Source organism: Manis pentadactyla, chromosome 16 (genome assembly GCF_030020395.1).
Source record: "Manis pentadactyla isolate mManPen7 chromosome 16, mManPen7.hap1, whole genome shotgun sequence".
In the NCBI taxonomy this organism is placed as follows: Eukaryota; Metazoa; Chordata; class Mammalia; order Pholidota; family Manidae; genus Manis; species Manis pentadactyla.
Window position 1 is genome coordinate 5,458,738 of NC_080034.1, and position 288,358 is coordinate 5,747,095.

The 288,358-nt window shown below is 43.7% G+C and overlaps 2 protein-coding genes and 1 non-coding gene across 10 annotated transcripts in view; 1 reads left to right on the forward strand and 2 right to left on the reverse strand.

Annotated features, from left to right (window-relative positions):
- Nucleotides 1-41,947: 41,947 nt before the first annotated feature.
- Nucleotides 41,948-42,054, reverse strand: LOC118928373 (U6 spliceosomal RNA). The gene has a single exon (XR_005031207.1). It is a non-coding gene; the product is annotated as a U6 spliceosomal RNA (small nuclear RNA).
- Nucleotides 42,055-73,204: 31,150 nt separating this feature from the next.
- IMPG1 (interphotoreceptor matrix proteoglycan 1) lies at nucleotides 73,205-195,449 on the forward strand. The gene is given in 17 exon segments (XM_057494270.1): nucleotides 73,205-73,299; nucleotides 137,198-137,247; nucleotides 143,159-143,218; nucleotides 143,221-143,388; nucleotides 147,491-147,654; nucleotides 147,917-147,945; nucleotides 151,613-151,653; nucleotides 152,273-152,352; nucleotides 153,714-153,866; nucleotides 159,510-159,570; nucleotides 164,506-164,661; nucleotides 164,664-164,711; nucleotides 165,930-166,006; nucleotides 166,845-166,960; nucleotides 167,134-167,238; nucleotides 179,175-179,284; nucleotides 195,205-195,449. Coding segments are annotated over 17 exon segments (1,758 nt in total).
- A 14,059-nt stretch (nucleotides 195,450-209,508) lies between these two features.
- The window catches only part of MYO6 (myosin VI), a 131,926-nt gene continuing 53,076 nt past the window's right edge, over nucleotides 209,509-288,358 (reverse strand). For 3 of the 8 annotated variants that reach the window (XM_057494064.1, XM_036917448.2, XM_057494066.1), the window contains 35 exons: nucleotides 283,683-283,821; nucleotides 276,188-276,257; nucleotides 271,924-271,997; nucleotides 268,403-268,532; nucleotides 267,115-267,220; nucleotides 266,635-266,690; nucleotides 263,274-263,371; nucleotides 262,764-262,928; nucleotides 258,891-258,971; nucleotides 256,079-256,259; nucleotides 250,798-250,942; nucleotides 248,790-248,947; nucleotides 247,398-247,489; nucleotides 246,503-246,575; nucleotides 244,680-244,807; nucleotides 242,165-242,260; nucleotides 241,726-241,899; nucleotides 238,438-238,476; nucleotides 236,794-236,887; nucleotides 234,619-234,749; nucleotides 234,450-234,527; nucleotides 232,554-232,683; nucleotides 230,981-231,071; nucleotides 228,750-228,900; nucleotides 227,048-227,256; nucleotides 226,369-226,447; nucleotides 225,412-225,572; nucleotides 222,652-222,678; nucleotides 222,224-222,253; nucleotides 220,456-220,494; nucleotides 217,503-217,606; nucleotides 216,451-216,582; nucleotides 213,896-213,922; nucleotides 211,397-211,615; nucleotides 209,509-210,875 (listed from right to left, as the gene is read on the reverse strand). In XM_057494064.1, coding sequence (XP_057350047.1) covers nucleotides 210,676-210,875; nucleotides 211,397-211,615; nucleotides 213,896-213,922; nucleotides 216,451-216,582; nucleotides 217,503-217,606; nucleotides 220,456-220,494; nucleotides 222,224-222,253; nucleotides 222,652-222,678; nucleotides 225,412-225,572; nucleotides 226,369-226,447; nucleotides 227,048-227,256; nucleotides 228,750-228,900; nucleotides 230,981-231,071; nucleotides 232,554-232,683; nucleotides 234,450-234,527; nucleotides 234,619-234,749; nucleotides 236,794-236,887; nucleotides 238,438-238,476; nucleotides 241,726-241,899; nucleotides 242,165-242,260; nucleotides 244,680-244,807; nucleotides 246,503-246,575; nucleotides 247,398-247,489; nucleotides 248,790-248,947; nucleotides 250,798-250,942; nucleotides 256,079-256,259; nucleotides 258,891-258,971; nucleotides 262,764-262,928; nucleotides 263,274-263,371; nucleotides 266,635-266,690; nucleotides 267,115-267,220; nucleotides 268,403-268,532; nucleotides 271,924-271,997; nucleotides 276,188-276,257; nucleotides 283,683-283,799 — 3,885 coding nt within the window. In that variant the 5' untranslated portion in view covers nucleotides 283,800-283,821 and the 3' untranslated portion in view covers nucleotides 209,509-210,675. Of the gene's footprint in view, nucleotides 210,876-211,396; nucleotides 211,616-213,895; nucleotides 213,923-216,450; nucleotides 216,583-217,502; nucleotides 217,607-220,455; nucleotides 220,495-222,223; nucleotides 222,254-222,651; nucleotides 222,679-225,411; nucleotides 225,573-226,368; nucleotides 226,448-227,047; nucleotides 227,257-228,749; nucleotides 228,901-230,980; nucleotides 231,072-232,553; nucleotides 232,684-234,449; nucleotides 234,528-234,618; nucleotides 234,750-236,793; nucleotides 236,888-238,437; nucleotides 238,477-241,725; nucleotides 241,900-242,164; nucleotides 242,261-244,679; nucleotides 244,808-246,502; nucleotides 246,576-247,397; nucleotides 247,490-248,789; nucleotides 248,948-250,797; nucleotides 250,943-256,078; nucleotides 256,260-258,890; nucleotides 258,972-262,763; nucleotides 262,929-263,273; nucleotides 263,372-266,634; nucleotides 266,691-267,114; nucleotides 267,221-268,402; nucleotides 268,533-271,923; nucleotides 271,998-276,187; nucleotides 276,258-283,682; nucleotides 283,841-284,036; nucleotides 284,178-288,358 lie in introns of those variants that run through there. The other 5 variants (XM_057494065.1, XM_057494067.1, XM_057494068.1 and 2 more) reach the window with 5 other exon arrangements.

The following is a 288,358-nucleotide window of genomic DNA, read 5'->3' on the forward strand; positions in this document are numbered from 1 at the left end:
CTCCCATCCCCTCCTCTTCCAAGCAGTGCTGGAAAAGGAGAATCCTGGGCAGAGAGCACCCACCTCCGGCATGCTATGACTGCCAAGTTCTTAGGCCTTCAGGTCAGTCATCCACAGCTCTGTCAGATAATCACACAATGTTATACGCCCCCCAAGGAAGGGAAGTGGGATGGGGCCTGCCGCACATGCCCCCAGCCCTTGGCCATACCACACTGGGGGGATGCCTCACCCGGGGAGGAGAGAGCTGGCATACTCCTGCTCAGGACTGGTGGAGATGTCAGCCTTTTTTCTGGTGATTTTTGGTGAGTTTGTAGGACACGGTTAGAAACTTGCTCTCATGTCCCCATTTATCCTGGAAGCTTGAATTCATTTTAGATCCAATGTGTAAACCAACATTACAGCAGGTGGAAAATAAATAGTGATAATGAGAAATTAATAATCAAATCATGTTCCCTTCAAACAAAGTGCCACAGCCCTTCTGAGGAGGAGATGGTCCAACTGTCTCTAAGTTTATACATACAAGTAGGCAACAGACAAACAAGTGGAGCCCCCTTCTTCTTACCCACTTAACCATGAGCCCTCTCTCCATTTAGAGGCCCATTTAAGATGATACACATGCTTGTATATTGAAAACAAAACCTAGGTCAAGCCTCCAAACTAATTCCTACAATAAGCATTGAGGACCTGGGGGTTCTGATCCCACAGGAAGAGCTGATGGGAGACAGGAGCGGAGGCACTCAGCCCTGACTCAGGGAAATGGAGGCGCATCCCACCCTTGCCACCACCACCCCAACATGGCAAAGAGGTTCAGAATGCGAGCTGGGACAGACAAGGCAAATGGGTTTGTGCTAAAACAGGAGTGGGGTGGTAAGTCTCACAAAGCAAGTGAAAACCTGCCTAGGTTTCCAAAGCAAGATTTTGAGCCCTTGGAAAGGAAGCTTACATTTCCTCCCTAGGAAGGTCCTAAACGAAAGGACCTCAAAGTCACACACGGCTAAGCCTCTCACGTACTCTCAATGACCCGTGAAGGTGCCAGATAGGTTACCTCGGGAGAGGTTTTTTTATTAACGTGGTTAATGGACTAGATAGAAATTCTTCTTCAGTTTCATAATTTGCCTCTTCCAGATGCAAACATCAAACCTAATTTGCCCTAAGATACATTTAGACAACAAAAACACCTTTACTTCAGAAAGAAAGAGAGCTTTAACACTGTTCTTTGTCTCCCAGCTCAAAATCTCCTCAGCTTAAGCTAAACATTCGTGGCATTCGCTCCTTTTTCCTTCATGCTGCACACTCACGAAGGTTTCATTATGTGATGCTGAAATAGTGCAAAGCATGTTTGTCCAGGGAGCTAGGAAAATTATGCATTTTGGTCACAGTGTATGTGAACGTCATGGTGATTGTAGGCCTGTAGTGGTTCTCCGGTGAGCAATCTCTGACGGTACGAATATCCCTCAGTGGTATCTGCAGCTACTCGTTAGCGCAAACCCAGCATAACCTTGGGAGTTCTGACATTCTTGAAGTATTTAGGGCCTTTTTTCAGGGTCTTTCACTGCATGTGAATTCCTTCAGAATATACACCACAGTTAGGTTTTCAATAACAACCACCTCATTCTAGCATTTGGGCAATGACGGTAAAATTTATCAATTTATCCTCTCATTATGTCATTTGTGAGAATCCCTAACTCTGTGAGGAGATGGCTTTCCCTTCACCTATAGTTGATACTTGGGTTGCTGAATGTGTTTCTTTTCATCTAAGTAAATTTTTGTAAATATCTGCATAGGAAAATTCACCAGAAACAATGTTAAGCACTATTAAACATTGTCATTTCTTCCAAAGATATATCTGCGAACACCTGTTACTGCTCTGACTTTTCAGGAGCTAAATTATTTGTTGAACTATAAACATAACTGTCTGGGGAGCACTACACTTAATTCAAACCATAAACATTTTCCTGGGGAATCTGACCCAGCGAGAAAGAAATGTTACAAACTTTTATTTCTAAATCGTGTGTCATTTCAAGGCATCTCAGATTTAGATTCCAACATCACATTTAAATCTAAAATGCTTAGACATGACACATGATTGTGCATTTTACTCCAGCTTTCGGGACGCCTTTGCCTGATGGGTGGGAAAGGGATCTTGGGTGCCAGGGGGCAGCAATGCCGGAAAGGAAGAGCCTTCCAGAGCCCTGTAGCCCACTGGCTGCCACAGCATCTCCTGCTCTTGTAGCACCAGAGAAGCAAGTAATGGAATGACACACTTCAACTGTGTCTTTAGAATAAAGAAAGCCCAAAGCTTTGTTTCATTTTTATTTTTAATGAGACACTCTGCTAAAGTGATGCCTATTCAGAATCACTTTTTAAAGATGAATAGAAGGACACAGACAAGTTGAGTGACAGGACCAAAGTGACGGCCTCTCTGCAGCTCTCGGCTCGCCAGGACAGCAGGTGACTTCGGTGGGGTCCTTACTTCCAGTGTGTCCTTCCCACTCCACTTTTCATGGGGCACAAAGGAGTTTGAAAGGTAGAAGCTAACTCACAGGACATGAAGGGGCATGATATGAGCTGTGGGACAAGGGATACAAGCGCAGTGCGAGTGCAGCGCCTCCTCTGAGTTCACGCGAGCCAGCGGGCCGCAGGTCACAGGCACTGCGTGTGCAGCAGGAAGTGTGCACTTGATCGAGACGCCACACACAGGAGGGAGTCATGAGATAAGAGCCATTAGATGCCGCTTGCTTCTGTATCCCAGAGCGGTGGGAGCAGCAGCCTATCATAAAACTTTACTCTACATTCCAAACTTTTTCTGAAGCAAGAAGAGATGACAGTGTTTTGAAAGGGAAACACTCAGAAATAGAAATCTCTATTTTACAGAAACAGAAACCTCTCTTTTACAGAAATCTCTATTTTCCAAAAATTTGGAAAATCCCAGAAACGGAAATCTCTGTTTTACAGAAACCATTTCCTAGGTAGAGTCAGGCATTCTGCCAAGGAAATAGACTCCTTGCCACCCCAAGATTCTTATCATAAGAACATGTACACCATCCCTCCTACCATACAGACAAAAGCAGAGCAAATCTGAGCAAGCTAAGAACGGGCTGCTCACTAATTACGTGCGCTCACCTCATCTCACTTTGGCAAAGTCCATGGGAAAGAGAAACGTCTCTGCTATAGAAAACATAAATCCCATGAGAAATCTGAGTAGCCGGTTGGACCCTGGGATTCACCCTTGGCCCGTCCAGGAGACTGGCACCCACACGCTCCTCTCCAGAACCCACAGAGTAAGGGGGCGCATTTTCCCGAAGGAGAGAGAGCTGCCGTCTCCGAAAGATGGGCAAGGGCTTCTGGCCAAACAGAAACCAAGCAGTGTCCTCCACGAGGGACAAGGGAGATATGGGCACCAGTGGAAGGAAACAGCATTAAGTAAGACCTGACTTCTCCTATGCATTTGCATATTTTAAATAGTTAAAAATTTTAGTGATGATTCCAACTCCAAAGATAAACAGAATAAAATCCATGTTATGCCTGCTTAAATAAGCTTCCAGAAAAAAATGATGCCTTTCAGGATGCCCTCCAAGATGAGGCGCACAGCCTCTCTGAGCCCTGGGTGGGGGCAGGCAGTGGGTTCTGCGGCCACTCGCTGGATGAGGCTGAGCCCTGACCTGCTGTGAACATGAACTGGCCCTGGAGACTGTGAGGACGACTAGCTCACGGAGGTGCTGATTAGTCAGCGTCCGCACCCAGAATGGACATGATTCTCGGGCCGGCAGGACACAGCCAGAACCCAAAGGGAATTCTGCTCTTGGGCAGAAATCTATTATATCTTTCCTCCAGCCTCGTCCAATTCTGTCAGGGGCAGCTGTTCTCAGAGTATTTTGTAGCAACACACTCCATTCACTTTTTTCCCAAACAAAATTTTACTGAGAAGCTCATTATATATAAATAAGCGTGAGCGTATTTGGGTGGAGGGTGGTGGGGAGGGGGCAATGTCCCGGCCCCACTTCCTGCTGCCCCCTGCCCTGCAGCTTGTGCCTGGAAGGCTGGCAGCGAGATTCCGGACAGCTGCTGGCTTGTCGCAGGCCCCTGGTCAGGCAGCCCGTGCGCACCTTCCGGGAGCCTCCGGGCTCTGACACGCCCTTCCCAGCAGCGGTTCGAGCCCGGGCCTCCCTTCTCTGGGCTCGGGACGCCCTCTTTGCTTCCTTCCAACTGTCTACAATCCTGCGAGTCATTCATTTTGTAACGGTCCACCCGGAATTGGTGATCTAAGAAGCAAGGAACAGTTTGAGAGCCATCATCTCAGTACCTCTGGAGAAAAATCTGAATAGGAAAATATAATCAGACACAAAATCCAGTGTGGTGTATCTGCCTGGAAAAAGCAGGTCCTTCTGGGGCAAACCTCACTCAGAAGTTCCTGCCATCAGAGGCAGGTTGACTGAGAAGCTCACGAAGCCTCACTTAGCTGAGGCCTTCACAAGGCGCCTGGCAGTTCCCTTGCAACCTATTCAGCTCATCACTGGTTTTCTAAACTTTTCAGAATTGAGATATTTTAACACCAATTGGTGAGGCTGCAGTCCCTTTGCACGCTGACTTCCCCTACAACATGAAACTCCCAGAATTGGGTAGCAATGGAATACCTGTGAGCATTTTAGAATCTGGCTAAGGGAAAGCGGAGTTGAGGGTGTATTTCCTTGGGTCTAATGTATGTATGTCTCACACTTTTTTCCATGTACAGTAGAGGTGTTGCTGGCTTGGTCATCACTGAAATGAAACTGTGTGTCCAGAGATCATACGTGTATCAACATGCCCTGTGGTTCCCAGCACAGGATATTTGTAAGCATAGAGAAGAAATAAGGTTTGAAATATAAGGTGCAGGAAGCTAGGATGTGGAAAATTCTTCTAATTATCAAACATGTAGATTGTTGGGACAGACTTGATTTCAATCAGAATGGAAGTTCTGTTCCTTCAGGAATATTCTCAGTAATGTGGCATGTGTAAGCATCAGTACAACATAATATTTTATAGGAATCTCTCAAAATAGAATTTTTTAGAATTCCTGTATTTATGTTACACAGACCAAGAACAGGCCTACAGATGGTTGAGTGCAGCTCATTGTGAAGGCTCATGCTGACTGCACTGCAACTAAAAAACAAATTTTAGTCAGTCACAGTGGGAAAAAGCTAAATTGTCTTTCTGTAGTCTGTATAGAGAAATATAAAATCATTTTCCTATACTGAGGTAATCAAAGAGCGTTCAACTAAATATGCAGGGCTATTATTACAGAGCTTTGTGAGGCAGTTAATAAATATATTATTGTAGGTTATTTTCTAGATTTTTGAATATTTATAGAATATTTAGGCCTTTTAAAATTTTAAATTATTGTTTTTTCCTTATTCCATGTAAATGCTCACATTTATACCTAACTTCATATTTTATATTTTGGATTCTTTTTATTAAAGAGCATCTCCAACAATGATATAATCTTCAGGCAAGACAAAACTAGGATCCAACCCTGCATGTAATAAAAAACTTAAAGGAATCTCTTAAAATACAAAGTAAAACATAGAGGTTTTCTGCCTACATACTATCAGTTACATGTGCTGCACACAGAGAAAGCTCATTATTTCCAGGGAATAAACATACAAAAACAAAAAAAAATGAATGAAAAATGAATTTTAAAATTATCCAGTTCAAATCTATTGACAAATTATACCAATCCAAGAGTCAATCAGTTACACCTTATTTTCCTGAACTTTCTCTACCAGGTTACCCTTTTTCAAAGAGAGTTTGTTATTAAAGGAGAGATGCAAAAATAAAATCCATTTGAATGTTCTCTAGAATTCCAGGCACTTAGACAAGGTAAAAAGTATACTAAGGCGTGTTACTCACTGGAAGGTTGTCAGCAGTATAACAGCAAAAGAAGTCCCATTTGGGGACCAGTGAGGTAGCTGTCCTAAATGATTCCCAAAATCATAAAAGATGAAGGGAACCATGAAAGTAGAAATTAATAATTAAAGTTGCACTCCAATTCTGCATCTATGAGGATCAGGAAAACACAGGTTGAGATAGCTATTAGTGTTCATTCTCTTCAGGTAGAAGCCCAAATTGCATAACAAAATTTAATAGCAAATATAACAATCAGGACTATAATATTAGAATAGAACAGTAGTTATTGGTAAAACATAACAATCTCCTGTGAAGGAGTCACCATACAAATAAAACGGTGAGAGGGCATAAGGCTACTAGTGGTAAAAAAAAAAAAAGGAAGGAAAGAAGAAAGGAAAGGAGGGAGGGAGGGAGGGAAGAAGGAAAAGAAAAGAAAAGAAAAAGAAGCAAGAAAAGGAAGTCGGTCCACTCGGGACGTGACAAGTGGCAGTGGTGGAGAGAAAGGAGTGAGGGAATGACAAGGAGGGGACAGCGTCGCTGAATACTGGCAGGTTGTCCGCCATGCAGTAAGAGTTTTGCATCCCTTAGAAGTCTTTTACAGTCATTATTATAACCTGGATGTTCATTATTATAAGAACCATTTTACAGAATAAAAGTTGCAGCCCAGCGAATTAAAATAGCTCACACAAGAACGCAGATCTGTGAGCCATGAAGCCTGAATTCACCACCTGCCATGCCCGAGCCCACAGCCCATCTCCCCTCTCAAAGCCTGGACCCGTCACAGATGGGGCTGCAGGCAGAATTTCTATTGTACAGGTTGGCTAGACATCGTAACAGCAGTACTACTAATAATGCAGCGTGCACGCACACACACACACACACACACACACACACATACACTAGCACTTACTATGCGCAGCACAGAACCCTAAGCATAGACTGCCTTATTTAACCCTCCTAGCCATTGCTTGGGAGGTACCACTATTTCCACCTGAGCAACGAGGATGCCTGTAGCCTGGAATTCTCCTGTCTGTCCATTCATCCTAAAGCCTATCCTGTCAGTAACATAGAGAATAAAACAGTAGGTAGCAACCCCAAGTCTTAATAGAAAACAACATATAATAAATTCTGTTATTTATTTATAGAAAACATTTACAGATTTCATAACACTTAACCACTTGCTTATTTATGCTTAAAATATTGCTTTATTGTTTGATTCCAGAACTTATTATATACACAAAGGTAGTTAATATATATATAAATTATCATATTTCACTGACTCTAGAATAATTTTTACAGTTGAATATTTATGAAATGTTGAAATATCTTAACCCACTAATATAAATATTTAATGGAGTGTCTCTCTTCATTCTTTTGTTAAATAAATGTGAAAAAATACATCTGAGATGGCTCATATTAAAAACTACATTTTAGTATCAAGGAAATCCAGCATTAAAAAGCACCATAAAAGTATTACTTACAAAAATTTGCTTTAGGAGGAAAAACAATGTAAAATTTCAATCATCAAATAAAAGTTAATATATTTGGATTTTTCTGGAAAGCTGCCACAGACAGAGTAGTAGCTAGCACAGCCCTGGAAGGTCCTTGCAGTTGTTAATACAAAAATAATAGTTATTTGCACAGTTCTATGAAAGTTTACTTCAATGTTAGTGTGCATGAATTTTTCTAAAGGTAAACAAATCAAAAAAAGGGGAAACCACAAAATAATACAAATTTTAAATGTAGTCTGAAAATTTAGGTTTAGTTAGGAATAATTCTTTCTCTGTATAAATTCATCTGAAATCAGTACTCTAGTGCTTGTACTATATCCCTTTTCCCTCCTGAAGCATTTCAAGCCAAAGGCGTTGAAAGAATTGACTCAATCAGCATTCTGGAGAAAGTCCTAGTATTTTGGTTAACAACAATATATAGTTTTCCATTACCAAAGAAAGCCTTTGCTTCTAAGGTTTCTCCTTGAAACTGTAAGACTTAATAGGAACATATCTGATCCTTGGCAGAGTGAACTGCACCTGTCATTCTCAGAACATGATGTACTTGAATACTACCTCTAATCCATTTCACAGAGATGCTAAAAATAAAAGGCTCTCTCTTTTCATTAAAATTGAGGTCTTTAATGTGGATATGAGCTTTTCCAATGGAACACTACAGATTAAATATATGCATTTATCACCAACCCTTCTTAAAACCCTACTACAATTATAATAAAGGAATAAATAAGATACTAATATATAAAGACAATGAGAAAGAGAAGAGTATATCTCAGAAAACAAGAGAGTTAACAAAATTTTAGAAGCAGGAGAGCTAACTACACAGAGCAGAGAAGCAGAGAAAGATGCTACTTAGGAGTTCATGGGTGTGGAAGCCAAGAAATTAGAAAATGCACATCTCAGGATCCTGGGAAGTTTCCAGATTTGGAGGTACAGGGGTACAAGAATTGGAGCGCTCTCTGAAAGCAGGAATGCTGTGCCATCTCCGAATGGAGGGATTGGCTGCAGATCGTCACGGGAGGCAGCTGACCCCTGGATCACTTGGGCAGAGCCAAGCAGTTGTTCTCCACCCAGGGAGGCTTGACCACTTACTCTCTAGGGATGAACTGTGCCTCTTGACTCAACACACTAGGCAGAGCCAAGGGGAGGTGCTGTAACCCAAAACTGGGAATTTGAGCAGAAGATCACATATGATGAGTAAGACCCACTGAGGCTCCCAGACCCCTGGCTTACATCTCCAGGGTTGAAGTTGAGTATATGCTCTGAGGACAAGAGACAACGCCCACAGATACTGATTACTGTGGATCCCTTACTGCAATCCCTGACTGATCGGTGAGATCCAGACTCAACAAGTATGTAAACTCAGCAAGAGTTACAGTCTGAATTTTACAGGGTTTCACTTTGAAATATAAAAAGACAGCTAAGAATCACCTGACAGTTGCAAAAAGATTATATAATTAAATGCAGATACCAAAGCAAATAACCAGAGACAAGAGAGACTATGCTGAGATTTAAAAAAACATGAAATATATAATTTGTAATATTATGCATATAACTTATAATTTATATAAACACATATGCACACAGATAATTATATATACTGCATCTATGAACTAGTAATATTTCAAATACAATATAATTAATCTACTGCATACTGTATCTACTTAAAAATGATGCTATCTAAAAAGAAACATTCCAGAATATAAGAATTCTTAGATATCAAAAATATGATTACATAAATAATTTCAATTCAGTGAAGTTGTTAAAATGTCTCAAAAAGTTTTTTTAAAGACATGAGATTGAACATAAGAGAGGAAATGAGAATATTTGTGGCAATCTACAATATTCAGTATCAAATTAAAAGGAATTCAGTCTGGGAAAATACCATTTGTAGGGTAAAAATTCTCAAATAAAAAACACAAACAATTTTTCCAGACGTGAAGTATAAGAGACCACCAAATGCCAGCCAAAATAGATGAATAAATACTGTCTTCACTAAGTAACAGCATCAAAAGTTTGAGAACCCCAGAGAAAATTAGAAGGCAATAAAGAAAAAAATTTTAAATGCAAAGGCTAAGAATTCACACATCACCTCACTTCTCAATATCAACCTTGGAAGCTTAAAATAATAAAGCCTTTAAAATCCTTCAGCTCAATGATTCTCAATCCAGTGTTCTATACCCAGCCAGATTATCAGTTAATTTTGAGGGAAAGACAAAGACAGTTTCAAATATACAAGTTCTCAAAATTTTGCTCTAGTATATCATTTTTTAATAAACTGCTAGATGATGTGAGTGCCAGCACAGGTAGTCAGTAAACCAAGAAGAGGAAATGGAGCATGCAGCATACGGGGAATCCCACAGAGAAATGAAGCAAAGGGAACAATTCTAGGAGAACAGCCATGCTACGTGCTGTTCTCACTGCAGTATGGAGAGACAGGGCTCCAGGACGGACCCTTTCAGGAAAAGAATAGAACTGACATATTGTATATGGCTTTGAATGTATTGGAATATTTACAGTTACATTGGAGAAGTTGTGGGTGGGGAGTTTATGGGTGGATTACCAAGAGATGTATTAAAAATACAACTTTAAATGGTGCAAAAATGAACTTCAGATAATTGCACCACAAAGAATAAGAAATTTTAGTATACAATAGCATTCTTTAATCAGCTGAGTAATAATGCTTATTGGCCATCATAGTAGATGCACTGCATATTCACCCAGAAACTTTGATACAACTGTATCAGGAGGATGGAGGAAGGAAGAGTTTGTGTGAAAGGACATTGGTACAAAAAGCCAGCAAAGCTATCCAAAAGTGCAAGATGATTATGAAACAGCAGTAGAGGCTGTTACTCCAAAATACGAAGATAAAAGCAGAAGAAACTCTTGCCTTTTGGTGATACCATCTCAGGATTAGAAGGGGTGGGAACGTGGATGACTATTTCTGTTATAAAATAAGTCTTACAATGTTTTTGATTTTTTAAAACATCGACAGGTTTTACTTTCATAAAGATTAATTTAGGAAGTTAAAATACCTAAGTGTACATGGAAGCAGGACTGTTTCATGAGCAGTCACGCCTCGTTCATACTCCTGTTTTAGCTGAAATGCACCCTCCAGGCACCGCATTTTCCTACCCAGTGCGAGAGGCAAGGCCACTTACTGTCTAACCTCCCATTCACCACAATGCCTGCAAGCGGGTGAGCCGCCCTCCCTGCCCACCCCACCCCCTGCCCCGTCACCGCCCCCAGGCCATTTCTCTGCTGTCCCTCAAAGCTGCAGATCCGTGGATGCCGATTTCTTCCAACAATAACTGCCGGCTTCTCTCTGCTGTTTTAATCTACGCACCTCTCTGCCATCATCATTCTTCATTACTGAAGACTCTCGCTCCCACCTGACTCTTTCTCCCTCAAAATATGTGCATTTTATTGTATGTAAATTGTGCCACAATAGAGTTGATTAAAAATGTGTAAAAGGGAGAGAGTTAGTGTCACAGGCTTCCAGGGCCTATGAAATCATTGGTCAAGGTGACAATTCTGGGGGCATGAGGGACAGGGGAGCAGTTTGGCGTGAAGTTCAGCACTGAAGCCCAATTCAATGTGAAGAATCACAGGAAAATAACAAGGAAGGAGAGACAACCAGATTTCTAGCCCTAAAGCTAGAGATTTCATGAGCACTGCCAACACACTGTCATCCCCACACACACGCACAGAAGGGGGAGCTGAGAGGTGCCACAGATGGGCTTGAGGACTGACAGCGCCTGTGCGCTTTGCTCCTAAGGCTGCTGGCCAGTGAAGTCCAGCCAAGAAAACATGATGTGACATAAAGAGACCAAGAAACACTAAGCTAGATGGGGCGAGCTTAAAAACCAGCTTGAACACCGAACTAAGGCTGCACATATGTGGGCATTATGCAGACACTAGGGAATAAAAATGAAATAGTAATGCTATTTTGCATTAAATGTTTGCAATTATCCTTGAAACCAAGTGCAGCCTGCATGGCAATATGGACAAAACTGTCGCTCTCTGAGAGATGATGTTTCATGCTGTCTTATGGTATCTATGCTTCTATCCAATGAAAAATGCAGTAGATTACTTTCTGGATGTTTACCACACCATGAACCCCATTCTAAATGCTGCCCCGGGGTTCCTATTACTACGCACTCTCTCTGTCCGGTGTGGACCTCTCAGGCCAGAGCAGCTGGACACGAATGCCTCCTGAACCTGTCAGACCAGTCAGACCACTCAGACCAGTCAGACCAGTCAGCTGAGGGTGGGATGGGGACACAGACACCGCGGCTGAAGACATCTTAGCCAGAGCTGGCCTGGTGGCCACACAGAATACAGGTCTGCAGAGAGAAATGAATGAAATACGTACACAGAGATGGGACCTCAACTGAGAGGAAAGGAAGAGGATGGCCTGTTTTTTTCCTTCCTGAAACCTAATACACTTCCTGTCTGAGGTGCCCATGAAATATCAGTTTGTAATGATAACTTCTGCTCTTTTGATTAAACTGCTTTGAGTGAATTTCACTTATTTGCAGCCAAAATAGCCTTAGAGACAACAGAAATTAATATGAGAAAGGAAGTTACAATTAAATCCACATTTAAAAAAATGCACAATGGGGTGAAGTGAAGTGGACGCCGCTGGGCAGCAGTGAGGACCCCTCCACCGAGGAGCGGGGATCCCACAGCTTCAGTCTGATGACAGCAGAATGATCCAGCTATCGCTGCTGCCCTGACAATTCAGATCACATTTCCACAGAAAGTGAGACTTCAAGTGATGTGAAAGTCAGAATATGCAGATTACAACTTGTGAAACATACAGCAACAGAAGCAAATTTGAGACAGGAATTTACTCTCTGGAGACAGAGAGGAAAGCAGGGCCAGAACGCTAAAACTGCCATGTTACAGAGCACGAAGTTAATGTGGTTTGCCCAAACATAAATTCTGAATTACTGAATGATCATATATCTGCAACTTAAGGCTCATGTCCTGATTGGGGGTAAAAAATAAAATAAAAACAGCAGTATCCTAACATTTAGAAAAGTAATATGCGGGAGTAGCTAGAGGGCAGAAGGGAGCCATCCCCCATGGGCCCTTCAGGAACGTGCCCACTGTGCGCTGCACGCCAGTTCCAGCCTAGCTAATAAGCAAACGCCTTAGAGGAGAACCTAGACCTGTGCCTTGGGAAGGACACACACGAGTAAGCTAAAGACATGTGCCCTGCTGCCCATTAGCTTTCTTCCAGGCCTTCAAACAGAGGCAGATGATACGGAGCCCCAGAACCCAGGAAGGGGTCCTGGTAGGAGTGGCAGGCCCAGCTCTGACCGGTCAGCTCGGCGAGCCTGTGAGACAGCGCGACACGCCAGGTCTTCCGGCCTGGCTTTATCCAAATCAAGCAACATCAACAAGCATTTCACCAAAGTCTACAATTACAGAAAAAAGACAAAGAAAAGGAAAAAACTAAAACAAAAAAACCTCTCGACCTGATCAACAGAACATGAATGCCTGAAATGAAATAGGAAACAACACGAGGGGTTTTTTAAGGCATGACTACAAAGGACACTGGCATGGCCAGACGAGATTCCCACAGCCCATGTGCAGGACCCCGAGGGGACCTGCCTAATGCCCCCTTCGGAGGCTCTGCAGGACATCACACCGGTGCAGAGGCCGGGGCAGCCAGAACGTAAACCGTGGAGCCCCCTCTGCTGCGCAGGAGCCCCGCCTGCAGCCCCAGCAGCCCGTGGAAGTCGCGATGGCCCCCTCAGGTGACATCAGCCTTCTCTTGGGTCCCTAAGTGTCCGAGAGGAAGGAAATTCTGACATCACAGTGTGATGAGATACAACATACAGTGACATTAAATAAGGTACTGTTTATTCAATTCTATTTTACTTCTCAAAAGGTTAAAACTTTAAATTTTTGTGTCCAGATAAATACTAAAAACAGAGAAGCATTCTGAGGGCCATCTCCCATCAGAGGGACTGGTCAATACCCTCTCAGGTTGACACCCCACCAATCATTTCAGCCACATTAGGGCTTTGACCTTCTCGTGGCAGCCACTGGCCACAGGAGGTTCAAACGCGAAAGGCCAGAGGCAGGTAAAGGTAGAGCAACGAGTAGAGAAGCAGAGCTGCAGGGCCTCTCAGACAGCGAGGCGGCTCCCAGGGTGTGCGTGGTCAAGGGCAAGCGTTCTGCAGAGTAGTTTGGAGAGAAAACGAACTCCTTGGTAAGGCACTGATAAAAACTCAAATTCAAATGAATCCCGAGTAATGACACAGGCAGAGAAATCTTACGCAAACTGCAGTTACAGCCTAGCTTCCTGGAGAGGAATGAATGAAGTGGATGAAAATACTGGATGAAAACATCGTGCAACAGGAACAGAATGGCTGGCAGAGGATGGCCCCAGAACCTGAAGAAACCTGAAGATTGAATGTGAGCAAACCTTCCTTTGTCCAAACTGCCTCAATTCCATTACAAAAAAGTAAATGAAGCGTGTGACAGCAGCCACTTCTGAGAATCTGTAAACAAACACCGCTACATGTAGCTCTGGTTTCATGGAGAGAAGATATTCTTGCCTTTGCTTTAAAAAACACTGACTTTAACAACTCCATAGATTAGTCTACATTCTGAACCTTAGAGGAGACTAAATAGGCGAGCAAGTAAATTTGGTTCAACAAGGCTTGCTGTCTGGACAGGCAATAAATCACTTGAAAACAAAATTCCCATTAAAAATGGATCTTTGCTTAGATAAATATGCCAATAACATTGCTCTGGATTTTATGACCAATTCAGTAAGACAAGGAAAGATTATCTGATATATTGGGGTGTAAATACCAGGAAGGAGGAGACAATATTATTATCTGTAGGAAATGCTGCTGAAACATTTCTGGGCTGGATTTGGCACTATGGGGAAAACTTTAAAATACACATTATCTTTGATGCAACCATTCCAGTTCAAGAAATTTACTCAAAGCAGATAACCAGAAGATCTTTAATGTGAAAGATATTTATCATTGCTTTATTTCTCTGGTTAAAAAGGAGAGAGAAACACTTTATGGCCCAAACCAGGGCATCTGGCATTGCTGACGCGCGGGCTTCTTGCTGCAGGTGATGCACCATCCTGTTCAGGCGCGTGGGGACCCCTGGGCTGCCTTCAGCGCCTCTGCTGTGGGGCGTGGGTTTCTCTAACCAGCTCCTCGCTCTTCAGCAGCCGGTTTTATGTTGTTTCACTTCTTTGTGCTCAGATTTGTGTTCTTTTAACATAATAATGCAACACCTCCTAGAGGTATTAATACACTTTCTAGATGGTAGTGACAACGCATACCTTCTAGAGATACCTGAGGATCGAGCCAGGTGATACGCACGAAGTGCTTAGAGCGGTCCCTTGAGCACAGGACTATCATCACCGCTGTGACCTACATCATCCGCGTAATCATTAGAATGACACAATACAATTGTATGTGGTAAATGCCAGAAAATGTGTTTTTTTTCTACATAAAAGAGCAAGTTATAAAACTCTGTCCACAAATGGAGAAAATGTACCTGATTGTTGAATCTGAGTGAAGCGTATGCTCTCCTTTGTGCTCATCTTGCAAATCATAAGTTTAAAATTAGATCGACTTCAGAAGTTTCCTACAAATACCAATCTGAAACTATCATTAGATAATGTAGAAGTCACGCACGTGCATGTGTAAACACACAGACGTCATGCACACTCACAAATACACAGTAGGAAAATAAATAGGTCAGCCCTTTGATCAAGAGCATTACGCCTCATGTGATTTGGGACAACTTTCTTTTTTTTTTTTTACGTTACCTCTGTAGTTCCCAGATTTTTAAATTGTTAGAAATCATGTTTAAAACAGAAAAAATAAAATAGAGTATTAAAAAACATATTGAAAGCTTTTCCTATGGGAAGTTTTGCATAAATAATGACTTGAAAATACAACTCAGCCCCTAGGTCCTTATACTTAAATGAAGAAATTAGAGCATTTCAAATAATGTTGGTGATTTGAGGAAGCTGGAAAATTAGGCATTCAGAAACTTATGAAGTAAAAACTGAAAGTGAAGTTGTGGGTCCCAGCTCGGGTGGGACTCCAGCAAGTTCACCACATGCTCAGCCTCAGTAACCTTGGAAGTGACGGAGACGGCGCCTTGTGAAGCCACTGCCAGGCTTCTCGTACCAGATGAAGTCACGCCGGGCGACTCTCATTATAAATTAACACAGGATCAGAGGAAAAGATGTGGCACTTAGAGGGAAGATCAGAACAGATGAAATTCCTGTTGTGGCTGCTCAAAACAAAGGAAAATAAAAAATCTCAAGAGTGAGGGAAAAAGAATAAGGTTGGCAGAATCTCAACAAGCAAATTAAGGCTCTGAAGGCGTCTTTGTCACCCGGTTCAACTTTCTGATCTACAGCAGATCTTAAAGGGCTCCCTGGAGTAAGGGGAATAATCTCCTTCATGAAAACTTTGCTGAAAGTTTGTTTTCTTCAAATGAGGCGGCTAACAAAGATGACTGTCATTCTCTCAAGCAATGCAAAAAGTAGCAGTATTCACATGGTTGTGGAGAAAAATTCATATTCTCGACTAAGTAATGAAAGCACACAGTCCCACATGAATTTATTTGAACACTCTCAACTATTAGAGTCTTTTCCAGACCCATGTGTTCTGCTCTTGGCTGTAACAGCTGACCAGTCAGTCCAGCTTCAGAGAGGGAACTTGTTTCTAAAGGATAAAAGTATCAGTTACAAAAGTAATCCTGACCAACAAGAAAAACTTTCTACACAGAACAGCAGATGAAACAATAACCATTCACTTCAATTCTGAGTGTCCCAAAGAAAAAGCAGTTTTAACTTATAGCAGGAGAGATACATCACTAACATTTTCACTACAAGTAATAAAATATCAGGAGAAAAATGCCATAAACAAGAAGTAAAATTCCTCATCTCTTCCAATAAGGACCCAGGTAGGTGGGTCATACCGCAAGGAATAAATTCACTTCCCTACCCATTATGTATGGGTTTCTTATTTTAACTGTTGCTAAGTACATTTATATCCATTTTCAGCTCTTTGAGACATCCATGTAATATTTCCCAACCACCGACTACATAACCATTTCCTTCGTGACAGCAAAGAAAAATCAAATCAGTGCCACAGCAACACAAAGGAAAAAAAGTTTTACAGAAACATTTTAACATTCTAACTATCCTGAATTTTATGAACAGAGACACCCTACCTATATTTGCTAATAATTTGACCAAATTGGAGCCTTTTTTAAAATTATGCCCTCCTATTGTATCTCCAGGGGGAAAATCCTTGGGCAAAATACCTCTGAAACCAAAATTAGTCAAAGGGAGAAATAAAGTTAAGAAACCCGTTTATTTCTTACAAGCAGTCGTTCTGCCTCTCTCTTGAGCAGGCTGCTGCAGAAGAGGGCTCCACCCCACCTCTCCAGTCCAGATAACCCCCCCCCACGCCCTTGTAATTACCTACTGATATGTAGATGGACTAAAACTCTCCACCCCTTGGGAACACCTATTGATATGCAGATGTACTAAAGCCAGGCTAGATATTCTGGAAATATTGCTGTCAAATATGTATATATTTAGCTGTTAAATATGTATATATGTACTGGTTGTCATTAGAAGTTAGAGTTGGTCCACATCAAATTGTGAGCTAGCCTGCTTTCATCTCCACCGAGCCAGACCTCAACATGCCCATGCGTGCGCCCAGCCCACACTTTCTACCTGCCTCCCATAAGGGTCTCTTTGGTGGCCCATCTGCTTTACACTTGCTCCTCTCTCAGCAGGAAAAATAACTTCACCATGTAAATCAGATCTGTCATTTAGTGGGTGAATTCCAATATCTGTCCCTTTCCCAGCTGTGAGACCATCAGCAAGTCACTTCACTTTTCTGTGCTTCTGTTTCGTCATCTATAAAGTGTGTTGAGCCTCCTTCCCTCACAGAATTATTTTGCACATGACGTGAATGGCTGTGAAATGTTTAGAGAGTATCTTGACATTAGTAACGAGCCATTATTTTAGATACACCAAAGTGGCTTTTTCCATATTTCCTGTAATAGCCCAACTCTGACAGCTGCCAGGACATTTTATGCTTATTGCCTCAGGGAAAGAATGACACCAAGGGAAAAAGGCTTTTGAAGCTGTTGGCAGAGGTGTTTATTTTAAAAAACAAAAGGATGTTTTGAGTTTCAAAGGTTTGAGGGCATGAAATTTATACTGTAAACAGATGAAAAAATGTACCGTCAGCTGTGGACAAGATAAAGATTCTCTTGTGGGGAGAATTAGAACCTTGAGAGGCGGCCTCAGGCCTCAGCCGCCCCCTGAGCTAAGTCCAGGCCCAGCTAAGCCCACAAGTCTGGGCACGTTTGGAAAATCTGAGAACAATAAAGGACCCTGTGTCCCTTCTCAGGAGCGTGGGACCCGGGAAGGTTGCTCAAGCCCAGTTTCCTGGGCCCGGCCTGGTCCAGCAGGGAGGAGTGAGAAGAGGCCGCATGTCCCACCGCCCAGATCTAAACCCCAGGGACAGGGGAGACCTCTGCAAGTTCCCCTCGGCCCCAGGCCACAGGAGAGCCACAAAATATGCCCTGTGTCCCCGAGAAGGGCAAAAAGAGCCTGAGAGTTGGCATCTAGAGAGTCCCGAAGGCTGGGAGGGCAGCAAAAGCATCCGCCGCGTGAGTCCCGACCAAGGACGGGCGGTAGGACATGCCCCAGCGGGTGCCAGGGTGGATAGGAGACTGGCTGCACCTCAGTGCCCCCTGCCCAGTCCTGGGCAGGGTGCCAGAAACCCTCCCAGGAGGATGAGGTGATGTATATTTTATAACTGGATGGTGGGATCTGAAAAAAATGAAGTACAACTGTGGAAATAGAAAACTACCCACATTTCTTAGATGCCTCTTAAAATAAACTATAAGCTTCTCACTTCCGCCTGCAAGTGCCCCTGCCCGGGGTTCCTGCCCCCTCTCTGACCCCATCTCCCTCCCTTGTCTCCCATCAGCACCTGCCAGCCTCACTAGCCTCCTGTCTCCTCTGAGAAAAGGGGAGGCACTCGCCCAGATCAGGGCCTCTGCTGCTGATGGTTCCCGGTGCTCCTTCAGAGTCTAGATCATTCTGCCTCTGCCAGCATGGCCAATGTCTTCCCAGAGAAGTTTTCTGACTTAAAGTGAACCTCCCATGCATTCTCCATATCATCTCACTAATTTCACCTGCACTGTTTAACACGCCCATAAGGGCCTTACCTGCTTACTTACTTACTCACTTACTTACTTTTTTAATTTTTTCTTAATCTCCATGAGGGCTGGAATGTTTTGTGTCTTGCTCTTTGCAATGTCCTCAGCTCCTAGCACATATCCTGGCATACAGCAGGTGCTCAATAAATATCTGATAAACGAGTAAGTGGACGTTGTCCTTCATCTAACCACAGTAGGGAATTTCACACTGTAGTAACAGGGGCTTACCATTTTATACTTTTTGTAGTAAAATAACTAGTTTTGAAAAGAAACCTTGAAGGATACATTTATCCCAAATATATATATATTGCAATCTGTGTTCAGAGATTCCCAAAACCATCCTCAGGTTCATGACTCGCCGGAAGGACCTACAGCCTCAGCAAAGCTAGTATACTCATGGTCAGTGTATGACAGCGAAAGAACACAGACCAAGATCATCAGCAGGAAAATGCACGAGGGCGGGTCCAGGGATCAGGTACAAGCTGTGGTTGTCCTCCGCTGTGGAGCCACGCAGACCCAGTGACAGGCTGGAACAGTATCCCTTGCCCACCAGGGAAGCTCACTGCAGCATCTGGGGTTCCTAAGGGGGGTGAGTCATACTGGTATGGCTACTGCAAAGGTCAAGTCGGGACCACCTGGCTTGAGGCCCCCATGTAACACGTCGTCAGCAGAGACTACCTGGGGTGGCCCAGGGCTCCCAGTGTCTAAGCAACAACACTCTGATCAGGCAGGTTATTCCAAAAGCTTAGAGGTTGTCTCAAGAGACCGGCAAGTGCCAAACCTTTATGAGCAATAGGCAGGACCACCCAGACCCGCTGGGTTAACCCTTCCGTGCACACAAGAATGTGTCTCTAGTTTTTAGGGTAACTGGGGATACTGAGGGCCAGCTGGCACAAATGAGAGCCTTTCCCAAACACCTAAAATCAAAGCTCAGAAAGAGATCTTTGTAAGAGAATGTGAAGAATTACAGGCTGTGTGTGTACGTGTGTGTACGTTAGAGATAAGCACTTCAGAGACGGGCTGCCACACATATTATCAGAATGACCCCGAAAGACAAAGTCTGAACCTGCTTCTGAGGAAGACAATGTCTTGTAATGGCTGTAACGTTCCTACCAGAAGAGAATTCCCTTGATGTGCAGACAAAGGAGCTTTGATACCACCCATCTGAGAGTTCCCCTGAGAAGTAAATTATCCACAGGATTCTAGGAGGTAATTAATTAACACTAGTTCTCACCCATTATTTCAATGCAGCCAGGTGTCTGCTGAGACAGAGGAGTGGGGGTAGGAGGGGAAGATCAACACAAGCGACCACCAATCAACAAAGGACAGCTTTGTTCAACTTCTTAGGGTGATGGTTATTTGCATTTTCCTTTCTTAAATTCCTCAGAACTTGGCAGTGAATTTCATCCTCTGTTTGGTGCCATCCTCTGACTGGTGCTGTCTTCTGACTGGTGCCATCCTCTGATTGGTGCCATCCTCTGATTGGTGCCATTCTCCAGAATGTAGCCAGAAAACTGAGCAACATCTTGGTCAATAAGTGTGAAATCACTAGAAGGTCTTTGCCCGGCCAGAACAGCTCAAATATTTCTTGATTCTTAAGCTTATTAAAAACCTTTCATTAACATGCAGACAAAACTCCATTTTATTTCTATATGCAGCCTTGTACAGTGTCATAAGAAAGGAATCAATATGAGAAGCAAAATAAATGAGGTCAGCATTCTAGAGCCTAAGGGTCATGGAATATCACAAATCCTCAGTGGCAGCTGACCATCGTCTCCATCACAGTCTCTGAACAGTCCACCCACGTCACAAGCAGACACACGATAAGGAGCTGGGTTTGCACGCTGCAGACAGAAGGCTTCCATCCCTCCTCATTTCTAAAGCTCTCCCTTAAGGGATCTGTGACGGGTCAGGGACTCTGGGAGGAGGGATGTTACCATTTGATTTGACAGCTTGGTTGCCAGAACCTTCTCCACTGCCCTCAGACATTCTGTACGAGCGGTCTGCTCCACGCAACTGCACAGTGTTGACAACGCCTAGGAGAAATCAGAGCACCCTCCACATTTTAGAGGAGTGAAATGAAGGGCAGCAGGAGGAGGACCTTGGCGTTCTGTAGACGCCAGATTTGAAGAGGAAGTTAACCGTGAGGATGGAAACTTGTAGGAAAAATAAGAAAATTCTATTATAAATTACCATATATTGTTATCATAGTTTATATATTTATATGTCAATATTTAACAAGACTGGAGAAACGCTGTTCTTTTTTAAAGTATATTAGCTTGCTCTTAGGTGCTTTTCCACACTCATTTTTTTATAGCTGAAAATAGTTCCATAATAATATGAATGTGAATTTAATTTTTTTGCTTTTTAAAAATTTTAGCTATCTCCTACTTCTGGACCCATGGGCTATTTCCAGGTTTTCACTATTATAACAAATACCATAATCATTATACTCTTGTGCATATATTTGAGAACATCTCTGGTTATTCCTTTAGGACTATTGCTTAAAGTGGCATTAAAAGGGCTGAGAATTGAAAATATGAAGATTTTTCAAGCCCTTAATGCATATGCGTAAATTGTCCTGACAAAGGATTACATCAATTTTCTTCCCTGACAGCAAAGTGGGAGACTATCAAGTCCCTTTAACGTAACAATAAATACATGTCCTATTAGACTTAACATTGAAGAAGGGGGAGCTAGAACAATTAGACAACGAGAATGTATCACAGTTCCGAGAAGGGTCCGATGACACTGGGCCATAGAAAGCTGTAAGTACCGACCTCTCAGACGGCCGTGGTGCTGCCTCCGGCATCACAGAGCTTCAGGCAGGCTCCTCCCGAGTCTAGGTTCCTGGCCCCCCTTTGCTTATTTTACATCATTTACTCTAGAAAAGTTTTCATTGTAAATCCTTTTTCAAAGCTTCTTGTCAGTTTTACAGCCCAAGACTGACTTTCTCAAGGTGAAGCGTGGAGGAAGGTAGCACCCCTACCCCACGTCTGTGCGGAAGGTCAGGAGCCACCTTCTGTCATGAAGACAAGAGAGAGTTTACTCTTTCTCTGGGTGAGGCTGATTATAAAACACGGAACTCTTAAAAACAGCCCTCTGTCCCTGAGTGGTCCAGCTCCTCTTGAGTTTCAGCATCTCTCCCCTATTGCAATAGTCTTGAAAAACAGTCTTCCTTGCCTGTCTAACTTTTTCTAGGGTGATTTTTGCTTTAATCCTCCATAAAGTCACCTATAAAAGCAGAGTATTTGTATTTGATATAATAGCAATTATTAATTGCTGTTGAAATGAACTCATTTAATTATAAGATTTCTTAAAATTGTATTTTGTTTCTTTCACCTAAGATAAATTTACAAAGTACCCCTAGTATTATGGCTTAATTCTTTTTAATTTGTAAATACTGAATTACTATAGGGCCTTGCACAAATCATGTAATTTCTCTAGTTGTTTCCTTGTTTATAAAATGGGACTTGTTAAATGGCTACTAGAATTCCCATAGACCTAACAGTCTAGGGTCTGATTCATTCTTTACAAAATTTTAAGCCACTAAAAGTCTATTCTACTATACAAGGCATTTCTTCAACACCAATTAGCTCACACACATGGGGAAACAGAGGTATTATGTCATACAATGGGGAAATCTTGTTTGTATATAACTTTTTCCTAGGCAAGGGGAGCTGGAAAAGCAGGAGGGCAAACAGAACCTCCAGCCATGAAGAATAAGGCCCTCGGCCTGTACCTGCTCGAACAGCAGGACCTCCATCAGCTCCACTACCAGAGAATTAAAGTAAGTCTTATACCAGGGACACCCTGCTGGAGAGGAGCTCCCCAGCCCCGATGGCCTTCCTCCTGGCAGGCTGCCCTCCCCTCTGTGCATGCCTGCAAAGCAGCGCCACTCGCTTAGACCTCTACCTCTGTCTACCTGCCAGCCCTTTGCTCATTAAGGAATTGCCTGCATTTCCACTGTATTTTGTCTGTATCTTGTCATATCCTCTGTGACAGACTCTAGCCATACTGAACCGCCTGCCTGAGTGGGCTGTAACCTCCCAGGGCACTCTTTTGGGTAATTCTCTGGTCACAAAGTTATTACACCAGTGTGAGTGGCCTCCCCTTATCCTCACTCTATTTTTCCCATTAAGTCCTGATAATTTGAGCGTATAATTTGCAAAACATCATATTTTTATTTTTCAGATTTTTTCCAAAACACAGAACCTTTGTATTATAATCATAACTCCTCTCAACCTACCAAACACTGAAAAAAATAGGATAGTAAATAAGGCCCTATACACTGCTTATAGATTTGCCCAAAAAATATTTATTGAGAAGATGCATGTGCCAGGCACTGTGCTCATCTCTTCTCCTGCCCCTTTTAAAAACACTTCAAGGTTTCTCATCTCCAATAATGATAAGCATTTTTAGATAACACTTTAGACATTTTTAGGTAATCAAAAGTATGTTAAGATTTCCCATCCAAATATCCTCTACATACACCAAAACCTGTCCCTAAACATAGAATGTATTCTTGTTTTAAAAATTCAATTCATTCTGCAACTTCCACAGAGAGCTGCCACTCAGATGCCCTCTCGGGGTGTCTCAGCATTCTCCCTGCCTCGCCTTCGTCTGGCCCTCAGGACAGGGACCAGCCCCGACAAGACAGCCTCTGTCCGTCCCGCCCGGCAGCCACCGCACAGCTGCCCGCCTCTCGTTTCACAGCTGCCGGTCTCACTCAATAAGCCGGGCTGCACTGGCTCTCCATGTCCTTGGGCTGATTCAGAACAGAGCCCATAAAATAAAACAGACCTGAACAAAACACACACACACCTCCCTCAAAGAGAATCATTATTCATAAATCTAAATTCAATGCAAAATTATTTAAGAAAGTGGCTTGAGGTTGAGTCTTGAAGAACAGATTATTTTGGAAAAGTAGGAAGACATTTCCAACAGAAAGAAGAAGAAATGCCAGAGGAAGGGATGGAGCATGTTTCCAGGCAAGAAATAAATCCGTGTGTCTGTGTGGAAAGCACACACGGCAGGTGAGAGAGGAGGCCGCCCCGGACGCAGGTGCCGAGCACAGAGCACCTGGCCTGCCGTCCCCGCCACGTGCTCGGAGACGCTGCACATCTGCCGCTTTGGTTGTTTGGGTTTTTGGTTTTTGGAATTTGATTGTTTAACTGATTATTAAAGGGTAATATATGCCAACTGCTGTCTCGGGAAAATTATCCCATAACATAAAGATATGATTGGTGAAGGGAGAGAAAGCAGCCTGTCCTTGCCAACAGACCTCAGCAGCTCTGCTGCTCGAACAGCCCTTCCTTAGGGGGGTCTGCAGGACGGAGCCTCAGGCCTCCTGACTCGGGCCTCCCCAAGCTTACCCAGGGGCTCTCAACCTGGTCCCTTTGCTCTCCTTGTTTCGGCATAGCTCTTCCCTGATATAACCACATGCACTTTCTTTCTTACTTGTTTCCTGCTACAATATGAGCTCCAAGAGGCAGGGAATTTAACTTGCCCATTTATTTCTAGAGCCTAGACAGTGCGATGAACATGGGGGCACTCAGTAAACATCTGTTTCAGGAGGAATGAGTGAATTTAATCGATAAAGTCATCGAAAATCCACAAGTCTGTAAATTCAGTTAAAATGCACATATTAATTTATAACTCATCAAATGTTCTCTTAGAAATTACAGCCCTCAGTTAATTATTTAGCATGTTGGTAACATTTTAATATTCATGAACTGCCTCGCACAGCACCTGAATAAAATCTCAACATAGCTAACAAATTTCTGTAGTAACAAGCTGTTGAGCTGGCAGAAAAGTCTGTACCTCCGTTATTTGATTCAATGCTACCTTAGATTCCAGGGGAAAATTTATATGCAACAATTAAATATTGGGGTTTAATTAATGAAATGTGGAATGTAATGAAGATACAGTATCATTTGTGATACCAAATGGGAAAATGTTCATGATACAAAATGAAATAGCAGAGACAAGACATCTGTTTATGCAGTATAATTCCTATTTAGTCGAAAACAAATATACATGTTTCTGTGTGTGTGTATGTAATAAATAAGAAAAAGTGACTAAAAAATACATCAAACTATGATTTATCTCCGGGTATTGTGTTTCTTCTTTAGAATTTTATGATTTATAAAATTGTCTATAAAAATATAGGGTATTAATAATACTTTTTAAATAAGCCAAAACTATTTAAATGACAATAATTCATAGCAACTGAAATAATTTAGACATATGTTGACAAAATATACATTGTTGCTATAAAAAGTATTATGATATAACACAGGATTGTGTAAACAAGTGATGACATTTAAATCCACAAAGCTCCAATCTCAAACCTGAGAAGAAGGATCACAGAATCTGGATTTTAAATCTACAAAAAGAGCCAGATACTGGCTTTTGCCTTGGACCTAACAAGATATGGATGAATTTTATATAAAAGTTCCAAGTCTGCCTCACCAAGCTTTTCCACAGAGAAGGCCAAATTTTCTGGCAGAGCCAAAGGCAGTAAGTCAGAAGCCCATCCAACTCATTTGTTTAAACCTAGAGCTTTGGTTCTAATATATTGTGAGACTATCCGCCTTCCAGAACGCCCGGAGAGGAGCAGGACCGCCTGCCCCTCGTCCCACGTCCCTCCCTCCCTCCGAACCTAGGCGGCTGCTCATGCGGCCCAGGGTCCCAGACGGGCTGCAGAACTCCCAACATCATTCCCAAAAAAATACTTTGAGGGGAAGAGCAATAAATTGCAAAGCCAACCATTTTACACTTGGAATTGAAGACTGTATAGAACATTTTGGCGGCCTTAATGCTAACAACTCCAGAAATTCTAGGCCAGATGATCGGGCACAAAAAGTGCCATGTGATGCTGTGAACTTGCAGATGGCCTGCCATCAAATCCCTTTTCAAGGATCATCTATTGAAACCTACACACACATAGACAAGTAAGCATTCTTCTGAAGGCGGAAGGGTTTGCGCTCTGAGAGCATTAGATCCCTCACTGTTCACTTTCGGGAAGGATGCATCTGTGTTGGCAACTTCCCTGCTCTCGGCACCTTCTCAGTTCAACTCCTCCCATCCTAACACTGGGACGACTCCTTTAGCAGAAAGGAGCTTCTTAATCATCCTTCTTCGGCCACTTAAAGTCCGTTTTGGCCGGAACTCCATCTCTGAGCCTGGAAATTACCCTCAAGTGCAGACATGTCAGAAATACAAAGCATTCAGTTTTTATTGTAAGGAAGGATCACATTTTTAGTAAAATGTAACATCCTCCGAGGGTGGGTTTAGGTGTCAGTTCTGCTTACTGGTAGTGACTTCATGTCAGGTCTTGGGGTGCCACTGCACTGAGATGCACTAACAAACATGACATTCCATAACCATCTCAACTCACGTCTGGAATTCAGACTTTTGGACCATTTTTCACCTGAAGATTTTTTCTCTAGTGCTTGAAAAATTCTGATGCCTGGAACAAAACCAAAGAGAACCCAAACTATTTTATTTTGACAACTGATTCCCTTCACACGCAATTTGACGATATAAATCTCCAGGCTCCAAAATTTCCAAATGTGCTAAACAGAACACATGGAAATGAAAGAGGGAAACACTCAGGTATTTCTTGATCATAGAAAAAAGTAGTCCATGATATTTATTATAAATGCATTATTCAGTGACTGGAGTTAACTAGAGCAAATACCAGCCTGTGGACGAGGACATTGGGTGCGTTATGAGAAATCATTAAACGTTAAGATAAAGCAGCCAGGAGAACACAGACAGGGTTCTTCCCAGTTGTCACGGCTGAGGACATCCTAACAAGGACTGTCTGTACTGGCAGAACCTCTTGGAATCCGTGACTTGATGATATGCATGCAAGGAGACAATAATAATGCCCATCAGAACACTGGCATCCATGTGTGGCATTCTTGCTTCCGCCTGTGCTCCAGGTCTGAGGTTAAACACTCAGAAAACACTCAGTTTGCAAACAAAGCCCATCCACAGCCCACAAAGCCCGCAAAGCTGCTGTTATTCTGGGGTTTGATTGTTGAGCCTGAGATTTAGAGTGAGAACTTTCAAGGATTCATATCCAGGTCTCTCTAATCCAGATGCTAAACTTCTAAATATTACTCATTCTATCTTAAAATATTAAAGAATCATCGTTTAGGAAATCTTTTCATGTAAATTAAAATAATTTTAAATTAATTAAATTCAACCTTAGTTTAAATGGTTAGGCTTGCAAAACTTTTGTATGTACACTTAAATAAAAAATTCTTACAATTTTCTTAAAATGTACACAAAATACTGGTGTCACCTCTCTTGTGACCCTATCTTCCATAGATCATATTTACTTAACCAAGCAATATCACTGCTTTCAGTCAGCAAAAATTTTGCTTTGCTAACTTAGACGTTTTTCATGGATGTGGTTAGGATCTGAGGGTAGCATTTTTTTATGGCACTAATATAATCCTTAAGATTACCACCTACAGCACAATGCATATAAAAGCATGCAATAAATATATTTCCATATATCCTGCTATCCCCAAGACACATCCTATTTTTACAGGCAAATGAAAATATATAATATGGTAAACAAAGTGAGTGAAACCTAATCGTACAAAACCATGTTTTACCTTTTTTCCTGGTAATGTTTCCAGCTTTGAAGCCCTTGATGTTTATAGCTGTTTTGTATCTTGGATACCGAGTACAGAAGAGAAATGCTGGATAAATTTGATAACCATTGTCTTTTATAAGCCTTCAATTTTCATCTCTACTGGAGTGTTTTTTTTCCTCAGTGTAACAGAATGAGAATGTTTGAATACAACTCTAAATATATTTCAAAATACATGTATTTCACCCCTCTTATGAGCAATAAGAAAATTAAAATTAAAAATACCATTAAGCAAGAATTGGCCAATTGTTTTGCCCATAAATTGCTCTTAATATTTTAAGGGAAATGCTATAGAATTATATGTATTTACACATTTAAAATTAAGGAATTAATGTACGTTAAAATCGTTATGAAACAAATTGCAAAACTATGTATGTCAAGATTGTACAATGAATTATTTGTAAAAATGTATTATTTTTTAAAACCTAAGTTTTAAAAGATGCTGGAAATGTGGCTTTCATAGAAGATGTTGGGTTAAAGTTACGAGAACTATGGAACAATGGGATGGGGAAGGAAAAAGAAGTTGCTTTGGGCCCCAGTGTGTAAAATAGGTTTCCCCAACTTGCCTTCTGTATCCAGGTGATTCTCGGTTGAGGCCTTTAAGAACATGCTGCTGTAAAAAGAGAGCACCAAGAGAGTGCCCGTAAGTGCTGATTTCCTTGGAACTATTCTGATTTATATTAATTATGTTGTAAAAATTTAGAAATACCTCCCTCTATCTGATTTGGAACATAATTATACAGGTCCCATGGGTATCCAGTTCAAGGTCTGACGGATTATAAATCCCTTGTGTGTCTAAATTTCTCTTTTATGACTTTCACTCCTTTATCGCTGTCTGCTATAGTCTAGTTGAGTTCCTCTCAAGCTATATGAAGTGAAAGACCAGTTTCATTACCGCCAATCCATTGCAGAGAGTTTTGTAAAACATAACAATTAATTAGAAAAAAAAGTTTAAGTCAAAAGTCAGGTCTCAATTTTTTTGTTACTAGATTCAACAACATCAAATTATTCTGTCACCTTGTTATGAAACACTCAAAATGATTACTATCAATTTCCATGCTAATTTCCTTTCAGTCTGGAAATGTTAGAATTATGCTGATCCATAGACCACACTTAGAGAAACACTGGCCTCATTAATTTCCTTGAATTTTCTAATTTACTAATTCCTTCCAGATATATGTGTAATATGCTGTAAAACAATCTACTTAATTTCACTGACTATGCTTTCTTATTTTTAGAATTTCTATGTAATTTTTTTTCATTAATTTCTGTTCTTGGCCTATGAATCAATTCCTCCCCCCATTTTTCTGAACATTTACAACATAATTAACATATTTCACATTTTATTATGCCTCCTGAGCCTCATTTTGTTCATATTTTAGACCCTGAACTCTTCAGCATGAGTCGTGGCCCACAGGCCATGGGAGCTGTCTGCCCAGAATCATCTGCCATCCCTACAAGCCATTCATCCTCAGGGTTTGCTCACATCTCAGGCTTAGCTCTTTGTTTTATGCTCAGTTTTGTCTTTCGTTTTGCATTTTTATTGTTTGTAGTTTATTCTCCCAATGTCAGCTTGTTTTACAATATCAGTTACCCTCTGGAACCCTCAGTTACCATATCTGGAACCTTCTATATTATTGCTCATGAGAAATTTTAACTTGTGAATATTAATGTCCTAAATATGGACATCTAAAAATGATTTTGCAACAAAATCATTGCAGGGAAGGGCTAGCATGAATGATCGTAAAGAACACTCCACGGGACGTACAAATGTCTGGCAAACAGGGAAGTTCTCAAGCCACAGGACCTGTGACTGACTTTTAGTGCAATGTCCATTCCAAAGTAAACCTTTCCCAAATGGCCAGTTCTTGACAATCCCAAGACAGGGAATATAATAACATTGATGCTACCCTTTAATGCTTGCATTAAAACATGAAATTGGGTGGAGGGAAGTGAAGACAGGCGAGGAAGACCCTCACAGGGTAATAGTGCATAAGGCTTGACAGAGAGTTTTGTTTCCAGAAATTAATAGCAGAGAAAGTGATCATTGGGTAGAAAAGTATCATCAAATATTTACTTGCCCTTGAAAAAGAGATAATGTTAATTTATTGCCAATTTTCTTTTGGTCAAAATAGAAGAGCTTTTGATTCTAATATTCGGAACACATATTTTTCATGTTATTATATTTTTTATTAATACATTCATCCTTTCTTGATAAGTGGTGGAAACCTTATATTTGTATCACTCTGATGAAATGTTGAAATTATTTTTATCTTCTTTTTCAAAATCCTGTTCAAATTCCATCTAAGCTATTAGGAAATTCTCCTGACTTATGATCCCTCTTTATTACATTCAGTGGAACTTCTAAAGTAGATTCAGCCCCTGAGGTCCTGTTCACATCCTCATTCAGGGACAGCCGGCAGCGGAAAATGTGCCCCGGCAGCAGCACAAAGGCTGACGCTTTAGTCCCAACCAGGCTACTAATGAGGTGGCCATGGGGGCATCACTGCATTCCTGGAAATAGTTTTCCCATTTGTAGGAAAAGAAGGTTGGACTAAAGACCTTTTTGTTCTTTCACATTTCTAAGATTTTACATTTTCACCAACATTTAGCTACTTATTTATTATTCACTATACTTTATTCTTGTATGATGCTAATTAGGTTTTTTGATTATGTGATCAACACAAGTCTGCCCTGCTTGGACTGCTCTGTGTTGAGTGTGCGTGAGCGGGTTTGTCCACCCGGCACCCTTGCGGTGGCTGTGCCTCACTGACAGAGAACAGACTTTGCTCAGCGTGGCAGTTTTTGCTGATTTAGATGAATGATGAGTCAGATTTCCAAACTTTCTGTTCATATCACTTTCTATTTCATATAATGGAAACTCCAAAATACAGTGCCTTACATAAGATCACTTATCTCTACACCACTTACAGTAAGCCCGCAGTTCTGTGGTCCAGATAAGGCAAATAAATCCAAGCAGCACAAACAATTCAGCCCCCTGCTATCTTCAGGCTCTACCACCTCTCACTGTGCAGATCAAAGGAAAATATTTACTCTCCTAGTCTTCTGCCTTCTAAACGAGAAGCATTTTCATTTTTCAAACAGTGACACCCTATAAACCTGTACATAGGCCTAGTGATAGCTGGGTTCAGGACAACGCTTTTGGCAAGGAAAGTTCGTATTATGTCACATCAGGAGGCACACGGTGTCAGACTGTTCCTTACTAGTGATGGCTAAGTGAGCCCATCTAATAAACTGATGATTACCAGAACTCTGTATTGTAACAGTACATTGTTCTTTACGATTCATAAGTGACCTGAATAGTGTTAGTTTGGAACCAGGCTGATGTGTCTTATTCCCTTACAACTTTTCACCTAATGGTGACAACACCTGTTGATGGTCTTTGGCTAAACAGTCATAACAGGGCAACTGTCTGTCATTCCTGCTTTATTTATTAACTAGCAATCTCTGTAAAGACGAGTTCCTCTAGCATAAAGATGTCCTGGGCTCCCAAAGGAAATTTTCACTGGACAGAGTTAAACAAAGTAGACTTTATTCAAGATTATTCCAATAGGGGATACTGAATTCAACTCTGCTGAAACAAAAGACAGGAGGATTTTTAAGCACTGGGATGACCTAGTGGAAAGGTACTAGAGAACATAAGCTGGGGCAGGGGTCAGGGGAGGTTAAATGTGATCATGCCTTCTGTGTTCCCTAATTAGTTGGTTAGTTAGTTCGTTAGTTGGTTAGGCTCCTACCCTCTCACAGAGACTGAGAGATAGCCAAGCTCTCTTTCCTGATTATTGTATTTCAAAGGGATGGCTCCCACGTCACTGAGAGTAACATTCCTGGGCTATAAAACTGACAGGAGGCTGAGACAAGATTTACACTTCACAGGGGCAGAGAAAGAATTTACAATTGCTTTCTAAATAAATGCTCAAAGAAAAGGGAGGAAAGAAACCTATAGTCAGAAAGAAACCTACCTATAGTTTAGTTAAACTGAGGCAATGAGTTACTTTTTTACTTCCCCATGACATGATACACATGGCTTCCATTGTCAAGGTCATTTCTTGGCCCAGAATGGCTGCTGGAGCCCCAACCATTGTGACTTGCCAGGCAGCAGGAAGGAGAAAATTTAAAGAGGAAAATAAAACATGCCAGATAGCTGGTTTTCATTTAAGGAGCCTTAGAACCACCCAATTACTTTTACTAACATGTAATCGGCCACCTGTAACTACAAAGAAGATTGAGAAATACGGTCTTTTAGTTGAGCACATTCCTTCCTGGAAAAGTGAGGAATCTGTTACTATTTTCTAAGATGAAAATGGCTCTTGAGCAGACAACTGGAAGTCTCAAACATACTGACAAACACAGATGTCACAGAAAATAGAAGCATAGTAACACTGACTGAATAGGCAGTAAGTTGTTCTTTCTCAGAGCTGTGACACATCATATTATCTGTTTTATTAAGAATATATCACAAGCCTGGTGACTCACATCTGTTTTCAGCACATCAACCCAAGGAGATATGAGGATAATGTTTTTTTAAATTCTTAATTATACTTATCAGTATTGACACCTATTAAAAATTCATGCAGTATATTCAAAGTACCATATACTTGATGTACATTTTGAAATTGGCCTTTCCCAAAATATAAAGCACCTATTCAATTATCTAAAGTAATGGTCTTTGTAAATGGTCTAAAGTAAAATGAAATGTAGAAAAAATATATATAAAGGATATTGTGGTTTCTAGAATGCAATCTGACTGACCATTTTAATGTTTTAATAAATGAGTGCTTTAGAAATGGAGAAATAAGCCTTAAAATCGCTAAGAAATAACCTTTATAATGAATGACCTTCAGATTTTTTTAGAATTGAATCAAATCAGAACTGAATCAAATTCGGAGCCGAAAGTTCCAGATTAATCCTGCTGCCTAACAACCCGTTTGTGTGCGTTTGCTCCAAGAAGTAGAAGAGGCTTCAGTGGAAATCACAGCTCCACCCGTTCATTACATCATCATCCACCCAATCATTACATCATCAACCACAGGAAAAGCTTCAAACCTCAGAAAATGCTCCTAATTAGGCAGGACAGGTGCCAGTGAAATTTGTACTTAGGTTTCTAGAATGCAATCTGACTGACCATTTTAATGTTTTAATAAATGAGTGCTTTAGAAATGGAGAAATAAGCCTTAAAATCGCTAAGAAATAACCTTTATAATGAATGACCTTCAGATTTTTTTAGAATTGAATCAAATCAGAACTGAATCAAATTCGGAGCCGAAAGTTCCAGATTAATCCTGCTGCCTAACAACCCGTTTGTGTGCGTTTGCTCCAAGAAGTAGAAGAGGCTTCAGTGGAAATCACAGCTCCACCCGTTCATTACATCATCATCCACCCAATCATTACATCATCAACCACAGGAAAAGCTTCAAACCTCAGAAAATGCTCCTAATTAGGCAGGACAGGTGCCAGTGAAATTTGTACTTAGTTTTCATTGGTAAGGTTGCTTCTGGCATAAAAACAGACCATGGATTTCTTTCACATTTTCTGTATCATCTCTGAATTTCCCAATGAAGGGAAAACCAGGAACGTCCTTGTAGTCATAATCACGATGCACATACATTTGTTTCCTAGATTGTGTTTTTCTAACTGCATCAGAATATTATAGACATAGTCCATATTGACCGGGCCTTGTTTATTTATTCCTAAAATATTGAGCCAAGAATTTATGACTATAACTATATTTAAACTTACCTAAATAAAAACTCCATATACTATCATATTTTTCAACCAAATTCTCAGCTTAGTCCAACCTCTAAAATCAAAGAAAACACTGATCTTGCCTAGTTATTAAAAGAAGTTTTTCTTAATATATAGTGCCCTTTACCAACATTATAGCACATTATGGTTACTTAAATTAAATATTAACTAAATCCCTATTAAATACCTAAGTTTGTTAGGGCTGAGAATGTACAACTATATATATTATGCAATCTCTGCACAGTCTATTAGGGGACCTAGGTGTGTATACAAGAACTAAATACCGCTTGGAAGAACTGCTCTCTAATCAGTACAAACATCCTTCTACATAGTGTGTTCACACATAAGACACTGACCCCACCCTACCTATAGTTGTCTTAGAATACTCAGTATTTGAAATTGAACTGAAGAATATAAAGAAGTCCTACACTACAGCCCAATGCAAGTACTTTGTTATTTTTTAATTTGTTACTAGTTGTTTTGTTATTTCTTTCCAAAATACTCAGTTTAAGAAGCTTTATGCCATTGGTCTCAAAAGGAGTAATGAAAACCTTTCTTTTTTACATTATATTTCATCAAAATGGAAATTTGTATTCTAATCTTCTAAAACATCATCTCTTTAGTTTAAAACGGAATAGCTCCCCCTTAGAGTGAACGTATAAACAAAGGGCTTCCGCAGCCCTTTCCCTGGAAGGCCCCCCCTCCCCGCCCCGCGCCCCCCGCTCCTCCCGGTGCTGCCTCCCGGAACGGTGAGCAGGGAGACCTGGGGACTGCTTAGGGCTAGCAGCGCACACGGGACCACCCAGGCACAAGGAAGACTTAGAACTTCCAAAAAGCAATTTTTTCTTTGAAAATCTATGGATCCCTCTTCAGCATTAAGGTAAATAATGAGACTTCAACTTTCAGAACTTCCTGGATCAACTAGACCTACGAGGGAGGTCAGAGCTCCTGCCAGGGCCTGGCAAATGCTAATCAGACTGCAGTGAATTCCATAAATGGCACTAAAGCATTCCACTGCCAACCTCTGACGTTTGCACGTGAACAGGCATGGGGTCATCACTCTCACCCTGATTCCTGGCTGACCCCTGCCGCTCGCTGTCCAGACAGAACGAATCAGTAACGATCCACAGCAGTACCCACGGATCAGAGACCGAGAGCTTCCCCACCTGGGTGGGGACGGGCGAGGGCTGGGACAGCCAGGGACCCCGCTCAGCAGCTGCCGTTCAGGGCTCTCCTCGCTCCTGCCACAGGCGCAGGCCCTTCACACGGACACACGACTCCTCAGCCTTCACCCTCGAGCTGACAGTAACGGCATCTTCGGGAATTCTCAGGAACTAAAACTCTACGACTAGTTGTTAAATGTCACCTTCTTTAGCAGACGCTATGCAGTGGTGTTACTTAAACAGCATTTAATTTAAACCGCGTAACACTTCATTGTAAAGATGATGAATTCTTGGCCCCAGTGTGGCAGGCCAAGAATCCCAGCCCAGGTCTGTTGGAGGTCAAAGCGCTCTGTCCACCCTATGGCACTGGATGTACAAGGACACCTGCCAACCGCTCGTAACAAGAGTGGACGTGGCTAAGGGTGCTTCCTTTCACCGCAGGGCCTTGAGCACGCGGCCAGGCTGTCACTGCTGTGCCACAGACATCCTCGATCTCTCCCATACTTGCTTAGAAATACAAACTTGTGATGACCCTTCGTTACTACACAGATCCCAGGAGCATGTACGAAATGTTTGGATTTAAGCACTTTTGTGAAAAAGACATGATACTTTGTCTAAGTCAGGGCTACCTAAATTCTTACCAGATGAATAAATGAGGGATAATACATACTATCACCTGACAGGCATAAGAGCTTCCCTAGAACTACATTTGGCAGTGATTCTGCATTTCTTTCCCTGTAACAATGTTTTGAGAACCAGAGTTGGTGAGGCCTGAGTGATTTTGAAATGTGGGTAATGGAGTAGAGTATGGAATGCATTGTAAGGAAATAATATGGGTTTTATTCTGTCAGAAAATTGGCCCAACAAGCTGTAATACTATGTAAGGACAATAAATACTCAGGGTTCATCTGTCCAAGGTGACTAGGTGTCTGGGCATGAATAACCTCACACCATACTGATTGCATAAATTTTACTTTTGAACACCTTCTTGTGACTTTTAAGTAGTGAAAAACCAGAAAAAATTATTTGCATTTATCCAGGCCTCAAAGAACAAAAAAGAGTTTGTCAACCACTTATAGCAGAAACAGCTCTGATGAAGAATGACCCCCGTGCTAGATGTGGTCTCACTGAGCCCATTCAAAGCACCTCACACAAGATAAATTACAGGTCAAAGGAAAACAGAAAAACCCAGGTAAAAGCAAGCTGAAAACTCACTAAAGCTTACAAGCACACGAAACCGTTATGCTTTATGACCGAACTCTATAACTGATAGAAATATTTTAAGAATGAATAATTTATACTGCTTATGTTAATACATAATGCTGCACATACAGTGTAGATAAAACTGTTTTATAAAGTGCTTCCAAATACCCGATCTCATGTGACCCTACAGCAATCTGTGCGGCCGCAGAGCACGGCCTCCTCCCAGTGAGGGAAACGAAGCTCAGAGGTCACTGGGCTCAGCCGGGCCCCGGGGCCAGAGCTGGGGGTGCTGCAGCCACTAGGGCGGGACACCAAGGGGTGCGCTTACTCCCTCCACGAGGGCAAACACTGACCTTGAGTCACAGCCGCGGGTCTCCTAACGGCCCCGGGAAGAGCATGCCAGCCGGGGCCGGGGAGCCCTGGGCACAAGGGCCCGTTCCTGTGGGCCTGGAGTGTTCCTGATTTAAGAAGTCTGAGCTGGGGCTTGAGACTTGCCCTGATTCAAGTTCCCTGGTGGAGCTGCAGGTCCAGGGACCCCGATGACTTTCCCCCCGAATAAACGGGAGAGCTAGAAACTGAACCCAGGTGTGCCTGACTTCAAGAAGCATGCTATCCGGATTATCCCACATGGCGTCTAGTGTAAATACTTTGAATTAAAAATGTTCTCATCTTAATTTGGTCTTTAAGACTTGTTTATAAATTAATAAAGGGCTAAGAAATTCATCCTGGAATTCTAAGAAAGAGACACTTAAACTGAATGAACCACTGTCCATGAGAATTAAGTGGGCCACCACCTGCTCACCTTACCTCTCCTATTTCACAGGACAAGGTTTTTTAAGTGACCTTAGATCTCATTCAGTTGAACTCCTTCACAGATGACCGAGTAGAAGCCCAGAGAGTTTGATCCTTCAGGGTCCCCTCTGCCTCAGCAGCCAGACACTGACCCTTGGAGGTGGTCACCCTCTCCTGCCCCCCACCACCGTGTCGAGCCTGCCCACCGTGTCATCCCCTGAGCTGTGACTGCCCGTCATCCTATGATCTGTGCAATAGCAGAAGCCTGTCTGTGACTGGCATCACCACCCAGATTCTCATTCCTGGTTTATATTTTTGTCTCCTCTTCTGGACTAGGACCACCTGGAAAAGCAAGTATTCCATTCCCATGGTCTCTTTATCCACTTAGAAAATGTTTGTGGAATTAAATGCAATCACCTGGGATTTCATGTCATTTTGTTTTTCTCTCTTTACTGCTGTGCCCGTTTCCCCTCCATGCTTTGCTTCCTCCTGAAATTCAGTCATTAGCAAATACTTTTCCCCCTTTTTAACCTAGGTCATTTAAAAGCATATGTCATTTTATTTTTAGGAAAATTGTTCTCTATTTTTTAAGGTATTTAAGGTACCAAAAGGATTTTACATAAGCAAAATAAGTGTGTGTGTATATATAGATATGTGCGTGCATTTCATTAAAATCTTCTGTGCCGCTTCTCTTTCATATGTCCACTTCCCATTTTCTTAGGGAACATGACTAAAATTCAGTCCATTGTTTTACAAAAAAAATATGTATTATTTGGAGAAAGTACAGTGACAGTGTAGGTTGCAATTATACTCTGAAATTCCTATAATAATGATCTTTTACTGCTTTGAATTGGAATGATCCAATTCAAAAGAAATAATGACTTTTCAGTCACATAGACCAAAGGAGCTTTGCCCAACTCCTGCAGTGAAGTCAGCAGAAGAGAAAACCTTGCAGATACTTCTGTTTGAATTAATGCAGAGCTGATATTAAAGCCCACAGTGGGAGAGTGGAGGAGTGGTTGACTCACGGGCCTGTGACATTCCTGACATCTTTTGCATAATACAGTGTCTTAAATAGTCTAAACTCCCTTCTCAAAAAAATGTCTAGACCAGAGAAGTTTTACAACCCATATGCTCAGTTCTTTATCCTAGAGTGGTTACTAGAACATGCGCTGCTGTCATCCCTGAGAAAGAGGTGCATTTCAATAAAAATAGTACAATAATACTAATGATAATAACAACCCTTAAAGGGTGCTTCTCACAGGCCAAGCGCTTGGCGTGCACTTCCTAAATCCAGCCTTGGGAAAAAATCTGCAAAGTAAGCATTGACATCCCTGCCACAGATGCTAAGAGGCTCAGAGCTGAGGTCACCCATGTTGTCACAGAGCTGGGGTGTGACTCTAGACTCTTTGATTTCCAAACCATGCTATTTGTTATTTGCTCTGTTAGAAGTACAGACATCTATATTTCAGTGGAAAGGGGAAACATTTTTAAAGAATGATATTTTAAAGAAATTAATCATTTTCCTTGAGCCTTTGAGGTAGAGGAAAAGTTGCCCAATTTTCCACCCAGTAGAAAGCTAAATCAGAGCAGTTGGGGACATCTGATGCCTCCCTGAAATTTAAACAAATTGAATGAGTGGAATTTCTCTGTGATACACTCTACATGACCAAGTTGCCATTCTGAGAAAAGCGAAGGAACTCTGAGAAGGGTTCTTCTGCCTTTCATCAGTCAGAATGCCCCCCACTCCCTTGCAAACTCCAACTTTCCAAAGCAAAGGCGGTCCAAGTGAAATCTGCAACAATGAAATCTTCATCTCAAGTGTTGTTTTGACTTTTCTTGATTAAATTCTGAAATGTCCCAGAGATAAATCTTTTTTGACCCGTCTATTTCCAAAATTATTTCTTTCATGCCAAAAATGTGGCATAAAAATTCTTCTTAATTTAGAAATATTAGATTTTCTTTTGGGTTCTTAAAGTTCAGAATAATTAGCCAAGTGAAAAAAAAAAACCTTGTAACCTCCTTTAAGAAGCAGCTGCAAACAGCTGAGTCATTGAAAGCTCAGCATAGAACCTGGTTATGCAATGGAAGCCTCTTGCCTGCATGGCAGTGTCCATCTGTCCACTTACAACGAGATGGACACAGTCACAGCACCAGTGCTAATTAGACAGTGGCTAATAAGGACAGCAGCAGGAACTCTAAATATTTAGAGCTGTGAGGAATCAAGGAGGGCGGCGATTTATCCCAAAGCCTCCTCTTTCTTGTCTTCCTGGAAGGAGAACAAAATGTAAAGGACCTGTCTGATCCTGGGGCCAGTGCCGATGGACTTCAGTTCCTTTTTTACCACTTACAGGGGTTGACCTTAGAACACAGTTAACTGACTGAGCCTTAGTTGCCTTGTCGGTAAAGCAGGAATAATTCTTACATTATAGGATTGTTTTAAGAATTAGAGATGTGTTAGAAAAATGTCTGGTTGATAATAATGCTCAAAAGACCAAGAAATTTTAATTTAGAGAATTTGTGGCTTTTACAATGTGGGTAAAGTTGCAATATTCACAGAATCTCTCACCTGGCTTTAGTGCAACTCCAGGTCAAGAGGCATTTCCAAGGAGTGGAGAGAAGTAGGCATCTCCAGATCGGTGGGTAATTACCCCAACGAGTGAGGGCTTATCTGGACTGCAGAGGTTTCGGGGAGGATTTGTTCGCTTCTGCTGCAGCAGGAGAGCAACTGGACCACTACTTGTAAGCCGTAAACGGGTTTAATCTTTGTTCTGCCTTTGGCTGATTTCCGTTTCAAAGGTATTTTGCCCCGGGATTTTCCCCTCCCTGGAGTCACGACATTAGACAGTTATGGTCAGCAGCGGAGCAGAAACCAGAACCCAGAAGGGCGGCCCAGACAAGAGCTCTTAATCCTGCCACCTTCCATGAAATCACCAGAAGCAGGCTCTGCACACCCTCGCAGTGCTTTCTCTTTGCCTTTGTCTTTGACCCACTTTTTAAAACTGCATGTCTTTTCATTATCCAACCTGTGGGGCTGAATTATAACCCTTTATTGGTATTGCTGGTTGCAAATATTTTCTTCCCTTTGTGGCTGATGATTCTCTTTATTTTCAAGCATCTCTTGATGAACAGAGGTTCTAATTTTAATTTTGGAAAATTCATCTATCATTTCCTTTAGGATTTATGCTTGTATGCTGTTTAAGAAATTTTTCACTACCCTGGGGGTTATAAATATATATTCCCTCATGATGTCTTGTAAAATTTTTATAGTTTTGTCTTTTACCTATGTCTTTAAACTTAAGTGTGGTTTACAAGTGCTTCAACTCCATTTTTAAGTCTTTCCTATTCCCCCCCACTTGATTGCTGTGTTAGCTTTGACCAAAATTAAGTTTCATATATGTATGCATCTTTCTGACGGCACTGCTATCAATCGCATTGGACTTCTCATCTATCACTGTACCAGCACCACGTTTTCTAATTCACTAAGTTTTCTTCTGCCTGGTAAGACATGTGCTTCCTCACTGCACTTCAGAGGTGCTTTGGCCCTGTGGGGACTTTTCCATTCCTGGATGTATGGATCAGTTCATTGAATTCCACCAGAGCAGTTGCTGGACTTTTTCTTGGAACTGCATCAGCTCTATAGTCCAGTTTACATCAGCGCACAAATTACATCACAGTAACTGGATTAATCCTCAGATCAACTGGCCTTTCAAAATCTAGTCTTCCTCTCTCATTTATTTAGATTTAGTGCACTGTCTAGCACTATGGTTTTATGATTATCCCATAAAGTTCATGTTTATGTTGTGTTAGATTTATTCTAAAATACTTTACATTCTAATGCTATTTTAAGTGGTTATCTTTTAAAATTGCTTTTTAATAAAATTTTCTACCCTCAGTGTATAAAAATACAATTGATTTTTTTATAGCTACTCTGCTAAACCCTCTTATAATTCTAATTTACATATAGATTCTCTGTTTTACTTTTATTTATACAACCATATGTGAGATATGATAGTTATTTATTCCCTTCCAATCTTAATCCCTTCATTTTCACTTTCTTCCTTACTCAACCATCTTGTACTTCCAGCGCAACACTGAGTGAAGGTGGTGATGGTTGACATCTTGTTTCATTCCTGGTCTTAAAAGGAGTGCTTTTGATCCTTTACCACTAGTGTGATGTTGGCCATAGTTTCTGTAGTTTTCCTTTACTGAGTTGAAAATGTTCATTCTATTACGAATATCCCAAGAGATTTTATTATAAATGCATATTGAAATTTGGTAAATTCTTTTCCTGCCTCCATTGAGATAATCTAGTGTTTCTCTTCCTTTAACCTGCTAATTTGGTGAATTAATTTTATATCAACCCAACTGTGCATTTCTGGAAATACCCCCAATTAGTCATAATGTGTCATCTTTTTATGCATTTGTTGTAATCATTTTGCTAATATATTATTTTTAGGATTTTTTGCTCCTATGTTCATAAGTAATACTGGCCTGTAGCTTTCTTTCCTTGTATAGTCCTAATTGGGTTGCACCCTAAGAAAATGCATCCTCATAAAATGAATTGAGTACACTCCTTCTTTGTCTATATTCCCCAATCGTTTTACAATACTGGAATTACTTGTTTCTTGAATGCTGGTAGAACTCATAGGTAAGAACTCTCTGGTCCTGATATTTTCAATGAGGGAATATTTTTAATTGTTCTTTTAATTTCCTTTGTAGATATAGGATCAGTAAGAGTTTCTGTTTTTCCTTCAGTCATTTTTTTAGATACATTTTTCCTAGAAATATGTCCTTCTGTCATCAAAACTTTGACCTTTATTGGCATAGTTACTCATACACGGTTTTTTAAATCTCTGTAACTCTACAATTGTCTCTGTTTTTATTGCTTACTGGTGCCTTCACGCCTTTCTCATGACCAGTCTTGACAGTGATTCATCAATATTATAGTCCTTCCAAGTGAAATTTTGGCTTTGTCGATCTACTCAATTAAATGTTTGTTTTCTATTCATTCATTTAAATGTATTATATTCATTTGCTCATTGTTGCTGTTGCTTCCCTCCCTCTGCATTCTGTGCTTATCCTGGTGTCCTTTCAACTCACACTAGCCACCCAGCCACTCATCAGACCTTCCTTCTTTTACAACACAGATATTTCAATCTCCCTTTATCAAGATCCCCAAACTTTTATTACACAGATGATTATTGTTCAGTTCAAGATATTTCCTATTTTATATTGATGATTCTTTAACATCTGATTTATGTAGGCACGTGTTTCTAAATCTGCAAAAAATATGAGATTTTTTGAATTATCTCTTGCACCACTTACACATGTAGTCCTTAAATTCTAAGTTAATTACATTGCATTCAGAGAAAGAAATGAATATGAAATCCAGCCTCAGAAACCCATCCTGTGACCCACTCTGTGTTAAGCTCACAGGCACTCCTGCACTCAGGAGGGACATGGATCCTGCAGTGTCATGCTATCAAATGCTCCATCATCATTGATACAGTTGCCTACTTAATCTGTCAGTCATTAAAATCCATGAGTTTAAAACCTCCTACATTGGTATTGTTTTGTTAATCTTCCTTGTTTTGGTCATTTCTGACTGTATATAGTTTTCTGGCCATGTTTTGGGTGCACAGAATTCTAGATTATTATATCTTCCTGGTTAATTGAGCTTTTATCATTATGAGATAGATTTTTTTTTTAATATGGAACGCTTCATGAATTTGCGTGTCATCCTTGCACAGGGGCCGTGCTAATCTTCTCTGTATCATTCCAATTTTAGTATATGTGCTGCAGAAGCAAGCACGAGATAGATTTTTTTATCCTTAGTAACACCTCTTACTTCAAAGTCTCTTTACCGTGTGATTATACAGCACTATCAGCTTTCTTTCAGTTAGTAACTTTCCAGTATATAATTTGATATTGTTACTTTTTCAAACTATCTGTACCCTAAAGTTCCAGATGGGCAATTGTAAATTCTGTGCAGTAGGATTTTGGTTTATTGGTCTGATAATCTTTAAGTTTTAACTGAAGCTTCTAATCCACTTATTTTTATTGTAATTGCTCATATGGTCTATCACCCACCTTGCTGCTTATTTTTTATCATTCCTCTTCCACATTTTTTGTTGCTCTTCTTTTTTCTGCTTTCAAATTTATTTTTTCCTCATCCTTTCTTTTCCTTGAACTAGTCAGGAAATAATATACTCTATTTCTATTCTGTGAGTGTGCTCAGACATGTTAACATACTTACTGAACAAAGCATAAAATTTATTAATTTCTTTACCCTCTCCCAAATAATACAGATACCTTAGAACCCTTCGGCCCCGTCACCCCTCAGCCTTCCCTTATCAGTACTGTGTGTGTGTGAGGCCGGCCTTGTTTCTTCAGCCCCAGCGGGCGTTCCTGCCTTTGTCTCGCAGTCAGTCTCACCTCAGCGCCTCACACCACCCCGTGCCTTTCCTTCCTGCGTCCTGGCTGCTCTGACTGGAGTACCTTCCCCATGCTTGCCGTCCTTGTTCTTTGACATATACTTCCACTGCATCCAAATTCCAGATTGAAAGTCGCAGTGTTTTCTCTCAGGTTATTGAAAATATTCATCCACTTCTACTTCAGTTGTGAAAAGCCAGTGTCAACCTAGTTGGCAGCTGAAAGTAATCCTTTTCTAGCTGCTCTTAAGTGCTTCTCTTTCATTTCTGATGTTCAGTAATGTTACTATATTACATTTAGATGTGTCTTCATCCTGCACGGAATTTGAGAGCTTCCTGAGTTTGAGGTGTCATGTCTTCCACCCACTGCAGAAAACTCTTAGTTATTAGCTCTCGGGATTTTTCTCTGCCCTATTTGACCTCCCCTTTTCTCCTACATGACTAAATTTAGACATTTTCACTTTATATTCCACAAGTCTTAACTTCTCTTTCAAATTGGTCATCTGTCTGTCCTTCTGTGCTCATTTTAGTTGATCTCTTCAAAGGTATATTTTATTAATCTTCTTTTCATCAGCATCTAACCTGTTCTCAAAATTATTTACTGAATTTTTTATTTCAACTAGTTTTTATTTCTAGAAATCCTATTTGGTTCCCTCGAAAAGCTGCTTGCTCGTTTCTAACCTCTTTTGTTTCTTACTTACCATTTGTACTACTTCCTTTATATCTTTAACAATTAAATATCTAATTTACCCGTTTTGTGCCTGGTAATGCCAATGCCTAAAGCCTTGCAGATTCCATTCTGATCTTGTGCCGATTTTCTCTGACACCATCATACGAGGCCTTTTGTGAGCTTTGACTGAGAATTCCTATTCCTTGAAATTTCATCAGCGGGAATTTTTGAGGCCTACGCTGAAGGTGGATTCTCCCAGCACTGACAGCATCTGTTTCTTCCGAGCACCTGGGGACACCAGCTCAGAATGGTGTTAAGCTAAAGGGGCGATTTATTGTTTCTGAGACCATCTAAATAGTACGGATTCAGGCCACAAAACTGTGTGCGGCTGTCTGTCAGCCTCGAATTCCCAGGCAGATTTTCTGGCCTCCACTCAATAGTGAGGTTCAAAGCCAGCAGTTTTCCACTGTTCTCTTGAGACGATGGGAGGGCCATGCTCCCTTCCCCCTAACATGAAGGCATACGCTTTTACTGCCCCTGCCTCACGTAGTCGGGCCCCTGTGGCCTGCACAGTGCCTGGTCCTTGCCCCTGGCCCCTCTGTGCCCCGCAGGCCTGAGAACAGGGCCCCATCCATCGCCGGGCTGGGGGGCCCTCGGGTAAGGCCTGGCTGCCGCGCTCCACCTGTCCAGTGCCAGTGCTCCGCCTGCCTTTCTCATGGCCTACTTTCATTCAGCTTTGGACACTGATTATTCTTCATTTACAAACCCGCCACCTTATTGGCTCATTTTAAAAGAATGTTTTCTATAATTTTCAAATTTTTGTTTATTTTGTAAATTGTAGTGTTGATCTAGGATACCCAGCTTATGATGCTGCTATATATATACCCACATAAATACACCAGACTTGCTAAACATGCTACATTCCCTAGGCAGGAGAGGGGCAGGTGGAAGGCAGGGTGATGAGGCTAAGGAGGAGGAAGAGAGTGAGGCCATCAGTGCACCGCAGGCTGGTCTGTTATTCAGAGACAACAGTCCACGCTCAGCCCTGAATCACCCAGATGTGAAATACTAAAGATCCTGCTGCTTCCGTCAGCTCCCACCCGGTCCTGGAGACCCGATCGTTGGCTGGAATCATGAGCTGACCACACGCACACGTGTGCAACCACACACACACACACACACACACACACACACACTTAATTTAAAGTTTAAAGAAGATGTAACCCTAATGTGTGCTCTAAATGTAATATTTATGTTATAAAATTCACTAAATCAAAACATCTTGCTGAGTCTGTTAAGTTTCCCCATATCTTCTCAATCATTCATACCCCAACTTAATATGAAACAAGGAGCTATGCTGGTCTAGTGTCCTGATCAGAATCCTTTGGGTTTCAACCACAAGCAGGGGTGGGATAGTGCCTGAGAGAAATGCAAAAGCCCCTAAGAAGCTCAGCAGAAACCCTTTACAAGTGATGAAAAATTTTAGTAAAAGAATAAAACTGTTTCAGTTAATTCTCTTGTTTCCATGAAGCACCCTGGCCAGGTGGCAATAATATGATTCTTTAAAACATTACTAACGATTTTAGATTCGACTGGTAGGAAAACGAAAGCACAAATTCAATTTCAGCCTGATTAATTCAGAACTACTTTAGAATTCACAGTTCAAAAAAATGAGAGAGAAAAACCCTTATAACTTAGAAACCAAACAACAGCAATTCCAGTAAACAGAATTACTTTCCTATGCTTTCCTCAAAGGAGAAAAAGAGGGGAATAAGGAAGAATTTCATTTAACTTACAGGAGACCTGCAACCCTATTTTTTATGCTATTATACAATACTTTCTACTATAGATTCATTTTCAAATGCAGCATTTGGAGGCTAGAAGTTCCACCATTTCTAAGATTGCATTGTAACCAGCGTCCAAGGCACAGGGCCCAGTGGACGGACTGAAGGCTGTGTAGACAAGCTGCGGAGCTGGCGGCAGAACCTGAGGCTTGGTGTACTTAAATATTAAAATAAGTAGCAGAGCTGGGGCCTCCACACAGATTTCCTTAACTGAAAGCTGATGTTTTCTTAGCTGTTGTACAACTACCTCTCTAATGTATATATAGGGAAACAGTTAACCTGAATTTTTGCTAATTTACTCTGACCTATTATCCTTCTAAGAAAATACAGTCATATTCAGAAAATGTTTTTACAAGGATACAAAGAAACTGTAATGCTCTTCTGCTTTTAGAACACTAAAAGTTGAAAAATTAGACTTCTAATTTTGTGTTTAAAACTCAGCTGAAGGATTCTGCACTCACGTCATCACTGCTGTTCAGTTATTCACTGCTGCCTTCCCTGTGTTCATTGATGCTTTGGATTCTGTTGGGCAGGAACAGAACAACGGCATGACAGGTCTGATGATTCCTACCTCAGCCTGAATTTAGCAGATTTAACTATTTTCTTGCCATTTTTAGGAGTATATCTGCATCACACTTGGAAAATCTTTGGAAAGAAAAGAACATGGAGGTGTGGTTAAAGAGACAACAGCTTTGCAGGAAGTGCCTAGAGATTCTTATTAGATTCCTGACTTCATTTCTGATGATGGATGAGACTTGACAACCCATCTAGGTGTTTTCTTGCATTGCTGATCAAAATGAGAAAGAAGAGACAGGAGAATAGTTTATTAAAGCAGTAAACTCTTTTTTAAATGTTTATTTCAGAGCTACTTGTCACATTAGCACCTAGGTGCCCATATGGATATAAGAATTAAAAAGGAGGTGAGCTTTTCTCTCCTTGGGAGTAATACTAGGTTTAACAGACCATTTTAAAAGGGCAGAAGATGCCTATATTTTAGAAGATACTGCTCAGACCTCTTCTATGTGGATAAAAGAGATAGGATGAGGCAATACTCCGAAGTTAGACCTATGTACTGTGTTTAGCCACTTTATCCAGGTAAGAAAAGCCTAAAGCATCTATTAAGTGTCAGGCGTAATCATAAAAACACTCACATAATTTCATTTAGTTCTCACCATAATCTTATGCAGTCAGTATTATAATATGCATCTCGACATATTTAAAAACACAAGGCACAAAGCTAAGTGCATGGGTCAGGATCGTAACTGACCAGCGCTGAGCCCACATCCTAGCGGTAAGTTCACACCGTCTCCCCATCACACCCAGTCCCGTTGGACTTCCCTGTTTGTACTGTTCCAGTGTGGCTTGCACAATACGCAGCAGCGCAACACAGGGAAGCTAAATTGCCTCAGCCCAGCTGTGCAAGCTGGCTTCAACAGTTCTGTCACGGCGGTTACTTAACCTCTCTTAGCCATTGTTGTGGCTGTTGTTGAGGACAAGACCTACAGTTTTGATTAAATTAACAGAAGCAACAGGAAAAGAAAAGGATATTTTCCATGGTTTGGAGCTTCTGGTAAGGCTTCAGAAAAACAGTGACATTTTATTTTTCTGATCACTAAAAATTTGTCAGCCCATTTTCTTGAAACAATATTGGGAAAGCATTAATACTGGCTTTTGTAATGATCTGAGGAGGCTGAGAGAAGAAGGGAGGATTCACAGCAAGTCAGTAGCCACGTTAAAGAGAGCCAGACCCAGACCAGGCAGGGCGCGGGAGCAGGTTTTATTCAGGAACTATTGCCACAGGGAAAAGAGACCTTGTAGGTAACCTGATTCACTCCCAATGCAGCATGGACAAGTGGGGATATACAGACAAGGCACAGGGTGGGGGGCAGTGGATGGAAAATGCTGGGGCAATAGCAAAGGTCAGTGGAATTCTGGCTAAGCTGACTCGGCATCTTGCTGCAGGCAGACCAGGGGGTGGTCAGATGCCAAGGGTAAGGGATGAGGAATCTGCTCTCAAGGGCAAAGATTCTGGCCAAACTGACTGAGCAAGGCTTTTGCTGACTCTGGGTGATGCCGGACTGAAGGAGGAAGACCGGAGGCCGAGGCCTGGTCGAGAAGAGAACTTGGGGGGGTTCCTGACTAGCGTCTGGTCAAGGAGCACATCTTGTCGGCGGGCTACAGTTTTCCTTGTGGGCATTTTTTTAAATTATGAATTTGATTACTTTAATAGATAAAGGACCATGCAGCTTTTCTGTTTCTTCTTACAATGATTTTTGGTAAGCTGTATTTTTCTAAGTTGTCCGTTTTATCAAAATGATCAAATATATTGGCATTAAGCTGTTCGTGACATCCTCTTATCGTTTTAGGGTCTGCAGAGCCCGGAGCACTGTGGTCCTTCTGTGCTCCTGGTTTGGGGAATTTGTGCCTTCTTTTGTTTCTGATCAGTCGCACCAGGAATTTACTGATTATCACCAGTGCTCTCTTGTTCATAGTTTCCTATTTCCATGATCTCTCCTCCTAAATCTGATTTCCTACTTTCTATTCTCTTTGGGTTTGATATTCTTTACTCACCTCTTGGCATGGATATAACTTTTTCAGAGTTTTTTTTTTTTTCATTTCTAATATATGCATTTACGGCTGTAGATTTCCCTCCAAGTACAGCTTTACTGGTATCCCACATGTTGTGATATGCAGTATTTTCCATTATCATTCAGTTCAAAATAATTTTTCAATCTCATTGTTTTTTTTCTTTGATCCATGGGTTATATGTACATGTATCTCTTTATTTCAAAGCATATATAGTGACATTCTAGTTATCTTTTTGCTATTGACTTCTAACATAATTGCGTTATGATAAGATATACACTTCAAATCTTTTCAACAGCACTGAGGATTGCTTTATGGCCAAACATACAGTCAGTCTTTGTCAGTGTTCCACACGTACTTGAAAGGAATGTCTATTCTGTTCAAATACATTTATTAGGCCAAGTTTACTAACAGCGCTGTCCAGCTTTCTCTGTCGGGTCACTACGGCCCTAGTCTGTGAGGATGTCACTTTCAGCCACCCAGCCCGAGTTGGTACATGTCCCTCCTGGTAAAGAGCAAGTGGCTGAGGGGGCAAATTCAACCACGAGGCCCACTGTCTGGAGCCCCTGCGCCCCTCCACCCTGGCCACAGGATTCCCTGATCTGTTAGCGCCCTGAGACCTTCTAGTAGATTTTTTGTGCGTCCAGAGTTTTAGCTAAACCCAGTGTGATATTTTATTTGAAATACTAGTCTTTCCTAACCAAAACCACTGCCTATTTGTTCTCTGTCCTCCTCTGGAATTTGAATCTGTAAGAAGAACTGCACCACTATTGCATCTTTGGTGCTTGGAAGAATGATAGAGTAGATGCACAGTAAATACTTATGGAATCAATGATTGAGGATATACGCCCTCTCCAACATTATAAATGGCTATTCTTGGCTCAGTAACTTTGCAAACACCCATTTCCAGAAAGAAAGCCCCAACTTCTTGGCTGAATACTGTATCTTTCAGTTCTACATCTAGAATAATTGGATAGTTACCCTTTCTAATCACATCTATGAAAGCCCCAGGAGTGCTTAATTCATTGGCCATTATAAAATGCTTTATCATCTTCACACTTAAGGTTAGTAAGTGCCAGATTATCTGCTTAATTAAAATAGCTTTAATTCCATGTGGGCTTAAGATTAATGTTAGTGCACTAAAAGCGGAAGCATTAGAGACTCTTCATGTGAGAGAAACACTAACTATTGTGCTCAGAGTTGACAAGTCTTTCATCTGATAAATTCTAGGAGTGTGAAGACATTTGAAATGTCTGTTTATTCCCAGTTATTTCCCCAGGGAGTTTAAAAAAGATTTTTCCAAGAAAGATAACTTTACCTTCATTTAAAACAGAGTTCAGGTATCACTATACCAGCTTATGGAAGAGACAACAGAGATGGCATAACCTTACCAAAGGCCATAGAAGTTAGTATTTTGAATTAATGAGCCTATCTCTTGATTGGACTCTGGGCTACTATGTGAAGGGTAGAGTTTTAAATTGTCAGGGGGCATCTGAGAGGACTAATAAGAATTAAATAAGATTAACAAGTGAAATAAAGATCGGTAGGGAACTAGGGGTCAACCTCCTGGGAACTGTGCAAGCACATCATCTCAGGAATTGTCCATACTTGTTCCTCTGTTGTTTTCTGGCCTTTTCTGGGAGCTCGGTGGATAGGCTGAAGGGTGGGGGCATCGCTGCGCGCCCCTCCCCCCCTGCACTCTGCACCCCTGATAACCGACCTGCTTCCACGGAAGCCCTCATCTCTGCTGTGATCACCTCAAATTGGGCGTCTATAGTTGGATGGTCACAGATGGGAAGGCATCCCACATGTCCAGTCAAGTACAAACTCCCCTGGCTTTAATTAAATTACAGAAGGACAGCCGTCCAGCTCTCCTAGATGAAGAGTTAGAGAAGATGAAGTAGCCAGGAAAACACGGAACCTTCAAGAGATCTCCAGAGCGAGCTGCCGCGCAGGCTGCCCCGCGGCAGAACGCTGAATGAGGTTGATGCTCCTTATTCGCTGGGAGCCTCCTGGGCGTAACCTGATCCCTGGCATATAGTAGGAGTGTCACAGTTACAAGTGATAGGAAGACTGGCTCATTTAATCCAAACAGAACCATTAAATGTAGGTTGGTGTCCCAGTATCAACCAAAGATCAATGGGCTGTCCTCTTAGTATGACCACAATAAACTCAAGAATTTTATGTATTTGATATTTTTTTAGCCCATTGCAATCATTAATGCTTTTTCCACTTAAAATACTATCATATTTTCTGTGATTATTTCTGTCATACATTTTATTATTTAAATAAACATTTTTCTGAAATCTAATGTCAGACAGAAATGTGCACCATAGTGTACCACTTGATTACTGGCCTCAAAACAAATGTATGCACACGAGCAGGTACCAACAGCCACGTTGAAACACCCGGCAAATCCTGAAACCCCTACATCACTCCCCCCCTTCTATCTTGTTGTCTGTCATGTGAGTTTTGCCTGTTTTTGAACTTCACATGAACAGACCATGCAAAGCGTGCGTTCCTATCCGGCTTCCTTACGTCAGCACTGTGCGTGAGATCCGCCCGCACTGTCAGACGTAGGGCAGTGGGTGCAGTCTCCTTTGCTCTTTCCTATAGAATATTCAATTACTTGATTATGCAATTATTTACCCATCCTAATTAGTGGACATTTTTGTTGTTTCCAGATTTTGGGCTTTGTGAATCTTTAGCTTCTGCAAGTAGTCCTTTGGGCATGTTTGGTGCACAAATGCACACAGTTATAGTGAGTATGTAACAAGGCATGGTGCTGCTGAATGAGTGCTGTACATTAGCAGATACTGTCAAAGAATTTTCCAAAGTGGAAATATTCAATCTGCACCCTGTAAGCAGGGTTAGAGTCCTGGTTACTCCACATACTTGCCAACATGTGACATGTGAAACACTGACAGTGTTTTCCATCTTCTTATTTTTAGCCATTATGTTAGCTGTTTAGTGGCAACTTATTGGTGCTTTAATTTGCATCTTTCTGCTAGCTAATGAGTTTGGGCACATTTTCCTATGTTTATAGGAAACATTTTGCTGTGCTTAATGGAAACATTTAGATATTGTCTTTTGTGCCATTTGCCAGACAGGTGACCTGGTTGCAGGGAAGGCCTTTGGGCGGCACTCACATAGGACGTGACGTTCTCCCACTCAGGCCCACTCTCACCGGTTCCTCTGATGACTCCGCCCAGACATGTCCTCATCCCTCCCCCCTCAGTCATGTTCCTTCAAGGCGCCTGGCCATCCAGACAAGGTGACTGCCAGACACTGTAAACCAGGACAGATCCACGCCTCTAGGCGGATCTCCCAGGAAATGTAGACACTTTGCGTTTCTACCTTATAGGACTATCTTTCTCTCCACCACCCTGCACAGCACCCCTGAGGGGAGGACACTGCCTTTCTAGGTATCTCAGGCTGATTCGCCCCAGTCACCCTATGCAGCCAAAGCCATGGGTCAACAGGCGCGCTATGAGTATGAGCTGACCAGTCGTGTGTCTTACCTGTGCATTCATGCCCTGGTTATGCCTGAGCCCACATTCCCTTTCCATCTGAAAAGGGTATCCTACAGGGTATATCCAATCTTGTAGGCTGATGTATTAACTAACAGGCAGCTTTTGCTGTGTGATTACCCAGTGAACTGTGGTGAGGCTTTTGGTCTCCCCCAGAGCCTAGGAGCCAAGCAAGAGCTTTCTCAAAAGGACATGAGTTGTTTGCAGAAGAGGGTCTAATTTTTCTCCAAAGTTCTTGGGATGACTGCTATTATTCTCTAACTGGCATTTAGCACAGCTACATAAACATTCTGATTTTCTGTCACTTCAGACACCACTGGGTTGTAGGGGCCACCTAACCATCCTAAGATCCATAGAAATGATTCAGCAAAACGTTACTGCCATTGGTCTGGACAATAAACCAAACACTGTACCTCTGACAAAACTGACCAAGGGCCCCACCCTGAAACTGCAGCCGCTCTCATCCAGGGGACAGGTTTGGTCAGCATTCCTGCCGCTGTCACCGCCGACCAGAATGGACCCTCCAGAGGCCCTGCTTCTGCACATCGCTAGTTTCTAACCTAACGTTCTGGAGCTGGTTCACCAATCTGCAGAGCCTACGTCCTGTGCCCATGCCCCGGCTGCAGGGAGACTCAGAGAGCAAACACCTAGCACTTTTTTTCAGACATTTCTTAACATAGGAAGGGGATTTACATTCTGGGTAGTCAAAATGAATATGAAAAGTCCACTGTGCTAGGCATTCCACAGATGTTTGCTGCTCTGAATTAAACTGACCCCACTCCCCTCCTTTTACATCATGAAAAATGGGAGGAAATGCGAGCCGAGGTTTAGCGGGGGTTCCACAGCACCGACCCCGGATTCACTCCTTGCACCACTGCTCCAGAATACAGTGAGCTAAGATGAATGTATAATTTCACTGTGTGCCGTTCTCTAACAAATAGATGCACCTTGTCGAGTAAATTGTGATCTCTTTAAACATATGGCTGAACTTCCTGTTATAAAAATCTTAGGATTCTGTACAAGTTAGGACCATTTATGTAATAAGAGATCAAAAACCAAATGAGCTTAATAAAGTTAAACTGTGACCAGAACTATCTTAGTTAAGGCAGAGATCGACTGTCCCATTCAAAAATGTCCCCCAGGATCATCGACAGGGACCACACAGTGCCCAACGACCCCTCCTGCCGTCACCACCAACACACGGGGTCTGCGTGTAGTGGCAGCTAAATAGATGTCCTCGTTATAAACCCAAGAGGCTCACAGGCATATCCCAGTAACTGTTCCAGAAGAAAGCAGCTGTTTTTTCCCAGAAAACATAGCAAACATCTCCTCATTGGTGTATGTTTTTGTATCCATTTCTGAGCCATGTATTATAACCAGGAAAATGGGATGGCCAGCTTGATTTAAGATTATCAGAACTCAACTTGAATTGAAGAATAGGTAAAGCCTCCCCCCAAAAACATGACTGGGGATGAAAAAGAGTGGTTTCACTAAAGGAAACCTCTTGGGAAGGCCAGGGGCTGTCGTAGAAAAGCAAGGAAATAGATACGAGAAGACCCACAACAAAAGCCCACTACAGATTGGCTTAGACTTTTTAGGTAATTGCAGCCACCCCCTTTTTTAGTGGTTAAGAACTAAGCAGTCCATTAAAACTATTACTACTATGTCATTTTTAAAGGATTAAATGATTTTTCAGTGATGGAATCCATTCATATTTCCTAATTTATTATCCTCAAATGTTCACATACCTACTATTGTATGTCAACCTAAAAACTCAGAACTAGCGTTTCTATTTGACTCTGCCCTGATGAGATCAAAAATTACTGTTAGGGAACCAAGGAATATCACAGAGAGACCCACAAACTTTACCTGACCCCCCCACACCATGCCCTTTGACTCTCTAGTTCCGAATTCCTTGGGACGTTTCCAGGGATAAGAATAGTCTTTGAAATCCTTGTGAATGTCATACTTCCAGGTCAGACACACTAAGTTGAGGGCACAGAAAATCATGATCACTTGGCTAACTGCCATCCCTAAAAATGCCCTAAACTTGCAGATTTTCATGTCCCAACAAGCAGCACCAGCTTGCCCAGAGCCTGTTTCACTCTTTCCCCAGGAGACCCCGTGAACCAACCCCTCACCCGTCACAGCCACCTTAGAAGTTGGTGCCTCTACAGTGCAATTCATGAAAAATCAGTATGTGCTAAAAGGTTTTTAAAAAAACCCTAAATTTTGCAGGCTGGCAGCCACCACTGACTTACTGTAGCTAAGCTCACTGTCTCTGCAGAATAATGTATTTTTATCCACCGGTGACAACCTTTGTGTAGGAAGCAGCCTAGAAAGAAGGGGACAGAGCCAGCCGTGTCACCTGGTATGGAAGTGGGCAGCTGGTCATGTGCCCCCTCTGTCCCTCGGCTCTGAAAGGACACGGGGCCAGCTGCCAGCTCGCTTTCCCATACCCCAGGGGCAAGATGCACGCTGAGCTGGCACCTCCCCTCCCGGCCTTTGTGGACGTGCTCTCTGGAAGCTGAAGCTTTCTGCACCGCCCACCCTATGCAGCAAACCAGGGGTGGAGAGGGCGGGGAGGCATTTCCTACTCACTTTTCATTTTGTGCCATTTGCACGACCTCGGGGGTAGAGTACATGGCTTTTGTCAAAGCAGCAGAGACAACCTGTCTGGGGGACTTCTATTCAGGGTGCTTGCTAATCTGGGATGAAGGAAGTCTGCAGGCATGTCTCTGGCAGGTGGAGAGGAGAACACCGGAGCTGCTTTGGCTTTGTAGCCACATTATTTCTGATGATGCTAAATACTAAGGGGATTAATACTCTGGAGTCAATCCGTACCTGATCATGTTGCCCCCTGAGAAGTAAGCTGCTTTTGTACAGGAGCAAAACAGACCGAGCACGGCGCTTCCAAGTCTTGCCTCTTGCATACCCAGTTGTTTGCCACATCACAGAGATTCTTTTATTCTTACATTATGATTCATCATTAGAACACTAGCGAAAATATTTGTATCAGTCCCAGATCTGCCAGCACCACAATCACTGATTATTCTATACATCCCAGCTTTTCAGAATCTACACCAGTGTAAATCGTAGTAATCTTAGAGTAAATAGTATTTTAGGTTCTCTCTGACTTCACATAACATTATTTAATAAATGTGATCCCAACTTTTTGCTTGTACTTAATAGAAATCATTTTATTTTACATTACTCCATTGAATTGGTGAACAATATTTCATTAAACAATCCTTCTACAGCTGGACATTCAAGATATTCCAAATAATATTATAAATAATGCTGTAATTAACATTTGGTGCAGGGAAATTTGGGGAAAAAAAAGACAGCTTGTTTTTCTAATCACAAAGTCAACACATGCTCAGTTTGGAGACAAAGTAAAACCTAATAATAAAACAAAACGTCCTCTGCAGCCCCCCTGCCCGGAAGGGACCATCTGTACTCCGGTAATGTCTTCCCAGCTTTTTTTTCTAAGCATTTAAGGATTTTTTCCTTAATGTGAAAATTTATATAGTACTTTCTATCCTCTCCCTTAGCAATAAATTATGTGCATTCCCCTTCTCCCCCATTATTGAATATTCAAGTTATTCTCAATTTTTAAGTACTGTAAAGAAAAATACCATAAACGTCCTCATAGGTCAACACATGCATGTATCCCTTTGTTTCTTTGGCGTAAATGTGTAGGAATGAATCACTGTACCAAAGCATGTAAGTGTTTCTGGACTTCTAATTCATGTGGGAAAAAAGCCACCCAGGAAATGTGCACCAATTTGTACCCCTCACACAATTCGCTGCCCATTCAATCTGTCTGCAAAAATAACTGGTTGATATAAAGAAAAATAAAAATTTATGAGCCAAGTTTTCACAAATGCCTCCACATGGCAAGGATGGAGCCAACATAACCTGAGTGGCACCACCAGGGGTGCTCCCTTCGCTGAGATCTTTGTCCTCCTGAACCAAGTCTGAGCATCAGCTGTGTCAGAGGGAGGCCTTCGAATCACAGCCCCCGAAGTGCCAAACCTGAACTCTTACAAAACAATGAATTATATTCCAATCACATTACTCTAAAAATGCATTATCAACATTTTTGTAAGAACAAATGTCTCAGCACATAAGAAACCAGGACTCAGGAAGGTAACAAACATTTCTGATAATATATTTGTCAATATTGGTGACAACACCTCTCACATTTTAAGAGTAATGTATTATCATTTAGTAATTTAAGATATTACGTTGCTTCTAAATATTCATGTATCACATGATAATTAATTTGACACTTCATCCTTAAATGCATAAGACCAACCGCCTAACCAATTCACAAATATTTCATTGCACAAAAGCTATCTTATACCTTCAATAAAATAAAATAGTTGCATTAAAATCCTTATATTTCTGAATATCAGTTACTGGGTCTCTGTCATATCAAAAGCTTACACTGTAAAGCAAATGTTTTAGCACTTTATCAAGAGATTATTTCACAGAGGTTTTAAAAAGTGAATCTTCAGATTAGGTAGTGTACTAAAATTATTCAGACCTCCCCAAATTAAGACAATTTTAACACTCTCTTTTCACCCTTTTTTAATCTCACCTCTGACCAATTCTACACACCACATCCATAACAAGCTTACCAAAACATTAGTAAACATATAGATTAAAATTCTCCATGGATTTCGCAGCATCCACAGGATGAAGCCTCCGATTCCCAGGCCAGCCCCTCCCTCTCAGTCCCCTGCTCGCCTTTGCCTGCAGCCCCCATATTTCTTACTGTGCATCAAACGTCCATCCTGCCCTCCCACCCCTTTACCCGTCACCCATGTGTTTATGCCCTTCCACTATTGTCTAAAGACCCTGCCTTTCCCTCAAGGCTCAATCCAAACCTCCTTTACACCAGGGATTGCAAAAATCAAACCTCAGAGCCTAGTTTTTTAAATAAATGAGTAGATGCAGAAATGAATGAGCGCTGCAGGGATGCAGGACCAGCCCGGCGCTTTGATTTTTCAAGAGAAGATGGAACGCTGGCTTTCCTGGGACTCCTCCTGCCCAGGGGGCTGCCCTCGCCCCGTGCGCACGGGCCCTGCCCTCCCGCGCCCCTCGGACGGAGCAGCTGCACCCCGCTCACCGCCACCACCTGCCCTGCCCCACCGCCTCCCGGGGGCCGGCCTCTGACCCGCACCCCGTCTCTCACGCTGTAACACCGACTGACGGAGGGCGGAGGCAGCACCCAACGTGGCTGAGGTCGGCACCCACTGACTGGAAGCACAGGGGAGGGAGATACAAACTACACTCAGTTTCAGAGAAATGAGGCCTGAATGTCTGGTCCACAGATGGACCCGTCCGGGACGTCTGCAGGTTAGAGCAGCGCAGCCCAGGGTCCCCGGCCGGCCGGCTGCGGCCTGATTTCCCTGCCCCACGACCAGGGCCGCGTGTTGTCGGGGGACGTCACCTGGGCGCTTGTATTTTCATCCCTCGGGGAGCCGGTTCCTCAGCAAGGCCGGGTCTCGGGTTTCCCAAGGGGCACGTGGCATCCTCACCCCACCCCCAAGCGGCCACAGCGGGTCCCTCTGCAGGTGGCCCTCGGGTGCAGGACTCCAGCTGGACGAAGGCCTGCAGGTGCCGGAGGGAAGCGGGGCGGACACGCAGCTGTAAGGCCTGGACACGACCTCATCCCGTCCCTGAGGGGCCGGAGCCGCTCAAAGCTGGGGTCGCTCTGCGGCCCCCCACGCGGCCCCCCTGCACGCCTCCCTCGCTGCTGCCAGGGCAGCCGGGGGTCCCTCCCCGGGGAGGTCACCCCGGGAACAGCAGCGTGACGGAGCCGCAGCAGGCCCAGCCTAAACCCAGGACGTGGCAGCCCGACAGTTTGCTGGTAGATTTCATGGGAATTAAGTTCCACAGGAAAAGTTTCTACTTCCAACTAATCCAAGACAAAAATGAACAAGAAAAACAAAAATGCCTGGGAATGAAGTGGGAAGAAAAGTTTGTCCTTAAACACAGGCTGCTGCTCTGCATCTGTCAGAACTTAACGGTAGAAGAATGAATCCAACTTAAGACTGATGCCCAAAATAGTGCCCCCAAAATATGGTGCTGCCCTGGCATCTGTCTCCGCAGAGCCACACCCATTGTGAATAAGCAGCTGGCTTGGAGTGAGAAGCTGGGGGGGCCTCTGTGCTAGCGTGTGTCTTGCATCGGCCCTTCCTTTACTTTCGTTTTTATCACAATACATAAGGAAGAATGGAACCCCAGGACGTGGGTCACGGGGGGTCCCCTACGAAAGGAAACCTCCGCCCTCTAGCATCTACGGGATTGCCCCCTGGGGGTGACACAGGGCAGCCCTGGTGATCGCCGGTCCAGGAGGCTTTGATAAATGGTTTCACATAAATCCACCACGGCTATTAAAAGACATAAGTGAGTTTTGTAATCTTCAGAAGGACCAACTGCCCGCTGAGATGTGGCCCTCCAACAGCAGGGGGCATGCGGGGTTTATAACGGCTGGACCTGAAGGGCCTTCACCGCAGAGGCCATGCTGCCACCTGCGCGCTCCCACCCAGGCCGGGGGCTCCGGCTGGCCTACTGAACGGCGACCCGGAACCGCCCCAAACCCCTAGAAACAGGGTCAGTTATCGTCATGAAACATCAACTGCCAACTTTTCTGTACTCTGCTAATGTTTTTTACCCTTTCTTTAAGCCTTTCCTATAAGCAGGAAGATTTGGATGATGTTTACTCCGGTGTCACGTTCCCCCAGGACTCATGTGGTGTCAGCGAGTCTCACTTCTGTATGTCAGGATCTTTGACCTTCAATATTAATCACCAAAACTTACAAGTAAAAGAAAAAAAACATCTCCAGACCATCTTGTATCATCACTTAAGGCTGAGTCAGGCTCTTTAACTCCCAGTGATGACACTCCCAGAGAAAACCATCAGCAACACCTGTGGGCACCAGGGACGGCACATGCGCTCCTGGCACTTCCTATCTTGCTTCCTATAAGCAGCTCCATCACGCTGCTGTTCCCGGGGTGACCTCCCCGGGGAGGGACCCCCAGCTGCCCTGGCAGCAGCGAGGGAGGCATGCAGGGGGGCCGCGTGGGGGGCCGCAGAGCGACCCCAGCTTTGAGAAGCCTGTATTTTTTAATTCCAGTGCAACCATAATTACACTTCATGCCTCCGGTGTCACGTCCCCCCAGGACTCATGTGGTGTCAGCAAGTCTCACTTCTGTATGTCAGGATCTTTGACCTTCACTATTAATCACCAAAACTTACAAGTAAAAGAAAAAAAACATCTCCAGACCATCTTGTATCATCACTTAAGGCTGAGTCAGGCTCTTTAACTCCCAGTGATGACACTCCCAGAGAAAACCATCAGCAACACCTGCGGGCACCAGGGACGGCGCACGCACTCCTGGCACGGACTGCCTCCCATGCTTCAGCGAATTTGTCCTTCACGAGGACCTTTGAGTCAGCTGCTATTATTATTCCAGTTTTAAAGGAGAAGAGAACTGAGACTTGGAAAGATTAATGGCTTCTACCAATGTCACCCAGCTACAAAGACGAAACGGGGATTTGGGCCCAGCTGCTGGGGCCCCGGAGTCTTTGTCATCCACGTAACTGCCACACCACATGCAGCCCCCGAGCAGGACAGCGCGTTTCCGAGCAATGATGAAAGCAGTAAACGCCACTCCTGTATGCAGAAGCCCAGAAGTGCTCATTAAGGAGGCGAATTTGGTTCTCTGATTAAGTTACATTGTCAAAATTGAGTTCCCATTCCCCAGAGCATTTATTCCAAAGGCCTAAATTCAAAGAAGAGATGGCCCTGTGTAAGCCAAGGTCCCAGTTTTCATACATCTCATTTAATCCTCAAAGGATATTGCAGGTGGATTTTGCTATCTCCATTTTTATAAAAGGAAAAAAAAAAGACCTGGGTGAGTTATATAACTAACCCAAAGACACACAAATCACAGAGCAAAGCTGGACTTAAAATCCAGATCTCTCTAGCTCCACAGTTCATTCTACTACAGGGACCCAGGCTGGTCTTGGGCCGGTAGAGGCAGTAAACATCATGATAATCAGACTGATTCTTATTCTAGGATTTAGCCAGCAGCCAGTGCTATAAAAGTGCAAATGGCAAGAGAGCATTGGTGGGTTCCAAGTTCTAATGATCAGCTGAAAAGTGTTGATATTTAGTTATGGCCACAGAAAACAATTAGAAGCTGGCAACTGAAGTGGAAAAAAAAACAGCAAACTGTTTTATGTCCCTAGAAGAATTGCACATTTTAAATAGTTCTCTTATCCAAATTTGTATTCCAAATGGATATTATCATCTCCAGCCTAAGACTAAGACTTCTATGGATTAATAGATTTCAGCAAATGATATTAATGTTGTTCAACATCCCAGTTGTTAATAGGAAGCTTCAAAGGTCATCCTTACCATTTTATACATCTCAGCAGTTTGCACAGGTCAAAAACCTAGTAGGCATCCTTCATAGCTCCTTACCCTTTGCCCTCATATTCAAATTGCAGCCCACATGAAACTCTGCATTTAGTCACTTCAAGCTGAAAATTGAAAATACCTGCTTTAAAAGATATCTATAATAGTTCCAAAAATTGACCATATATTATACACTAAGAAACCCTCCAAAAAATTCCAGAAATTACAACCAATACAAACTCTATTTTCTGATCACAATGTGCTAACACCAGAAGTAAAGGAAAAACAGGTGAAATAACTATCAGGATAGGCAAAAGCTCTATCTCTAGCTTAACTCTTTAGTTTCAGGAAAAATTACAACCAGTACTAAAAAATAATAATGAAAAAAAAAACCCATATTTGAGTCTCTAGAACAAAGCAAGGTTTGTAATGCTAAATATTAAATAAGAATGAATTAAACATTTCATCTCAAGAAGCTAAAAAATAGAACAAACAGCACCTCAAGGAAAGTGGAAGGGACCAACTGAAAAGGAACGTCAGAAATATATGTATTATGAATCAGAAAAGGAGAATAATGAATAAGTAAGTCCAATAGTTTTGTTCTTGAAAATAAAATAATAAATAAACCACTAGCATAATTAATTAAAGAGATGGGCAGAGAAATGACTAATACACAAAAACAAAAAATACAATAGGGACAAACTACAGACTAGAAATTAAATAGTGATGAAAGGCAGACTGTATCTAGCATAATTTACACTGTTTTAGTGGAACATAATATCACTGATGAAATTAATATGTTCTCTTCATTCAAATATATAATTATAACTGCAGTTTTAAAAACTCATTCTTCTTAGATATAATTCCTAATGAACCCAATGATTAAACTCATGAGGGATCAACATATAGCTACTTATGAATAATTATGCTTCATAAGGAATAAGCAGATTCTCTCATAAACCTATCCCTGAGAAAAATCAGAAGCTCACACAATTTTTATAACATATCTTATCTTTTGCACTAAGTTCAAAATAGATAATGTCAAGAACTGTGGAGAGTCTGAGATCTTCCCAGCTTGTATACTAACAAGTCAGCGTGCTGCCAGTTCGCCAACAGCGGCAGAGGGCAAGGGCTGCCGGGGCAGAGACAAAGGGCTTGCCACTCAGGGCCAGCCAGGGGGCAGGACTCCATGTTTGGGCTGCTCCCCCTCAGCATCCAGGCCCCGAGGGGACTTCCTCAGGGCGTGCAAGTGAATCCTGCTCATGCGGAGGGTTTGTGTCATCACTGAGAGACTGAGCTTAGCAAACCTGACTGAGCCTTGCCCCCAAGGAAGACAGCATCTTTATCGTTCTGGACAAAAAGCAAATCTGCCATCCACCCACAGGAAGAAACTCTATCTTCCATGGCTGTTGACTACATGAACCTCTCAGAAAAGCTAACCCAGAACAAAAGCATCAATGCTTGCTCGCAAGACATGGAGGAATCTGAGAGACCCCTGAGAGCCATCTCCCAAGACACAGCACAGGCAATACATCGCCGAGATCAAGTGTAAGCTCAGAAGGGCACTGGATTCTTATACCCGGGCAAGGCCCCGCTCCTAACATTCAACATTCACAAGTTACCAGGTACAGTTTTCATGTGTACATCAATTCACTCTTTTTGAGTAGTAAATCGGCCCGAAATCTACTTGCTAAGAACAATGGTTTGTTATTTCCCATAAGCCCCTGTGTTGGCTACATGGTCCTTCAGCTCCTACCTGGTTTGCACGCAAGGCTGCGTTCCACCGGGTGCCTGACCCGGCTGGGAAGTCCAAGGCGGCCTCAGCTCGCTGGCCTGCAGTCTGTGCTGGCCGTCAGGCAGGCCGCCTCAGTGGCCCCGTACATGACTCTGTCGTCTGAGAGGCAAGACCAGCTTCCTTGTACGGGACTCTGGGACAGTGTCCCAAGGGAAAAAGGCCCCAACAATGTTGCTGAGCCCTTCCATCAGTCAAAGCAAGATGCAGAGTCAGCACAGACTCAAGGGATGGGAAAACACTTTTGTCCTCGTAATCAAGGAGCTGCAGAGAATTTGTGGCCATATTTTTAATCTACCACAACATGACTCCCAGACACTGGGATTCAGCGACTGGAGCAATCATGCAAAAACAGTGCAGGCAGAATGCTGAGGAGATGCAATGAGGCCAGGCTCTGAGGAACCAAGAAGTTTCCCAGTAAGAACTACAGCAGAAAAACACTAGCTGCCCAGAGTATGAATCATAAAGAGAAGTCACCGTGGTAAAAGATGTAAACCATTCTGGTTAAACAAAATCACACCATTTCATCAAAAGCAGTCCCCAATCTTAATCAGGCAGAGAATCCTTCTTTTTGGCAGAAGCTGTCACTGGTGCAGTGTTCCACATAACACTCTTTGGGAGAAACTGAAACAGCAAAAAACGCAGACGTCAAGAGTCCAACAGATCTGGTTTGGACTTGAAGCGCTGCTACCGACAAGCTTTTGACTTGGGACAAGTTGCTTGACTTCTCTGAACTTCAGGTTCCTGATGAAACAGTCATGGTTCATGTGAGGAGTGAGTGTGATAATGCATGAAAAACTGCGCCTGCCACTGACAGTGCATGACACCAAGGTCTGCTTCTGCTCTTTCCCTTGAGGCAGGCCTGGGTGCTCATTATGTCCCTGTCCTGCCGGTTCTGGGTGCGGTTCCCACTACTCGCAGGGGCAGTTGTGTAGCTGGGTGACCAGTCTGGGCACCGGTGATCATCTGTGTTCATATATTATTTATAAGAATCCCCACCTCTCCTAGATATGGGCCTGCTATTCTGTGGATGGGCATATATGTAGTGTCCCCTACGGCTTTCTACCTAAGCTGGGAGGAAAAATCATAAAACTACTTTGGAAAGGTGACTCATAGCTCATGATGCTAACTGTAATGTTGTTAATGTGGAGTATAGTATTTGAGATTTAAAAAAAACAAATCTGAAAGACAATGGAGAAGAGAAAAATCTAAGGAAACTGGGGATGAATCTCAGACGATAAAAGCCAAGGAGAAAGGCAGACATCTGGGGCAGGGAAGCAAAACAAAAACAGAGAGTGGTTTTCAAAGAAAGTAATTCTCTCACCCCGCACTATGGCAGAACAAACAGCCTGATAAAACTGAGAGCTGGGGGGTGGCCACCAAGGACCCCTGGGGAGGCCTGAACATGATTTCAGTGGGTCACAGCGCAGGCCTGCAGGGACAGCAGCTGGGAATGCCGCTCCCCTGCATTGGGAGGGAGGGCTCGCTGTCCAGCATCAAGGTTTGGGGACTGCTGTCTAAAGGAACAGCTCTGAAAGTGGTGCTCATCCTGCAGAGAGAACCACGTCAGTGTCTCGGTGGCCTCTGCACAGCAAGGGCCCTGCAAGGCCTGGAACCCAGCGCAGCCCCTCAGAGCCCCATGCACATGAGAGTGGCTTGCTGGGGTGCGGGCCACCCGAGCTGCCGTGTCCTTCGGTGAGAGTTTAATGTGGGAATTACATGATACTAACTCTCTCAAAATACACTCCTGGTGAGAAAAGCTACCAGTTCCACCTTCTCAATCTTCCAGGGCCTTCCAGAAAATGCCTGATTTGAAATGACCACACAGCAATCACCTGTATTTACTAGGAACACACCACCTACTGTCCTTAAATACTTAGGACCGTAGCAGTACGAGAGCAGGATGCCTGATGATGGCGTCTGCGCATTTTTGTTGCGAGGCAGTCTGTGTTTAGACATGTCTGCATGCCCTCAGTGAGTGATCAGATCATTCCAAACATTGATGCACAAGTGAGAGATTCTGAGGAAGAGTGACTGGAAGTTTGAGCAAATCGGTATTTACAGAATGAATCGACTGAGGGAGCAAGTCATCTCGAAGGATCACAGTGGCATAACACCGCCAGCAGAAGATGAGCATCTGCCCTCGCTGAAGCCAGATAGACGCGAGGAGACGCTGGTGCAGGGAGGCGGCCCGTGGGAAGGACGGGGTCAGTGGGGTGAGAGTCTGGGAGTGAGTGGGGAGAGCTCATTGCTAAGCTGCACACCCCCAACTGCTGGGGAGAGTGTGAGAACAGGTTGGGCCCAAACAGGACGACAACGTGCTCTGTGGCTCTGACTGTAGGATGAAAAATACAGTGAGTGAGGAGAAGGACATGAGTTAAATATTATGAAAAAAATCTCCTAAAACTCATACCACCTGGGGATCGAGAAAGCAGGAAGCTTAACATATAGGCAGTAATAATAGTGCCCAGTCATGCTCCTGAACTTTGCGTGTTAATTTATTTGATACCCAAAGTAGGTCTTGTCCCAGAATTGCCTCAGACGTATCCACCAGCCCATCTGCAGCTCCTGGTCCCTTCTCCATTCATCCAAGCCCTGCTGGGCCGGGGCACCCCGCCTCCTGAGAGGGGGCCGTGGACTCTGCCACTGACCGCCCTGGGTGACACGCCCTGGGTGACACTTCTCAGGCTCCGTTTAGTGGGCTCTTGTTCAATATCACACAGTCTGCATTTACGAAACACCCTCTCTCATTCCTGTTTTGGAATATTCTCTCTGGCCATAATTTCCCTCCTCCTGTCTTAACTTTTCCAAAGCAATTTAGGCATTTTCTGTCACCAGTTCCACCCTATTTCTGTCGGGCAGGCTTTTAATCCCAGGAGTCTTAAAAATAAGTAACAGAATATGGGAAAAGCAGAATGGGTGTATGTCATTAGTGGAAAGGAGTCCTTAAATATCACATGAAATGGTGTGACTCCTTTCAAAGTGTTGAAAAAGTTGCTAAAACCCAAAGCACTAGAAACAGTGTTTTCTCTAATTGTTCTATCCGACTGCCCCTTGCTTAAGCTTGATTCAGTCACTCATTGTGTCCTGGGCCTCAGGCTCAGGCTGCAAGACGTGAGACATAAAGATGAAGTCCCTATAAAATGCACTGTGTGGTTGTCGGGACATATACATTATCGAACGGAATTCAAAGAAGGAAGGAAGTCCCCAAAGCCACCAGCACAGAGGGCACCTCGCCGGGTACTGGAGGGAGGGGTGCAGGGATGCAAGAGAAGCCCACAGTCTGGTACAAGCCCTGCAAGAGAGCCCAGTCCATTTAAGGATATGCAGTGTTCTAATGGAACATAAAACTTAAAACTGTAAAACAATAAAAGCTCAATGGTTACATGCTTTTTTCTTCCCACCCCAAACTTGCCCTGCCCCTCCCCCTCCAAATCCATTCTCGAGCCTCCTTTCCTGGTCACCAAACGGCCTCTCCGTGCTGTGCAGCTGCGAACTTCAGGCTTCCCCGACACCGAACTGCAGCCTAACTATCCTCCAGGCCCTCCGAAGCCAGGAAGTGAGGTCAGCATCACTTGATGGAATGTCATTTAAACTATTCAGAGCAAGTTTCGATGTCTTCCCGCCCAACATACATTGGAGGTGAAATACATGGAGTCCCTTGAGAGTCAGAGGTGGGGACTTGAGATTAAATGTCCTAAGACTCAAGGGTGGGGAGGGGTTGACACCAGGTATTACATGCAGACCGTCGGCAGGGGGAGGAAAACCAGAGAGAAAGCAGAGAGATCACAGAAAAATGAGAGGAACGTTCACTACACCCTTTGAAAGATGGACACTGAGAGCTGAGTTCCTGAGAACCATTTACCTCCCCCGTGGCCGTCCTTTGCTTCCAGAGATTTGATATTAAACCTCCATATATCAAACTACTTCGAACTGTTTTGTTTGTTTTCTCATAAGAGTAATAGCCAGAACACGGACCACTGTATCACCACATTCATAAAAATCCTATTTTGAGCTTCACTAGTCACTACCTGTCCCCAGCATTGATTTCCTCCAAAATATCTGATCGTTCCTGCTATCCACAGAGACCGATGCATCACCGACCTTTCCCCAGACCCCGTTATCATCCTAGTCCCTTTAATATCCACATGATAACTGCGCGGGCAAACTGTATGGGTCAGCTCGACTGGGCAAAAGGATGCCCAGATAGCCGGTAAAACATTATTTTTGAGCATGTGTATGAGGGCACTGCCGGAAGAGACTGGCACCTGAATCAGGAGACTGAGCAAAGGAGGCGCAACCTCACCAGCATGGCGGGCATCATGCCACCCACCGAGGAGGGCGGACGTGTACTCTCTCTCCCTCTGCTGCAGCCCGGCCACCCTCCGTTTGCCCTCGGACACTGCAGCCCCTGGTCCTCGGCCTCTGACCCTGGGACTCAGAGGAGAAGGAAAGGAAGGAGGAACACGAGCACCACAAAGAAAGACTTGGCAAAACGTGATGCTGGGAAGGAAAGGAGATGCCACCGGCTGAATGCTTGTGTTTCCCCAGATTTGTGTGCCTAACCCCTGGTGTGGCAGAAATTGGAGGTGGGGTCTCCGGGGGGCATCTAGGGTCATGAGGGTGGGACTGTCATGGTGACATGAGCGCCCTTATGAAAAGAGGCGTCGGAGCCCGCTGCCCCCCCCACCCCCGTGCATGTGAGCGCACGGCAGGACGGCGAGGGGCCCGGCTGCGAGGCTGGAGGGGAGGCTCGCGGGGAGGCCCCTCAGCCACGGGATTTCCAGCCTCCAGCGCTGTGAGAAAAGAAATTCTGTCCCTTAAGCCACCAGCCTGTGGCATGGCAGCGTGAACTAAGACAGGCAAGGTCAAAGAGGAGACTGGGATTTTCTATCTGGATTCATGGGAAAATGCTCACACCTCTGATAAACAGAAAGGAGAGGAGAGGATCTGGGTCATGAGAGACCCCAGGGATTCAAGTCAGCGTCAGCTCTCTCTGCAGCATGCGAGCCAAATGGGGCCATGTGTCTTATTTGTGACAAAGACAAATATCATTGAGTATGACATGGTGATGCTTGGGTGTGTCTTTGCAGGATGACCACGTGGTGACCTCACATCTGAGGCAAACGAGTAGCAAAGCTGTAAGAAGGCAAAGACAAAGCTCATCCGGACCTCCCCACTGCTGTTCACGTTTGAGTGTGTGTTCCTATTTATCTTCTCCAGTGGTGTTGATAATGAGCTGTCAAACAATGTTACTGCCAGCATCTGAAGTATTTTATTACATTGCTTAGGTTTTTACTATTGTTTTTTATGATGTGCCAGTGGCATATAATGAGAAGAAAGCCACTTGAATACCCATTCAGACCAAGAAGGTTTTTCCATCACCAAACTTAAAATGGTAAAACAATCACAGGAGTTTTCTTTAAAAAGTAATCAACCAGGTATTCCTCTGATCTGACACCAGGTCTCCCGGACCAATGCTTTTCCTCTTCCGGGGTCTGTGTTATGCAGGATGGCTCTCCAAGGACTGCCGGACGTGGTCTACAGGACAGTTAGTGTCCAGTATCGGCACCACCACATCTGCATGTGAGCCTTACTAACTTGCAAGTAAGCATGTGGAATAAATAATTTTCTCTTGTTGGCTTTCATTGGTGTTGTAGCAAAACCAACACTCTTTTCCCCATTCAGTCTGATCTGGGTATTATTAGTAGAGATAAGGTGAAACACATTTGGGTAGAATCTTTTGCTCCTCGAGAAAAGGTCAAAAAGCAATGAGTAATGTCATCAATATCAACAATAGCCTGAAATTGTCTTTTTTTAAAGTTAAAAGACAAAGAAGGTCAAGCCAACTGGTAGAGATTTCATGATACACCTGGTGGAACGTGACTCAGCATCAATCGGTAGGAAGCCAGAGGCCTGCTCTGTCCCTGGGTGGTCAGCATCCGGAGCTGCCCCAGGTGATTGCAAGTCCAGCAGTTTGAGTGCACAGGTTTGCTGTGGATACCCCCAGGAGCAGACCCTGGGACACAGGTGAGTGTTTTATTTGGAAGGTGACCGCAGGGGCTGCTGGCAGAGAGAGCACCGGGCACCGGCATTACCTGGGGCCTTGCTGAAGCAGGTCGCCGTGTCCAGCTCCAAGAGTTTCAGAGTCAGTGGGTCTGGGTCAGGCCTGAAATATGCATTTCTAAGAAATGTCCAGATGATGCAGGTGGCTACAGGTTCAGACCAACTGCTTGAACACAGCCTGGGCATCAGTGCCTCGAGAAACTGCCTCTGAAGCTATATTTCACTCTGGCAGCACCTTACATTTCTCTCTGAGCACCTACCACCCCACATTACAATGTTCTTCCTGTTCTGTCTCCCTGGCTAGGCTCTGAGGTTCTTGAAGGCAAGGAAACAGTTTTTCATCTCTGTTGTTTGGGGACTGGCATAAAACAGGCACTCCGTAAATACTGGCTAATGAGAGGAAAGGAAAAGACAGTCTCAGGGAAGAGAGAGAAGGAGAAACGAGTGGGAAAGAGGAGAAAGGGGCAGGGAGGACAGAAACTGCAGAATGGCTCCCGGTCCTCGGCTGGCTCCGTGACGTAGGTTCTCCAGAATGCAGACAGGGAGTCAAGACTGAGGGCATCTAGTTTATTTGGGAGGGGCAGGTATGTCCACACTGGACTGAGAAGTGATGCATGAAGGAAAGGGACAGCAAACAATTAAGGGTGCATTATAAGGCGGCACACACTGTGCCCACGGATGAGTGAGGGGGGAGCTTCTGGAAGCAGTGTCAAGTGAATGCCTCCCAGACAAGGCTGCAGGGAGCTGGAGTGGATTTGCCCCCACACCTTTCAGTAATTGGCTGCCCCCAGGAGATTTGAATGCTCAGGCACTTTGAGCTGACTGTGCAAAGGTCCTGGGTGTTGGAAGTCAGACTGACGTGCATAGAAATGGGAAAGGGACCCCAGGAGATATGAGTGAATAACTGACAGCGTCTGCTACACTCAGATACTAAAGAGAAATTTCCATTAAGTTATGTCCAAGAAAAAGAGAGAATCTAGGGTGAAACCTGGAGACAGGGAATGTTCTGGTTCATCGATTAACAAATTTTAGGCTTTTATATTTTAAAAGTCCATTTTACACTGATAGGAATCAGTCCAAGGCAAATTTAAGGAAAGACACCATCATTAAAAAAAAAACAACTGTAAGCGTCACCAACATCCAGATTCCTTAGAGACCATCAATTACCTAAGTCGTCATCCTGAAGGAAAGGAGAAGGTAAGACAGACAGAAAAGTGAGCTTAGTTCATGGCCCCGGAGAGGTCTGGAGAGGCAGAGATGTTCTCTGCGGTCCTGAGCTAGCACTGATCAAATAAAAGCAGCAGCCTAACCACAGGACGCCTAACCAAGGCGACTGTAACGAGATCTATGAAGGTATTCTCCTGGCACTTATTAAGTGAAAATATGCCCTCGTAAACTCATTACACAAGCCGTATGAACATTTCATTGCTGGTAAAGCTGTATTTTCTGTGAACTTGAGAGAAATTTTTAAATGTCACATAAATCCAGAAAAAATTACACATCGATATGGGTACACTCTTTTCACTCTTGACGATTCTAAACCCAGTGAATAAAAGCACCTTCATGTGGAGTTTAACTTATGATTCATTAAGCTTTCTGTACATGCCTTTATGAACAAAGCTCAGGGCTAAGCTTTATGGCACAAAGAATAAAGCATAGTAGTTGCTCTCAAGAAAGTTATGACCGAGTAAAGGAAATACGATGGGTGTGTAGAAAAATTAAGATTGCTAAGTGCCATCCCAGAAAACAGGCTATCACAAACAGAGAGGGGGAAGTTCATTTTAGGAGAGGGAAGTCAAGCCCTCAGGGGTCATGCGGCATTTGCACTGAGCCTTAAAGCACTTGCAGGACTTGGACAGGGAGGGGAGAACAGCATTTCACAGGCGCAAAACCATACAAACACATGGTGGTCAGATATCTTAGGTGATTCAGAGATATAAACAGAAGGTTTAACATGACTGGAGCATGGAGTGTATAAAGAGGAAAGAAAACTGAAGTCACGAACAAGTTTGTACTTAAGGCATGAAAGTTCTAGGGCTTCTCTGCCTAATAGGGTCACCACTCGCCACATGGAGCATTGCACCCTTGAAATATAGCTAAAAACATATTTCAAAGACTTAGTAGAAAAAAAAGGTAAAATATTAATAATTTTTATATTGATGACAAGTTGAAATGATATTATTTTAATATGTTGGGTTAAAAATATATCACATTCTTAATTTGAAATCACCCATGTAGTGTGAATTGTGTTCTATTGAAAATGCTGCTCTCAAACACTAGCCAGAATGTTCATATTTTGCTCTGTAAGAAGCCATGGTCCTTCGGACAAAGACTGAATGATGGCAGCAGAGTTAGACATCGGTCCCAGGATGACTCATCTTGCTTTGAAGGGAGAGACTAGAGCAGGAAGAAGAACGAACTGCACACACAAGGAGAGGAAGCAAGGGGTGGTACATGTGCAGAAGAAAAGACCCGCGTGGTCCATGCAGGGGAGGCGGGCTCGTGGTCCCGGGCTGCGGGTCAGAGATGACGTGCAGGGCGGGTAGGAGGCACGCCATGGTCCTGGAGAGGTGACGGGGTGAGTGTGATGTCAACAGAGCCAGCAGAGGGGATGGGATAGAGAAACAAACATGGGCTCAACTTGGGACATAATGGGTCTGGGGTCTGTGGGACATGGAAGTAGAGCAGCAGAGTGGACAGAAATGTGGGAGAACAAATACTCCTACAGCTTGGAGATTTTCAAAGACCATAGAAAGGAAAAAACACTGACAAATTGTCTGAAATAGCAATTCTGTATTCAGGAAACAAAGCCCTTGGGCTCCTCTTAGGTCAGGCAGAGAGGCCACAGCCCCGCGTGCTATCAAAACCACAACGTGTATCAAGTTGGCAAATGTCACCAGGCCATGGTGTTTTCAAATTTTCAAGCTGTGAAAAAGCATAAAATAAGGGAAAACTCCTTCATTTAGCTATTACATACTGAATTCCACTAAGGGTCAGGCGCTGACAGCACCCTGCCGCGATGGACGTGAATGTGGCATCGGCCTGTCCCAAGATCGCTCCTAGGCACCTGGCTTTTCTCATGAAGTGAAAATGTTAAGGAACGATGAAGCTGATGTGAAAATTGTCAAACCATTAAGCTGTAAAAATTGCAACCTCTAATCAAAACAAAACCTGAGGCAGAATGGGACATTTCAAGCATGTTTTCATTTTGTGACTGGTTTTAGTATGTTACAATATTAGCTCTAAAACTCTTTAGCATTCTGTATCATCATTAAGTGTCTATTGTTTTTAATGTTGCTATTCAGGAATCATTTCCTTCCAATGGAGACCAAGTCTGTTCTGTGCTTTATGTGAGGTCACATCTCTAATCTTTAAATATGATTTCCATGATCAGAGAGACCTAAGGAGTCTCCTTACAGCTGAGAAGATTATACCTTCCAAACTAGAAGAAAAAAGTATCCATTTATCAGTGAGGCAGATGGAAACACCACATCAAATTCTCAAAGCATTAACTGGAATTGTGTCATAGTCCAGACACAATTACACGGGGATTGGTGGCTGGCACTCAAACAACCATAAACAGAACATTCTAAGATGTTTGGGGGTGGGGGAAACAGGGCCTCTGAATCCTTGCAGAATCATTATCTTCTCATCGAAGTCTGAGCCCGGAATCAGAGGGGTACAGAGCACAAACATTTTCCCAACAGAGAGATGGCAGAGCACCAGTTTCAGAAACTGAAGGGCTGTAAGCAGGAACTGTAATCATGTCTGACAGCCTGTAAGTACTGCACAAAATTAGGGGTGAGCTCTGTCATTTCCACTGATGAGGTGAACCCACAGTTTTCTAGGTCTGTGCCAGCAGTTCTGACAGAGAACAATGTAAAATTCCTTATGAAAAGAAGATACAAGTCTTAAAAAGTCCAATTATGGTGACTGCTTACTCCTGACAAATTACACAGTCACTTTAACAGAATAGAGAAGACGGAAGCAGGTCCAAAACCCTGCCTTGCCAGAATCCTGATGACACCTTCTAGGATACAGTCACGGCGCTAGGGGAGAGCTGGGGGCAGGTCTTTAAGCTTGTAATTAACCCTAAAAGAAGAAAACATGATTGAATGATCATTCTAATAGCAGAAGAATAATGGTGATATGGTGACAGATCAGACAAAGGAGTTCTTTCTCAGAGGAAGAACATTACTGCAATTTCCATTTTAATTTGAGCTGAACTATTATTTGGTAAAACTCTCTAGATCCTTAAAGAATATTCATTCAAATCTTCTAAGCTGTCAGCGAAATACACTATAACTGTATTCATTTCTTCAGCAGCCCTGATAGCAGAAGGAAGAAGTAGCCCCATTACAGAAAATGGAGTTTTATGTAACCCTTATGATGACTGTGGGAAATCAAGGCATCGATCATACCCTCATTCCACCTTTAAGTGATGACGTGGCTGATATCCCTTTTCCATTGTAATATTTCTTCAAGTTTAATTACTGTACAATTAGAAGGCCATCTTATTAGAATAAATTCAAGACATTAATTTAAAAAGAAATAAAATGTCCTTATCCCATGGCACCCTAAATACCAGGTAGGTGAAAGTCACCCTAGAATGAAGAGAATTTTTAAATTTTTATGTTAAAATATCCTTTTGTGGAAGAAGACAGCTAACCTTTCCTGATCTCGAATTAAATGCCAGGCACTGGGCGAAGTGCTCTACACAGAGCATGTCACTGAATTCTCACTCTGCCTGATGAGACCCTGAAACAGGAGTGCCAGGGATTGAGGCTCCTGGGCACGCGGAGGCCTGAGCAAAGCCTGCCCTGGCCCCACACTGACAGCACGGCCCCCCGGGCTGCCACCCCCACTCGCTGAGGTTTGTCTGACCGGCTTCCCAGCACAGACCACCACCACCTGGCACCCAGCCTGAGAAGAACGTGAGCCCCAGGTGTGCAGCCCTGTTCTTACACGAAAGCAAAAAACAGCATTTTTGGGATTTTCGTTACCATGGCTAATAGTGGTCTCTATCAGAAATAAGCAGAATGGTAAGAAATGTTTTATAAAGACAGCAGGGAACTTCTTATGCTGCAGTTAACCCCCAAGTCAGTGGAGGCAGAGAGGGTTACAGAGTCCTGGGGAAATTGGGCAAGAAATGTACGTACAAGTAACAGAAATCAAGCCGAACTATTTAAGCCAGTGGGGGATGGGAGGACACGGGAGACCCTCAGGACACACTAGACTTGGTAAGGCCAGAATGAGGAAAGGTGGGATAACTGGAGTCCCTTAACAATTCCACTCCCGTGGCCAACGGGCACGAGAAAACATACTCAGCACCACCGACCACCGGGGAAAATGCAAACCAAAGCCATGGAGAGCTACCGCGTTGTACCCACTGGGCGACGGCTATGGGAGGAGGAGGGGACAGGAAGGCCGGTGAGAGAGAGAGAAACAGACGAACAGACAGAATGGGTGAGGACGTGGGGAAATGGGAACCCTTGTACACGGCTGGTGGGAATGTAAAATGCTGCAGCCACCGTGGGAAACAGTAGGTCAGGTCCTCAGAACACTGGGCAGAATCGCCGCAGGGTCCATCAGGTCCACCTGGGGCATGGACTCCAAAGAGCTGGAAGCAGGGAAGCTCGTGTTCACAGCAGCACCGCCCACAACAGCCAAAGGCGGAAACGGCGCAAAGCTCATCAACAGGTGAGGGGATACATGGAACATGGTCCATACACGGACTTTTATTCGGCCTTGTAAGGGAAGAAATTCTGGCACATGTAACCACAGATGAACTGGGAAGACTTCACGCTAAGTGAAAGATGCCCGTCACAGAAGGACAAACACTGTGTGACCCCACCCAGGAATGGTCTCCAGAGCAGTCGGATTCCAAGAAACAGAGAGCGGGATGGCCGCTGCCTGGGACGACTGTAGAAGGGGGCGGAGTTCCCATTTGGGAAGAGGGCAGCATTCTGCAAATGGATGGTGGTGGCGGTTGCACAAAACCTGTCAGCATACCGAGGAAATGGATGGTTTCCAGAAAGGGGGCCCCAAAAGTGTCCACTATGAAAGACGGCTTTTCAGCACGTAGGCAGACAACTGACGTGTGTTGCACATTACATGGTTCTGTTTAATCTGACTGCCTTGACTGAATATTTGTACATGCATCCGCATCTCAGTGTCACTGAATTGCTAGAATCATTTCACCCGTCTCCATGTGTCTCTCATGCCTGTGGACACTGAAGTGATACCTCAAAAAAATGATTCAGTCATCTTCATAAATGTGAATGTTTAATTAATAGGAAAGATTTAGATGTTAAAAACATCAGTGTATTTTTCTAACTTGTTCATTTCTCAGCGATATTAAGCCCAAGGGATACACTTCTCTAGCATATTTTAGGTAACTTGTAAAATAGAATTCTTTCTGAAGACTGGAAATGCAGTTTTCCTGTTCCCCCAGGCGTGGAAGCCAAGCAGACGGCCTCTTATCCGTGTACACAGCCGTCAGAACGGCAACAACAGCCCGTGAGAGAATAAGCAGAAACTGAAGGGCAGAAATAAATAATTGAGTGAAAGGTAAGACTGCTTCCGGATGAACAAGAACACTGCGGTTCAAGCCCGACAGCGACGTGCTGTGAGCGGGTACACAGACTGGTCAGGAACGACTCACACCTGCCCTGCATTTCCGAGTACTGCGCTGTCGTCTAGGGAGGAGACCGTCCAGGGGCTGTGCGGGCAGCTGGGGGCCACGCGGCCGTGTCCTCATCACCGCTGCTGCGGTTGACACTTAGGGACAAACTGGTCAAGAGTGAGTGAGACCACGAAGGAGAAGAGACATGTAATACGTCCTCTACGACGTGAGGATGAGGACGACCAGGATGGTAACAGTCGTGGGGGTGCTGATGATCAACCCAGCTTGTAAGTGTGTCGTGAAGATTAACAAGCTACGGTCCGGGAAGTTTTCCAGTGCGCCTGGCGCATAGCAAGTGATGCACAGGTGTGGCCGTTACACCCTCCGGTCACTGCAGGTTCTGAAACCTGCACGTAATTTCAGCAGGAGAACAAACAGCGCCCGTCTGCATTAGCTCACGCGGATGCCCGTTTTCCATGCGTCAAGTCGCCTTACTTGGAAGCAGGCCTGCCCCTGACCCCCCGAGAGTAACCTCACAGCAGCCAGCACCTCTCCTGCCCAGGTCTCACCGGCTGCTGCGTTCCATAGGTTTCCGTCTGTGGCTCCCACGGCAGCTTCTGTAGACACCGTACAGCTACACGTGAATGTGGACATAAACGTTAGAATCATGCAGCAATGCGAGTGAACAGACTACATAATCACCTGGCAAATAAAGTCGCTGCTGCCAAGATGAACTACTTATGTCCAAAAGGAAGAAATGGCAGCAGGAATTCTTATAAAAATTACTTTATTAGGAACTAAAAACTTTCTTTAATGTACAGTATGTTTACAGTAGTGATGTTCTGTTGGTGTTTTGCCCTAAACACTCATCTTTGGGAGGGAGGGTTAATTACTTTCATTCCTATTTTGGCTAATGTTTTCATCTGTCCAAAATTTCAATGTCCTTATAACTTTGAAAACAAAAAACCATCAGAACATAAAAAGAAGATAATTTCAGAATACCTTGGAGGAGGAGGACAACCCTGTTCAGAAACAAATATAAAAAATGAGCAAGTTGGTAGATAGAACCACACAACAGACCCCAGAGGCTGGTCTGCTCACGGCTGCATCCCCATCGTCTACAACAGTGCCTGAAACACAGCAGGCATTGAATGAGTCGTTGTCTATTTTGAAATGGATGGAAGAATTGTTGACGTCTAAACCTATTATCATGCAGAAGGTTCTGGGTTTTGTATAAGGGGTCAACAGTCTAAGAAGCAGCTCTTCGTCTGGGGAGGAGCCACCCACTCCTGGGCGGTTGGAAATGGGGGGGAGGTCGGTCCATCATGACTTTGGCTGCTACCAGTGGCTCATAGGTGGGGGCCAGGTGTCCTAAACTCTGCACTATGGAGAAGAGGGGAGGAGATAAGGAAGGACAGTGAACACCCAAAATTCAAACAACAGGCTGTCGACAATTCCCGGAAGCAGAATTGGTGGGCGAGATCAAAGAAGTCCTGACAGTGAAACCGGAAAGATAGCGGCAGACCTTGGGCACCTTTTATTAGGCTTGGGAGGCCTTTGCTATGAGTGGGGAACTATTTGGAAAACTGAGGTGGCCTAAAAATGTCTAAATCCTAACTTCTTGGGTATATGTACAAGCTGCAGAATTGACCCCGAGCATCTACTTTTCACAGTAAAGTAAATGTGGAATAATTATAAAGTAGGTTGCAAATTTAAGTTAAGAGATTTAAAGAAAGCCCACGTTTGTGGCAAGCATCTGGGGCGTGCTCCCAGAGCTCCACATACGCCCGCCCACCGCTTTCCTCCCCACTGCACACGACCTCGGCCTCAGGCCCTGAGCGCTAAGCAGTGAGCAGAGACAGAAGGCAGCCTGAGGTGGGCACCCTGCGCAGGCGGCTCCAGGAAGGAGCAAGAAGAAGACAGACCATTAAATTCACTGAGTCAAGAAAATACGATCCTGTCGGGGAATCATTTCATCCCTATACTGTTTCCATTATATTTCACCCGGGAATCATTTTCTCCATTCTTTATTCTAATAGACTAATGTGCAGAAGAAAGCAAAGAGGTGGCTCCATGTGCTCCACATTCAGATGGACGACTGTATGTCAGGACATAGCAATAAACGCTTCTGTTCATGTGATTCCCGTACTATCCGTGAGCTCAGTAAGACCATCACAATGTTTATCAGACGTTCACTGTGAATCCGTGACACACAGGCACAGCAGTGCGGGAAGCAGGTGCAGGCTGTCACACAGCGGCGTCCCCGTGATTCAAGCCCTGCTGGCCCCAGACTCACCTACAACGTAAGACCTAAACCCTGGGCTGCTGTTCTTCCAGCCCCTCCTTGCCACCCACAAACGCAGCATGAGTAGCAGTAAGTTCTCCACACCCCATCAGTGCTTTCCTGTGCCCTGGCGGGGTGAAAGGCAGTGTTTCTTATTCAAAAATTATTGGGAATTTCACGACAGTGACAACCTGGCATTAAACCGAGCATGGGTCCCCTTTGTCCCTCCACAGTGGCACAGACTGCTGGCCCATGATGCCAGCCTCGGCCTCAGTGTCCTGCCCTGTGGACAGTAACAGCATCAGACTCACAGGGCTGGGATAGGGAGTTAATGAGGCCACATACGCAGGCCACTGAAGAGGGCTGGGCACACAGTAGACGTCATGCAGCGTGAGCTATAAAGATGCATCTGACAAAAGATACCCATGGGGCTTCAGAGTCATTTTTGAGTTGGGAAGAGTCATGTCTCCCAAATCTTAATTTTACAACATAGAAAGAGCACAACAAAAACTCCTCTTATTTTGTGTCTCTCATTCTTTAACCTCCTTCCATTGAAATCTCCTCCTACAACACAATACCCATTTGGTCCAGGTCGTCCCCTGTCCGGCTAACCCACAGGAAGGCAAAGGGGTCACTCTCCCTGCGACGGTGCCCTGAGTGGCTCCCCACTCCTCCCTTCTCTGTTCATAAACCTGCACGCGCGCCCTCTCAACAGCCATCCTACCTCTCACTTCATCGGCCATAATCCTGCCTGCTTCCTTCCTTCCTTGGCCAAAGGTTTCAAAGAATATACACTATATCTTCCCCTCCATTTTCTGAAATCCAATATACATTCTCATCCATTCTGCTGAAACAGCTCTCCCAAAGCCAACACTGACCTCCCAGCCATCCAGTCCATTGGCTTTTCCTCCCTTTAATCTCTTTCTTCTGCTCTCAATTGTTCTGCAGCCTTCTTGAATCAAAAGCCTCACTTCTGGTTCGCTGTAGTCCCTTCCGCTCCCGCCCTGCCCCCTTCTCTGTCTGTGGCCACTCAGTCCCTTGGCACTGGCCTCCACGTGCATGTCCCTTGGGGGGGGTCCACGGATTTCTTCTCTTCTTTCAACGTTTGTCAGTTCTCCCTTGTCAGTTCCATACAAACTCATGACTTCAAACACTGCCTGGATGTTGATAATTCCTCTCTCTTTATATCGCCCTTATTCATCTCTAAAGCTCAGGCCCGCATTTTTAACTACAACCCACATTTTTTACTGAACTCAGTACATTTTCTCCTTCATGAGGACACCATCCTCCAGAGACCCTGGGCCGAAAACATTTTCACACTGTCAACACTTCACTTTTCCTTGATGGCCAACATGGAATCAATATTCGTCCTGCCTTCTATCAGCTGTAACACCCATTTCTTTATTCTTACCACCACTACCTCACTTCAGGCCCTTTGGGACTCCAAACTAGTGGAATCTCTAAATTGTCTCCCTCCTTCTTTTTTTCTCTATTTTACACACAATGCCAGAAATTCCTAAAACATCCCGAGAAAGACTTCAGTAACTACCTATTATAGGAAATGAAGTCCAAACTCCTTATTCTGACATTTTATTCTCTCCACTCACTGACCTTTACTTAGATGTCATATTGTTTACCGACCTCACAAAACAGCTCCAGCCTTCTTGGTTCAGGTTCCGCTTTCGAGGGAACTCAGTGATTTAAGGTTCACTGTCAGTATCTGCAAAAGCAGAAGTAGCAGCTGGGCTGTGATTCATGCTCATGGTAAAGGAAAAGCATTTATGACACTTAAGAACAGTAAGGGGACTGTCACAATAGGTACATGGACCACTGCAGTGGGGTCTTCCAGTGCGGGAGAGAGAAGGGGCTCAGCTCCAAATACAGCACGGAGAGGTGCGAATGGAGAGCCAGGCAGTGGGGTGGGAGTCGGCTGACAGAAAATCACTAGGAGGGAAGTCAAGAGCGCAGAGGGTATCCTGGCCAAGCCGACGGAACACGGCTCCTGCAGCAGGCCGGGCGACCAGACACCACGCGGGGGCTGGAAGGTGAGGAGCCAAATACCAAGGGGGACCAAAGATTAAGGGTGGGGATTCTGACTAAACCGACTCAGCAGGATTCTTGCTAAAACTGGACAACGCAGAGACAAGCACTGAAGTCAGGTCCTAGTTGAGAAGAGAATTCAGTGGAGCCTGAGTAGAGTCAAGAAATCTCTGTCAATTTCAGCTGAGTTCAAAAGCTAACAACTCAAAAGAATGATCCCCAAGTCTCATTTTTTTGAAGAACGAGAAATGGCTTTCAATGAAAGATCGTCCATAGCATATTTAATGACTTTATCTGCAAGAGGACTGGCTTTTCATCATTTGATCAAATGCAAAACTTTGCTCTGTGGCAGTGTCTCATTAAAAGGACAGTAATTTAACCACATAGCTAATTTGAAATGCATCCTTTTCCTAGTTTTCTAACCTTAACCAATACGTAGAAATGTGCCATTACACATACTCTTGTGCTCACAAGACAATTACCTATTAGCAAAATATTGCTTATTTGATCAGTAATAATACTTTGTCATTTAATCTATGAATTTAGAGTAAAAATCATTGATAATTAAAGTCACCAATAATTTTCATGAGCTAGAAGTCCACTAAAATTATGTAAATCATAATTCTAGAGAATGTTGGCTAATTCCACTCACGTCAGTATCAGAAACCATGCTAAAATTTAAGCACATTTTAAACAGTGTGAAACTCTAGCAGATTTAATAAGAAAACATATCACTCAGACCAAAAGTCCTCCTTTCTGGCTGACAGCAGCCCAGCCCAGAGGAGGTGGGTGCACTGCCCGCTTGCCCCCACGGCCACCTCCTCGCACCCCACGTGCTGACCCTGCCGGGCCCCCCGAGCCTCCACCCCGCTGGCTATGCACTTGCCCTCACATTCTGGCTCCAGGTGTGAGCCCAGGAGCGGTGGGTACACAGCCATCTGCTAGGATGGTGGCTCCGACACGGTCCCCCTGGATCCAGAAGAAACCCCTTAGCCTGTGTGATCCAGGAAAGATCTTCCATTGATCCCCATTCTTAAATAACTATCAGCAATTCTGGGGGGCTTTCTTCCTACTATGGATGAAGCTTACATGCTGGCCTGAAAAGAACCAGGCACCAGAAACCCCACGACAAGCGCCGGCGGGTCAGCCAGTAAAGGCCTGTGAACGCGGTGCACAGGCAGAGGACCCGGCGGGGACCCCAGCCCCACATGGCATGTGCTGGCTCAGGGCCTCAGCACGTCCACTTCCTCTTCAAGCTCCAGTTTCCTCGGGTGTGAAACAGGTAACTGCCTCCTGGGTGACAGGTTTGACGTGAGTGAGTGGTGACACGATACATGCGACGATCTTTCCGTGAAAACTGTAAACGGTACAGAAACATAAAGCCTGTTTTCTGAGGCTTCAGAAAATGTCTGCTTGGCAAGAGCAGACTGCACAGGCCTCACCCACTTCTCCGAGAAGCTGGTATTTCTCAGGCTGAAAAACACCCAGCTTCACTGCCTCTGTACGAAACCGAAAAGCAAGTGCACTTTGATTGACTGATCTGTATGACTTGGAAGAAAACTGCGCTAAATAAGGCTCAGGTACATTAAGGTGAAACTGAGTGATAGAGGCAAGAAGTTCTGTTAGGTTTCAGCAAAGAAAAAAAAATAGGGAATAAAAATATATTTCTCTCAAAATCCCTGCAGAAGTTGCATTTAGTAGCATCAGCAAACATATTCTAAAATCTCTGGACTACCCGTGGACCAGCTACAATCTTTCTGGAGAAGAATGAGAAAACCTAATTTTATTCCTCTCCTATAGCAACATCTTTCCTTAATTCTTACGGCCGTCTGAGAATAGAAAGTCAGTGGCACATTCCCTGTTTTCCAGTAACAAACATACCTCAGTCTACATTCTTCTTGTTTCATATCACATCTGCTCACCACGATGGTGGCTAAGCTGCAAGCTAGACAGATCTCATGGTGTAGTATTGGATTCAATGACTAGACACTTGGTTAACTTCAGTTAATTGCAGACATATGCACCATCCTTCTTATTTGTAATGGATCTCAGACAGAGCCATCTTTGCTCCTCTCTCCAGTTACTTAGCAAAATAACTGCTCTGCATTTCAGTTTTCTTCCAGTGACACTAATGTTTGCCCTGCCTGCCTCGGAGGGCCATGCTGAGAATCAAATGATATATTATAAAGCACTGTATTGCCTTATTATTATTATTTAGGCAAAGAACATTATAAATTGTTGGCTTTTTAGGAAAACAGAAGCTCGCATCTTTATTGTTAACTTCAAAAATTAAATGTTTTTGGTAGCTTAAATTTTTAAACTTTCTGATAGAAATGCAAACTAGAAATATGAGACACAAGGCCTTGGTAAAGATAATATTTGTTAAGTAGTTGGTTAAGATCCTGATAAGTTTTAAGGCACAGCTTTTAAGAACAGTGGGCAGATGGCAGGGAGATGAAGACACAGCTAAGCAAAGCCTGGCCGAGTAGGAGCCCGAGGCAGAGCTCGTGGGTCCTGCATTGGAGTCTTGCACAGCCAACTTACTCTCTGCACCCCTAAACTTTACTCCTGTCGTTACAGCCTTGAATTCCCTAGGTAGTTGACCTCAGATTCACTTTTCTCTTAAGAGAATATTTCTCTGAATAAGGATTGAGTCTCCTTTCAACCCAGTCCATCTCTGCAGCTTTATGTATTTTATAGGCAACCAGAATAGAAAAGTTGAGACATTATAAGCTCAAATTTATCTCCCTAAAAATGTTGCTTTCACACTGTCATTCTGCTGTTCAAAATTTCCAGTGTCGTCTTATTGACCCTAAGTTGAAGTTCAGTTGGCCAAGACCTTAACAGGTTCAGCGCTATTTGGCTTTACCTTTCCATTCCACACCATTTCCCAACACCCCCACAACATCTGTGTGGGTAAATACGCATCCCACCCCTTGCCCAGCCCCATGGGGATGCCCTTCTTTCCACCTATTCACATTCCACCCGACCCGAAAGGCCACTACAGAAACCTCTGTCTTCTTTCAAGACTTCTCTAGCCATCCCAAAGCAGTGCCATTTACCAACACATGAAGTCCTTGTTTGCAGCCCTCCCTCATTTTTACCTTTGGCTACTGATTGTTTCATGAGTATATGCCTAATTTCCACCTATAATTTATAAGCTCTTGATAGAGGGATAAACTTGAATGTAAGAACAACTTTCAGAGCCACTGTAGAAAACAGCAATTAATAGCATGACCCACAAAAGACAGAAGTGAACACATGAGTCAATCCTGCCGTCCTTACAGACCCTCAAAACTTTCACAGTGTTGTTTTATTAAGGTGGATGACAATTCTAATTTGTTTGCTATGGAGGACACACCGTAAAGTGAAGTTGAGTTTCCTTCTTCCATTGCTGTTTGTGTAGATTTTTTTCCATGTTTTCCTGAAAATTCAACAAATATCAGAACAGAAAGACCAATTTTTCCCATTAAGACTGTCACCACGGCATATATACACTTTTCTCATTAAAGACAAAAAAAGCAAGTTTGAGACAATTATAGTTTAATTTATACCAGGTGTAGGTGTGGGTAATATTTCTGAACATCTTCAGCTATTTGTCATTCGTTTCTTCCACTTGAAATCTTTGCCTTTTGAAAGTCAAGGAGAAATGAGGCAAAAAAGTAGAAAGTTTCCCCAAATTTTACCTGTTCCTCCAACCACTTCACAGTCCTAGTGCTGATCAGATTTCAGAGGGCTGTCAGCACACCACTGCCAAATCCAGACCTTTGATTTATAAGAAAATAAACATGTGCAGAGATCCGTCACGTTTCTCAGTGGTACTTCTCAAGTCTTTTAAAGGAAAGTATTGTTAAATGGAATTAAAACTCAAGATGTAAGCACTCTGTGTTTATGTCTATCGCTTAGCTAAGGGATATCTGGTAGGTTTTACATTTCCACGATTTGATATATTTTAGTTCCCACCTGTTAGAGCAGATTAACGGTACATGAGAAGAAGCGCTGCGAAGTGCCGAACAGAAGCACCAAGGAGGCTGACCTTGAAATACTGGGAAATAACGGTAAGAATTTACAGAAAGAGCTGTGATACATCCAGCGTTGAGGCCACGCTGACATGTTAGAAAAGAATGTTGAGATAAGAGTAAAAACCCCAAGGCAAGTACAGATTCATAACTTAGAGCCATCAGCAAACATAGAGAGATGGAGCAGCAAAGACATCCGTGCCAAAGCCAGCCTGGGCGGGCTATTTCTAGGCAAAAGGTACCAGTTTGTTGTATGTTGAGTTTTTTAGAGATTGTGAAGGTGGGCTTGACTACATTTGGACTGATGATTACCACGCCTCTGAGAAGGGCCTCGGGGGCCTTCGGCTCGGATCGCAGGCTCACAGCGCCCCAGCTCCATCTGAGACTGTGCACGTGCAAGTGCCCCTCACCCGCTCCCCTGCTCCGCCTGATCTGATTGCCTCTGGGCCCCAGATTCTCACATTCATGCTTATTCATATTTGGAGATTTAGCTGATAGCTTTTCTTTCCTGTTGAGCCTCCCCAGGCCGGCTTTGGTGACTTTCCTGCACCCTCTACCTGACCTGGGCTCTGCTGCTCTCATTTCACCATGAACATGTCAGAGGAGACTTACTTTACTGCTGCTTCAAGTCAGAGCAGACAGCCCAGCGCCAACCTCATGAAAATCGGTGTTATAAAAGAACGATGCCCTGGCATGCCTGCTTAAGAGAAGGAACTCCTGCACTGTGTAACATCGGACTATGAGTTTTGAAGGGTTTTGAATTTTTACTAACAGCAACATGTCCAAAAACCTCAGGGATACAAGATAGATTCCTTCAGAACATTCTTGATTCAGCCCAGTCCTAAGACTTCTCTACACTTGTGCATTTCCTTCAAGAACCGCCCTCAAGTTACTGGACTTGGCCTTGTGAATAGGACCCAAACAGCTTCCTTTAGCAAGCCAGTTCTATCTCATAATACATTCTACAAATGGCAGTTTCCCTTGTTTCTGCTTTCTCACCAGAATCACAATTTGGTCTTGCATGGGTTGAATAGACTTTGCCTTCTCCCACAACATCACCCAGCTATTTGCAACATAGTAAATCCCATAATAAAGTTTTGAGGGATAACAGCATGCCATCATCTAATATCATATAAAATATGATCTGAAGAAATTTTGCTTTTGAGTCTTCCAATTGTTAAAAGTAAATTGGCTCCATTCTACTAATGCAACATTTCAGATACACAGGCACATTCACAGCTCCTTGTTTTTATGACTCTCTTCCCCCAACCAGGAGACCCCTCCGCCTCATGACCAAGAAGGAGAACGAAGTCGGGGTGCCGCACTTCCTGCTTTCAGACTGTACCACAAAGCTCCAGTGATCAGCACAGTGTGGTGCCGGCGTACAGTCAGACACACAGGCGAATGGGACAGAACCGAGAGCCCAAAAATAGATCCACACATAAATAGTCAATTAATATTTGGCAAAGAGCTAAGAATACTCAATAGGAAAAAGATAGTTTTTTCAATAAATGGTGTTGGGAAAACTGGACAGTCCCGTGCAAAGGAATGACATGGAACCCCTATCTTACAACACTTACAAAAATTAACTCAAAATGAAATAAGGAGTTGAATATAAGATCGGAAGCCCTAAAACTCCTAGAAGAAAGCACAGGGGAAACTCTCCTTGGCGCTGGTCTTGGCGATGATCTTTCGGATGCGACACATAAAGCACAAGCAACAAGAGGAAAATGAACAAGCGGCACCACATCTCAAGCGGCACCACATCAAAGGAAAGAGCGTCTGCGCAGCAGAGGACACCATCAGCAGGGTGAGGGGGCGGCCTGCGCAGGGAGAGGGAACATTCGCAAACCACATGCCTGATAAGCGGTTAATACCCAAAATATATAAGGAATTCATACAGCTCAGTAGTAAAAATAATAACAATCCAATTAAAAATGGCCAGAGCGCCTAAATAGACATTTTTCCAAAGAAGACAGATGGCCAACAGGCACATAAACAGGAGCTCAACCTCACTAATCATTAGGGAAATAAAAATCAGATCCACAATGAGATATCGCCTCACACCTCTTATCAAAAAGACGAAACGAATGCCAGCAAGGATGTAGAGAAAAAGAAATCCTTGTACATTGTTGGCAGGGATGTAAACTGGTGCAGCCATTGTGGTAAACAGTATGGAGATTCCTCAAAAATTAGAACGAGGACCACCATTGATCCAGCAACCCCGCCTCTGGGTGTGTACCTGAAAACCAGTATCTTGAAGAAATATCTGCACTCCATGTTCACTATAGTATTGTTTACAACAGCCAAAACATGGAGACAACCTAAGTGTCCACTGATGGATGAATGGATACAGAAAATGTGCTGTATACACACAAACACACACACACACGCACACACACAACAGAATAATATTCAACCACAAAAAAGAAGGAAGACCTATCATTCGCAAAAACATGAATAAACCTGGAGGACATTATACTAAGTGAAATAAGCAGACAGAGAAATACAAATACTGCTAAATACTAAATACAAATACTAAAAACCGAACTCATAGAAACTGAGAGTCGACTGGTGGTTGTGCAGACTGGGCTTGGAGGAAATGGGTAAAGGTGGTGAAAGGGTACAATTCTCCAGTTAGAAGATGAAAGTTCCGGTCTAGTACAGCTGGGTGACGATAATTACCAATCCATGCTGTGTATTGGAGAGTTCCTAAAAGAGCAAATCTTCGAAGGTCTCACCACAAACAGAACAGGTAACGTGAGCGACGGGTGCATTAACTAACCTTATTGCGGTGATCATTTCCCAAATACACATGTATCAGATCATCACTTGGTGTGTGTATGTGTTCTCCAGCCATTAGCATTCTTCCGGCAAAAATGTGCAGTTTACAGAAGGCGAACCAGTTGGTAGTATGGTGCAATAAAGCCCAGCAACAAAACTAGGAACTGGTCTTCCCAACCACCTTCATAGGCATATGACAGAATAAATGATAATATTTCACACTATGATTAATCTCACAAGCTGCTTCAAATCCTTTCTACGGCTTAAATCCTAAATAACAAGTCAATATGATTTTCACTACTTAAATAAAATATAGTTAGTACTTGGCTTTTTTTGATGATCCCATTACCAAGGCCTCGTGATTAGAAATTAGATATGCACACACAGTGAATATTAAAGAAGCATAACTAGATTGCCTTGGTTTAAGTAAATGTGAAATGTTTTAAACTTCCTAAAGCTATTCCTAACTAGCAACAGAGTTTTGCATGAGTGACATCTAGGGGCTTAAAAGGATTAATGTCAAAGAAGGGTCTTCATCTAAACCCCCTGAATTTTCTCCTCATTTGCGTCTGAATAACAGAAACATACATAGTTCAACACGTCATAGAGATTCTATTACACTTGAAAACTAATCTCCTGTTATCTAAACTGCCCTGACAGAAGACCATATTTCTAAGAACCATTGTAATACTGGGTTTCACTGACTGAACACATAGGAGCTGAAGAGAAGATACAAGAGAGAAAAGAATATAGGCCACCCTGTTCTTTAGTTAGCCTCCTCTCCTTGTCCTCAACAGATTTCATTCTACTATAACAATGACAGAATCCTCTTTTTCCTGCCTGATTTCTCCCGTAGAGCTTTCGCTGTGGTCAAAGGGCGACACTCGGGACATCAGACTGAAGGCCTTTCCACCTGTGGCAGGTAGTGAGGTGGGAAGTGGTTCAGGCACATTTTATCTCCTTGCCTCTCTGCTGCACTCACAGGAGGCTTGCTTTATTGTTAGGTGTTTAGAGTAGTTACAGATTATAGAACTATATTATTTTAGTAGTTTTAGATTATAAAACATATATATTAAATGTGTTTAATTCAAACATGCTTATACAATTTTCTATATCCAAATGTTGAAATATCCTGGAAGTCTGATGAATTAATAAATCCATTAGAATTCTTTCTGCTCATATTTTATATTTGGTTATTAACTAAATGGTGAATAAAACTCCTTTAGAATGTTTTCATAGCTCTAGTATCGTATAAAACAAAGGCGTGGTAGTCTACCTGCCCTTCCTCATGATGACCTAAGAAGAATTTTCCAGGTGTCTCAAAAATAACCCTATGTTTTTCTTAAAAGTTTGGAAGATTTTTTTTTAATCCACTGCCAAAATTGATCTTTGTGTCACAAGAAGACAATGGAGTTTCTTAAAATTTATTTAGTCAAAGGTCTTCCGTCCCCTCCACTCTCCGTACCACATGCAGCACACCTTGACCTTGGAAGCCCATTTACCTAGAAAACAGGTGCAAAGGACCATGTTCCCCTGTAGAGAATCAGTCAATTTGGAGACAAAATTTCTAGGTCAAGGGTGAAGTGTATATATGAAGGACCGTTACTGTCAGCAAACTTTAACCACCTATTCTTGCACGATCGCTACCAAACCCTACCAGAAACTAGTCCCATGAATATTAGGAGAGCTCTTTCTTCACTTCCTTCGTACCTGGGCATAATTTGGATCCGTATCATCTACGCAGTTTCCAGTTACAGTCCATTTTTATTCCAGTTAAGTCACAGCTGTAGACTGCCGGGAAGGAACCTCTGGGTGCTGCCGTGCCGAGAGAACCTCAGGCTGCGGCACCACACACGTCACTTACCATAGGTATTTGCTCGATGAGTAAATGAAGTTCAGACCAACATGGTCGCAGAAGAGGGCTCCGCAGATAACACAACAAGAAGGGCAGAGACGGCACGTTCACTTTCTCCACCCCCCTGGCAAGCCAAGCTCCCTCGACCGAACCTCCCTCCACACAGGCCTCATTTTCCACCCATCTTATCCAGGTGTGGCCCCTCAATGTCACTTCAGCCCCTCCCATTCATTCTCCTTACTTTGCAGCCTGAGGCAGTCTTCCCACGAGCCCAGGCTGACGCGGGATGGCCACCGTGGGCTAGAAATGGGGGCAGAGCGGGTGCCACGCGGCCTTTGTGAGTGGAGCACACCTGGAGCTTCTCTCCGCCTCCCTGGGTGACCCAGGGTAACCGGAGAGCTGTTGAACCACCAGGATGGGCACCACGGGGGTGGCCCCGCAGCAGAGGACAGGAGCATCCCCAGTGGGGGCCGAGCGGGACGGACAGGGGCTCCCAGGCAGAGCTCCAGGGGAGGCGGGGTTAGAAAGCGCGGCCCGCTGACTGCGGGGAGCACAGGCCTCAGGCTGCAGCCGCCATGCCAGGGGACAGACACGGCAGGGCTGCGGAGGACGCGCACGTGCCCAGCACGAGGAGACACGTCAGCAGAGGTCAGCAAGGCCTGTGGACAGCAAGCGGCCCCGAGGCTCCACCCTGAGGCTGTAGAACATGAAAATGTGGCCGTGGTGAGCCGGGGCCCCGCGCAGACGAAAGGGAAGGGAGGGTGAGTGGCACCCTGGAGGCTTGAGCTCCTCCTCAGAAAAGGCTGACGGACAGGACTGGGGAGGCCAGAGGGACCATCACCTTAGCAGGGCAGACTGACCGTCCGTGCCCACAGAGCGGGACCCGGGAACGGGGAACTGTGCCCGCGGAGAGAGAGAGCTGTACGTCTGCCCATCTGGGTGGTGACTCTGCGTTGCACACTTAGGCACCTGCCAACGGAGAGCCGGGCGCCCGGAGGAGCCCCGCGGGGAGCCCCTTCCCCTGGCGGATGGGCCCCGCGGAGACCCAGCGCTCGGAGCGCACACGGCCAACAATTTCCCCTCCATAAATGACAAACAAATGCAACACAATTCCCTAATTTAGAGACGGGAAATTGAGATGCAGAAAAACAACGATCAACTGAACTGAATTCTAGGGCTCTAAATATCCAGTTTATCAGTCACAAATAACAACTCTAATCTTTTTTCCGACCAGCCCCAGTCTGGGGAGGACAGGGGGCAGGAGGTGAGGGTGTCAGTTCTTGGTTCAGGAAAGGTTAATAATACGGTGAAACCAGCAGTTAGAGCGTAACTGAAATTACTGTTTTGAATCTGAGTGTTATGTTGCTATTATTAAATTATGAGCTCTCTCCCAGATAATTAAGTTTTAATCATTCAAGAAGTATTTGTTGAAGACCTAATCCTGATCAATTCAATTTATTCCAATTAAGTGCTTCCTCGCGATTAGTTCTGCGGCAGCAGGTGGCTGGACCAGGAGAGGGAACGGACCAGGGCCGTCACCGCCACGGGCCTCGCACATGGCCGGGTGGCCTCAGGGAACTTGTGACTGTGTTCCGTTCAAACACAGAAGGGATCAGACACTGTGGGAGCCCGGAACCAAGGGAGTCTCATCTGCAGCAGCCCTACCCTGGTAAGCGGAGGCCATAGGCTTTTATGCACAGGAGGCAAATTCATTTCCATTTGAGGTGAAAAGTATGACACCATTTTGAAAAGGATGACATTTCTAAATCAGATGGCATAGAGAATTGATGTAATTTAAAAAATTATAGATCAGGAACTTGAGCATTCATTGACCCCAGCCCCTTGTTCAACATTTTAATTCCCTCACCAGTATTATTTCCTGAAGCTTCATATTTTATACATATTTTTATATGTATTATATATAATTCATATTTTATATCCCACCAATCATTGTTTAAAGGAAATTGAAACCAAGCACCATTTTATGTGCAAACAACATAAATTTATTTAGTAATTCATATATTGTGGCAGGCATTGTATTATTACATTTTCATTTACAATGAAGTAATTTTTATTATGCTTTCATTTATCATTACTTATAATATTTATAATTAAGACCTAAAAACTGCAACCTTGATTGTGCTAATATTGAGCATGTATTTATTGGGAATTCCTTAACTCTATTTTTAAAACCCCAAAATCTACCCAGTCTAGAACTATTTAGTTACCAAATTTGGCAACATGATGGTTATTTCAATTATTGGAAAGTATAAAAATAATTTGAAGCTAATAACTAGAAGTCTTAAAATATAAATATTTTAGTTTTGCAATTAATTATGGCACATATGATATTACCAGTCTAGTAAGGCTACTCTCACTCGCCTTGTGATGTGCTTCCATGACAAGGAGAGGGGACGAGGTTCTGACTGGCAACAGGTAATGTCACTGGTAGGTGAGCCCATGGGAGCGTCAGTATGGAAAAAGTGAAGTTTCCTATGGCCAGTATCCTCACCCAGCCCTGCTCAGCTGGCTCACTACACACATGTGGGCAATGCCTTGTTATTGACTCTATATAAAGAGCTCCGCCCAGTGCTCTGGGCGATACGGTGGCACGGCTGCAAGGCTACAGGAGAGCAGAGGCTGGCATGGCGGCAGCGCTGAGGACAGAGGCCCAGAGGACGGCTGTGCAGGCAGAGAGGCCCAGAGGCAGAGACCAGCTTGCTGCATGCAGACTCGCTCTGAGTGGACGGATTCTAGTGATTGACCTCCCACCATGGAAATAAAGCTGGGTATAAATGCTCTCACCCCAAGAACATTCTACTCTCATTTCTTTGGTCACACTGAATCCATAGTGAATTTGCCTGGGGCTGAAACCCACTGGCAGGACAGTCAGACACAGAACACCTAAGACGTCCCACGGGTTAAAATGTTGTAGGCCCCCACCCTCACTCCTTCTGGTGGCTAGGTCTTCCTGTCGTGGACTCCACCCTCTTGTCCCTGAGTCTTTCCAGGAACAGAAAACTTCTGCACTGTGGGTCTATTTTCCTGAAGGTCTTTATTCTGTGGGTAGATTGACGTTCAACAAGCCAGACTCTTTTCAGGACCCAGGAGCCAGTGGCAGAATAAAACCTTACATCCACAGTGAAGGTTGAAAAACAACAGTTCTTTGTGTATGTGTTGGAGTAAGGAACATGTGGGAAAATTTTAGGGAAATCCACTGTTTTTTTCCCAAGTGAGTTAAAATAAACCTACAAAATAGCCACAGAAAATTAAATTCAGCGTAAGTGGGTTGTAATGCACTCAGGTGTTGCTAGAGCCTGGAGAGCTGAATATCTATTTCCGTGTAGCTCTGAAATGGACACATTCACAATTACTAATATTTGCAGTATTAAACCCTACTGGTAGATTTTTAAAAATTAATTATGAAATTAATTAATCATATTTAAAAATCAATTATGAAATTATTGACTGGACCTTTTATATCATCTTAATTGGCTACATTCTTTAGCCTGGACATGTTCTGTCATCATTCCATATTTTTATTCAGAATTTGCATTCATTGGAGCGAAGGCTAAACTGCTGTAACACAGACAGACCAAAGTATGACATCTCAGCCAAGACAGAAGCTTATTTCTTCTTCATGCAGCAGCTGAAACAGACAGACGGCCTCTGCCACACAGTACAGACGCTCAGACTGGTAGGGCAGCTCCGTGCCAGGGGTCCTGATATCCCTTTAATCCACATCCTTCGATGGTCGCTCAGTCACACCGCTCACAGAACTGCGAGGGGACACACACGCTCCTGCCGCACAGCCGCGTGCCCAGCCACGAGACTGTTTAGGCCAGTCTGTTTACTATTTTAGAATTTTAAGATCCCCTTCCTCCATCATTATCTGGCCCTCCAGGTATCTAACAGGACAGGTTATAAAGTCAGTGACACCAACATGGCTGTATAACCAGTGCAAAGAGTTTAGGGAATAACACCCACTTCACAACGGAGTTTACAAAGGGAAAGTAAAGGACACTTCCTCCAACATTCTGGAATTTAGTCAAGAATTACTGGGCTTACTTGTAAAGAACGGGTAAACAACTGGAGTAGCAGCTAAGTATACTTTTTTCAGCAAGAAAGGAGACATATCAAGTACATTAAAGTGATGACCATGTAATGAGTTTTAGATTTAATTTTAACTGACATTTGAGATCTAATTTGTAGAGACCTAAATAATATTACAAAGGTTACATGAACTCAAGGAAATTGTCCAATTAACTAGTTAAAATGATGGCCTGACATATTTTCCCTGACTACTTTTAATGGTGGATTTGATTTGATTTGATTAATTGGGGAATTTGAGATCTTTGATATCTTGACTGGTTATTTTTAATCTTTTGAGGATTTGGAGGACTAATAAATAAGATAAAAATTAGACTACATAAGCCACTGATGAAAATGAAATTGGGTTTTAAATTATTGATGGACCTCCAAAATGTAATAGTCCCAGCAAGGCCTATTTCATCTTATCAACTACAGGCTGGTTTGTGTCCAAGTCAGTCTAGGGAGACAGCACTCCACATCAGACATTCTCAGGTGTTTGGTCTCAAGACCCTTTAGACTCTTAAAAATTAAAGATCCCAATGAGATACTGTTTCTGCAGATTCTATCTATTGACACTGACTGTATTACAAAGTCAATCTAAGAAATTTTTAAATACTTAATGTCTCACCAGTGGGTTTCAGCCCCAGACAAGTTCACTATGGATTCAATGTGACCAAAGAAATGACAGTAAAACATTCTTGGGGTGAAAGGTTATATCCAACTTTATTTCCACAGTGGCAGGTCAATCACTAGAATCCCGTCCACTCAAAGTGAGTCTGCAGGCAGCAAGCCGGTCTCTGCCTCTAGGCCTGTCTATCCCCACAGCCATCCCAGTCTCTGTCCTTGGTGCTGCCACCACTCCAGCCTCTGCTCTGCTCTCCTGCCGCCTTGCAGCCATGCCCCATGTTGCCCAGAGCACTGGGCGGTGCTCTTTATATAGAGTCAATAATGACGCATTGCCCACACGTGTGTAGTGAGTGAGCCGACCAGGGTCAGGTGAGAGTCCTGGCCACAGGAACCTTCACTTTATCCACACTTATTATTAAATATTTGTTTTAATATAATTATTTATTACTTAATGTTATATAGGTTAAATTATTATTAAATTTTTATTTATTTAAAATAACAATAAACAGAATAGCTGGATTTCCCAAAACAAAAAAAATCTGAGAAGAATGACATTGTATGTTTTTCTCAAAAATGTTCAATGTCTGACTCAACAGAAGGCAGCTGGGTTCTCACATCAGTTCCTACATTCAACCTGTTGTGATACGTTATTTTCACTGAAGCAGATGAAGGGAATTCGGGTGCAGAGATGAGCAGGTGGAGAAGGAAGAACCTTATGGGCCCCTGAGAGGGTCAGGGACCTCGGGAGTCCTGCAGCCACGCTTGGAGAACCGCTGCTCTTCGCATTTCCCGGGCCTTGGACCCAGGCCCGTACACCCGCGTCTGTGCAGGCGCCCACGCCTCCCTCGGCCGGGGAAGAGCAGCCCGTCCTCACTGCGGGAGGGGCTGGGTGCCAACCACCGGCGCTCGCATCTCCAGCCTCAAGAGGGGGTTTTGAATCGGGGCTGCTGGAAGTTACTCTGAGACTACCCCACAGCAAAAGAAAAGTAATGAAGGATGAAAAATAGAACCAAATAAAGGGAAATCAGGAAAGAAGAAATGGGAACACCTAAGGTTAAACATGAGTGGCGTCGACTGAATGGATATGATTGTTAAAGGATAAAAGAATGAGAGAGGTGCAAGTGCGATCTGTCATTCACTCACGTCCCATATTTTCTGAACATCTCTCCACATTCAGAAAAGTACAAATACTTCCCTCAAACATACATATCCAAAGAAAGATTTCTATCCTCCCTTGATGCTGAAGTGGTGCAGGTGATTTAAGTCTCACCATCTGATGCCCCTGTGAAGGACTTTAATTCAGAACTGAATCACATGAAAGATGGGAACAGGGGCTGCACCTGGCTTGGGCAGGTCACAGTCATGCCGGTGTCGTCCTGGAGTCCCCAGCTGTCTGCACTCAGCATCTTACCAATGATGGAAGATGTGACAGGTCTCTGGAGCTGACAGCTGGAATGGCACCTTCATAACTGTAAGCTCTCTGGTCTTTGAAGAGGAAGCAGATGGTGCTGACAGTCCCAGAAACTCAGCCTGTGTCCATCAAGCTCCTGACAGGAAGCAGCTGATCTACTCAAAATTTTAGCTAAGAGAAGGGAATGGAATGACTAACACAGAGGCGTGGGAAAATGTAAGGGAACCAGAAAGGAATGGTTACGCAGCCAGGGACTAACCAGCGTTAAGGGGACAAGGAAGGTAACGGGGTCACTGGGGCCTGGGGAACGCTACAGCGAGGGAGAAGGGGCCTCCTGGCCAGAGGTACAGCCTTAACAGAAGGCAGCCACTGCCCGGCCACCACAGGGCAAAGGAGGGTATGCAGGGATAAATACCAGCCTCTCTCTTCTGAGCTGATGTCTCCTATTGACTGGACCCAAACCCTGGCAGCCAGGCCCTCAGGAGGCAAAGAGCCCAGCTAATGGCGTCCATGGGGGACAGCAGGGCAGAGAATGGAGCTTGGCTGGGCCCACCAGACAGCTAGCGGAGAATAAACAGCCTACACTCAGCATATCCATACTGAGCTTTCTATGTTCATCAATAAATCTACTTAGATTACTAGAGTGAATTCTGTTGTTTACAAACTTTGTTCCAGCTTACAAACTAGGTATATATGTTGCCCGTATTTGAAGGTGAAAGACGGTCAGGGAAATGAGACTGATTACCTGACTTAGTGGGATTTGAAGGCAGTAAAGATGTGGTTGGGATAAGAGGGTGGTACCCACTGACCCTTGGCCTGGGACAAGTGCAAATATTACTTAAAATAGCACTGGGGGGACCTGGGATGAGGCAACTACAATGGCAAGTTTTTGCAAACCGAACGGCTTCTCCAGGAAACTATTAAGAATGGTAGAAAAACAGAGGAAGTAGATTTCAGGCCAGTCGCTTCTACATGCACGTGACTATTTAAAATAAAGTAATAAGTTACAGGTTTTAAAGCATAACCTGGGGGAGGAAGCACCCCGTGGGCATGACAGCCTCTGAGGTAGCAGAGGCCAGGGAGGAGCCGATGACCGCCGAGACATCTGTGGTCAGCTGGACGGCAAGGCCAGGAGAGGGGATCCCAGTCACCAGCATGACCGTCACCGGGCCTCTGGGGGCAAACTGAATGGCCCAATATCCTACTTGAACATTATTATGAACAAATAGGTCTGGTGCCATGAGGCCAGCTCTGAGTCACCACCATCACCAGTCATGCCCCCAACCTGTTTCCTAGAGGGGTGCAGGGGTTTCCTGCTCCGGTTCCCCAATTCCGGGGCACCCTACTTCTGGGACATTTTCGTCACCATCCCAGTCGTCCTGTCCAGGAAGTCTGCTAAGTGTTTTCTTTGGCTTCTCAGGACCCACCCTTCATTTATCCTCAACTCCAGGCCATGAGGTCAGCCAGGCCTTAGAGGCAGGGGTTGGGATGGTCGGAATGGCTATCTCTGTTCCTACGGCGTCACCGTTTTTTTCTTCCTTATCCGTTTGTAGACATCATCCGTGACTCCCCCACCTTTCCGGGGCCACAGTCATGAAGACCCGGCTGGAACTCAGTCACGGCTAACGCCCCACGGTGCCAGGGTGCTTGTTCAAATGGAGCTCCTGGGGCCTGGGGGTGGACAGGCCCCCTGGGAGGACCACAAGATCTGAGACAGAGGGTGACAGGGGCGCAGAGGGCCCACAGTCAGGGAAAGACGATGGAGGCATGTGGGGAGGGAGAGCCGCGGGGAACCACCCAGAAGAAGAGGCCAGGAGGGGCCCAGGCAGCAGACACAGTCCCCTCACACTTCACAGAGGAAGGCCAGTTACAACTGGGGCTTTACATTTTAGGGTCTTAGAGCTTCCTCAGTGCTTGCTATTTCAAATTAACAAGAATTTCCTTTTATCTCTAGGATGTTAATAGTAAAAATCCTGTAAAGATCAAGAGATGTTTGAAGTTTCATTTGGAAAACAAGAAACGTCTAGAAAACCTGTGCTTAGGTCCATAGTGACTCTTGCAACAAATGAATCATAGTAATGGCTTAAAGGGAAGCCCGATCGGTCCAACCCCTGGGGACATAAAAGGAGAGAGACAGGAGGTGATGGGAGGCCGATCTAGGGAATCACCTGGCCCAAAGATTTTAGTGAGCAGAAAACCTGTGATCTTGGTTTTTGATGGCCTGGGCGGCCAAGAAGCACCAGCACATTCATGAACATGGCCAGTGGCCAACAGCCGGAGGATGTGAATCCGAGCATCTCGCTCTGCCCCTTGAGCCTCCAGTTCATAACCACACCTAGCTTGGTGTCCTCACCCTAAAAGGACAAATAACAATACCTGCCTCCCAGAATCTAATGAACTCACGTGCCTGCTTGAGGGCGACCCTGGACCCACCACTGTTAGCTGGGCAGCCTGCCCCCGGGGGCTCCACCTTCCCAGGCATTTAACTCCTCCTCTCCAGCTATGACTTCACCACATTCTTCATGTTGTTCAGAAATACTAGGGCCGCCGTGTCTAGCACCCAGTAAGTACTCGGCAAATGTCAGCTCCCCTCCCTAAACCAGGCCAATGGCCTGGAAACATCCTAGCAAGTGGCCTGAGCGAGCCTGCGTTGGCTCTGTCTGCCTTGTATAGAGGCCTGGACGTCATGAACGATTTTCTACCTTGTAAATTACAACATCTGAGTTTAAATCTGGGATGTATTAGTCAAAATAACTCATCTCACTTTAAAATTCATCTACAGTTTGAAGTGCAGGGCCAGGATATTGCATTATAATCCACATATAACTTTGCTCTTAAATTCAATAGCAAAAAGGAATGAAAATCTACAGGCCAAGAAATGATACTATAGGAAAAAAACTAAGTATTTCAAAAGAGTTTAATAACAGACTTCCGTTTCTTTCTGATTTACTTTCCTGTTAATTAACTATGGCTATATATGCAAGAATTACATGTATCTAGATTCCTAAAAATCAAATTCAAAATACCCTTGAATCTCTGCCTTCCCCTTTTTATTCTTGAATCCCTCTCACCTCTATTTTCAAAGATAGAAAATACGAAATACCTTGCATTCCTGGATCAGAGCCTCTTGCTTCAAAGGAAACTCAGCTGCCACAGCTATTAACAGCCCCACAAAATCCATAATTATCTCTCCTTTGCAATGTTTCGTTGCTTCAGCTCACACTGAGCCCTGCCCCACGTTGTGGGAACTTCTCTTTCAGGGGAATTTAACCTGAATCACCTGGAAGTTCTGTGTTCTGGTTATCTGAGGGTGGACATTTCTAACTCTTGTTTTCCTTTGTAAACCTGAGGATTCTTTGCATTCTTGCAGAGATAAGGAAGTTGAAACAGGAGGCGTGTAACAGGTGAGACACTGAGCTCTGGGCAAATGGGCTCAGTTCTCGTTCCGTTTCCTACGTGTACCCAAATGCCTGGACCAGAATTTCTTCTTCCTAAAGACTCCCCGAAGAGTTCTGCTATTAATCCCCAACCGGTTTCTTAAAATAAATGGGCATGGCTAAAACCAGCAGAGTAAGGAAGTTTTGACATATGGTGAAATTCTCCAACAGCAACTGGTGGGATGACAACATAACAGCCACAAATCTGGGTGCACATGGCTTACATGTAGCTCGAGCCTCCTCAAAGGGAAGTAAAACCGCAAACACTGCTGGTGACACCCACGCCCCAGCCCCCAGTCCAGGACTCTGCATACTGTCAGTGTTTAATACAGGTTTGCGAACTGTGGCTTAAATAACTCCTGATTCTGTGCCTGCAAGAAGAGAACGGACTAAATTCTTTTCTCTGACAGCAATTCCAACTCACACCCCTACTTTTCCCACTAAGCTAACCTGGGAAGAAAACCCCATCAGCGAGTCAATTCCCGTACTTTAAAGAAACTGGGTTTTTTAATTCCCTCTCCAGAATATGTAAGGGGATTTAATCAAACCACAAAATATAAGAGAAATTAATTCTATAATCTATCATTAGTGCTAAAGAGAAAGATGAGAAAAATTCAACCATAATGAAAGTTTCAATTATTTCCATTACATTGCTTCAAAGTGAACATTCTCTCACACCAGACATCTGCAATTTAGTGCTAATTTGTTCCCCAAAATAACATCAACTCTAATACTTTAACCAAAAAAATGATAAAATACATTCATAAATTATTTAATAGTATTTATAAATGTAAGAATTATAAACATGTCTGTTGCTAAAGTTCTGTCTTTATAGTTTATCCAAATATTATCCAGGACATCAATGGAATATATGTATGTATAGAGAGAAACAGAGCATAGTGTCTATGTACACAGATAGACTGCCCCCTCCTCAGAAGCACAAATACCCAAAAACCTTGTACATTACCCCACTGATACTCTGCCCTATGACTTAGAGATTATTATTCCCATTTTACAGCATCAAAACAGAGAAGCACAGGGAGTTACACTCACCTAACATTTCAGAGTCCAAGCTTGGATTAGAACCCTCTGTCTGACCCCAAAGTTCATTCTTTTAGCCACTACATTTCATTATCACGTGCAGACGTGGCTCCCATGCATGCAGATGCACACAGCTGTTTCCTTTCACGGGCTTAAAGCCTTCAGACTGCATGCTAAGCTGACCATAATAATTAGGGACATGCTCATTACTGATGTAGAGTCACACATAGTTTGAACTGATGGCCTTTTGAGAGTTTATGCTAAATTGGGTTGTTGGTTTTAGTTCACCCATCAACTAAATATCTGTCAAAATTGCCATGATATTAAATACCTGCAAAGCCCTGCTCATCCTATAAGGATACCGCAGTCCCTCCTGCCTCTCACACCTCTGCTCAGCAATGAAACATCTATCGGTGCCATAGTAGCTCCACATTCCAAATAGATTCCTTCTAAACTGTCACCTTTCATCCAAAACAATATAGTCTGTCCCTAAGCCCACATTTTCCTGTTGGTTTCTGTATCTAAAAATTGGATCCTATTATTCAGTGGGGAATAATGAATCTGATCCCATAATCCATATATCAGTTCTGTTCACATCTTATCAGTAAAAGAAAAACCTACACTTTAAAATGGGGGAAAACAATGTTCTTAGAAATAATGCCAAGACATAACTGATAGAATTCCACAGCAGCAACTGACGGAAAAATATCATTTACTTCCTGAAACTGGCAAATCTAATAGTGCCTGGTATGTTAAAATGTCTTGCGAATGTTAGCGAAGGAAAACCTTAAACCTTAGGGAGAAGTCACTCAAGCCCAACCCCCTAATGATCAAGTTGCAGGGAAGAGAGACACCCCAGGATTTCAGGGACACTGTGAAAGTCGTTGGCAGACTAACTATTGGTTCACAAACTATTCATTAGCACTTCACCTAAATCTGTCTCTTGAAATTGAAATTGACCCATACCCTGCCCATTTATTTTCAGGTAATTCCAAAAGGAGAATTTTGTTAGATAATTTTTAAGGATGAATAAGGGAGTTTCAAGGGCTGTCAGCACCTGCTCTTTAGCTCAGAGTCATTCTTTATACCTTCAAGAATAACATAATTTGGCTCAACCTCACCTTCATTTTCAGTGAGAAATAATTAGTTATCTTACATTTGCAAGGAAAAGTTGTATTAAAAACTCAATTACTTTGCTCAGTTGAGATTACCTCCCGAGATGTAAGGCTCATTACCATAAAAACGTGCATTCCAATCAGAAGCTTCTCAAATATTATGAGAAAATGTATTTATTTCATTAATAATGAGGTATATTTGAAACCTTACGATGTCCACTTAGATTAGCTATGCATTTCTCCTAATATCAACATAAATTTCTAGTGTTCACTAATTTTCCACCAGAAATTATAGATGCAGCTTGCTGAGGAATGGTGCTATTTCTTTGGGCAATAGAACAAGCTAAGAATTTATCCTAAATTATTTCAAAGGTCCCCTCCTGGGCTGCATTTCAATGACCTCATGTTTATATTCCATACATCTTTATATTGATACTGAGTGAACTCATGTAAAAAGCCCTTTACTCTCAGTGGTGTAATATATTTATGCTATCTTTTTTCTATGAGTTTCCTGGTCTCATGTGATAATTAATATTCTATTTTGTCCTTTTTCCAACAAGTTGGACAATAAGCCTCACGTTAATGACAGCTGTTCTTCAATAATTACTCTCATAAACAATCATCTGATCTTCCTGCTCTGCAAGAGCTCCTGGCATCTGTGAAAGCCCAGTGGTTGCCATGACAACAGGCAGCCAACGGGAGAGGTGAAGCTTTTGTAGAACATCAACTAGAAACAGCATGTAATTTCTCAAAGCTGTTATTCAAATTAGATTTTGGGATCCGTTTCAAAAAAGGAAAAAGAAATGTGTAACTTCCCCCAATTTTTTTCCTTGCGCATAGGTTTAATGGAAATTCTCTCTGTACAAGGAGAAACGATCCGTTCGAATTCCGTTTCTGAAAGCATAACTGGCGTATGCCGCGTGGCCGGACAGTGCGCGTGAGAGGACAGATGGACACCTGACATTTGGGGACCAGGACGCGGGTCCTCTGGTTCTCAGAAACGCGCGGCGGTGAGGAGGGAGGAGCCAACGTGGGTGAGGGTCTCGGTCCGTCAGCACAGGGTGCCTTCAAAGGCAGGGCGCAGCCGGGCTGGGAACAGGCGCATGGCCAGTGGGGGGAGCTCCCTGGGGGCCCATGGGGGCCCTCGTGGCGCAGCTGCAGGGTCTCCCCCACGTGGGGTTTCCCCTCTGCCTCTCAGGTCCCCAAGCAGTCTGGGGCCTTTGGCAGGAAACAGATGACTCAAGGCCAGAGTCTACATAAAAGTGACAACAAGCTCTCTGTGCGAACGTGAGCTGGCAAAATGAATAAACACCAAATAAAAACAAAAGCCAGGGGCGTCTCAGTAGACCCTGGTGCAGAGGCAGGGGCACAAGCAAGGGTGGAGGAGGCCAGAATCCAGGGAAGGAGCCTCCAGACTGTGAGAAGAAGCCCTGGGGCCTGGACGCCCTTGACGCTGGTTCCATAAAGAATCGGCATCACTTGTCAAGCTGAGTGACGTGAGTCGGGCAGATACGGTGAGCGAAGATCGCACGGGATGCGTAAGTCAGGGCCTCGCCGGACTGCGGTTCTGCCCCCACGCTAGTGATCTTAAGGCCGTAAGACTAAGCGCAGGCAAACGTCTGCTTCTGTCCCCGAGAATAGTTAGGAACAGGAAGCATGCGGGCACCACCACTCTTACAGGGCAGCCGGTGCTCTGTGGCTGACCGATCTTTGTCTCTCGGGGGCATCCTGTGTGTTTTGGTGCTGAGCGCTCACAAGTGAATTGCACCCAGGTTCACATCCTGAGCCCACACAAGCCAGACAGAAACGTCTAGCCATGAAGCAGCCAGCAGCCTCCTGGCAGTGTGCCGCCCGGGGCCAGCAAAGCTTTCCCAGGACCCAGGCCTGTTCCTGGGACAGGAGGTGATTCCAAAGGCAGCCAGCGTCCCTCACTGTAAGGGCCGCCGGCCCAGGCGCTGCTGTCTGCACGATGGAAGGAAGAAGAGCTGAGCCTGGCAGAGGCTGCTGCGTGTGTGTGTGTGTGTGTGTGTGTGCGCGCGCGCGCTCGCGTGTGTGTTCATTGTCAGTATATATCATTATGCAAGACCCACTTATCTCTTAGGTGACTTACTTATGCTTCTGGTCAAAGGTATAAGGTTTAAAGAAAAAAACCCACACTTAGATTTTTCATAAAATATAATTTGACTTCCTCAAGGATTTTTAAATTGACTCTGGAAGGATTTACTATATTCTTACTCCACTTAGCATTAACCAAAGTCCTTCGGTTTTAGGCACTATTGTTCTGCAAGTCGCCCAGATCCGGTGGAAGTCCAGGGAGGTGCAGTACGCAGAAGGGCCTGACACCAGCTCCGTCCTCCTCTCGGTGGGTGAAGAGCTCTACCTCAGCACGTAGGCAAGTCAGGTTCCCCGATACCGAGTATTAGCTTATCCACGTTACACTGTTCTAACCACCATTCTGAGCGGCGCGACCAGATGACTTCGCCTCTGTAGTCCCGATGCGATGTTTCGGTCAGGGTCTGTGAACCGGGGTCCCCTGGTCACGGCTGAAATCTCACTGCTCCAGTTTTTTTCCCCTTTTGGTTCTTCCACTGCCCTGGCAGCCTCTGCTTTGCTGATAATGATGATTTTGTGTTATATTCACACATTCAGAGTCAAGTAAATGGAGTAAGGTTGTTTATATGAAGCGCATTAATGCTACCAATACCCTTTCTCCTTTTCAGAGGCAGTCTTATTCTTAGAAAACAGGGGAAGTACGGCCATTTACAAGCAGCCCTGGAACACACCAGAAGCAATGGGATAAGATAAAAAAATTAAGAAAGGAAACTCACCATCCCATTCGCATTCCCAAGAGAACTTGTCCTTTGAGAACAGTTGATGCTACATTTACCCACTAAGGGAGCTCAGCTGAGCCTCACGGAGGTGAGATGTCAGCACAGAGAGTTCAGTTCCGATCACGGTCTCTTCTAAGGGCAGAGCTGGAGGTAGAGCCCTGTCTTCCCCCTCTTGTGTCCTCCGCTGAGCCCCAGACGCAGCTCCAAGCCCCCCAGAAGCGCTCATTAATGCCTGGTGATCGTCCGCTCTCAGGAGGGTCTGTGGACCAAGTGAAACACTGGAGGAGTACATGCCAGCCATTCTACCACTCCCTCCCCCTGGAGACATCAGGAATGATTCCACAAGGAGCAAAGTCACTCTCTTGTGGTTATTCTCTTTTCAAAAAGTACAAACTCCTCTTCCTGAACACCTTGCTATTTTCTAACAAACAAAGGGACATAAGGTCCACAAATATAAATACAATCATACCTTAAAAATAAAGTGATTTGATTCAAAGAATGCATAAAACTGCTTTTTGGAAAGAACCTTTTTGCAGACTTTTATCTGAAAGAACACCACGAAAGCAGATGCGCATGGCCCCCTAGGGGGCTGCGGAGGAACGTGGCTCTGGCCTGGCTGCAGCCCCCGCTCCCCAAAGAGCTCCTCTGCCAAGTGACAGATTCACCAAGAAGTGGAAGACTCTTTTTCTATTTAAAAGCCAAAAAGTCTATTATGTTCAGTAAAAGAGATCAGTAAGCTTAGCTATGTTTTCAAATACTCAATGATCAAAAAAGTGTGTCAACAATTCAATTCAAATATTTACTGAAAAAAAATTATTTATTCAGCAACATTGGTGGAACATGTACTAGACAGTGCTAGACACTGCCAGGGACTGAAGATTCAAACAAGAACAAACCAAAAATCTGTCCTTTCTTAGGGATTTATTGGGAAGCTGGGGGCAGGGTGAGGAACTGGGGAAAGAAGGAGACAGACCTATAAACAAATGGACTGTAACAGGGCGAGTCCCCTCTCAGGAGCTGAGCGCCACGTACGCTGCATCCCAAAGATGCTCTGGCTGTACTGTGGGAGGTGAAGGGGGCCCCACGGGTTCAGCGCCTGAATGAGTCCGAAGGAGCACATGACACGGGAGGTCAAACCCCCACTGCAAAGATGAAACCCACTCTCTGAAGTGGCTACATAACAATTCAAAGAAACCAGTTATCAATTAGCAACTTAGAATTTTCTGAGAGCAGCCTTTTCTGTTTGCGGGCCATGTGCTCATAAAGTCTTCATTCAGTTCAGTCAGTTGAAGCGACTAGACCCTACCATGTACCAAGACTGCTGTAAGCACAGGGACCCAGCCGTAAGACAGATGGGTGCAGACCCTAGAGTCACACTCGAGACGTAGGGGACAGATGAAGGGTCATTAAATTAGTGACATGATTGCCTCTGATGATGACAAGTGCTATGAAAGAAACAGACGGGATGACACGATGGCAGAGCAAGGGGGTGCCAAGAGTGTGACAGTTGTATGAGACCAAATGATTTTCACAAGAGCGAGCGAGCCAGGCCTTTGTTGTTCTGGGGCAAGAATTTTCAGATGCAGGGGCTTTACAGCAGAGGGAGCTTGTGTTGCAGAAAGGAAAGCAGCCTGTGTGACTGGAGAGCTGGGCTCAGGGGGAAGAAGTCAGTTAGGAATGGAGGAGACAGGAAGGTAAGCCTGGGCAGTGTCTTGGAGCCCAGAGTAAGGAGTTTGAACCCAGGTTTAATTTCTAATGGAGATCCCTGCAAACTATGGACTAAGGGAGCCCTCCACAGATGGAGAATATGCTCGTTTTTCATGAAGGGCAGTGGTCTCAGTAGGTATTCGTGTATCTGTACTGATTAGGACACTCTGAATGTCTTTCTCAATCAAGATCATTTTCCAAATTTCATCTGGAATAAACCACAAATGCAACACATTTGCCTCTAGAATCACTCTTGAGATGCCCCAGGCTTATCCATGAACATAGTAACTCAGAATTAAGACCTATGGAAACAAAGAGGTGGTTTACAAAATGGAAATCAAAAGAAGTAGGAAATAAGCCAAAACTAAAACTACACGATTCAGCATTTCTATTTAAGGACAACAGTAATAACAGACTTTCAAAGACTCCTAACTCAAAAATAGTAACATGTCCTAGAAAAAAACGTTTTGGAGTTGTTTTACTTCAAAAAATGATAGCCTATATCCAAATAGTGGTAGTTACTTTATTCTTTTATTCTTAAAACTATGTTATATTATATATTGGGCTACCATATGGTCATTAAAGGACCATAATATAATCAAAAGATTTCATTAGGAAAGGGAAAAGGTAAGCCCCAGACTGGGAGTTATTCCTAATATACACATTTGCCATAATATATACCCCAAAGTACAGAAGAACCGTTCCAAAGCAGTGAGACAAAGACAATTTGATATCTAAATGAGCAAAAGGCTTAACAGTTATTTCCAAAAAGTACACTGAAATGCCAACAAGCTGATTTTAAAATGCTCGACATTATTGTTCATCAGTGAAAAGAAAATTGGAACCAAATCCCCCATCAGAATGGCTGACATTAGAGAGCCTGCAAATCCCAAGAGCCGAGGGGGATAAGGAACACCTGGAACGCTCGCACACTGCGGGCGGGGGACTCGGTGGAGGGGCCACTTGGGAGAACGGGCAGCATCTACTGCACTGAGCCCATGCCCGCTCCCTGCGACAGAAGCACAAATAACCAAACTGAACGACTCTGATCAGCAGAGGAAACAACCAGTAGAGTGGAGAGGCAACCTGTGCAGTGGTAGAAAATATTTGCAGATCATGTATGTGATATAGAGGTATTTATATAAAGCATTCATCCAACTCGATAGCAAAAAGAAAAATAAAAAAAATCCAATTAAAGAATTGGCTAAGTACCAGAATATATAAGAAAGACATACAAACAGCCAGAGTACCTGAGAAGGTGCCCAGCACTAATAATCATCAGAAAAATGCAAACCGCAACCACTAGTGGGTATCACCTCCCACTTGCTAGAGTGGCTGCTTCAAAGAGACAAGAAATAACCGGTGCTGGCGAGAGGGTGAGAAAGGAGGACCCTGTGCACCGGGCCTGGGAACAGAACTGCTGTGAGCACAGGGAAAACATTATAAGGGTTCCTCAAAAATTAGAAATAGAACTGCCATATGATCCAGCAATTTCACTTCTGGATATATAGCCAAAGGAAATAAAACCAGTACCTCAAAGAGATATCTGTACCCGCTGTTCACTGCAGAATTATTCACAACAGCCAAATTATTCACAAATAAGTGTCCATCAAAGGATGAATGGACAAAGAAGAGGTGGTGTATAGATACAAGGGAATATCATTCAGCCATAAAAATAATAGGAAATGCCACCATTTGCAACAACATGGATGAAACTTGAGGTCATTATACTAAGTGAGAGAGTCAAGCACAGAAAGACAAACACCGTTTGACCTCACTCACGTGTGGAATCTGGGGGAAAAAGTCCGACTCATAGAAACAAAGAGTAGAATGGTGTTGCCAGGGGCTGGTGGGGTGGGAAATGAGCAGCTGGTGGTCAGAGGGCACAGACTTTAACTTCTGAGATGAGTGATTTCTGAAGACCCCGTGCACAACCCGGTGACCCTGCCACCCAGTGAGCAGTGCTGGACTGAGATCTGCTGGGAGCCGACCTTAAATGTTCTCTCACACACACAAATGTGAGGGGATGGATGTGCTAGTTGTGGTAATCACAGTGCTTATGTATATCAAATCATCACCTTGTACACTTTAAAAGAATACAGTTTTACTTATGAACTATACCTCAGAAACCTGGAGAAAAAATAAAATTTTTTAAAGATATTATGAAAAGATTATCTAGTCACAAAAATAACAAAGCTTCTTTCTGAGTGGTCGGATTATTAGTGATTTTTATTTTCATTAGACTTTCTGTATTTTTTCAGAATATCTCCAATGAACATATATCATTGTTACGAATACATTTTACTCTCAATTCATGTTATCAAAATGTGTATGATTTACATGCTGTTTCTGTCCTTTGTATTCTGACTACACAGAAACTATGATTCTCATAAAAATTACATGTAAGACCTTTTAATCATCTATAGATAGATTATTTCTCAGGTAAACTATTGCTTAAATACCAGGTATTTCATCAAAATCTTGCCCCAGCAGATAAAAACATACCAGCTGAGAAAAGTACATAAACACTTCTTTAAGCTTTGACTGTCACCTTAATTATCAATGACCTCAGCCTGTAAAACTAATACTTTTGTAAAGTAGTACAGTGTCAAGAAGAAACCATTATTGTTTACATTACTACATGGTCATTAGTAATCCAATTATCTATAAAAATGTTGAGGTGTTATAAAGTAGTAGATGCACTTTAAATACAGTAATTGTCACAGATTTCCATGGTCTGATAAAATTAGTATGCTATTTTTGCCCAATTTGTAGGCATACCTGCCCATCAAGAAGACCAATGCAGAAAAACATTACAGGAGGCAGTAAGACAATATTAGAAGCCAAGAAAGCTAATCTCATCAGCAAAATTTAATCTGTACGTGTTGATGGCCATGTTGCTCACAGTTCTCGTCAGTATTGTGCAGAGGAGAAGCAGGCTTTGTTTGCTTGTTTGTGGTTGCTTTGTTTTACCTGGTTCTGTTGATTTTTGCTCTACATCACATGGGGCGAAGCCTGTTTGCAGTCCTGCAGCCTTCCCCTAAGACAGGAGCCGCGTGGTGCTTACTAAGCAGTAACATTTGTCCAAGGGAAAAGTTCTCCTTTCCCTTAACGACTGCATTTTAAACCCCGATTATAGATGGTGCCAAGCAACATAACGCATATCCAGATAGACTCTCTCAACCTGCGGGGCTGTCGTTCATGACACCCCGATGACGGGCTGCCCGCCAGCAACCCACTAGACCCAGGCGCAGCTGACCCGCAGGCTCACCACCATGCCTGCTGTTCAGCAGGCGGGCAGGCCAGGCAAGGAAATTAGCACAGAAATAAAAAGCCTCAAGAAATGTCCAAAAAAGGAGCCGGCTGAATTACATCTTCCAGGGCATTAAACCACAAAAAGAGAAGCTTGGAGGTGCCCGGAAACACCACGGCCCTGCGACCTGCCGATGGCCCGCTCTCTTCCCCACCTCGACTGCTGCACAAGAACGGACGGGACAGATTGCGGCTGGGGACAGTCCCAAGGGCCTCTCAGGGTCCTACAGTGAGAGCATCATGCATCACGACTGCATCAAGGACCTCTCCACAGGCCCCATCCTCTCCCCTGCCGGCCCGGCTCTCCCACACCCACGTGGCTGAGGACAGAGTCTCCCGATCTCAGCCCCGTCGTGGACCTGCTGTGTGGCTTCCAGTGAATCATTCGATCTCTCTGAGCCTCAGTGTCCTCACGTGTGAAGTGAACATGATAACTGTGCCTTCCCACCAGGCTCTCCTGAAGATTCAGTGTGTGCACAGGATGGTGCCTGTGCTGTCGGAGCAGACAGATCGATGGACGTGAGCCAAGGGGTGGGGCTGCTGGGGAAAAGCACAGGAGTGCCTCCAGCTGAAGCCACCTGGGCCCCTCAGCAATGAGCATCAGTTTTACAGGGACACTAACAATTTTGATGGAGATACGAATTTCTCACTTTCTAGATGAGAAAACTGAAGGTAAGTGGGGGTAAGTGACCCAGCCAAGGCCTTGTAACCCACAAACGGCAAGCCCAAATTTAGAATCCTAGGATTTCTGACTCTAGGACCTGTGGACGAAGCCCCGATCCATTCTCTGACTGGCTTGCAACCTTGAGGAAGCGAGTTAAGCCTGCCAGACCTCAAAGTTGCCCATGAAAAGGAATTACCAACACAGAAAGCTAACGCTCAGTGAAGACAGGCTGTGTTCGTGAGCTGTGCTAAGCGGTTTCTGGGAATTATTCCCCTTTCTCTTCGGATCAAATCCACAAGCCCTTAATGCTACCCCTGGTTTGCAGGTGAGGCATGAGAGGCCTTGCCAACCCCGCCCTGTGCGGTGGAGCTGGAGTTGGTGCGCCCCTCCCCCTTTGAGCTGTGCGCCAAACCGCCTGCGGGGACTGGAAAGGCCTGGCACACACCCTGCGCCTGGTGTTGAAGCTCCAGGTGAAAGAGACGCACGAACCTCTTCATCCACGGAGTCAGCTCTGCTCACAAAGCCTCAGGTGAGCCAAGCCGGGCTCTAAAAACTTCTTGGCAAGCTGAAAGGGCTGGCCAAATCGACAGGATGAAATTTCACAGGCTAATAGCCAGGGCCTATAATTAAGTTTAAAAAATCAAATGTACCCATTCTGAAGAGAACAGGCATGGTTAGCAGCTGGTACATAAAAAGGATTTGAAAAGATTTCAAGCTGCAAGATGAGATAATACTGTAATGCAGGCACCCTCAAAAAAACGTCGAAGGGATGCTGGGCTACATTAATAGAAATTCAGTGACCAAACAAAATAGGCCACCGTGGGACTGAATTTGCACGGGTCAGATTCCACGTGGAGTGTGGGCGTTCACGCAGGGAGTCCCACGTTAGAGAGACGAAACAGAGGGCAGAGCACAGACAGGAGCTCAGCACCTGCGGCACTGAACACTGAGGTCAGGACGGTGCACCCAACATCCACAGTCCTAGTCACTAAAGGTTTGAACGACTTATATTCTAGATGGTTCCTTAGAACAAAATAAGAGCCATGGCTGGAAGATACAGGGAAGAATGTTTCAGTTTGGTATAAGGAAAACTTCAGGAAACCATTAAAGGCACGTAAAGTCACACAGACTCTATGAATGTGAGGGCTCCACATCACTGCAGGTGCCCAGAGAGGTCGACCTCCACGTGTCAGAAATATTCACAAGAGGTGCAGACAAGAGGCGAGGGCTCGCACTATGCGGAGTTGAGGTCCCACTGGCTCTGTAATTCCATGTGTGGAGGGAAGAAAGGAGAGTATTTTAAATCTGACCTAAGGTTCAGGCTGTGCTTGTTTAATTAATTGATACAGCACATTAATAGCACAGTGCCATACTCATAAGTGGCTTAATAGCCTCTGAATAAAGAGAAATGTTTCCTACACATCAAAATAATCTGTGTTGTCAATAAATTAAGTTCAAAATACAGTTTATATCCATCCTACAAGACTAACATTTTTTAGGTTTTGCAGCACACTGATTAAGTTGCCATTATGTGTGACAGACCGAATACAGGCTTCCTTTTCTTTTCACTCTACTTTTCTCTCCCTGATTGAGCCGAGAAACTCCCTTCCCCGTAAGATTTAAAAGACATCTATTACCAGCCCAGACCAAGCATCCTTCTCAATATTGCCACCTAGATGCCCAACAGGCATCGCAAAAAATTACTTTTACAAGCGAGCTCTCAGTGGCCAGATGCCAGCCACAGTCAGCCCAGTCCTCCCGCCTCCCTCGTCTCGGCACTGCGCTGCCAGCCCCAGAGCTGCCCGTGAGAGAAGGCCTTGAGGCCATCCCGGGGATCCTCCTCCCTGTGCCCCACGGCCTGCCACAACCACGGACTGACTCTTCCCTTAAAAACGCTCTTCCAGGCACTTCTCCCCAGCCCACTCCGCCCGCCTCCCACCTGAGCCACTGGGAGCGCTCCGGGCGAGTCTGACCTGCCTTGACTGTGTATCCCGATTGTACTGTCTCTGTTCCTACAGTTCCTCTTCTGATCATCTTGTCGTTCTATGTAGGCAATCAAACTATCCTCAAACAACATGACTTGCTTTTTATTTTCATGTTTAATATTTTTTTCCCAGTCTCTTGATTATTGCAATAAAATGTTGAATATCATCCGTGACATCTATCTGCTGGTAGTCTTAACATCTGGAGGGGGAGGAGTGGGCTTTCATGCCTGGGAAAAAAATTCTCTCTGTGATCTACCATATTTTTTGCTAATATTTATTAAATTTACACATTTTAAAATATAGCTTCACTTAATATAAGATAAATTGAAAGATCAGACTTTATTTCTGAACTTTTTGCTAAAAATAGCAACCTCAATTACATTTTTTCTTTGAATAATGTATGACTCGTAAGTTTGAAAGATTAAATCCTTTTAAAATATTTAATACCACTTACATGCATAATTAATCAAATTTCTTCAGATGATTCAAATTACCCACAAGTACCCACTGAATATACCTGACTCTCTCAAATACATTAGACACAAAAAGACAGACTTACATATTGAACAAGCATATTTTTCTCAGAACTTCACTCTTGTAAGCCTAGGTGAGACATTATTTTAATGGATTAAATTGTATTACACATTTCAAAAATCATAGAAAGCAAAAATAGAATCCATGGGGTTAACATGTGAAAACATACATCTAAATTTCCTCCCTCCTGAAACAGTGCTAAAGCCCAGAGTAAGAGGAATTTTTTAAACAAAGAAACACAGCGAGTCTCAGACTTCCAACCTCCGAAAGTGTGAGAACTGATGTGTGTTCATGTCCGCCCAGTCTGGGGTCCGTTCCAACCACCTCAGCCGACTCAGCACCACAAACACAGCAAGGTCACAGCAACAGAATTCACAAGTGGGAAAGGCCTAAGAGTCAGGAAAGGTGGATCCTAAGCCAGTAAGAGAAAAGCTCAGAATCCACCCAACTGGCAGCACAGAGTCTCCAAGGACACAATTTTTCCACCCTGAGGGGATTTGGGGCAGTTATTTGAAGACATTTGGTGCTTCAGCCGGTCGGAGTGCCACCAGCCTCCAGTAGGCAGAGGACGGGGGCTCTGCTACAGGTCCTAGGGGCACAGGCCAGGCCCACCCCAACAGAGAATGAATGGTGTAGCCTAAACACCATCAGTCTGAGGCCGAGAAGCCCTACCCTGGAGAGACATTCAAAGTTGAGGGGTCCTGATAATGCATTCAAAGTCTCCAGTAAAGATGTTTTGTTCCCCTTTCTTAACCATGAGCAGGCAGCCTAGAATTATCAGAAATCTGAGGAAGACTTCTAACCTAAAAGATTAGAAAACAGAATCCAAAAGAAAAACCATGGAGGAAGAATGAAACTTCAAAAACATATATTCATCTCAAAGAGATGAGAGAAGATACTGATTCTAGAAACATTGAGAATACAATAAAACAGCTTTTGGAAATTAAATTCATGATAGCAGAAATGAAAAAATATCAGTGAAGGAATGAATGATACAATTACATAAATCTCCCAGAAAGTCAGCAGCAACATTAAGAAACTGAAATGAGAAACAGAAAAGCAGAGGGTTAATCCCTGAAGTGCAATATCTAGAATAATGTATGTCCAAAGAGAAAGAAGGGAACACAGAAGGGAGGAAATCATCTAAGAAATATTACGAGAAAGTTTAACAGAACAAAGGAACATGAGATTCCAGACTGAAAGGTTGTATCAGATGCCCAGCTTAATGGTTTTAAAGAGCAACTCTGGAAGCTAGAAGTTAGTGGAACAATGCCTGCAAATTATGAAAGGAAAGTAACTTCTCTATCCAGCCAAACTTTTGGCTAATTTTGATGGTATTTTTTAGAAAAGATACTTCAGACATAAAGTGTACCTCCAGACAGTCACATAGTCCAACGGAATAGAGAGGCAGAAATAAAACCTCACGGGCATGGTCAATTAATTTTAACAAGGGTACCAAGACCATTCAGCAGAGAAAGAACAGTTTTTTCAACAGGTAGTGTTGAAGTTGGGAAAAAAATGAAGTTGGACCCTTAAATCACAATATACAAAAATTAACTCAAAATATAGTAAAGACCTAAACATAAGACCTAAAGCTATAAACTTCTTAGAAGAAAACATAGGGGAAAGTTTCATGACATTGGATTTAACACTGACCTCTTGGATATGATGCCCAAAATGCAGGCAACAAAAGTAAAAATAGATAAATTAGCCTACAGAAAATGTAAAACTTCTGTGCTTCAAAGGACAGGATCAACAGAGTGAAAAGACAGCCTAAAATAGGAGGAAATATTTGGAAGTCACAGATTTGATATAGTGTTAATATCCAGAATATATAAACAACTACAACTTGACAACAGCAAAAGAAACAAGCCAATTAAAAAAAACAGGCAAAGGACATGAGTAGACATTTCTCTGAGGAAGATGTTCAAATGGCCAACAAGTGCATGAAAAGATGCTTGACCTCACTAACCATTAAGGAAATGAAAATGAAAACGTCAGTGCAATACCCCCTCCCATTCATGAGGATGGCTGCACCAGAGACAACAAAAACAGAACACAGCAAGTGATGGCAAGGATTTGGAGCCACTGGAAGCTTTGTGCACTGCTGGAAATGATCTGAAATGGTGAAGCTGCCAGGAAAACAGTATGGTAGTCGTTCCAAAATTAAAACTAGAATTACCATATGATCCAGCAACTCTTTTCTGGGTATTTGTCCAAAAGAATTGAAAGTAGGATCTTGAAGAGACATTTGTACACCCTTGATCTTTGCAGCATTACTCACACTAAAATGTGGAAGTAAGCTAAATGTCCTTCAATGGATGAATGGATAAACAAAATGTGGTAAATACATACAGTGGAATGTTATTCAGCCTTTAAAAGGAGGAAAATTCTGATACATGCTACAACATGCATGAAACTTGAGGGTATTATACTAAAGTAAAATAAGCCAGTAATAAAAAGACAAATACAGTGTGACTCCACTTGTATGAGATCAGGTTCATAGGGACAGAAAGAAGGGTGGTGTGCAGGGCTGGGGTGAGCAGGATGGGGAGTTGTTGTTTAGTGGATATAGAGTTTCAGTTATGCAAGACTAAAAGAGTCTGGATATTAATTGCACATGTGTGAATGTCCTTAACATACTGAGCTGCACATTTAAAAATGGGTGCTATGGTAAATTTGATGTTATGTGTACTTTACAACTAAATTTTCTTTTTTAATTTAACAAATGTACTTTCCAATCAGTATTTCTTAAAAGGTTCTTCTTCTCTTCCCTTGGGAATCAGCCAAGTGACCAAGGAGAAGGAAGGGATGAGGAGGAAATTCAATAAGGCTCTTCTAGAAAGTTGAAAAAGAAAAAATTTCAGCTCATTTTATGAGGCCACTGTTACCCTGATAACCATTCTCAGTAACAGTATAAAGCATTTTGAGATTAATCTAACCAAGACTTCCATGGAGAAAATATTAACTCTTTATGAAATATTTGACAGAATTCACCATTTTTGTGACTGTAGTATGTGTGTGTGTGTGTGTAAGATTCTAACAACAAATTCAATTTCTTTAATAGAAAAGGAGACATTTAAGATAATCTATTTCTTCTGAAGTGAGTTTTAATTGTATTTTTCAAGGAATTTGCACATTTCATCTAAGTTAACTCATAGAACAAAGTTTTTTATAGTATTCTCTTATTATACTTGTCATAACTATAGAATCTGTGGCAATCTCTCTTATCTCATTTCTGCATTAATAATTGTGTCTTCTCTTTTTTTTTTCCTGATCGCTCTGGCTAAAGGTTTACCAATTTTATTAATCTACTCAAAGAATTAGCTTTTTGATTCACTGATTTTTTTTTTTTACCTATTTATTTTCTTTTCCATTTCATTGATTTCCACTTTGAACTTTATTATTTCTTGATCATTTCCTTGATTGTGCTTAGATTTTGGTTCCATTTTCTCATCTTCGTTTGGATTCTTAAGGTAGAAGCTGAGGTCCTTGATTTATGATCTTTCTTCTTCAGCACGAGTTTTTAGTGCTATCAATTTCCTTCTCAGTACTGCATTAGCTGCATCCCACAAATTTTAATATGTTATCATTTTTATTTACTTAAAAAACATTAATTTATCTTCCTATTTATTACTGACCCATAGGTTATTTAGGAGTGTATATTTTAGTTTCCTAATATGCTGGGAACTTTCCAGATATCTTCCAGTTATTGATTTCTAACTCATTTCCACTATTGAAAGTCTTTCCGAGCAGTAAACTGAGGCAATTTTAGGATTCACCTTTTTGTTTCTGGTCACTCAGGAACCACTATTTTTAATTACTCAACATCCAATATCTTGAGAATTGTTGATTTTCTATTTTGTTTGGTATTATAAGAAAGAGAGTAAATTCTATCTGTGTTATTCCATGTTTCCAGAGCAGAAGTTTCACAAAGGCTCCATCTAAATTCACATTTTTAAAACAAATTAATTTAGGTGTCTATGGACTTGTATTCCTCCAAATTCATTTCAGAATTATTTACTGGGTTACTAAGAAAAAAATCAACTCAGATATCAATTGGAATTAGATTGAATCATATATTAATTATAAGAAAATTGATGTCTCTAATATTAAGTAATCTTATGAAAGATCATGGGAAACCCAATCGTTTATTTAGATTTTCTTCTATGTGTATGATCTATGAATTTAACTAGCATCTTAATATTTTTCCATGGAAGTCTTGGTTAAGTTGATTCCCAAATACTTGATAGTTTCTGTATAGTTACTTTATACTTTACTAATGAGAAAAATATCAGGCAAACCCCCAACTGAGGGACTAAAGAACTAAATGACCTTTAGTCTTAGGCCGAGCAATGTCTTCTTTACCTAGTCCTTGATGGATCATATTTTTAAGTGTTTAACCATCTCCCATAAAATCCCTGACCTGTACCACTCATCGCTGTTAGAGTCACCCCAAACAAGGGAACACTGAGAAACTGTGACAGCTAAGAGGTGTCTCAGGAGGCATATAACTCCTACATGTAATGAGGTATACTGGATGGGATCCTGAAACAGAAAAGGATATTAGGTATAAAATAAGGAGATCTGAATAAAATATGGACTGTAGTCAATAATAATGTAGCAATCATGGTTCATTAGTTGGAACAAATATACCATATTAATGTAATGTGATGTACATTACGGTATGTTTCCCAATAGGGGAAACTGGGTGTAGCATATCTGGGAACTCTCTGTACTTGGCAACTTTCTGTCAATCTAAAATAACCTAAAATCTAAAAAAATTAAGTGTTTCTAATAATAAAACCAAATAACTAGAAACAAATAGGAAAAGGTACCCAGAAGCGTGCAATGTGAATACTGTTCAGATAGAAGCTAGCCAGTCAGATGCTAAGAGCTGCAAAAATGGTAGGGCCCTAGCAGTCACCTCATTTATTCCTCTTCCCCGAGTACCAGAGGTGGGCATCCTGTACCTTAGGGCCCTCAACAGGAGGCCCGACACTCTCACCAACTAATCATTGCAATTTTTAAGTTCCTTTATTGCTCCTTCCAAAATTCTTCCTACAATCTAATTAAATTCATTGTACATGTTCCACTCGTCTTCCCTTTGATCTCAGTGAAGATATATACGTGGAGTAACGAACTTCGGGCAAATGTTATACAAGACAATTATGAAAATGACCTTTAGTCTTGAGCCCAAACAATATCTGTTCTTTTATCTTTTCCCCCATAGGTCATATCTTCCAAGTCTTTAATAATCCTCATGATTTTCTTTGAACCTCTTTTATTCGAAAGCCTCAACAGTGAAAAAAAAACAAACCACTTAGCACTTTAATGGCACTGCTAGTTTTCCTCATGAAGATCTGCCCTTTCCTTAAGTCATACTCAGACTTCTGCAGGTAGAAAAAATGCCAAAACTCAGCTCTAAGCAAGAATTACATTCTGTCATTCAAATAGCATTTCTTTCCAAAACAACACTGTTCAAATTGAAATATCACAATGATTTTTCCAAGACCAAAAACATAGCCTTCAAAATGCATGATTTGACCTCCCTTGGTATGTGGTCAATAACTAGGTTATCAGAGACCCTCCAGACTTCAGGGAATAATAACGAAACTAACCTCATAAAACTAAGCAATTACTTTTCAAATATTCTGGTCTGTTTATTTTCTACAAGTAGACTCACTGACCTGTCTTTTAATAACTGCTTGTGTTGAACAAGAGGCATTCTGACAATGAATTGTAATATCAAAACAGTCAATCCAGGTGAACTGACTTATAAAAGAATCATTTTGGCTTCCAAAACCATTATTTTTGATTTCTCTTCACCACATGCAGTAGCTCGACTTATTTATGTATTAAACTGCCAAAGCCCTAACAATACTCAGGATGTGCTAATAGCTAATTTGGTAGGTGACATTATCCATTCCAATTTCTACATCTTATACATTTAAATTTCCACAACTCCTTTGTAGCTAATGTGCTTCTCCATTAAACTCATCACACATCATCCCAAAATGAGAATATAATCAAATTCATAAAAATCTGAACTATAAATCAATTCATATATTTTATTTAAATTATGTCTCAGGGGCTATCCCGGTGGGGGGGGGGGGCGCCAAGTCCACAGCACCAAGCGGCCATTCTATCTCATCAGTTCTTCACTAGCTAAGTAGCAACATCCTAATCCCTCATTTATGTGTGAAAATCTGGCTAGTAAGATGGAAATCTTTGGTCAAATATGATTTGAAAATCCCCAGCTTACTTCCCAAGTGAAGACTTCTCTAGTCCCCATGTCTTCTTTCTCCCCTCTGCGTTCTGGAAGTTCTCCTGTCCCGGGAGATGCGCTCTGTGACAGACATACTGCGCCCGGCCTGTGTCCTCAGTTTTTCTCAGTCCCATTCGGAGCTAGAACTTCCCGTTGCGGCCACGTCTCCCTCTGCCTGAGGACCACATCAGACTGAAGAGCGTGTTTCACTAGGAAGGCCAGGAATGCTGGGAAGTTAACACATCCTGCAGGGACCCTTAGCCAGTGACAGTTAGTGGGTAAGTACCCGGGCTGCGTGTCCCTTTACTGGGCACCCAGGTATGTTCCTCAGTGTCTGGGCTCCAGCTGCCCACGGCGGCCATCTGGGTGTTAAGGCACTTGCTGGCTTCCTTCCTTTCCTGAAAATGTCCCCTGGGGTCACTTCCCAAATACCTACATTCAAATCCTTGTCTTGGGTCCAACCTGAAGACATGATCTTTATGTCAGAATTTCCTTATTTTTCTTCTCATTTCAATCGCAGAAACATTGAATCACCTCACTGATAGTTGTGACTCTGAGTTAAAAGTTGAGTTATAATCATAAGATGATTTATGTGCTTAAAGAGCTTTGTTTGATCTCCATAAACTTTTTAAATTTAGAATTATATTAGAGAGCTATGTTATTAGATTCAAGATAGTCTGAACTAAACTCAGCAGCTGTGTTCACTTCCTGCAGCCACACAGGAGCTTGCAGGTTTCCTGCACATGCACACCACCACTGCGTGCCCTTTCCCAGCGTGAAACATCTTCCCAAGTGTCTGTTCCTCCTTGACCACGGTGAGAGTGACGTCACCACCTGCACACCCATCTCGTGCATTCTGAAATTTCTAGCCTGGCCTCCGTAAAACAATAGGCTGATTTTTTCCATTGCCAACCAAACAGACTGACTAGAATTTAAAATAGTCTGTTGAGGTATTGAAAAAAATCTAGTGAAATTTTTAAAATTAATTTGAAAACCAGCTTCATGTCAAGCATTTTGGGTAGAATGTGAGTGAGTGTCCGTCGGGCTCTGGCTCTGGGCCTGCTGAGCCGAGGAGCTCACCCGCGTTCCCAGGGCAGGCGGCCCCCACCCTGCAGGCCGGTGCACACGCGGGGGTCAACGCCGACGCCAGGGAGCTGGCAGCGCTGGGTGTTCATGAGGGAAGGCAGGTGCAGACCAGAGAAAAACACCTCCTTCCTTTTATTTTAGACCCTTGATTTGTTTTTCACATTATTGGTATAGTTTTAAGGAAGAAGAGTCAACCCTCCCCTAATCCAGCACATCGGGGAGACTTGCCGCCCCTCAGCACACCCAGCAGGAGGCTGTTCCCTGGAGGGCATCGGGGGCATGCGCAGCATCGGCGGGAGTTCTGGGGAGATGGCAGGAGACACGATGTTTGATCCCTGTTATATCTCTAGAATGAGGACGGAAGGGACCGGCACTGGACAAGAGCCAAACAGCATCTATTCTTGCCATCAACTTATTTCCCAAGTGAGTTACACCCATAAAATAACTTTTTAAAAAACATAAGCACTCTTTGGGACAGAAATATGGACTTTTGGAGGTCTAAAATGTTTCTATTACTAAGGCCCCAGCACCACAGAGCAGTTGGACATCAAAGTGCAGAAGAGGCAGAAGGCACGGCATCGCGAGCAGGCCGGGCATGGGCACCAGCCGGCACCCCAGGCTCAGTCCTCACACCCCCCTCACCCGCACCTGCCGCCTGTAATGGCCACTCAGGACTGGCTGCACGGGGGGCACTGACGGAGCAGGCTGCGAGGGGCACTCGGGGTCAGCCTGCGGTCAGGAGGGAAACTGCTAATAGGGCTTCTTAAACCCCTTCAAGCTGGGATGCACCATGTCCAGGGTGGTTCAATAAGGTGATCTGTCTCATCACACATCTGGCAGTTGCAGCGACAAGCATGATTTAGGCACAACAGCCCGAACAGGCCACTCACTGTTCCTCTGTGACACCCTGTGGCGGGGTGAGTGTTATATAATTGCACGAGAGCAGACTGCATAAAATCATGCAGAAACTTTTGAACCTATGCTTTGAAGAGAGGAAAATCAGTTTGTTCAAGTTTATTCTGGATGTAGGTCAACATAATAAAAGGTTCCAGTGATTATGACCTTCTCGAAAAAGTTTGGGAGGAGCATTCGAAACTGCTTGGCTCTTCTCCAGCACCAGTCCTGGGAAACTGAATTGCAGATCCCTCCCTGGGTAAAGTTCCGCAGTTATTTCCTTCTCTGCCTGCGATGCGGGGCACTCAGAGTAATTGGCCACAGTCAGCAACCGGGGTTTTCAGAGCACACAGGTTCCAAATTGTCTTGGAAATAAGCTAACAACATTGTTCCAACTCATTCAGAACCACCTTCAAGGTAAGTCTTGCAGGTTCCCTGCAGAGTTAATGTGGCCAGTGGCTCTTCCAAACCTCTGTGCAGAAAAAGTCCAAAGACAAGAACATCTAAAGCTGCCCGTGAAGCCACTGCCCTCCACAAGGTCATCCCCACTTCCATGGGGCCCTGGGGCAGGTGGCCTCTGAGGAGGAAGTGCTGAGCACAAAGGGAAAACTTCCGGCTACACAGCTAGGAGACGGAAGGCAGGAGAGGATGCTCCTCACTCCCTGGCCACTGAGGTGCCAGGAACCTTATAAATAATAATACACCTTTTTAAAATGAAAATGAAAAAAATAAGAAACAGACCTAGCACCTCTCAAACTGTAACAATTCCAGCTGCATGAGAGGATAAAAAGGAGCAGATGGTTCTGGGCCATGTTAGGACACGGCAGGGGTCATTCCCCTGCCCCTCCCAGGCAGAGGGCGACGGTGGGAGCCAGACGGTGGGGGCTGTGCTCTCACCTCACCTGCAGAGAGCGTGGGCACCTCACCTGCAGAGAACCAGTGAGCAACTCACCTGTGGGTGCCTCACCTGCAGAGAACCAGTGAACGCCTCACCTGCGGGTGCCTCACCTGCAGAGTGTGGGCACATCACCTCTAGAGAAGTGCAGAAAGTACAGTGGAGAGCTGGACTTCCAGGACCTGGCGAGGCTGGCCTGGCTTTGTGACCACTGAGCCCTGAGGCTGCAGAAGCTCTTGTTATACCATGTAGGCTAAATAGGGACATCAGTCTTCAGTGAGAGCAGAGTTCTAGGGTGGGCTAACAGGAGTGAATCACCCCCACAAATGTACATCCTTGAAGCATGTGAGCTCGCCCTATTTATGTCCCTATGCTCACCTTCCTCATTTCTCATCCATAAATTCAACTGATGGCATGATTTTGCCACAGAACATCCCACTAGGTCCTTCCGAGGTCCTTCAGTGCCTTGGGATGACAGCTCACCCCAGCCCCGGGCTCCATTCCTGTATCCCACCTCTCCTCTCAGCAGCCACCCACATGCTCACCTGGTGTGAACCTTGCCATAACACTCCCAGCCCCTGACCACCGCGTCTGGGCACTACCACCGCTCTGCCCACTGATGGCTTCTGCAGCATGCCCCCAGGCATCTCCCTCATCTGCCCAGACCTTACCCCTCTGTTAGGATGGCTTCCTTCAGCCAAAAGGCTTTAACGGCTGCTCAGTATCTTCAGCTGATTTCCTCTCGCAGCCCCTAGCATACCGGCGTGGAAACCATAAAGGCAATAACCCCTCCACAAATATGTACTTTGCCTTATGTGAAATGTTGAACTTGCTGTTGGAATTTCAAAGATGTAGTCAACTTGACCTCTACCCTCTAAGACTTTATGTTCTCTCTCAATCACCTATGCAGTTTTAAATGTTCAGATCATAAGGTAGTCTGTAGCTCAAAGCTATGAGGCCAGGAACTTAATAAAATAAATATATTTAATGTAGGCATTCTTTCGGAGCCTCTGACTAGGAGAAAGATACATGCTACTGATAAGGAATGAGCTAGTCACATATACTGAGGCCTGAGAGAAAGCTACCTTCATGGCTGTGCATCCTGTGCTTGGTTTAATGCTCTGCCATCACTATTTTGGAATTTTTAATATTTTTTTGCACAGGTCCTACATTTTTATTTTGCACTGGGCCACAAGTTAAGTAGCTGGTCCTGCGTGAGTGGGTCATGATCACAGAGTCCACATTTTCACTGGAGTCCCAGCTCCACAGAAGTGGTAGGGAGCTTCAAATGCAACTCAAGAAAATATCACAGAAAAGAAGATAGGAATCAGTTAGCATCAACTATTGAATTATCGTATAAGATTCAAAATAAGAAGAAAAATCAGCCATCCTATCTGTCTCACAAACAGGGTACAGCTCTTCTCTGCTGCAAATCCTTTAATCTGTTTGTACTTTACTTTTCATCTCTCAGGTAAGGAAACTCTCCGAGTCTGCACAAGAGAAGGTCTAGAGTAACTGGGGAAAATCAAGGAAGAGTGAGGGCCTGACATCCTCTCTGCTTCCACGGTTAATGTGGAGTTTGCACGGGGAATGAGGACAGTTTTCCAAGCACGGGAGCTGGAGGCGGCATGGCCTGCCCTGAGGCGCGGGCGCAGGGTGGGGTGCAGGGCAGCAGGGCAGCGTGGATGGACAGACCCTGAGTGAAGGAGGCGGGTTCAGGCGGGCCTGAGGGCAGCGCGCCAGTGGGTGGGTGCCAGCAAACCCAGAGAGACCCTGGAGCAAGAAACACAGGAGCAGGGCGGTTCTCTCTGGGGCCTTGCTTGGCAAACCTCTGCCCTTCGGTCTGGGGTCGTCCTCTTCACCAACGGTGGTAAGCACCGGAATCAAAGGAAGAAAATAGGATCCTTCAAAACAACAAAATAGCCCCCAGGCTTTGGGGGCCCCTGGGAGAATCTGTATGAAGACAGAAAGACAAAAGAGGGGCGAGTCCGAAGCTGGGCAGGTTCACATGCAGCACCTCTGGGAATCCTGAAACAGGCGAGAAGGGAGATAAAAAAGCCCCGGGGGGTGGGGGAAACGAGAACATTCTATGTCCGCAGACGTTTCTAAGATGGCCAAGGAGGAGACAGACAACTGAGCCAAGGCCCCTGGATTTGGCAACTAGCGATTAAAAAACTGCCCAACATTTAATGCATCACTTTTCATAGGTACAACAGCAATTTACTTTTTTATAATTATACACTTTAACCCATGATGGGAAGCTCATGAGGGCAGGGCCCTGACGCCTGCTCCCATCATAGGCCCGGCACCTAGGACAGTGTGGTGAGGAATCCATCTCCACCCACAATAACAGAACTTCATGCCGCATCTGAACGTAGAGACCCCAACTAACAAGGGACTTCCCGTCCTGTTCCCCTTGATAGATGCTGCCTGTCACCTCTTCACAGATCCTATATATCTGCCTGGACAAATACTGTGATCTTTCCAGCCCTGCCGTCAAATGCTCTCAAAGAGCCTTTGGAAGCACAGAGGGGTGCCCAGGCCCCCGTCACCCGGCCCTGCTGAGCCTCTTGACGTGCTGTCTTCCCTACCTGCAGGTCATGAGGACAGCGTCTCCCCTACTGGCACTAAAACCGACCTTGGAGGTGGTACTTACTGTCTCATCATTTTTCCATGCAAGGGGCTGGGGGTGGGAACTCTGCTGCCTGCAGTGCAGGTGTATGAACAGGAAATTCTTGTTTATTAATTTTGAGACTTTTATTTTCTACAATAAATGCTAGGAATATAAAAAGCACCCTAAAAAAAAAAAAAACTGATGAGTGAATAATGGTGATTCACCCTCTACATTATGGCCTCTGAGTAGCCGTCTATTTGTGAACATTAGAAGCATTGACTTTGCTTTGTTTTTTAAAAACAGATGGCAGGCAAGGGGAAATCTTCATCAGAAACAACCAAAGAGAAAATAGAGTAAAGGTGGCCACCCAGAAAACTGCCACATTCTCATTGGTTTGCATTTCCCAGATGTCACTACCAAAAATGTTAAAGCTAGAAAGGCAATTAAACCATATATCTGGAGTCGTGAGCATCGCTGGAAACCAGCGGAGTAGGCACAGGTTACTGGGGCGCAGGAGCGGAGAACAGCCTGGGCAGAGAGGCACACACAAAACACAGAAGGCTGAGGACGTCCCCCTGGGCAGCGCCAGGGGAAGGAGACCTCGCTGGCCGGACTGCGGACGGAGGGGTGGGGACACCGAGCCGAGCTCGGCAGAGGCTGCGCTTCCACACACGCTGGTGTCCTGCTGATAAACCAGGAAAGGAGCTTAATCACAGCACCAAAAGCCCAAGGTCACCAGGGACAAACCCCTTTATTAGTCCCACAGCACTAGTGGGACAAAAAGATGGCTTTGGACAAAAGTGGTGAGGTGACTAATGTCTGCACTGAAGAAGTTCAACAAAACTGTGTGGAAGAAATCAGATACAAATCCATCCAAAAGGGGAAAATCTCTCAGCCAGACAGATGGTATTTTTAAAATTATAATGAAACCAGCTTCAGGGAAAATCTTTGACAGGGAAGCGAGGCAAGAAAATAAGCCTCCATTCGCATAACGGGTCCCAGCGCCCAGTTTCTACGCAGGGATGCAGCATGGGCAGCAGACTTAAAAGGAGCTGCTGATATGTCCCCAATCCACCAAAAAGTCTGGTCTCTCAGAGTTGCCAAGAAAAATAGGAGAGGCTGTCATTAATTTTGTGCTTCCAAGTGACCTCTTCAAGCACAGAAATTTCCCTGGAAAGCTTACAACCAGGAGATCAACCTCAGTGGGCACAAAGATTTGCTCTCTGCCTAGTCCTGTGCTTCGAAGGAGGAACTGCCTCAACCAGACCCGAGCTGGAAGAAGGGAAAGAGAGACATGAAATCTGCCTGGACTCTCAAACCAGTTACTTTTAAGAGGAAAGTAATGGCTAACATTTATGTCCCAACCGCCAGAAGTACAAAGATGAGGCAGCGCCTGAGGAATATGCGACATGCCTACGAGGGGTTACTCGTCTAAGGGAGGTTTCTCCGTGATGTGTATTAACTGTAAAGCTCGGGGGGCATCACACCCCCACCAAGGGCAACCTGCCTCTAGAGCAGTTCTGTGCTGTGTGTGTGTGTGTGTGTGCATGTGTTTGTGTACCTGTGTGTGTGTGCCTGTGTGTGTGTGTTTGTGTATCTGTGTGTGTTTGTGTGTCTGTGTGTGAGACAGAGACAAAGAGAAGCCTCAGACGGAATGAGGGAAGGATGTCGAGAGACAGCTCCCGAACGTGCACCCTTCACTCGAGGTCGCCTCGTATTCTTTCCATCCCAGATCAGCCAGCAGCAATCGCCTTGCCCACAGGAACCCTGGTTGGCAGGTCTGTTCTGGGGCCTCGGGTCGGAGAGGAGGTGGGAAGCCCAGCTGGCCAGAAAGCACAGAGCAAAGGGTGGCCTTTACACAGACTCTGTCTTTTAGGGCCATTCTGATGCTTCCTACGGTGGTAATGGAAGAACCAAGTGTGAAAGATTTTCCGTCCTTGTGAGCCCACTGCTGATTCTATTCCGACTTAACTCCATAGGATCAATAAGCAACACGAGCCAGGCATGTCCAGCGCGGCCCCTGCTGCCCCTCCTCCTGCCCCTTCCCCCCGCCCCCCGCGTTCCCCCCTCCCCGCTTCCCTTCACCCCCCCTGCTTTCTGCCATTGCCCTTCCCAGTCTCCTCTCCCCTCCCCCTCCATCCCTCTCCCCCGCTCAGCCCCCCTTGCTGAGTCCCTTCCCCCCTCCCACCTTGGCCCCCCTTCCTTCCAACCACCACACTGGTTCTCTGAAACTTGCTGACCTTTGGACTTGAGGTTTTTGAATACAGTGAAATTCATCATACAGAGGGAAAAAAGGTCGTTTCGCCTAATGGGAATTTTGAAGAAAATTTTTCTTAAAGAAACGGGGTTTCAAAACATTCCAGGGTAAAAAGCAGTGAAACCACCGTGAAAGGCAGGCTGGGGAGCACTTTCACTGATAACTTGCCCATAACCAGTGCATCCGCTGTCTGAATGCAAACGTCTCCCCGGAGGCCTTCACCCCTCAGGGCGGAGCGCGTCCTTTGTCCCCCGTTAGTTTGCTCAGCCGGCCCTGGAGCACAGGCGGGGCTGAGCAAGGGTTCTGGCCGCCGGAGCTGTGCGTCCCGGCGGGCGGCCCACAGAACCGGCCTTGTCGGTGTACTCGCACCAAACTGCGCACGACAGACACGTGCTCTGTCCCGCGGCCTTGTCACAATAAAGTTCCATGTGAGAGTCATTCTCCGCGGAGGAGAAAATTTAATTGGGTATCATTTGCTCTTTGCATAAGCAGGCAGAGCTGGCCGCCAGGAGAAATGCGGAAACGGCCCCCGTTTGTCAGCCGAGCCCTGCTCGCCCCTTTTCTTGTCGTTCTCACTTTTCTATCCCACTTGGGCCCCTTGTCCCACGTCTATGTCCTGCCCGCTTTGGAAGCGCCTCCTTCTTCGGAGGACCGGTCGCCATCTTGCTGGAAAACCCACCCCCCTAATGGCGCTATCAGAAGGGGAAGGATCGCACATCAAGGAGCCTTTTATTATTCCACCAGTCGATCTGCTGTCTGTAAAATCTACCTGACCTTAAAAATGTCTGCTGAATTGTTAAGAACTTCATATCCTTTTTTGGATCAAAGACACCTATAGTTTTTGACTCTGATCAACATGAGGTTTCAAAGCACTCATACGGTCAGTACCCTTTCCTATGAAATCTGCCCTTCACCCACAACCCTGCCGGGACCCTCTTTTCAGAGCATGTACACCCCCAGCTCCTGGTGCGGCTGCTGGCTAGGAAACAGCCCACAGACTTCCTGGCCACTGCTGAGCTAAGACTTCGTACCGAGATGAGCCGATCAGTTCTCTTCCCAGAGACACTAGAAACAGAACCGAAGGAATCCAGTCGTCTGGACCCTAAGGGCCTATATGCTTACGCAGACCTAAGGGCTGAGATGGGATGGGTCTCAGAGTCAGGGCGATTCACCCTCGCTGCACACTGGCCTAAGGTAAGTCGGCCACTTATAACTCAGCTTTTTCACAGAAGGCAGAGGCAATAATTTCTAGCATCAGGATTGGGATAAAGCAGATGACGAATCCAGAAACAGAGCCAACCTGAGTCCCAAGACAAGAAATGCCCTCCAGGAAAATGTGACCTTACACCTGCTCATACGAAGTTGCACATACATGATTTGTAGCCAGCCCCCACATCTGAACATCATACATCTCAATAATGCAAAATCATTTCTAAAGCCCCCTGTGCTAATTTTAAAACATCTATGCCTAAGCTGAGAGAGGTATGTTTGAAACTTCTAGTAACTGTCTTTGGAGTATGGATTCCTGGTTAAGTTCTTTCAAATGCTGACTAACTACATATTTTCACTGTAGAAGAGGATGTTTCTAAAACTCGACGACCTTTGTTGAACACCTGATATATTCAAAGACCTGTCTTAAGTGCTGGTGCACCTTTAGAGGTAGAGACATTGCTCTTGACCGTGGGGGTTAGGATTCCGTCAGCCTTCTAACAAGGGCACAGGAGAACATGCAGGTGACCGCAGGAAGGGCTGGCGAAGAGGTAATAAACACTGAGGGGTGAGTGCTCTCAAAGCTCTGGGTGGATCCCAGGAGGCTGGGTGCCGTCTACACGGGCAGAGGCGTAAGAACAGGGAAGGCCCCCAGGCACGAGCAACTGCAGGGAAGGACAGCCTGGAGTCCGGGGACTGGTTCTGGAACTGCGGGGGTGAGGGCCAGCTGTGGGGCAAAATGCCTGAAGACATGATGTGAGAGAAAAACTAGAGAGCTAGGCTGGGCCGTCTGGGGGAGACCCCGAACCACATACTAAGGCTTCTGAACTTAATTCTATGGTCAGTGTGGCGGGGACTGAGGGATGTGAGATTTAGAGCAGTAAAATGGCATGATGAATTCTGTATTTGAGAAAAACACCTCTGGCCACAGGACGTAGAAAGAATGGGAAGTGAGACTCGAGCTGTGGAGGCAGTCAGGAAGCTCTAAGTCCTCCAGGGGACAGTTAATGAGGTGCTATTCCAGGGCGCCCCAGCGGGAATAGAAATGAAGGGATAAAACTGAAAAGCCTTCTAAAGGCAGAGTTGACAGCACATGACGACAAATTATATAGGAGAGCTGAAGGTCTACCAAAAACGTCTTAAAGCTTCTTAACCATGGAGATTTGGTTTGTTCTTTAAAAAAGAATCAGTACTTTCTCCCTCACAATATTCTATGAGAAGGAAGGGCATGATGCATGTAGAAGTGAACAACACCTAACCAAAAGATTTTTAAAGACTGGAAAGAAAAAAAAGGTTTCTAACAGCAAGCTAGAGAGTCACTTTTACAGGCAGTAACTTAGGAGCGCAGCCCTTGGCCACATGGAGACTCTCCCAAGACCAGCCCTGCCAGAGCCGCGCCTGGTATGAGACCCCCACAGCTTTGAGGAAGGGCCCCGGCACCCGGCAGGGGCAAAGAGCAAGACCTTCATTACCCTCCAGGGGCAAAAGGGTTAACTGACAAGGGAAATGAAGCCAGCGGTCAGCAGCAGGGCACTGACTTAAGCAATGACATCAAAGTAGAAGCGCTGGCAGGTCAAGTGCTGGTGAGCGAGCCCACTTCAGCCAGAAGAAGACTGAGATGAAGTGATGCTCAATGGGACCCAAGGGTGCAGTTAAAACTCATCCCATCGTAACCAGGGAGCCACATCACAGAGGAGTGCATATGTGCTGCTCGGGAACCGCTGGCCAAGGGCGGGCTAGAGCTGCCCTCCACGGGTCAGGAGGTAATTAACCTCTGATGCCCTCCTAGGTCATTAAAATGCATGTCTCTCCTTTGTACTTAAAATGTTATTGTTAATGTACCTTCCTTGGGAGAATTGAGAATAATCACTAATATCATTTTTTTATTCTGTGGCTTAGAAGTGGGATCCCAGTGACCTGGACAAATGTCAAAGGCTTCTGTTTGTGCCTTGTCACTCTGCAGCCAAAGCTGGCCAAGGTTTACACCAGATACACTGACCAAAGAATGCATTGCACGGAAAACACACAGAAAATGAAGGATGTAAGTCTCCTGAAGTTCCTCCTCAACACCGATCTACGCACTAGCTGGGGCTAGAGAAACACAGTTGATAAAAGCCTGTCACTAAAATCTGGCCGGTTGCAGACATTGGCAGGCAAAGGGAAATGGTCGTCCAGGCAGGACTGGCCGGAGCCCAGCCTCGCGAGGGCCACTGCAGAGGATGAGGGAGTGAGCAAAGGGCTCCCAGTGAGACTGGGACCAGGCTGAGTCAGGGACTGCTCCCAGAGGGCAGCCTGCAGCCCTGGTATGGGAGAGATCGGGACTCAGTCTACGTCCGCATTTAGGTTAATTCAGTGTCATGTGTATGTTTCACTTAATAATGCAGAGTTGTTTCAATTTATTTAAAATTTTCTGTTAAAAAACACCCCCTTCCCACTCTCACCCATCAGAGAGGGTCAAGATCAAAGTGTGAACCAGGCGCGTCCCATGTAACAACTGGAGTTAAAATTCTGTGGTCCTGAGTGTGCAAATTAAGCAGCTCCCATGTGGAAATCTTGTTGGTTATAGGTAGTTACACCCAAACATTCTTTTCCTGCAAGCATTTCTGAGTATTTTGCCACATGACTAATTGGCAGTAAGCAATTTTGCCCATAAAGATAAAAAATAAAATAACCGCTTAACAACTTGGCCTCACAGTTTGGTGGTGTGTCTCCACGGACGCAGTCCTCCTGCTGTTATGCCATATAAACCTCAGGCCTCCTAACGGTCAATCCAGGGGCCCAGGGTCTGGAACCACGTTCCCCATGGCTGCGCAGCGCCTGTCAGTGGACAATTGGCACGTGTCGGGAGCAGAGTGCAAGGCTGTCACCACACGGTGCAGAGCCCGGCTGCAGACCCGCACCCCAGTGCCTGGAAGCTGATGTAGCTCTTGACGAAGGAAGAAATTTTGGCAAAAAGGGAAAGTGATGTGGGATGAGGAGATGAATCAATAGGCAAAAAATGCACATATATACAATATTATGAATGAAAGACTTTGGAGACAAGTGGGTAGGTATGACCCACAGAATGAGATTGGTTATTTGCACAGTATTGCATGAATGTACACACCTTTTTAATACATTCAAAGATTTTGTATTTCACAATGAAGTCTTTATAATTTTGTTATTCACTTTTTAGGTTTCACTATGCCCTTTCTAATGAATGCCACTCTTTTATTTTTTGTGATTTTATGTTTCACGGCCCAGTTCCCACAGGACCAGTTAGTTTTTCAGCAAAACTGCTTCGAGCAAAGATGCTCCCAGGGAAAATACCAGCCGCGTTTCTCATAAAGGCCTCCTGTCTACGGGAGCTTCCGCTTCCCAGGAGCACCTGATGTTGTCCTGTGTGGGTACAGAGCCCAAATTTCGTCTTGCCTCTGTGTTAACTTTGAGGCTCTTCCCTAATTTTCCTCTCCACTACTCTCAGGTGACTGCAGTGAACCTCAGAAAGTACTTCGTTCACTCACTCAAGAAATGCTTATGGGCTCCTCCAGGGGACAATAAGCACCTCCAGGGTTCACCCCCCACCAGCCCCAGCTCACCCACCTCGTCTCTCAAAGACACAGGTGTATATCCACTTCCCTTTAAATCTGTCACCTGTTTAACCACTACCAACGTGCTTCATTTTCCTTCCTTTGTACCCAGTGAACTGGCTTCAAAAGAAAAGCAATCAAATGTAGCAGTTTAGAGAACTTTGCAGCCTCGCTGCCAGGGTGGAATCCCAGCTCTGGAGCTTATTAGTTATGTGACCTTGAGCCTCCCTCCCTCATTTATGAGATGGGGACAGAGAAAGCTCCGACCAGCCTCCCGGGGCCGCTCTGAGTGCTGAAGAAGCTGTTTTAGGTAAAGCACTTACAGAGAAGGGCTTGGCATCAGCCAGCACTGCACCAAGAGTCACTATCACGATGCAGACTCTCTGGTGAGCGTTCCCCGTATTCAGTGGCCACCAACTGGGCAGCGCAGCCCTGACCCTCCCGCAGCCTAAGTCTGTGGGGCTCAGTCCCATCAGACCAGCCCTCCCTTAATAACACACATCTGTAGTTCCACAGTTACTATCTTGAAAAAATATCCACAGATAATATGACCTACCTAAGAACATTAGTTCAAAATAATTCCTATAATGCCCCAACTATAATAAGTAGGAGGTATACAAAAATTATAATGAAGCACTGCTATTCCACAGCATAAGTGCTTGAGCAGACTGCACGGCGTTCTCACCTTGCAGTCTGGGGGGCACCACCCTGGGCAAGAGAAGGAACCGAGGGAGTCACACACTCGTGCCCGGAGGCTCCCCGGTGAAGGCAGCCACCGAGGGCGCTCTGGGCCTGGTGTGCCAGGCTGACACCCCAGATACTGCGAGGCGCAGGGCTGTTCGCAGTTTTCCACAATGGAGAGATCCAAACGAAACAGATTCCCATCTTCCCCCAGATTACCCAGCAACCGTATTTGTAGAAAACTCACTGTAGAGTAACACCCATGAGAAAATGACTGCGGTTACAGGTTAAATGGAACTGAGGCCCAGTCTCAGGTAATTATAAACATTCTTGAGCCACATGAATCTGAAGGTGACATGGAACAACAGAGTAACACACAAGACACTGCCGCCCTGTGAAGGGCCGTCCACCCGCTGAGGACTTCTAGCCTCCCCAGCCTCTGCCTGCCGGGCCAGCAGCACCCGCCACCCCCACGCCCTCCATCACTGACGACTGAAACCACCCAGCACATTTCCAAGACGGCCCTTGGGGACAATGTTCTCCACTAAGAACCACTTGTTTAACAAGTGACCACCGGGGAGAAAGAGAAAGCCGTGTGCTGGGACGCAGTGCCATCCATCCCAAGGGAGACCTCGCGGGCATCGGCCAGCGACTGAAGGGGCAGGGCCCTCCGAACAGCAGAGGAAATGAAATGTTTTTCTACACTTCTCTACTTAAAAATATCCTTCAGTGTGAAAAACAATGAATATATGATGAAAATATTAAGGAAAAAGAAACAAAGGAGAATTATCAAAATCAAATACGGATCAGTAACACCCAGGTCATGAGAAAATTCCTAGAAATACACAAGTACCTTTACTTAGTAAATTGCAAGGAAGAGAGAGAGAGGAGGGACGGAAGGGGGACAGAGCTTACAAGAGGCTTCAGGACACACGACCAGATATGGGGACACTGAGTGCATATTTGATGTTACAGAACTACTGTTGTTTTTGCTATGCTATTGGAAATATGGTTATTTTTTAAATGAGCCCATGTGTTCTAGAGATACAACCTAACACCTATATAGATGGAAAAATAGAGATTTTCTTCAAAATAACATGGGAGTGGCGCAAGGAGGTGGGACCAGCTGAAACATTAGCCATGAAGTCTATTCTATTTTTGGATGTTTCACATATTCCGTAATTTAAAAAATAAATAAAATTGTAAAGATGCGGTTACAGAGAAAAAAAGAACTAGGAAGGATCGCAGTCTGGTAGCGCTCTAACTAAGGCTGTACTGCTGGAAAAAACGTTAATAAAAACACGGAAAGGGAGAAAGAACCCGCCGCAATCCCACCCCGGACTGGCTGTGCTGCGGCTTGGGATTCACTAAACACACTCTGGTCTCCACCGCCTCTTCCCACTTTACAAAGCTTCTAAAGACATTTTTTTTTTTTACAAACTTCAGGAGTGTTTCAGGGTCAGGAAAGGAGGGAAAAAGGGGAGAAAAAGGAAGCCATTCCACGGAAGCAGACACAGCGGGCACCCCTGTTAGTGAGGCTGCTCCACCCGCGCTTCTCCAGGCCACTGCGACCCAGGCCCCAGGACCCAACGGAGCGTGGGTGCGAGTCTCCCCGGGGGGGCGCTGGCCTCCGGTGCGTGAGGATGGCGCCCACCGGGAAAGGAAAAGGAGAACAGAAACCTAGGCGTCAAAGAAAGGAAAAGAGGGGGCGTCCCCTCCCCGAGCAAGGCAGAGCGGGGCCCGCAGCCGCCGTCAATCCCTGTCCCGGAGCGCACCGAGCCGGCCTCCAAACACGTCGGCCCCGGGGCCCGCACCCTCTAGAGCGCACCCCAGCACGCCCACCCGACAGGCCCACCCCCAGGGGCCACCCCCAGAGCATCCATCCACCCATCCAAGAGGCACCTCGGCTGCCCCGCCCCAGGGCAGGTGGTGAGGCCTCCCCGGGCTTGCTTGCTCCTGGGGGCCCTGGGGCCTCCTGGACGGACACCAGCCCCAGTGGTTTTCAAAACCAGATGTTTGGGGGTTCCTCTCTCAGGTGCAGGTCTTAAAAGCTGGAAATGCTCATGTAGGGTGCAAACCCGTTGCTCCTCAGAGACACGCCCCGGGCTTTGAGGTCCCTCCCAGCTCGGGGGTGCGGGGCACAACACTTAAATCAAAACTGTGTCCACGTCGCCTCCCAGCTCTGCCCCGGCTCCCGCTCCCCGAAGGCTCACACTTGCTCGGCCAGGTACTAGGATTTTTCCAGCGGATGTTGCTCCATGTGTAGCTGTAAATTCACAGTGTTCCTGGAGGAGGTCCATTCAGGATCCTCAGTCACCATCTCAAATGGCAACCGCAGATTTCTGCTCAGAGAAGCGCCCTGTCATCGACCGCTTCCCGGCTCCATTCCTTAAAACTGCTGCTCTTGCTCCCACCCAGGCCTCTCCTTGCCCCGTCCGCCCGGCAACCTGGGCAGAAAGAGCGCCCTTCTCAGTCTCGAGGCCAGGCTGGGAAGCGGGAAGGATGGCGGATCCCACGGTGGGAGCGCCCCTAGAAGAACATGATACGGTCTGCGATTTATTCTTAACAACTGAGCACAGAAATTGTGTTGTTGTGTAGGGCAGTTTTAATGTGCCCCTAAAAACTTACTTAGACTGGATGGTCCCTAATCAGGCTCACTCCACAGGCCTTGGGATAGTGTCTCATACAGTCAGAAGCCCATACATATTCCAGAGGCAGCGACCACAAGCTTTTCGAACCATCTTAATCTCATATCAACATGAGCAGGTTTGCCAATCAGCACAGAGCTATCAGCCGTGACTTTTCATTGGTGAGGTGACACACGCCAAACACACACTCACTAGAAGCACCGACTGCTTCAGCAATTTCGCGTGTATCGATATGGTCACCCCACAGCCTACACCCTTGCTGTGACATTCTTGCCTAGATACTTTGCCAGTAATGGGGAACTCTGTCGCCTAACCCCTAGGCTGTCTGAATCCTGCCTGGAGAATATTCTCTCTCCAATGTACATTCCATGGAAGGCATTAAATTCCTAAGAGTGGGGCTGACGGCAAGGGAGGGTGCATGACTCACCCGGATCGCCTGCTGGCTGGTGTTGTTGTGTCTGCAGACCCTGTGAGGCTCTCCCTGTCACATGCCTCCTGGACATGGAGGAAGGGTTACGGGGAGAGCACAACTTCACTTAAGTCAAATGATCACGGCTGTCACATTTACCAGTAAAAGCCTCTCCATTGTATACAGCCCGCTTGGCTCAGATCGTGAAAAGGGCTCCAGGAGAAGGCATTGCGGCCCCCGGCCCATGCTGAGTAACAGGAGAAGGGCTGGGTGGGCTGCTCTGGAGCGCAGCCCCGGGGCCGTGGTCTCCCCAGGGCCTGGGAAGGAAAGGACGGACAAGCGCTGTAGTTCTGAATTCACAGCACAGTCCCTGCTGTGCACCTGGTGGGATCTGTGACACTGACACACTGAGCAGTCCACGGTCATGGAGCCTGCAGCACAGCCCTTTGCCAGACCAGAAACGCCAAAGAAAACATGACCAGTGCCCAAACGCTTTCTAAAGCACACATTTAAAACTCAGACCAGCCAACAGCCTGATTTCTCTCAGTCTGAGGATTTTACCACAGATTTTTTCCCATATGCTATTATCAATGTGCTGAAATTCTTCTTGGTTAGTTAGGAATTTCTCTAATTTAAAAATCACTGCTTACTGGATATTGAAAAACAAGGGACATTTGTGTGTGTGGACACACACAGTTTTAACATGTTTTTTTTTTGAGTGGATCAAAAATGCTTAAGGAGGTCTTTGCATGTGACCAGTGGAAACAAGAGATCGGAGGGACCTGCCTGTCTGATCGGTGTGGGCCTCAACTGCCCTGCGAAGTTCCCATTTTTCCAGGAGCTTCTTCAGATGGTGATGAATGCAGTTCTGAGCTGGAAGCCTCCACAGCTCCTGTTTAACAGATTGTGTCTAGCTTGAAAAAACTCTTATTGAGTTTAAATAAAAGAGATGCAGCACCCAGAGAAATCTGCAGATTTGTATATTAAAATGTATTTGCCTCTTCTGTTGTCAAATAACTGCTCATGGCAGACCTTGGCCTGTCTGCTCATAAATCATTCCAGAATGACTCAGACAGAAGGTGGCCACATGCACACCTTAACTGACTCCTTGTGCCCAAAAAATGATCAAAACTTCATTGGCTCATCACTGTGAGCCCAATATTGCTCTAATTCTCCTCTTAATGCATTTGACCTGTAGGCCATAAAGACCATGAACTACATTCACATGCTGAATGAAAAGATTTTTGTATGTCTATAGGATTAAAAAGGAGGCAGAAATAGACAGGAGTGGATTTCTGATGGAGGCAGTGTGAGGTGGCAAGCGTCCCCACGGCACTTCTGCCTTCTGCCTACTAGAGAAACCCAGCAGGCTTTCCCATCACCTCCTTGCAGGGGGTTCGCTCTCCGCCCCAGTCAAGCCCTGGTGAGGACTATTAACTGTTATGTAGGAGTGATAACCACTTTCCTGACTTTAAAACTGGAGGAACTAAAACCCTCTTAAAGCCTGTTTCCAACTTAGAGGGGGCTTGTATTTTGCCCAATAATTCTTCAATTAACTATTTGGAACTTGGGAATTCTCATGAAAATCTCCCCAGGACCTTGACCTAAAGTCCCTAAAATTCATATGGAAGTACAAAAAGGTAAAAATGTCTCTGACTAATTTGAAGAGGATAGTAGGGGATATGCTCTTCCAGAGACTAAGATTTATTATAAGGCTACAGTAAATGAGAGCATGTGGTCCTGATGCAGAATTACACAAATAAACCATTGAGCCAATGAAACAACACAGAGATCCAAGAAATAGTCCAAGACAGAGGCAGCATCGCGAAGCAGCCGAGACATGATTGTATGCTTATTCAGGAGGCTAAAACAAATGGGAAAGGATGATCAAAAATAGCCAATAAACATATGAAAAAAGGCTTTATTTTGTCAACTAATAGGGAAAGGCAAGGGATGGGGGCCGGTTGCCGGGAGAGCCAGTCACCCCTCAGAGGGCTGGAACTTTAGGTCCCAGCCCTTTGACCTCCAGGAGAGACAGAGGGACAGATTGAGTTCAGGAACCAATGACCAACAATTTCATCGATCATGCCTGTGTAGTGAAGCCTTCATTGGCTTGTCCAAACCCAAAGGGACAAGTTCGGGGAGTGTCAGGGTTGGGGAACCTCTGGAGACGTGGGAAGAGCACTTGGAGGGCACAGGAGCTCCACACCCTCTCCCTCTACTTCGCTCTGTGCATCTCTTGCATCTGGCTGCTTCTGAGTTATAACTTTTCATAATAAACTGGTAACAGACTATGCAAAATGTTTTTATAAGTTTTATGAGCCACTCTAATAGGATAATCAAAGCCAAGAAGGGAGTCATTAGAACCTCCGATCTATAGCCGGTCAGTCAGAAGCCTAGCTGACAACCTAGACTCGTGGTTGGCCTCTGAAGTGGGGCGTAGGGGCATTCTTGTAGGACTGAGCTCTCAATGTGGGATCGGATGCTACCTGGCGTGTCAGCAATCAGCTGAATGTTAGGACACCAAGCTGGTGTCTGAGAATTGCTTGTTGGTGTGGGGGAAACATGCCCCTGGAATTGGTGACCGGAGCCCATTAGTTGTTCATTTGTCTGATGAGTATCGATTACTTTCTTAGCATCTGTTTTCCTTACAGAGGGAATATAATGAGGAGCAATAAAGAGGACATAGGCTTTGGAATTAGAAATCTAGGTTGAAAAATCTCTGCTTCACCGCTTCACCTTTCCCAGTTGTGCAGTTGGGAAATATATTTAAACCATCTCTGAACCTCAATTTCCTTATCTGTGAAGCAGAAATAAAATAATACCTCATGGGGTGCTTGGAAGATGTCATCAATGCTTATAACATATCTAATTGAGAGTTTAGCATTTGTAGAAACTAAAAAAAAAATTCTCTCTTTTGATTAACAAATGGCACAGTTTATGATATTAACTGATTCATTCTGGCAGCCATCTCTCATTTCTACTGACTTCAGGTGAAGGACACATCTGCAAAGACACACTGCCTCTCCACCCTACACTGTACATTATATATGAACCACTGAAATTCTCGGGAAATTGAGGAACTCTTACCTCTTTAATAATATGTAATTACTGTTGATAGTCAACCAGCTTGAAGAAGCACTTCTAGATTAATTAACAGTGACCTATTATTAAACAAATAGCACTTAGAGAAAGGCCTAGTGGTTCCCAAAAGCATTGTCTCATGAATAATGAGTGTTTGCTTCCTAAATTACAGTTGTCAACATTAGTTTCCTGAATTTTTAATTAAAAATGGGAAAAGTTGATAAGGTATTGCTATCAAGAGAAACTTTTAAATATTTTTCATTTCAATATAAATCCAATACCTTTATAGTCATATATATGATATAGGATATTTTAAGAACACAAAGTAGTATGTACCACATTTCCTTTAAGCTACATATTTTATTAAGGAGGCTACTAAGTGGAAATTGTTTCTAAAACTTGAAATTGTTGCTTTCTACTCTATAGAAAGAACACTGATATTTCAAAACAGAGTTAGAAACCTAAGTGTAACACAGGGATTAGCAGCGAACACTCTGGGAGCACCTACTAGCTTTCCAGCCCATATGAACATATATTAGAAATAAATTCCTATGTTCACAATTACAATTCAGCTACTGTAACATGTAGATGAGATGAGTTGAGATAAGATAGATTAGATAAGATAGGCTAGGATATGATAAGATAGGATACGATAAGACAAGATGAGATAAGATAATAAGATAGAATACTCAGTAACCTGAAAACACAGTCCTGAGGTGGATGGAAGGATGGGATGAGCACCTGGGCGTGGAGAGTGCGGAGGGCGTGCACAGGGGAAGCTGTGTGCAAATCCGTTATTTGACAATGCCTAAAAGTGAAAAGCCAAAAATTTTAATAGAGGCACACCATTTGGAGGTACAAGTGAGAATACTAGAAGAATTAGCTTGGAGAATTAAAAGCAGTTGCCTTTAAATAGAAGTATAGCACCACTGTTTTTCACAAACGTTATAGAACTATTTGACCCTGTGTATATTATCAAGAAATTTTTAAAACTTAACAACCAGACTTAAAACAACCCCAAAAAGCCATCCATACATAATGCCAGAAAGGAAGCAATTTGCAAAGCAGTGCCTTTCCTGGAGGACGCAGCAACGCCACCTCAAGATGAGGCTGACACGTACTGAATCACCGCCTACTTCGAGGGACAACAACTAAGTGCTTTCAGGGCGTCCCCCTGCATGTCATTTTGGAAAACATTTGACCCTAAGTGTCAGCCGCCTTGAATTTGGCAGGACTTCCCCAAGCTCTATGTGTCACTGTAACAGGTGCATAACTAAGAAAAAAAGCATTCCTTCTGCCTGTGGACACCGGTTTATAATGGCATGCAGGACACGCTCCTCCAGAAGGTTAACGAGAGAAGGTTCCCCCAGCTGGCCCCTAAGCAGGGATGACGCCGAAGGGAAAAGAAGCGCGTTATCTCAGAAACAGACTCTGCTTCATGTTCTTCATAAGCTAGCACCCTCATGAAGATAAATCAAGGGGGTTATCTGCACTCAGCTGACATCAATATTCAAGTATTTTTCATATTTCTGTCTCTTTTTTAAAAATGAGATTTGGGACTGTCCCATGAATATTACCAGAATTACCAATGCACCAAAGCCAGGGTGTCCTGGGGAACCAGAAGGGCTATTTTTGTTTTTTGGATTTTTCTCCAAGTTCAAGAAACCAAAGGTAAGTTATTTTAATTATTTGCTTATTTTTAAATTGCTTATCTATAAATCCATTTACAGAAGCGAATATTCAAAATCAACAAGATCATCACTGTATCTCAGAGGGCCAGCATATGCTAGATCCTGAATAAATATTGATTGATTGATTGATTGAATGATTGTCAGAAACGGTTTTCACTTGACTGAATACTTACTACATGACCTTAAGTGTAATTTATGCTAGCAAAACAGGAGAAATGAATGCATTTCATTTGCTTCCATAGAACATTGAATACAAATTTGCATCATTAATATCCGTAACATTAGTAGGACCACAAAGCCAATTCCATTTATCCCTTAATGTTGAAAAATGAAATTAGCAGTTTAAGTCATTCATGATCAGACAAAAAATGTATTTCTTACCCACTCACAGTTAAATTATGAGTTGCCTTCCCTTAGAAAATAGCAAGTGTGCTTCCTCTTCAGAGTTCCTGATGAAGACCCACTCAGAAACATGGTTGTTTTTGAAACTGTACATATAAAAGGACTAGGCAGTGCATGTCCTTATGGCAAATCGTCAGATGAGTCTCAAATTAAAGCAAACCACAAAACAGGCATATTTTTAAAAAGTAGTGTCTTCTTTAAAAACCTGTTAAAGAAACTTTGCTTTTTTTTTTCTTTTAAGGGTAAGCCTGATCATTACAACATACTCAATCTTTTTAAGACATTAGAAACCAGTAATGTTTGATTCTTCTTTAAGGATGTTGATGGTGTCCTTTGCTGTGCAGAACCTTTTCAGTTTGATGTGGTCCCACTTGTTCATTTTTTATTTCGTTTCCCTTGCCTGGGGAGACATATCCAGAAAAAAAGTACCAAAGTCACTGTTCAAGAGTGTACTGTCTATGTTTGTCTGTTTTCTTCTAGGAGTTTTATGATTTCAGGTCTTATATTTAGTTCTTTAAGACATTTTGTGTTTACTTTTGTGTATGGTTTTAAACAGTGATCCAGTTTCATTATTTTGCATGTAACTGTCCAGTTTTCCCAGTGCCATTTAAGAGACTTTCTTTCCCCTATTGTAAATGCACGGCTCCTTTGTCATATTAATTGACCTTATATGTGTGGATTTATATCTGGACTCTCTTTTCAGTGCCACTGATCTTATGGGTCTGTTTTTGTGCTAGTACCAAATACTTTTGATTACTGTGGCTTTGTAGTAGAGCTTGAAGTCAGGGAATGTAATACTCCCAGGTTTGTTCTTCCTTCTCAGGATTGCTTTGGCTATTTAAGGTCTTTCTGTGGTTCCACTCAAGTTTTAGTATTATTTGCACTAATTCTGTGAAAAATGCCTGTGATATTTTGGTAGGGGTTGCATTGATTCTGTAGATTGCTCTGTACAGTATGGCCATTGTAAAATAAGCTTTGGGTTTTTTTGTTTAATTATGTTAATTAACTGTTTTGTCAATTTTCATGTGTTATATACCAGCCATTACAAACAGTTACAAGTAGCATAATTGTATGCAGAAAGTTAAATGAAATAAGCTCACAAAAAAACTACAATTTGTTATACACCTATTTCTATGAAACAAAGTACACTAACTGGGTACTAAAAAATCCTCTAATACTTTACTTGTTTGGGGCTTTTTATTCTGCAAGAATATCAGATCTGTGAGTTTCTGTAAATCTTCAAGTACTGAGGTCTACATTAATTAGAGTTTATGTACTTCAGCCAGAACTAGTTTCCCATTTGTGACTAATTAACCATCTTGAGTGTATTTACTTAGAAAATGCTTTTGCAAGAGAGAAGGAGTTCAAGTCAATACATCTAGCTGTTAAGCACAACAACTGAGTGTTTAAATTCAGGAGTTTCTTTTGTAAAACTCATAGATTATTTGAAAAAACAAAAAGATATGAAAAAACTGCCCACAAAATTTCCATCCAATACAGCCTATGCTAGCCCCTTCAGGTTTCCGTGTCTTTTTCTGCGTCTGCTTATTTAATTCTTACACGACTGCACACAGATATATCAGACCTTTTGCACCCCTACCATATCATGTGAATGTTCTACACTGCGATTTAGTTCTCATAAGAATCATTTTATTGGCTGCATAATGCTGCTTTCAGTTGATAGATCATGATTTGCTTTACATAATACTCAACAAAAGAGAAATAATTGTTTCTAATTATTTTGTTATTACAAATACCATTGCAATGAACATCTCTGTGCATAAGACTCTCTTGGTATTTAAGATTCTTAGCATGAAGTCACTAAAGTAAAATTATTGGGTCAAAGCAGTATAAACAGTTTTATGGCATTTGGTTCATATTGCAAATTGCTTCTCAGAAGGTTTTCTGTGCCTTTGGGTGTTTTTTCCCAATTTGATTCCAGAGTGCTTGCCAGGTGCCTGATACCATGCTAGACACAGAACATTTAGAAATTCAAAGACATGCCAATATTTTCAAAAGTTTTCCTTTAAGCTTTGCTGATCCTGAATGTAATTTTTCCATTGATATATAAAAATGAAATGCTTTTGATTTCTAAATGTTCATTAAATAGAATTGCTCAGTGTAACAGACAGCTCCATATTTTCACAGAACAATTACCTTATCCAGATAGCAAGTTTCCTTTCCTCAGTGTTTATAATCGGAGGGCCAGTTGCATCTGATATGTGCAGCACCACATTATATTCTTGCCTTTCCATTTCACATAAATAATTTCACCTAATTGCTTGTGACATTCCAATGTACAGAAGAGAGAAGGCCCACCCCTGGCAAGCCCTAAAATGGAAAGTGTTTATCAGAGCATGTGCCTTTTGCATTACATGTAGATCTAATAAATGAAACCTTTAGCTGAGTTATTATTAGTTCACCAAGGTAGGTAATTATTTTAGTAGCTGTGAAATGTCAGGGAATTTACATTTGAAGATGCTCCACTTCTTGCTAAGCCTTTGCCACTGGGATATGTTCTCATTGCCTAGAATTCCCCAGGAAGGCATTTTCCCCCATTGCAGCTCCATTCACAGAGAGCATGGCTTCATTTGTGCATCTGAGGTGGCTGCCCAGTGACAGTCACTCACGTCTGCAGCTCCCATACTCTCTCATCTGTGCTGGCAGTCTCAGGATGTGTCGTTCAAGAGGCTCAAGGCAGATTGTGTTTGTTCAGTTGTGTCTGAGAGGATGTCCTTGAGATCAAAGCTGTGTAAATCAAAGACCCGTTCTGTTCCATTGAACAAACTGTGGCAACACACGAGACCATTAATATTTGCTTTTGTGGGTAAAATTGCAATGTTTCAGAATCTCTCACCTGGCCTTAGTGCATCTCCATATCAACAGGTGCTTCCAAGGGGTGGAGAGAAATGGTCTGCCTCCATATCAACAGGTGATTGCAAAGTGGGTGGGGAGCGAGTGCTCAGGGGACCAGATTGGGCAAGGCCGTGGCAGCGGGGTCATGGGAGACCCAAGGAGCAGGAGTGCACGACTGCTGGTCAGCAATAATGGGCTTCCTCCACTTTATTTCTTCTCCCTTTGAGTGATTTCAGCTACAAAGATGTATTTGCCCTGGGCTGGGAACATACTTTACCTCCTAGAGTTAGATCTGCAAAAACACAAAGCTTTCCCTGACCTGTGGCCTCTGGACATGCATTTTCTTGAGATAAATTAACCTTTCAAATACTGATTTCACTATTCCAAGTTTTATTATAGTATTTTTATCATCTGATAAAAATATTGCTAATATTGATTTCTTTATTGACTTATGGGTTATTTTAAAGAATTTTATAAAATTTCCAAACATGTGGATTTTCCAATTGTTTTTTAAACTGAATTTTAGCATGCACTTCTAGTGGCCTGATGACGTCATGTGCATGTATTACAGCTCAGTATTAGTCAATATTTGTAGATGTTTTCCCTGTGCTGAAAAGAAGATATATTTTATATGTAATATGTTACATAATATTTTTTTTATTTTATTATGTTCATATATGTCCATTAGGTCAAGTTTAATTGTGTTTACATGTTCTACATCCTTACTGATTTTTATAACCTTTTCCTATCAATTACCATGAAAGAGCCTTAAAATCTACCTGCTATTATTGTTGATTTTACTTCCTTTATTGTTCTGCCAACTTTTGCTTTATATATTTTGTGGTTATGTTTCAAGTACATAAAATTATAACTTGTTACATCTTTCTGATGACTTTTAAACTTTTATCACTTTGGTGTGACTGTCTTCATCTTTGTAATACTTCCTGCCAAATAGGGAACTTTGTCCAGGAGTGAGCTAGAACAGCTCATAATAATGTACAGGAACTCACTGCACATGTCTCTTCACAGCTCAGTGCCGGGTGATGTCACACTGGCAGCTTGAAACCAGCCACAGAGGAGTATTAACACATGGAAGTCAGCAAATGCTACAAAACAGGCTTTCCCATCCATCCCCAAGGGCTGGTTCTCAAACATTTACCAGCAGAACTCTGACTTCTTGTGACAGTGTAGATATACCGGCTTTCCTTTGGTTAATCTTTGCATATTATGAATTTTTTTCCATTCTTTTAATTTCAACTTCCCTGTTGAAAGTGAAAAAATAACTTCCAATATCTTTTCACTTATATGTGTCTTTTAAAACAGCATACAGTGGGATTTTTTTAATGCGATCTAACAATCTCTGTCTTTTATCAGAACATTTTGTCCATTTACATTTAACATGCCCCAAATACTTCATCGGACATACTTACACTGAAAAAATTATTAGTTGTTTATCTGAAATTCAGATTTGCCTGGGTACCCTATATCTTATTTGCTAAACCAGGCAATCCTATTCCCAACCTCATTCTAGCCTAAACTTCAGAATAGAATGGGACTAGATCATAATAAAATCTAACAATGTGCCAGGCCTTCAGCAAAATTTTCAACCTCTATTTTCTCACTTAATCCTTAAGACAAAACAAAACAAAGCTACATGACATGCAAACATTAATCTAAAACCATAGTGTTGAAATTATTGTTATACCTCTTTTAGATTAGAAACCTGAAACCTATGGAAATTAGCTGCCCAATTCCTTACTTTATTAACTTCAGCCCCACAGGTGCTCAAAATCAAGTTCACCTCTCTCCTCTCCATGGAACTATGATAAATCCTTACACACCAGAAAGGTTAAGAGGCAGAATTTTATAGCTGCCCCTGCTTCATCTGCTCCAGTTCTGTTCTCCTCGAGTAGTGAAATATCATTCTTTTGTAGCAATATATACACCAATGCTATACATGCAATTCTCTTTATTCAAGAATCTCACATACTCCCAAGTCAGGTTTACATGCAACCACTAAAACTAAGGAGTGTGTTTCATGTTTGCAATATTAGAATCCCAGGCAGCAAACGTGTTCAGAAAACAAAGATTTTGGGCTAAACTCCAGCTGATTCTGGTATGAGTACCTCAGACATGGTAAGACTCTAATGAGATAAATGTGCCCCAAAAACATAGCACCTCTCAGAACCCCAGGGAGAAAGACACCCCAATTCCAGCAACCAGCACAACTGGGCCAGAAGGAAAGTGGGCAGCTGGCACATATCATTTTATCATTTAATGTGTCCCATAAGCGAATCCACATTCCTGTCCCCAATATCTCATTAGTGCACCCCCGCTTCTGAAGTTGGCTTCCTCCTGAACCGGGGGAATTATTTTTATAGGATCTCGGTGGGGCTCTGAATTCCTGCCGCGTGTGTGCTCCCCACCCACCGCCAAGCAGATCACAGACTGACCCCACCAGCAGTGTGTGAACTGCCGGCACAGCTCTGGGTTCCACTCATTTAACCTTTGCATCAAGCTCAGCTACAAAAATGCTGGGAAAACTGCGGTGTCCCACACACTTGTGAGGTGCGACTGCAACTTACCATCCCCAAGGCTGATTTACTTGAAATATTCCTTTCTTTCTTTGACAGATGTCTCCATGAAAGTACACCCCTCTGGAACTCAAGACCCAGCCAACACCCCACAAACTGAAACCGGAAGTTCTGCAGAAATGTGCAGAGGTCAACCATGAGGCAAATATTCCATTTGGCAAAGCATCAAGCAAAAAAATCAGCATTTTTCCCAACTGTGGTTAAAATCTGTCCGCAGGTATCCTTAGGACAGATTTTAGCCAGTCTGCAAGCTTATTACAGATGGAGAGGTAAGGGAGGGGGTGGAACCTGCTCAGCCCTTCCCTTCCTTCATCCACAGGTTGTCTTCAGCCCAGAATGTTCAGATCCCTCATGTCATCAGTCATAAAAACTGGTATCCGCTTTTAGGTTTTAAAAGGATGTCCCATGCACTAAAGAGCCGTCGGGGCACTTACCAGGTCACCGGAAAGACTGGGCATCTGGGGTCTGCCTCTTTGTTTTATTTTTGCCAAAGCCCAGTGTCAGATCTCAATGTGGTCACGATGGAGCGAGAAGTGCAGGGTGACTGCAACGTCAGGAATCTGAGCGAGTTGATTTATGACTTAAGATTTCATTTTTCCAAAGCAGCACTACCAACCAGATCTCCCTCCCCTCTGGATAAGCTGAAGTTGTTTATTGTTGATCCAGCAAGAACGTCTGAAGCTTGGGAAGTTCTGAGCATGGAAGGGTCCCAGATCAACCCTGGTTACCAAGATGTAAGGCAAGGGTGCTGACGGGATCCACAGCACAACTGCTGGACCTCCAGCAGAGCTGCAGGGCAGTTCCTACCCCTGCACCTAACAAGAGGACCCTTCCAGCACCCTCAGGGCTCCCTAAGTCCCATCACAACACAGCCATCGGTGGCTGGCCTTGTCATTCACTCACTGTGGAAAAAAAATTCCTACAGTTTCTTCTTTAAACAATAACAGAAAAAGAATCTTTACTTTTATATCCCCCAGGTAGCTCCAAATAATGCAAAATATCTCATCTAGCTGAAGCCTAAGCTCAGTTCATCCTGCATGTGAAGGTCAAGGAAATTTACTGAATGCCACCCTGACATTAGATGTTTGCTTCCACTCCAAAAACAGCAGTCACCCTGCTCTGTTGCAAGCCCACCGACTAGAACAAGTGGGTCCAATTCCAGTCTGTGATGCTCATTATGGCAACTGAGAACCCATTTCATGATACAAACATCCTACTAAGTGCTTGAGTATTTACACCTGTAAGATGTACAAGGGTTGAATTAATCTGGGAAGTCCCATCAGGGTTTTGGAGGCATAATTACAGTCTCAAAAATATCAAGCCTATGTCTCCTTTGATCTGGAAGTAAAAGGACACTGACTTTCTGACAGGCGCCATGCCCGCAGAGAAATGCCAGGTACCGGATCGTGGTCAGGACGCTGTAGGCACCGAGTGTACTGTATTAATACTCTGCAGCCCAGCACAGCAGGTTCTCAGGAAACACCTTGGTGATACAGGAGGCACACAGACCCTTGGGAACACAAAGAAAAGACAGTGGCATGCAAAGCATTCATCCTGAATGTGCCTCCACGTTGATCAGATAACAACACAGGTAAATTCCATGTTCCACGCTCACGGATGGAAGTGCGAACAGACGGCGTGTGCATCGCAGTGAACAAGAGCACAGCCATGGCTAAGTGCTTTCATGTAACTTCTAATTCCTTGCAGCATTCCAGACCCATCACAGGTCTTTGTCAAATAGACGATTTGCTGCTGCGACCAAACTCCTGGCTCTCAATTTTATCCTTGGCTCTTTATTCCTGAGTAGGTTCTTCTCTTTTGTTCTTGCTTCCCTGGACGGAACAAAGCAGCTTTCTCCCCAGAGCCGTGACAGTCCGATATACTTCTGGCCACCGCCGGGTGATGAGGAACTTCACTCTCCATCACCGTGGGTTTCTGAAGTCTAACAAATCGGTTGGCAAATCAACAAGACATAGACCCAACTAAAAGGCAGTGTTCTGTTGACAGAGCAACTCGTTTCTGTTGTTGCTTTTACAAAATTATCTCTTGACATCTTTCAAATGTAGGGCAGAAACCACTGAACAGCAAGGAAACTTCTGAACAGCAAGGAGGGTCACATGGCTCCTTTTATCTCCATACCCACATTTCCATTCCACTCCCCACTTCAGAGTCTTATCTTATTTAATTTATTTTATGCTCAAAAGTCTGTTACTGGTTGCCCTCAAATACTCCTCAGTAACACGAATACATGTGTAAAATCACATTTTTTATTTATTTTCTGTTACTGTAAGCTTTTCATGTACAAAGAAGTTTCTTTTGGATTCACTTGCATTTATAATTACTTTCAACATATAATTGATTAAAACAAATAGATATAAATTTGACAAAAGTTTTTTAAGTTTTAAATGACAGATCAGAAACTTTGTAGGTACTAATGGGTACCTCTTTGGGTAAACTCCTAGGAGTGGAATTCCTGGGTCAAATGGTATTTCTATTTTTAGTTTTTTGAGGAACCTCCATATTACTTTCCACAATGGTTGAATTAATTTACCTTCCCACCAACAGTGTAGGAGGGTTCCCCTTTCTCTGCATCCTCACCAGCATTTGTTGATCCTTGTCTTTAGATGTTGGCCATCCTAACTGGTGTGAGCTGATATCTCATTGTGGTTTTAATTTGCATTTCCCTGATAATTAGCGATGTAGAGCATCTTTTCATGTGCCTGTTGACCATCTGAATTTCTTCTTTGGTGAAGTGTCTGTTCAGTTCATCTGCCTGTTTTTTAATCAGGTTATTTGCTTTTTTGGGTGTTGAGGTGTGTGAGTTCTTTATATATTTTGGATGTTAACCCCTTGCTGGGTATGTCATTTACAAATATATTCTCCCATACTGTAGGATGCATTTTTGTTCTGCTGATGGTGTCCTTTGCTGTGCAAAAGCTTTTTAGCTTGATGTAGTCCCATTTGTTCATTTTTGCTTTTGTTTTCCTTGCCCAATGAGATGCGCTCAGGAAAAAGTTGTTCATGTTTATATTCAAGAGATTTTTGCCTGTTTTCTTCTACGAGTTTTATGGTTTCATGAGTTACCTTCACGTCTTTGATCCATTTCGAATTTACTTTTGTGTATGGGGTTAGACAATGATCCAGTTTCATCCTCTTGCCTGTAGCTGTCCAGTTTTGCCAGCACCAGCTGTTGAAGAGGCTGCCTTTTCCCCACTGTATGTCCATGGCTCCTTTATCATACATTAACGGCCAAATATGCCTGGGTTCTCTCTTGCCAGATGTAGGCCCTCTATAGCAGTCTTCAGGTCACTCTTTCAGGGTTCATTGTATTTGCTGTATTTTAGTGTTTTATGTGGTTTTAGAAGGAGGTTTCTGCCTCACTTCTCTCACTGTCATCTTTTTCCAGCTCAATTTACCATCATTTTTTTACCTATTCTTTTACTTAGTTTTACTTAAATGCTGAGAAAACTTGCTACATAAATAAGTAGGAAGGAACAGAAGGAGTTTTGTTAAGGCAATGTCCTTATTCTTTATGCTTCTCTGACATTGTATCTGTCACATCATAATCTGTCATCATTATTTTTAATAATCTATTAGCTACTGACACCATTAAGACTCCTTCTAATATGTTGAAAGCAAAGAACCAGAAACCACCCTAGTTGCAAAAAGGCTGCCCCTCGGCTAAGTCCACTTCCCTCCTGCACCGTCACTCCAAGTGGCCCCTTTGTGTGGCAGCTGAGGGTCACTGTGCCACAAGGAGACCAGGGATGGACGAATGGGGAGGAGGACGGTGACCGAAGGGAAGGTGACTGAGAAAGTTGGGTCCTTCCGCAGACCAATTTTAGGAAACGTGCTGGGGAGTTGAGACCTAGAAATTGATTCTCTGTATGATTGTCTGTCCCTCGGGAAATTTTAAATGCAGCCAGCTGCCTACGGCCCGCTTTGAAAACTACTGGTCTTCAAGGTCCCGCACAATCTGTCCTCTCTGCCTTCATCCTCAGCTACTCTCAGCCTTGCTCTGGCCACACTGACCTCCTGACCGCCCTGTCCATGCCTGGAGCGTTCTGCAGCCTTGGGGCCTTTCCCCAAACTCCTCAAAAGTGCCCTTTAAAGTGAGGTCTTCCCCAATCACCCTATTTTAAGCTGCAATCTCACACACACACTCGTGTCCCCTGCCATCGTTCTGTTTTTCCTGTAACACCGTACAGGGGCTCAGTGGCTACTTCTTACATGAGTTAATCTGCACAAGCCATGAATGAGCATGTGCACCCAGCCAGGAGAGAGCTGGCTTGCTGCAAGGCATGGCGGGAGTGGGGTCAGGGACGTTCTTAGGATGGGGCTGCTTTCCACCCTCATGGCACTGCATTGTAGTATGTCAGGAAGCAGTGTGGGAAGCATTCCGGATCTTTCTGGACCACATCCCTGACCCAGGGGAACACCAGGACTGGGTCGGCACCTGCCAACAGGACACCTGCCTCTTTGACACTGGAAAAAACTTCAGCAACTCCCAGGAGCGCCTAGATCTTCTTCAGCAGGTGAGCCTGACCGCTGTGTGTTTGGGTCACAGCCCAGAGAGCTCCCTGGCCTCCAGCCCCTGCCCCCTGTGGACTGTCCCTACAGCACGGGGTTAGTTGCAGAAATGCTTGGAGATACCTGCTCAGGCCAATAGGAATTTTATTCATGCAAAATGACATTGTACAGCTTGAAGTGAAACTAAAGGGAAAAGGTAATGAAAATAGACTTCAGCTCTTTGGTTGTCATCATCCCCTGGTAAAATTACTTTTTATCTCTTTGCAGAGAATAAAACAGAGAACCTTCCCTGAGAGGTAAGTACCCAAAATATAATGTTTCATGCTCTTGACTTTTCAAAGATCATATAACAGAACGAGACTAAACTATTGTACCTTTATGATACTGTGTCAGCTCTGAGATCTCTAGAGGTTTGTCTGACAATTTATGCATATATTGTGCTGACAAATGAGAATATAAAAGGGAAATGGACAGAACTTAAAGAATGAGATGGATGTTCACAGCATGCTTACAGAGAAAGTGAATTCATTGCTGTAAGCAGCTAATGTGTATATTCACTTACAAGTCATAAAGCAATTAAAATAGCTTGATTCTTAGAACTTATGATAAACTATAATCACATCAGGAAAATATTTAGCACAGAGAGCAGCCTGAATTTTGAACTCTTGTTTGGTATGCTGTGAAGTGTTGGTATTTCTAGTAAATTACTGAAGCACAGAGCTATGCCCTCAAACAAGAACTGAGTATCAAATAAGCATATCAAGATGCAAAAAAGGGAAAAATACATTAAGTAAAACGATTAAAGAAGAGAGATTTTGTTGCCAAATTCTAAACTCAGAAATTACACACATTTTATAACATTTAGAAATCTAAATCTGAAATCTCTAAAAAGAGAGACACAGATTTGGTAGTATGAATTACTAACAGTTCTTTATAATGCTTTTCACATTTGTTATTTTCTTCCTATTCCCTTTGCCAACAACCTGGTCTCAGACCTTATTAGTTTACACTGAAAGATGTCAATCTGATCTCTCGATCAGATTTCCTTGCCTCTAACCCCCTTCCTCCCCTTAGCTTGCATAAATCCTGTCAGGATCAATAAGTCTGGAATACTCCTTTTCTTACCTGGAGCCCTGTTCAATGGCTCTCAAAAGATTCCTGCGTCTTCCTCTCACCCTTCTGAATACCTGAGTCCCCTGTCCCCACTCACTCTGTGCAGAGGTGAGCCTGAAGGACTGAATCACTCACATCCCTTGCCCCCTGAGTTCTGGGCAGAGCCAGCCAGTGGGCAGCGGAGATCAGAGGGAGGGAAGAGAATGGGATGAGTGAATCGGTTCACTCCCCTCACCCACAGCGGCGAAGCCTGCACCTGTCAGTCAGCCCTTGCCACAGAGGTTTGTCTGCCTGTGGTCAAGGCACCAGCCCCACCCACTCTCCCCTCCTGGACTGGGGTGGCTGTGGTACCCAGGAACCAGCCCCCGGATACCACACCCCTCTTTGTGATTGTTCTTATACTTCTCCCATAAACTAGTAAGCAATCCCCATATTTAACTTTGCTCAGATTGCCCCCCCATGAGGGCGCCACCCACTTCCTGCCGGGACCTTCACTGAGGTCAGGCCAGGCTAATTAGTCAAGCCTTTGTTCCGGGCCCTTCCACCTCTGCCCCATCACTCACAGTCCCACACTGACACCTCGCCACCTCCCCTCCACAAGCAGACCACACGCTGTCCATCCTGCACGCTGACCAGGCCTTTCCCCCTTGCCCAGAAGAACCTGCCTGCTCCTCTCACCTGTCCAAAGCCTGCTCTGTGTTCATGCTCTGGCAGCGTCCCGCCTGCATGCCCTGATGTCTGACTGCCTACCTGAGCCTGCAGCCATCTCTCTCTGCTTTGAACCTTGCAGTCCCTTACATCCTAACGGAAGACTCTTTGCTTTAGCCCACTTCCCTGTGAGCATGTTGCCCTCAAGGACAGGAACTATTTTACATTTCTCCAGAATTAAGCAAAGTTCTCATATATCACCAATTGATACATCTATGAGCCACTCTTCTACAGATTTTAAAAAGTTATTGCCAGAAGTAATGTGACTTAGGAAAATCTTAGGTCTAGAGTATGAACTTTGATGAAACACAGAGATATTTGCTCTTCTAATTTAAATATAGGATGACACGCAGTCCTCCATTCTCAAGAAAGGATTGAGAAAGCAAAGCGGAGACCACCCATAAGAAAAAATTCAACAGAATATACCAAGATTTGATAGAACAATATTAAAAATTACAGGAATGACTACCCAAGGCAGAAAGAGAAAGAAATAGAATTATTCCTTCCATTCCTGTGCCTCCCAACATCGCTAGAGAGAAAGAAGGTGCAAGAGACAGTTTCATTAGCTTTGATTACCAGGTTGTTTAAAAAAACAAAAAGAAAACTCTCTTTTATTTCAAACCTCTCCAAGAAGAAAGAACAGAAAGCTTTCTCACCTGACTAGCCCATAAATCTGCCAGTTTAAAATGACTTTAAAAGTCAGTAGAAGAGGCCACTGGCCCAGCTTCCCAAATTATAGCTCCTTAGTGATGGTCTAGGTGGCCCACAAAGTGGCAGGGTGACACTGGATGCAAAGGAGAAACAGCGTCCAACACGCAGGGTCCACAAACCAGGCTGTTGACCTTTGCCTGATGCAATAGCCAGCATTTTGACAGCTTCTTTTCTTGGTTACTTTTTTTTCACAGCAAGGTAAAAAAGGTTACCTAGATTCCAACAGGAGAAAGGAGATCTAGGAACAAAGATCTAGGAAGTGAAAACAGTTATCTAAATTATAAAGGTTCTGTTGTTTGGTGTGCTTGGGCTTACTAAAAATGACCTCCATAAAAATGATGTGTTAAGGACGCAGCATAACACCGGCCAGAATGAACAACAGCACCCACTTGTGAATTCCCCCACGTGGTCTGGGTTTACATCTGGCTTGTGCACACCATGGCAGTCCCGCACGTGCACAGCAGACCTGCATCCTGTTTGCCCGGAACCTGGGCCGGGCTGACGGGTAATACTTTGTGCGTTACCCCATCAAGTGCTTCAGCAGCACTGGGGGTGTAGGAATATGTAGATGGTCCCTAGAGGCAGCCTGGGTGATTCTACAGTAAAAGAGCATCTAGCTGTTGCCGTTGGTGTCCCCATCACGAGCCACAGAAAACTGGTCCACATACACTGGCTGGCGATCTCGTACTAACACGGACACGATGCTTTGAGACCTGATAGCTACAGTAACAGACCTTTCAGTGAGCTTCAAAAGAAACCTCTTCTGCTGCTCCTTTCTAAATAAAGCTTGAAGGATGGGCCGACATTGCGTGCAAGTGACTCTATAACCACAGCCTACTCTGAGGCATCGCCCACTGCCTGGCACGGTGAACTACCCACAACTCCCTGGCTGGTCGTCACTGCAGGCAATGGTTGTGTCCAGAATAGGGATTTGTTGCACCTGCATTATTCAGAAGCGCCTCTCTCATATTACTGTAACCACAAGACCTACTTTAGTAGACAAACTTCATGACTCTCTGGATCTGCAGGTCTGAGGATCTGAGATTTTAGCAGGAATATTTCAGTCATAGGTCTTGTTATCAATTAGCTTTGAAAGGCACAGTGTAAACACAAGGAGACAATAAAACATCAGGTCCCAAACACCAGTGTTGTTTATAAAGGAGATGCTCCCAGCCCCCCCCAACAAAACCTAAATGCTTAAGAAAAACCCTGGAGTCAAATATAACTGTTTTGGGGGACTGTTTGAATTTTCTTCAACAAAAAGATATCTGAAGATTACTTCTGTGATGAAAAAATAGGTAAACCCAGTTTTAAAGCATACTTTCTCTCTAATTCTAATGTCTATCAAATGCAGGAGATGTAGATGCCGTTCCCCTGTTGTCATCAAGCCCCTTTTCACCACCTCTTCTTTCTTTTCTGTTGTGCTAATAGAAAAGATGAAACATCTACAGAGGAGATATTAGGGGAGCCTGGTGAGATCGCTGTTTTCCTCAGGTAAGCTGAGATCTCATTCCTTCTGCTTATGAACCTCAATTCAAATCATCATGAAAGCATTTTATTTAAAAAGCAATTCTTAATTGAAGTTGACAAAGTTCATAATGGACTTTATTGAAAATAACTTGGATTCTAACCTTTTAAAATAATTTAAATTCACTGTATACAATCTGAAAAACCTGGAAAAGAATAATGGTAAAACGAATCACCCATTATCATGCAACTCGGAGGCAGTCGTTACCAATCTTTTCAAACAAAAAAACTTAAGGTCAATATCTGCCTATATATCCTTTATATAGTCATGGAAAGAAAAATTAACAGGCTCTCATTAGACAAAAGCATTCAACTGTGTAACATGTCTGGGAGAGCGCCACACTCGGCTCCTAGGAAGAAGGAATGAAGAATTCCCCTGGGATCAAAAGTAGCAGTTAATGCAAGGACATACTCATGTGACCTCCAAGAAACTCAGAATGCACCGGACATCTGAAAATTCCAGAAGAACAGAAAAATCATGTGAAGTTTTGACCTTGTTCTGATTTAAAACTCCCCCCGCCCTCCAGTCTCATTTCTGTGCCTGTGATTTTTTGGTTCACACAGGTCTTAGCAGCGTCTCGCTAGGGCCCCTCCTTCTGCCTCAGGACCACACGCCCCTCGGGGACCCCAGGATGCCCACAACAGTAAGAAGCTCCGAGATCAGCCCAGCTCCTTGGCGCCTGGTTTGTTTAGTTAAGGAAACAGGAAGGAGAGAGGATGTGCTGGCTGTTCAGCTTTGTTAGCAGAGCGGCTTCATCATCCCAGGTAAGAGGCAGTGGCCGTTCTCGTCAGTACTCTCCCTTCTTCCTAGGGACAGAGGGCCAAGCAGACTGCAGGCTATGACAAGGTGGAAGGAATCTCAACAAGCAACTTAATCATAAGGTCCAGGACGGCAGGGACCCTCTCACCACCAGAGCTTAACAGAACCTCACACACAGCAGGTGCCCACTGGGCATGAGAATGAATGAATCAAGACATCAAATTCTCTCTGCATGGAAGTCTGATCACATGCTGACTAGGGTCCAAGCTTTGTTCTCAGTCATGCCCAGCACGAATAGGTCAGGTAAATATCAAAATGATCTGAATGCCACGAGTTAGTGGGGAAAGGTAAAAATGGTGCCTGCAGACAGAGAGAGGACTGGCCGCTCTCTCCCCGCTGAAGGGGTGTGCAGGGCAGAAGGGGCACAGCCTCCCCTGACACCCTTTTACCATCTGCACCTTGATAAAATCCAGTGCTTTCCAGGCCTTGGGCTCTACCCCAAAGATCCTACAATGAACAAGACACAGTTCCTGCTTCAAGAAATTTATATTTATATTTATAAAGTACAACCCAATGGCTTAAGTGTTATGACTGCAGGTGGCAGATGTACAGACTGGGACCAGGTGATAAAGGCCAGGACAGGTTGCGAAGGATGCGACCCCTTGTCATGTATAGTCACTGAGAGTTTGGTGCCTAAGTGGCCTGGTGCTCTTAGGGAGTTTCAATCAAGTGGGAGGCATGCTGGGTTCGAGGAGACTACACGGGGCGACAAGCTGAGCATATTGTAGGAAGACTCTGTCACAGGTACAGATGAGCGGCTCAGATGTTATTTACTGCTGTAGAAGTTTAGAGGAGGGAAGGATTTCTACCCTACGCCAGTGGACATATTATTTTAAATGAACCGTGAGCTATTGCTAAGGAATAAAAAGGCATGCCTGTGTTGGGGGTGTTGGGGACGTTTGGGGTGTGTGTGTGTGTGTGTAACTGGGGGGGGGGGATGTGTGTGTGTAGCGCGTTCGGGAGGAGTGCGCAGTCATAAAGTGGTAGCGTCCTCGAGGACTCCGAGCAGTTACCCCTGGAGGTTGGCACTTCATCTCTGGATGAAGTCAGATGCCACTTCTAGTCAATAGGACTTTTATTCTAAAAGACCTTGAGCTTTTCCTTGGTTAGACAATGTGAATATATATTATATAATATAACCATTTGCTGGGGTTTATGTTAATAGGAGACCTTTCTTTTCTTCAGGAAAGAGAAGAAGAATCCACCCAGGTAGCCAAGGGCCCACAGGGGCAGAGGGCGGAGCTGAGCCTCCCTCTGGCGACCCCGAGGGTCAGGGCGGAGCTCGCTGACTCCCTGCGCCCATCTGCGCCCGAGCTAGCGGCCCCCTCCCGGCTGCAGGTGCACGAGGCCACCCTGCGCACCAGGGCCGAGCGTGGCCCAGCCTCTGGGAGCCGGCGGGACAGAGCCCTTTGGCTTAACAGACCCCCAGCTTCTTGACCCCAGGTGTTCATTTTTAACCATTAGAAAGACATCAAAAACCACCATGGGTCTCAAAACATTAGAGCAAATGCATCTCCAGGTAAGTTTTCCATCTTAGTACATTCAGATTCCCTTCAAACATTAGTAGGATTCAAAATCATGTTTGACTGAAAGCTGCTGCTAAGGAAAGGACCCCACATCTGAAATGTCCACGTGGGTGCCAACGAGGGCACGTGCTGAGCTCAAACATGAATCTTTAATCCATGATACTTTGTCTTACGTAACATTTCCATTTTCACAGTTTGATGCAATTTAAAGACACAGCGTTTCTCATGGGTGACAAGTGTAAGGCATTGATGTTGGCCCTGCCGTCCCCCAGATAGAGAGCTGTCCCAAGAGCCTCTTGCAGCCCTCACCATCACCGCATCTGCCTTCCCCTGATTGAATGAAAAGCCTCCTCGTTCCCAGCAGGGAAAATCCAAACAGCTGTGCTGGACGAGGCATCGGTCAGAAGACCCGCCTTCTTCTCCAAGCTCACCTCAACCCAACACCTTCCCCGCTGTCCCCCACCTTCCCACTCTGCTTTGCAGAAAGGCAGACTGCTTACAAACCTCTCACCTTCACGCCTGCCTCCTCTGTGGGGGATGCCCTTGCCTGAGTCCCCGTGTATGCACGTCGCCATGGTAAGTTCTCTCTCCCCGTTCTGGGTTCAGCGCCGCTTCTCCACTGCTGTCACTGCGCCACGCCTCCCCCCTCTTGAGACTGTCTGTTCCTGTGAATGACCTTCCGTGTCTCCCGCCAGCCCTCCTCAGATGCTCCCAGGCTCTGAGCTTCCCCTCAAGGGCAGGAACCTTTCCTCTCCTGTCTGCAGCCTTCCTGCTATCACAGAGCTTGAGAGTCACTGCTCAGTAATTATTCCTAGAAATGCAACTGAAATGGAAGCATCCATGAGATTATGTGATCACAGCCACATTTCTGGACTGCTTGGCTGCCCAAGCACCGAACTCAGCACCTCCAGGGAGCAAATGGGACCCTACTTCTCACACGTGGCAGATTCCATGCTTACCTCCTCTCAGCTGGAGAGGAGACGAGTCAGTGAAGCATCCTTGACCTCCACCTCCCCCTGCATCCGCAGTCAGTCAGTAAAACGTAAGGAATCATTACTGCAAACTTCAAAGAGAAAGCATCAGTGTGGGCTGTTTACCGACCGAACAGAGAAGCACTTAGACCTGGATTATTAGATAGAATGAATTAAGATTGGTCTGTTAACTTTTCTATTTGTTCTTTGAAATATTCTTTTCAGCAAGTCCTTAGTAAAGTCAGAGTATCTTCAAGAGGATGACTGGTCATAGACTGGATTCACTAACCTGTTGTTGTTCTTTTTCTAAGTGCCTAAAACAACCTGATGTAGAATAATGCAAATAAGGTATAATTTTAAAATCTGAGTTCTAGTCTTATTTCTGCCAAGAATAAGCCATGAAAACATGGGGCTCACGTGCCTAAACCTAGGTCCCACATTTAGAATGAAAACAACCTCAGTCTCTTTCCAAGTCTAAAATGCTGTGCATAGACATAGTAGCTCTGTTCTTAATGTCTTGTACATATTGACCCGTTTCATCTGTCACAAAACCTGTAAGTTGAACAGTATTATTTCCCTTTTATACATGTGAGGATACCGAGGCCGAGGGAGGTTAATTAATACACCCAGCGATGTCACCCCTATTAGCCAGCAGAGCCAAGATTCACACTCAGGCAGCCGGGCACCAGGATCCCTGCCCTCAGCCGCTAGGCTTTACTTCCTATGTTCCCAAATAAGAATTGATGGGGAAGGATTTCTGTATCCTCGTCAAATGACCTTGACCCATCTAGACTCTGAAACACGCAGCAGCCAAACAGGCGTGCGCCTTGCTGGGTCTTCTTGCAGAGACCCGCCCATCCCCCAGCCCCACTGCTTCCCTTTGCAGGGGCTCCGGTGCCCCTCGGATGGAGCCCCCCCAGAGCATGCGTTCCCTCCTCAGGCCCCGGAGCGGCTGGGCCCCCCTAGCAGCCTGCCGCAGGGGAACCGTGCAGCCCCTCAGCCCAGCCCTCACACTGGCACAGCCACCCGGGCCTGATCAGGAGCTAATGGACAGGGCTTTGCTGCAATTTCATTTCCACCATAAACCTAATGAGCAATTGAATACAAGCGACAAAAGGCATGCTTAGCTTTCTCCTGTGCAAACGTTCATGAAATCTCCAACGGCTGCCCTTTCATAGCCCTGTTACCACACATTCCAGCAAAACCAGGGAGGCCTCTGTGCATTTAGCATTATTAATAAGGTTAACTGGGCACTTAGTTAGCAATTTAGTGGCTAGTGCTCCATGACTGGAAGGTCGCGGAAGATTATTTAGCAGGATTAGCTGCAGGCCTTTGTCATCCCCTCCCTGGGTGACTTCTGCTCCCTTCTAAGCAGGTTGGTTCTTAATCAAGCACAGAGAGGTTCACGAAGAAGACATGGACACCAGTGATAAATCTCCCCTGGAGCTGCTGTGGGGCTGCTTGCGGGGTGAGCGGGGGGAGGTCCACCCAGCGGTGACCCCTGCAGCCCGTTCTGCAGCGGTGGGCTCCTGCCGAAGCAGGTCTGTGCAGCCCTGGCTGTTTCCCGTCCGTCATAGCATCTCTGGTACCCGGGACAGGAAAGAGAGCCATGCAAGGTCTGAGTCTTCTGCTCCAGAAACTGCAGCGCACACTTTGACCTTGAGTCCCAGACACTGTTACCGGAGAGCATGGCAAGTGCCTCAGGCCCCAGGGCGGTGTGTCCCGGGAGCCGGAGCAGACCCGAAGCGCGCACACGGCTCCGTCCCACTTGCTCCCAGAATGAAGGGCTGCTCCGGGGACCTCCCCTCCCAGCCTCCTCAGCAAGCCCGTGCTGGGGTGGCCATGGAGGCGCCCAGGCCCCCGGCCCCGGCCCCGAGGGGGACGCTCTTCCTGCCCTTCCTCCCACTGAGTCTTTCAGAAACAGCTGCCTGAAAGCTTGCAGGGCCTGGCCTGGCTCCATGCTCTGCGGCACCAAGGAAGTAAAAGAAAATCAGGCTATGGAGAAGCTAGTAATCCCGCAGGAGAGACGGAGAAGCAAATACATACACAATATCGCCCATGCTCTGCCCACCTGCCCACTGCGTGCCAGGCACCGACGAGTCACTCCTTGCAGCAACCTTAGGCTACAGGTACTGTTTCCCCACTTGGGCGAAGGAGGCCGAGATTCAGAAAGAATGAGCAATAAGCTCACCGTCTTCCAACAGGAAGTAGCAGAACCAGTATTTAAACGCAGACCTGTCCAGCTGTCTCCTTATCCCCCCAGAAGCTGAGCTGTCTTCACCACAGCAGCTCACCAGACACTCGGGGGACAAAAACTGTTGTTAACATTGGTGTAAGAAAAGAGAATTTAGAAGGTGAATCGGTCTGCTGGGGAGGAAGGCGCGGTTCACCCCAGCGTGGCTGATGTGGGATGGTCTGCGCCTCGCTGCCCCGGCCGCTGGCTGGGATGATGCAGCCTGGGTGGTGATTTTGCATACAGTGACCAGGCAGGCCACGCTGATAAGCCTGGAGAACGAAGAGACGCCCTCAACTCCACTAAACAAGCCTTGCTGGGCTCATGATGACCTGCTGGCTGCCGGGAGGGACGGAAATACAGATGAGCACGTAGGATGCAGTCCCTGAGCCCAAGGAGCGTAAACTCCGTGCTGGAGACAACACATGCCCCATGGCCTGCTTGTGGGGTGCACAGTAACATTCTAGGGCACCAGAGAAAATAATAACAGCCCAACCTCAGGGCTTACCAGGGCTTTTCAATAGAGGAGTGTGAGCTGCCTTAGAAAGACAGGACCGGGCGGTCGGTGAGCAGAGGGCAGGTGGAGCTGCATCCTGGGCTGAAGGCAAAGCATTCCTGCAAGTCTGGAGGAAGTACATGCTGCATTTGGGGAGAGAAGGGGGTCAGTGCAAAGTGACTAGGGGACACAATATTGGCCAAGGGGGTAATCATGGCAGGAAGTGCAAATGGTAAGGTCCTTGGGGAGCGGGTGGGGTGGGCTGTGGAGGGCCTTGATGCCATCCTGAAGAACTGGGCCTCATCCAAGAGGCGGTGCAGCCCGTGAGGGGACTTTCAGTGAGGAATAACAGACATGGAGCCTTAACTTAGAAGAAACTTATCAAGGAGGCATCTCCTCCCTCCCCACTCCCGACCCTAACACTTCCAAAAAAACATTTCTCCTCCCTTCCCCCCACACACACCAGAAAACTGTGTCAGCAGCAGTACAGGAGGGGAGAGAGAGGGATTGTCTGCCATGGAAACATGAAGGACACAGTGGAAATGGAAGGCATATGGCATGTCAACCAGCAGGAGCTGGTGCCTGGATGTGAGGAGCACAAAGCAAAGGTACCCAGGGCAGCTGGGCTTTCTGGAGGGAGGGGAGCAGGTGTTTGCGACCCTGCCTGGCATGGAGCGCCCAGGAAGAAGGCAGACTTGGGAGGAGGAGAAGGTCGTGGCTTGGGCATGTTTATAGTTAGTGGCAAAGTTGGGATATTTGGAGAACTCAGCGCTGTCTCAGGTGGTCACTGAAGCCATGGAAGACGAGACCCCCAAGGGGAGGCAGAGGGGAGCAGCCCAGGGGCCGCAGGATGGGGTGGGGCCCTGACCAGCTCTGCAGCCTCGCTGTCACCCACACTCCCACCAAGTTGCCCCCCTAACGACCCCCTTCCTATGGTGGGCGGGGTGGGGCAGGGCCGTCCCTGGCAGTGTGTCCCCAGGGCCTGGCCCAGCGTCTGCATCAGGCTTCCTGCATACATGGCAGAGAGTGTGCATCGTCTACACACTAGAGAAGGAAGACAGGAATGGCGGGAGTGAGGAAGACGGGAAAGCGATCAGAGAAATGGAAGAACTGTACGAAGCAAGGACACCGAGGGGCAGGAGGGAAAAGGCGGCCGGACCTGGAGAGAGCCGAGGCCATGCCTGAGAGGGCCCTTCCTTCTGGGGGAGTCCGGGCCGGAAGCCAGATGGCAGTGGGCCGGGATTAAGTGAGTGTGACAATTGTAAAATATTCTGATAAGATGCCTCATTAGCAAGGTCAAATTAATTAAGAAAATGTAAAGTCCGGGAGGGCGGGTCTACCCTGTCGGACTAGGTCTGCCCTCCTGTTTCAGTCTGGGACAGCAGCCGTTTGTCATTCACAGTCCCTCTAAGGAATACACAATCCAAGTCAAATAATTCAGTTCAGAAAATATCATGGTTACTCTGTGTGTATAAGTAAAAATACTGTAGCCAAAGAAGGTGTTTCCAAATACTACCTTAAAGCTATTTCATGTTTTTATGTAAAGTAACCACTAAAGCAGGTCAGAACTACCTATTACTAGCATTTCAATAAATAGCAAAACACTTTCCTCTGGGTTTCAGAAGTAACTGAGGGCAAAGAGTTTGGCCTCAATTGTTCCTTCAATTTTCCATTTTCGTGTTTCAGGCTTTCTCACTTTAGTAAGATCTGACCCAGTAGGACCGAAGTACTTCACAGATTTCCTTCTCTCAGCAGATGCAAAAGGTATTTAAGAAACTTCCAAGATTCAAAGAAATCCAGGTGTTAGGATTCGTAAGTAAGATCCGACCCTCCTCCATCTTTAAATTACTTTCTCCCTATCTTCTTTTAAAAGCAATATTGTGAGGTTTACAAAGCTCCTTCCCCATTGTTTAGCTCGGCCAAATCCTCAGAACTGAATGATTCCAGGTAAAGGAAATGTCTGCTGAGAACGTGCGTGCCGGTGACGTGTGAGGGGGTAATGCCAGCTGTGCCCCCCCCCCACCTCTGGGCTCAGAGGCGCTGCCCTCTGCACACGGCTTATCCGCTGTCCTTGGCAACGTCATTAACAGACCTCTTAGGAAAATAGCAGGGACAGATCAGGAAAAAAAGAGCAGTCAGTTACTCTGGCATCGGATTGCCTGGTTTCCTATCAAATGCTAAACATTATCTCCCTTTAAACAAATCAGGCCGACCCTAGGGAGACTCATGAAATAATGAAAAGTGGTACCTGTGGGGAGAGGGAGCTGGAGAAATGGGGTGGACAGGAAGGGGGTGGGAGCCCAGCTTCGCAAAATACACCTTTCATATCATTTTGATATAATAATAGTAATACACTGCCATGCAGAAATTATTTGTTTTAAATAAAAGAAATGAAACGGTAAAATAGTGCCATGCTGAAGCGTGGTTCCCTCCTGCCCCCGGCTTTCCCACAAACAGGCCTTTGTCCTTCAGCGTCTCAACACTCCAAGGTGGGTGGGTTCATGACTTCTGGCAAAGTTTTGGCATCTTTAAGTTCTCATTATTCAAAACATCTACAGATGGGGTCGTGATATATATATTTTTTTCAATGTGCCATAGGGCGTGTGTCAATCCTGGTATAACAGAGTGAGATTCCTTCTGGAGGGGATTCGTAAGGTGGGTAGAGCAGGCCTCACCCAAATGCCTCCCTGGCCCTTCACCTCCTACTGTCTTAAGGGAGAGGGGCACAGTGCCAGGGCTGCCCCCACTCACAAGGAGCTTCCGGGGGGGCCACACCTGTATGCTTCTCTCTGAGATATCCGGACCCTCTGATCTGCAAAACTACAGAAAAGGGAAATATTGAAAAGCGAAAGTTATAAAAAATGAAACCCTTAACATTTACCAAAGGAGACTCATTTTTCTTTATTTCAAGATGCTGCTCTGCAGTATTTCATGTGAAATCAGATGGATTAGAGAGAAATAAAAGGTGATAGGAAAATATTCTGCATAAATGGCAAGGTCTTCTGGATAAACCACTGCAGTTCAAGAACAAATTTTTAATTTAAAGCTGAAGGAAATAGTAGGAACAGTTTTCTTGTTGAATGTTCAAATGTTCACTGTCCCTTCACTTCAAATATATGAAAACCTAATGATAAAAAAAAACCTGTCTCAGAAGAAAAACAAAATGTTAGGTTGATGAAACTTTGCAAGGTAAAAATTTTAGGTATATGCCTTGAAGCTGCATCTTTCCCATGCATTTATCTCTGTGAGAATTTATTCTTATTTCTGCCAAAGATGCTTAAAAGAAACCCAATGAATTCCATTATGTAATGAAGATTTAGTCTCTCAGAAAACATTTTGACCCTAAATACAATAAGTGATATGCTTATGAGAGTTGCCAACTTTTAATCATTAATAACAATGCTCAGAATATTGTGAAGTAAACTTATTACAAAGGAAATGGCTTTGTCATGGAGCCAGATCACCACAGAAAGCCTGAAACCCCGTGAGCCTCCTGGCACACTCTCTAGTTCAGCTCATTTGCATAAAACGTGAACTACAATTTAACAAACACCTTTATGTCAGTGGCCTCATTTGCTTCTCTCAACACAACTGGAAGTAGTTAGGACATTTATTATTAACACAATATAAAGAAGAACAGTAAAAGGTGCACTTTAAATATTGCTTTATCTCTTAAGCAAAATATAGGAAACTGTTAACAATCATTCAATCTAATAGGAGGATATATAAAACTACTTCAAAACCTTGTACACAAATGACCATGGCAGCTTTGTTTGTACTAGGCAAGAACTGGAAAAGACCCAAATGTCTGATCACAGGGCAGCAGGTGAACGAATTGTGGCACATTCTTAGCATAGAACTACTCAGGAGAGCAATGAACTATTAGAACACACAACCTGAATAATTATGCTGAGCAAAAGAAGCCAGACAAAAAGGAGTTTATTGTGATTGCATTTATATTTAATTCTAGAAAATGCAAACTTATCTCCAGTGACAGAAAACAGGTCCAGAATTGCTTGGGGAGGGTGAAGGAGAGGGAAGGGAGGGCAGGATTAGCAGGGCGCACGCGGAAACCTTCGTGAATGAGTGATGTGACTGTGGTAACGGCTTCACGGGTGCAGAGCCAAATGCATCAAACAGTACATCAGCAATGTGTGCGATTTGCTCTATGACAATTATACTTCAAGAAACCGAAATTTTTAAATCAGCAAGACTAGGGTCTTGGCCCTGGAAGCCCAGCCTCTCTCCAAACCACAAACTACTGCTGAAAGCATGCAAGAGGCAGGCCCTGGCTAAGGGTCTGGTTGGTGCAGAAGGCAGCTCCCCGACAGAGCAGCCCGTTGGGTGGCCGCAGATTCACCCCTTGCCTCCGCAGGAGAGGGGTGGCAAAGCCCATCGCAGTCTTGTTCCGTCCAGGGAGGGAAGTGGGATGAATTCATGATACAGACAGAAGGAGCGGCCACACAAATCCCGTCACGTGTGTAGTGTCTTTGTCGGCTGCTATTATTTGAAATGTGAAGTGAGAAAACTGAATGTAGCTTCTAAGCTAAATTCATAGATACACACAGAGGAGTCCAAACTGTGTGTGGCAACTGGGTGACCAAACAGCTTTTCTGAGGCAGGAGTGTGTGGTGGTCCCACAAAATGAGCCCAGGCCTGAGGGTGAGCAGGACAGGGTTTGAGCCCTGGCTCTTTCCAACTGGCACCTTTCCTCCCCTTACCTGCAAACTGGGATCATGCTGTTGAAAAGATTAAATGAGGATGCACACAAACTGCCTGGCCCAGACCACGGGCTCAGCAAACAAGATTTCCCTGCAGCCCGCTGCATGGTGAGTGGCTCTCTGCACCCAAGGCTTACTGATTAAAGCCATTTGAAAAACAGTCAACAAAGCACCAGTTTCAGGGGCTGGTCTCAGGTAAATCTCCTTCAGGACTAACCTAATCATCGAATTGTCTTTAAGAGGTGAGAAATCCATTTTTTAAATACTTTTTAAAACACTTCCAGTACCAAAATGTAAGATGTGTAGGATATATTTGCAGACTTTTACTCTTTAGGAGAGATATGAAGAAACCAAAGAGCTAAGAAGTCAACCAAAATCACGTATAATCTTTGAACTAAGGTTAAAATCCTAATGAGAAACATCATATAATAATGCTTACTTCCTAAGACTCATATGGCTACCAAAATTTCTATCCAGTTGCTGGTGGCAGTTTGTATGTTTCCTTCAAAATTCTGAGCAAACATGGTAGACAGTGGAAAGAAAAAAATTTTTTTGGCATATGAAGTGATTCAGTGAACGGCTCAAAAACTGTCATTAAAATTCTTTCTCCCTTTCATGTCCGCATTGTGTATGACGACATGAAGACCAAAGAAAGAAAAAGATGGGTCATTCGAACTCTTTTAAATGTTTTGCCATATAGTACACTTTCTCCTGCAAATTTATATGCTGATCTTTTATAAGTAATTTTGCACATAAAGTCTGGGGTCAGCCAATAACTTTTTATTGGTACCTTATTTAAAGGGGCATAATTGATCAATAACTCAATAATGGAAAAGCTGATGAGTAAAAATCCCTATGTGAGATAAGTAGGGGAACAATGACTTGATTAGCAGAAGTGTATTCTATAAAACGCAAAACTTAATTAGAAAAAGGTAAAAACACCTATCTGTGATGGCTTGCATCAGCTCTAACATCTGTCATGTCTTAAATGTCCCTTGTGACGAGGAATTGTCTGAGTGCACACTCGTACACACACACACCCTGAGTCAGGAATGAAGCAGAGAAACCGATCTGCTTCCTGGTTCCAAGGTCAGTTTGAACTGGGAAAGGACCCCCTACCTTGCAGAGCTCAGAACTAAAACTCCAGCTTGGCCCTGATAACTGACCAGTGAAACGATGAACTGTAGACTCTGACTTACCGTGCAGCCCAAAGAACTGCCAAGAATCCACATTTCACACATTTTAGCCCACTGTGCATCCCCCCTGTGTGGATTTACAACGTAAACTAACAGGCAAACCTGACCCTAGTGGACAGAGCTGCTGAGAGCCCTATGTCATTTTCTCGTGCAAAAGGCATTGGTTCAATAAATATAATAATAAGTATATTCCTGTACTAATTCCCTTTCTTTTTTTAATACCTTCTACAATGTTATTTTAAAAACAGGTTAAAGGAAAATATTTGTTTTAGAATTTTGTTTTTTAATTGAAAAAAAGTCGAAGAGGACCTTAAGAACCTTAAGAACTAAAGCTCTAACGTGGTTACAACCTGTGCATGCGGTGGTCCCACTGCTATATCCTACTGGCGTTTGTAGAAAAAAGGACAATTCAGCCTCCTTGCTGATTGGCACTGTAGGCTTTACTTATAAGCACCAAAAACACTGGCCAATAACAGCAATTCTTGACAATACCACTTTTTCATAAAGAATAAAGTAAAAATCTGTGGTCACTTGATTCAGTTAGTAGCCTCTCTTCAAGCTGGACTTGATCCCCCCCCCGGCACTCCATTTCAGAACTAAAATATAGGTCAATTCTTTTTCCACATTTCAAATTTCTGACAATCACTGACATTAGCTTTGAAGAGGGGTATTCTTTAAGAGCCCATCAGGAAAGAGGCTGAAACTATCCTGAAACTTCGGGGCAACACAGCGACCCTCTTTCCAAGGCATGGAACAGTGGGTTTGGGTGGGATGCGTCCTCTGCCAGCCGCAGTCCAAGCCCCACAGAGACGCAGCTTGTGGCCGTCTTTACAGGAGACCCTGAGGAGGCAGGAAGCCCTGCAGGTGGCCTCCCGTCTTTTGATTCCAACCAAATTGGAAGTGGAGGCGTCCCTCCTGGAACGACAGAGGAAGACAAGCAGCCAGAAAAGGCTCTCACGGTTGCAGACCTCAGAAGGCTGATCATGAAGAGCCCTGGGGGGACGGACCCCTGGATGTGGGGACAGTCCGGCTCCCTGATGGTCAGTGCGCGGCCTCGTGGTCACTCCGTCTAACGTGGGCCTCTCGCATCTGCCATTGGCGAGACGGGACGTGACAGGTGGCGCCCTGCCCATCCCCTCACTCCCACCTGGGTCCCACCAATGAGCCCCTAGAGACGCTCCCCCAGCAGCAGCTCTCGGGGAAGCTGGGGCTCCGGCCCAGCAGCGCCACCGCGGTCCTTGGGGTCCCGGGTGGCGACGCGAGCTCACAGACAGCTCACCTCCACTGTCAGGCCCAGATCCCCTCATCCAGGAAATTGGCCGCGTCCCCGAAGAAAACAATGGCACATGCAAATTAGGATAGCAGGAGGAATGTTGGCCAAGGGGCTGTTTGTAGAGGCCCTGGGCCAGAGGCAGCGAGGCCCATTATCACGTCCAGGCACGGGAGGATGCCCGGTGAGCTCGGCCACCCAGAACCCGAGGGCAAGGGACCGTGGCTAGCAGCCCGCACGCTCAGCTGCCAGGACGGACGGCAGCAGCAAGAGAGGTCAGCACCCCCGTCGGGCACACTCGGGATGCCGAGGGGCGTCTGGGGGGCTCCAGAGCCTGGGCACCACAGAGGACGCCAGAAATGCCATCTCAGTGTGACATGGCATGAAACGCATTCCCTGCCAGCTTCGTTTCTCTCGTTTAGAAGGTCGAGCTCAGCGCTGGAAAACTACACAAAGGTCTCTTGGGACAACACGCAGGGCAGCGGCATCTCCTGGGCCAGAAGGGGCTGCCTGCAGACCCTTCTCAGAGGCCGTTTGGAGCTCTGAGCTCGTCTCTCTGAACCCCTGGGATGTCGTGAGAACCAGGCCTCAGGGTGGAAGTGCGATTCTTCAGACGAGCCCCGGCCCAGTGCTCATGCAGCCCTTTCTTTCTTTGCCAGCTTGGTTGCGTTTTCATCCCCACTCTCCTACCCATTAGCCGCCTACTTCATCCAAATTATACAATGACACTAAACACCCTAAAATATCCACTTTAATGGTTGTTCTTATCACATAGACACGCAAGGTGCACCCCGTGCCTCTGTCCTTCAATGTATCATTCAGATCAATGACCACTAGTCTACGTGACATGGCTTCTTAACAAACTGCTATAGCGCTCCCTAAAGGACTGATTATTGCCACATTTTTCAACCCTGACCGTTCTACTTCCCTGACCACAAAGGAAAAAAAGAAAAAGAAACACTCAAATCTTGTGATCTTTCACCCACAGAAACTGCTGGGCCCTCCTCAGGCCCCGACCCTGACTCCCAGTCAGCACGGCGCCCACTCCCTGCTGGCATCACCAAGGTAAGGGCCTTCCTCTTGTCCTTCAGACTGGGACAAAGCCTCAGAGCCCTCCACCAAAGAGTCAGCTAAGGACTGAACAGAGAAAAAACCCCTTTGCAATGCAGGCAGTACTTGCTAACCCACTTCCAGCATCTGTATTCATAAAATATAATACAACTTGCATTTCAAGCACCCTAAAATTCAATGTTTCCTTTAATGTAATTAGATCTTTGTTTCAATGAGAGTCAGGATTTGCCATGTTTTTAATAAAGCAAACATATGTTCATGAACTGAAAAGAATATGTAAAGCAGAAAATATTTCACTTTGACTCTCAGAAATACATACAAACATGCTTCATAAATTTGTTTTTACATCTTAAGTTCTTATCTATATTTTTATGGAGCTTCATAACTATAAATTAATATCTTAGAAAGTAAAAATACTTAATTCAGTAATTTTTGTATTTAATTTAAAGCTATGTTCATTTAATTTGTGCCAAAAGTTGCCACTGGGGTGTTCATAAATGGAAGTTCTAAGCTCTAGTCCCTCTTTAATTGGAAGAATTCATAAATTCAAACATTTTTGACACAATTCAAAGTATTTCAGTTGTTAGTTAACCCTGGCTCAGGCTGACCCAGTTAACCAAGAAGCCAAAAACGTAAGTCATATTTTACCACTGTATTACTGTATGCTTTCCTTCTAGGACATATTTCTATATCAGAACCAAATCAGAATCCATAGTAGACACAGGGCAACTACAAAATGATTTGCTTAAATTTAAATGAAAAGAGAAAATAAGCATTCCATTATACAGAGAAATGTCCCTTCTCAACCTGTCTTTCTGAATCCATTCTTCAGAAGGCTACTCTGAGCCCAGGGCTTCCTCCTGGCCAACCCAGGCTTGAGACAGAGGATGGAGCAGGCACCATGCACCTGGCCAGTCTCTTCCCACAAAGCCCCTATCAGATGCCCACGTCCCTCTGAGGGGTGCATCTCCGTCACCACCTCAAAGACTGGAGGTAGAGTCATCCTCGCCCGGGAGAGGGCCTCCTCACGGCAGCCTCGCCAACCAAAGGGCAGTGCCCTGGGCCTCCCTTCGGGAGAAGAGGGCGCTCTTGACATCCTTCCCTCAGCCCTGGTCCCACAGGCACACTGACAGCCCTTCCCCAGGGGACCTAGGAAAGGAGCTAAAACCACCAACACCCTCAGCTGCCACACAGCAGCCGCCTCCTCTGGGAGTCGGCCGGACAAGGTGAGTCACGAGGCCCAGGTCCTCAGCGAGGGGCTAGGGCAGCGGATGATGGGGCCTTTACCGCCACTGCGAGAGTCCCTGCTCGCCCCCTCCAGGCCACCCATTGGCGCTGCCCGCCCCACCGCGTGTTTCTTTAATGCCAATTAGCACATGTGTGATGGACAAATACGGATTCAGTCGGCATTAAAACCCCGCTGGTTCACTCTCGAATTTCCAAGGATGTGCATTTTTGAGGGAACAGAGTCAAACTCTCACAGTCAAAGAGCATTCTTTGGGAATATATGAACACTTTAAGAAAGAACATGACAATTCTGCAGAAGAGTCTTTTTTTAGTGAGGGGTAGCTGAATTGGAGGCTTCAAGAATCCCTATCCTCCCCAGTTTACTCAGCTCTCTGGTTGAACTGTGGGTAAGAATGGCTGCAGACACACAGACCTCAGGGCACAAGACTGTTAAATGCACTGTGATTACAAATGCAAATGCCACTGGAGATTTGTTATGGAGATTTTTAACAGGATTGTCATTGCTTTATTAGGTATCTTTTCACAAAATTCTACAGGTTTTGAGCAGTCTACTTCAGTCCTGTTTTCCTCATGAACCCTGTGTGCCATTAGTAAGCAATTTTATGGAATACGAGGTTTTTTACAGATACATATATGGCACAGTAGCAGACCACAGACCACATTGGTAATCGCTATTATTACCAATGGGTATTACCTGCATGGTACCATTATCCATTTCTGCATTACAACCCTGAAGTTAGTAGCTTAAAACAACACATACTTTGCCCATACATCTGAAATGTAGGCCCAGATCAGTGGGGACAGTTCTGCTCTGCCCCGTGTTGTGTCGGCTAGAATATCTTCACCGGTGTTGGAGCTCATTTTCCAGGGTGGTTCACCCACAAGGCTGGCAAAGCAGGGCTCAAGCAGAGCTGTTGGCCAGGAGCCTCGTTTCTTCTCTAGTCAGGCTCCTCCACGCGGCTGCCTGGGCTTCCGCACAGCGGGGCTGCTGGGTTCCCAGTCAGCGTTGCCAGAGACAGAAAGTGGGGGCTGCCAGTCTCTTAAGGGCCAGAAAGAGGGTCACGTGCTCACATTCTAATGGCTAGGCAGCCACGGAGCCCAACCTGGCTCAAGAGGTGGGAACACAGGCCTCACCTCTTGATGGGAGAAGCAGCTGAGAAGTTGCGCCCCTTTATAATCAACCGCAATCCTCATCAGCCACTATGCTGACTTTAATCATTTAAAAGTTGGTTACATGACCTTTTGGTGAAGTGATTGATACTAAATGCTTACAGGATTCCTGTCTCTCGCTATGATACCATAAACTTTATTGTAAGACCAGCATTTCAGGTATACTAATAAAAATGATGGTGTACCTATGATGATAGTATCATTGTATTTTCAAGCTTCCTTTGCTATTCTCACTTCATTTATACATTCCTTCATTCATGAGTATATGGTAGAACAGTAAAGCTGGAAGGAATCTTAAATGTAACTGCTTAAACTACTCTGTTTCTGAGATAATAAAACCGAGGCTAGAGAAGTGAAGTGCCTTATTCAAGGTCACCCCGTAGCTGGTTGCAAAGCCAGGACCCTCACTCAAGTTTACTACACCTATTATGCTATGTTTGCCTAAAGTAGCCCCATCATTTAAAAAATAAATAAATAAATATTCCCTCAAACTTGTTTTGCCCTCAAACCACAGCCTCTTCTTTTCTATTTCACTACACTGTCAGTTTTCTCTAATAGTCTAGCCTAGCCTTCTGAGTCTTACTGTTTCACCTAATCACCACAAAATCTCCCAAGGTTTCATCTCTAACCACACCTTATAGGGGCACAGTTTTTGGAGAAGCCCCAGGTGACTGACCAGGCCAGCCACCTCACTTCCCTCTCCCTCCTGCCCGCTGTCTCCGGCACAGCACTCCTGTGGGCCAGCCCCTCTCACGCTCCTTCTTCGCTCGGCCTCCACGACATCACTTCTCGGTTCTCACACTCCCTGCCTCCTCCTCCTCAGTCTCCTGCACCAGGGCTTGTTATTAGATTTTTCTATAATGTATTTATTGAAATTCTACCTCATTCCAAATGAAAAGATTGAAGAGGATTCACAGACAGACATGAAATACAGTAAGACTTTACTAAGAACTGAACAGAAAATGGAAGGAAAGATAAAACAAAGAAGTCAGATGACTTTTGTAGTAATTTTGAAACTAAACAGATGCTGGTTGCACTTTGTGAATTCACTAATTCACAATTATTGAATCATTCAGTTCAAAATCTAATTTTATGTTTCACCTCAATCAACATTTTTTGAAAATTGAATACAAAACAAACATCATAAAGTTCCTTAAGTTGGCTTTAGTTCGTGAACTTGGCTCTGAGCTTCTCAGCAGACTATGGAATGACAAAAATACAATTGCTCGTGTCATTTAGAGTTGGCACACTCACAGCCTGGTGATTTCTTAGGACAAAAGATTTCTCCCGCGGGTCCTCACAAGGAGGAGAGTTTGGGTCAGAGTGAGCCGTGTCCTGTCGGCGTCCACCTCCCTCCCGCGAAAATCAGCGTCGGGCATCTCATGTCACACCTCTCTGAAGATGCGCAGAGCGTGCCAGGGCCCGTCCACCACAGCACTTCTACGAGGGGCCACGTTCTGACGGTCAGCCTGATCCAGGATGGATTATAGGGTGTCTGGGGGAATGAGCATGCTGTGTGACCTCCAGTCAATGCCCCGTGAACAAAAATTACAACCCATAACTGAGCTATTGATTAGAATTGATTGGGAAGCACCATGTTTGCTGACATGGGTCTCAAGGGAAAATATTCCATGTTGCGAACAAAAGGCAAATTCATATGCTTTCATTAATCAGTCCACCTGGGGACAAAAATCTCATGTCTTAATGAAAACTGAAGACCCTAACTAGGAAATATCCTGATTAAAAAAAAAAATCCCACTTCTTGACACAGAAATAAGGGAAAAAGAACACTCTAGATGAGAGCAAGACTTCCCTCCCTCTTAAGAGTCCTGGGTCTCTCCCAGGGACAGGTAAAATGACAAGGACTCCAAGTTCTGCACCACAGTATTACTGAGATAATTTTAGCCTAGAAATTCTTAAGGTTAATGTCACCCAAACACCCACCAAGCCATTAAAATCTCAATAAAGCACTCATAGAAATCTCTCATCATAAGCAGTTTAATTTAGTAGTTAATCCCTTGAGATAAAGTACTTACAAAATATGCCTCTAGAAAACTAATGAATTGGTATCTTGTATAGAATTCTAAGGTCTTCTATTATTATATTTTCTTTAGGGTAGTTGATCCCAAGCCATTCTTTCTTACAGAACCAATTATTTTTCAAGATCATTCCTGTTTCATAAAATGATCATCATAAACATATAGGAGAAAGTCAACACCCTGTCTTCCATGTAACATGCACCTAACTTGTTCAAAAACCACGTCAAATCATTAGGATAGAAATTCTTTTGTGGTGTTGTTTAGTTTGATGTGATGTTTCAGGTGTGTGTGGATGGCAACATATTTCTTTATTGTTCAATTAGCATAATCATCTGATCTATAGAAAGAGTTACTCTTTGGTGTTCTCCCCACTAAGGACGGAGTTTGTCTCTTGCTAGACATTCTGTAAGATGTCAGCTGTACCTCTTAATGAATTGCAATCTGTTAAGTGGTGAGAAAGCAAACTTCAGGTTTGCTTTAGGCACTGTTTTGTCTTTTATTCCCCTGTATTAATCTGGGTTCCCCAGAGAAACAGAACTAATGGGACATTAGGAGATTTAGTATAAGGAATCGGCTCATGTGGTTAGAGAGGCTGAGAGGTTCTAAGATCTGCATCCTGCGAGCCAGAGACTCAGGGACACCAATGACGTAAGTTCCGGTCTGCGTCCGAGTCCAAGTCCAAAGGCAGAAAGGCTGATACCCCAGCTCAGAGACAGGCAGAGAGAGACTCCTCGCTTCCTGAGCCTGTGCTCCTCAGGCCTCCCACAGATCAGAGAGGCCCGTCCACACTGTGGAGGGCAATCTGCTTCCTGTGCGCACGCACACGCACACACGCGTGCACACACACACGCACTCACACGCGTGTGCACACATGCCCGTATATACAGAATTCTATTTTAAAACTTTGCTGATACAAAGGCTATGTGGCACACAATTTATAAATAATAAAATGTATATACTCCTTTTTACCAATTCTATATATCCAGTTGATTCTCCTAGGGAAGTAACACTTAAGCTGAGATCTGAGCTACAGGAAGGCAAAAGTAACAAACGCAGAGGGATGGTGAGGAGCCTTCGGGCAGAGGAGCCGCTGCGGGAAGGAGCGAGGCCCCTGGAAGGAAGGCGAGGGACCCCAGCGCAGCCGGGCACAAGCGGGAGAGAGGGTTCCAAAACAACAAAGCTCTGGAAATGCAGGACGTTACAAGGCCTGTTAAGAATCATTAAGGAGTTTTAGGCAAAGGAATGACACGTCAAATTTAAGTGTAAATAGATCTTCCTACTGGGCTGTGGGGAAGAGGCTGGAGGTGTGCAAAGCGGTCGATCACAAGAGCCTTTACCAGCGGTCCAGGCTGCAGCTTGGGTGCTGGAAGGGGAGATGGACAGAGGTGAGTTGATTTGAGGGATATATTTTTTTTTTTTGGTAGATAATTATTTTTTTATTGAAGGGTAGTTGACACACAGTATTACATTACATTAGTTTCAGGTGTACAACATAGTGATTCAACATTTATATACATGACAATTCTAGGTACCAGCTATCACCATACCAAGCTGTTACAATATCTTGACTATATTCATTACATCCCGGTTACTTATTATTTTACCATTGGAAGTGTGTACTTTTTTTTGTGTGTGTGAGGGCATCTCTCATATTTATTGATCAAATGGTTGTTAACAACAATAAAATTCTGTATAGGGGAGTCAATGCTCAATGCACAATCATTAATCCACCCCAAGCCTAATTCTCATCAGTCTCCAATCTTCTGAGGCATAACGAACAAGTTCTTACATGGAGAACAAATTCTTACATAATGAATAAGTTCTTACATGGTGAACATTACAAGGGCAGCCATCACAGAAACCTTTGGTTTTGCTCATGCATTATGAACTATAAACAGTCAGTTCCAATATGAATACTCATTTGATTTTTATACTTGATTTATATGTGGATACCACATTTCTCTCTTTATTATTATTCTTTTTAATAAAATGCTGAAGTGGTAGGTAGATACAAGATAAAGGTAGAAAACATAGTTTAGTGTTGTAAGAGAGCAAATGTAGATGATCAGGTGTGTGCCTGTAGACTATGTGTTAATCCAAGCTAGACCAGGGCAATAAAACATCCACGGATGCAGAAGATTTCTCTCAGAATAGGGGGGTGAGGGTCTAAGCCTCACCTCTGTTGATCCCCAATTTCTCACCTGATGGCCCCCCTGCGACTGTGCCTGTCTTAGGTTGTTCCTCCCTTGAGGAATCTTACCCGTCTCTGGCTAACCAGTCATCTTCCAGGGCCATACAGGGAAATGTACAGTTGGTAAGTGAGAGAGAAGCCTTATTGTTTGGATTTGAGGGATATTTAACAGGTAAAACCATTATGAAGAATTCCGGGGCCATGAATGGGTTCGGCAAGAAAGCCTGGCCTGACTGACGAGCAAAGTCCTGCTGCAGGTCGTTGGTGGGAAGCAGTGCAGGCATCTGCAGGGCCTGTGCTAGGCCGGGGGACCGGCTTTGGCCACGCCTCTCAGGTGTCCAGATACTGCCTTCCTGTTCCCACCTTGTGTCCATGGGGCCCGTGGGCCCGTCCAAGGAGATGCCCGCCTCTGATGGGTTCCAGATCCCGGGCAGGGTCCCTTTCAGCACTTCCATCCCGTTTTGATGGATCACACTTACCTAACAAGGAAAACTGTAATATCCATTACCAGCAATGCTTCTGATTGATCCAGCCAGTATTCTGCAGAGCAGAGCAAAGGAGAAGCTGACAGACACCAGAAACTGTGCTGCATAAACGGGTGAACACGCGATTCACAGGGACTCGGGGTTTCTCTTCACGCCCTGCTTGAGGAAACCATCTTCCACATCACCTTAAATCCGCAGAACCAGGAGCCCCTCCGGGGACGTGGTGCCCTGCACATCGCCAAGTAAAGGCTCCGACCTCACGAGACAGTGGTTCTGTTGGGGCCGGTGGTTTTACCTGCAGTTCTGCTCATTCAGCATGTTTTTCACTTTTGGTTTAGCATCTGCATTCTACCCCCCGTTTCTTGGAGTGGCAGCGAGCACGCTGCCGGGGTCGCTGCTGTACTGACTCAGGGCAGCTGACACTCCAGCGCCTCACCAGCGCCCCTGCCAGGCCGTGCCCTCAGCCCCTCACGGGCGACCTGGGCCACACCGCAGCTCCCTGTCCTTTCACGCTGGTGCCACGGCAACCCTTAGGGCCGACTTGGTCCTGGGTCACCCCTCAGTGAGCACGGCCCCAGTGGCAAGAAGGACACCCCTGTGGATGAACCCTTACGTACACTTCAGCATTAAGCCAGGTGACAATTCCAACAGAAATCTTAACTTCAAAACATGTCAGGCGGTTATTGCATGTGAAGAGTTGAACACGTTTTCAGAAAAAAAAGATAAGACAAGAGGAAGAAAGCGATTGAGGTGACACTGCAGGGGGGAAACGGTGGAGGGAATGTGTCACCGGCAAAAATGCAATCCCACCTGTAGGGGAAGGAAGGAGGCGCTGTGGCACGGCCCTGACCTCCCAGGCCCCGATTTAGGGGCAAACTTCTGTTCCGTGTCGGAGAACTCCTGCTTACGACCACCAGCCCTCCAGCAGGGCTGTGCAACAAGCAGAGGACTACCCTGAAAAGGAAGATGGCGCTCACGCTAGACGGCAGAGCACTTCCCGTCTGTTTCCCTTACTCAAGACCGACACACATGGAACAGGAGCAACGCAAGATTTCTCCGTATAAAACGTAAAGACTGACTGTTTAAACATTTTTTTCTAGACTGAACATATGTGGGTAACTGTCTTAGGTCAGAAGACAGGAAAATCAGTGAGAAACAGAGGCATCGATGAAGGCAACTGGGCCCAAAGGTCACAGGACTTTGCTGGAGAGACGGGAGATGACCTTCCAGGTAGAGCAAGTTTCCTGAGCCAGAGATACAGAATTTGGAGTGAGATTCAGAGACGAATGCAGAGAAATACGTAGGGGAGGGATATACGTACATCAGCAGGGCTCTGAGAGTCAGACAAGAGTTTGCTCTGAGTTTTCAGAAAATAAATGGGGGTAATGAAAATGGGGCTTCAGGTTTGTTTGGCTGCCGCTTGGTGGATGAAAAGGACGGCCAAGGGGCTCGGCCCGCATCTGGTGTGAAGCTTTGGAGTGCGGAGGGGGCGGAAGCAGAGAAAGAGGGGAAGAAGGAAGAGATATGAGAGATTTTATTTTTAATAATAAACTAAACCAAGGACTACTTTAGAAAAGGGCGGGTCAAAGCGTCTGTGTCACAACGAGACCGGCCACCCCAGAGGCAGCCGTGTTGCACGGGAGACACCAAGCTCCTCCCCACCAGAGTTCAGAGCCTAAGGAACACAACTCTCTCCTCCGTCTGCCTTTGTCTTTCAAAAATCAGTACAAGTCAGAGAATAGGATTTTCTGATATGACTTATGAAGGCCCCACTTAAATGCCTGGACTTTTACATCGAGGTGAGTTCAATTTTACATGGAAGTTACATGTTCAGTATGTGTGTTAGGGCTCAACAGAGAAGAACCAATGGGTGGGTGTGTGTGTGTGTGTGTGTGTGTATGTGTGTGTTTATTTTAAGAAATTCATGTAATTGTGGAGGCTGGCTAGCAAGTCCAAAATCTTCAGGGTAGGCCAGCAGGCTAGGGACCCAGGGGCGAATTCTGCTGGCAGAATGCCCAGATCCCCTGGGTTTTTTGTTGTTGTTGCTGCTGTTTTTAATTAAAGCCTTCAGCTGATTGGACAAGGCCCACCTGCATTAGAGGACAGCCTGCTTTACGCAAAGTCTGCTGATTCAAATGTTAACCTCATCTTGAAAAACACCTGCACAGAAACATTTAGAGTGATTTTTGACCAAATACCTGGATACTATGGACTAGCCAACTTGACTGCTTAATTTACCTAAAATTAACTATCATGCTATGTCTTGAAGGAGCTCAGCATAGTAGGTAAAACATGCAGGGTGCTTTATACACTAGGTCAGCAGGGCAAATGCAAAGCCTGGATGAGAACAGGCAGAATCAGGTCATAATCTGAGAATTCATCTGGTGCAAAGGCAAAGCAGGGTTGCTTAACGGAATGCCCTTAGTCATAGTGTAAAAGGTGTGATGATGTATTGCAAAACTAGAGATGACAGGTAGTATTTGTAGAATTGGAAGGAACCCCTGGTAGAAGAAGGGTGGACAGGAAACACTCAGCAATAGAATGAGACTGGAGAGAAAACTGTCCAGAAGGCAGCCGGGAGGAGAAAGGCAAGGGCTGACAGACCAGGGGGCCAGAGGGGCTTCTAGCCGGTGCCCCGGGCACCCCTTCCCACCACTCACCGCTTCTCAAGGGGCTGGGATGGGGCACATTCACAGCTATGAGGACTTCTGTCTCGCGTTCCCTTATCCTGACCCACCCAAGGTGACGTGGGAAGCAGGATGGGGAGGCAAATGCTTCTGCCCCTCTTGTGCCCATTTTACAGAGTGTGAGGCAGCACAAGTCGCTCAAATGGTTAGAGGCCAGAGAGTAACCAGGAGCAGACAAGGTCACCTTTGAGTCTCTGGAGAAGGAATGTCACCTTGGGTCCTGTTGTGGAGAATCACAAGACTACAGTATGATCAGCATTTAATCCAGAAGCAATTCTTGCCCTGAAATAACACCTTAGCAATCCTAGGGCCAAAATACCAAGAACATGTACAAGGGGACTGGGGGACGTAGATAGAAACGCCCATGAATACACCTCTGACTTGAAGTGTTCAGGAGATGGGACTGCATTTCCAAGGCATTCAGGCTGCAGGCTGCATGCAGGGTCAGTTTATAGAAGGTCAGCCTACACAGGCAAATGAGCATATGTCTAATTGTCATGTGCTTCTGCTCAAAGGGACAGGTCGCATCATCCATGTGGCCCTAAAAATGTAAATGCCGGGAAAATGAAGGGATCTTCATCTTTAACTAGATCCTATTAATCTCAGAGAGAATTTAACACCTTTTTCCCCTGAGTAAACCAAAAGATAAGAGGGCCTTCAGTTTCTTCTACCTCAATATTTCTTGCTTGGCAATGAGTGAGATAGAAAAATTGCAGCTCTCCATTGCTGGTCACCAAGTTCACGCTGCCATCAGGCTAAGTCAAGTCCTTTCCAAAGCGTGTGTGTGAGCCTCACTCTTCTGTCCACTTGTTCGCTTATCTGCCCTTGTCTGCGAGTTGTTAATACACATGGAGCGACTCCAGGGTACTAAGCCGCCACGTGCCCCACTTGTGTTTTTAGCATCTTCTGCACGTTCAGTTTAAGCAGACGGAGTTGGACGTGATGCCTTACGATGTTCAAGAAGCAGAGCAAGAATACAGCTGACTGAACACTGGCAGAGGAGGCCAGGAGAGGGAACACGAGATGGAAGCAGTGCAACTAGAACAGCTGACGGAGCCCTTTGCCTGTGGGAAATCCTTGTTTTAACTGTGGGATCTGGAGGGCTGCAGGGCAAGCTGAACCCAGACAGAAACCTTGGGACTGGAATGGCGGCAGGAGGTGCTGGGCAAGGGGGACCTGTGAGAGCCGGGAATGCAGCCACAGCCGCTCCCTGGAAGAGCCCGTTTCAGAGTAAGGCTGGACCCAGGGCCGGGCGGGAGGAGTCCCTGCCGCTCAGGGGAAGGAGAAGGGTGGAATCAATGGGAGAAGCAGGTCCATCTTTCAGGGTGGACGAACCCCACGGCTACTGTGCTGTGATCTGCAATTTGCTACCTTCTGAACAACTTCACTCCGGATTCCTGATCGCTCTACGGGGCTGAGCGTTTTAATGACCATCCATGGAAATGAGAGGGAGAATGCCGAATGGAGACCTGGATGTCAGACTGCTGTCCAGAGAGAAGACCCTCCCCGCCTTCTGGGGGTGAGTGAGGGGGTGAGACCTGTGGGGTCCCCGGCTGACGGCCTGCCTGCACTGCATCCTTATGGGCCTGGCACTTAACACCTTCCCAGTGAGCCCCCTTCTTCTCAGGCAAAGAGGAAGTTAAGCATAACCCAGGGAAAACAGGAAGCACACCCTGCCTCACGTGGGCCGTGACTGCCTTAATATCCGTTACGGGGCTCAGAGCCTGCTGCCTGGCAGGGCGCATCCCTAAGTGCCCTGATTCCCAGCTAGAAAAAGAAAACATGATTTTGAGAAAACATTCCTGAGCTTTAATTCTACACCAAAGTCTCATTTCTGGAGCAATTTAATCCATTGCCTCATCATATATGAAAGATTTGGAACTCCTTGTCTCACGAGAATCTTCTGTGGTTTTGTTGACTTGTAGGTTTGCTTTGGTTTTTCTAAGTTTGCACCTTCTGCACAAATGGATGAGTTCTCCATTCATTGCCCCCCAGCCTGCATGATGTACAGCGGCCATGCAGGGCTGGGTGTAGGGCTGGTGGGGCACTAGCCTCAGCACAACATTTAAGGACAAGCAAATAAATTCAGGAATCAAGATCATATTTAAATTCCAGATTTCTAAAAATCAAAATTAACACAAAAATTATTAAAATGTTAGCGATGACAAGCTGTTTGTTTCACAGCCTTGTGTTACCATCCCATAGGAGGAGTCCCTTCTAGCCCATCCCCCATTCCCCAGTTCCGGCCTGTATGGCCCTTGCACCCCTCCGGGAAGGCTTCTGAGGGTCAACATGAGGTAAAACAGATTGGACAACATGTGGTTTTATATAGAGACATGTTTTTATCATAGTGTTTTTGGTAACTTTTTCTATTTGGTTCTAAGTACTGGAGGGTATTTCAGTAAGTGCATGGGGCACACATCTTTCCTTTTGCCTCGGGACCTAATAGCCTCAGCACAAACAGAAGTACGTCCTGCTAAGACAACATTGAAGCCAAACTGTTGAAGCTTCATACAGCAGCCTGGCCAGATAACGGACTCAAAGGGTTGAAACAGTCCAGATTGCTGGGACAGAACCAATACCAGGAGCATTTCACAAGGGCAGTGAAAGGACTTGCTGTAAATCACTCAGGCATTATTTTGGATGAGAAATATATTAATTTTTCCAAGCATTCATTGAAACGTAACACGTTTCAGAAGGGTTCTGAAATCAGCTCTATTTTCTCTTCCCTGACAATTCAGCCCATCTACCTAAGATCACGGTCTCTGATCCAGCCCAGATGGAAAGTGCCGGCCGCCGGCGCCCACTCCCTGCTCAGGCCAGGTGGTTCCATGGCCCCCTGGCCCTGGCCACCCCAGCATGGCCTGTGCTCTTCACGTCTCAGTCACCCCTGCCAGGGCCAGCAGCTTGAGGTCCCCTGTTGGTGGGAAGGGCCCTTCCTTAGCTGACCCCCAGCAGTCAGAATCTACCCAGAAAAAAGCAGAAACTGGGTCAGGCATCAGGTTGCCAGTTTTATAGTTCGAAACAGTCAAACATTGGCAGCTTATAATGGTTCAAACTGTTATTTACAGAATTTAATGCAAGAATGTGCTCCTCAGAAGGACGCAGAGCAGAGAAGCCCAAAGGGAAGGCAGGGGCACGCAGAGGCCAGGACGGCTACCGGCGCTGCCTCCTGGCGCCAGGGGTGGGTGTTGCCAGGCCCCAAGCCCCACGCACTGCGGGACAGAGGGGCCTGTCCTGGGCAGCAGGGACCCGGCAGAGAGGGACCTGTCGCTGGAACAGAGGCGTGGGGCACTCAGGGAGGAGGGAACACGGCCCCCTTCTTCCCGCCTCTGCCTGCAGCGCTCATGGACGCCAGACCCAGCCAGAGACCGGAGGGCACAACGCCGGGTCAGCTCAGAGCCCAGACCCAGGGGCCCTGTCAACCAGCAGCAGGAACCGTGCGCAGGACCGTGAGGCTTTGCTCATCCGGTACTAGCGAAGGTCCAGTCACCTCGTTTCCCAGTGTGAGGGCCACACACACATCGCCGGACCTCAAAAGTATCTCCTTGTTATTTGCACTTCATGGAAGACAGGAGGCTCGCTCCCTGTGCAGTAAGTTACTGTAACGGTGCCATAGAATCGCTTACTTTCCCAGGGAAATAGCTCCTCGTGTCCCTGAATCTATCCGTTTCGGTAGAGTAAGGAACAGCCTGACCACCTGGAGGCCCCCACGTAGCGCTGACATCTTCTTGATGTAGTTACGCACTTCCGCTGCCCTTGAACTGAAGCAACCTCGCTCTGTCTTTTCACACTGACCCTCACCGTTGTCTTGTTTTCCTCCACCCCAGGGACACCCTCTAGATGAACAGATGGAGAGATGGGTGATAGAAGATGGGTATAGATTAATGATGATGATGTCCCTGGATTTTAAACAGGGGGCTGCTCCAGCCTTTCTTTGGCTGGCAGTGGGGATCATGAGGTGCTGTGGCTGACGCAGGGCCACCAGCACAAAACCTGAGCCTCGTCAGTGTGACACCTCCTCTTCTAACCACACTTAAAATGTTAAGTTAAAAGTAGTAAGAGATGATATGCTCAGAAAGGTAATAATGATTCAGGCATTCTTTGCAGCAGGTAAGGAGAGTATGAATACATTTTCTTTATTCAGATAATAAATAAACTATTGCCTGAATTATTCAGATTTTTCCCGTAATGGTCACATTCCCTGTGCATTCAGCCTTCGCAGGAAGCTATAAATCCTTCCCCCATAGCCACCTGCAAGGTCTTGAGGAGGTGAAGTTTTTTTTAATGACTGAATATTCATATATGATTATGTTATGAGTTCTTCAAGTACAGTTCATTACTCTTAATAAATCTCGCAAATTCTTCAGAATCTGTTGTAAAAATAGAACCAGATGAAATATCATATTTTGGGTACAATCGTCAATCTCAAGGGCATGAAATCAGCCAGAGCTTGAAGGCACTAAATGCATTTCAAGCGCATTTTGCTGTTCTCTGGCTGTGAGTAATGCTTAGAGGTTTGAGTCTGAAATAGCTCGCTCCAGCGAGAACTATAAAAGATCCCCCAAAACATTCATGCTTCTAAACTATCTTTTAAAAACAGACATCTCGAAACAGCCTCCTGAATTCTTCCCTTCTTTGCACATAATGACCCCCTCCAGCTGACAGAATATGAGGTACTCTAGGAATATCCTATCCTCAAAATAAGTATTTACAGAGCCGACTTACAGACTGCATTGAGGCGGGACGTGGTTGTTTTAGTGACTGAAACACAAGTATCTTCTGCAACCGTAACTTGGCAAAACCCACTGAAACCGCCACACACTCTTCCTATGGGGGTTCATATTCCATTAAGAAGTATAAGCAAAGAAAGATGTTAACCACGTGAATGGACAGCGTTCTAGAAATTCAAATATGCTTTTTAACATGTATTTGCTTTTTAGCAAGCTCTATAGATATACAGCAGAAAATGCCATTTTTTTCCCAAATGGCACTCACTGATATAAAAAGCACTTTAAATGTCGAAGGGAAGAACATTTCTAAAGGAACTTCAGTGTGATCTCATTGAGGATTTCTTACTCTTCAGAGTTGAATTTCCTTTCCTTTAATCAAATTAATTCTAAAGAAAAGTCTCCCTTCTGTGGATTTCCCAGATTTGGGTATTAAACATAAATGTTCATGCAGCTCTTCTTGACCCAAGTCTTTACCAGCAAAATATAACAAGGAAGCCCTGGAAGATCAAGGACAGGAGGGGGTCGGGCGTCCTGCTCGGGCGGGTCCGGCTGGGCTGCGTCACGGCGCCTCGGTCCCTGTAAATCCTCCCCTAATTAGTGACAGAGCCCCTCCCCCACCCCCGTTATCAGAGGTGCCCATGGGGCGGAATGCCCCCGGCGGGCTCTTAGGGCAGAGCTTGCAGGCCCTTCCCCCAGGGTTTCTGATTCCGTAGGTGGGGGTGGGGGGCAGGGGGGCAAAGCTGAGTTTCTGAGAAACTCTCTTGGGGGCCAGGCTGCAGGCAGATGGTGGGCACACCTGGCCGCCGCTCCACTGGTGCTGACCTGTAACTTGCACGTGGGCGCTGACACTTTCACAGCTTTTGTGCCCTCTTACTAATCTCTAAAGCGTCCCATAAGTTGCACAGGGTAGCTCTTCTGCTCCTCACTTTATGGACTGTAAATGAGAAAAGACATCCTGAGATTTGACATACGGTATTAAGTCAGGGAAACTTAACCTTGTACACATAGCTAATGTTTTGTCCTATTTTTACACTCATGACCTCAATTTCTCCTTCAAATCTGCTTACTTTGTGGTGTATCTCTGTAATAACTCACCGCTCCAGGTGACTGTGTCTGAAAGTACCGCGTCTGAAGCACAGCAGGCGTGGACAGCGAGACCCGCCCGCTCTGCGGGGGGAACCCAGGCTGCTGACCCCGCGCTCAGTGTGGGACCCAGGGCCCCCCTGACTCGGTTTCACCTGCTCTTCCTCACCCTGAGGACGCAGACTCTCCGGGGCTTGGATTTTTCCATCCAGCTCATTAATTTCAGCACCAAACTCCTCAAGGCCTAGGCCTGAACAGGGTTAGCAGCTATTCTGAGACAAAGCTTATTGCTAATAAGTACAATTAATCTTTTATTGTGAAATTTTATGAGGACTATAAACAAGATTTTGCTAAATTAGACTCACAACTGTTCAGATGTACCTGCCGTGATCGTCCTTCACTCGGAATGCCTGCAGTCTGTGCTCCCCTTTCTGAAAGGTCCCTCTGCGCCCCTGCTCAGCGGTCACTCTGGTCTCAGCTGCCGGACCGTCCCTGACCGAACGCGGGGGGTGGCGGGGGGCGGTCTTGTGGGCAGACCTGCCTCTCCTGACACTTGAGGGCAGTTATGCCATCTGGAAAATGGGATTTTACGTGTTTTAAAGATTCATTATTAGAAAGTAAAAAGCTGACTTTTTGCTCTGTATCATCTAATTATTAGTAAATTACTCATATTAGTAAATCCGTGTGGCCCGATTGGCGGGGTCACTGTTCTGCGCAGTGAGGAGCCTGAAATCCTCAGAGGTTCAGCAGCACCCCTTCCCTGAGAGTCCCTCCCGTCCCCTCCCATTCAGTCCTTTGCTGCCCACGTCAGGTCTACGCCATCAGATTCTCTTTGAGAGCATGGCTGCATCGCCCCAACGCTGGCCTCACTCTGTGCTCTTCACCGACCCTCTGAGCTCCTCCTTCTAGGCCTTGTTTCTTTATCTGCTCAGTGGGGGTGATATCGGCTCATAACGTGGATGTGACCTTCAGGTCCAGGAACATACAGGCATCAAAGGTGCTCAGTAAATTGGAGCTGTCGCCACATTCTCAGCAGCTGCCAGCACCAACGCGGGGAAGGTGTCCACCCTGCTCACCGCCCTTGCCCCAGTGCCCTACAAGTACCTGGCAGGTGGTAGATACTCAGTAATTCTTTTTGAACGAATGCAAGTAGGCATACATATGTGAATGAACACAATCCTGGCAAAGAGGAAAACACCAACAACAGGTTTTTTTATGGAAATGGAATAGGTATGTTAGGAAAATTAAGCTTTAGCAATGAGCCTGTAATAAGTTAATTTTGACTAGGACTTTCAGATTTTCTCAGCTTCAGATTCTTTGTCTAAATGGGGTAATGATGTCTACCTTGCCCTTCTCGAAGGGATGTTATAGACAAAAATGAAATAAGGAATCGTGTAAAGAAAAGAAGCAATAACAAAATATGTCAGCTATGACAGAAGACGCTGGGACTCATTAAAAGGGAAAGGGGAGAAAGTACAGAAAGGCGTGATCTTGGATGCAAAGGGCTCTGGTGCAGCAGAGAGGCTGTACTTCATGTGACTTTAGTTATTGCGTCAGGACGGAGGCGGCCAGGCACACACAGCACGTGAGGCAGACGCAGGGGAACCACAACAACGCCATCGAAAGGCTTCTGTTCACTGAGTATTTAAGTAATTGGTGCTGAATCAAATAATGGGAAAAGTTTGGGTGTGGCATGGGAAATGAGTTACAAATTGTGTGCAATTTTAGTACCTTTTATAATATTTACTCAAACTTTTGAGAATTATTTTGGATGACATATGTGAAAATACTTTGAAGGAATAAAATGACATGGTATTTTGTAGCTGAGCCACCACGGTTAGTGAGGGCACCAGGAAATCATTCAGAACTCAAAGATTTGGAGAACTGAGTTCCTGCTTTAAAAAAAAAAGCTCTCCAAGTCTCCCCATCCAAAAAACTAAGAAAATAATAAGGTAGTTTTCTAAAGTCATAGAGAATCATAACACTTTATAGGTTGTTATTAGCACTGCTAGGTCTTCAGTCCACCTTGAATTCTTTATGAAATAAAATGAGGTTTCAATAAGTAAAATTGCTGCTCAAGTCTTTGGCGATAGTCTTAATTTGCCAATTTCCAAACAATTAGAAAAACTGTAAGAAGAGAGTAGTTAAATCAATTGTGATCATCTGTTATATAATTGGATCTTTCTATTACAAACTAAACAAAAGGAATATTACACATTATTATCACAAGAGTTCTAGCCATTATTTATTGTATGTTGTCTGTCTTAAAATAACAACTTGCCTTTGGGATACCAAGAATTTTTTAAAAATACAATCTCCTCAAGTTTACTGGTTCTCAGTCCTGACTGCACATTAAATCACCTGAAAAACTTTTCAAACATACCAGTGCAGGGGCCATCTTGTAAAGGTCTAATTCAATCCCTTTGCCGAAGGCCCCAGATAGTGACAGTGTTCTAAAATTTTTCCAGGATTCTAACTCTCACTCAGGGCAGAGAATCTCCATCTTTTAATTCATGTTCTCCAAATACTTCAACTGTATTCCATTAGCTGCCATTGGCAAATGTTAAAGAATAATTTTTAAAAGGATAAAATCATGACTCTATTCAAATAGACAATAATACATGTCAAGGATTTTATTTAACTCATTAGTTAATGAGGGAACCAATAAGATGTTACAGTTGATTCTAAAGAGATTCCAAAGAACAGACGAAACAGGGCAGAGGTCCCCAAACTGCAGCCAGTGGGTCAAATCCAGCCTACCATCTGTTTATGTGCAGCCTGCAAGCTATGCATGGTTTCTACATTTCTAAATGGCTTAAAAAAAATTTTTAATTACATCTTGTGACACGTGAAAATTACATGAAATTCAACTTCACCACCCATAAATTAAGTTTTATTGGAATGTGGCCATTGGCTGACTATGGCCACTTTAGAGCCACGACAGCACAGTTGAGAGGTTGCAAGAGAGACCACATGATCATACAGCCTAAAATATTTACTATTTATCTCTTTTGACATAAAAATTTGCCCACCCCTGATATAGGCAATCAGGAATGCTGACACAAATTTGTTCAAAATATATGCACCAATAAAATATAATGTCTAGAACTGTTTCTTCCACAAGAAGGAAATTAATGGCATCTCCATCAGATAAAATTTGCTTGCATCTCTACAGACTAGAATCATTTGCATTCCCATTAGTTTCCTATAGCTTTTGGAGGTGTAGAATTCTCTGAAGTTAGATAACCCCCAAAGGTCTGCTGGGTGATGCTTAGGATGTCCTTGAAAAGATACCCAATAACTTTTAAACACACTTCCCAATCTTTCACAATTTTTCCTAGCACAAACTAAACTACGTTAACTTCTCAGGATATCAGAGATATACTCTGAACAGAACTCATTTCAGTCCAGATATGCACAGGACAAAACCAGACCTGTTCTTCAATGCACTTTCTCTGCCTGATACAGGAGTGTGGCACATGCCAGTGACTAACCACCACTAACTGACCCCTGATTGCCAGCTTCTCATTCACAGACCAAATGTGAGTCCTCACTGGACACGTGCAAAGTACCCGGTGGAAGGTGCTCCAAATCAGAAGAGCAAGGCTCTGCCCTCAGGCAACAGACATCCAAGCCAACAGAAATGCTCCATGTAGACCTGATTCACTTATAATCTTATAAGTCCTTACTTCCAAAAGAAAATGCGCATCCTCCAAAATTCTCATCCACACTGCATTTCTTTCATTTACTAGTAAATCAACTGTGCATAAAAACCAAGCCTCTGAACATCCTTTAAAATTCAGGTTTTCCTAAAATCAGCTTTCTTATTTAATTATTCAATTTGTTAAGTGAATGTCTGAGTGAAGTAAAAGGAGAGTGGAATCAAATATTCAAATATTACACATCCAATGCTTTTTTACTGGTCTCTCATGCTTTCATGAATATTCTAGAAACTTTATTTTTATTTTTTGCCTTGTTTTTAATTGAGTATAGTTGATATATAATCTTATATTAGTTTCAGGTATGCAACATAGTGATTTGATGATTAGCTACATTAAGAAATGCTCACCAGGATAGGCATGGTTACCATCTTTCAGAAAGCTTAGTTTTAGAAAAAGGCAGAATTCCAGCAACTATTAACAATAATTCCACTGATTCCCTGTAAAAACGATCATTGCATTAACTGAAAGTTCCTCTTCTCTGGGTGTGCCACTCAAGTCCGTGACCGTAAGCCAACGTGCATTTGAAACAACCGGAAGTGCATCTCTAGCAGTTGATTTAAATTTTTTCACCATTTTATACTGGCACATACTAGATGTTGAATGAATATTTGAACAATGACTTCGGGAATGAAGGAAGAATGCACATATACATATAATTTGGTAGCGTTAGAGTTTAGAGCAGTGTGTAAAATGAAATATACCAGACAAATTAAGGACACAATTTTATTCAGACCATTACAATGGGGGAACGTTCATTAATGAGAAATGTCTCAAAGAAAAGAAGTGGGCTGCAGTTTTATAGAGGCAAATAAACAAGAGAGCCATCTGTGGGTCCATGGGGTCATGAGGAGCGGAGAACACGAGTCTTACCTAAGTTACATGCGGGGCTGATGCTCTGCAGTTCACCCTTTCCCAGAACAAGAAGAGGGTGGAGAGATTTCAGAAAGCAAAATGGTTGAGGTGGGGGATTCTTAACCTCAGCTATTTGCTAGGAAAGCTCAGGTAAGATTGAACGTTGCCAGCAGTGGGATGGTGATGCCCGCAGAGTGAGTCCAGCAAATTTGGGGTAGGGAGAACTTCTTAGTTGCTACAGTATAATTATAATGCTGTAATAACTGCGAATTTTTAGTGAAATTCTGTAATAGACGATACTACACAACAAAGAATTGTCTGCTTCCCACAAGACTTCTGTATATCTTGCTAGACATACATGTGTGTAAAAAAAAAAACTATAAATTTCTAAGCCCAGAGCTTAATTCTTATTAAAGTAAAGCTGTATTTAAAGGTAAAATCATCACTCTCATAAAATTAGAAGATGAATGTGTGTTGAAGATTGTGCCTAACAAATTAACTACTGAGGGAACAAGCAAGACGTTACAACCAGTTCAAAGGAGAATTCAAACAACACACATTCAGTGTTAGAAATGGAGAAATAAATTTACAAGTATATGCAAAACTGGTCGATAACCACAGGGAAAGAAGCAATCATATTCCACCTAATGAAAATCCTTGCCTTTCTATGGACAAGATTAATTTTCATTACTATAAGTACACTACAACTAACAGATTGCAAGACAATGAAAAGCACAGGTTCCTATAAATCAGATGACCTGGAAGTGGCACTAGATAAGAAACGAAGTCTTTCACATTTTTTCCTGACACTTCTTTTTTGATATACATATAATTTGCAAAGGATGTTTTGCAAAATTTTAACTTAACTTATTTTAGGAATGCAACTAATGTGTAAAAATTAAGGGGAGATTGTGTTCTGTTTTGTTTGAACTTTACTAAGGGTTAACCACCATTTCAGAAAATCACTGACAGTGGTGACCATGGTATGTATGCTGTCAGTACATCTGAATCCATTTGCCTTTGCTGCTGTGGAATCCATAGTGATGTGTATAGATCTTTATATATCTTTATGAGTATAAGCATTTAACTGCTTTATTGTGTCTTATGGTGCTGTAATGCCTTTTGAAATGCAAATGATGTTATTATAAATCAGGGTCATTAAAAGGGCATTAAAAAATACTGGTTAGAATAAAGGGGGTACTGAGTTATATAGATTGGGAACAACTGTACAGCGGGGTCCTGCTGTGTAGATTAGGTAAATGCAATACAGAGTGGCAAGACCAGTACTAGAAATCATTATACCTGAATGTACGATTTATGTCTTCTCTCTGTCCTTCTTTCTACTCACTCTTCTTTCTACCATAGATACAAATGTGCACCTTCTGCTGAAAGCTTCCCTGTAAATAGGTTGGTACCGATGTCCCCACTGCAAATCAGAACACTGTATAATCATTCAGCATACTTGATGTAAATTATGATGCATTCCTATAATATAAGAAGCATACTTATTAAAATAATTATCCTAAACCAAAAGCCAAATTCTTTGTGGCACTCTGGTAAAAGCCAGAGTCAAAGACTTCAGATCTAAAACCCTATGACTTCTGTGTGTATAGATTATCTATTGCAGCTTATAAAATCAACTCATGACCTACTGGCTTAAAGCAACAATAAATATTTATCACCTCTCCCTGTTTCCATAAGTCCAAAATCTAGGAGTGACTGAGCTGGATAGTTCAGGCTTCGAGTTTTTCACTGGGTTGCAATCAAGATGTCAATCAAGGCTACCATCCTCTTAAGACTTGGAAGGGGTTGATGGACACACTCCATTAGGCAGAAAGATGGACATGAGCAGGGTGGAGAGAGAATAAAGCCAGTAAAGCCCACGAAAAGGGACTCAAAGAGTTAACCTGATAAAACCAGAGAGCCAGAAGGCTGCACAGAGTTAATTGGTTGAAGTTTCAAGGGCAAGAGTGACTTGGAATGTGAAGACATCCCCCAGACAAGAAGCTTCCAAGCACAGACACTCCCCAGATAAAGAAAAACATCAGAGCACAGCCCACGTCTTCATTGTGCCAACTAGACCAGGCCTCCAAAGCCAGGGATCGTCGGTCAAGGACTTCTCTGCCCTGCCAAAAACGCCATAAAGGCAGCCTCACCATAGGCAGCCTGCCTGTCTCACCGTAGGCCGCCCACTCTGTCCCTCTGTGACAATGGCAAAGAATCTCACTTTCCTGTCTTCACTTTGGTTTCACGTCTCCATCAACTTCCCTGCGTCATCAAACCGAACTCCGTCCTGACACTTCCAAGTGACCTACTCACATACCTGGCAGATGAGGTGCGTGAAGTCTTCTGTCCTTCCTCACGTGGACCTCTCCACACGGCCGCTTGAGTGTCCACACCACACAGCAGCTTATCCCCTCCGGAATAACTGATTCCAGAGAGCAGGTAGAAGAAACAATGTTTCATGAGCTAGCCTCAGAATCATACAGCACTGCAATATCTGACATATAAGACATAAACAGCTGGTCATTCAAGCGACCACAATGTGTGTCTATGTGCCCGGACTTCACCCACACCTCCTGGCTCCCAGCACCCTAGACCTTGAAAATCTTGGAACGACAAGAGCAAAGGGAGCATCTTGTGTTATAATATTTGGTCTCTTGTCCTCAGTTCCTGAAATCCCTTCAGAGCCAGAAAGATGAAATGGGTGTCTTATTATTCAAAACAAGCCCCATTCCACCACAACTGGGTTTATGCTAATGGAATGATTTTTGGAACACACAAAAGATGGGGGCTGGTTGCCCGGGGAACCAAACTTTCAGTCCCACCCCTTCATTTCTTGGGAGGGGAGGGAGGCTGGAGGCTGAATCAATAACCAATGACCAGTGACTTGATGACTCGCCTATGCAAAGAGGCCTCCATGAACCCCGAAAGGAGGGAGTGTGGAGCTCTTCCTAGCGGGCACTAGAATCCTCCGTGAGCTGGCGTGCCAGGCCCCGGGCCCCATGAGGGCAGCGCCCCTTGCTCACGGCCTCAGCTCTCTCTGCCTGTGGCTCTTGATCTGCATCCTTTGCAGTAAACCTGTTATTTCAGTTATTTAACAAGTAAACAGGTTTCCTGAGTTCAGGGAGCTTCTAGAAATTGACTGGACCCGAGGAGGGGTTCTCAGGAGCCTGTGACCAGGGTGTGTGACTGGCATCTCAAGCGGAGGATGGTCTTGTTGGTTGAGCAGGTAGCCTGTGGGACCCCATGCTGCCTCCAGGCTGACAGGGTCAGAACTGAGTCCTACTGTAGGACACCTAGCTGGTGTCAGAGAATTGCTTAGTGGTTTGAGCAAACTCCCCCACATTGAAATTAGATACCAGAACCTTTTAATCATCACTTCCATGGCATTCTGTGGAAGTCAGCCCTATGCAGCGTGAGAGGGGCTGAATGACGTACAGGGATGTGACTGACGGGAGGCAAGGATCATCAATGACCTCATTAGAGGCTGACTACCACTTAATATTTTGTATGCTTTCCCCAGTCTCAAATTCACATCTTTTTATTTTAATCTTTATTATTTCCTTAGATACATACAAAGTTATTAATATAGAGAAAAATATATTATTCACTTTGTAAGTCAGAGCTGGAAAAGCACAACTTTTTCAATAACCTTGGAATAAACAATTCAGAAGTCGTGTCGAATTGAATCATGACCATGCTGTTAAAGCTGCCACATCGCTGCAAGTCACATCCATGTCACAATCACTTCACTTGCCCTGAAATATTCATTTATTCAGAGAAGACAGTCACAAAATTTGTGAAGGCCACTGACAAACAAGGGAAAGACATAAAGGGGCTCTTTTACTAAGAGCGTACCCCCAGTTTCCTGAATGGGCTGATTCTGCATTGGAAGCTACAGAGATGTTACGCACAACGAAGATAGAAAGGGCTCGCGTGTGACGGGGGGGCTGCGCTCCACCACTGCAGATCGGCCCCATCCTGACACTAGCTAGGGGCCCACCGAGGGCCACCCCCCTGGAACAGAAGACGCTCCTGTCACCAGGACATTACGGGGCTTCAGGAGCTCTGTCAGCAACTGGAAGCAGAGACCAAATTGTGTTCCTTATCATATCACAGCTCCTTACTGGCAGTAACTTCCCAGGGTGAAGGATAACAACGTTCACAGTTTCTTACTCTGCCATTTTCACTGATGCCACTCTATTATTTTCTAAAACTACATTTGAAGATAAAATTGTCTCAAAATAAAGTTTTATTTTTTTAAGTCAGGTCATGTTAAAGTATTCTGACAAATACATAGCACTTGGCTATCTCACACCTCCCACTGGGCAGTTTCCACTTACCAGAAGTAATATCTTTTTACTCAGGTAGCTATTTCTTCTGGCGTTTACTCTTCCCATAATTTTAAATAATACAAATCTTTTGAGTCATCAGTTTTATATAGCATTTATTGTCTTCCTATTATTGTAAATAAAAAGTTTGACTTTCTTACACTATTATCCTCTCTGCTTCTACATCAGCCTGTCAATATGGTGATAACTATGATTAAATCAAAGTAACTACATATTTAAATTATTATTCTTTATAATATATATTTACAGCTGATCTATTTGTTCTTTGTTTCCTTTTTGTTTTCCTGGAGTTAGTGTTTTTTGTTTGTTTAGCTTTCTTTGTCTTGTTGCCAGTTCTTCCCAAACTTCCCACTGAAACTTCCAGTATAATTCTCCATCATCAGGTAACTTCTCACTTCTAGTTTTCAGAGTCTCCCCTCCCTTTCTCTCTGAACCCCTACTCCCCAGGCCTTGGGGACACCTGACCCCGGGGACTTCCCTTTGCTAATGTGCTGAGGATTTCCTCGGCCTTTCTCCTGAGCTAGACACCCCCTGGTGCCCCTCCTCCGGCGTTTTTGCCAAGCTAAAGAAGCGTGGAACAATGGCCGGGGGCTTGCTGATGCACGCAGTCCGTTGTCTGTCCTTTGGGACTGATCCAACCCTAATTGGTGGCTTTCACACCCGGGCACCTCGCTCCCTGAATGACCCCTTCACTGCCTTCCTGGAGATCTACCTAAGCTTTTCAGTACCCCGTTCCTCCCTACTTCTTGGTTTGCCCAGTCATTTTTTTTTTTTATATTGAAATCTTATTTTTTTTTTGAGAGGGCATCTCTCATATTTATTGATCAAATGGTTGTTAACAACAATAAAATTCTGTATAGGGGACTCAATGCACAATCATTAATCCACCCCAAGCCTAATTCTCAACAGTCTCCAATCTTCTGAGGCATAACAAACAAGTTCTTACATGGTGAACAAGTTCTTACATAGTGAATAAGTTCTTACATGGTGAAAAGTGCAAGGGCAGTCATCACAGAAATTTTCGGTTTCGGTTTTGATCACGCATCATGAACTATAAACAATCAAGTCAGATATGATTATTCGTTTGATTTTTATACTTGATTTATATGTGAATCCCACATTTCTCCCTTATTATTATTATTTTTTTAATAAAATGCTGAAGTGGTAGGTAGATGCAAGATAAAGGTAGAAAACATAATTTAGTGCTGTAAGAGGGCAAATGTAGATGATCAGGTCTGTGCCTATAGACTGAGTGTTCATCCGAGCTAGACAAGGGCAACAAAACATCCACGGATGCAGAAGATTTCTCTCAAAACAGGGGGGTGAGGTTCTAAGCCTCACCTCTGTTGATCCCCAATTTCTCTCCTGATGGCCCCCCTGTGACTGTGCCTGTCTTAGGTTGTTCCTCCCTTGAGGAATCTTACCCGTCTCTGGCTAACCAGTCATCTTCTGGTCTTTGCCCAGTCATTTTAGGTGAAAACATCCTAGGAAAGGGTGCCTGCAGGGAATTTCTTGAGACTTCGTCTATTTCAAAATGCCTTTAGTCAGCCTCGCTCCCGGCCGATACTATGAACCTCCATCCTGGTTTCTGTTCCTGGGGCACAAAGACCAGGTCCTGGCTGCCCCACTGTACCCACGGTGGCCCGTGGCCGGCTGAGCTCACCTGAGGCTTCTGCCACACCTGAGTTCCTCCGTTTTGCTTTGCACCACTTCATCCTGGGCCTTTGCTTCCGGACAAGTGTCCTGCCCAGCAAGTGGCCAAGAGCCATTATCCCACACCCAGCGTCTTGGGCTGTCATTGGCATTCGCTCCGAGGCTGAACTCTCCTACCTCCTGAGGGTCTTTCTCAGATATCATATTCCCTATGTACGATCGCAGACCCGACATTCCTGCCCCTGCCTGCTTCGCTTCATTTCGCCAGCACTTATCACCACTTGCTGTATGCATGTTGCCCACTGTTTATTCTGCTTGTTTTCCGTCTTCCTCTGGTGAACAGTAAGCTTCTTGGGACCAGAAACTTATCTGTTTCGTCCAGTGATACGTCCCAGCATCTGGAACAGTGCCTGGCACACAGTAGGCTCTGAATATCTATTTGTTTAATGAATGAATAACAGACACATTTACTTTCTATATAATATGCCAAAAGGATGGATTTGTTTGATATAAAATTAAGAAAATGCTGATCATGCCACTTTGAACTCTAAAGGAGATTAGAATCTATTTTTAGATTTTTAAACATAAAATAGGCAGTCAGTTGATGCTTATATTTACTATACATATATATATATCCCTTATATATATATTATATATATATAACACATATACATGCATGTTACACATGTTATATGTGTGTGTATATATGCATGTATGTGCATGTATCTCCCCATCTAGCAGCACTTAAAGTATCCATTCCTCTGCCCTTGCCCATCTTCTGCGCTGCCTTCCACGGCGACCAGCAGGCCTTCTGGCTGCCCCACTGTACCCACGGTGGCCCGTGGCCAGCTGAGCTCACCTGAGGCTTCTGCCGCACCTGAGTTCCTCCGTTTTGCTTTGCACCACTTCATCCTGGGCCTTTGCTTCCGGACAAGTGTCCTGCCCAGCAAGTGGCCAAGAGCCATTATCCCACACCCAGCGTCTGGGCTTCTCCCTGGTGGCCCCGTCACACACATGCGCATGTCAGCACGGCCTCCCCTCACAGGAGCCCCACAATCACTCTCACATGACTCCTAAAAGCCAACTTATTCAGCGCATGATGAAAGAAATGGCCTTGGTTTTTAATGCTTGACCATCCCACTGCAGGGTAAAGAACTTACTGTTGGAATTGCCTGTGTCACCACCATGTCTAATTTTATGTAAGAATCAGATGAAAGCAATTATTTAAACATATTTAGAAGTGATGGTAAGGTTCGGATGATATTTTTATTTCAAAAGAATTGACTCTAGCCACAGTAGCTTTGATCTCAAGCCAGGAGAGAATAGTAAAAGTCTTTTAAAATCACACTTAAATAAGGCCTCCAGATTCAGCAAAAGAAAAGACAAGATGCCTGGTTAAATCTGAACTTCAGATAAACAACAAATACTTTTTTGGTGTAAGTATTTTCCAGTGGAATCCTGTGGTTTATCTAGCAGCCCTACATTGAAATAGCCAACTCTCCTATCAGTGAAATACCTAAGTGAGGTTTATTGGGAATGTAGAAAATCAATGGTCAGATGCCACAAAAGGAAGGGGTCAGGAATTCACTCCTATTGGTCGATGACACAATATAGCCAACAATTTAATCTGGCTGAAGTCTATACAGTGAGAAGCATGTGAGGAATGAGATGCTGGCCAGAAGCAGATGAAGACACCTGCCACTGGGCTTCTTCCCTGACCGTTGGCATCCGAAGCAGCACAGGGGTCCCATCATCGGAACGCAGGTTCCAGCGCACTTGCCCATGGCTCAGCAACATCAAATCGAATCACTCACGGTGCTTGAAAAGAGGGCACTGCTCTGACATCTGGGTACTTCCCACCATCAGGCAGGTTTTATTTTACAAAACTAACATGATTCCACCTCTCAGAGCTGTTGACCACGAGGGGTTTCAGTCTGGGTGGTCGCACCCCCGTAAGTCTGCTGACCGAGGGTGCAAGATGGGACCTGCACCCCGACTCCATTCACCATTGGCATTTGGATTTCAACACAGCTTTCCCAAGTATTTGCCAAAATGCTCCTTCAGCAATCACAGACAGCGCTCTTCTGATCTGCCTAATATTGTCAGGAGCTCTGAATTTAGGTTTCTCGAATGTTTTAATACCCCACCGATCTCTTTACCTGAAACTTTCCTTCAACTACTTTCTTGGTTCATAAATACTTAGGATTTTGATTTTGCACCAAAAAGAGGGTGAACTTCAGTGTGTATTTATCCAAAAAAGCAGTGCAAACAGGGGGTAGAAATCACCAAAGTATAATCATACAAAAGTGAAAAGCCTTTAAATATTATCAAATATTTAGCACCTATGCGGTCAATGTGAAGTTCAAGTTATATGTGGCACCCTCACCTTTACCCTCTTTATATCATTTTGCAAGTTATTCAGATTATCCAATTTTGGAAAATCATAATTTAAATTTCAAGTGGCTCAACTACCAAAACGTGATAACTGGGATCAAAATAAATCCAACTGCACAAAATGCAGGCTTGCGTGATTGGAAGTTGAATAACATTTCTGGGCCCAAACCACACAGCTGATTGGCTGGGAGCTCCCGTGGGGAGGCGGGACCCAGCTCTACCCCAGCACCATCTGTGGTCTGGCACCACCTGGTGGCGCAGTCGGATCTCACAGCCCGGTGCCCTGTGTGCTGTGGCTGGCTGGACACTCTTTCCAGAAATTCCAGGTAACCGGTGCTCTTTTAGCGGCACGTCCGGAAGTACTGGGCCTGAATAAAATGGGCACAGGACCCACTGGTCCCTCGCCCTGGGTTTGGACATAAAGCCGCCTACTATTTCCACACACATTTCTTGTTTTTTAAAAATATGACATTAAAGATAATCGGTGCAAATGCCAGTTTTTTACTTAGGTCTAACTTTGGCTTTCCTTTTTGCTTTCTGTTCCTCGGGGGAGTTCTCGGACGGAGTGAACCGCCCCCAGGAGCTTTGTCCCCAAACAGCTCTTGGCCTCCCCGCACCAGGACCTCCACCTCCGCGTCAGATCTGCCTTCCCTTGCTGCGTCCAGCACCTTCCCTCCCACTGATGAGAGAGCCACAGACATAATGCCCAACGACCAGGCGGCACCGACCCCAGGGCTAACGTCCCCACAGACGATGATTCTGCCACCAGCCGAGCGGCTCTGGAAATTTCCCACTTGTCTGCAGCTTCAGAAGGCAGTGGGCTAAGCAAGGCCGTCGAGGCTCAGTCAGAGGCCCCGCCAGAGGGCACCTGCCGGAGCTGCCGCCTCCCCCGCGCTGGCAGCTTTGAGCGTGTGACCTTGGTGTGCAGGGCGGCACCCAGGAAGGGCCAAAGGGGCACACCTTCCTGGGAGTGCGGGGGGCTTCAGTCATTCCGCCTTCCAATACAAAGCAGGGCTGGGAGGGAGATGGGCCCGGGGCAGTCGCGCAGAGCCGGCCGTGCAAAGCCAGGCTGGGCAGTGCCCTGTTCCGTCTGCTTGTATCCACTTGGGGGTCCTATTTTTTTCTTTTCTTTCATTTTCCTTTTTTATGACTTGCCATCTTTTAAACTGTAATGAAATTTTGCAGAAGTCAAAAAGTCTTCAAACTAAGTTTTCTGAACAGTCCTTATTCTCAGGATTATAAAATAAACGCATATGGTCTATCACTTATGAAGTACTTCAAACTTGGAAAGTGCTTAGTAAAAATATATAAATACTTACAAAGGGGTACATAGAGTAATTCATTTTAAACATCTTAACGCAAAAATAAGCTATTTTAAGGATATGAAAACACTTCAAAAAATGTCTTCGGGGAAGCCAGCTTTATGGAAATGGACATTAGGTGCGACAAATCGCGAACTCTAGAGACGGAGGTCTCTGACATAAAAGGGTAATTGAACCTTTACAGGTGCAGCCCGATAAGGACTGAGACCTGGGTCCCCAGCGGCAGGGCCAGTTCACAGAGACAACTCGTCCATCAGACGGAAGAAACGGCGCATTTCTGAGGGTCTCAGGGAAAGCGAGCTCTCTAAGTTCACATCGGCTGCAGACAGGAAGGTGGGCGAATGGAAATGTGGGGAGGAGGGGGGCAGCCCACAGGGAAGGTGCGTGGAATGGGTTCTTGGTGATGGGCAGACACTGGTCACGCGCAGGAGGGAGGCGGCGGCCCTGAGACCTTCTAGATGCTCCTTGAAATGACTCCGTCCAGGAACTTGGAGCCTCTGGTTAGCTCTGGCCCATGGCCACTGGCTGAAGACCTTCCCTTCTCTCTCCCTCATTCTCTGGCCCTCGTGTTGCTTAACTTAAGACATTTCAGAATTTTTCCTTCTCAGGAGAATTGACCTACAGCCTGAAGCAGGTAACTGGAGGCCCGCGGCGAGGCCAGTGCTGAAAGGATACATTTCTCAGTTGAAACCAGAGAACAGGTCAAACCTGGCCCCGGGCAAGTGTGGTGTGAGAGCAGGAGGGGAGTGGGAATGGAGCTCGGGGAGCCCCCAGCACCCACGGGGGACGTGGAGCGGGGATCAGTGGAGGAGGTGACTTGGCCGCAGCCCGGAAAGGGGAAGAGCCCCAAGTCAGGGCGGCAGCGGGGCAGCAGCGAGAGAGCCGATGGACTCGGTTACTGCGCAGCCCGGAGATCATGAGAACCCTTTGCAAAGGCAGGTTCCAGGGAGAGTGGGATGCGCCGGGAAATGGAAAGTCAGGCCCGTCAGTCCACCTTCTGCGGGCCAGCCCGGAGCAGGGCTCCGTCCTCCCGCAGGACCTGGGCCGCAGGGGCCCCTCTTCCTGGCGGGTCGCGTTGGAAAGGAAAGGCTTCCACCCCTTCGACAGTACTGACTCTAATACAGGCAAGAAACCATAAAGACTTACATCTCAAAGGGGCAGAGAGTGAATTTACAATTACACGTTTTTCTGAACTGCCCCAAGGAAAGGGCGGCCAGAATGCCTCCCCGGAGTCCCAGCCTGCGCGCACCCCACCCCGCCCGGCCCCGGTGGCCCCAGACAGTCCTGGTACCTTCATCCCACCCCCGGCGCGAGGCCTCCCCTGGCCTGGACTCGCCCGGCGGGACCCCTGCGCTCCTGCGGCCAGGCCTGCCGCCTCCGCTGACCCGGGCCCCCCGGGTCGTCAGCCCCTCAGGTCGGCGGAGGCGGTGACAGCGCAGAAGGAAGTGCAACCCCCACCCGGGGCGGCGCTCGCGCCCCCTCCTCGCAGGAGTCCCGGAGCACCAGCTGCGGCTCGCGGGGGTGGGTCTCAGGAACCGGGAGAACCGACGCGACCCCGAGCTTCGCGCATCAAGCCCCCTGAGACCCGACGGTCTGTGCCAGTGACGCCGACGGCGCAGGCGGCCCTGGGGACCCCCGTTCCCACCCGGCCCCCCGCAGGCGGCGCTGAGCCCAACGGGGCCCTCCGGGGCGCCCTCCTGCAGGCCTGGGGGGACGGCGCGGACGGGCGTGGGCGGGGAGGCGGGACGCGCTCGGGGAGCCCCGCCCGCCCTGGGGCGGCCCCCTGGGAGGCCGCTTAGCCCCGCCGCTCGGCCCTGCGTGCGGGCACCGCCACCGCCAGACACCGGGAGCCCCGTTAGGATTCCCGGGGCTCTAGGCCCTTGTGCCCTAGGGAATATTAATAAAAATATCAATAACATTTAAAATCGTACCTTATGATTGTGTTTCCATAGAGACAACTCTAGTCTGGGTTGGATTATATTAACTCTTACTCCTGATTTGGGAGAATGTAAACCTTGTCCTAAGCTCCCCGGCCACGTGGCTCAGGCAGCGGGCCCTGCGCCCCCCAGACCACCTGAAGCCCAGCTGCAGGTACCGCCCCCCCCCCCCCAGAAACTGTGTGTGAATGAAGAGGGCCGTCGGCATGCCCAGGGAAGATGCTTTTGAGGCGCAGGAGCAGAAGCAGGGTAGTGCGGTCAGGAGGGTCCCTCCCGTCCGGATTCTGCTTGACCGCAGTTGCTCTCCTGACGCCGTCCAGAGGGACCCTGCCCTGCCCTGGACCTGCCCCCTTGTCGCGGGGGCCAGGAGGGAGCTCAGGGACGCTCACCCACGCTGTGTCCCCGCTTCCCGACCCGCAGAGTAAGCACATGAGTCCATAAGGTCCCTAAGATACAGTCTTACTCCAAAATCCTATGTAAAATTTTAGATATGAAAAAAATAAAAACTGAGCGATGTGTTGGGCTGAGATCCATTCTGCTGAAGCTGCTGACGGGCTAACTCGACGCTCGCTGTGGTCCTTAGTGTCCAGCAGGCGGCCGCGCAAACAGCTGACCCAGGCACTGCGAGTCTCCAGTCTCTGAAGCCTGGTCCTGGGTTAATTGGGTCAATGACGCAGGACGAGCAAGTCCTCCGTAAACAAGGGGCGTTTGTTCTTCACATACCCCTGATTCGGGCCCCCAAATTCAGAGAAATTTGGCTCTCCGAGGTAGCCTCACTGCATTCTGTTTGCTTTTCCTGGTGCCCATCTTCTTGGTGTCATCTTCCCTGGGCATCCTGGCTGGGCCCAAGGAAATGGCTCATCACCACTTCCCATTACCCTTGGGGGGCAGGGCCGGAGCCCTCGGTCCGCTTTCCAAGCACCTTCCTCCACGGCAGAGGGAGGGAAGCACAACCTCCTGGCTCCTGCTTCCCAGGCTGAGGTCCTGAGGGTGAAGTTGCTGGCAGCCGTTATTTATTAAACCAGCCCTGGACGTGAATCGCCTGGGCTGTCAGGGGAACTGAGTTACTCTCTGAACGCGTGAACAAGATGCCTTAACAGGGACAATTTAGGAACTTGAGGCGGGGAAAGCCAGGGCACGGTAGCCGCACCTGATGGTCCCTAAAGCCGCCTTGCTAGGAGACCCGAAACTATGTTTTCAAGGACCTGCTCTTGCCCACAGCTGGGGGGAGGCGCTTCCACCACAAGGGGGCGCCGGCTCCGGGCGGTGCACCCCGAGGTTGGCTGGTGTCCTCACCCACACGGCGGCCCCCACCCCACACAGAGCTTCGCCGCCAGTAAATCCCACCGAGCAGTGGGCTCTAGTCTCGGCTCGAAGAGCCACAATAGACACTAGCTCATGAATGACCCTAAAAGGTTTAAAAGTCAAGAGTAGGGGGTAAGGTTGCAGGGAGAGAAAGGCAACAAGGGAAGGAAAACCAGTTTTATTTACTACACTCGCATTTTTTTTAACTTATTTGGCCACCAAACCTCTTAGTATAAAATTTACTAATTTCTGCTGAATGAGAGTTCTGCAAATGTTCCCACTTGAAAAGACTGGACCAGATCATCACCAAAACTATCCTAATTGTGAAGATTCTATCTTCTATTATGTCTCTCCTAAAGCACAGTTCTGGTCGCACCTGTTCCTTACCCAGAAATCCTCGGCAGCCCCCACCTGCCTGTAAAGCCCAAATTCCAGAGCACGGAGTCCAAGACCTACCAAAGTTTGACCTAAACTTACCTTTACTGCCTTAGTTCCCTGCATTCCTGGCCACAGTCTCTGCTCCTCCACACTACGCTGCTCTGGCCCACTCTTCACGTGTCTTTCCTTTCCCACCTTTGCAGCTCTGCTGGGTCCGGCTGGACTGCATTTCATCGTCTTTGTGCATATAAAGCAACCCGCTTTCCATTCGGTTCCCACAAGCCCTCCATAGCAGTCTTTTCTCTAACTCATATTTAGAGCTCTTAATGTTGGAAAGGTACTGGGCTCCTTGTGCAGAGTATCTGCATGAATTTACCTTCCCCAAGGCTTCTGGGAAGAAAAGCTTTACACGCGGTTTCCTGTCCCTGGTTCCCTCGCACTTAATAGGTGCCCAATGAAAGAACAATCCGAACAATATATGGCTGATGTGGTTCAACAGCCGTTTCTGGAAAGAAACAATGTGTGAGGACTAGAGGCCCGTCCTGGGTCTGCCCTTGCGTGTGGAGACTCAGACGGTCGCTTCTCCCCAACAGCTCAGCACAGTCAGCCCCCCAAAGACAGGGCAGAGCAGGGCTGGCAGAGGCCCAGCCTTCCAGAGCTAAATATTCTGAGACTCTCTTGATTTATCATCCACTTGTCTTGCCAGTGGGTTTCAGCCCCAGGCAAGTTCACTGTTGATTTGGTGAGATGGAAAAATAACAGTGGAATGTTCTTGGAGTGAAAGACTTTATACCCAATTACTCCCACGGTGGCAGGTCAATCACTAGAATCCTGTCCCCTCAGAGCGAGTCTGCGTGCAGCAAGCCGGGCTCTGCGTCCGGGCCTCTCCGTCTCTGTGCTCGGCGCGGCCGCCACTCCAACCTCTGCTCTCCTGCAGCCTTGCAGCCGAGAACCCTGGGCGGAGCTCTTTATACAGTCAGTGACAACGTATTGCCCACACGTGTGCAATGAGCAAGTCGACCAGGGTCAGGTGAGAGTCCTGCCACAGGAACTTCCATTTTCTCTACATCACTTTACAAGGAATCTGAGAAAATCTGAGAGAATTAAGTATAGACTAAAAGAGAACAATTAATGGCAAAAAACAGAGACTTAGATATCTCTGAATTTAAATGGGAAAGTTAATCCAAAGGAAATAATCTCTAACAGTAGGGCCTTAGGAATCAGCAAAGGACTGAAAGATATTTTTTAAATCAGGAAATCATCCTGAGTGCTCAAAACTGTCCACATGAATGACTATTTTATAAGACACACCTGATCTTAAATATGTTTACGACTCATGCCTGCAGAAAATACTTATTTTAAAAACACTAACCAAAGAACCTTGATCTTCTAATGGTTATTGAATGTGCTCTCGGGACAGACATCAGCTTCCCCGGGAGCTCCTCCGGACGCACATTCTCGGGCCCCGGCCCAAGCCCCCGGCAGGAGCTCAGAGGGGCCAGGAATCCGCGTTTTAACAAGGTGTCTGGGTGGTTCACCTGCGTCTACAAACTCATTTTTCAAAGACACAGGAGGGTGTGGCTCCCATTTCCCTCCGTGCGTCTTAAACCTGCCGGGTCTCCTCCAGCCGATGGAGCAGGTGCCGGCGACGCCCCGGCCTGCGGCGAAGCTTCCGGGCTCGCGGAGCCTGGGCCCCCGCCGGCGGCCTCTGCGCTCCTGGACACGGCGGAGGTCCTCCGACAAAGGAGCGCGGGCAGGTAGGTGGGGCGCTGGGGCCTCGCAGACCCCAAGCATTGGGGCCCGTGAGCATCATTCCCCGAAGGCCCACATTGCTCACCCACGCAGGGGGCACCCCGGGACTCAGCTCGGGATCGGGGTACACAACAAATGGGCGCTCGGTGCCACTGCTCGGCCGCCAGCACGACTGGGGCCGCCTGACTACCAGGGAAGGGCAGGCCTGCAGGGAAACCCGACGCTGCGCACCGGGCCCAGCACGGAAGCAACAAGTGAGGCGAGGACACTGGGAGCCGAGATGCAGGCGGCGTCCTCCACGTGTCAGCTGGGTGGCCCGGCCGCTGCGCCGCCTGCAAGCCGAGGAGGAGGGAGGGGCGTCGTAGGAGGGCGGGCGGGCGCCCCCCGGGTGGGTCCGGGCGCGTGGCCGCGTTCTCAGGGTGCAGCTCCTTGTCACGCCGCCGCCAGGCCACAGGCACTGTTGTCACCTTGATTTGTCCTTCTCTATAGTCAGTATTTGTGAATATAGTCCATACATTTCTCACTTCCCTCGATTTTAGATATTCTTTCTGTGCACAGATTCAGTTGTACTAGGAACTCAGTTGGCAAAATTCTCCCAAGAATAAACAAAATTTTCGTTTTCAAAGGTCCCCTCTTTGGATTAATGAATTTGACTTTTATTAATCACAATTATCATCGTATATACATAGAAAATGCATATCTAGATCTAACAGGGTAATTATGACTTTTCCTCTTCAGATCCAAAACTGTTTACTTTGTCCCTTAATTTAATAGACCTAATGTGTTCTGTGACACTACTTACAATGGTGAAGATTGTTTCCAAATATAGAGGCCACAGTGAGTAAATAATGGTGGGAAGTGACATTATGGGGAGCTCTAATACAAGGCAGCACGTTCTAACTACAGGAAGATCACCTGTTCTCATGCCGCCCCTCAGATACGGGGTAGGGGGTCCAGATCCGAGGTTCCCAACTCCCTTCAGCCCTTTGTCCACGGGATGCCATGGGGTGAGGGTGCCAAGAGAGGAAGGGATTGCAATTTAGTCCAATCCAGTCTTTAGAACTTCATCTCATTCGTAGTTTAAGCACTCACTGTGGGCAACTCAGTTCCCTTGAAATACACAGTCAGGTTCAAAGACCCTCTCCCTTCCCTTCTCTTGAAGGCGGCATCTGGATGTTTGGGGGCAGGCATGGTGCTTCTGTCTCACCCAGTCCTTTGCAAGGCCTCTGTTCCCAGACCCCCCTCCCTGTGAGCCCCTTGCGCTGACTCCAGCATCTGCCTGCCCCCCTGTATTCTCAGAGCCCCCAAATCGCCCGCCCACACCCGCGGCCTTAGCCGGCGCCGAGAGGAACCAGAATCGCTTACTTCCCATCCTCGCCACCCGACTGGGCCTCTTCCTGTCATGCCCTGGTACCAGGATAGACCTTCCCTCCCTCACAATTCCATCCCTCCCCTCCCCCTGAAACTGGAATGGACAGAATGTTGGGAGGAAGAAAACAGTTTCCTGATAAGGGAGCCTGTGTCAGAAAGTATCCCCAAGTGTTAACTCATTTTATAATATAAGGAGGAAAAAAGCAAGGTGCCAAATATGTATACACTGCCAGCGGAAATTACATCATATGCACATAGAAAAGTCTGAAATTACATCAGGTTTCAAAGTAAATCTTATTTTTAAATTGTATGAACAAAATGTTATTATAGTTGTTTTTCAGCAACTGCAACTCAGAACTTCACTTTGAGTATAACTCCACTTCCTGCAAGATTTCCTTGTCGCTCACTTTCCCATTGGGCTTTGCTCAGTCCCCGGGGGGCCGCTGCCTAAGACAAGGGAGGCCGACCGGCGGGCAGACCCAGGGGCGCAGGACGCCCGCTTCTCCCAGCCCTGAAGGGAGGCTCCGCAGAAACACACGGTCCTTCTCCACTCATCATAATAACTCTAAAACTGAAATAGAAAGTTGTAGTTCCTATTAATGCTGAAAAGCCCAAGAAACAGGGCACCATGTTTTTGCTTTCTTGCGCAGATCTTCAGATCACTCTAAAACTCAAGCAATTTAAAAGTTAAAAGTTCCAATATCAGTAAAATAAAACCATACAAATTTTGTATGTTGGTTTTAATTACTCAATTTTGAAGGAAATGTAAAGCCTTTCTAGGCCTGATGCTTGTTTTAAATAGATACCTAAAAGTACTTTTCCTTCTTTGCCAAAATTTTAAATTTAGTATATTAAGGGGAAGAAAAGGCATTTCTTGATGTAAGAAGGATTGCATTACCCAAAATTTGTAGACAAAATTATAAAATAACAAACAATCCAAGTATTTTATAATATCCTTATAAAAGAATATATTCTTATAGAAGAATATTATAAAATATTTTCTTATAAAAATACAAGAAAAAATAGAGACATCCTATTGATCAAATGCATTTCAGCAAGGTTGAAATCTTCATAATAATTTATATTCCTGGAATTGAGTAATTTTCTGTATATTCTTGTAAAATCTTTTGACTTCAAATGATCAGTTAAATAAAAAATATGTAGAAAAAACAATTTGTGAACAATATGTAACTTCAAAAATTCTTAGAGGTTCACGTTCTGATAAATTTTCCTCCCAGTGTCCTAGATATCTCTTCCCTTCCATCAACTTATTTTACTCAAATAATAATTTTATTTTACAAAGGAAATAATTTATCTATAACCAGGCTAAAAATAGAGCTTTCTAGGTTAACTTTTGGGAAAATACCTTGGACAATTTTAGCCTAAAATTACCTAGTTTCAAAAACTGTACCTAGTCATTGATAGTAAAACGGAGTGACCATCAGTCAGTGTCCTACCTCGGATCAATAGTGTTGATGGGAACACAGGTGTCAAAGCCTGTGCTTGAAACAAGTTGTTAGTCAACATTCAATCCAGGAGGACACTGAGGCAGTCACACCAAATGTCAATCATAATTCCAAGTATCCAAGTGTGCCCCAGAATTGATATGCCCATTTTGATTTCCTGAAACAAAGAAAATTGGGAAGACAGAAAAAGTTCAGACTTGGGCCATAAAGTGACAATCGGCTGGAGCAACTGATAGTAACAAAATGCCCAGTGTGAAGCAAACACCTATAAATTCTGAAGTACTGGGTAGAGTTAAGGCCCAGTTCACTGGAGCAGCAGCGTGGAATAATGACGCCTGCAGCGGTGTGAAGGGACCGTGTCCACCAAGACCCTGCAGCCACCTGCCAGCCCCGCTTCAAGAGCCGGCTCAGCCTGAGACTTGAAGTAGGCCCAGAAAGACGTGGAATGCATTCCCAGCAGGTTATAGTTAGGGCTGTTTGGGGGGCTTCTCTAGCCCTTCAAAGAAGATATTCTAAATGGCAAGCATATTCTCATCCACCGGCAGAGGTAATATCGGAATGAAGCATTGATTTGACCTCGGGTGACATTACTTAAGCTCTAAAGACTATTTCTCTTCCAGGTAACCAGGAAAAGAAATTCTGAATTACTGACTATACGATGTGGAGAATTTAACTGTCAAGACGACTGGGAAGGAAATCAAAACTAAAAATGTACAAATCATCATTTAATTAAGAAAGATGGCTTGCTTTCTCAAGAAAAATCATATCCACTCTGTCAAAATTCTGAAAACACAGGCAGGCATACTCCCTGTCATCGGAGTCCAGGCAGGCAGTCACCATCGAGAACCGGCCCACAGCACGTTTCAAACAGAAAAAAACTGTGAACCATCCCTGATGACTGGCACGTGATGAGGAAAAAGATGCTTATTATAAAAACCCAAACACAGTCCCTGAAAAATATTTCACCGATTCCTGGGTGACAGTCAAGGTGATAGTAAACCAGGGTCGCTTCCAGCTGCCCTTCAAATATTGCTCACAGATCATGTATAAGTGTGACTTGCTGTTTTTTCAGGTGGGGGGCTTGAACGATGCATCAGAAGCAAAGCTCTTTGTATGAATGTACTTGACAGATGACTAGACAGGTCTGTCTAAAAGTATGATGTGTACAGACGTGTAAACACCGGCCAGGGGACCTGTGCTCACACTTGTGTCTGTAACCCACACGCATGCACACACACCCTTTGATTCTTAGGTGTACTAGTTTTATAAGTACTGTTTACACAGTATATCATTTGGCTGCAAATAATTTCTGAATCGTTCCTTTACAAGAAAAAGGAACTGGGGTTCAGGTATATGTACCATGGAAAAACCTTAGTTTTCTTGTTACTGCATAAGCTATTTTAAAGGGAGACACTACACGGGGGGAAAAAGTGAGCTTGTACTTCCGAACATAACTAATTCCTGTTTTCTATCGCAGATGAACGTCTTCCTGTCATTTAATAACTCCGCTGATACTCCTTTGAACGAACTTTGATGTATGCATAGATAGATTAGCAGAGGTAATTCAGTTCAGCCAGTTTTTAATGTGCTGCTTAATGAAAAATAAATTCCTCTGCATCTCTTTCAAATGTTCCACTACCAAATATACTTACTGCAAAACCTCAATTTCAATAAAGTAGCACCATATTCATAGATTTATAATAAAATGGGTGTTTTAGTAGATATCTCTGAATTTGCTTTATGCACTATGATTAGTGATTTTAAGCATGATTTTAATGCTGCCAAAAGATAGCAAAATACTTAACACTGACAGCAACATTTTAGCAGCAAATTTTGAAAATAAGATGTTTCCTAGTAGAGACAATGCTCTGGGAGCTGGGATATCCCCTAGTTACAAACCCCTGAAGATTCACTCCCGTTGGTCTTGAAAATGCCTGGCTTTCCTCCCTGTTCCCACACCAACTGTCCTCGAAAGCAAAGAGCTATGACAAGGGACTAGGACTTCAAATATTGTGATACAGTGATAAGGTTGCCACAAAGGAAAGAATGGTGGCAAGAGATGAATCCACTCACTTCCATATCTGGGAGACTTTGCTTGTTGGAAGTATGACAGGCCAGCCAAAAGCACTTGAAAAAAACCCCATTGAGAGAAAAAATGAACATCTAGCACCATCCTCCCCGCAACATGCCTCTGCCCCTTACATTCCGGGTGCGTTCTGACTGCGTGGAAAACATGGTTCATGATGGGGAAGGCGCCCTTTGGAGGCAGGTGTCTCCCCCGCTTTGGGACTGGCTTTTCCCCACAAGACAGAGAAGAGCTGCTGGTGGGGTGGGGGGTGGGGGGACAGCCCAAGCCCGTCGGCGCCCTCGGAAGACCCCCTGGATCCCGGCGAGGGGCGTGAAGCAGCCAGTACAGACCGGCTGTATTTGAAGGCCCAGAGAGGACTCTTCGTTGGGTCCCCCAGTTTTTATATCCCGTGTCACCCCACAGATGGTAACAGCTGGGGAATGGCAGCCAAGACGGGTTTCCTCGTATCTAGGAAGAGTAGCCCCGGTCGCGTCCAGTCCTGCTTGCGCGAGGCATGGGCCATGGAGTCCGGGGCCACAGCTCAGAGCCACGCCCGTCACCGGGCTCCTTGCCTCCTGTGGCCACCCGGCCGGGACCTCCAACCCCCGGGACCAAAGGGTCAGCACCCCGGACTCCGCATCTGAGACCGCGGGCAGCAAGGCGGCCACCACACACAGCTTCGTCTGTGACTGCATTAAAAGCACAAGGCTCAAGGGAAGCTCTACATAGAAAGCATTTATTATTTTTATTTCCAGTACATACATATTTTAGCAAAGTATCAGGTATCCATGTTCAAGGAAATGAGGAAAAACAGTTGCAATTAGATGACTTTTCAGAGGTGAAAACGGTCGATTAATAAACCTATTTGAGGTCTGATGGTGAGACTCTGTATAGGCACAAATGAGGGTTAAAGATTCACTTTCTGATTTTTTTTTTTTTTTTACTGTCTTTGAAAAACGTCTTGAAAAGCATGACAAGCACACTTCCTCGCAGACGAGGCCAGCGATGGGGCGGGAACCCGGGCTCAAGCAGGGCCGAGCAGCCTCAGGGCCATGGCACAGGGGGCTCTGCCCCGGACGGGCCCCGCTGGGCCCCGCGACTGTGCGCAGCGGGCTCCTCCGCAGGGCGGCCCGTTCTGCACACCAGGCTTCCTGATCCACGGTTTAGTGAGTGCAGGGTCTGCTCTCGTTACACACATTCATCCTAAACCTCGCAGAGGTCCAGGAGCGCCCCGGCGCCTACCGCATCAGCCCGCCCCCGGGCCCGGGCCGGGCCGCCCCGCCCCTTCGCTTGCACCAGGCTCTTCTCTTTCCCTAGTTACAACCATTCCCCCAGTTTGCCCTTATTCTGTTTCACATCCTCTGCTCTACCCTCCCTGCTAGTCCAGCTTCCGGGACAAATAAAAACCCGCAGTACTTGTGGCTGCTGGTCCGGACGGAGAAGGCCCGCCTCGCCCCCCGAGGGCCTGCAGTGACAGGGGCGCGACCTGCCGTAAGTCCTCGGGGCTCCTCGGCTTGGTGCTTTTTGCCCCACGTGACTGCAGCAAAGAACAATTGTCTCTCACAGTCTAGAACTCAATTACTTGATCTTTCAGCACCTGTTACCACTGTAAAAGGAGGTGGGTCTTCCCCTAACATTGTGTTAACTGACTGACTGACTCGGTGTTTATTCTGCCCATCCAAGTACTTTAGGTACTTCGGATAAAGAAACCACAGATCTACAAATGTGGGTCCCCGGGAGCCGTGGGAATAACCTGTGCATGAGGGCGTGAAGCCCGACCAGCAACAAGCCCCCTCGACTGTTCTCGCCCGTGAGTTCCCACCTCCAGCTAAGCTTCCGCAACCACCCATTTTCCGCTTTGATCTCTTCTTGGTTCGCCGGGTTCCTGGAAGGCCGACCTGTAAACGGGCGTCTCAGGGGCGGCCCGCGAGTCCCGGCAGAGGGCGTCCAGGGGCCCGGGCTCCGACGCGCATCTGACTTCGTCGCAGTGCCCTGGCGAAGGTGCCATCTGCCCACCTTTAACCTAAGAACACTCACTGTTCTCCTGACACGTGTATTAGAGAAAGTTTGTCTAGTGAGTACTCCTAATTCATGTACCTCAAATGTGTTAGTGGGATAAGAATTACATTATAATTGAATTGGAAACCCTGTCTTACCGCTTTAACATTTTATGTATGTCTTGTCTGCCTTTGCAAAGCACACACTAAGGGAGGAACTGGTACTGAGACAAGCACGAAGAGATTAGTTCTTAAAATACGGTATGCTGGTTTAAACTCCTAACTTTAAATCTCAATTAAAATGACTGATTAAAAGACAAATGTACTTTTGATGCGTAAGTTTTCACCCAGTGTTTACGGGTTCCCGAGAACGGGATAGAGCAGCCAAATCAACGTCCTTAGAACACCGTTCTGCTGTTTTTCTTCAAGTCTGAGGGGGTCCTAAGCCTCCCCAGTGAAGCGGCTTCCGTGGGTACGCACCCCACTGAATGCAGGTCACTGTAAGTCTGTCTGAATTAGGGCAGTTCTCCTGGGAGCCCAACTAACTCAGGAGACTACTTTAAATAGGGAAGTTCTAGGACAGCTGTGTGACATAATTAGCAACAAAACGGCTTAACACGAACTATAATTTTATTAGCTATTAAGGTAAAAAACTAAAGACCTGTAATATGCTTTGCTGGGACACAGTTTTCACAAACTCTCCAAAGTGCTAAGTTCTCCCCTTACAACGATTTCAACCTCTTCGGTCAGTTTTCCATTGGGTGCCGTTATTTATCTATATATACGTAAAACTGCTTCTCCAAACAGTACTAAAGGGACAAGTCGTTAAAGGTCTATTTGGTTACTAAATGTTTTTCAAGAACTTTGTTACTAGTAAAGAAACAAAGCTTATCATTCACTGTCCCATACAAATAAAACACCATTTAAAGGCAAGTGAGAAGACAGAGGAGAGATCATTTATGGTCGGTAACCAGAACTTCCGCGATGAGCCACGGGGACCAGAGCACAGGGGCTGCGAGGGTCCGTGCAGCAGTGCAGCTGCCAACGGAGAATCTCATTCACATTCTCAGCGCACAGACAGGAATTTGCTCGGTATCATAATAAATAAATATGTCTGTATTAAGACACACAGTTGAAGAGAAGCAATCCTGAAAACACTGTCCTCAGCTCGCAGACATGAATCTAAATAGCTGGGAAATACTCTGCCTGAGGTACTCTTTCTAGAAAAAAAAAAATCACTGGAAATTCATTTCAAAGTTTAAGTAGGGTCTTTAAAACACTAGAAAAAAAAAGTGCAGAGAATTTTATTTCCAATTTTATTCTAAAATACAAACAAGACTCCTTAGGATTATGTCAATATAATTCCTTGCTGTATTTTGTCTCCAAATTCCTAATACGAAAGTCATAAATGTTAGGCTTGAAACCACTGACATTTGATCAAAAGTAACAGCACACAAAGAAAACTTCTCTTTTTTAAATTATCAGTCACATGAAACAAGCAATCACTAGTACAAGGGCTTCTGAATCACAAAGCTACACACAGCCCTACAATTACCAAGATCTCAAAGGCCAAAAGACGACACCAGGTATTTTTTAGAAACAAAGATGTTTTGAAGCAGAACACTAAATTAAGTCATATGAAACAACTTGGACAAGATTCTGATACAAAAATTACAACTGAGATGAAGTTGAAAGAACATTTTAGTTCAGTCCAATTCAGCCACAGGGCTGCCTAAGGCCCATTTACTTTTGTAAATTATCTCAAAACTTTTAAGCAGGTAAATGATCTGAACGTCCTCTGTTTGCCCACCGACTATAAGAAACATTCTTACAGCAACACAATGTGACAGAGAAGAAAACCTGACCCCTGCACAATACGGGCTCGCCTTCTTTATCATGCACAGAGCACAGCCCATGCACCCAGGCTCTTCCTGGAAATCTAGAACTTCAGAATTGCTTTACTCAAATTAAAGGAGGCAGAAAAATGGCAATTTCTGAAAATGTGAGTAAAGAAAGCACACAACTTTTCAGATTTGAACATCAGTGCCTTGATCATACCTGCCTTAATTTTTATGTGAAAATTTAAGTGAAAGTCTCATACCCCAGCTGCTCAGTGTGTCTGCCACCCTTACAGAGCAAGTATTTTGAATTTTCAAAATATGTTTTTCTACAGAACAAATATGGTGGACTTAAAAGTGTCTACTGGCAAAGAATGAGAACTGTCAGAATCTGTCCAAGTGATTCAAGTATTAGAATAATGAGAGGTTTAACAGTTACAGGAGGGTGCAGGAAAACAATTTTTAGGTCCCCATTTCACTACTATAATTTACCTTAAATTAACAAAAAGCTGTGATTAATGAGGTGTGTTCACTGAGTAAGTAATTCTAACACGATCCCTGGGCGCACAGCCCGCCAAGCACACGGCAGGGGCACGCGGCCGCAGGCCGGGGCGAGGTCACTTGAGCAGACCCTGCAGCATGGCCGTGGCGTACGTGGGCCTGGCCTGCCTGCTCTCGATGGCACGCTGCAGGTACTGGATGCCCCCGCAGCGCTCCCAGATTTCCTCAAACTGTCTCGGCAAAATCTCAGCACCACGCTTTCGAGTCAGGCCTGTCTCTTCAAGATTCAGCTCACACATCTCCATGTCATCCTTACCTGCACAGGTGGGACATCACAGAATTACTGTAACTCTTTTCAGAACCGTTCTGGTAAACTTTATTCCCCGAATCTCTCTCAATTCTCACAGATTTAAGAACTTCTAAAACTGTTTCCTTCCTTTAAGACTGAAATCTGCTCAAGAAACCCACTAGAAACAGCAGAGATTTACTCTCCACCAAGGACCCTTGCAGAGGCGCTGACTCAGGCCCGTAGGCGGGTCACCGGGGCGCGGTGCACACGCTGCCCCGCTTTAAACCAGCCCGCATCAGCTGGCGCCGGCCGACGCCAGGGAAAAGGTTCTCAGGACACAATCACCTACGTGCTCTACACGGACATGATCAATCCGAACGATCACGTTCTAAAGTTTATCCTCAGTTAACTGGAAATGTTCAACTGCAGAATTCCATCCCTCAAGCCTGAAATTTAATGAATGATGACACCATGCATGAGGCAGCTTCACCCAGAGGGCCTATGGCCCCTTTTGCTTTATACATCTGTTTCCTGGGAGTCATACACACCAGCCACGAGGAGGATGGGCGGCTTGTCGGGGTGGAGCTCCATCTGCCGGGCAATCCACGGCCCGTCGAAGTGCGCGTACCACCAGCCCTTCTTCTTGCTCTGCGGCTCTTTGTACTGGTCCGCGGGACGGATGAACGGGATGCGGAAGAAGCGCTGGGGCCGGGGCCCGCCGACCTCCTGCGGCCGCGCCAGGGGCGCAGCAGCCGCACACTGCTGGGCTGTTGGACAGAAGAGGGGTCACACAGAGGCCGGGCCACGGACACGGCTTTCATGACCCTGAGGCACCACACTTACGAGAGGGGGTCCCAACAGTAAGGTTTCAAACATGCGAACATTAATTGCCTATAAATGAACATAACTCACAGTGCAATTCCTTAGAATTTTCTTTCCAAGTTATGTTTCTTGGCATTGCACACACACACACACACCAACACACATACCCCACACTACGCGAGCAATGACTAACCCTGAACAGGTTCCCCCAAATGCCTGTATCCCAACCTAAAATAAACTCACAGGGCAGGAAAGCAAACTTGTATCACCTGAATTGTTTTTCCTCCCAAAAACTCAAACGCAGGCCACAGAATGCCTTTTATGGGACTGTGATAAGACAACCTATCTTCCCAAATCTGAATGATTACAGGTATTTTACTGTAATCACTTTAATCACACTTTCCTCAAAAAAGTGGAAGACATAAAATTTTTCCCTTTTGCCAACTGATTTTGGGACATTTTTAAATGTCCAAGATAACAGATATTTTACTAATAATTGACAACTCCATGACAAAACAAAACAAAAATTGTAACAGTAAGCATGAACTTTTCCTCGGAGATACTTACCACCATATCAGATTTCTCTTGGAATAGAACCCACTGAAATAAGTGAAAAGCATATGGGATTTGATTCTCTGCACCCAGACGGCTCCCGCCTCTCCTTGGGCCCTGGGCACTGCCCCCATCAGTGTTTTCTCCCTTGCTCAATTCTAATTACTAAGCAGTCAGGTTTTTATTTGATCTGCAAATACAAATATTTCTCTGGGGCAATGACTTTACATCCTCAGCAGCATAATTTTAGTAACTCTGTTTAATATGCTTCATACTCACGACTTTAAAAGTGGACCATTTACTGCAGCTCAATTAGGAATCTCACCGAACAGCTAAGTATGTCAATGAAAAATTACATAATATGTGTAAGTCAACAACAGCCACATGGCTTTTGTAAGAATTTCCAAATATGAAAGGATGAAAATACTCTTACTCCATTTTTTACACCAATAGCATAAAGCTCTACAGCAGCTGCGTTTATTTCTGTGCAAACTCAGAGAAAGCAGAAAGCCGTTTGCCGAGCTGTGGAGCCCTAGAGGGAACGAGAGGCTCAGTTTTGTTAGTGACTAAAGCCACAGCACCTCCAGCATGTTAATAGACGAGCTTATTTACCCTTTGTTTCTGTTACCCCAAAATATGACAGTTCACTTTTTCCATCTTAGGTTTTAAAAATTACCTACTTTGCACAAAACACACTAATCCAAAACCAAGACACTTTTAAAAATTAAAAAAAAACCTCCCTCCATCCTAAGCAGTGAATTTAAATTCAATATCCAATGGGTAGGAAACTATGATACTGATGTCCACCCATTACATTAACCTGCTTTCTTCTCTTAAAATAACTGTCTCCTCTAATTTAATATATTGGGTAAAATTAAGAAACCCAACACAAAGTCTCTGATAGCTTTTCCTACTAACGTGAGAATGGAAACTGTATTTGGGAAGCCTGAGAACAAACATCCACATGTGCAAAGATAGGGACGTGAAAAGCTTTGAAGTTTTTCTAAACAACTGTTTCTTTCCCATCCAATTGTGCTGTCTTCAAAAGTGTGAAGTAAGTTAAAGTGGAGCCCCATAAATTACTAGCAGCAGCACTCAAAAAACCCAGGCCCAGTGAGTTGGCAATAAGTATGGCATTATTTCCAAACCGGTACTGCTCGGCTGATTCTGGGTGAGGCGTGCTGTCTGCTCAGATGACTCAAAGCTGTTAAACGGTTGCAGATGGGCACCAAGTACACAGTAAGCTCCTCGTCACCCTAGGGGCTGCCTTCTGAGCCTGCACACATTGTCATATATGCCAGACTCTTTGGATAGAAGTGCTAATACCAGCACCGAAAGTTAGTCTTTATTCTAAAAGATCAGCTGCTTTTAAAGAGAGTTTTGCTACAATAAGAATTGTGTGTACACACAATTTAAAATGCTAGTTACTTTTTTTAAAGAAAGTAATTTGACAAAACATTTAAACTTAATTTTGTTCTGCATATATATTTTGGAGCAATCCAAAGCATCATCTCAAATATCTTGGTGTAGATAAACCAACATTAATGCACTGCAATTCCACTTTGAAATTTGCTTAAATTGTAGCAAAACAATGTTTAACGGAAGTTAGTACTTTTATAAAGTATTTTAAACCCATCTTCCAGTTAGCTCATGAGTTCCCCCCATTGACTTACGTGAATTGTTCAAAAATGGTGCAAAATCTGTGAACAAATATTTTATGTTGAGGAAAAGATAGATATGGCAAAACTGTTAAATGAGCATTCTTCTGATTTATAAAGCCTTTCCATCAATTGAGGTGGCAACTATCAAATAAACAGCCTGTTCACAGCTGAACACCAATCACCTACAAGTAGCTGTCTGCTTCTGAATTTTTTTAAAGCTATTTTGATTATGTTTTAGGAATTTCTACTTGATGGACAAATAAAAGAGGACCAAAATTTTAAAACTTATTTCATTTGCAATTTTGCGACACAGTAGTATTCAAACAAAAATCCAACACAATGACTTAATAACAGACATTACCTTTGAAGCATTACTAGAATTTTTGTAGGAAAAAAAAGAGAATAACTTCTGAGTTCATCAAAAAAATTACATCCATTAGAGAAAAAGCACTGCCTTGTTGAAATACATTATTAACTTTTAATTGCCATAAATTGTCTAACTCTTAAACTCATGCCATTTTTATTTTAGGAACTATGAAATAAAACCACTCTCTGAGGACTGTGTTTTAAGGAAATATTATAAATCATTGCTGGATAATTTGCCACTTCCCCCAAATTATCTCTGAAAATCTTTGTGTGGTGAGCGTACGCTCACCCGGTGTGGCACACGGGGACAGCGTCTGGGCTCCCAGCTTCTGACCACAAGACTTTACCATGACTGGTCAATGTACCACTTGTCAAGCAATAATATCAAGTTATATTTCTGTTAATCACAGGTTGTCGTCATTTTCTCAAATCAATGAACTATAGTCCTTCTAAGTATTAAACTACAAAACAGTTCCTTTTAAAGGGATTACCTAAGTATTTAAAAACTACCAAAGTATCGAATTTTCTCAGCTGAGCTGTGAAATATCTTGGTGCCCTTCACCAAGGAAAGAATTTTATATGAGAAAAAAATTAGAGACAAGAAAGTACTTCTCAGAGTGGAAGTAACCTTTTATCCTGAAAATGGTCCATAAGCAAATTCTCTGAGGCGACATACATATGGAGCATGTTTGAATAAAATTCCTAAATGTGTTCATATAACTGATGGGGCTCTTGGGAAATGTTCTTAATCTACTCTTTTTTCTTGCAAACTGTTTTACGAGTGGAAATAACATGAGCAGCGGCTCAGTCAGTCACAGACTATTTGCTCCTTTGGGACAACGCTGGGCGAGTAAGACATCAAAGTTTGGTTTAAAAACAATTAAGAAATATTCATTAAAAACTTGTGTGCCAAATAGCACATTAATTTCTTTTTGTTTTAAGAAGTGCAATCGTTCAGATGTACAAATTTTGAAATAAACATAATGAAAGCTATCAGCTAAGAGTCATGATTAAATTAACAAGAATATTCTACTGCTACTCTTACAGAACAAAGGCAACTGTGATTAGAAAATTGATGTGGACAGTGAACAGGTAATGGACTCATCCTATCATCTTAAATCCCAGAAACCAAGTTTAGAACTGAAGAAGAGAGGCGGTCAGCAGAAGCACAACATTCGGAGGGCCTCCCCGTGGCGCTTCGTGGTTCCAAGCGACCTCTCACTGCCCTGCAGGAGCCTGGTACTCTCACTGACACCCCTGCACAATAATCGCTAGCTCTAATCTCTTATTAGTAATATTTTCCTTGCTCATTTTTTTCCGTAATAACTCAGAAACAGTAAAATTCCACCATTTAATTGGCTTCAATTGAACATTGCTTCCATTTGCTAAGAAGGGATTTAGGCAAAAACATAACGAAGAGCTCACTGTCTGCGTCCACTCGGGTCAACGCTAAACTACTCCGGCGAGCATTGGGAATATGCCCCTTTAAAAGGAGGGCATTTAGATACTCTGCCACCTTGACATACACCGGAATTAAGCTAATAAATTGTGCCAGTTTAAAAGTGACGAGTTGAACAAATGAAATTCCAATTATCATTTTTAATTATTGAAGTTACAACTCATGCATCCCAGGTATTTGTTAATGTTAAAGCTAGTGTCTTTACTCTGGTAAGTTTACCCTGCTTTCTTCTCAGTTTCAAGTATACAACTTGTATAACGATGTAACAAAATTCATTTCTAGGATCTCAGTCAAAAGAGCAAATCTCTCTCTAGGCAAAACTGTGGTCTATGCTGAGGTACTATTTCTCTCATATTTTCACAGTATTATAAAAGAATGTTTGCAATAAACATTCTCTTTTTTTCATAGTAATCTTTATATTTCCACATAAAGTCTTTACATATGTATATGTGTATGTGGAAAAAATACATATTTACAACATTACTGCACAACCTCTTTGGTAGAGACAAGAATATTCTTACCTCTGGAATTTATTTTAACAAGTTCAATACTTAACAAATGCGATTTTAAAGACATATTTAATAGGAATAAAGCTATGAACTTAGGCCCTCATGGTCATACTAGGTTCAGTGGACAGTAAGAGAACATTCATACTGGGCATTTCACCCAGGGTCTTATGCACAGTCACATGTTTCTCCATACATACACTCTGGGACATCCAAAAGTACAGATTTGTTTTTACCGTAATCAGTAACAGACTTTGGAGCACGCTGTTCGGTTTCAGTATTTCGCTTCTTGTTCTTAGATTTCCAAGCATGATACACTTTTAGTCTCCTATGAAATTCTTCTCTGCAAGCTGCCAGGAGCTCAATATCTATCAATTACATAGAAAGAGCCCCACCCCCAACAAAAAGGAATTAGCATCTTAATTTAAGCTGTTCAACATAATTTATTGTGGCATAAACATATATACATATATAAATTTTTCATTTTTAATCATATAAAATCAATACATGAGAATTTTATGGTAATACTACCCTCTATATTCACAGAGCATTTTCTTATGCATTATTACTCTTATATTATTTGCTCCACACAAGAACCCTGAACTCCATAGGTCTTTTAAAAAAGACTTGAATCAGACATGTTAAGTCATTTTTCCAAGATCACGGGCCAGGACAATAGCATAAAAAGTCACTGTGCTCAAATGCAAGCTGGATTTACATACAGTGCATTTTTTATGTCTGTAATTATGCAAACTCAGTGAGGAGGGAAAGGACATGGTGAGGTGTCTGCCATTACAACACTTCAGTTCTAATCAGTGTCCTGAATTCAAACACTGATTTAAACAAGAATATAACTATATATGGGATCCTCTGGATATATTTTATTCTGTTCTGTTGGAAGAAAAATAGCTTTAAAAAGAAAGGGTTTACTGCCATTTTTTACTTTGTATTCATCACAAAAATATTCTGATATTTAGCTATTATGAATAACATGAGAAGGGTCAGTCATTAATATAGCCCAAAACATAATTTCTCTGTTTTTCCTCACTGACCAAGGCAAGACATAGGCAAAATGAATTTAACTTAATAAGTACATCTTTCTTTTAGCTTTGCCAGTAAACTAGGTCTTCATTTCAAGTTGAGAGTAACAGAGAATGGCTTGAACTCATTCATATTCCCCAACCCCCAAGAAAGTCCCACTGTGATCTAGGTACTCCCTGGTGCCCTTAGTACACGGGGCCTCCCATCGCCCATCCCCACCCCCCCCCCCCCCACCCCCGACACTCACCGCAGGAGGTGTTGATGGTGTCTCGGAGTTCTGCGTATTTCCATTTGCTCAGATCGTGCTTCTTGGTACCAGCAGCTGCCTTGGTGGCTTGAACAGCAGGACCTCTGTAATTAGTAGACATTTTTGCATATATAAACTGGAAATATGAATGCAATGTGACTAAAGAGGCCAGAAAATGAGCATTAGTTTGAGAAACAGAAATAGCGATTGAGAGAAGAGTAAGTTTCATATCTTTGACAGATGAGATGAAAATCATGCTCTAAAGGATGCCCAAGTCAATTAAAATTTTCTGTTGTGCCATTTAATAATCAGAACCTATGATTCTAATATTCCGGTACCAGGGACTTTCCCCAGATTTCAGTTTAAATATTCTAACTGATGGCTATATGAGCATCAAAAAAAAGTCTCACTGCAATCTAGGTACGTCCTCCTGACCTTATTACACCCGGGCCTCCCGTCCCTCATCCTCTCTGACACTCACCGCAGGAGGTGAACATCAAAAGTTTAAAAGTACATATATATCCTCAAAATCAGAAAAGAATTCCTCAACATACTCAAAAGATCATTAGAAGCACATTAAGGGTTTGTTTGTGAGCCAGCGGGCCACACAGTACGATCACCTGCGATCACTGGCAGCTGGAGACGGCCCAGCCCCAGCCTGCCTGCGGGCTCAGAGCCCCCCCGGGCTCCGGATGTGCACAGCGTCCACAGGCAGCCAGGCCGCACCCCACAGCCCCGGTCAGCAAAGCTAAAGGACTCCCGGGATGTCTGAGCTTCACCGTTAGAGACACATAGAAAAAGTTGGCCAAGCAGATAAAACCAGGCCCACATCCTTAGGGATTACATGACAACTAGTAACTTAGAGGAAGAAGTTTTAGCTCATGAGGCAGAGAGCGGACTTCAAAGAGCACACACGTTCTATCTCGCCCCAGTAGTAGGAACATTTAAATAGAGAAAGAGGAAAGAAAGAAAAAATAATATATAATATAGAGAATATAAAAAATAATTTTTTAAATAAAATGGGATGAATTCAGCTTTTTCATAGCAGTGCTACTCAGAGCTTAAGACTTGTTTCTATGCACATAATTTGAAGCAATTTTCAGAAAATATGAGAATTTCTTTTCTCTAAGGAACAGTAAGACTACACTTGCCACAGAGCACTCACAATAAGCTGTAAGTGAACTTTAAAGCTCAAGTAACAAAGGAAGAATTTAAACATCACATTGCACATGAAAAGAAGACAGCACAGGTATGAAAGAACCGGAACCCCGCTTCTCAGGCGCCCCCAGGCCTTTGCCACTCGCTGCTCAGCAAACATCTGCTAAGGAGGGACAATCAGGGCAGTGTCTGAGAGTGAGCTCGTATTTTCTCATCATCTTACATTTTGAAAGATAAAAGCAATTTTGGCAGTCAAGACATAGATACTTAATGCAATAGATGTTATTGAAAAATTATGTTTGAAACATGTATCCTTCTTCCTGCAATAAAGGACTTTATTCCTTTGATATTAAGCTTAACAATGAAATAAAGTACTTTTTCCTCTTTGAAATTCCTATTTATGCTCTCATTTTAGAGAATAAAAAATAGCATGCCTCACTCTACATACTTAAAAAGTGTTAGACATGATGACTGTTAGTCACATATAAACCTGGCTAAAGAACCATATGTGGCCATTTAGTCCTTCATTTTTATGGCTAAAATCAGTTTTAGATATATTGTATAATCTATGCTTTTCATAAGCTGTTTTTCTCTTGATTGGTTTTTTACAGTGAGGCTGTTTTCTCGATTGCTTTGCTCAAGAAGAGCCAGCTGTGTGTCAGCAGGGCCTCCATTACCCTCAACAATAAATTATGCTTTAATTTTTATTCAACTATTCTTGTTTTCTTTTCTATATCCCTAAACCACCATTTAATAAACTAACAAAAAAACTCTGTTTTTCCAAGTTCTTCTAGGAGGTCATTCTAGGAAAGCAGCTAAAAATTATTATGGAGTTTTTCTGGTGTTTTCTTTTGAAATAGTGAATTTACGTGATATACAGTTTTCTGGATTGCCAAAATATACATGAGGTATCGATATACAGTAAGGTATGTTTTGATACTTTAAAAAATAACACTGAATTCAAATAACTATTGCTTATAGTTTACTATTCCTAACTTTTGATTCATATTACCTCAAGCAAAAATACACCTGCTAAAAACATTCAGCAGGCTAAGAAGTACACAACTGAAATGCATTTAAATGATTTCCCCCCATCGCTGGAGTTATTAAAACAATAAAGGTGTAATTTCCTTATTTAGATTATATAGACAATCATATAAACAATACAGTAGGGTAGTAGCAAAATTAAAATTCACATAGTTAAAATAAAAAGTCAACATTTTTACTTAACTCTGTGACTTTGAATTGACAGCTACAGTGTCACCGATCCATACCCACTCTCACAGGCACTGGACCAGACCCCGATGGGAAGTCTAATCTTTGGTGGCTCAGCCATCACATCAGTGGCTTTTACCTGTGAGCCACGGTGTAGAGGCCCCCTGGGGCCACTCTCTCCCTGTGCTTCCCCTTCAACTCAGGGCTGAATCCCAGCCAGGGCACAGCACCCCCCAAGGGGAGTTCCAGACTATTCATTTTGCCAGGCTGAGAGGGAGGGTCCCCTACTGAGAGTGGGTGGGGGCCGGTGATACTCACAACAGACACTCACAACAAGGAACAGTCCCATTCAAAATGCCGATGGGGTCCCCATGGAGAACAACCAATTCAGAGGAATGTTTTCTTCTTTTTCTCCGTGTTAGGGTGGGATGAGGGTCAAGTGTCATTTCTTATACAGAAAATTTATATGGAAAGAGTACATTATTCACATGACAGGTTCTGGTTCAAATAATGAAAAGTGATTTTAAAATATGATTTTGAGGTGACAAGTACTTGTTTACCCAAATCACACCGTACTAACCTACTCACAAAGTCTGCCATTTCTTTCGCCATTTGTTCCCTATAAGATCGATAACATGACATAATTAATAAAGACAACTGTATACATTACTTAAAAGGTCTATAATTATAGTAAAATGTTCTGTTTTCAATAGGATTATAGATTTACTGACCATTCGCTATTATTTTACTTTGTGAAAATCTATGTTTCAACATATAAGAGCCATAAAATACAAAACTTTTGTTGAAATCCAGTTAAAGTTATTTGAACTCCATTTCTGCAATAGGAACCTTCAGATAAGATCTCATGAGAGATACACTCCTGGTGTATTTTTTTATGTATAAAATATAAAACAGCATGTTCTAAATGCATACAAGAACTTGGCAGGACCCAGATTCTATACAAAGATTTTCATACTGGGGTTGCTTAGTAAATATTAATTAAACAAGGCACAACAGTGATAAGCCAGTTATCTATTTGACACTGTCAGAGTTTAAATACAAGTCTGATGTATTCAAAGCTCTAGAATTCTAAAGTCATGCTTTAAAAACAAAAGAATTCAAACGCATCCAGCACTAGTTAAACTAAAGACCAGAGCGTTCTGACCTAGAAGGACAAACATGTCCCAAAGGTAGAACTGTACTGTTATTACTCAGGAAAGTATAACTTTTCTCACTATTTTTTTTATTCTGTGAAATGGAACAGGCGGTCATTGTGTTCAAGCAATGCTTTGTTAACTTGACTTTCACATGTGAAACTTTTTTGGGGCATAGTTTTAATATGGATGCAATTTTTCTAGGAATGAAACTTTTGCATAACGAATGGGGGACTGTGCTTAACTCTGTTGAGAATTTTGCAAGGATTGCTCACAATTTCATGGCGGTTAACTGAGAATATCCTTGTATTGACTTGCACTAGCAGCTATCAGTCACGGTGATTCTAGGTTTAAGTAAAAATATCTGAGTACCTGACTGTTCTCCTGTAGTTTTAAGATAAATATCTTCATATTAAAATAAATATTCACACTAATATATTAATAAATATCTTCATATTAAAATAAATACTGTTTTACTGTAATTTACTGTCCTTTTACATTTTTTCATATATTGTTAGAAGAGAATTATTTATGTAGGTTGCACCTTTATAGAAACATTTGTTATTGGCATTGGGTCTGACAGTTGAGAACCATCACTATGAAGGTTATTGCTGCAGTCCTAAAAGCTGTTAAAATTCAGATGTTATATATACTCCAAAATTTTATATACATGGTATATATTTGCAAAAACATATTTTATACATACAACATATTTTTTACATATATCCCAAATGTTATTTAGATTCTGTCTGTGGGGAGATTTTTGTTATGCTGTCCCCAAAATTAGTATTACATATATAACTTCAGGTTAGGAGCTATTTGAGATATTAGTAGAGTGAACTATCATATATACTGAAAACTAAGCTTTCTGCTGTGACTCAAATACCGTCAATATTTTATTTACTTTTATTTATATCTCCACATATGATTCTATAAAGACATAAGAAAGGAATAAAGACACATAAAACAAAATGGGTGTTAAAAGTCTAAACATAGATAAAAAACACAAAGAAGAAAACCGAATCATAAACTACTATGGTTGAGCACCAAACAGGAGCATTCATTTTCCCAGGCAAAAGAAAATAACATAAAATTTATTTCAATGAAGAAACTATTTCTCTTAAAAAGTACCTATGAACTATTAAAAAGAAGTTTATGTGACTAAATCAAGTTTTAAGAAGAGAAATGACATACGGTGTCATTCTGGGTCTTGATCCTTCAATTCTGTGAAAATAATATATTTTAATATCACAAGCAATACTGAATGGTGAAAATCTGAAATGTGCCAAATTTGTATTTCAATAACTTTATTGATTTGAAAAATTCCATTATCTTCATTTGATCTATGAATCAGATCACTCAGAATTTTCATGTTAAGATCTTCATTAAAAATTATGATCAATGTATAAATTAAAGGCATTCAATGAAAATTAAAGAGCAATATATTACATTTAGGTGAGAAAATTCATACACTGTGAAGTTTGCTTATTTGTTTTAATAGAATCTGGATATTATTTCATAATTACAGGTTATTTGAAATCATCACTTTGCATCCAGATCAATGTGGAACTGATTGAGATCATATTTCAAAACATATTGTATATGCAGAAAACAACTCTTACTTAGAAGTTACTGGATAGGAATCCAAGCTGGAAAAGTAACTTGAAATTGTTTAATGCAGCAGAATCCATGTACATACACTGATTAACCCGACAACAACATGGCCATGCTGCACAGGAGGGGCGGGGTCACCCAGGGGGTTCTACTCACTCACCAGCTAGAGAGAGGCCAGTGCTGAGAAAAGTGAAAGCGGTACCTAAAAATGTTTATTATAGCCCACAGAGTAAGATAAAATTATCAAATATGGAAAATCTGTATAGATCACCCACAGTGAAGTGCTAAGCTCGTCATAGACACAATGAAATAACCAGGACGGTGGGAAGGGGAGGCGCTCATGGGGCCCGAGGGTCAGGAAGGGCTTCCTGGAAAAGGGCTTGAAGGGACATCCCGGGGGGTGGGGGGGGACACACCGGGGCTGTCCCACAGGAGAACTAAAATGCACCCCTGCCTTTCAAGTCAGAACTGCTTGAATACCTCCTGGTGACTGTAGTGGTCTCATTACCTAGTTAATTCTGCTTAACTTAAATCACAGCTGACTTGTCACTTCTGCTCAAGGGCCTAGATGGCCCTCTCTCTGAGACCACTCGCCGTGGCGGACGTACACCGTCCTGAAGACAGGGAGGAGACCACACAGGAGCCTGCATTTGCAAGGCTTAGACATAAAGCTTGACCAGGAACACCAATAAGGAGTCCCTCAGGAACAAACTCCAGCCATCATAAGCCGGCGCCATCAGCGGCAGCCTCCCGCATGCCTACGGGGGGCAGCCACTGCAAGAGCCTGTTTGTGGGGGACCTGGCCTGGCGTCCGTCAGTCACACACACAGGCTCCTACCACTCCCTCCAGACACGGGCGGAAGCAGGGCGCAGCAGCCAGGGCGGAGCCGGCGGCTACAAACGCTGCCACCAGGAGAAAGTATTTCAACCGTGGTGAATGTTAGCAGCAAGCCCACATACTGGACCCAGACGGGCTAGTCATTGGAGTGCCGTGTGTTTGACAGGCCTATTCATGACTTAAATATTATAGATAGCTGACCCTTGAACAACATGGGGGCTAGGGGTGCTGAGCCCCCATGCAATCAAAAATCAGTGCGTAACTTTAGACTCCCCAAAATCTTTACTAATAGCCTAGTGTTGAGCAGAAACCTTACTGATAATAGTCGATTAACACATATTTTGTATATTCTATGTATTATATATATTGTATTCTTATAGTAAAATAAGAGAGAGAAAAGAAAATTATCGAAATAGAAATTGTTTTCTCAAATTGCCCAAAATCTCCAAAAAAATCTTTCAGTATATTTTCTGAAACAAATCCACATGGAAGTGGACCCACACAGTCAACGTTCACCAGTACTTTCGCACCATTCAGACCCCAGGGCTCCACAACGTATACGGTCACTTCGGAGAAAAAGTGTGAGGTAACAACAGGCCTTTTCCTTTCCTATCTTTGTTTTCAGCTAAATAAAATCTATTCACTGCCTTGCCATTTGAACCAAGTTTTCTCCTTTCAAAAGCAAATAGCAACATCTAGTGGCTGTGTTTTATTTTGTCATAAATGGTGCTCTGACATTCTAAAAAGCATGGTTATATATCTATGTGCCTCTCAACATGTATACCTACATGCAAAGGAACCCCACAAAGTAGTTTTGCCTTGTGTTTACAAATAAATAATCAAAATAACTGTTTCTACATTTAAAATTTTTTAAATATGGATCTTATATTAAAACCTTGCAACAACTTTTAGTAAGAATTTCCACACTATACTCCTCCCCACTCCACTGAAACATGGTAGTTAGAGATAATTCAGAAATCTGAGGAGCCAAAATATTTCAATGTGTTTGATCTTTCTTTTTGGAAAGGGAAATCTACTCTGAAACATGGGATTGTGTGTGTGTGTAAAATTTCTCCTCATTCCAAGTGTTAGGATGTATGATACACTGAAATGAAAAATTTACATTAGGAAAACGATAAATCCCAGCCAAAGACATTACACTGGCCTGGAATATGCTCGCTCACCGCTGTGCCAGGGCAGATGTACTTCCTCCAGTGTCCTTCGCTTCAGTAAGCTTTGCAGATACTATGTTTTTAATAAATTTAAGGTCTGTGGCAACTCTGCACAGAGCGAGCACGTAGGTGTGACATTTCTGACAGCACGTCACTTGCGCCTCTGCAGCGACCCTCAGAGCTGTTCGGGCCTCTCGCCATCTCACCTGCCGTGGCATCTGCGAGTGACTGGGGTCCACTGAGAGCTCTGGTGTCAGGCGGCATGTTCAGCATTTGTGCTGTTCTTCAAAACGTAGTATTATTGCACACTTAGGCCACGGTGTGTGTGAGCATAACTTTTTTATGCACTGGGAAACCAGACCTTCCTCATTTGCCTCGCTCTGGACCCAAACCCGCAGTAACTCTGAGGTGTGCTTGTATTTAATGGCAGGTATTTAGAAATGTGATACGATACTTTAAATGATACTCTGACAACTTCAGAGTAAAAGTTGAGGTGTTTTCTTAGAGTACTCGTGAACTGAATAGCAGTTTTATCTTTCAGTAGTTTAACGATTCGATGAAATCAGCTGTTTCATCCACTTGGGTGTAGTAGTTGATACAGATGATTTTTAAAACGATTTTACTTAAAATGTGATTTTCTCCCCTTCTCTTCACACTGGACGGAGCGAAGAGGTAAGGCAAGCGGGGCGCGCACGCATGCGCACACGCGCGCACACACACACACACACACACACACACACACACACACACACCAGTACCTCCGCAGCGCCGGGTCGGCCTGCGCCTCGTCGCTGATGAGCTCCGCCTCGCTCTGGGCAATCCGCAGGGCCAGCTCCCGGTCCCGGCGCTCCTGCTCCAGAACCGCCTGCTGCTGGGCCTCCTCCTCCCGCTGCCGGGCCAGCTGCTCCTCCACCTCGGCCTGAAGGGACAGAGGCGAGTCGCCGGGGTCCCCCCACTTGACCGTCCCCACCGCTGTGGAAGGCGGTCCCTGCGAGTTCCTTCCTAGGAGCAAGTACTGTGTGAGCAGCAAGCCCTTCCGTCCCTCTCTCCCGACCGCAGGGGAAGGCAGAGGGGGCGCGCTTGCATCGGCCTGTCACCGTGGCAGCACGGCTGTCGCTGAGCTTCCTGGGCGCCAGAGGAACACCGACAGCCAGACAGGTGCCGCGGGTTCGGTGCTAGCTGCGCCCGGGTAAACCATGAAAGCCACGAACCCGGTCGATTATTCTCAGACACAGACTTTAAAAAACAGGGGTAGGGAGAATATCTTAATCCTAACCTGTTGATACCGGCCTCTACTAAGTTATAAAATAGTATTTTAAAACATCACGATTGTTTTAAGTGAATGTGCATCTGGCTTTCCCCTCAGTGTAATAACAATAGCAAACTAACATTTATGCAGCTGGGCCCTGTTCTGAACGCTTCGACATGCAGTGACCCTTCAGGGCAGCTGCTGTGTCCCCACCCCACGCGGAGGGCAGGCCGCGCTCACTGCGACGGGCCCGGGGTCGGTTTCCCCAGGGCCGCGCTCTGGGTCTGAGCTCACTTTCCTGGCGCCGAAGTCTCCCCATAACCACTGCAGAAGCTGCCTTTTGTCTGAGATAAAACCGGGGCAACTTGCCTAGCAAATCAAGATCTTGTTTTCACTTCTTTTGTTCTATGAGTTGGTAGATTCTATTTCGATAGAAATTCAGCCAGACTGTCCCGTGAGTACAAACCTGAATACGCTTCTCATCATCCTCCCTTTTCTTTCTCTCTTCTTCTTCTTGTTTTCTCTTTGCTTCCATCTCAAGTTTCCTAACAAAAAACAGAAAACTCTTCAAAAAATCTAATAGAAAATAAGGAATTTAACCATTTAATATACAATTACAGAATGGGGACTCAAGTCAACCTCCTGGCCATATTACCAAATTATTTTGAAAAAAATGAAATCTGACTCTACTGACAGTAATTCTTCTAAAACAAATAAATACCATATGTCCTGTACTTTGACATTTCTGGGTCACCTTGGTTATGAAGCGTCACTGTAAGATCCTGGTTCCACGTCAGGTCTCCTCCTCCCAGGAACTCTCATACCCTGTCCGCCCTGTTTCGGTGCTCGTCCAAAACCTTATCAGTCTTAAACTACACAAAAGCCTTTTTTCTGGCTTATAAAATAATACACAAGTCCTGCCTTAAAAAAGGAAGTCAAGAAATCCTCAGGCATCAGAGTCTAACCAAAATTCAGATTATAAGGTCGTTTTATGTTATTGAGCCTTTCTCCACTTCCAAACGTTTACTAAACTTAGTATTTTAAAACAGAATGGCTCTAAAAACAAGGATGCTCCTAAGCCGCCGGCACCACCGGGCCCCCACTGCCCTGCCTGCGCCGGACCCACAGCGCGCCGGGTGCCTTACAGGCGCCGCTCCTCCGCTTCCTTTCTCCGGCGTTGTTCGTCCTCCTCGCGCCGCCGCCTCTCCTTCTCCATCTCCTCCTGGATGCGCCTCAGCCTTTCTGCTTCCTCCTCCTGCTGCTTCTTCTTCTGCAAGGCGCCCAGGAGCTCCTCGGAGCTCCTGACCAGTGCATCATATTCCTTCCGGATCTGCTCCCTTGTCATCAGAGTGGACTTGAAAAGCAAATGAGTAAAAATGTACATACAAAGTCATCTCTTCTGTTGTACTACTGGAACGTCCATTTTTAAGAGATTAAGATGATAACTTTTAATGTGCTTTGACCCCCAAGCAGAAAAAACCAGTAGGCACATACACAGCGATGACTACAGAAGTTGTAAGCAACAAGCTCATCATCTCTGATTTAATATTTCCATATTAAATAATACCCAAAAAATTATAATATTTCTGCACACAAATATCTGAGTCTTTTTTATCAATTAAGTAATCAAAAATCTAATAGTGTCATGTAGACAAAGTAACACACTGGAGTCAGAATAATATTTAAGGCATGGTTAGTTAATTTTGCTAGCTTACTATTCTCTAATAATAATAATGTTCAAATAGTACCTAAGGAATATTTAAGAAATTATTAATTATATCCTAAATTATTGGATGATTTTCCTAAGTGAGCCTTCAAAAAAAGTATCTGGGTTGATTGTAACTGATAATACCACATAAACAAGGATAGTCCTTGATGTATTCATAAAATCAGCTATGTTTATCCAAAGCATTTTCATTCTTCTCTTGATCTTTCTGTGTTCTACCTCCAACATTTACCACTGTCTATGTAAAACAACTGCAAAAAATAAGATAAAAAGCTTGCTTTAAGTTACATTCTACATAATTACACTGACTTAAGAAACTAGGTGAGAAAAACATTAACACCCTAAAACATAACAGAAAAAGATATGAATGGACAGATGGAATATAATTAACAAACAAGCTTACAGAAGAATGTTTCAATCCCACAGGTAATCAAATAAATGAAAATCAAGGTAAAATAGAGGCCTCATTTTTTTCCCTACCAAAGTTAGGGGAAAATTCATTGCTATTCTCCTAATGGTGAAGTACTTTGTGTTACAGACTATCTGAAGATAATCAAATAATAATGACAAGGCATATAACATATTTATAGGGATACAAAACTAAATGTACATTATGACAGAACTATGCAAAGTTATGTGCGTATAAAAAAAGACTGAAGGGGAATATGCAACAGTATATTAGCTGAATGTGCCAGTGTGGGGTTTAAGGGAGTTTTGGTGATTTTCTCCAAATTTTCAATAATACTACATTTTTTTGAAAATTGGTTTCTGAAAGTAGAAAGACAGGAAGCAAAATAACTTCCATTAATCCTCTCTCATGATAATGATATTGTAAAAGCTTACCAACAGAGTACAGTATTTTAGTTATTATTTTGTGGGGGGGTATCTTTCTAGCAACAGGTGAAATTGCATAAAAACTGTTCTCTTTTTAACTATTTTGATATGAAAACTTTTAAACAGAATAATATAATGAGCATCACTTGACATCAAGACTTAACATATGTAACATTTTGTATCTTTAAAGAAATAAGGACATTTTTCTACACAATTTCAATACCAATAGCAAAAAAATATTAAATTCTTTTTAAAAAGTCAAAGTCATATGGGTTAAAATTACATACCTTAATTTTGGCCATTAAAGCATCAATAGAACTTTCAAGGTTCTTGACCTGTTTGTTCATCTCTGGTTTTCCATCTTTCAGTGCACTTACAACTTCATTAAATTTATCAAGTCGTCTCTTCAGTGTTCCCACCTTAACCAGGCCATCGATGCTGCAAAGACAACATTTCATCAGTGTTTTATTTCACCATTTAATGCTATAAATAGATTTTTCATTTTAATAAAATGCTAACCATATTGCTAAACAAGACAGTCCATCTCTGTTTTCATATTATCCAGTATTCTCTTTTTTAGGTCTCTTCATAAGAGTTAAAAAGAAATAATCAAAGACAGGTGTGAATGACATTAATGCCTGTCAAGTGGATTTAAACCCTCTTTACTTACACTGAAAAAATCTGAGAATTCAAACTATACAAAAACTTTAAGGAGTTATATAATCTCTTTGCCAAGTTTTAAGTTTTAAGAATTAAGTTAATCAGACCTTCAAGTTTAAAAAGTCTAAATTAGACTCAAATAAGAAATAAAGACTAAATTTGCAGTAAGATAATGTAATTCCCACAGATCATCTTGAAAATTATGGTCAAAACACTGATGAGATATTTTTAAAAACAATGTCAATTTGATACTTATCAAGAAACTCAACTCACTAATTGTAAGGTTGGAGGCACCAGAGGGAGGGGTGAGCATGTTCCGGTGGGGGAAGAGGGCAGTGAAGGTGGAAGGGGGTGGTGCAGCCACCGGAAGAGGAGAGGAGCAGGACGACGGCGTGGTTGGGAATGTAGGACTTCAGGATGGCAGCCACACGGGGGAAGACAAAGAACTTAAAGATGGTGGCAGAGGGAGTGGGGGTAGCGAGCTGAGGGAGGCGGGAGACCAAGGTCCTCCGGCGGATCTGAAAAGGAGGAAGGACTGGGCGGAGTAAGAGGCTGACAATCCTTAACTGGAGGTCGGGCCGGGAGAACCTGGGTTGTTGAACACTTAACATAACAGTCTGGGCAGGTGCGCAAAGTCCAAAAAGCCTGCACATATGGGATTTCACCCCACTCTACGCTCCGGTGGCAATAATTAATCAAGTCGGTGAGGAGGCCAAAATCGAAATTTCCCTCAGGGGGCCAGCGAGATTGGTTGTCCAAGAGATACTGAGGCCCGGCCTGAGAGCAAAGGAAGACCAGCTTCCGTTTGCGGACTTCCCGGGACAAATACAGAGCAGCCAGGTTAGGAATGAAACACTGCAGAGGGTCTGAGCCTCCGCTTTCAAGGGCTGGTTCCCCATGTCTGCATCACTCCCCAACTAATCCCGCTGAGAGGAGCGCCCAGCGTCCCAAGCGCGCCAAGTCAGGGGAGATGGCCTGGGAGCCTGGGTGAGGGACGTCTCCCCCACCGCAGGGCCAGGGGCGGGTATCCCGGATGCCCGCAGCAGATGGGCCAGATGCCCAGGGCCCGGATGCCCCAACATGGATGTAGCTACGATTTCAGACAGACCAGGTGAAACAGGGTTAGGAAGGGAAACAGACTGGGGAAAACTGAGGGACTCACCAGAAAATAGTCCACGCAGCGGAGAGCAGGCTGAGGTCCCGGGTCTGGGAAGGAGAGGTCAGGGCCGCCGGTGGCCAGCTGAAACCCCGTGCTCACGCTCCTTCCCGGGTTTCGGCACCAAATGTAAGATAAATTCTAGCCAAAATAAGCAGGCGACGAGAGGCAACAAAGGGCCAGGCAGTTTATTCAAGCGCAATCCCGGGCGAGGTTCACCAGTCTGAGACACAGGCTGGAGAAGTCATGCTCAGCAGGGCAGGCAGCGAGTTTTTAAAGAAAGCAGGGGGAGGCAGAGCTTAGATTTGCAGCGGCGTGAGGATTGGCTAGCCCAAGGCACATTTTTCAGGTTGGGAGGGGCCGCAGCTGGGGACTTTGGCACATCATCGGTGTCCGACATGCTCACCCCTCCCTCCGGTGCCTCCAACCTTACACTGATGGTCAAAATAAAAGAGCTTCTTTCAATCATTTATTTCAATCTTTTATAGTGTTTACATTTTTGTAAGCTACTCCAGATCTTTTTATAGAATGAGCAAGTAATGAATTAATGAATTTACTAATTTCAAATAATATAAATAACAGACTAATACATCTTTTTACAAAAAACATGTGAAAAAAGAAACTCTGAGTCTCCAAACTGCTCTTCATTATGGCTTTATAGCCATTTTGTATTAGGACAAGTGGGTTTTGTCCTCATCTTACCGAGGTTTGTGTCTCCTTTTGCAAAGCCACATTCGAATAGTTTTTTGCATTTTAATGCAGGCTTCAGCTCGATACATTATTTTGTTTTTCACTATGTAAAACAGGAAAATATAATGATGGAAAATTATTTGGTTTAAATGAAACATATAACATTTTTAAAAACCACTCATTTCCACAAAGCAATTCTCAAGAAACACGAAATATTGATGAACGTATTGTACCAGACATTAAAATGAAGAAATTAAACATTTCTTTAATTCCTGTACTTGCTAAAATATAAAGTACATCATGTATATGGCTGGGTTTACATTTTAAATGTATTATTTCCTTATTTATGCTACACTATTCCTTCCCAAACTATCATAAGCAACACTGGTCTAGAAATGTTAGCAAGTTATGTCTTTTAAAAAAGGATTCACCTGTCAAATGAATTTAGGAAAAGCTACATACTATACTTCCTTTTGGAGATTCACAATGAACACACTGTGTGAGGCCTCTAAGAACCCTACAGAAATCTATTTAACTTCATTTTACAGTACAGATCATTTTAATATACTGCATTTTCCATCATAATGCAATGTATAAAGCTGAAATTATTTAACCTATAGTAACAAATATATTTATATTTACTTGGAAAATGAAGAAAAAAGAGCTTGTTACTTTTTTTCTGTATTATGGTTTTCTTTCTGTCTACGCTCACAATGGTCTAACAAAAGACCTCACTGATTATCTGTTTACATGTTTCTTTTCATCAAGTCAAAAGATTTTCATTACTCTATACTAAAGAACAATTTATTGAATTCCAGGTACTCTGGAGATCAAGGAGGCAGGGGAAATTTTAAGTTTCATCAAGTTCCGGGCAACAGCTCCCTACAACTACAGGTTCGCCATAAAGTCTCAGGTTACGCCAAAACATTCCACCCGCATTTGTTTGGGTCAGAGTTAAGTAGCTGCCGCCACCAGGGAGAAACACCCAATCAAGTAGCTCAGTCCAGTGTGTCAGAGAAGAGGGTCTAAGAGAGAAAGGACAGGAGCGCCTGAGAAGGGAAGTGAACACCCCACTTTTCCAGGTCCTCAAAGACACTTCAGACTTTAGACTGGCCTTTATGCAAGGAGAGCGTTAGTACATGGTGTGAACCCAGAGAGAGGACTCTGGGGAAGGACATGCAGGGTCTGGAGGAGGGCCAGGGGGTCGGCCGGCTGCCGAGGCCACAGGGGCGGGATGCGGAGGCCATGACCCCCCAAAAGGCTCCGGCATGTGTGCTGGCGATGCCGTGCGGTGGAGGTGAACCATCAAGCCTGAGAGGCTGCAGATGGGGAGGGACCAGGATAGTGAGCTCCGTTTGTCTAGGACGTGAAGAAATTAATTCTCCTCTAATACAATCAGATGAAGGCAGCCAGGGTCATACAAAAATAAATTTTAAAGGAGGATCCATGCATACACATGTATCACGTGCTGCCGAGGCAGTGTGACAGTCCGTGCTGTCCAGCACTCACCCCCGAGACAATTCTTAACACTCCACAAACTGATCCACTCCCAAAGCAACCGCACACCGCGGTGCAGGACACCTACACTTGATGGCGGAGAGGGCGCACCACTGCACTTTCTTCCAGCGGCTGCAGACCAGCCAGTGGCTGACTCTCTTAACCAGCTCTGCCAAGTGGTCAGGGTCCGACTTCATGATCTGATCGAACTCTGCAAACTAGGAGATGAAGTAATTTGTATCAGTGTCAAAAGATAACTGCACTTAAACACAGAGAGAGACAAAAAAACTGGGATCAAATCCACAGTCTAACTTCCTGGGAAGAGCCGCAAACAGACCCTGTCTCAGTGGGGGCGCAGTGAGCCCGTCACCCGGGCTGCACTCCGCGGCCTTATCCTCCTTTCAGGATCTTTTCCGGAGGGCAAGGAGGCACTCTTAGTAGTTAGCACATTCAGTAACAAAAGCAGGGAAAAAAATCCTAAATGACAATTACAGACAGCTGGAGAAAAGGTTTCATTGAGAAAGGAAAAAAGGGCTGATCTCTCTCTGAACCGGTTCATCTGCATCTCAGGCAGAGCTCCTGACAAGGGAAGGTCAGGCCCCACCACCACTATTCTCTCTCTCCCACCCCCACTCCATTTGGTCGGAGATAAGAAATTGCTGCCAAGAGACAAGAGAGTGCAAATGAAGCAGCTACTGCATCATTAAGGAATAAAATGCGTTATTTCCACACTTTACCACCAAATTACTTGATTTCTATCCTTTACCAAATATCCCACTAAAATATATTGAGGATGTCACCCTTTCAATATGTATACCAACCAATATAATGGTTTCTTACACAAATCAAAATTAAAGGTGACATAATGAGATTAAAGATCTTTGAAAATCTGCCTCATGCGTTCCACGTATCTTGCTGACTGATTCATTTTTCTGGAAGCAAGACTGACTGCTTTCTCCGGCGGGCTGTCATTCTAAAATAACTGCTATGGCCCTGGATTAGAGATATGTGAACTTTAGAATAAATATGTATGATTATGGCTAAGCCAAGCATGAGTATTTATATACTTGGTTTTCTCTCAATTTTTTTCTTTTGTAGGTAATGGTATGGGTCCTCTGTAGCAAAAATATTCACAGGTAAGTACATACATTGGTAATGTGTTACATAGCTCATCTCAGGCCCAAAAATGTGGTATCAGATTTATCTGTCATGATTAATTTAGCTTTTAAAGCACTAGATATTTATTAATGATTTTTTCTAAGTCAAACATGTATGGTTGGCCATTACATAACAACAATTGTGCTTATAGTATGAAGATGCAATTATTCAATCAATACCAATATTAAAGCAGCTAGGAATGGCAAAAATATTCAAATGGATTGTGAATGGCATTTAGGATTTCTGTACTGTATATATTTAGTTATTAAATATTCTATAATTCCGTATTGAAACCTAGTACAAGAACCCATAAACACTGTAATTATGGCTAGCTTAAGAAAAGTATGTTGCATACAAAAGTACGCACACACTCATCCACTCTAGTCGGTCAGAACTCAGCACGAGCTCCGGCTTCCCGGGCCTTACACGTTTTCCCACACTCCTAGAACTTGTTCTCACAATGAAGACTCAAAAGCATTTTGATATTTTTGATTAAAGGCTGAATTAATGTTTTAGAAAAGCTTTCAATTTGTTTAAAACAGAAGTATAACCTTATCTAGGCAAAAACTCTAATTAAACAATGCTGATTCCAATACTACACAACTAAAAAAAAAGCTATAAAAACTGGACAGAGTATTGCACGTCAACCTTCTCATAAGTGGGAAAATCACATTGTACGTGCACACACACACACACACACACACACACACGCTGTTTGTGATCATATAATTCAAGAGTACGATAAATCCCTAAACACTTAAAAATTTTCACTGGCCCCAATTATTCACATTCTTCATCCTGAAGTTTAAAATAGAAATGTATTTACCTTGCCAGGTCTAAAAAATACTTTTGTTAACCCAAACTTGTAGTCAATTTCATTTAAGCCCAGAGCTTTAAACAGAGCCTGAAAAATAAAAAGTTAAAGTTAAATGTCAACTAGTAAATAAGAAAGATAGTCTATAGCTAAGAAATTTCAACTGAGGTGGTATATGTACCTTACAAAAGAGTCTTGGGTCTAGTCTTGCAAGTTTATCTGGCATATACTTTTTATACATGTTGTAGAGTTCATGAAATGAGGCTCGTGATGGGAAACCACCCTGCATCAAGTCCAAAACAGACACCATGCCTGGATACACAGACAGACACAAATTACTGCCGGTCACTGTACAAAAGTCTAGAACTAACTTGCAGATGACCAAGCCCTCGGCTCGCCCTGGAGCTGCAGACAAAACGTAAGCTAACTTACAGACAGAAGCCCATTAAGAATTTCACGGAGCTTAATAAATTACCAAGTCTACAGAGGCTTTCTCAGCACTCGAAGCTGATTTACTCTGAAAACTTTTGATGTTAAAAAAAATTAAGATGGCCAAACCAAGTACTCTTCCTACTAGGAATCCCCGTGGCCTGGCTCTGCCCCAGGGAGTTCGGTGCGAAGCCCCCTGGTGCAGTCCGGCTGGCACGCACTCAGAGCCCCTCTTCGCTGCCACCCAGGAAGCACAGCCTGTCCCAGGGTTACAAGGAGGGAAGCCCGCCTGCCTCAGGTGCCGAGGAAGGGACGCACACGGTCAGGGCCTGGCCGAGCAGGCCGCTGCTAGGACGCCCACTAAGATGGGGCTGCAAAATGAACGTCTGATAGGATCAGGAGTCACAGTGATCTACCAGATCTTAATCATCCAAGGATTATTTTGTTGGGCTGATCAAGATGGAAGCTGAATTCTCTTGGATTAAGGAGCAAGTGGAAGGCAGGAAACTGAGAAAATAAGCAAGACTGTTCTTGGATATAAAAGGAGAAACCAGAGGACAACATGTAAGGGGGATGGGGGGGCAGCTGGCAGGCCATGTGGTGAGAGGGACTTCGGGTGAGGTTTAGCACGTTTAAAGGTAATGGAAGATCCACCTCAGAGGGAACGTTTCAACATTTTAACATGTCAATGTTAAGAGTCATGGGAAGGCAGGAAGGGATGGATTCCAAAGAACCCGAGTCTTGACTAGGAATGAAAGACACTCACTACTTCCTTAACAGGAGGGAAGGCCATGCAGGCAACAGAAGCAAACAGGTGAAGCGGTCAGTTTTACTGAAGTGCTGAGGCTGCCTGCTGGCAGAGGCTCAGAGATCTGCGAACGAGGTGGGCCCAGCCCGTCTCCGCGAGGAACAGAATGTGCTGACCAGGGAAACGGGAGGGTGGGCTTGGGAGGTTACCCTTAAGAGGTCAGAGGTTGTGGACTTGTAATGGTGCCAGTCTGTCCTGCCTACCTCAGCTGTGCAGATGAGGAGAAAGGACAGAATTAGGTTCATCAATAGCTAAGTTTTATGAGAGGGGTCAGAGGCAGATCCAGACTTGGGGGGCTTGAAGTTTACATAATTGGAGAAGGGCTCTTTAAGAAGAAAGTGTGAAATTACAAATTACAAAAGAATACAAAATCACATGCAAGGTTTTGGAAGTAGCCCATTTAAATGTGGACCCCGAAGGCTAAGTGACCTTAGCTTTATAACAAATGCACCCGAGAGAGGCAAAATAAGGGGTCAAGAGGGCATAGGCATTAAGGAAGGGTCACAGCCTGTTCTGGGTCCAAAGGAGAGGAGGATGGATGCCCTGGGAAAAGCAGGGCAAGTGAGGGCAGGGAGGGAGAGTGGGTGCGGGTGGAGGGCGGGCAGGGAGGGAGGGTGGGAGAGGAGTAGAGGAAATCAGTGAGCATGTGCCCGAGACGTCCCAGTCAGGGTGCAGCAGGGAGAGAGGCAGCACCGGGAGTCTCACTGAATGCGCACATCCCACGGAGCCAAGGGCCTTGTGCTGCTTTCACTTGTTTTTACAAGTAGTGGAGTCTTTTTACAAGGGCACCAAGCCCACGCCGACCCAGTGTTGTGGGTGGGGGACTGAGGCGCAGCAGGAGAGCCACCCACTTCAGGGAGATCCAGGCTCGCAGTAAGAGTTTTCATAATTTTCACGTCAGTGATGTAAACTGGCTTTACTTCACAATAAGCTATACCCCAATATTGCTCAGATTACTTGCCAACCATACTTTTCTCATAATTAAAGGAAATACAAAATTAAAATCTTACTGCTATCAAAAATAATCGAGGTAATTGTGAATTACTTGAAAACATCAGACATACTAAATTGCACTTAAGCAGAGACACAGTAATACAGATTATAAAAATATGGAAATACCTGAACATTGAAGCTGAGACAAAATTTGAGCACCTTCAAAGTGGTGGCTTGTCATCTTTAAATTAGGTTTGATACAACGAATAAAGCTTGCTCCCTAGGAGAATTAAGGTACTTTTTAAGACTGTACCATAGCATTTTTATTTTTCTATTTCTATGAATACCGGCAACTTTCCGAACATTATCATTAACATTTGAACCTCTTTTAAAATAATCTAGGAAACTTAAAATCTTACTAGCATACTTTTATACTTTAAAGCTTGGAATGAATTTCTGTATTATATACAAGAACACTAGAAAAACACTACATTTTAGATTTTTGAGTGCCAAAAACTGTGTTACTGTAGTAAGAAAAGTCATTGTAAAATATTTTAGCAAATTTAAATGATGCATTTCACAGGTTAACATACATGTGATTTTAGCCTACATTTAAGTGTATATACCCCTTATGCTTCTATGATAACAAAATTGCTCTATGACAAGAAAAGTAAATCATCTTTTTTCATCATTCTACTTCCAAAATACACAGTAGGTCCCTAAGGTGCACCACTGACATTTCAAAGTTATGCTTGTTAAACTATCTGTTTTAAAGCTTAAAGGCATGGATTTGGAATCAGTTATCAGACGATGCTGCATGAGATAAAAAGAATTGGATATGTACACAGTGAAGCTGTGAGGTCCCGAAGCTAATATACTAGACCATCCAAATAAATGTTTCTCTTCAAAATAGTCACCTGGCAAAATTAAAGTTATTTCAACAATGATGCTGACTGCAAACACTTTCAGAACACTCCTTAGCAATGTCTGCTTTATATAAATCACAAAAGGAATCTCATCATTTTACAGTGTTTGGGTGATAAAGACACCCTTCTCATCAGATTTGGTTTTTAAAGAAGCTTGGGTCCTTAAGAGATAAATATTTGCAAACAATGTAGGTATTTAAAGGAACTTTCTAATGGTTCTAAAAGCAGGCCTAACCTAGTTAAGAACTAACAGCACTGACAGAATAAATACCTGGCTTTTCAAAATGACTACTTGCAAATGAACAATATTCGGTTAATTCTGTGGATTTGCTTAAGAAATAAGTCTTATCCTGGAATCATGCCTCATTTATATAAACCACATACCAAATTTCTATGAATTTTCCATTAAAAAACAGAGTCAATTATTAACCTAATTTTTAAAAAAAGGCTTCTAGGAAATACTGCCTCTATACCAAGGCATAAAAATATATGCCCTTTTTTTTCAATGTCAGCATTGCCATGTTGGAGAATGTCACTATAGAGTAATAAAATGAAAATGAATTACAAGTATTATCTTTAATCCTAAAAAGCTATATTTTCCTTCTCCATGATAACTAATTATTTTCACTTTCCTGAAACTACAGGATAATTTTAATTAAATAACATTCAGAGACTTCTATTATATATTTATAAAATAATTTGACTTCATAAGTCTGCCATGTGTGTGACCTTTCTTCAAAAAAACCTAAACTAAATGAGTCTTAAAAACTTATTTTTTTAAATGAGAGAATTTGATTTAAAATGAATTTCTAACTATTCCAGGTTTGCTATGCTTATCTGAGTAATTATTAATAATAGTTAACAAGGACCATTTCCTGGGTTTTTTTTCTTTAAATGTACTCACAGTGCTTCGAAGTTTATCCAGAAGCAAATTTAACTGTGTCTGCATAAGAAAGGAAACCACTTTATTATTTCAAAAAGCAAAGTATGAAATGTTCAAGTTAATATTAGCTCCCAACATCAGAATACAACAACATGCAGTAACATTGACATACACTACATCACAATTTAACAACCGCTGGTACAGAAACTCCTTAACAGATAGTAACATGCAAAATGCATGGCTAACGTAACGCCAAGGACAGGAACTTATTTTACTTATCAGAACTGGTGTAATTAAAAGTTTGAAAACTAGCAATATAGAAATCACACACACACACTCGCAGGGGGGGTGAATGAGGAGAAAAGATAGACAGGCAATGAAGGAAGCCAGTGAAAATGTCAGGGATGCATTCACTGGGGCGAACAGAGCAGGATCTGAGCGTGCGGCAAGCTGAGTGTATGCAGTCCGCGTCACACCCACCGAGGATGAAGCCGAACGGTACACACTAGGATCGTCTTACAGAACACCTATCATAAAGAAACCATCCTGCCTAGCTCTACAAACCCTCTTTACTATTTTAAAACATCTTACATAGCAGTAATTTTTAAAGCCTGGACACTTTTCTCAAGAAAATCTGATAATGAACACTAGAAGTTACTATGTTTTACTGTTTTTAATATTAAGTAATTATAACTTACTCTGGGTTCAATACATTCAAATCATGTATTTGCTTTACTTCTCTGCAAAATAAGTTAATTATGTAAAACTCTTATATTGATTTTATACTAAGGTGCTTATTATACTACTTACAACAAATATAAATTAAGATGTGAATTCTTAAATTAATATATTGGCTCAATCACAGCTTATTTAATAAAAATAGTAGGTCTACTTTCCTGAATGCCTTCTATGACTGCTCAAAGCTGTCCACGGACATTACCATGTTTAATCAGCACAATGATTCTAATTAAGGATATTATCAAGTTCATTTTCCAGGTGAGGGCACTGAGGCCCAGGGAGACAGAGGACTTGCCCGAATCATGGAGCTGGAAAAGGCAAAGCCAAGATCCCAACTCAGGCCCAAACCCAAAGTTCATCCTCTTACCCTTGATACCAGAGTATACTTGAGACAGCAAAGGCTCAAATTACAAAAAGAGTGAATTTGTCACTGAATTAAAAAAAAAAAACAACAAAAAACACAGGCATGCCCCATTTATCTGGCCGACAGAGTTCTGACAACCTCAGTCTATCTGGACCTCAACACAACAGAAAAGAAGTGTAAGAGCCACTGATCTGGAGAGAAAAAAACCGCCATGATGTCCACGCTTCTGGACTCATGACAAACAGTATTCTCCAGAACAATGGGGAGAAAGTCAGTTGGAAGAGCAGAGCAGGAAGAAGAAGAAGAATCTACCAGCATCCGAGAGAAGGCTGCCGGTCATCAAGGAGCAGAGCCACAGGCCGTAAAGCCTAAGGGCCGCCAGCCTCATATGCGACTCATGCGTTATTTGTATTCATTTTTATTTTAAAGCATTCAAATATTCATGCACTCATGTGTATAATAACAGGATAAGATTTCCTTTGAAAAACATTACTTTTCCTAAGACACCACCTGTGAAAGGGTTATGCTTCAATATCCTGAAAACATCACTTTTCAGTGGAAAACTTCTGGTTCTCAGTGACATTGGATAACTGAAGTATGACTGCAAATTTTAGCCTGTTTTGTTTTATTGCCTCATAGTACATGAAATTAATTTAATGAGCTATTCTACCATATCTAAAATTAAGTACTAATTAGTATTTCATTTCAAAGTATCTCATAGAACATCTTAAATTTTATAATTAATAATGTCAGCTATATCTGCAAAATACATTTTATTACATATAAGCAATTTTAAGGAATTTCTAGTCTCAACATAAAAGAATACTTTAATACTATTTGGAATGTTTTTGTTTTTATTTATATTGTCTAAAATTTCAAGTATGTTCTTGCCAACAAAAACTTGCCAGGAGCTATAATATTAGGTAGGAAAGTAATGAATGATATCAATCTCACATAGGCTAATGTACCATTTTAAACCAGTCTGTTATCATGTGTCTAGTCAGGAATTTAAGGTCATGCAAGTAAGAGAAGAAATACTGCTCAAAAGAATTAGGAACTCATGATCAGTGGATATAACTTGCAACAAAACTAAAGATTTTTTATTACTTTTCATTCAGTTACCTGAAAATGTATTATAAGCTTTCTCATATATTTATGCTTAAGCTTTAAAAAAAGCCTAGGTTTGATTTTACCAAGTTAGTTATTACTTAGGCCCATTTCAATCCACCAGGGACTTCAGGCAGATCACACCGTCAGTATCATGATCTGACAGTCAAATACTGTCTCTTACTGCATCGCTTTTGAATACTTAAAGTACACACACTGAAAGGCATATGTAGTTTTATTGTAAACATAACAATACTTTGTGGAAATGTGTAAGAGAAATTCTATTTCCTTGTTCTATTTATTTTTTATTCGTTAAACTTGTTACACAAAAGTTTTTAGATCCTCTTTTTATATGCTTGGTGCTCAACGATCAGTGTCCGTCTCCAAACCACGCCATGTGACAAGGCCTGTGAGGCCTCAGGAATAAGTTCCTCATCCAGAATTAGCAAGACAAATGAGATGTTCTTCAATGTTAAATAAGCAATTTGAAGGGTTTGCCACACAGAGCACTTATCTTTACAGCAGTTATTAGAAGCTTTCATCCAATTTTAGTGTAATATGCACACCCGTAACGCACTGTGACAGAAAGCATGTCGACATGAATCACAGACTGGGCGTTAACTTGCAATGGGCTCTTCAGCGCGGCAGCCACTCTCCCGGAGGTGCCCGCGGAGGGGGTCGCGTACCCGCAGGCCCTGGCGGTGCCTGCTCTTCCTCTCAACTCAGCTAGCGCTCTCTAGCATCCTGAGCCAGACTATCAGCTCAGACGGACCGCTGAGTGGGGAGGAGACAGGAGACACACAGGAAAGAGATGCTGTGAAGGTCAACCAGACAGGAGGCGAAAGTGAGAACATCAGGAGAAGCAATCAGGTATGCTAGGCACCAGGAAGAACACAATCATAAAACTACAAGGAGGTCTGTGCGCTCCCTCACTGCCCAGGCCCTGTCCTTCTGCACACAGATACTGACCAGGAGCTCATGGTCTGCTCCTGGCCTTCATTCATGGGGTTCCTGAAGTGGTCTGCATTCTCCATCATAGAGTATGAAACAATGTATTTTATTTTAAATGCTGGAAAAAAAAGAACATTTAACACAAATACCTTAAACTTGTTTCCCACACTGATGAAGCTAAGCTTTCCTGCTTTTTGTTTAGTATCTTTGTTGTTATTTGTGGATGATTCAAATAATTCCCGAATAAACTTATCCCTGGATTCACATATTAAGGATTCAAGAGACATATGTAAGGCGTCGTTATTTTTTTCCACAAACTGGATCTGAAAAACAAAGGGAACAGGAATGACTAGGGCCCTGTGATAATATACCTTAAGAGAACACTGCCCGTAGAGCCCTCTGCCACGCAGGACCTCTGCCTGGTGCTATCTGGCACAGCTGCCACCAGCCAGTGAGGCCATGGAGCACACGAATGAACTTGAGTTCGGATTTTATTTGACTTCAAACAGCCAGCTGTGACCAGATGCCACTGTACTGCACCATGCGGCACCAGCATCCGGGGGTCCTCCTGGCAAGGGCTGTACCCACCGTCTCGTAGCAAACAGCCCCCGCGAAGTGCCTGATGATGAAGCCTTCATCGTCTCGGAGGTTCCTGTGAACAGCCAGCTTAGATTTTCTGGGAATCTGAAAAACAACCCATGTACCCAGTCATTAAATTATCAAAACTATGTAATTTCCTTTAGAAAATATCTTGGATATGAAATAGTTGGGATTATACAGGAAAAATGCACATTTTACATAAGTATACTGCTTTGAAACATCTAGTAAGCCTTAAAATACTAGTGAAACTTAGCAAATATTTGGATATAATCTCTTAGGAAAGACAAAAGGAGTAGGACCAAAAAACAAAACAAAACAAAACCCACTACTTAGAAACACATGCGAAGCACAGAGGGCACATCACGGCGCTGCCTGCCTGTCTCGGGCACTGGGTCTGGACCTGGCCTTGCTGCAGACCTCTGCAGCCTCCCCGAGCCCACTCCTCCTATGGCCAGGGGGGTCCTAGTGCCGCCGGTTGAGAAGCACTGCTTTGAAGAGCTCCCCCCAAAACGAACACGGGGACACTGCCACTCTGTAAGCCACACACCCTGACGCGTTCACACGACCCGCCTCAATCCATCTGAAGGAAGCCAAACCATTTTAGGGCTGTTCTATCTAATAGCTCAGATTTGTATCATACTTAAAGGTTTCCAAGATGCTTTCACATAAAAGATCACATCTGGTCCTCAAAATAACATACGGTTAAAAGAGAATCTCACTCAGAAATAAAAAAGCTAAGACTTCAGAACCGTGCCAGGCTTCTCCCAGGTGAGAGAGCCGGTAGAGCTCAGAGCCTCCTCTCTGTGTGAGCCGGGCAGCAGCCGTGCGAGTCGGGGCGCTGGGGACAAGACGCCCGGCCTGCTTCCCGACCCAGCGCCTCCTCGCCACACTAACAGGGCAGGTCCCCGGCAGCTCTGTGCGCGCCTCACCTCCAGCTGGGGATGCTGGCAGGATCCACCCAGAGGACTACTGGGTCGATTAAATGAAGTAATTCAAGTAAAACTCTCAAAACAGTGCCTTGCATGTGCTAAGTGTTCAATAAATGGCCATTATTACTTTTATTTCCAAAGAAACACAACAAAAGTAATGGTCCTCAAAAATTTAAATTTACTGTCTTGCTCTTGTTCTCTTTTGAGAAAAGTGGGAAAAACCCATTCCTGGTGCTTTAGTTTGCTGTCCCTGGAGTTATTTGTCTCTGAGACCCTGTCCCAATTTTCTCAACTCATACTAGTACTCGTGGTAAAGGTGGCTGTGTGTCACCAGCTGCTAATAACAAAGACCTGTGGGCAGTAAGAGGACTGGGCGGTTATCTCTATTGCTAGCAAAGATTCTGCTAGGGATACATATTGTTTCATTTCTATCTTCACCAAAGTGAGAGAAATAAGCCCCACATTCCAAGAAATGCTTAAGGATACTGAAGAACTGCAAGGGAGGAGCAGGCGGCTGGGGATCCAGTCCCTAGAGGTCACCACAGTCACAGCAGCTTTCCAAGTGAATGCGTCCAGCCTATTTACCCAAAACTGTCCTGATTTAGCTAAGATAACACACACTCAGACGCAGGGAAACATGAATGCGGATGAATCCGGGATCCGTCAAAGCAACGCTTGTCACCCTCTCTGTCACCCCAGAGCGTACGTAGCAGGGGAGACACACGGCTCTAGGCAGCGTTTCTTTCCTCTCTTCCTTCTTTCCCCCCTCCTTCCTGGTTCTGCTGTCCTCTGTGACGTAAGCAGGACCTGGCTCCGTGGGTGACATCAACATCCATGTCCCTCTGATCGGTCAGCTTGCCGCACTCAGGCGATAAGGGCTCAGTGTAAAGACAAGCACAGAAATAGGCGGGCACAGGAGCACAGGCACATGGTCCACACAGCCCAGCCTGGTGGACAGTGGCCCTACTTGTCCACTGCCCACAGATCCAAGCACAGCTCTACGACCTAACAGCAGCTCAGGGAGTGGGTGTTCTGGCCCTTCTAGAAGAGCGTGCCTCTCATTTACGTCCACTGCGCTCTGTGCCTGTTCTCCCTTTCGCTGATTCTTGTCACTTTAGCTTCCATGTCCGTCTCTGAGTACAAAACCCCCAGGTCAGAGAATCACATGAACTGGCTGATTGCTATCAGGCAGGTAACTGCTTGTGACTTCAAGTGCGAGCCCCTGGAGTGTGGCCAAGGTCACGTGACACCACACACAGCACCTGATGGCCACTTTCTCAGAAGGCAGATCATAAAAAGAGCAGTCATAAAAATCTTTCTGTGCATTTTAGATAAGTAAAATGCACTTTCCATCCAGCTGAAATGTATGGCCTTGATTAGATAGATCATCATCAAAAAAATACACACACACACATTCAATGCCCCCCTACAGAAGAGGCTGTGCTGGATATATTATAGTTGCTCTAAGCCCTACATAACTTCTTAATCTAATTATCTAAAAAGGCAATAACTTGCATATCTTTCTAAAGGTTTCTCTTCAACCCAAATCTCAATTGTGAAATGACAAAACGCACAGTGAGTCGGAAGTGGTCTTTGTGCTTCTGGTGAACTGCAGATGTAAAGTGTTGATCACTTGGCTGGGGAAGACGATTTTCTTCATCCAAAATATCCAATATTCCCACTAATTTTGCTTCAATTAAATCTATTTCAAAAAATAAAAATATGATAGGATAAAAACATAACACTGAAGATATTTGAACAATTCACTGATGACAAACCTTAAGAACTGGTCAGAAACAATGTGACAGATGGTTCCCTCAACAACCCTAGAGTGCACAGGGATTTTATTTCAAATCTGGCAATTTATTAGAAAATGCATCACACACAGGTGTCCCCACCACCCAAAAGTTCCCTGTGCGCCACATCACTTTTATGAAAGACTTGACATTCATGCCTATCCTCACTGACTGAAAGAAATCGGGAGGCGTCTGCACCCTGTGAAGTAGCACCCCCTCCTCACTTCCTGCCCTGCCGGCGCATGAGAGGTTTCGCAGGAACGCTCTGCCTTCAGATGGAAGAAACCTCTACTTAATGTGGGTTTTAGAAAAACAGCTCCGTGAGGAAAGTGACCATTTTTCGGCTAGGACAAGAGGCCCGGGGCCCAGAAGGCCCCCCTCATCCAGGTGGCCCATCTGCACACAGAACGAAGTAAAGCTACAGAAACTTTGCCCTGCACGCTTCTTGAAAGTCCGAGTAGATCCTGATGCAGGCTTTCCAGCAAACTTCAGTGCCAGTCCATTTTTATGCCTCTTCCAACTCATGCTGCTCGAATTTCCTGCCTGTCCAAAATGACTGTAAAGTACTTACATACAGCACAGGAGAACTGTGAAAGGGACAGACTCGAGAGGCAAGAGGACATACACAGAAATCAAGGTTCTCTCCGCACTGGTCAGAGAATGATACGTCTTGGGCAAAAAGTGGTGGTGAAGGTGGGGTGTGCTGAGCTAAGCTTTAAATGAGAGCATTCTGACAGATGGAGAAGGGTGTTGGGTGGGCTGGAGATGAAAAGAAGGGAGGGGTTCCAGCCCAGATAGGAACACACACCATCTAAGGCACAGAGCCCTGAAAACTGTGATGTGGGAGGGACTGTGCAGCAGACCAGGCATGACGGGAGCGTGCTTTGAAAGTGACATTAATGCAAAGCAGTACAATTGTTATTATACTGTCGTGCCCAAATCTAGCCTATGCATTACTGATTCAATTGTCAAACTGAGTTTTCAAAGCAAAGCTTGCCCGACAAGTGATTTTAGAGATGGAGGGGGACAGGAAAGGAGGCTGAGCACGAGCTGGGTGGTGACAGGGACGAATTTCTTTACTACAAAAAAAAGAGAGAGAGAGAGAGAGACCCTTTCTCCTGCTGAGCAGTATTATCTGGATGTGACCCAGGGGACTTGTGAGGCCCACCTGCCCGGGCCAGAGGGCGCTGCCAGAGCCCAGGGAACAGGGACAAGACGACCGCAGGAGGGCAGGAGGCAGGGCCCGGCCCTGGGCAAGCGCCCGCAGCCTGGCCTGGCCTCCTCGCGGGAGACTGCGCGCCCCTCTACTGCTGAAGCCGTCTAGTTGCCTGCTTAACTTAGTCACATGTCAGCTGTTTAAGAGAGAAAACATTTATCACGGTAAATAGAAGAAATTTTAGGAAAACTTCCAATATAGCTGAATTTGATAACTAGGTAAGGAAAATAGGTTTCTAACAGTACTAGAGAAGTGATACCATTCTCAAATACCAGAGTTTCAAGCCCCATAACCAGAAATACCAACCGCAGAGCAAAGAAAAATTACCAGTAAAAAACACTGACTATATCTTCCCATATTTCCCAAAAGTAGAATAAATGCATACCTATACAGTCCTGATTATCCACATAATGCACTTCATTAACACCCAAACCTTCTTTTTGATAGAGTTCTTGCTCCTAAAACGAAACAATCGAAATCACAGATTTGGAAATTCTGTATGACATGAAATGGCTTCAGCATCTTGTGCCCTTCGTGATAACATTTATTAATTAGTCACAGTACAAAGATTCACACCAACTAGGTCAGGGGCTGAGGAGTCTTATAAAACATTAGGGAAGACAAATCCTTGCCCCTAAAGCAATATGAAATCAAAAATTAAATGGCCGACATAGATTTAATTTATATGTGGGAACGTTCCCTCCTACAGTTTCCCTTCCTTGAATAAGCACACTTTCTTGAACTGTGCAGAGCAGCTGTGTACAAATACAGAGATTTGTTTATAAGCATTCAAACCCAAAGAAAAACCAGGGTTCTGAAATATTCATAGCAATTTTAAAGTCAAACTTAGTAGAACAGACCAACAGTCAGCAAGCTTTCTGTCCGGGGCCAGACAGGAAATGCCTCCCAAGTGGGCCACGCTGTCCCTGTCAGGGACGAGAGCAGAAAGCTGTCTGCCAGGGCGGAGCAAAGGCAACAGAATTGGAGAAAGAAGCAGGATTTCAAGTCCAGTGAGAACCGCTAGCAAGTAGCAGCCCACGTCCACTTCTAAGCGGGAGGCCTGCTAGTTTGTCCTGTGGCCCCAGGCCTCGGCTGGGCCATTAACGCCTCCGATGGGCGTGAGCGGCAGCTAAGCCACTGGGGCCTGCGCTGGCCATCTCTGATTCGCTGGGCCACCCTATTCATACCACATCAGTCAGGTCAACCGTGGCTTGTTTCTGTTCCTTGAAATTTAAAATAGTTTAATGCAGTTCTTAAATTTAAATTGTAATGGCAATTACCTCCTTCAGAATCCTTTCGTTAAAAAATTGTTGAAGCTTTTCATTGCAATAGTTGATGCAAAATTGTTCAAAACTATTATGCTCAAAGTACTCTGAAAACGTAAAACCAGAATCAAGAGTTATTATCACATCAGCTTCATATTAATACATTTATCTTAATATGAAAATTTTATTCTATCAATGCTTAATTTAAGATTAACTTTAAAGTATATATAATTGTTCTATACTCCCCAAGTGCATTTAATTCAAGACAAATTTTGTTAGGCATTAAAGTTAAATGTTAAAAATATCATGCTTCATTTGACAAAAAAAGGTGTTTTTCACATGAGATAAATGTCAATGTAGTAAAAGATATAAAATGCAAGCCACTTATAACAATTTTTTTAAGCACAGGTGTTAAAACAATCTAAATTAAAGAAAATGACTTAAAATGCAAGTGCTTTAGATTTTCTATAAAATTACAGTTATGAAAATAGTTATGGATTCTAACTCCTTCTAAATTAAGGGACTATATTACACTGTCGCCAAGACCCCTGCTGCCTGGAAACATGATTATTCTGTGTGCGCGACTAACTGGTGCAGACGAGGAGACCAAAGTCTTAAGGGGTGAAGTCTTAAGTCAGTGATAAATACAAGGTAATGATCCATTATAATTCTAAAATATAAATCACATCAAAGCCAAAACTTTGCCCCTCCCAGAACTAAGCCTCCCCTCACCCCATCTTCCCTCAGAAGAGGCAGAGAAGGCACCCCTCCTGCCGGCTGGAGTGTGGGCCCACGGAGTGAGCGGAAAAACCGGCAGATTCATGCTGAGATTTCTCGTGGAACAGCCGCTTGGAACAGCACAGCCTTCAGACGTCGGCGGCTCACTTCACGTCCAGCTGCTCCGCTCTGAGCTGGCTCTCACATATGCATCTTGGTATGTTATTTATTTGGTGGAAATTAATCAAAAATAGCTCTGCTGACAAGTAACACTGACAGTGAATTTCCACACAGTGATGAGCTGGACTCGTATGTCCACTCAAATCTGTGCCCGACTCTGCGCTGTCGTCAGCAGTTCTCACGGCTTGATTCTCTTTACTAGGACCCGCCTGCACCTTACTCAGTCGCACTCATTTCAGAGGACAGGGGCATCTCCTCACTCTAACAGTTTCAACCAACATATTTTAACTGTAGCATTAGTGTGACCACAACCTGTGAGTCTTTCCCTTTTTTTGAGCATTAGCTTCTGATTTAAATCCTATTATGAAATGAAAAGTAGGTGTGGACATATAACTGAAAATACATCAAGTGACAGGTATTATGAGAGGAAAAAGGTTTTTTTATTTTTAATGTGTGAAAACCTGAACGAAAAAATATCAAATACAAACTCACAAATGAAACTATACTTACCAAACCCAGCAATATCAAGGACTCCAATAAAATAGGATGACGTTTCAAAAGGAAAACACTGATTTACCCTGTTGACCACATGATCAAAAAGATGGCTGTAGACAGTCTTCGCCAAGGCATCACGAGCGTTGTTTGCCTGCTCTACTTTCAGGGGCACCCTATAACAGAAGGCCATACCAATTCTCAGTCTTTACGGTACGAGATGGTGAAAATAATGCAGCATACCCAAGATCAAAGTACATCTGAACATATTCACTGTGAAGAACAAAACAAATAGCTATAAAAGGTCGCCTGTGAACAGACACAGATCAGTGCACTAGGTCAGATACTGTGAGAGGCAAATGAGGAAGTAAATTGGCTAAAAATCTTCAGGCTCAAGCAATCTTTTCAACCTTAATTTATACTTCACTGTACATGACGAATATATAAAAAATTATTCAGAGGAATAAGCTTCCTTTACACTTTCCTTAAATGCAAAAAAAAAACATTGTGCTATTCAAGATAATTTTTAAAGTTTGGTAACTTGTTCAACACTGTTTATGAAAAGATGTTTTATGTCTTAAAATCTGAACTGTCCAACTCTACTATTTAATTAAGTCATGACATGATATAACAGAATAGATCTAGACATGCCCTTGTCCTCGAGAAAATTATCGCCGCATGAAGGGAGACGGCCCTTAATGAGAATTTCCAAACACCAGGGCAAATGCTAGAAGGGTAAGCATGGGGCTCCATGGGAGGACCAGACAAGATGCCAAACCTGGAAGTGACCTAACAGTCATTCAGGTCGGACCCTGGAATCCCTTCTCAACAGGAGCTTTCCAACCTGTATTTCCCACAACCCTTTCCTAAAGTGAATCCATACAAAAACAGAGAAGAACTGCTTTGGGACAAAGAGGAATGGAGGTCTGGTACCTGAGGCCCAGCCACCCGGCCTTCAGCAGCCTTCCTGCAGGCCCCACAAATGGCTCCAAGGGGCCAGGCAACTGCGGGGCCAGTAGGTGCTCTATGCAGGGTGCTGGCTGAGGTTTTCTTTGTAATAAGAATAATCTGGAATTACCTCAGCAAAGAGTCATGTTAGGCATACCTTGCAAACACTTCCCAAAGTATAAGAGCTACTGAATCTCCTGAGTAGCCAAAAGATTTTTTTTAACCCTTCCTGTTTTAATTCGTTGAAAAATTTTCTGAAATACATTGCTGAAACCTCCTGCCTGCCTTATTTAGCAAGGGAGAGAGGATGTGACATCTTCCCCCTAAATGAGGATCTCACAATGCCTCAAAATGATGACTGAATATTCTGTTTGACAAACAAAAATGCCTAAAACATAGGATATTGAGCCAAAAGTGTACACAGACCCAAACACAACTAGTTCTTAGTTATCCATTTTTAAAAAATCTTGGCTAGGCTCTTATTTTCTTGTCATTTGCAATTTCCTCTAAATGAAGTACTCTAAAGGTGAACGTTTTCCTAAAGAGAGTCCTACTTAACCTAAGTTCTCACACACACTACTTGCAAGGAAAATCACTTTTAAAGTAAAATGGTCTGTCTGTTCCCTTCTGAAACTAAAAATGGTTTAGTTGTAAACCATTATTTGTAATGTTTGTAAATATACTGAACAACACTAAATTGTACACTTTAAAAGAGTGAATTATATATTAAAAAAACAGTCCTAAAAAATTGAAAAAAAAAAGATCTGTGGCTTAAAACAACTGAATATTAATATAATCAGGTCCTACTTTTGTAGTTGTACAAAAGTCAACTAAACCTCTTTCTTACCTAATGAATTCAAAGTTTGTGCCATGCAGTATATACCTTAAAACCAACAATTTTAGAAGCCACATAAATCAGCCTTTGTTTATATGACGGCATGAGAGGTGCAGAATTTTGATCTATCAAGCACATGTTTTAGAAGAGTGTAAGAATGAGGCCCACATACAGACGACTCCACAGCCCTGCGCCCTCCCAGGGGTCCCAGCCCGGCAGGCGGGAGGCTCGCGGGGGGCTTACTTTATGACTGTTCCTTTGGCGCCCCCCGCTGTGGTCAGCATGACTCTCGTAGTCAAGCTCACGCGGAGATCCTCTTCCTCCAGACCCAGTAACTCGGCACAGTGCTCCAGGGACTGGGCAGACTGATTCTTCAGATTACAGCCGCCTAAGGAAAACGATTCTGATTTGAAGTGAACAAGCATTTTGTAAACCAAATTTCCAACGCCCATTTCACAGACGTACACTCCACTTACATAAAACTATGGAACAGGCAGAGCTCATTCATGACTTCGCCTTGCCTCGCCCTTTTCCACGCTCGCCAAGCCCCTAGGCCACCCAGCTCAGGGTGGGCACCCAAGCTCAGGGCGGCTGCTGGCAGAACCAACTCTCCCCTGCCTGGCTCACCGTTTCATGACTCCGCAAGTGAGATGTACTGATGACGGATTTAATCCTTGTTAGTACATACAGTAAGTCCTGGACAACACACTAGAACTCACAATTCCATGGACTCTACTCATGATCTTGGACTGGGCGATGTGTTTCTTACAGAAGTACTGACAAAAGTTCCAGGAATAATTTTAGTGCCCAAACGGTGTACGGCCCTTTGGTAGGTCCCTGTGGATAGGTGTGTGTGTGTGTGTGTGTGTGTGTGTGTGTGTAAGTGTGTGCATGTGGGGTGAGGGGGTGGGCGGTGTGAGCATGAGTATGTAAGAGTGTGTGTGGCTGTGTGTGCACGTGTGTGTATTCCCCGTGTGTGGGAAGGGGAGGGTGAAGAGGAATAGCTACTGCCCGTACCCCGTGCCCCAGCGTCCTGCTTACCAAGGCTGCTTAAAAAGTGCTGCACAGACAGACACTGTACCGCAGCGCCTGAGACGCGGCGCCGGCGGCTCTGCAGCCTGCCAGCTGTGTGACCTGCAACAAGGCACTTCTTTCCTCTGTGTTCGTTTCCTTATCCATATAATGAGGATATAACAACTGTACTGAACAACAGGCTTATTAGGTAACTAATAAGGCTGTTATGAAGATTAATAAAGAAATTAATAATATGAAATAAATTAATATGAATTAATAAAAAATACAGATACGAAGTACTTAGAATTATGCCTGGTACATAGTTAGCACTACAGGATGGTTAACTATTATCATTACAGTCATTATTACTATTAACATTTAAAATAACAAATATTTCACTAGTGTTCTTAAACTTTAACATTTATGAATGATTCATTTCAAGACTGTAATTTCAAAATGACAAAGAATATGTAAAAATCATAATGGGAATTTTATCAGGACAAGCTAATAAACTACTTAATAAATGGTCTCAGGAGAAACAGACCATGTGATCCCATCTGAATAAAAGGTTGTCAGGACAATCCAATGGGGACAGAAAAGCTTTGTCAGCAAATGACACTGGGACAACTGGATACCCACAAGCCAAAGAATGAAGCTGGAGCCCTACCTCAGATCATACACAAAATTAACTCAACATGGATCCAAGACTTAAGTGCAAGAGTTAGAACCACTAAACTCTTGGAAGGATACACAGACATAGGTCTCCCTGATCTAGACTGGGTAACGCTTTCTTCCATAAGGCACAAAAACACAAGCAACAGAAGGAAAAACAGGTCAGCTGGACTTCATCAAAATGCAAAACTTCAGCGTTTCACAGAACACTATTCAAAAATCAAAAAAGACAATCCACAGAATGAGAGAAAATATTTGCAAATTATGTGTCTGATAAGGAACTTGTATCTAGAATAAAATCTTAAAAATTCTTAGTTTGATAATAAAAAGACAATCCAATTAATAAATGGGCAAAGGATACAAATAGGTATTTCTCCAAAAGAGATATGCAAACGGCCAATGAAGACATGAAAAGATTCTCAGCATCACAAGACATGAGGAAAACGTGCACAAAAACTTAATGAGGTAGCACCTGACACGTGCGAGGATGACCACAGACAGTGAGTGCTGGCGAGGATGGAGAGAGGAACCTTCACACACTGCTGATGAGAATGTACAGCAGCACAGCCGCTTTAAAAGCCCGTCTGGCAGCTCCTCAAAAGGTCAAACGAAGAGTCACCATGAGACTCGGCAATTCTACTCCCAGGCATACACCCGAGAGAAACGAAGACATACGTCCACAAAAGACACACACACACGTTTGCAGCAGCGCTATTCAGGACAGCCAAAGGTGGAAACACCCCAACTGTTCATCAACTCATGAATGAACAAAATGTGGTATACCCATATAATGGAATATTTCTAAGCAGTTTTTAAGAAATGAGGTACTGATACATGCTACAACATGGATGACCCTTGAAAACATTATGCTAAGTGAAAGAAGCCAATTGAAAAAGATTACATATTAAATGATTCTATTTGTATCAAATGCCCATAATATGCAAATTTATAGAGACAGAAAATAGAATAGTATTTGCCTAAGGCTGAGGGACTTGGGGGGAACTGGGGGGGCGACTGCCGAAGGGTATGGGGTTTCTTTCTAGGGTAATGAAAATTTTCTAAAACTGGTTGTGGTGATGGTTGCACAACTCTTGAGTATACTAAAACCACTGAATTGTACAATTTAAATGGGTGAATTGTATGGTATTATGAATTATAGTTCAATAAACCTTTACCCAAAACAAAGAATAAGAGAATAGAGGATATATTAAAACTTTAATTCTATGAAAATGAGGTTACTACTAATTTCATTTGTACACACATATACATTATCTAAAATTATATAACTCAAAAAACTGACCACCAATAATTCATTACTTCAATTCACTTAAATACTTCTTTTTTACTATTTGCAAAGTTTCTTACACATTTTCAGGAACTGTGTAAGGATAACAGAACATCTATTTTAAAAAGTTTTAAAAATGCACAATACTGTAAAATAATGTAAGGTTTTCATTTCACTCCCTTTCCAAAAAAGAACTTCTCTGAAGATATTTCAAATTTGTTATAATAATACATATTTTGTTGTGTGAAATTTAAAAAACATAGGAAATCCCAATAAGTATTTTTTGCATTTCCAGCATACAAAATCTTTTCAGTAACAGTAAAATTTCCTCTAAACTTATTAGAAAATAACTCTTGTGATAAAATAATTACAAAAATAGCCAGAGCTTTATCAAATTGTTAAGGACATGCCACAGTTGAGGTCTCTCGGTGGGGAAGTCCAAAGACACCATGTGGAGCCACAGGCAGGGTTATAGGAAGGATGAAGATCAGTATAATAAATCTTAGCCATTACAATAAAAATACCCTAGTTTTTTACTTCTCTTCATGTGTTGCCTCAATCCAACCTTCTCTGCTTTCTGCTCATATTCCCAACAGAAGGAGTTTGAGAAAAAGAATAAAAGATAAAGTAAATATCTTTGTGCCTTTCACCATTAAAGTGCTTTTCAACTAACTAGCTCCTGCCATGTCTATGAGCCTCTGCACGCATCTGCATGTTCTACACCAGGGCAATGATGCCACCTATCACTTCTAACATTTCCAAATGTGCATTAATTAGTCTAAACCTTTTCTGTGCTACTTAAAGCTCCCACCCACTCCCCTAGCATACCAAAACAAATGAAGTGTATTCTAACATTCAGAACATCTACAAAATAAATGTTCAAGTCCCTCAAAAAACTCATTAAAAATTTATTAATACACACTAAGAACATACCTGACTTTGTTGCTTTTGCCTTTTATTTTAAACTGGGAGTTAATCTGTATCTATACTCATTCATTAAAAACAGAGTGATCACTATAAGCCAGCTAAGAAACTGCATCATTTTACAACTATTTAACTCATTTATTCCTCTTCATAGCATGGGGTGTGGACTGCTCTCAGCCCTGGTGCCCAGGGGAGGAAACTGAGTGGTTCCGCTCCTGGCCCACAGTCACCTCAGGCCCCACCTGGGGGCAGTCCGCCTTCCGGGCAGGTCCTCTTAAACACTGCCCTGCACTGGGGCACCCCGCTCCACGGCATCAGGGCGCAGGCATCAACGCTGAGGCTGTCTCCTCTCTCCCAGAAGGGTTCTCGGACGGTTTGGTGCCGAGGGCAGTGCGCAACCATTACCCCAAGATCCTGAGCTGGTTAGATGTGGGTAGAATGTGCCTCTCACATCTCCAGCTCCATTAGTAACCATGCTACTTAACTTCTTCCACCTCCGTAAAATGGAGACGACACCCCCACCTCACTATCCTCACGAAGTCAGGATCATCTCGTCTGTGGTGACAGGAAGGGTCTTGCACAGAACAGACACACTTTTTAAAATGTTCTCTTTCTCTCCTCTCAGGCCACCTTCCCGATATGCACTACTGCTAGGTGCTGTCCTTTAAGGCCCTTCTCAGGGCTTGTTTCTTCATTATTTTACAAATGAAAAAAAAAAAAAGGCTCAGACTGCTTCTGGGACCCGACATTTATCAAAGCCCATGCTCTTGACTAGTACGCTAAATGGTGTTTTGATTATTTTTTACCCATTCTTAGTATAAGATTTTTAAACAATGTATTTATGTGGGGGTCAACATAATTTTTTTCTCTAAAAAAAAAAACAATTTTTTTCTCTAAAGTGCCAGACTTTCGGTTTTGCCAGTCATCCAGTCTTGTCATACCTAATCAATTATACCACTATAGCATGAAAGCTGGCATGGACAAGACACAACTGAATGGGCATGGCTGTGTTCTAACACTTCATCTACAAAAGCAGGCAGCTGGTCAGATCTGGCCATGGGCCATAGTTTGCCAATCCCCCTGTATTCACAGATCAAACTGAAGGTGATACGGAAAGTCTTCCTGTTTATGTGGAGACTCAATCACTAGAGCTGAGAGTTACTTGTGCAGGCACTTAACTGCTCTTCTCAATTTGCATGAAGTCTGAGGTGTTTGTACTTCCCAGTAGTACCGTGTGTGGCCTTTACACACTCAGCTGCTCTGACTGATCCAAGTTCAGATCAATGAACGAGCAAAAGGTCAAAACACTTCATAAGATGGTCAGAATTTTTCTGTTCACTTACAGGAAAAGGATAGCATCAGCCAAAACTCTTAACTAAATGTGACCCTGGCAGTCAGTTACTTAACCTTCATAAAATGATTCATTTCTCTGTACCACTAATTTATTCAAAACAGAGCTCGTGACTTGATTTGCATTCTTCATTTGCATCTAACACAGTATATTCTAGAAATTTTGGGGTATTAACAAAACCCACACACCAACAGATTCAATTTCATATGCAAAAGAAATGACAAGACTTCAAACTTTACTCCTCTTTAAAACAGATAAACAAAAAGCCACAAAGACACCTGAAGTGCTGCCAGCCTCCTCAAAGTCGATATTTCCAAGGTGCAGGACACCAGCCACCACCCGGAAAAGATCAAGCTTTTCTTCGTCGTCCAAGCCGATCCTTTTCATGGCCGTGCACATCCTGATAAAATCTCCATGGTCATCCAACAGAGGATCTTTCAAGGAACCTGCCTTAAGATACTGCAAAACAAGAAGGCATCGACTGACCGCTCTTTACGTTATTTAAGTACACTGAAACTACAAGGGGCCTGTTAACATACCGCATGACATGCAAAATAAAGTGTGCCAATGGAAAAGCCTTCGCGTCCCAACACATTCAAAAACAAAATGACTGGGCAAAGTGTACAAGGGTCTCTCTGAATAACTTCTTTCAGCTGCATGTGAACCTACAATTACCTCAATAAAAATTTAAGTCAAAATGGAATAAGATGTTTTCCAATTAAACTACAATTCAACTCTAAAGCATTACAGTGCTACGATATTAGATAAAAATACATACTGAGTGAAAAAGAAGGGAATACCAGTGGTTGAATTGCAGTAACAAAAATCTACAGGTCAGAAAGAACTAAGATAAAAAACTGAAATAAAAATTTTAATCTGACATTATGCTCCTCAGATTAACTGCCTTCAACTGCACCCAATATTCAGTAGTAGTAAATAGTGGACAGGCTAATAACAATTTTCATAGCATCAATTATTTTGTTAAGCCTTTCTGTATAAGTGTACACGAGGTAAAGTGTATTAGTAAGTATTATGTTCACCTAAAAATTTATGCAATGACTGAAAACATTTTTTTAAAAGTAGAGAGAATATTTGCTTTCTCTCCTAAAAGAATTTGCATCTAAAAGGATTCATGTAGTAGAACCTAGAACAAGCTCAGAAAAAGAGAAAAGAAAACTCAGACCTGCATAAACTAGATGGAGAAAGATTAAAATTACTGGATACAGAAAGACTGGACTAGGAATTTTCCAGAATATGAGAGTAAGTAAAATGAAACATTTTGTAACACAGTATCAGAATTCACTGGCCACTAAGACTGGGCCACTAAGGCCCAAGAGATGTTTTTCCCTCCCACTTGCCAAATGCTTCTCAGTTATAGTTGTAATTTTCTTTCCACAAAATTCTTTAAAATTATACTTGCGTGAAGCTTCTGGAAAATATCTAGGTAAATAAATTTACTTTTATTCTTAAAAGAAGCAAAGGAAACGATCACATGCAGCCAAAGTTAACAGAAAACAGGTATTATGCAGAATTTTTAGTCTTGCAATTGAATGGTTACTTCATTTAAAAACTTTCTAATCAAGGTGAATATGTTGCTATTATCGTAGACTAAAAATTCTGCATTCTCCTCAAGATTACACACAACTTAAAGACACACAAATGGAACTAGGCAAAGAATTCTAATTAGTCAAAATGATCACCTTATCCTCCTGATAAAGAAGACATAAAAAGTAATTTAAATGTATTAATCCATTGTTCATTTGTACATTCATATATACATATACACACACACACACACACTCAATAACATGACTAAGATTCCTAACAAAGTATGCTGACTTTAGAATCAGAAAGAGGACATTTTCTTCTTAGGAGAGCACAATGCACACATGCCACTCTCTGGAGAGTAGAATCCAGTCTTCTCTCCTCTCTACTTAGTTTTGTTCCACGTCAAAAGGTCAAATTTATATTACTTTTTCCTTTAGGACAGTTGCAATATCCCACTAGAAATGTCTCCATTATCTTAGTGGAAAGAACACAACTTCTCTATTTGGATGTGCCTTATAAAAATATAGGTTATCATGACAAAGGAAGATACCTCACGAAATATCAAGAGCACTGCTGACTGTTTCCAACCATGGATGTAACAGAGTTTATGATTTACAACTCAGACAACTGTGTCTAAAATATAAATAAAATGTCAGCTTAAATAACAACTAACTGTGCTCATCTGCTTGGAATTTGAAATGGGAATTTTTATTTGCTTTCTGTTCTTTTCTATCAATATACCTAAGATATAATTCATCTCACCCATTTTGAAAGGAGCTGAACACATCTGACTCACAAATGCAGAGCATTAAACACTGAATATAATAAAAATGTGTTCAATTAAATACTCAATATAAATTTTTTAATAAAATTAATAAAGACAAAATGAACTAGTCCCTGTAACTAATCCTGACTTACTATTTCATAATTTAAGCTCCTTGAGTAGATACAATGTAATGCCACTTATTACTTGAACACTGCATATTATAATTTATATGGGTTGTACATTTTTAGGCTAAGGATTTAATGCTTTTAAATAATACTTAATGGTATAATTATATTTAATTACTCTAAGAACTACAATAATTTATAAATTATTATAATAAATACAGTATAAAACTTTCCATATTACAGAAATGTGACATTTTAAAGAGAAATACAGTAATATATAACTGTGCACAAGATTAAAAATTAAGCTTTAGTTCCCAAGAATGCTCACTCCATTGTCTACTTCAAAGTTTACTTCAACCTTGAAGTAGACGATCCCAAATCAGGAATATGAGAGTAAGTTTCAAATCACGTGTTAGCACAGGGTGATCCTTGGCGCAGACCACCAGGGCCGACCGAGGAGACGGCCACAGCCCCTGTGGGGCCCCAGGTGCCCTGAAGCTTGGGCTGTGAGCGCGCCTCGGGGGGGTGCTCAGTTTTCTAAAGTGTAGGCTTAAAAGTAAAAAATCACATTTGGGCTCCAAAATAAATGTAAAAATCTTTCAGTATGCTTTTTTGGTACTAAAGATTTTAACTTAAAAAAATAGTATGTACCTCAGGACTTTTTCGATTCTGTAAAATCTGCTTGTCAGTTTCTTTGGTAGCAAAGTATCTGGTGCAGCCTCGGTTTAAATACTGCAACAAAGAATTAAAATATAATTAACAGATATGACACAGGAAGACATACAGAAGAAAACACAACGTATCAAACAGTGCTAACCATAAAGATTTTCTAGACATACCCTGAGTATCCCATTTAATTTCTCAATTGGAATTGATACTTCTCTGTATTACAAGTATTTCACTCCTACTAATCAAACCAGGGAGTTGAAAATCCTAACTGCTGAAAGTAGATTAAATTAAATGATTAACCTAAAAATCAATACCATAAAGCTTTCCTATTTGTGAAGGGCAGTACTTTTAAATCTTCACAGCATCAAACATCTTACTAGAAATAAAGTTCATAAGACAAGTACTACAGATAATAATGAAAAAAACAGCCCCCTAGTAAGTACATAATCTCAAATAAGGACATGGTGTTTGGTTTGATCTTGGTTTAGTATTTCAAGTAATATTTAAATTCTGAGTAATTAACAATTATTTTCCTGGGGTTTAATTTCTGAATTCTAGAATCAGTTCTTCAAAACACACCTGCATACTTACTGACTGCTAACAGTGACTATACATCAATTACAATGTTTGCTTTATGAACATTCCTAGGTATTCAAATAACAATCTAAGCTTTTATATCAATGGTTTACTTTGCTGCCCAGAAACCTTCTAAAGGCTAAGTGCTTTCAAAATACGCAAAAAGCAAGCAGCTGAGAGGAAGATAACACTGGTCTCAAAGAATATCTATTACCCACATTTAAGGGTAGAGGGAGGTCAAGAAGGAAGTACGCATGGACAAGATGGAAACATCTGTGAAACATGCAGTTTCTCTGAAGCCGGGTCACTGTGATCCCACTGCCCCTTGGCATGAATTCTGAGATTAGAAGCACATCATATAGATACCAAGAAAAAACGTATAATAAATTTTGAATGATTTGGGGATGAATTAATATTTTTAGATGATCACTATACCTACCCTTCCCCCTCCATTATAATGAAATATTAAAATACAGTTAAGACCAGAAAATAATACACAGTGAGTTTTTCTTTCTTCCCTAGAATCTGGGAGAAAAAAGGGAATAGAGGGGAGATAAAACTGACAGACATTTTCAACTGACTACTTCTAAAAAAGCTCTTCTGTTCAATAAGGCAGCAGCACTGTAAACACACGGAGCCAACACGAAGGCTTCTTTGCTGGCAGGAGTTTCATCCCCACCCCCAACTGTTATATCAGATACATGGCTTTTTGGCAGATGGACTTAATATTAAAACCAAGGAAAAATTCTGATTTCCCCCAACTTTTCTGTAGCAAGAAAGCTACAACTCTTCTTGCTATCCATTCTCATTCTACCCAAACTATATCCAAGGATCTTTCCATGACTATGGCAAATGCTTCCACAAATGTGCAAAAATATTTGAAAACCTGAATAACAAAAACACTTAAAACCTTTCATTTTCTAAAAATACATGTATAGTTAACACAAATGTTTCAAACAGGTGTATCTCTATCATTCTTTACACACTTAATTTGGATAATAACAAAAAATAATTCTGTAACTGTTTACTGCAGTGTTCTCCTTGTCTTTACAGGCTTATCTATGAGTTATAACTGGAGGCCTTGAACTAAACTACAGAAAAACCTGATGAAATTTCCAACACTCTTTCAAGTCACTTTAAGGCAGGAACCTTCGAGGGAAGGGATGCAGAGGTGTGCTCATGCAGGCCTGAGAAGCATACCCAAGACGGCAGACGTGTTTGGGAGAAGGTAGGCTGGGTCTCTGGTCTCCTCTTCCCACCAAAAGAACTCTCTGTTAAGAGAGGAAGTCATGCCTCCTACGCACAGTGCAGGGGCAGGGAACCCGGACCTAGTTAAATCCTCTCAGGATGCCCACCACTGCGCCAGAATGGCCACACATCCTCAGCCACACAACCACTCCCAAGCCTCTGAGCAGAGAGAAATGCTAGATTAATACAAAGACAGTCACATCACTTTGTTAGCTCAGTGTTGACAAAGCCACATCATTATTAAATTTCCTATCATTCCTGTTCTAAAAATCACTCCAGAGAAATGCTTCCAATTTCATAAAGATAATGTGGACACCTCTTCAAATTCCAGTTAATTTGGTGAGTTCCTGAGAAGGCTGGACATTTTTTAAGTACATGAATAGATACAGTTATAAACCATTTTAAAACAATAGTTTTTTTTAAACAGTGAAGTTTTAAAATTTCCAAATTCACATTAAAAGAAAATGCCTGAAGTAATGAAGAGAGGCTGGGTTGCAAAAACAAAAACATACTCACAGAACAATAATTAAACATGTGTGTCATGATTCTTAAATGGAGGACTTGTACCCAAAGAGGACTGTCAGTCACTGGAGAGCGGTTTACAACTCCATGCCTCATCTCCACCCCTGGATTCCCAGGTGTCCTGCACAGGGATACTGTTTTCCAGCCAAGCATCTGTAAATCATGCCAACCATCTCCACACCACATCCGGAGACGCGCCTGGCAACCTCTCTGGACAGGCGCGCCTACTCACTGTCATAGCTTTGGACAGAGCACTGGCGTCTCCCAGACCTGTCACTCCAGCACTGACCCTGATCTTGAGATTCATATACCTGTCTTCTGAACAGCTCCAGTAGGACATCTACAGGCTCCAAAACTGAGCTCATCCTCTGCCACAGATCTTCCTGCTGGTCAACATGCGGTTTTTACAGCCACCCAGTTCCCTAGTCAAATTTTGGAAAATTACTCCAGACTCCCCCCACCTCCCCATATCGTTCTCCATCTTTTATCGTCTTACCTCCTGATATTCCCACACAGCCCCTCCTCTGTAATACTGCCCTCACTAACCCCAATTCAGGGCTGAAGGCCTGTTCCTTCAGCGACAGCTCCAGGCTCCCAGCCGGTTTTCCCATGGCTGCGCCTGCCCATCAGTTCCTCCAGCCCCTAGAGCCACCCCCCACGGTAGAGCCGGTGGAAGGACGGGCCTGACATCCAACTTCCTACCTGAAGGCCTTCATAGCTCCCTATTAACTAGAGAAGGAAGACCAACCTCTCTCGCCTCGCCTCCAACCACTCCCACCCTGTTCTTTAAGGTATTTCTTGCCTTCTTTGCTCGTCATTTTGCATGTATCAGGAACACCCTTCATCTTTCTTCCTCTAGTTAACACTTGAAAATCTTTCAGGATTCTGATCAAGCATAAGTTTTTCTGGTAAGCTCTTCCAAAACCCCCACCACCCTATGCACAGCACCCTATGTATCTCTTATCATTCAACAAATCAATCAGACTGTGTGTGTGTGCATGTGTGCATGCGTGCACGTGTGTGTTCCCACCAGATTCTAGGGTGTGCAGGAGCAGGAACTATGCCTCATTTATCTTTTTAACCCTGGCACATTGCTTGGCACCCAACGGGCAAGCAAAAATATCTGTTGTTGAACTGAATTAAGAAAGACATGTATGAGTCCTTTGTTAATTTTTTAATTCAGTGGTTAAACTTTTTCTTTCACAAATAAGTCAAAAATGACTTTAAAGTTAGCATCACAGGACTGTTTAATTAAGTTTAAATTGATAAGGGGCTTAACATCTATCTTTTTACCTGTCCCATTATGAACTTTCTCATATAGTGTGATATTATAAACTCAGCAATAAATCCCAACAGAGACCTATGTAGTACTCAAGTCATTCCATCATGTTACACTGGATTTCATGTAACTGTACACAACCAGATGTCAAAATCCACTGACATAAGTTCTAGAACTAAAGGCAATTTAATTTTCAAAAACTATATGAAATTCCATTTAACCCAACCTACCCGAAAATTATCTGGGGAGCTCAAATGGAGCTTTTCCCTAATATTTTCAGAAGCACCAGCACACAACCTATAAAAGATATGGTAATTCCTTTCCTCTTTGCCTTGGACACAGATTCTGGATTTCTCTAGAAGATAATGTGAAACAAAGCCTCCGACAACTGAACTCTAAAAAACAAAACAGAGAGAGAAAACATTTTTGCATGCTAAGTCTTAATGAATAAACTACCAGTGTTATTTTTCTACTTCACATTTGTCTATCAAAGAGGTTGTAACATTTAGCAGTATTATATAACATATAACATATATATATAATATGTATGTATAAAAAGGGGAGAAAGAGATAAAGGTAAGCTTAGAGTATTTACAGAGTTCATAGTAAACATATATTTCTATCTAAAATAATAGAAATTTAAATGAATTTGCCATAATTCAAGTATGGCACCAATTCTATCAAGACCCTTATATTTTTCAAAAACACTCCCCAAACAAAACAGCCTCAAACTCACTTACCTTTTCATTGAAATGTATTTCAACAAATTTTCCAAATCTACTGCTATTATTGTTACGAACAGTCTTTGCATTTCCAAAGGCTTCTAAGAGTGGGTTAGCTATTAAAAAAGAAATGAAAATATTCCTTCAAAATCTGAGCATGAAGGAAAATTACAAAACAATATGAATAGTATGTTTCCATTTACTAATATATGCATCTAAAAAAATTTTAACATGAAGGAATTCACCTGTAATGTCAAATCCGACAAATACTTATTGACTGCTACTATGTTCAGGCCCCGTTAAAAGTGTAAAAGATGAGAATACTCAAAATATACTAAAAGAAAATGTAAATGTTATAGGAAAAACTAAATCTTAAAAAGTCACTAAGTTACAAAACTTTTAACTCAAATTTAAGAACTACTCCCTAAAAATTTTAAGGTTTTATAAGTACATCAGCCACTCAAGAAGAGTGATCATATGAATGGACAAAGAAGATGTGGCACACAGACACAATGGTATATTATTCAACCATAAGAAGGAAATAAATTCTGCCATTTGCAACAACATGGATGGAGCTAAAGGGTATTATGCTCAGTGAAATAAGCCAGGGGGAGAAAGACAAATACCAAATTATTTCACTTATTTGTGGAATATAAAAACAAAGCAAAACTGAGGGGGAAAAAACAGCAGCAGACTCATAGACTCCAAGAAAGGACTAGTGGTTACCAAAGAAGAGGGGTTGGGACGGGTGTAGAAGGAGGGTGAGGGGGATAAAGGGCACTATAATTCACAATCACAATAAGTTGGTCATGGGGATGGTAGTACAGCATGGAGAATACAGTCAATGATTCTGCAACATCTTTCTACATTGACAGATAGTAAATGCACTAGTGGGGGTGAGGTTTTAATAATATGGGTAACTGTTGAACCACTGGGTTGTACATTTGAAACCTACATAAGATTGCATATCAAGAATACTTCAATAAAAAAGTGATAATACAGAAAACCTCTTGTGATAAAATACAAGCAAGAAGCTGTGAGTTGACTTACTTTTTAAAATATTATATATATTAATAAAACTGCACATTTAACATTTTTACACACACATCCAACAAAATCGAATGAATCAGTTTATAAAATTGCCTACAAAATGTTCTTGCAAAAATAGTTTTAAATTTCCAATGAAGAGATGTAAAATTTTCAGTTTTTATGATCACACATCACATCACATCACATCACATCACATCACATCACAGGGAAGGGTTACCAGAGATTATTCTTATCCCACCAGTGCCTCGACCATGAGCACAACAGATGACTGTCAATCTTACTCACAAGTTCTCTATCGACAACCTCACAAATTGCTTCACCATGTTTACTGCTAGAATACATCCTATGAAATCTGTTCATTTCTCTTATTCTATCACAGTAGAAAGTTTTACTCATCTCCAAATGTTTTTAAAGATTGCTCTCTGGGTGGTTCACTTGCTAAAGTGAGAAAGTGTCAGAACTAAGGGAAGGGTTTTAGCACAGATGCTACACCTTTCAGATGGACAAGAAAACTGAGGCCCAGGAAGGTCAACTGACTTGTGGAAGGCCATGTGACCGGGTACAGACCCCCCATGACTCCTCTATACCTACAGTGCTGCGGAAGGACATAATATATCAAGTAAAACACCCAAAAATAGGATAAAGCCTCTCTATCAGAAAATTATATTAATACTATTAGTGATGTATTCAATCCAAAACGCACAACCAATCCCCAATCAAGGACAGCATCAAAAGGTTTCAAATCCTGCCAGTTCACATCTGCTGTTCTCCATGAAGGGGCCATAGAAACATTTGGAATAATTCTCTCCAAATCTTCTCATCTACAGCACACTACATATTGCCTGATGCATTCTCATGGAAGAAACCTGGTTTATATCCAGTTCTCAGTGGGTCTGCACCTCAAACAAACTGAAATACTAATTCGTATTTTACTGATTTAACCCATAATATTTTATTCAGTTTTAGAGGATGATCCCTCACAAAAGTATTTCACTGTGAATAGAGTATTACTTATTGAGCTCATACCTGAGTGTCACAGTGAGAACACTGTGTAAAACTAGAAAATTACTTACATCAGGAAACATAAAAAACTTTACTGATGAAAACCTTAAAAATCTTTATTAGAGTTGAATTTATATTCATCTACATGCATATTTTACATAATTATGAAAGAACATACATAACATTTGCTAGCTGTGCACTAGCAAAATGAATGGTACATAGAAGGTCCCTAATAAATTTTTGTTCAGCTGAAATTCTTCTTTAAAATGTCAGGAGCACTGAAATGCGCACTTAGTATGGCACACATGATGATGCCTGGGTTTATGTCCCACTTTCCCACTTGATGAGCTTTATGCTCTTCGGCAAGTTGAAATCTTTTCCCTTAGTTTCTCATCTGTACAGTAGGAATAAAACTGCACCTACCCGATTCTGTGAAGATTTAAATCGGGTAACTGATTTTAAGCAAATCAGGCAATGCCCAATACACCCCACATGTGTTACCATCATCACTATTATTAAAATCCCTAATGAGCTCCCAGAGGCAAGCGAGGAAGAACGAAGGTAAAGGAGCGTCCAGTGCCTACAATGCCCCAAGGAACTAACTACATGGAGGCCAAAGTGGCCAAAGTAAGAGACTCAGAGGAAACGTGAGGGACCCAGGCAGAGAAGGCGGAGGCCAGACTCACAGACGGATCAGAGGCGGGGCTCTACCTTGGCCGCAGCATGAAGCCATTACAGGATTTAAAGCAAAAGAGGTCATGTCAACTTCCACAAAGGGAACAGGTTAAAGGGAAGCGAGAGTGAGCTGGGAGACCAGGGAAGAGTCTCCAGCGGGGGCAGGCAGGGGGAACGGACAAGAGTCTCCAAGCTGGGCAGCTGAAGGAAATCGTTTCACAGATCCTTGCCTTCCAAAAGTACTCTTTCCTCAAAGTGATTTACCCAAAAAGGTGCCTCAATTCCAAAGGATCTTCTCTCTCCTTCCCGCGTCACAAAAACCAAGGCCAACAGAACAAATCTGAGGCCAGAGAGCTTCCCAGATGTCTTGCATTCACCCAAAAGGTATTTATGGAGCACATGCCATAATGCAGGCACTATCCCAGGGGTCTGAAATGTGTAAACATCCCCGCCTGCTTAGCCCTTCGATGGGGTGAGGGGGAAAACAATGCACATGAAGTAAATGAGATGATATCTGAGCAAGGATTTGTGGGAGATGGGACAGGTTTTTGGATTTCTGGGAGAATATTCCAGACCATTTAGAGGATTCTTAGAAGATAATTTCGGTACATATCTAACAATAGAAAATAAGAGTTTAAAAAATTAACAATACCTTCAACAATTCTATCATCAATATCTTGACCTGTTCCATAGGATTCAGTCAGATATCTGTATAAAATATAGGATAAGAAAATTTTAGATGACAATATTCATACTTTGTGTTTATAATTTTAACATTAAACAAACATAACATGCTATAATTCTAAACAAAGTATAGAAACAAACAAAATTATTAAAACAAATAATGTATGATTCACTCCTGTGAGGTTTCCAGAGTAGTCAAAGCACAGAAGCAGAAGGCGGAGCGGCGGCCTCCAGGGGCTGGCAGCGGGGGGTGCCAGGGAGGCGGCTGGCGGCAGGGGCTCTGCACACGAAGCTCGGGGCTGGCTGGCAGCTGCATGAGGTCACTCGATGCTACCGGACCGCACACTTGGGATGGTTAGGATGGTAATGCTATGTCATGTACTTTTTAATCACAATTTAAAAAAAAAAGCCTGTTTCAAATATTCCAGGTTACCTAAATACTCCTCACCTTAGAACAAATTTTGTATTTTCCGTTTTGCCAGCTCCTGATTCTCCAGATACAATGATAGACTGACTCATCTTGAGTACCTTCATGTCTCGAAAAGCCTTATCAGCTATGGTCAAAATAACACATTAATCATGAACAGTGTATTCAATACAAATTTACTAAATGAGAGAAAGTTCATTTAACTATTAAAAAAAGGCATCTGCTCCTAAGGGTATTATAAGTGTGTGTTTACAGCTACTAAAATCTTAAAGTAAAAGCATTCAAAAGTATTCAAAATATCTCGGGAAGTACTTAGCTTAAATGTCCTAATTTACCACCCTGATAGCTAAAAGGAAATCCAAATAAACAACTGAGTGTTTGTGCGAGCGCGTCCCGCAGCGGGAGCTCTGGCCCAGACCCCTTGGCAGCAGAGCATATGTGCAGAGAGAGAACAGGCCTCACCGCACCAGACTAACGAAGTCCCCAGAGAAAAGCAAGCAACGGGCTGCCAATTAAGAAATCCAGGAACAAAAAATTCTACTAGACAAAAAAAAAAAAAAATCACAAAATAAATCTGTTTTTTTCCTGTAATACTACTGTGACCAACACACAGGCACAGGGAGGCAGCCCAAGGAAAACAGGCCATGAGCGCCAGGGAGGAACTAACATGTCCTCGTGTGAGTGCCAGTCGGGTCTGGACTACCTCGGTCACCCGCCACAGGGATGTGTGTCCAGTGACTCCATCCCTGTCCCTTGGGGCTGGAGTTCCTCAAGATGAGCGTGAGCCTAACAAAGGAGAAGACAGGTCCACTGTCCCCCACACAGACTCTGTCAGCTATGAAGCAGACACCATGTCCAGTCCTTTAAATTTCCACAAAGCCCTTATCCAAAATAAGGCACAGATGTCTACTCTTGCAGCTCACATCCAGCCAAGAAACACACTCACGAGCAAGGCCTGGGTGGCAGTGGGGAGCCTGGTCTCAGAGCTGTGAGCAAGGACGGTTTTAGTATGGAGCCCATCGTATTAGGGCGTCAAAAACAATTATTGCCAGCTTTTACTGTGCTCTGCTGTCAGCTGGACAGACACTCTTCAGAGGACAAAGGTATTTAACAGAGGCCAGGAGGCACCTGCCTGTGAGCGGCTGCAAGCATCCTCCCGCCCCGGGTGAGCCACGCCCCACAGCGCTGATACTCCTCAAGTGCACACGGAATACGTACTTGATGCATGGCATCCTTCATTAATCCAAAAGAAAACTTGAGTAAATGTGTATAATGTAAGGGAAAATGAAAATTGAGATACACTACTTACCAATTGCAAAGACATGAGGTGGCATTGTCCCAAGAGATTTGCCTTGGTACAACTTTATTGTTCCTGAAGAATATATTTTAGGTATGTCAAAGTATGGGTTCACTGCAATCAGAATGTTGGCGACATATGTCTAAGCAGGAAAAGCATAAACAAAATTTTCCAATTACTATTTTCATTTAAAACTAAACAAGGCTCATAGGAGAAAAAAAAATACAGCAAAGACACCTTCAGTTCTCTATAAACCAGACTCCCCAAGAAGCATTTCCAGCCTTGAACATTCCCTGGTCTCTATCATCTGCTCATCCCATATGTACTCAAACTCAGCACGTCCAAAGTCAAGATTCTCTTTTGACCTCCCTTTGCCTCAAAGAGAACACTCCCCTACCACGTCACCTCCCAAGTCCGCGTCGCAGGCACAGAGCAAGTCCCCGAGTCCCCTTCGCAGCCGGCCTCCTGCTGGCCCCGACCGTGGAGCCCGCTCTCTTCGCCTCAGTCCTGCGGCCCGGGTTCTGCTCCTCGATGCTCCTCGGCTAGACGACTTTATTGGCCCCCCTCCCCGAATGTCTGACCTGTGCCCTGCACGCCACGGGTGGAGGTAGCTCTGTGGTGACCACCTGGCCCCAGATTTTTGCCAAAACAACATACGTGAACTATTGCCTAGAATATTGACAAGCTAAATGTTTAATGAGCAACTTAGGCTTGCTTTTAAATCTAGAACTTAACTGTAGCTTTAAAATACCAGAAAAGTGCACCAAAAGGATTTACAAACCTCCTTGAGGGTAGAAAGAGGGTTGTGGTGTAGCAATTAGTTGTGGTTTACTGACCAAACTAGGGCACACAGGACCATATGTCTCTCTTTACTGCTTTTAGCTGTAGAAGGGAAATGATGTGGAAACCCTGAGCTCTCAGACTTCTGGTCTAAAATTCAGGGAGTACTCACAAAGGTGTTCCCCAGAGCGGGGTGAAAAATAAGAAATTCCAGATAACAATCTTTCTATAGGAGACAAAAGGAAAGGAAGAAAGATTCTAACCAATGAAACTGTTAATTGTGAGTTAGCTGTTTCCCATACTCAGGTCTAAGAGAAGAATAGTAATAATCCTGGTTGGTGAGAAATAAAATTAAGAAATTTAAACTCTTTTTCCAAATTGCTTCCCTCTCTTATATCTATTATGGTAATAACAGTTATATTTATGTATTGCTATTTTTTAATGCTTTTATAACTAAAGGCATAATTGGCTAGGATAAAACACACCAATCGCGGCTCCAGTTAATTCTGAAAATATTAGTTCTCCAAATAGCAGCCGACAATGTGAAACAGCCACTATCTAACAGAGGTCATTTGCCCAGCTGCATATATCTTAAGAAAAGAAGGATAAAAAAGTTAGGAATAACCCTAAAATTCTCCAGTGATGTAAACATTATATATGAGAATCGAAAACTTAAATTTCACAGATATTTTTTCCTATCAATCGTGCAATTTAGCAAAGACTTGTAAGTCAACTAAACTCAGCGTGAAAAAGGCAAGTACAATGAATGCTGCAGGCGAGCCTGTGGTCACCGGGGGCAATGGCCAGCCAGCTCAGCGCCATGCAACACAGGGAGCGCTGGACACCCAATGAAAACCCATGGAGCTCTGGTCTAAACATCCCAAATAAAAACAAAGTATCTCACTCTTTTAGAAGTATAATAATTTTTGAAGGTAATAAAAAACTTACAGATTTCAAGAAAATGATATCAAAACAATTAAAATTTGCTCAAATAAGTAAGACTGTTTCACTACCACAAGTGATACAAGACATGTAAAGAAAAAGCAGTGCCCAGCCCTATGTGAAAGATCTTTCCTGCTTATATCCAATTAACATTCACTGACATTACAAGTTAAAGTGCTCTAACAAACTGTTAAAATTTATATTATTTTAGTACCTAAAACAGCACTTAGTGCACATCAGATGCTCAACATTAGTCTGCTGATTGAGTAAATTTTGCTTCTAAATATATTTCCAATCAAGAATACCCACATATTCAGCCATAAAAAGAAAAGAAATCCTGACATTTTACAACAGTATGGATGGAGCTAGAGGGTATTATGCTCAGTGAAATAAGCCAGGTGGAGAAAGACAAGTACCAGATCATTTCCCTCATTTATGGAGTATAACAACAAAGCAAAACTTAGAACAAACAGCAGCAGACTCACAGACTCCAAGAAGAGACTAGCGGTTATCAAGAAGAAGGGGGTGGAGAGGGAGGGAGAAGGGGATTGAGGGGCATCATGATTAGCCCACATAATGTAGGGGGTCACGGGGAAGGCAGTGTAGCATGGAGGAGAGAGGTAGTGACTCTGTAGCATCTTACTATGCTGATGGACAGTAACTGCAATGGGGTTGGGGGGACTTGATAACATGGGTGAATGTTAAAACCACAATGTTGTTCATGTGAAACTGTGTATCAATGATACTTTAATTAAAAAAAAATAGCCACATATCAACCTATATGTACTCTCTATTTAGCCGATTTTGAAAAAAAATCAAGGAGGAAGTAAAGACGTTACACTGTGTATAACCAAGAGATAGCAAGTGAACTCTCCTGGAAAAGACTAGATCAGCTCCATTTCCCAGCTGTCACTATTTGGACAGATGGCAAAGACTAAAGGTAATTTAGTCAGAATTAGGTAAGTACAATTAGGCAAACTGATAGTGATATAAAAGATTAAAACTGTCATTTGATCTAGGAAGTATCAAAGAAGCCATGTGTTTTCTTTGTTCAAAAATAATGAAGAGTCCTATCTTTATAGCCAGAGAACTAGAGTGGGGTGGTGGTTTATGTCCAGTCAACAAAGAAATCTGCGACTAGGTCATATTAGATGAACACCTCACACATGCCCAGTGAGTAACTATAATTAAAACATACTAGTTAATATCCACCTGAATGATCTGGGGCAACCTTATTCATATTAAAAGCATTGTGTTTCACTTATTAATATTCTGAATTTTTGGGGTGAAAAATCTATTTGGGGTTTCATTAAATACTGTAACTATTTAGGCTCTATGATCAGCATGTCAGTGCCCCTGACATTTCTTCAGGTACATCTTTTTGTCATCCAAATTTTTGAATTTAATATATTCTCCTTATAAGCTGCCTTATGTTCTCTGCAGAACAATGTGGAAAAGTGAATTAATTAAATAGATCTGCAAACATGTCAGAAGTAACAAATCAAAACCCAAAACAATTAATTTTTTTAAACAACCAAACTGAACATTTTTAAGTCTGGAGGATATTAGATGATGTTATGAATTCATTACTTCATTCCACAAATATTTATAAGTGCCTACAATATATCATGCATGTTCTAAGCCTGTAGTCAGAGCAGTAAATCAAAGAACGTCCTCATGAAGCTTACAAGCTTTTCAACAGGCTCAGATCAAGTATGACTTCCTGTTAGAAAATTTCAAGCTTAAAAAAACAAACAGTAGCATGTAAAATAATTATCCCCAAAACCATAAACCACAGGTAAAATACTTACATAAATTCTGTCTTTATTGTATCGAACTTTGATATTATGAAGGAGTGTGGCTTCATTTAAATACATTAGTGAACCTGAGACATAAAATTTGTAAATCATTAGATCTTTGAAGAAAAAAGTAAATAAAACAGTATTATCTTAATCTGAATCACCCTGATTACGTATCTGAGTGTATACTATCCTCTGACATAGTCTGTCCCACTCTCCCTGCCCTCCAACCCTGGGCCCCTTCCTGCATCTCCACCTCACGACAGAGCAGACAAGCCATCCTCGCCTCTAAGCTGGTTTCCAAGTCTTTACACCATGTCATAAAGCATACCAGAGTACCAGGCGAGAGGTAGGCACGCAAAATTAGCCTTATCTGAATCTCTGAAATGTCTCTCCTTTCTTTCCATTTCTACTGTCTCATCCCAGTTAGATTTCTTTATCCGTTTTGTAATCCTAATAGCCTCATAATTGTCTATTGCCTCAGCCTCTCTCCTCTCTAATCCAGACTGCTTGGCACATCGATCCAACTGAACTATGGCCTTAATTAAATCTTTCTCCTCAAAAAACATCAGTGGGTCTCCATCAACTACCAAAGTCTATATTCAAGCCTCATGTTAAGCCTGCATTCAACTGACATTTTCATAGACTCTTCCACAACTCCCTTTACTAGGGTCTCACTTGCAGGCAGACTACACTATTTACCAAACCCAAATACCCTTCATGCACTGGGTTCTTCCTCTACATCTCTAGGTCCCAAAATCTACCTGTCCTTTCAAGTCAGTTCAAAGCCCATCTCACAGATGATCCTTCCCCGTTAAGACCACCAGCACCACCATAGCTGCCTTCTTCTGTGTACTTTCTTTAGGGCGCTTAGCGCAGACTGCCAGCACTGCAGTAACGATTCCGTACTGGTCTAGTTTTGGCGAGCTAACCCAGGCCCTCGAGGGCAGGACTCTGCCTGACTCGTTTGCTGGCTGGTTGGCCTCTCGCTGAGGCTGCATAGATGCCCACAACTCAACACCCAGGCAACTCTGCGAACAAGAGCCTCCTGCTCACCCTCTCTCCGTGAAGACCGCCCACGCTTCCGTCCTTGCGGAACGCAGCCGTTCCCATTCCAGGCACACACGCCTCACTTTCTGCTATGCCACCTAGGGCACAGTGGACAAGGTAAAAAGTGGGTGGGGCCTCTAACAGCTGAACAGCAGCTTTCCTTTCAGTGGAGGGAAGATGTGGAGAAGGCAGGTGGCGCAGGCGCACCTGGCTTGGGTCTTGACCACCTGTCCTACCCTTGTCCCAGCAGCCTGGTCTGCACGCTGCCCTGTCTTAATCAAAGCACGACGCTGAACCCCTCCCCCATCTCTCACCTTCTTCTGAACTGGCTGGTATAGGAGAGTCTCTCTGCTTCCTTTAAGAAAGAGTTCCTAATCCCACAATGCAGTTCCCCTGGAGAGCTGATCAAAGAATGCTGAACCCCACATGTAAGTGACTGTTTGCTCTCATTTCTTCACCACCTTCCACACTCAGCGCCAGCCCTCACAGGAATATCTGCTAATTAAACTAAATAAATCCCTAACTGGTGAAGAATCTGCCAATGACAGTAAGAATCTGGACAAGAGGGTCTTCCTCTTAAGTCATATTACTCAGACTATTCCATTTTCATGAAGACTTGCAAAGGGGGGACAGAGGAAAATATTTTCCACCCTCAGTTTGCCAGAATGGGAAGTGGTTAAGTCCCAACTGTCTATGCATCCCCTAAAGGCACGGCCTAGGGCTGTCACCAGGGCCTCAGAAATGACCTCCTGCCCCACCGAGCGCCCTCCTGCTCTCCCCTCCTGGCAGCCAGCCACTTGGCATGGCCACTTACATGTGATCCCTTATGTGAGCTGTTAGCCTTTATTGCCTGATTATTCATAGACTTAACTACACTCAATATTAACATTTTAAAAACAAGATGTGTAATAAGACAATAAATATATTTGTTTCTTCATGAACTCTCTTAAGAAGCATTTTGGCTTAATAAATATACACCAAGCATACCAAAGTGTCTAATGAAGAGCGAGTATGATGTAATTATTAAATCTAGGGCTCTGACTAGGGGGTCACCTGATTATTTAAGACCCTGCCGCTCATTACAGTTCAGTTCACTAAGAGGAAGAAAAAAGGAGCCGACACACAGCTTGAGCGCAGCAGCTACGGTCACAGCCGCACCAGTCACCCCGTCCCTGGAAAAGAGGCTGCACAAGAGCTTCGGGGATGCTCTCCAATATTACAGTCTCTATTATTTCCATTTTCTAATGCTAATAACTCATGAAGAATACTGTGTGTCATGTAACTAGTAACAGCTTTAAACTCAACACATAAAAAATGATATTACACAAATTACTGACTTCACATTCCCTGAATTGTTTTCTTCTGGCATTAAGACCCAGAAGTCAAGTGTGAAGGTAAAATTAACATACTAATCTCCACCTAGAAAACCCGGAGCTGAAAGCAGACATAAATCTTGCTCTATTATCAGGGCATTATCAGAAGACACCCTGTATCTGTGTTTCAAAGCACCTCTGCCACACAGCTCTGAATGCTCCACACACACCAGGCTTGCAACCGTCACGCTGGACCAGGATGCGAGAAGAGGAAAGTATTTTAGAAACACCCCCGTGAGACCCTAAAAACAATGCTGTGCCACCTGGTGGAGGACAGAGATTCTGTGGCAAGCCTCAGACCAAAGCGATAAGAAACGATGGCACTTCTTTAGCTCGAAAGCCCCTGTTCTGAACTCAACGACCAGAGCGGCATTAACGGTGTGGCTTCAGAAAAGGACCTGAGGCAGGGCCGCGCTACTGTGTGTGGAGGGCCGCCAGCGCCCACCCAGGGACGCTGCTGTGCCCGGCGTCATCAGAGGAAAACGCCTTGGAGCGGCAGCAAGGGCACACTGAGACAGGAAGACTGAGGGCCTAGCCAGGTGTACCAAGATGAAACCACAGGGAGAATGTTTTAAAATATTAATTTAAGAACTGAACTCAAAACCATTTTTCACGTCTGGCTACCTGTGGATATAAAGATGAAAAAATTCACATATTCTAAATGTGAAAAGGATTAATTCCTACTTCTGAATACCCTACAAGTTTTAGTGGAGAAGAATTCTCTCATTTTGAATATGGCAGAATCTCATTCCTTTTTATTGATATCTGACTGCTCTTCATAAAAATATTATCCCATCAGACAAATTCCCCAGCAATTTTGGAAAAAAGAGAGGAAGCTCCACATTTTTCCTCAATCTCTTACACCTAATAGTAAGAGCTGCCATTTCCTGAGGGACAGTTAGGAGTCAGGTGCTACCCCAAGCATTTAAAATAAGCCATCACTAAGCATACAACATACACACTACTACTCCCACTTTACAGATGAGAAGCTTGAAGAGGAGAGAGAAGTCGCCCACAGGTGCAAGGCTTCCTGGGAGCACAGTCAGACTCTGAACCCCAGGCCCCCATTACTCCCCTGTCCCGCGCTGCCCCGTTCACACACGCACCAGGGGACCTTACGGGCTCACTCAAATGGGAGCCTCAGAGAAGACCAATAAGGATGTAATATATTCCTCTCTTACTTTTTCTTTAAATGAAGTTTTCAGTGTCAGATACCTTGAATGAAAGCCATGACTAGACACGATTCTTAAATACTGCCAAATAAAAAATGAAATATGTTTACTGCTTAATCTTGAAAATATAAGAATAAACATGGCCTGTTCACTGGATAAAGTTTTTTTTAGCATCGAACATGTCAAAATAGTTATAAGTCAAAGTAATGTTGTGCTTTAATGTTCCAAAATCAATTTTTCAATTAGTACTTATTACACAGTATTTTTTTTTTATGCTTGTTTCCCTCAGTGACATTAAATGGGTCCTTCTTGACTCAACTCCCAAATTACTGAATACTACTTCAAAAATCATCCGCTTCTAGGTGAGGTTCAAAATAACCTTCAAAACTGTTAACAAGCGATTTTTAGCTCAGGCTACAGAGTAAATTATTACCATTCCCCACATTTACACAATTAAGGGACACAAAAAGGACATTCAAGGGACTGTTTGGCCAAAGTGCAGATGCCAGGCGATAACTGATTTAGGACTTCTGGGCCCCTGCATTCATGTGAGCCTTCATGTCAAAAGTCTACGTTCTTCTGAACCAGCAGGGTGAGCCTAGTACTATAACCACTAACTTAGTTTTTGGAGCAACAGCTTCCTTTTCTGTGCTGAGAACCGGTTTTTAACTCGATACTTACAGTTATCTTCCACATCTTTCTTACTGTCCTCTTCTGCAGGGAACACTTGGTTTATGAGAGCCAAGAACGTCTAACAAACAGAACAAGAGCTCATCAATCTGGCGGTTTATAAATAGTAAGAAAAATAAAAGAGCTTAATTGGTCACACACAATGTAATAATAGCAACAATATGCTCTTCATTAAAATACAGTACAAAACCCTACTATTTAACAAGTAGGGTTAAACTTTACTCAAGTATATTACCCAGTATTACCATGAACATGAAATCAATAATATATATACATCAGTAACAAAGTCCTATGTTCCAACACCTAGAGTAGGACTAAGCAATAAGTATATTAATATTAAACTTACATAGGCATGCTATACTTAACAAATTTTTTAAAATAAAATCTTTAATGTTTGTATATAGTTTTGTTTTTAAAAAGGAAAATAATCACTTAGCTGTACCAACAGAACAGACTATTACTTAATTAAATCTATAGTTGGAGGAAAACAGATTCTACACAAATTTCTGTACAGAATGCATTAGAAATATAAACAGTATCCAAAACTATTTGGTCTGTAAAATTATAGGTACCCATGAATAAGTATGTATTTACTGTATCACTTGAATGCTACGGTAGAAACTCTAGAATTAAGATAGTATCTTGTAAGATAGAAGAAATGATCTCAAATTACATCTAAAGAGAATGAAACTTTACCCATGCCATCCTAACAGTTATCTTTTAATTTACACTTCTCAAACCATTACAGTTACTCCTGTGGTCAGAGTTTCCACCAACATCAATTAAAACTCCAAGGAAAAACTGCTCAATTATTTTAAGATAAAATTTATACATCTACATATGCCAGAGTATCAAAAAAAGGGCTGCTGCTGTCGTTCACAGAGAAAAAGAAAGGCTGCTGGGACCTCTGCAACGTAAAGTCGTACCCAAGGCAGAAAGCTGTTAGGGCCTCAAACTCTGAAAGCTGATTATTTAGAACCCAGTACACATGCTCTTTATATTACAGATGTGGAAGCGTATAGAGGCTAGATCACAGAATCAGAACAAATCCATAATGTACATTAATTGTATTAGTGGTAATACAAAACAATCCACAATTTTTAACTCTGCGGGGAAGTGTGTTCAGAAGTAACTGCTGACGTTCTAGACCTATAACGCTCAGGTTCACAGCTGTGGCAACAAGGGTCAGGACCCCCGGATTCCAGGTGTTGGTTCTATCCTCTCAGAAGCCATGTGAAATAAAAGAGGCCCCAGGAGGTCAGAAACTGGGGAAGAGGTGGAGCACAGAGCTCCTAGGATGCGAAGGTTAGAGGCAGGACTGAAAGGCCAGCTGTGAGCCCTAAAAAGTAGTTTCTTTCCCTCCTTTTTCTTCCCTCTAATTATCACCAGTCCCCATCTTCTTCTCCCCTTCACCATCTACTCAGTAAGAAAGGAAATTTGTTACATTAGGGCAACTGTCTTCTCTCAAACACAGGAGGCTTTTTCTCCTGTTGCGAGCAGCTCACATACCGGCGTGCTGATCACCAGCAGGAAACTTCGACCACCTGCCAGACACAGTCAGCAAGCTCCAGAGACAAAGGGACAAGAAGGCACCCTCTGCACTCGAGAGGACTGCACCTGATGGGGCGAGGGCGCAAGCCACTGCCCCCAGCAAAGCGTTCCAGGAGACAATTCATGCCACTCTGTGGATAGAATGAGAGTTCCTGTGGCCAGGATTCTCACCTGGCCCTGGTTGACTAACTCACTGCACACCTGCGGGCAATACATGGCTGTTGACTCTATATAAAGAGCTCCGCCCAGTGCTCTGGGTGCGACACGAGCAAGAGAGAACTGCAGGAGAGCAGAGCAGAGGCTGGAGTGGTGGCAGCGCAGAGGACAGAGGCCCAGAGGATAGCTGTGCGGGATGGCTGTGCAGAGAGACCCAGAGGATGGCTGTGCGGACAGAGGGCCCCAGAGGCAGAGACTGGCTTGCTGCATGCAGACTCGCTCTGAGTGAATGGGACTTTAGTGACTGACCTGTCACCTGGAAATAAAGTTGGGTATAACCCTTTCACCCCAAGAATGTTTTGCTGTCATTTTCTTTGGTCACATTGAATCCATAGCGAACTTGCCCGGGGCTGAAACCCATTGGCAAGACACACTCCCTGAAGGAAAGGGTAGCCAATGGTAAATTCTGTCGCATGGGAAGAGGACAGAGAGATTGAAAATCTGGAAATGTTCAATAAAGGAGGCCTCAATCAGAGTCTGGAGATGAACAAGCATTTGCTAAGCAAAGGGCCAAGGAGAGTGGCATTCTGCAGCAAGGCAGCCCGGGGACAATGACACCAAGCACCCTGCAGCAGAAGGTAAGACCAAAGACAGGGAAAGGGAAGTGCGGGCCCATGCGGGCCACACATACAGGGCTTTACACCCTCAAGGCTAGGCTGCTGCAGTTACGACACAAGTGATCAGTTGAGAGGTTCAACACAGCACCATTAACAGAACAGAAGATACTAGAAAATATCAGCAGGCATCACATGTGGGAAGTATATTTCATCTGACAAACTTTCATTTATGAGCATATGTTCACACACCTACACATACCTAATGCAACGTTAAGTCTATTTCTTACTATGGGTCACAATCCAAACACTTGAAAAGCCATTGTTATCATCAAAGACATGTTCCTCACTAGGGCCGATCACTCTCCTGTATTTCTCAACTTGACCATCACTTGTGCACTTATTTCCTTAATTTTCAAAAGGTGATGATCTCTAGACCATGAATTACCCAGGCAAAGGACTGCTTCTCCTAAAGGTCTGTTTAACCACAGGGCTGTCATGACCCTGTACGAGGTGCTAAGACCCATCGGAGAGTGGGGGGTGTGGGCAGGTCAGAACCAGCGCCAGGAGTCTGCTGGCCCTCAGACAATTTCTGCAAAAAGAAGCTTCAACTTCAGCTGATAAAATTACCTACAGACCCACACGTTTTTATGATTTCACGATTTGAATTTTAAGTGCTTTTATTGGTTCTATGTGTGCAACTCAATAATAGTAATTGGAAGTACATGAAATATTTAAAATATGAGAAAGCATGCACCCATAAATCAAGTTTCTTCTATGCTTGAACTGAAGTATTTTGTCACCAGCAGATATAACAGAATATGCCTAGGAAATACATTTCATTTCACTTTGCCTTCTGATTGATAGTGTTTATAAAATATAACAAATATAAACTAACAAAGACTGAAGGACAACAAAAGGTTCTCCAGGTCTGTCACCCCACAATCCGCTACTCTGGCAAAGTCATTCTTCCAAGTTAAAGGTACCTGAGAAACAGCAGACACACAGCGGCTGCTCTGGCCCGCCGCTTCCCTCCCGAAGCAGGAGCAGGACTCCCGGGGAAAGGAGCCCCGGCACCAGGAGGAAGGCTTTTGTCACCAGGGAGAGGGAACTGGGCCAACGAGAAATCTGCACAAACCAGTCTGGTCCTACTAACCGCCATCTTCCCAACCACTTCCCCAACCACTTCTTCGCAGTGGACTGCCCCAGGCCAAGCCCTTTGTCCTTTTAATTCTTCACAAATTCACTGTTTCCTTATTTAAAAGGGGTAAAAGCTTTCTGCTCTAGTCACTTTGGCTCTCCACTGCCTTGTGAAGACCCAAAAGTATAGGGAAAAGTTGTTCCTCCCCTGTAACTTCAAATACATAAAAATAATGGAGCTTATTTTTAAGTTTCTTTCTTTTTTTTTTAATGCTCTGCATTGTAAGGACAAACAGGTACTTATTAATCAAAGGAAGACGTCCAGGGATGCAAGGATGGTACAATACTAGAAAATCCATCAACATCATCCACCACATCAACAAAAAGAAGGACAAAAACCACATGATCATCTCCATAGATGCTGAAAAAGCATTTGACAAAATTCAACATCCATTCATGATAAAAATTCTCAACAAAATGGGTATAGAGGGCAAGTACCTCAACATAATAACAGCCATATATGACAAACCCACAGCCAAGATTATACTTATCAGCAAAAAGATGAAAACTTTTCCTCTAAGATCAGGAACAAGACAAGGATGCCCACTTTCCCCGCTTTTATTCAACATAGTACTGGAGGTCCTACCTATGGCAATCAGACAAAACAAAGAAATACAAGGCATCCAGATTAGTAAAGAAGAAGTCAAACTGTCACTATTTGCAGATGACATGATATTGTACATAAAAAACACTAAAGACTCCACTCCAAAACTACTAGAACTAATATCTGAATTCAGCAAAGTCGTAGGACACAAAATTAATACACAGAAATCTGTTGCATTCCTATACAGTAACAAGGAACTAGTAGAAAGAAAAATCAGGAAAACAATTCCATTCACAATTGCATCAAAAAGAATAAAATACCTAGGAATAAACCTAACCAAAAAAGTGGAAGACCTATAACCTGAAAACTACAAGACACTCTTGAGAGAAATCAAAGAAGATACCAATAAATAGAAATACATCCCATGTTCATGGGTAGGAAGAATTAATATTGTCATAATAGCCATCCTGCCTAAAGCAATCTACAGATTCAATGCAATCCCTATGAAAATACCAACAGCATTCTTCAATGAACTAGAACAAATAGCTCTAAAAAATCATATGGAAGTACAAAAGACCCCAAATAGCCAAGGCAATCCTGAGAAGGAAGAATAAAGCGGGAGGGATCTTGCTTCCCAACTTCAAGCTCTACTATAAAGCCATTGTATACAAGACAATTTGGTACTGGCACAAGAATAGACCCATAGATCAATGGAACAGAATAGAGAGCCCAGATATAAACCCACATATATATTGCCAATTATTATACAATAAAGGAGCCATGGACATACAATGGGGAAATGACAGCCTCTTCAATAACTTATGTTGGCAAACCTGGACAGCTACATGCAAGAGAATGAAACTGGATCATTGTCTAACCCCATACACAAAAGTAAACTCAAAATGGATCAAAGACCTGAATGTAAGTCATGAAACCATAAAACTCTTAGAAGAAAACACAGGCAAAAATCTCTTGAATATAAACATGAGCAACATTTTCCTGAATACATCTCCTCGAGCAAGGGAAACAGAAGCAAAAATGAACAAATGGGACTATATCAAACTAAAAAGCTATACAGCAAAGGACACCATCAGCAGAACAAAAAGGCATCCTACAGTATGGGAGAATATATTTGTAAATGATATATCCGACAAGGGGTTAACATCCAAAATATATAAAAAGCTCACATGCCTCAACACCCAAAAAACATATAATCTGATTAAAACATGGGCAGAAGATCTGAACAGACAATTCTCTGAAGAAGAAATTCAGATGGCCAACAGACACATGAAAAGATGTTCCACATCACTATCAGGGAAATGCAAATTAAAACCACAATGAGATACCACCTCACACCAGTTAGAATGGCCAACACAAAAAAGACTAGGAACAACAAATGACGGCGAGGATGTGGAGAAAGGGGAACCCTACTACACTGCTGGTGGGAATGTAAGTTAGTTCAACCATTGTGGAAAGAATATGGAGGTTTCTCAAAAAACTAAAAACAGAAATACCATTTTGTAGAGGCCTGGAAGCAGTATCGCACCAGAAGTGGGTCACCAGAAGCAGAAGTGACAATACCGGATATGAGATCAGCCCGTAAGTGACATCATTGTAAGCCTGTCTATATAAGCTGTGCTCAGAAATCAAACTGCGTCACTTGCCCACCACCAACGGTCAGTGAACCTCCTGATCCCAACTTTGGTTTCCATGTCTTTCTTATATCTTTCTCTGTGTTTCCCTTAATCTCCTCATCCACTCCTCTCAGGTTCAGCTGGTTTGTGGAGCTGGTCTCCACACCATTTGACCCAGGAATTCCACTCCTAGGAATTTACTTAAAGAAAACAAGATCCCAGATTCAAAAAGACATATGCACCACTATGTTTATCACAGCACTATTTACAATAGCCAAGACATGGAAGCAACCTAAGTGTCCATCAGTAGATGAATAAAGAAGATGTGGTACATATACACAATTGAATATTATTCAGCCAAAAGAAGAAAACAAATCCTACAATTTGCAACAACATGGATGGAGCTAAAGGGTATTATGCTCGGTGAAATAAGCCAGGCGGAGAAAGACAAGTACCAAATGATTCCACTCATCTGTGGAGTATAAGAACAAAGCAAAAACTGAAGGAACAAAACAGCAGCAGACTCACAGAAACCAAGAATGGACTAGTGGTTATCAAAGGAAAAGGGGTTGGGGATGGTGGGTGGGAAGGGAGGGATAAGGGCATTAAGGGGCATTCTGATTAGCACACATAATATGGGAGGGGGCACAGGGAAGGGAGTACAGCACAGAGAAGACACGTAGTGACTATAGCATCTTACTATGCTGACGGACAGTGACTATAATGGGGTATGTGGTGGGGACTTGATAATAGGGGGTATCTAGTAACCACAACGTTGCTCATGTGAAACCTGAGCATAAGATTGTATAGAAAGATACCTTAAAAATATAAATAAATAAAATAAAATAAAAGGAAGACCTAGAAACACTTTGTTCTTTCTTTCCTAAGGGCATCCTCAATTGGCCCCCTCTAATACGGCACATCATACATTATGCATTTAGGCTTCTGGGTTGTTTACAGTAACAGAGTAGTTTTCTCTGCAAAAAGACCTCATGGGAGAGCCGCCTTTTCTTTTTAAGGCTCCCACAGGATGGCAGTCCTACGGCATTAACCTTTTTTCAGCAGAATATAAATTATTCATGAACATTTGCAGAGTCTGAAGTAAACAGAAATGACATCAACAAATTTGATTTAGTGGCAAGACCTGTTTAACAGGAATATTTATTAAACTGAAAATTGTGAATTTCTCCCATAGTAACAGAGCCTCAGTCCCCACGAAGAGTGAAAGAGACCCAGGCAGCTTTTTCCCCAAACTCCCATTTGTAATGCCGCCTAGACTGTCTAAGCATAAAAGGAAACAGCATGGGTACAAAATTAAAGTTTGCTTGTTTTAAAAACTATTATAATAGAGGGTATGTTTAAGACTAAAGTACCTTTACTAAATAGAAATATATTTACTCCAATTCCATTTAATAAATTTAATAAAAAGCTACGAAAAAAGATACCTACAAGCTAAAGCAAAAAGGAAAATCTGATGACATAATCCGTTTCCAATTTTTGTTAAATACATCACAGATATAGTCATAACTTTAGTAATAGGGAATAAAAATGTTTTTATTTTATCATATAGCTATTTCTTAAGAATATGATCATGAAAGGCTCAACTTCTTTTGATTTTATCACACATCAGTTTTTTCCTTAGGGTATTTAAGACAGTAGAAAACTAAGATTCACTCACTCCCCAGAAAACTGCTTTCCCCTCTACTGTGCCACGAATATCTACTTCATTAAGAAGGGAGACACCTACAGAGAGAAATTAAATTTTGAAACCTTTCTGGGAAACTCACCTTGCCTTTTTGGTTCAGGGGTTCAATAGTTAAGCTGTCAGGGCCAATATCCACAATATTGCCCATCTGAAAACCATCTGTAGGGTGTGGTGCCCAGACGGGCTTCCCGTCCTCCATTTTTGAAGAGAGCTAGTATCTCCTGTTTCAAAGGAACAAATAAACCAACATGACTAACTCTGGAAATAAAAAAACAACATATATTTTAGAAGTTAACATGTAAATCACAATTGACAGAAACACATGTCTATACCTGCCACAGGTAACCCCACCCCTGCCATCCTGCTGCACCCTGTCCCTGCTTTATCCACCCTCGCAGAAGGACCCAGGGGAGGCTGCCCCGCCCTCAGGACACACCTGCTCACCACCCTCTTCCTCCAGTTGTCCTGCAGTGGAGTCCTTCACTTTGAGCCGTAGAGAAACACAAAGAGCCGGTTTCTACCTGTTGTACGGGTGTCATTTATGACGCCCTCTCCTTTACCACCTAACTATTCTGGATTGCACAATCAATTAAATAATCATCCCAGGAATACAGTTTATTGTGTGGCGTCGGCTAAGAGTTGAACAGTAAGTCACTTTAGAGTGGAAGGAATAAAAATGAGAGATGTGAGAGATTACCACCTCTGGGAAACTCCCCCCGACAATCTGAGACCACAGGGACGCCTCACCCTGTGCTCCCCACATGCTCCCCCACAGAACCACTCGGCATGCAGTTTTGTTGTTTTCTTTATTTCATTGAGGCAAAACTTATATACTGTGAATGGTACAGTTCCTAAGTGTACGAGTTGATGACTTTCACAAGCAGATATATCCCCATAACAAACATTCAATATATATCATTATCAATATACAGAACATTTCCATCACCCCAGAAAGTTCCCTCAGGCCTCCTTCCAGTCAATCCTATACCCTACAGGGGTCCCCTGCTCTGGCTACTGTCATCATAGATTAGTTCTTACCTGTTCTGGGATTCTACACAAATAAAGTCATAGAGTATGTATACTTTGTGTCAGCCTTCCTTCATTTAACAAAATGTTTTGATATTCGACCGTGTCACTGGGACGCCAGCCCACTGAGTGACTGCAGCACAGTCATGCACCTGTTGTCCTGTTGATGGACGTTTGGATTGTTTCTGGTTTCTGCCTATTGTGAATGCTCATCTAATTTTTCAAGTGTCCCTATAAAGCTTCTTTGATGCTTGGTACTCTCAGATCTGACATTTATAATTCTGTCTTTTGAGACTATCCCAAAGGGTCTATGAAATATTTAATTTTAAACAAGTAAAATATGTAACTTTACACATATTTATATAAAATATGTGATTTCAGTGGGCTTAGATTCTATGACATTAACGTGTAACAAGAAAGCAGCTAGTGAGTGATCCCAGGTGCTCCCGTATCTCAATGGGAACTTACTTTTCATTACTTATCTAAACTTAAAGAGGAGTCGATGTGTGTGCAGTAACTTGCTGCGTACGTGACACTCTCAAATCGGGGTCTCCCCATGTGGACCCTCTCAAGTCTAGTCTCTCATGGAAGTCAAGGGTATTTGATATATAGTTCAATCAAAAAGCTGCTAACCACTGCATATTTGCACTGTGTTTGAGGACTGATGTCCTCCATGCCACAGCTACATAGTGTGATCTGCTTTCCACATGCAGCAAATGCTATCAAGTTTAAATATAACTCTGGTTTAGGAAAAATGAGGATTGTCCACAGAAGGGAATCAGGGGCACTGCTTCAGACTTACAGCACCACCCATATGTACACACTTTCCCCAGATGATCACATCCAGTCTCAGTGCTTTACACGCTGTCTAGACATGGACGATGCCCTGATTTCCCCAGTCCAGAATGCTGCTAAATTCCCAGATGTCTACTTGACTACCGGACACCTCCTGGTGCATTTCTCTAACATGTAATACTGTTATTGTTACACTATTACTTGTGCCACCACCCTACATGTAACACCGTTGTTACACTATTAACCTGTATGTACCACCACCCCACATGTAATAGTTACTGTTACACTATTACCTGTGCCACCACCCTTCATGTGACACTGTTACTGTTACACTATCACTGTGCCACCGCCCTCCACCTGTTCTTCCCACAATAAAGGCGGCCACAGCACTCAGACCTAATCAAACCTACAGTTGTGCTCAGTTCTGGCTCCTTCCAAATCCTCATCACCCCCTGAATCCTGTCAGATTTACTGCCAACAGATAGCTCAAAAATCCACCCACTTCCGCATCTCCTATGCCATCCTAGCCGAAAGCAACACGGCCTCCCACCAGGACTTCTGTAACTCTTTGCTGCCTCTTGCCCATCTGTACAGGTCACCAAAAATCTGACTGACAGGTAAATCCGATCCCGTCATTCCCGCTCCATCGGGGCATGGACTAGGACTGTGACTGTGTCCCCACGGCCCAGCACAGAGCAGGCAATTTGTATTTACTAAGAATTTAAGAAGTGAATGAATGAATGTTCATACAGTTGGGAAGAGGAAAAGGAGATGGGAGACCAGAAGAGCTAAAAGGTCTTAAAACCTTAAAACTAAGCTTCACCACTATCTGACCAGCTCTCAAGCAAGTTAGTCTCTCTGATCATAATCTTGATCGTTACCTATACATGGTAAGACCACGTACCTTACAGAATTGCTATGAGGATTAAGTGATGTGAAACGGAGATCACCATTCTAAAGGCACCCAGCAGATTCCTCTGTTCCTCCCCCCCTGCGTGCCTAGCAGCCCGGCAGCGGGCACACACCAAGCAACGTGAGCACGCCAAGACGGCAGCCATCCGGGAACAGAAGCCGACAGGGGGGCCGCTGACCCCGCACTCCGCCGGCGCCTGGAAACAGACCGACCACTCCTGCGAAGGCCCCCCGGTCCGCAGCACCTGGTCATGGTGGCGCAAGCGCACCATAGCCCCCAACTGCAGCAGTCCGGAGTAAAGCCTTCTTTGTCGTTTAGGCAAGTGTCAGAATTATTTTCCTTTGATAACATTACAGCAGAAATAAAATATTCATGGGGGTTATAGAAAATAAGGTTGTGGCAATTTTTCAGAAAGCCAAGAAAAAAGAACATAGGAGAAAAAAAACTAGGAGGAAAAAAAGATATAAAAATGAGAGAAGTAAAAAGATTCAGCATCAAAACACCAGGAAAAACAGACATCTCACTCCCCTGAAAAAAACAGAAGGAAGAAAGCTTTGAAATATTCAAAGAAAACCTGCCAGAACTGAAAAGCATGATTTCCCAGAGTCTAGCCAAAATGTCCATTAAGTCCTCAACACAATAACTGGAAAAAGACATGCACAAAAAGATACCTGATCAGACTTCAGAACAGCACAAATACAGAGAAGATGCTACACGCTTCCAGAGAAAGAAGAGAAAAGAGGAAGGGAAAAACACAGTCACAGTCCAGGGGTCAGGAACCCAAACGGCTCTGGCCAGAAGGAGCAAACAGCAGAGGACTCGGAGACACTGGGAAGGGACTGGTGGGCACCGGGCCGGAGGGTGGGCAGGAGGGGACAAAGGGGCGCAGCAACTCACAGTGAGTGTGGGCTGGTCAGGGGGGTGGCGGTGCAGCACGGGGCACACAGCCAGTGACTCCGGAGCAGCGTCTTGTGCTGACCGACAGTAGCCGCACTAGCCGGGGCGAGGGGTTAATAACGTGGGGAAACGGTGAACCACTGGGTTGTATATTTGAAACCAACATCAGATGTATATCAACAGTGCTTTTAAAAAAAAGAGCAAGAAAACACGCTGGCAGCACAGAAAGCAAGGAGCTGACAAAGTGGCGCCTGTGACGTTCTGAAGGAAAAGGACACCCCTCCCAACCCCGGACTCTGCACTCAGGTGACCTCCAGCCCGAGAGCAGCGCGACCGAGCGACCCCCGGCTGCCGACCCCGGCCCTGACTCTTGTCTGGACCTCTTATTCTAACTCTAAGCTGATGATACACTTGGGACTAGAGATGCTGTGGACCTCACTTCCTCCCCCACTAAATAACTATTATTGCAAAACTCACTAGAATCTAAAACCTGCTTTTTCATGAAGGTTCATTTAACTGTTTCTGTAATCCTAAATATTTATAATATAAATTATCCTTCATTAATCATTTAAGTCTGATTTATTCATCCCACAAGAGAAGACAAGATTCTTCTTGACATGTTACTATTTGTTGCCAGAAAATCATTCAGAAAACACATGCAATCAACATTCACACTTACTGAGACTGTTTGCACACAAAGAGTACTGTACTTAAAAAGACTATAAATGGAATATTTAAAAGACAGTCGTAATTCCCAAGGCCATGGCTCTAGAAACTTCAAACACATTAAAGGCTGACCACATGTGCATCACAGGAATACAAAGGGGAAAACTACAAGAATTACTGGGGTTAGTGAAGCAAATTTAAAATCTTTGAAATTCCTCAAGTTATTCAGGAAAAGAGACAATGCTCTATAACACCCCATCACCAACTGAAAATTACCTCGTTCTTGGTACTTGACGAGTGGTGTTTTTAGAGCGAGGGCAAGGAGCGCGGGCAGGAAGCTGCATGTGAGTGGACGCACCAGGGGCCAGAGTGACGGGCACGGGCACAACCACATGCCTCCTTCTCCGCGACTCCTGAAGGTCCAACAAGGGCCACGGGCCCCGAGCGGAACAGGCAGATCC